Below are 288,358 nucleotides of genomic sequence, written 5' to 3'. Positions count from 1 at the left end.
TTGGAAAGCTGATAAAATGAGACAAGATGAATATGGTCCTGGCAACGAATCCCCCAATGGCAGACAAACTGCGAATAGTCAGATGGAATGTACGGGGCTTAAATAATTATTGAAGAGGTTAAGGGTAATGGCTTACCTACGCAGGATAACTATTCAAATCGCATGATTACGTGAAACACACCTGATCCCAGACAAACAAAAGCAGGTGCTCAGTAAATGGAGAGGGAATGGATACAGTTTAGCATATTCCAACTATGCGAGAGGAGTCCTCATATGGATCGCGCCAGGCATACCACAGTGTATCTTACGCAAATACTCAGATCAAGAAGGTAGGATCATACTCCTACAAGGCTACATAGACATCAAGAATTCTGCATAATAAAAACATATGCACCAAACCCAAAATGCAGCTGCATTCTGCTGCTCTCTCTACCCCATCATATCCCCGTTCAGAGGCGCTTATTGGATATGGGGGGGAGATTTCAACTGTGTATTATATCCCGTACTGGACAGGTCAGACAATGTGGGAGCGACACTGCCCCCCTCGGCCAAAGCATTACAGACCCTGACCAGAGAGTTGGAATTGCAGGTATGGAGATGGCTGATCCTTAACAAACGCAAATTCTCATTCTTCTCAAGTGTGCACAAGTTATACACAAGGAAAGAATACCTGGGGAACATAGCAAGCGCATCATATGTGGGCAGGACCCTGTCCGACCTTTCCCCCCTTATCGTCCAATGGACACTTGCAGACAGTCCCAGACCTATACCCAAACTATGTACAGAATCGCTGTGAGACACTGACTTTAGAGAAAGCCTGATAACCCAATCAGAACAGTTTTTCGAATGTAATCTGGGTAGTGTAGACAACACCAACACAGTATGGGAGGCCTATAAGGTGGTTATGAGGGGAGCCGCGATAGCTGCCAGGGGAGAGTCTGCAAAGTCCTAGAAAACCAAATACCCAAAACAGAAGCGGAAATCACTAAATTAGAGAAAAATGTAAAACCCGGGGAAAGTACAGAAAGAGCCCTTATGGGATTAAGACTATAATGCATGGACCACTGGGAGAAGCTAAGAGATTTTAGTTTTCAGTGATACACAGAAAAACTACATGGGCAGGGGGATAAACCTGGCAGACTGTTAGCCTGGCTGGTCAAACGACAAGATAAAAAGGAAGAAATAGTACAAATAATAGATGAGGGTGGGCACACGAGGCAAACCCAATCAGAAATCAACCAGGCCTTCAGAGGATTCTATGGCAAACTTTATGAAGATAATTCGCACTCACGAAAGCCTGAGATCCTAGAGACCCTAGAAGACATGGGACTGCCAACCCTGACCACAGAGCAGCGTGACCTACTAGATGGCCTCTTGGCCCTAGAAGAGATACAGGGAGTTATTACCTCACTGCCCCCCGGAAAAACACCTGGCAGTGACGGGCTACCATCAGAATTCTATAAAGAATACACGGATATACTTGGCCCAAGGTTACTGCATGTGTTCCAGGAAGCATACGAAAAGGGCACACTCCCAGATTCGATGGAACAAGCCCTGATAATACCCATCCTTAAACCAGGCAAAGATGGCAGGCTATGCAAGTCTTACAGGCCCATAGCACTAATAAACCAAGACACTAAGATTCTTACAGCGGTTCTGGCAGACCGACTTAAAAGGGTGATCACCACACTAGTCCACCCAGACTAGACAAGTTACATTCCAGGTAGGTCCACAACAGCCAACCTAAGACGCCTCCAAATGATTGTAGATAGAACGCGCACTAGACCTGATGCCTGCTCAGTAGCAGCGCTCGATAGCATCAAGGCTTTTGATTCTGTTAGATGGGAATGGATGTTTGCTGCACTGGAACACTACGGAATATGCCAGGGATTCATGAAGTGAATATGCATGCTCAACGCCACACCATTGGCGAGAGTATGCACAGGCAGACACATACCAGATCCATTCCCGATCAACAGGGGCACCAAACAAGGCTGCCCGCTGTCACCCCTCCTATACATCTTGGCACTAGTGCCCCTGGCGATCTATATGAGAGAATCCTTCCAAGACACAGGGCTGCAACTAGATGGCACCACACATGTTATATCCTTATATGTAGATGACATTCTCTTATACATACACATTTCGGAGGATAACTTATGAACGTATCTCGAAGTGCTTGACAACTTCACACAGCTCTCAGGAATAGCCATTAGCAAGACCAAATCCTGCCTGTTCCCACTAGCAGGCTGGGATGGGAAAATGGAAGAACAGCTCCCTTGTTTGGAACTTCAGTGGACCACTCATACGTTTTGCTACCTTGGCATAAACATAGATCACAACGTCGAAGATACACATAAGGCCAACACATTGAAGGGAAAAAGCAGCATAGAACCGTCCATCAAGCTATGGGAGAGATTGGGAGGGATGTTTAAGGGGATCTAATACATTGTGAAAGAAATGTTTCTTCTCTCACTTTATATCAAAAACAAATAAAACAAATTAAATAAAAAATAAAAATAAAAGGGTGAGCAAACAGCAAGAGTGAAAGTAAATAGTGAACGTTGAGTCGAGTGGTCCTGCAATGGTCTGCAACAAAAGCCACGCACATTGGAAAGACTTCGACATCCGAAAGTGGTCCGAGCCCGATGGAAGGAGACCCCAAGTATATTAATCTTGGGGAAGGGAGCCCCCTTGCAACTTTGTGTGCACTGTATTGTGAGAGAACTGAGCCCGGCAGAAGGGGACTTATGAGAACTGCGTGGTAAAAGGTCTGAGCCCGGCAGATGGCGACCTTTGTGAACGTTTTGGTTGAAACATTATTTTGAAAGTCAGAGAAAAGAATTTTAAGCGTGGAAAGCCAGCAGGGCCTAGATCCACGGTTTTTAACTATGTGTTGCATTGGAAGCCAAGCCAGAGTGTGTCATCCTGCCTACAAGGATTGCCTTACTTCGTGAGGCCTAACGTGGGAAGAGAGCTGGTTCAGCCACATTATCAGTTGAACACTGATTTTTCCTTTTGCGTACATTTTCTCCTTGTTACACATTTTGTACAAGAGATAGGGCAGGCATTAGGTTTTTGTTAGCATAGGCACTTTTGATTTGACATCCTCCACTAGGACTGTTTTGTTTATCGTTTGATGGGCAAGGCTACTCCCCTCTTAGTTATAGGGCAGAGTAGGAGTTTCTCCCCAACATTTTCAATAAAGGTTTTACAAATTGTATTCTTTGTGTCAGTGTCAATACTTTTGATACCATGCCTTCCCTACACTACACAAAAGCGTTTCACTCTGTAAACCGCTCTGACATATGGGCAAAAAAGGATAGCTGGGGGTTGCACCCACAGAATCCTTACTTTGTGATAAGTTAATATATGAATACTCAGATACAGATGAGAACTAATCAGGAAGGGATACGAAGTGACCCTGTCTGGGTTAATCATGGGTTGAAACAATGGTGCACATTAGCCCCAGTTTTATTTAACATTTCTATGGCAGATCCGGGCCACAGTTTGGAGAAATATAAAAATAACCCATCAAGAATTGACCAGCAAACAGTATCTTGGTTAACCTATGCTGACGATGTGGTCATATTGATCAGACTGCTCTTGGAATACAACACAGCCTTGAGGACTTAAATACATTTTCCATTATAAATGGACTAGAAATTAACCATAGTAAGACCAAGGTTATGACGTTAAAAAAATATAGAAACAACATTAAGAAGTTTAATCGGAATATACTAAAAAGATCTATCCAAGAAGTGAACAGATATATATATTTGGGCAGATTGATCCTAAATAATATGAATTAGGCACTTTTTGTGGATACCATAATAAATAAGGTTGTTGTGAAATTCCAGGCAGTTTGATCCTTTCATTATAGAGGTGGTGGAGAGTCCACTGAAGGACTGAAGGTCTTTTGCAGCTATATAAGGCTTGTATTTTTCCAGGCAATTTATATAGCCTGGAAATCTTAACATCTGGAGAAGTGAATTGGTTGAAAAGACTGGAAGGGAAACTCTGGTGGAAGGCCTTGGGACTCCCAAACTGAAGCAATTTGCTTACAATTGGGGCTTAATTCTTACAGACGTGAACAATAACAACTCATTTCTAATTGTATAGAAAAATGCAGAACGTGATAATTGTGACTCCATCTATTCCTACTTCTCAACCCAAATAGATGTTACAATCCCTCAGCCTACGCTGAAATCTTCGATTGAGGACATTTCTATTTTCTTGAACAAGATTGGCTGTGTAATTTCAGATTCTGATAATATCTTATTGAAAGAGAGGGAGATCAAGAAAAAGGCAGCAGATTGGGATTGTGGTCAGTGTTTATCGAAACTGAATTGCATGTCTACCTACAAGGAATTCTCATCTGAATCTTTTTTTATAGAGTCGCCCTGCAGCTACATCACTAATGTCCAAGATCCAAAGGTCAGGAGATGTATTATGCGTTTTAGGCTAAATCAACTCTCTACTATGCCAAATCAGGGTGCCTGGCATAATATCACAATGGAGGATTGTTTACGTAGATTGTGTGGGTTACTGCTGAAGCCGCTGCGGCACTTGTTCACGAGTTGTGAACCGTTAATTGAGATATATGCAAGATATATGCAAGGGGATTTGATAAACTGACCCATGATTTCCGCTTTAAAGTGATCAGTACTGGAGTAGAATATATGAGGGCAATAAACCTGTTATGAATTTTACATTATATTGTATGCGGAATGAAATTTTAAAGGCATTTAGTCTCTCCTCATTGATTCATATGAAGTACTTGACTAGATTTCTAACTTTTATGCAATATGGCATCATGATGAAATATCATTTTAAGAATTTGTATGTATTGATTTCTATGAATGTATTCAACTGTTTTTTCTGTATTTTGTTTTTACTGTATTGCTTTTTCTTTGTTTAAGTGTTAAGGTTTCATTAACAAAATAACACTACAATAAAAAAGTAGGAGCAATAGGATGTAAGATAAAGTGAGATCCCACATCAAGTCTGAGGTCAACAAGAGCTAGGGGTAATTGAACCCTCCAGTAGTCCATGGTCCAGACCTGTGGTTCGTGTGCCAAAGGCAGGTACCTCTGAATTAAGGTTCCGTGTGGATTACAGGGCTCTGAATGTTGTCAACAACACAGATGCTTACCCACTACAAAGAACAGATGAATTGGTAGACAAGCTGGGTGCTTCCAAGTATCTGAGCACTTTTGATCTCACTGCAGGGTATCGGCAAATTTCCCTGACAGAAGATGCCAAGGAGAAGACTGCATTCTCAAACCCAGAAGGGCTTTAACAATTCAGGGTAATGCCGTTTAGATTACAGAATGCACCTCCCACTTTCCAAAGGTTGATCAACCATGTTCTGAATGGGTTTGACGATTCTGTATTGCATATCTGGATGATACAGCAGTCTTCATCCCCACTTGGGAAGAACATGTAAGAGACATAGGGATAGTGTTGCAGTCTCTTCAGAAGGCCCATCTGACCATAAAGGCCAGCAAGTGTCAAATGGGTCATGGTTCAGTGTCTACCTTGGGCATGAGGTTGGTGGAGCTAGAATTCAACCTCTTCTCAGTAAGGTAAACGCAGTACAAGACTGGTCTACCCCCACAACCTAAACCCAAGTGAGGGCTTTCCTGAGCCTCACTGGGTATTACAGGTATGTCATGGCACACAATGGTACCATAGCTGCCCCCTGATTGCCCTCACTACTCCAATGAAATGCAAGAAGATCATTTGGACTGAGGAGTGTGAGAAGGCCTTCCAAGGCTTAAACAACTCTGTGGGCCAGGCCCCTGTCCTCAGGGTCCGTGACTATCAGAAATATGTTATTGTGCTGCCAGATGCCTCTTATACTATGATAGGTGCAGTTCTATCACCGCTAGATGAGAAAGAAAGGGAACACCCTATTGGTTTCATCAGTCGCCAGCTTAAGGACAGAGAGCTCAGGTAGCCCACTGTGGGAAAATAATGTGTTTCCATCATGTGGGCCCTTTTAAAGCTGAGGCCCTACATCTGTAGGCCCCACTTCACTGTGCAGACTGACCACAGCCCCTTAAAATGGCTGATGAACATGAATGATGTGAATTCTTACTTGCTCAGGTGGTCCATTAGCCTCCAAGGCTTTGACTTCATTATTGAGCACAGGCCAGGTGTCCAACATAGCAATGCTGATGGGTTGTCCAGAATGTTTAACCAACCTGAACATGAGACTCAACCAATCTTCAGTGGTGGCATTGAAAAGAGCTTTTCATTTTAGATGCTTCTAGAGAAACACCTTTCTGTGTTTTTTATAGGGTTTTCTGTTTTTTTCTCCTCCTCAAATTCTTACAGTAAACGTTTCAATGCCTCATGTAGATGGCAAACAAAAGAGCATCACCAATGCTGGCCAAAAAATGTCATTTGCATGGAAAATAACTGCATTTTGAGAAGTAATTCTGTCATTGTTGCAGAAGAGCATCGCACACATGCTTCTGTTGATGAGACCCCTTCCAGCCTCTGGCTGGGAACAAGATACATTAGGATAGTCCCATACTCTTCTTGGTGGTATGGCTGAGAAAAACAACTGGGCAGTGGGAAAAAGCATCTCCACTGCATTCATCAACCTCTTCAGTTGATGGAACTACGTGAACAAGCCCTGTAACCCAAATGCATGTCGCCATAATGCACACCAACAACAACGTGCACTGTAGCAAAACTGGCCACTTGTCTGCAAAGTTCAAGCATAACACTGAAACTGCAGACATGGACAGCGCGCCACAATGCGTCCACTCCTCCCAAACCGAAATTGCCATCAAAGTGTCTTTCCTCGGCATACTTGTGAAGATCTACCATAAATGCATCACCCAAAATCAACACAATGCGTTTCTCCATGTCAGCCCTCCTCACAACTTAGAGTAATGAAAAGTAGTACTACCGCCCCTTCCTGTGAACCACACCCTCAGTACCTGATTGGATAATCCCCACAGTCCCATTTCCATTGGCCAGCATGGTGAGAAGCGCAGACTGTGGCACGTGCGCTTCCCAAAGTACCACGAGGGCCACTCCCCAGTAAAGCAGGAGCAGTCCTTCTTCCCTTTCCACTATTTTTTGTCTAGCACTACCTCATTGGGTATTGTTAAATAGTCACACATGCATCCAACAATCACAGGCAAGACATCAGGATCTAACACTGTCAGTTCTGTACAACACTTCATACGTACCATTACACATTCAGACTGCAAGTATCGTGTGAATCGAAAGCACATCCAGTACAAAGTTCAGTAAAACTATCCAAGACTTCTGCATCCAGATTCATCCACATCACCAGGAGTGGGGGAATACATTTCAACCAGGGTAGGGGTTCTCGTCTGTAGTGGTAGCTCTGAAAAGAGTTTTTATTTTTTTACGTGCTTGCACCGAACCTTGTTTGTTTTTGCTCTTTATCACAGTTTCTGTTTCCTTTTCTTCCTTACATTTTTACAGGATTCTCTTCAATGCTTCTTGCACAGTGTAAAACAACACAGCATTGCCAATGGTGGTCAAAGAAATGCCATTTGCATGGAACCAGTGCATATTTCGCTCATTAATGATGTTATAGTCGGTGGAGAACATCCCAGCAGTGCACATAAACTGACACATGCTTCTCTTTGTATGACACCTTCCGACCTCTGGCTGGGGACAAATTACACTGGCGTCGTCCCATGCTCCTCTTGGTGGTATGCTTGAGAAAACCACCTTGGCATTGGGAAAAATCTGCATCACTGCTTTCATCAACTTCTTTAGGTGACGGAGCAAACGTCTGCACGACATGTACCCCAAATGTTGACCTCCAAAATGCACCACCACAACATCAACAGTACTAATAGAGGCCACACATCTGCAAAGGTCAACCATACCACCAAAACTGCACTCATAGAGAGTGCCCCAGAAAGCCTCCACTCCTTCCAACATATATTTAACAGCAATGTCTCTTTGCGCGGCATACCTGTGCAGATCTTACACAAAGGTATCACCCACGATCAGCACTGGGCGTCTATCCATCTTTGCCAACCTCATTACAGAGTATTGGGAAAAAATAGTAACACCCCTTCCTCTGAAGCACACACTGAACACCTTATTGGATAATCCCCACAGTTCCATTTCCATGCCCACCATGCTGAGAAGGGCAGAATGTGGCACGTGCATTTTCCCAGCTACAGCGATGGCTGCACCCCAGTAAAGCAGGGACAGTCCTTCTTCCCTTTCCACTATTGTTTTTGCAGCTCTCCCTCGTTAGGTACTATCCAATAGTCACACAGGCATGCAGAAATCACATCCAAGACCTCTGCATCAAACACTATGATTTCTGTGCAGCACTCCATATGTTACACGTTACACACTCAGAGTACACGTCTCGTGTGATTTCCAAACATCTCCAGTTAAAAGTTCACCAAAAGTATCCACGCTTTCAGTCTCCAGATTCACCCAGAGCGGTACCAATCACCATGAAGTACAGATAGCAATATTTATTTTCCTCCCAGCACTCCAGTAAGTGCAAACAACCAATACTTCAGAGTGCAGTACAGTAGACAGTAGTCAGTAATCTGTGCAATGCACACTACCCAAAAACATAAAATATCCAGGTTAACCCTATCCCCTTCTCTACACACAGTATTTCAACACAGCACTCAGTGGACACATTGCAGGAGTGTTTACGCCATAAGCTCCAGCCATGGACTAAAAACTGTAGCATGTGCTAACATTCACCACACTCATGCAACCAATAATGTATGCAATGCTCACAAACCACACACAGAATGCAACAATGGCAAACCTCCAGCCATGCATACAAGATGCTAGGGCCTCACCACACACAACATACCATGGTACACCCTATGTTTAAATGCTCAGGCCATGTGCAATGCACTCCCCAGCTGCAATTGAGCGTGCCAACTTTCAACTTGGCCAAATGTTTGCATGCATGGCTGCAGGACGTTGCGTTGAGTGTGGTGAATGGAATGTGGGTGGCTGTGTACATTGTCCATATGTGAAATGTGTGATGCTGAGGACTTCCTTTCATGGTGCAATATTTTAAAGCACTTACTACAGCAAGGGCCTTAAGGGGCACACCATAGCAAACGCAAATGGTCACATGTGGCTCCCTAATGTGCAACACGTGCAATAACCTACACCATATGGTAATATGCACATATCAGCTCAGTTCTACGTCTAAAAGGTCCTCAACAACATTCTTTAAAGGTCACCACCCTCAGAGAGATGCAGATTTAAAACGGCATGCTGTATTATGTTGTGGTGGCTGTGGTGAAGGCCTAGGCTCTTGGGTGCATGGCCTACGGTCTATGGCCTTTCACCATGCACCCAACAGTGTACGCCTTGCCCACACCCAGCACAACATAACAGAGCCATGCAGGCGAACATGTGGCCAGGTACCACAATCCACAAACGTAACATAGGCAGCGACACGTCTACCCAACCCCCACACCATAATATAGCGATGCATGCACACACGTAACAGTTAGCAGAATCCACAAACATACCACAGGGTCCAGCACCCTTACCCCCTTCTATTCACATAGCATTGTATTACTGCCAACCCAACCACAAAATCTTCTATGCACACATTACTTCAACACTGCACCCAGTGGACACACTGCAGGACTGTTCACTCCATCAGGTCCAGCCATGGACTACACACTGTAGGATGTGCTAACAATCCCCGCACCCATGGAACCAACAGTGTATGCAATGGTGACAAACCACACACACAAGGAAACAATGTGAAACCTACTTGCAACCAGTGCACATAGTTGTCGGTGCAGGACCTCCACCCATACATCTGAGGGCCTGTGGCCTTACCGCACGCAACACACCATAGAACACTGTAGGTTAAAATGTTCATGTTATGAGCAACGCACTCCCCTTCTGCCATTGATCTGCCATTGGAAGAGGTCACTCCACCAGCTATTGTGCCGTAACACAGGCAATACACACAGTTACTGCAGGCACACCACAGTCTTCCTCCACCTAATGAGATACATCAGATGAACCACTTGTCACTCCGCCACCCTTTATATCCCTTCTTCCAACCACCACATGCTGTAAAGTATGTTTTCCAGGCCCTTCCAGAGCTGCACTGTCCTCCGATACACCATGGCGGCATTTCGCAAAATGTTGACGCACAGCACACTTCCCTCCAGCCAACCACTGGCCGTGTCCAATGTTCGCAGACATCACGGCGTACTGCAAGCCAATGTTTGTGCCCTCCCCGTCTTACATGTGCAAAAAGAATAAAACAGACACACCCCGGATGGGGAATGAGGCAAAGAGAGAAGGCTGTGAGAGTTCAAGGCAAGGTTTATCTAATGAATGGCATTCAAAAGATCTCTGAGAGCGCTCTGACACAAGTTATCATTACATTACATTTTATAGTGTAAATGACGCAACTAACATAGGATACTACGTTGGTCCCGGATTGGTCAGTCCACGCAATGCCTCAGGTGTGGGTGGCATCTCTTCCTCCGGGTCAGTTGCTTGGTTGCCGGGAGGATTGACGTCAGTCATCTGTGCTCCGAATGGGTGAAGGTCAGGTCGCTGGGAGGCAGGGTGGTCACTATCTAAGCTAACATAATATATTCTCAAAAATGCATGCACGAAATAACAATTGATCAAAGTCTTTCGGTAGTTTATCATGTCTCTATAAAAGTCACACATATATCTATACTATCAATAACATTGGATTGTACAGGTCTTAGGTTAAGGGTCTTGACCACTATAATATATTGGTTGAAGTTAATGTCTGCACTCATAAGAATCTCTGGTATGTGGCATTTGTTAGTGGTAGGCAACGATATACTGCAGCAGGGGTCTAATGTTAGTTGGGGATCTGCTGGGTGGGCATCATGGCGTGGTCAGTGGTCTGGCACATGAAAGGAATATCTTGAAGGGACACATGGTCACAGTAGCAGTAAGTTTCCACTGGCGAGGGTGCGGGGGGGCAAGGACACGTTTGTGGAGATGGACGAGCTATGTGCTTAGCTCATGCTGGTTCACATGCAGGACAGTGATCTCAGAGGAAGAGTGATGTGTTACATTTATTATTTGTTGCAAGCACCTCCGGCTTCAGCGTGAGAATGGAACCGCTGCGTTTTCCAGTCAGAGTGAGAACGAGGGTGGGGGCCATGTGCCCTGCGCGCCTGGCCACGCTGCGGCGAAAAAGGGCGGAGCAGCGTGTTTGTACTATCGCAGTGAGGCCTAGTCACCAAGATGGAGTTGAAAGGGGGTACAAAAATGGATGCCCTGTGTCCTGCTCAGTGGTCCCATCTACGCAAAAGTCAACCAAAGTTAACATTGCATAAGGGCAAGGGGCGAACCCACTACCGGAGGCACTTGGTCCGAGTTTTGTACTGAGAAGTAGAGGATGCGAGGGGCCTGATGGCCCCTTACTCCCACACATTCCCCCCTTTCATTACATCTAAAGTAACGAATTATGACACTTTATTCTTTTCATTCTCCCTTTGGTAGTACTCAGCTTCAGCAACTGCTTCTTCCCAGGCTGGGGTACCCTTTATTGGCATCCATGCTCTGCATACACTTCTCAAGCTATTCCCTCTTCTTGCATATTCATCTGGAGTCCATGTTAAGTATATCCCACCATCCCCGTCCAAGTCTACCTCGTTATACCATTGCAATTCTGTTGGTTCCTTGATTGTGGTGTGGTATAAATTATTGAGCCTGTCTCCATATTGCCTGTAGATGGCAGTCATCCTGTACTTTGGAGGGTTATGTTCCCCTGTTTGTATTTGTGCATCTATCATAGTTGCTACCGTTGTCGGTCGGCCCATTGTTACCATCATCATAGTTGAGGTAGGCATGCTTTTTGCACAACACCGGAGTCCCAGCTGGCACACGCAGTAGAATAGCAACACAAAGACGATGATGAGGACGAGTATTTTCATCATCACATTTACCCATGATGGTATCCAGCTGAACAAGTTGTCAAACCATGTACTTTCATCTGCTCCGCCCTCTATTCTCATCTTCTCTCCTAGATTGTGGACTGCTGTTATCACATGTGAGAGTGTCCCGTTATCTGCATCTTCGGATGGCATGAATGTGCAACAGGCCCCCCCCCAATTTTTTGGCAAACACCGCCGTCGATCGCCGTGAGGAGATCTCGAACATATCTGTTTTGCATTGTCATTAGACGCAAGGCGCGGAGCTCTATTTTTATAAAGTTGAATCCTTCTTCAGTGTTGTTGGCCAGTTGGATGAGCTACCAGCGCACTATTTGTAACCATTTAGCGTTTGCCCGTGTTTGGAGCCCTGGTGCTAGTAGCGATGCGAAAAATGTCTCTGCAGATGAGAACAGCTTGTATTTTTGTGGGATCGCAGCAAGGAGTTTTGACGATTCAGGTGAAATATAGTTGGATGATCTTTTGCTTCGTGAGAACTTTGTTTTCAACTCGTATTCTGACAACAGTTCATAAGCTGGGAGTTCTGTGTTTTCTTGTTGGGGCGCTGTCGATGGATCAGCCGATTGCCCTGCTGCCGATTTGCCAGCCGAATCTCCTGCTGCCGATCTGCCAGCAGATTCTCCTGCCGCTCCTTGGATATGGCTTTCTGGTATTACCATCAGGGCTGTATGGAGAGTGGCTAAGGTGCAAGTACCTTTCCAGAATGCAGGTAGATGCAGGTAGGCTTGCTTGCCACAAACCCAGTATATGTCCATGAGGGCTGCGGTGCCTTTCTTCATGTCAGGTATTATCACCGTCTTGTTCCATTTCCTTGCTTTCCCCATGTTCACTTTTCCTTCCCCACGGAAGCATAGTTCGTGCGGTACTTCTTTTTGTGTTTTTATAGGCTTTTCCAGCGCTGTAATCCATGTTAGATAAGGGACATGCTGTGACCAGATGGGGGTACACACTCCTTTCATCCATTGGAACACGTCCTCAGCTAGCCCCCGGAGTGCTTCTGCTTTGCATTCAATAGTTTCATTGTGCCATTTGTTCTCTGCATATCTCATCCCTTTTATGACAAGAAATGGCTCTCTGAGTCAAATTACTCCTTGACGCTGGCTTGTGCATGTTCTCTCACTCTCCAGCCTCTCTAGGCTGACGGTGTGTGCCTGGAAGGTGCTTTTTATCCTACCCAGAACTAAGTGAATCAAACATTGAGCCTCCAACAAGGGCACTTCCTGGGGTATCAACATTTTGGGCGTCCCTGATGCATGAGGTATGAGTGAACAGACATAGCAGCTTTCATTTGTTGCTTGCTTTGCCGTAGCACTCATGTCCGAGTACCATTTGTTAGATTGATCAGGGTGGCGGGGGTCTTCTATTTCATCTAACCGCACGTCATGATAAATGTCGTATCTTTTCCCTCCCACCCCCCTTTTCCTTCTCCTTCTCCCTCCCTCCTTGTGGCTTCTCACTTTTTGGTAATGTATTGGGAACATGCCAGCCCAGGTCATGTCATTGCTGTTGAATATGGCATGTGTATACTCATTAGTAGCAGCATAATAGGAGGTAGTTTCTATGGCTATCTGTGCATGCGTACCTGTGTTGGCTAGGTTGCTCGGCCAATAATAGTCAGCATCATATTCATTCGATTCATAATCATTACTCATATTTATGCCAGGATGTGACAAGGAGACAATTGTTGGGCCTGCAGCGGCGTGTTCTGAAGATTGCGTTACATTTGTACCGTTAATACCAATGTTATAAGTTTCTCCCCACATTGTCTTTACCCCAGTCCATATTAGATTGGAACCTTCTCGTATCATATTAGCCCCACTCCCCCCTTTGTGCAAATCGTTAACCAGAGATAAGAGAGTATAGTACCAGGCCATGAAAAACAACATCACTGAAAACAAAACTGCAGCACATTTCAAAACGCATTCAACATTGCTAAAAATACGAGGCATTCCTGTTCGATCTGAGGGAGTATACTATCGCGTGCCCTCCTCACATCTGAGAGGTACAGACAATATTTCAGTCCCTTAACCTTAACTGCAGTGGGTGTACTATATACGACCTTGTATGGACCATGAAACATGGGTGAATTCCATCTCCTCACAAAACTACTTACATACACCTGTGCCCCTGGCATAAGCGGCCCACTTGGGTTGTCTGCAGCTGGCGTGGTAGTATCAGTTGCCACATTCTCAGTAAATGGTGGTGCTATTTGTCGCGCTATGCTGAGGACTGTGCGCATCAGTTGAGTCAAATATTCCTTAAATTCCCCCCCAGCACTGTGGCAGCCCTCTGTGCGTCTGATTCTCTCCTAATCGGGGAGAGTGGTGTGTGTATTCGCCTCCCAGTCACAATTTCATGGGGGCTCAGATGGTGGTCTTTGCATGGTTGTGTTCTGAGTTGGAACAGTGCTAGGGGCAAGCAATAAACCCAGTTTTTCTTTAATGTATTACACAACTTTGATAATTTGCTCTTGAGCAGGCCGTTGATCTTTTCCACCATCCCGTTAGCCATCGGATGATAAATGGAACACAGTTTGTGTTTTACCCCCAAGAGTGAAGTCGCGCCTTGAAGAGGTCATTCACAAAGTGTGTGCCGTTGTCTGACCATACTACGTCACATATTCCCCATCGGGAAAACACTTTTCGTACTAGAAATTTCACCGCACACTTCATGTCTGGTTGGGGACATAGACCCGCCTCCACCCACCTTGAATAGGGACATACCACCACAATTAGATATCTTGCTCCATTACATCTCTCTCCCATGTCAGCGTAGTCTATGTGGAGTTACCTGAATGGCCCTACTGGTCGTGGCAAAGTGCCTCGCAATGTCCTCCATGTCCTCCCTGAATTGTATGTTTGACATGTTGTACACTCTATGACAAATTTTGACAAATGTTCCTGTAGGTTGGGGACAAACCAATGTTCTTGGATGTCTGCGGTGATGTGTTGTTTTGCTACATATGGTGGGAAGTGCAGCTGTTGGAATGCGACTTCTAGTAATTCTACCGGCATCACTACCTGTCCTGTTGTCTCCTGTCTCCAAATGAGGTCTGTAGCTGACTGTTTGCACCCCTGCTTGTCCCACAACTCTTGCTCCTCAGGTGGTGCACTCATCTGTAGCTCTATTAGCTGTGCTATGGGTGTGTTACTATATGCTTCTTCTAGTGGCTCTGCAGTGGTTACCTTTACAATGCATTCTGTTACTGGTGTTATATTGAAATACGAGGCTTCCTTCGCTGCTGCGTCGGCTGCCGCGTTTCCCAATGAGATCGCATCTGTATTGTTGGTATGGGCCTGGCATTTCACCACTGCCACTACCGATGGTTCTGCTAATGCATCTATCAATTCATTCAATAGTGCTGTACTGGCGAGCCATCCGCTCGTCTGAACCCCCTCCTACGCCAGCGCAATAGTCCTGAATGAACAGTGGTAGTTGCATATGCCAAATCTGACTATATAGTCACTGTGCATCCTTTGGCTGTGCATAATACTTCAATTAATGCAGTTAGTTCAGCTGCTTGTGCGGAGTAATCGGACGGGAGGCGCTTTTGGACGATTGTTTCATAACTATCTTCTTCCATTCGTACTACTGCCATCCCTACATGTTTTTCCCCTGTTTCCGGATTTATTGATGCTGACCCATCGATGAAATATATTTCTCCTTCCTTCAGGGCGTTTTCACTCGCTTTGGAAATATTGTCACCCTTCCCCTCATAGGTTGCACAGTCATGTTCCTGCATGTCCTCCATTGTGCATGGCTCTGTTATGAACGTTGCTGGGTTTACCGTTTTACACCTGACTACATGTACATTGGGCCTTGAAATTATTATTTCATATGCGGTTGCTCTCTGTGTTGGCAGTGTTGATTCTGACCGCTCGAGAATCGCAAATAATGAATGCTCTGCATATAATGTTACTGAATATCCCATCACAATTGTGGCACTCTTTTCAATGGCGAAGGCCGCAGCTGCGAGGGCCTGTTCGCACGCAAAGTGACTTTGCATCACTGCATCTAGTGTTCCACTATAATAGGCCAATGGTTTGTGGCCTAATGATGTTTTTTGTGTCAGCACTGCTGTCATCAGTGTTCCATTGCAGTGTGAGAACAAGAAAAATTCCCTCTCATAATCTGGGTTCATGAGGACTGGGGCATCTGCAATAAGGTCTTTTAGTCGGAAGTACTGAGTCATCATGTCATGTGTCCATTTTATTGGGGCTCTACTCTTCTGTGCTTCTTTTAATGCTTGCAGTAATGGACGTGTGTATGCTGTGTAATCAGGGATCTATGCTCAGCAATAGTTTCATATGCCAAGAAATTTTTGCATGTCCTTCACTGTTTTTGGTATGATTATGTTACGTATTGCAGCTGCCCAGTCTGGGAGTATTCGTTTCCCATCTTTTGATATTAACTGTCCGAGGTATACAACTTCAGCAAGGCAGTATTGTAGTTTCCCTTTATCCACCTTGTACCCCTTGGTAGCTAAGACGTTTAATAGCGTTATGGAGTCTTCTCTGCACTTTTCTTCTGTCTTGCTGCAGACAAGTAAATTGTCTATGTATTTTATAATGGTACTCTCTACATCTATATTTCCAATATCTTCACGCAGTACCCTGTTAAAAATACTCGGGCTTTTGCAATATTCCTGCGGGTTGTCTGCGATGCTCATATTTGCTATTCCCCAGTGTGAATGCTGTAAGGTACTGCGATCCTCGGTCAAGTGGTATAGAGAAGAAAGCATTCTTCAAGTCAACCACAGTAAAACATGTAGACCTTTTGGGTATGCTGCACAGTATTGATGCCGGGTTAGGCACTAACGGGAATTCTTGTTGGATGACGTCATTGAGTGGGCAGAGATCTTGGATCATTCTCCACGCCCCTCCTTTTGCTTTTTTGATCGGGAAGATAGCCGTATTACATGGGGAGTTTGATGGTACTAAGATACGTTGGCTCTGGAGTGCATTTATTGTTTCCCTAATTCCTTTCTCTGCTTTTCTGGATATTGGGTATTGTTTCACTCTTTGCGGTATGGCACCTGGTTTGAGTTTTATCTTTATTGGTGTCACTTTGTGTAGTAACCCTACATCATGGGGGCCTGTAGTCCAAATTTCTGGTGCCACCTTTGCCATGTCTTCCTCAAATATTATCGGTGGGGCATTAACACTAGCCATAAGTGGGTTGTGTACCTCTCTGTACTGGATCATCTTGTCAAATGGTATGTTTATTTCCATTATTATTTCTCCATCATCTTCGTTATCAGTGAATAATTCTTCATCAGTTATGTATCTTAGCATTATGTTTGGATCTATGCATAACACAGTTCTCCACTCGCACCCATGCGTGTCCAAGCCTATGACCACAATACGTTTACTCGATGCCTGAACTGCCTCAATGTCTATGGACATTATCGTGCCTGGCACGAAATCTGTAATTACAATTGGGCGGAATATAAAGTCTGATGGTGTCCTCCATTCTTTTCTCGTTATTTCAGGCACTACTCGGGCTAACACCTTGATGCCATAGATGAACATGTCTATGTCAATGGGTATCCCTCGCACTACAACTTAATTCGTCATTGTACTGATCATCAACATTGCTCGTACGGGACATACTCCTGGGGTGGAACACACTATCCCCCGCTCTGTAAATGAAATGGTCATGTTCAATTTACTTAACAAATCTCTACCCAGAAAGTTCATTGGCACGTCTTCGTGGTACAGTAAGGGTGCGCGCACAGTTTTTCCCCCCACCGTTCTATCAAGATCTTTGGTGTACGGAACTTTTAAAATAGCCCCAGAGAACCCCTGCGTTTCCAAATTCCTGCCTGAGAGCGGAAACCGCCCTTCCATAAGACATGTTTTTTCCGCTCCTGAGTCTACCATAAAGATAAACTGCTTATTTCCTATCTCTGCCCCCACTAGTGGTTCCTCTTCTGCACGTAGGGTGGTGGATAGGACTGGACACGCAAGTGCTCTCTGTGGGCTGTCCTAATCTGCATACCTTTCTTTTTGTCTTTCCATTTGCAGCTGTTGCGAAACTGTTATTGCTGGCGTTCCCTACAGTGTTTTGTCCTGCCATGGGCTGTGATGCACTGTGATGTGGTTGTGAGGGTGGCTGTCTTTGTTGCATTTGGGGTTCATTATAGCACTGGTCCTGTGGTCTACCGCCTCCCATTGGTAATCCATAGGGGCTACCTGGGTGTGGGCAACCCCATACCTGTTCATTGTCCATGGGTGGGTGTCCCTGAAAGTACCCTGAAGGCCGCATTCTGCAATCTCTTGAATAGTATCCCCATCTTCCACAATTCCAACATGACCCTTGCTGTCCCCCTCTCATCCCCTGCCCACCGAATCCTCTATTCCCCATACCTCCGAACCCCCCTCTCTGGCCATGGTACCCACCTCTTCCTCTTGCTGGTCTTTCTTGCCACTGCAGTCCTCTCTGTGGCTCCTCTCCGCTCCACGGTCCTTGTTCTCCTGCAGCCCACAGCGCTGCTATTCCGCCTGGTCTGTTTCCTGCACTTTCATTCCCCTCGTTCTCTCTATCAGTGGTTACGCTGGCGTTTATGGCGGTGACCTTCACCAATTTGTTCTGCACCCGTTTCGCTTCGTCTGCCAACCTTTTTTGTGCTATCTCCTTTTCTCTCTCTTTGATCCTCCTATAGTGGTGCACAATTATACTCTGAATTTCAGGCCAACCCTTGGCATCTATCCCAGCTATTTTGTCCAAGGCCTTCTGTACCTCCTTCTGGAGCCCCTTTTGATAATAAAGTAGAACAGTGCAGTGGATTGATTCCACGCCATGCCAGTTTCGCTTCTCCACATGTCTTGCACTCGCAGTATGAATTGCATAGGATCCTCGTTCTCCTCCATTGTACATTGCAACATAAATGTAAATCTGGAATATCTGTAAATGTGCGCCGCAATGCGTCCCATACTTATGCTTGAACATTGTTGAAGGGCGATCCATCGTGGCGGTCACAACTCATTGTCACTCCTGGGAACCCTGCCTTTTCCCACACAGCTGTCCGACGGCGGACACTAGCAATCTCTTTACATCACAAATCCTGCCATGGCGCACACGAGCACACACGGCGTGCGCTATGCGCACAGCAAAAGCGCGCATAGTGCGCCGCACACAACCAAAGTGGGCGGAACAGTGGGCGTAACACGCGGAATAGGGAATAACGCGTGAAAAACAAGGCGTAACTGGGGAAGTACTGCAGGGAACTACACGGAACGCCCACACGCGAACAACCCGTATTCATGGATTTGAATACGGGAAACCCGCGCACGGCAAAAGACGCACACAGGCGTCAACGCGTCCGCTACACGAAGGCAGGTGGAAGCGTCCCCACGCACAATATAAAAGTGCGCGCAAACAACAAACACGTATATACAGCTACGATGAATGCCCCATTTGTCGCAGCACTGATCGTGGGACACCGCAGGAGGAGGAGAATAGCCAGGGCACGCATTTTCGCACCACGGACAAGCCTTTTTGGGATGCCTGATGACCAGGTCTACGGCAGGTATAGGTTTCCACCCCATATCATCCTAGACCTGGTCAGGGAGTGGGAAGATGACCTTACATCCCCCACCCTTTGCTCCCAAGCATTGAGCCCCTTGGAGAAGGTGCTCAATGTCCTGCATTTCTTGGCCACTGGGTCATTTCAGCGGACTACTGCCATAGTGGGGGGGTCTCACAGGCCACGCAGTCACGCTGCCTACACCAGGTACTGGCAATTATGACAGCGCACCCCTCAGTCCGCAGGCACATATACATGCCCAGAACACCTGCAGAGAGGCAGGCAGTTGTCCTGGATTTTTACAGGGTGGCACACTTCCCCAAAGTGCTTGGTGCCATAGATTGCACCCATGTGGCCCTACGTCCACCTAGGGCCACTGAGCACATCTACCGAAACCGCAAGCACTGGCATTCCATCAATGTACAGGTGGTATGCGATGCAAAGGGAATCATCACCTCTGTCTATGCAAACTACCATGGCTACACCCATGACAGTTTCATATAAAGAATGTCTGCCCTGAGCCGGGCCCTGGAAGGTGGGCAGCATGGCGACACCTGGCTCTTAGGTGAGTACAAATGCCCTTGCACATGCATGCCTGTCACACACACACACACACACACACAAATACACAAACCCCAATAATCACAACCATTTACACCTCCCCAGGGGACAGTGCCTACCCTCTGAGCAACCACATGATGACGCCAATCCGGAACCCCACCACACCACCCCAGGTAAGATACAACGCCACCCATATTGCAACGAGGGCCTTAGTGGAGCACACATTCGGAGTGCTCAAGTCACGTTTCCGCTCCCTTGACCGCTCTGGCAGGCAGCTACTCTATGCACCCCCAGTAGTGTGCAGGATCATTGTGGCAGCATGTGTCCTGCACAATGTTGCAACACGGCAGGGCGTACCGGTGGACATGGTAGTGCCCCCACATCCCCAACCACAGGCACAGGCGCTGCCCATGGGAGGGGACAGGGCACGTGGCGAGGAAGCCCGGACCCAGCTTGTGGCCACATTTTTCACCTAAACTCCCACCCCTGCGGAGTGCACACAGGCCTGGCACATACCAGGTGACAATCGATGATGACAAAGAGACAGTCAACTGTCACAACCCTACCACCCTGAGATAGTTGCCATGGAAGTGCCACATTGTCTGCATCCCTAGCTACTTAAACACAAGCTATCCTGTGTGATGAAAAGGCACACATATGACATATGACATGACATGATATGGCATTTGTAACGTGCCTATACACAAGTGTTTCAAGGTGCGACGAGGCAGGGAGAGGGGAACAAGGGAAGACAGACAATGATACTACTAGGCCAGGTGTCATTTAGATTGCGCAAGTGCAGGGGTAGGGGGAAGGGAAAAGTGCAAGGGGAAGGGGAGAGGGGGTGCAGTACAGGGTAAGTAGAATAAAAAACAAATAAATAGCCAGCTGGTTTCAACTGCAAAGGTAAGTGCAGACAAGTGCTGGGAAGGGGGGGCTGTAGGGATAGAGAGACAGTCCCGCAGTGCAGGGGTTGCCAGGGAGGCAGTGCAAGTGGAGAGTGGCTGGGCTAGGGACCGAGGTCGGTGAGTGCAGTTTCAGTGAAGAATTTAGCAAGGGAGAGGGAGAGAGAAAGCAGAAGCAAAGAGGAAGGTCTTGAGGTGCTTCCGGAACCAGAGATGGTTCTCCTCAAGTTCCAGGGAGGCAGGAATGCTGTTCCAGAGGGAGGCCCCTGCCGCGGAGAGAGATCTACCCCCAGCTAGTTGCTTTGAGAAGCGGATGACCCTGACATGCAAGGTGTGAATCACACACACCTGCAAAACAGGCCATGGCCATCACTGTTATGTCACTCAAACCCTCCCAAACCACAACATGACATGGCAAGCAATAGCCATACACCAACACAGTACCAATAAGGTACACATTGCCATGTCAAAAATGTTCAGTGGCATCAGACAATGATGCCTGACATGGAATCAGATGAAATGACTGACCAACAACCTCCCACCCAAAATAAGTCATTCCCAAATGCATTACAAAAGTTGTAGACGTAACATAACAATGAATGCCTGTCTACATGCACATTGTGCATTGCAAAACAACACTGCAGCTTCTGTGTGCTGTGTCCAACTCCTGCAACACACTGCTCAGCGCACAGCACAGTGAACAGCCATTGTGTGTGATGCACACCCTGAGCATCACATCTAAGCGACAAACCACATCAAAAAGCAAATTAGGCATGTACAGGATCCATAATTGGTCACAGAACATGTGCTGCAGGGACACAGTGGGCACCAGAAGGCAAACAGAGTGTACACGTGGATATCCAAGGGTGGTTGTACATGTAGTGCATCATAGTGCAAGTGTGTGGGTCAGTAAGGACATGCACTCAACATATGCATGTGCAATCAAGTGACCATCAGTGCCCTCTACACATCACATGTGAACATTCACCATGTGTACACCCCAGCATGTCAAACCACAACTATCCCCTCACACCTGAAAGGTAAACACAACACATGAACAGGCATTGATCAGCAGAACACAACATGTACATAGGATACCACAATTACAATGTCAGGGTTCCCATCACACTGCAGGGCAAGGCAACTATCAACAACAAAACACCCCCCCTCCCTCACAAATACCCATGACCCACTGAACAACTGCACCTGGGTCATGGAGCCTTCAACCCTCAATTTCACCTGGCCACAGGATCACCCTTCCCCTTCGTCACCATCTCCCACCTTGTGCGTAAAAAGGTGCCTGCACCCTCAGAGTCCACCCTCATTTGCAAAATTACAAAATCCAAGCCAGAAAAACGAACCAGAACACCCTCCAGTAGATGACTTGACATAGCAGTACCTCACAAAGTACTACCACAATGATGTAACAACCAAGGTAGCACAGTAAAACAATGTCACAACAGGATGTGAACCATGTGTGGTACATAACATAGAATGATGCACCATGAACGGATGTGTACTGTCACAGGTCCCGTGTACAGGCGCAGGAGTGGCACGAAACAACCACCCCCACCGTGGCCCGGGTGCCTGCAAGGTTAAACTCACACAGGCCTCTGAGACCCTGATGGCGAAGGAGGGTCAGGGATATGCAGTCGGGACAGGTGTTGGCACACTGGATAACTGGAATGAGTGGCAGGAGAGGGGAGGAGGAATGACACATGAAAGTAGGGAATGCACGAAAATGTACTCCCTGCATGAACACATACACAATCCGAACAAACTTGGACATCATTGTCATGGCCTTCTGTAGTCCAGGCTTAGGAGTGGCACGAACCAACCACCCCCTCTAGGGTTTTGGTGCCTGCAGGTTTGGGGCTTACACAGGCATCCGCAACCCCAGCGGGGAAAGAGGGTTAGGGAACGTTGCTTGGATAGGTACGGGAAGCAAGAACACCGAATAGAGGGTACAGGGTTTAAAATTGGACAGGACTCTGGGTGATTAGGGGAAAAAAAACATACCAAATTGAATTAAACATTCATCCATGCATTAGTGCACCCCCAGCAAGCCTATGCAGAGCAGTTTGAAAGAAAAACAACAAGACACTTAGCTCTGGTTTTGAGTGCTGGCCTCCTGCCTGTGCACTCTCAGGTCCGGTTACAGGAGCACTTCAATGCTGCAAAGAGAGCCACAGTTAATAATCAATCCATGACCATAACACAAAAACACACCACCAAATATGCCCCATAGCAACAAACTACTCTACAAACAGACAATCTGGTGTAGATGCTTCGTACCCATATGTAACATTACCCCTGTGATGGGTCATACACAGTCAATGCAGTAAGTCAGCCGCCGTGGGTGCGTGGCAAATGGAACACCAATGTGTCACAATTCACACAACATGCAATGTTCCCTGGGTAAGCAGACAGACCCATATAGCAAGGCATGACTTCAGAACAAGTCGTGTTCCACCATGACCAAAAAAAAGTAGGCAGTGCATGTTTCAAAATGTACATGGAAATGAAATGCACTGCACCCAAGTATGTCCCTTGCTGTATGTCCCTGTGAGCTGCCCCTTTCCATGTCTCGGAAGGCTACATGGCTGATACAAGTGCCTCAATGGACCTTGGTGTACCGGAGGGTATGTGCCACTGCCCCTGCAGGTGCCCCAGACAACCTTACAATCAACAGCCATCAGTCCACCAACACATCTGAGCTGTATTGTGTGCTTCAACACCAATATTTGTTCAAGCTCACCCTCAGTGCCGTTACTAAGCCTGCATGTGCAACTGGCCTGGTGCAAGCTTTGCTGTGTTGTGGCCCCCCTGTGCTGCTCACCTTGCCTGGAGTTCCTTGGAACACATCAGCAGTTCTAGGATGTAGGTCTGCAATCCCTGTGCCTCTGCTTGTACACACATGTGCATTTGGGCACCAACAAATGTGTCCAGAATTCAGACGTCCAATGGGCCATGTCTGCTGGCAAAGGTAGTCTGGAGGCTCATCCCCCTGCAGAAAGGGCATGAAACACATGATTAATGCTTTAAAGTCATCTGTGTGTGTCTCTTCAGGCATCTCATTACTGGACCATGTCAGAGACTTACATCAGAAATCACACCATCAGTCCATCTTTCACATCCAAAGTGTGGAACACACTATCTACGGCATGAATTGCAACAAGCATGTATACAGTAAAGATAAGAAACATACTACACAATGCATAGCAATGAATGTACACATTAATCATGAAACACCCCATCTAGCAAAAGCTGAACAGTGGTCAATAACACCGCAATCGTCCCCACTAGGGGTGTCAAAACAAGTTACACAGCACCAGACATCCCACAGTCCAAAGCCCTTGTGCAATAGGCTGTCACAACGAACCATCCTTGCGAGCCCATGGATAAGGGAGGCAGGAGTGGCATATGTGAGTCAAGGACCCCAAGCAGCAAACACATATACAAGACAAGCCTGAAGGGCCCAGCTGGAACAGACAGTGGATGCTTTCAAAAGCAACAAAGCACCGCACTGTCACATGAAAGCACAATAGACAAGCATTTTTAAACTATATTAACTAATTACACTAACTATGAAAAACCTACATTACCTAATTAAACTAACTATCAAACAGAAACTTAACTAACTAAACTAAAAGAAAAATCAAAAATGGCCACATACGACCCGGGGGCGAGGGGAGGCACCCAGGAAGGGGGAGGTACAGGGTGCTGCTCAACACCCACATGCGATGATGCTGAGCCAAAAAAAAAACCTCCATGGGCTCAACACCTGCACTGCCCGACCTATGTGGGAGATAGATGGTCGTCCGAGTCTGGCTCATCCTGGAAAGGAGGACGTGGCACAGTAGCCTGGCCACGCCTAGCGGCAGCTTGCCCCTCGCCGGCAGCAAGTCTGCCGGACGGGTGAGCCTGGTTCTGTGTGGCGATGTGATGTAGGTCTGCATGCAGGACCTCACGTCATACACGTGCTTCCTCTTGCAAGGTAGCACATGTAACACAGAGTTCCTCCTGCAAGGCCTGACTGGACAACCGCAGCACCTCCCGGCAAGCCTGTAGCTCAGCCGAGATGGTACGCTCAAGCTGTGCAAACCTCCCCTCTGCCCGCTGCCTCTGGGACATCATAAGGACACCCAGAGTGGATTTGAGGGACGCATACTCCTCCCTCAGGGCATCCATGTGCGCCTCTGCGTGAGCAGCAATTGCTTGACGCAGAGACCACATTTCAGCCTGGCGTGCCCTGTCTGAGGCCGCCATGCCCAGCCTGAGCGAGCGGGCCGTGGACCGTGCCACCTGCTGCTGGAGAAGCACCTGCCTAGGAGGGGGGAGCACAGATCGGGCGACACGCTCCATGCTCTCAGCGATGTTCTCCATTGCTGCCCCCTGCCGTTCTGAATTGGCAGTCATGTCTTGCTCCCACTCAGTATACTGCGGTTGCGCGCGGTGACCGCATTGCTGGGCTTGACCCCTGCGGGACCCAAGGACAGGGTGTCCTTGCTGTGTTGGCACCACCCGCGGCTGCACGACTACATGCCCCCGTCGACGTGATGTCCCAGGCACATCAGTGACTGGTGTGGAACGTGACCCTGCGTCCCGATCCACCACGGGCAGAGGAACCAAGACTGTCTGATCCCTCAGTGCAGGTGTCGCGGACAGAGGAGTGTCCACATCAGAATCACTCACCCCTGACACATGGACTTGATGCTCATCCAACTCGACATGGACGTCAGAGTCGTCATCAAGGCTGGACTGATAGGCAGCCAGAGACAAGATGGACTGTAGCACTTGGGGGTTTTTGTGGCCTACCACCCCACGACCCCCACTTGTGCCGGGTTGATGTAGTGGTAACAACCCTGTGTCTGGCATGACAACACCATCCTCCACCTTCATTGCGTCATCACCTGAAAAATAGAGAGAAAAGAGGTCACTACACATGTCAGAAGCACACAACACACACACACACCGACAACAAACACATCAGGCAGACATGTGACACACAACATATAATCTTGCATGCATGCTGGGTCAACTTTGAATTTCTTCTGTGATCAGACCTGTTGAAAGGTGGCAGTTTCCATGGAAGTGGGTCTATGCAGTGCAGAAAATGTGTACGTCACTCACTACCTACATGTACAAGGACTCCATGGTGTGTGTGTGTGTCAGGAAATGTGAAGGCAGTGCAAGGTCAAATTCAGGCATCACGTGCACTGTGCATTCAATGTGTAGCATATCTACAAGCCAAGCACCCCTCCACCCAAGTACAAAAGCAGGGATGCCTAGCATGGTATCAAAAGGCTGACCATACACCTGTGTATTGACAGGCAGTGTTGACTGGCATGAACAGCTTAATGATATTTAAGTGACAACACTGAAAATGATGATGGGACAGTAAGCAGGACACATGATGAAAACTCTGGAGGCCGCCCACGTGTGAAGAAGACACTACAACAGTTGGACAGAGTCATTGGCCATTAAACAGGCTGAGGCCTGTGAGCCACACAGATTGTCAGACCCTAAACATGTGTGCAACGCAGTACTGAGCCACAGTTGACATGGGAAGGCTGATGAGATGCCATGCAATGTATGTCACCCAGGACTTGTATTACAGTGATCATCTAGTCAAGGACACATAGGGGCATGTGTGCAATGCACATGGAGCATGAATGGGCACTCATGTCCCTGCGGGACATCTGACCTATGCACAGTACAAGTGAGATACCCTGCATCAAGTACTAAGGCTGTACCACACGGCATATGTCTGGCAGATTGTACGCTGGAAGTTAGCATCTACACAGGACGCATGAACAGGAAAGTACACATTGGCAAGATTGAAGCAGACCAGTGCAAAGGTGGAACTGGGGTGCAGAGTGGCGGAGGAGGGGCAAGTGAGCATGCCTACATGGAGTCCCCGCATGTAGGCAGAGGAGACATGCACGTCAGTCATGCAATGACATTGTGCCTTGGCTGAGAGGAAGGTCACCCCACGCCACATGCAGAAGGGCCAGTGAGCTGGAACATGGACCAGAGGGGCATACTTGTAACCAGCATGTCAGTAGGGTGCAATAGTGGTTATGCGGACAGTCCCTGTCTGCTCCACATGTCCACCATCCAGCAGAGGAGACATGCATCACGGAAGCATTGCATTACTTAAACATCAGAACCATGTACACGTCACATGTAGTGGCAATCATGCACAACACATCCCACAAGTGAAACACACACGTCCTCAACAAACACGCATCAACACTCACTGGACTGGGCATCAAAATCCAGCATCTCTCCCACTCCTCCGACCAATTCAGGTGGTATGAACTCCGCAACGAGTGCCTCATGCGGAGTGAGCTCTTCCTCCTCTGGTGCAGGCCCACTGCCAGTCACCAGAGTCAAGTTGTAATTAGAGGCACGCTTAGCCTTAGTGCTGCATTTGAGGTCATTCCAACGCTTTTTGCACTCTTGTGCAGTGCGCACCTCATGGCCGAATGAACTGACATGTTCCGCAACATGCTTCTAGTGGGTGTCACGGTGGGCAGCCGTAGTCTGACTATTGGCACCCACTAGCATGTCACGGCTGTGGCCCTGCACGTAGTCCACGAGGAAGTCCAGTTCCTGCTTGCAGAAAGGCTTCTTCCTCGACGTGCAGGAGGTCGTGGCTGTGTGTGGGGTCCCAGCCTGTGCTGCAGGTGCAACCTTCCTCCTCTTGGACTGTGGCGCAGACCCTGGCTGGCTAATGCCGCCCTGACCAGTATGGCCAGTGGGTTCGGTGGATTGAGCCAAGGGAGTGGCAGGTGGAGGGACGACCAAAGGCCTGACTTGTGTCGGTGGCATCTGGGTGCCCTCTAATGGACCCTGCGCAGCAACATCCGCTGTGGCAGGGTCATTGACCGCAACGGTCCTGGTTGGCAGACTCACAACCGGGGTGTTGTTGGGTGCATCTGCCCCTGCACTTGCCAACACCCGGCTGTTCGGGGCAGCAGATGACATAACTGCCCCAGGGACACGTGTCTTGGTCTGAGCAGCCCTGCCTGTCCCTACGGTTTCCCTGCTGGCCTGTTGGAAATCTACCAAGGGCTCCTCAAGTGCCAACGCAGCCTGCGCTGGCAGACCCTGAGCCTGGGTGGCGGTGTCCACAGCTGCACCTGCAGCTACCACTACCCTTGGGCCCGAGGCAGTCGATGGAACGGACTGCCGGGTCACACGGGCGCCAGTGCCAGATGCAGAAGCTGCATCCCCCGGAACCACAGGAGGTGGTGGCATGACTGCACCGACAAATGGCACAACATTGTGCTCAAGTGGCGCACCCCTGCCTCTTCCTCCTCTGTGGCCGCCCTGGATACCCTGGAGTCCCCCTACTCCCTGGTCACCACGGCCACGTTCCCGACTACGCCCGCCACGGGGAGTACGCCCAGCTGAGGCGCCCCTCACCTTTGGTGTCCTCCCAACCATGGCACAGATGTAGTAGTGCCGGCACAGATGGAGTAGTGCCAATGGGAGGTGTACACCACAATTGACCTGGGCAATTGGGGTGAAGGGGGTGGGAAGCAAGATGTTAACAGCCCCCCTGCACCTGCAAGGCTGTATGTGACCCCGGTGATGTAGTGACGGGTCACGCAACGCTCAGGCACCCCAAAACTGCAGTAAAACCGTGCACGCAACCCTGTAGCCTACGTGCGTGGAATCAACCTCCCGCAGTATGCAGTGGCACCCAGTAACACGAATAATGCGTACGCGTGGGACACGCAGGCTACTATGACCTCGAAAATGGGTGCGATACACAGGGGCACCCGCAGTGGGAAAAATAGCGTGTGCGACTCACCGTCTGACTAGCGCGATGCAGAAAATCACGCGTAGCCAATACCCCCGCCAAAAGAAGAGATATGTCCTTGATAGCTGTGAAGTTGTGTTGGCGCGCGAAACAACAGGAAGCAGCAACACACGTCGGTCTCCACGAAAGGCACGTACAGCGAACTGCTGCCCCCGCTCACCCTTAACCCGTGCTGAGGGAAACGCCTGCGCGCATCACGTCACTTACGCGCATGGGCCCTTTCCTCGGATTACACACATTCCCACGCGGATGTGCAGTTTTTCACGCGCGGTGAAACGCCCATGCATGCCTGCGCGCGTCACGTCACAGAGGCGCTTGCGCTTGAAGGGTCTTCTGTCCAATGAAATCGCGTATGCGTGCAGACGCGCTTACGCGCTAAGGGCCTTTCCTCGAATTACACGCTGACGTGCAGAATTTTCACGTGCCAAATCACTCCGTATCAAGCTGGCCACGCGTAAGCACACGGAAGACCACGCTCCTGCCAAAAAGGCCGAATTACTGCCCCCCAGAGCCCCGATCAGCCTCCCACGAGTCATCTGCTGCTGCCTACCTGCCTGCTGCCACCGTGCCCTGCCATTTGGTGCCTGCACATCAGCCATCTGCAGGGGTCCAGTTGCTGTGTCCATCCCTGCTGGAACAGAAGACTCCTGACTGGGATACCATCGCTCCACAGCCCAGCCCCAGGACCCAGTTGCCCACCCACGCCTGCCTCGGGGGTCGCCATGTCGGGGCAAACACCATCCGAGACCACTGGCAACCCCCAGCCAGAGGGGCAGAGGGCCACCAGCTTCAGTCAGAAGGAAGTTGGTGTCCTGGTGGAGCATGTCCTGGGGCATTATGATGCCCTCTTCGGATCATCACACGCCGACAAGGATGGACGGGACAGGATCTGGACGGACATCGTGACTGCCATCAACGCGGAGGGGGTGGCAGTCCGACTATTACATGTCAAGAAGCGCTGGGAGGACTTCAGGTCCAGGACCCTCAACAAGGCCCGGCGCCTCTTGAAGGCAGCGGATGCTAAGGGGCGCCGGGGCCACTTGTCGGAAGATCAGATGAGGGTCCTGGAACGCATATCCCCAGTGCTCCACGTCCAGGTCCTTGAGAGGCAGACCCGTCTGGAGTCGAGCGGTAAGTGGCCAGGCATTGCTGTGTGAGACAGGGCATGTTGCAGTGTGCTGGTTGTCTGATACTTGCCTGTATGTGTGACATAGGCCATGTACGCGTGTGTGTGTGCAGGGACATCATGGTCATGCATGTGAGACCAGTAATGTGTGAAGCACACGGTTGGTGTATGTGTTTAAATGCTACATGGGGAGCCCTATGTGGAATGGACACATGAGAGCATGCCAGTCTCTGTTCCTGGACATGGGTGGGGGTGAGGGATGGGTGATGATGCCATGTACATGTATGGTGTCCATGTCTGTGTGTCTGACCTGCGTGTCTGTGACTTGTGAATGCCATGGATGCATGACACATGTCTGTGTCAATGTTCAGATCCACTGATGCAGCCTAGCTATCCTTGCATCCACTGTGTCTGGGGTGTACGAGTCCAGATGGATGAAAGTACGGTGAAGTGTGTGAATGTGATAGGGATGACCCAAGATGCATGTGAGTTCAAAAACAACATTGTATGTTTCAAGAGTCCCTTGGACATGTTTTCTTATGTCCATAGCATGCGCCATGCCTGTTACTGCATGTGTTTTGCCTGCACTGACCCATGTGTTGTGGAGGGACATGATGGAAGTGATCTTTGACAGTGCCACTCATCTGCTATTGCTTCCTGTCTAGGGGACCATTGTACAGTACCCTGATGCTTGTGTTCTATGTCTCCCTCTACACAGCGCAAAGTTAAGAAGAGGGCGGAGACGGCGCTGTGGAGCAAAGCGGCGGGGATGCCCCCACGGCTGCAGCGGAAGGGGTGGGTGAGCCCCCACAGGGGCTTGCAACGGCGGAAGACGGTGTGGAGCCATCCAGGTTGGTGGTTTCCACAGAGGAGGAGGAGGCCACTACTGAGCTGCACATGGGGCCTGGTGGGGGCATCCCTGCTGGTGCAAGTGGTGCAGTTCAGGGTCAGGAGGCAGCACAGGTTGCCGTGGAGGTGCCTGTGCATGTCACTGTCCCTGACACTGTGACTGCACCACCATGCACCAGCAGGGATGCCCCATCCCAGGCCCATCCGCAGGTAGGGGGGATGTCCATATCATCTGACTCCCCTCCACCTGCGGACGAGGGGACCCCTGGCCGTATGGAGATGGTCCTGATTGGTATCGTGTTGCGCACGGGTGTCATTCGTGATGAGGTGCGTGCTTCCCGGGGGGAGCACGCACGTCATCACGAAGAGCACCGTGCCAATGTGGCCCAGTTGGGAGCGGTCGTGGTCGGGGGTCTCGTACATGTGTTGGGCACTTTGGCGACCCTCTCCTCCTCTGTGGAGGCTATGCACCAGTCGTTCTCCATGCCGTCTTCCGGCCCAGAAGCCACCAGGGCCCCCTGTGGACCTCCCCCAACCAATGCAGCCAACTCGGTGGGGATCCCATCCCTGCCACAGTCGGGAGTCGGAGGTCCAGCAGGGGTGGACACACCAGCAACTGGACCCCAGCAGATGGAGGATATGATGGCATCATCAGGCAGGGCATGTGCACGACAGCGTCGGTGGATTCCATCAGCCTGGATGCCATCGTGCTGGCACAGGCAGGTGCGTCGGAGGCAGCGGCAGGCTCGACGTGGGAGGCATCATGGCTCGTGGCCATCAACATCAGGGGTGCAGGCATCGGCCGGAGGGCAGGAGAACCCTGGAATGGGAGTGGCTTCCGTGTGGGAGCGGTTGGGCCAGCAGATAAGTGCGGAGCGGCAGTGGGCAGAGGAGGAACGGCTCACAATGGTCGGGGCGGAGAACTCCATGCAGAGGGCGCTGAGGCGGGCTGAGTGCCTTGAGGGTCTTCGCAGGGAGTTGGAGCTGGACACTGCTTTATCCCTGCAAGACCTCGTGGCCAGGGAACATGCCCGCCTCCAAGCCATTGAACAGGAGTTCGATGATGCCCTGGCCCATGACAACATCCAGTGAGCCGTTGGACTAGCCCGCTGCCCTTGTAAATAGTTATGTAGTTAGTGTTAGGTTTCCTTTGCTTTTTTCTTGATTTTGGACCTTTTGGACAATGGCCAAAATTTTTGTATATAGTTTTTTTATTAGGTAGCATTTTTAGATAGGTTTCATTTCTTCAGTTGGGATCATGGACCCTGGATTATTTATCTGTATATAGTTGACTGTTGGATTATGTTTTTTTTTTTATTTACCCATGGAGCAATGGTTTTTGGTTTTGTTTTTCCCTTGGATGTACTTTTTTGAACTGTGACTTTGGACACCTTTCCTTTGGATTATGGTTTGTGGTTTTTCATTATTTTACGGACATGCTGCTTTTTTGTTTTTAATTCCCATTGTCGTTTGTTTATTTTTAATCCCATTTATGTTGCTTTTAATACATTTTTTTCATCAAACTTCACCACAATGTGTAGTATCATATCATTGGTTTCATGCATGTCATGATATGGGTTTTGACATTCACTTAAACCCATTGTTTGTATGTGAGGGACATGTGTTCATTTACATACTTGCCATTGGGGTTGTATCATGTAATTGGCAATTCTGAGTGGGTGGATGCAATACTTGGGTGGGTGTTTGACATGCGGAGGCTGCCCATAAGGGCCAGGGATCTAGATTGTGATGACGTGTTGGCTGGGGGACATGTGTCAGGGCCTGCTGGCAGGTGCCCCACAATGCTGGGGGGTGGGGGTGCAGGGGGACATGAGTGGGGGCCTGCTGGCAGGTGCCTCGCAATGCTGGGGGGTGGGAGTGCAGGAGGACATGAGTGGGACATGAGTGGGGGCCTGCTGGCAGGTGCCTCGCAATGCTGGGGGGTGGGAGTGCAGGGGGACATGAGTGGGACATGAGTGGGGGCCTGCTGGCAGGTGCCTCGCAATGCCGGGGGGTGGGGGTGCAGGGGGACATGAGTGGGACATGAGTGGGGGCCTGCTGGCAGGTGCCTCGCAATGCCGGGGGGTGGGAGTGCAGGGGGACATGAGTGGGACATGAGTGGGGGCCTGCTGGCAGGTGCCTCGCAATGCTGGGGGGTGGGGGTGCAGGGGGACATGAGTGGGACATGAGTGGGGGCCTGCTGGCAGGTGCCTCGCAATGCTGGGGGTGGGAGTGCAGGGGGACATGAGTGGAACATGAGTGGGAGCCTGCTGGCAGGTGCCTCACAATGCTGGGGGGTGGGGGTGCAGGGGGACATGAGTGGGACATGAGTGGGGGCCTGCTGGCAGGTGCCTCGCAATGCTGGGGGGTGGGAGTGCAGGAGGACATGAGTGGGACATGAGTGGGGGCCTGCTGGCAGGTGCCTCGCAATGCTGGGGGGTGGGGGTGCAGGGGGACATGAGTGGGGGCCTGCTGGCAGGTGCCTCACAATGCTGGGGGGTGTGGGTGCAGGGGGACATGAGTTGGTGTTCAGTAGTGCAAGGAGACATGTGCCTTTGCTGGGGGGCATGGCCATGTTGGGTGGGCTGCCTGCGGGACATGACCAGGGATGCAGGGTAGTCCCCTGTGGTGTGGGCTGCCTGCAGGGGCTGTGGAGGGTGTACAGGGAACACCTGGGAGGACCCACACTGCCAAATCACGTGTGGGACTCCCCGGCACCCCAGTAATACACGTACCCAGCTGAAATCGCGTGTGAAACTTCCCGCGCACCCCAGTAATACACGTACCCAGCTGAAATCGCGTGTGAAACTTCCCGCGCACTCCAGTAATACACGTACCCAGCTGAAATCGCGTGTGAAACTTCCAGCGCACCCCAGTAATACACTTACCCCGCTCGCACAGGGCCAATCGCGTGTGGAACTTCCCGCGCACCCCAGTAATACACGTACCCAGCTGAAATCGCGTGTGAAACTTCCCGCGCATCCCAGTAATACACGTACCCCGCTCGCACAGGGCCAATCGCATGTGGAACTTCCCGCGCACCCCAGTAATACACGTACCCAGCTGAAATCGCATGTGAAACTTCCTGCGCACCCCAGTAATACACGTACCCTGCTCGCACAGGGCCAATCGCATGTGAAACTTCCCGCGCACCCCAGTAATACACCTACCCAACTGAAATCGCGTGTGAAACTTCCCGCGCACCCCAGTAATACACGTACCCAGCTGAAATCGCGTGTGAAACTTCCCACGCACCCCAGTAATACACGTACCCCGCTCGCACAGGGCCAATCGCGTGAAACTTCCCGCGCACCCCAGTAATAGACGTACCCAGCTGAAAGCGCGTGTGAAACTTCCCGCGCACCCCAGTAATACACGTACCCTGCTGAAATCGCATGTGAAACTTCCCGCGCACCCCAGTAATACACGTACCCCGCTCGCACAGGGCCAATCGTGTGTGAAACTTCCCGCGCACCCCAGTAATACACGTACCTTGCTGAAATTGCGTGTGAAACTTCCCGCGCACCTCAGTAATACACGTACCCTGCTGAAATCGCGTGTGAAACTTCCTGCGCACCCTAGTAATACACGTACCCCACTCGCACAGGGCAATCGCGTGTGAAACTTCCCGCGATCCCCAGTGATACACGTACCCAGCTGAAATTGCGTGTGAAACTTCCCGCACACCCCAGTAATACACGTACCCTGGTGAAATCGCGTGTGAAACTTCCCGCGCACCCCAGTAATACACGTACCCCGCTTCCACAGGGCCAATCGCGTGTGAAACTTCCCACGATCCCCAGTGATACGCGTTCCCAGCTTGTCGTGCTGGTACAGGGTTAGCGCAGCCCTTTGCGCTGGATTGGGGATTTTGATGGCTTTTCCCTGGGCAAGGGGCGTACTTGGGGGCGTAACTGGCGCTGCTGCAGGGTCGCTGCGCCACTGTGCGCCACGGCTGGTTTTGGTGGCTGGAATCCATGAATACGCTGTGCGCGGAAATGTATTTTAGCGCACATGGCTGGCGCAGGGATTCGCACGCACACACTGTGCGCCAGCCGCGTGCGCCACTTGTGCGCTGAATTCTATGAATTAGCCCCTTAGTTTCAAGCTGACGAAATTGGAGCAATCGCTCACACCCTCTGGGATGCTTGGCAACATGTGCTACTCCAAAGAAAGTAAGTAGTTGAACATTATTGTCATGATGTTCCTTAAAGTGGTTTGCCATAGGATATGAGGGGTCAGAAGTTTTTCTGGCCCTCAAATGCTGAAGTATCCTTAACGTTAGTTTGCAGGTGGTGCTGCCTATGTACCACTTCTTACACAGGTAGCACAGGACATACACAACAAATGTAGTATCACATGTGATCAGCTGTTTGATTGTGCATGAAGTAGCAGTAATGAGATGAATAAAAGATGTTTGGACAATGGCATGGGCACAGACTTTGCATTTATGGCACTTGGTGAAGCCAGAAGGGGATCCAGAATGCCAAGTAATGCCAAGTGGGATTTTTGACAAGGTGATGTAGAAAGCTTGATACCAACTTGTCTTTTAAGGAGGGAGCCCGTTTGTAGGTGAACACTGGATGAGTGGAAAGTAAAGGAGATAAATCCTTATGCATGGTGAGGACGTTCCAATGCTTTTGAATGATTTTTCTGATACACGGAGGAGATGTATCAAAGGTAATAATAAGGCGAAGATAATTTAATTCCTGTTAAGTAGGACATCCCTTTGAAGTGATCTGGCATTGATGTAAGCATTTTCAATCATGATTTTGGAATAACCTTGTGCCAAGAAATCAAATGAAGCCAGGGCACAGCTGTGGTCAAATTGGGTAATATTAGTACAATTCCGTCAATAATGGACAAACTCGCTGTACGGAATACTCCTCTTGCAGCTCGAAGGATGGATGCTGGTAGTATGAGGAGGAAGTCCAGTATTGGTTGATTTTTTTGTACATAGAAGTATGTAAACCCAAGGTGTCCAAGGTACAAATAGACACTTTCATTACAGCTGTGACTTTCCGTGAAACTGAGATTAACTGCATTGGTATTAATACTCCTGACAAAAGATAACCAATCGCAATCTGGACCCTTCCAAATAATAAAAACATCATCAATATACCACTACCAAGATACAATTTGTGTCGGAAAATGTGTAGATAGATGATCAGATAAGAAGGTAGCTTCCCACCAAACCATGGTGAAGTTGACAGACGATGGAGCAAAGGTACTGCCCATAGCAGTGCCTCGAACCTGGCGAAAAAAAGTTCCTTAAAAAAAAAACATTGTTAAATAAACAAAAAGACAGCATATCCAAAATCATAGCACTGTGTCCTAAAAGGTTTATCGAATGTGTGTCCAAAAAGTATTTCAGCCCCACATTGTGATCAATGAAAGTATATAGGTAAATAACCTTCTTCCCATGGTACTTCATTAATGTGTCGCCAGAAATCCTTAGTGTCCTGTAAATAAGATGGTATAACTGAAACAAATAAAATCAATGTTTCATCTACAAAGCTTGCCAAGTGTTCCAACAAAGAGATGGATAAGGTGACAATGGGTCTACCAGGTGGATGAACCAAATAGTTATGTATTTTGGGCACAAAATAAATGGTGGGTATAGTGTAAAAATCAGGAACCAAATATGTAAGCGTATCCTCATCAAGTAGACTGTTCTCACACCATTTGGTGCACAGACCTCTAAGTTCCAACTGTATGTCATAAAAGGGATTACAGGACAGTGCAGAGTAGCATGTACGAACCCAGAGTTCTCTGTTAGCTTCAATAACATAGTCACATCGATCGTGGAGAACAATGTTAGAGCCCTCATCCGCTGGTTTGATGACAATATTAGATTTTGCAGTTCCAACATCTCTCAACGTTGAAAATTCTATTTAAAACTAGATGTAGTTGTTTTGCGTAGTTTACGTAAGTCGCCAATGCACAGGTCATGAAAGGGCTCAATGCAGCCACCAACTGGCATAGGCGGATTAAAACTAGACTTATTTTTAAGCTCTTTGGAAACTGCCCACTCAGAATCAATGTCAAAGTCAGCAAACTTGAATTAAACGGATCAAAGAAATCATCATCCAGACTGGCCAGATCAGAGAGACAAGGAATATCTGAAATACACAGATTGGTGCTACCTGTACGAGATGACAATATGCTTTTTTTCCACAGGATTAATAGCAAAGAATTTCTTTAAGTTGATTTTTCGAAAACATTGGTCAAAGTCAAGGCGTGACTGCACGTAATCATATGTTGTGGTAGGACAGAAATTGAGGCTTAATGACAAAAGGACTCGCTGAGGATTGGTGAGGCTAAGCGTATAAAGATTTATAATTTGGGTAGACTGCATGGGATTTACTTCTGAGATTTTGGCCCCAGAGTGTGTGGGCTGCTCTGTAAATCTTTGTTTGACCGTTTCCCACGTTGGCCTCATCAGGTTTTCTTCCTGCTGGCATCTTGCAACCTCTTCCTCTTCAGCGACCTCTGCCCCGTTTTTGATTCTTTCCATCCAGGCACAGCAGTCGCATCTCCTCTAAAAAAATGAGCCTTACTATGGGCTCATCATTCTCCGAAAATTCAATACATCCAATTTGGACGATACAACTCCTGCTTCTGTGGACTGAGGTAAAAAAGGTTAGTGCTTAGAAGTCTTGCGTAAAGTGCCAAACCATTTTGCAAAGGTTAAACCATTCCAGATTCATAATCAGCATTGTCCCTGATCCATTTTTATGTTTCCACTGTTTGATTTCTTCTTCATAATTAGCTAGATTGCCATCAATTTTCGTGCAGAATGTATTGCATTCTTCTGTGGCTGGAATAGCTTTTAGTTCAATTTCTGCTGTTACTATAAGCTTGAGTACAACAGCTCGGTCTTATTTGGCACATTTCACCAAAATTGCCAAAAAACGCTCAGAGCACTCCTTCCTGGCACCACCCCATTCTTTGAGCATCTCCAGATCCTTATCCTCAAATGAGGGAGTAGTGGTTTTACGTAAACCTCTAGGCACCCAAACTACATCTAGGTAATTTTGTAAGGAATGTTCCTCCCACCATTTCGAAATTTCCCTTTTCTGTACTTTTTCAATATCTCTAAGTAATGTCAATTCTTTACTGATCACTTCATCCCTTTGTTTAGCAAGATTGTTATTTAAAACTTGTGAGACATTTTGCTGTTAATTTAAAAGGGTTTGCACCTGAAGTAGGCAGGACTCTTCCCTGGTGTCCTGCATGCTCTATGTATAATACGAAGACAAAAGAAAGCTGGGAGTACCAAACCAATGGCACTCAAAAAGAACTCGACAGACTCACCTTAATAAGATAGAAAGGTAGACGTTAGAGAACTGGTGATGAGAAAGTGTGATGAACAATACCATTTAGTATATATGAGAGACAGGAAAGGAAAACTACACCTACCCGAAACCTGGAATCCATGTGTCCTCTGACCCACCTCAACCATTCACGAGTGTAGGGTGTCTCCAATCCCGGGCTCTCATGGGTGTGGTGACAAATCCCCAGTTTGCATGTAATACACCAACAGAGGTGCTGTTCCTGCTCAAACCGCGTGAGTGAGACAGAACATGCCACAGATGTAAAAATCCCGGTGCTGGTGCGACATGGAACGCGCCATGTAAAATAGATTTATGAAAAAGAGGAGCCGCTGAAGCAGCGTGGACTGCACTCCGAGTCAATAAAATGCAAGCTTCTAGAAAAATAATAAGAATTTAAGGTCAATTGACACAAAAGTTTATTAAATTAACACAAAAACATACAGCAGAGGCAGGACACCATTAGCACAAGTCCTCTATGATGTGTTTTGTGCTTCACGTAGCGCTTGTTCACATGCAAGGAGCAATGCATCGTGGGCTAAAGATAACAGGAATAGTCCTATCATTATGTTGGCAGTCTGAGAAAAGCTCTAAAGGCAAATGTTACACACAGGCAGACATCTTGTAATGAATCGGCAAAAGCGTGGGACATACTCGATGTCAATATACACCCCACATTATCAATCAACAAAACAAGCAAAATAGATGTTACAAAATCATAAAGAACCAGACATCATGCCATGGCTATTGAATGCAATATAAAAATTTCACCTGAGGAAAAACCAAAGATAAAAGGTAGCGGGGGAAGGGGAGGGCAGGGAGTTGGGAGGAGTCGGACCCAAAATGGGAACACCAATTAATTGAAAAAAGTGGAAGGAACAGTGTCACAGCATATATATATTTAAAAATGGCGGACAGCTTGAATAGGCAGAGGGCACTGACTTAATTTTAGTCCTACCTTTATTTTGAAGGTCAAACTGTAGGGGGAGGGTTTAAATACTGGGTCTTGGAAAACTGAATTCATGTGAACAAGCTACAAGCCGTAGCGAAACGCGTCATCTCTGAGGTTTTCCTTTGTGTTCCTGGGCTGGAGGTTTCCACATGGAACTTTTAAATTTTGTATTGAAATAAAGAAGACTTTTTAAACTGAACGACGGTGCAGCTGGCTTTTGTTACGAACGTTTTGGTTTACTCCACAATTACTCACAGCATCCTGGGAGTGCGGCTCGAGTTTGTGCCAATGTTTGGTGCAAGAAAAATTATGATATATATATATATATATATATATATATATATATATATATATATATATATATATATATATATATATATGGGAAACAAACAACGTTTGGCCTATTTAATAGCGCTCTGCCTCATTGTATAGCTGGTGCTCTAAGTCTGAGTTGGCTAAGCTCCAAAGATGCACGACACTGAAGGCAATAGCCTCACTGCACAACACAGGATGCTGCCGCCCTTTCTTTGTCACAACTCGATCAGGGATGAGCTGCCAATGTGTTGATATTTTATCAGACATTGGGCCTCATCATGAACCTGCCGGTCTGGAAACAATTGCGATGGTAAACCCGCTGTCAGCGTTGTTTCTGGACCAGCAGATTAAGAGTTCTGCAGGCGGGTGGTGTCACCCCGGCCAGGTCTGACCTGGCACGAGTAATACCACCTGCCTGCAGACGGAAATGGAAACACCAGCACTGTTAATTAGGGTGCCGGTGTTTCCATGGTCTCCATCCCCATGGAGACCTATGGGACTCCACGGGAATGGGGAGTAACGTTATTCTGCCTCTGGCATTACCGGATCACCGGGGCTGTAATGCCCCGGTAAATCCGGCAAGTCCGGAGGCGGAAATTCATTCTGGGTCCGGCGGCAGCCTTCCGGTTTTTCCGGCACACCTACATTGCCCATTGACAGCAACAGATTAATATACTGTGCACTTGCACCTTATGCTTCTGTTATTACATTACCATGTATACTCTGTCCATCATATGGTAGTACGCCGCACAGTAAAACTATCTTTATTCTATGATAGTCAAACATGGCCGCCAGCTTGGCTAGTCACAATTTATTATGGTCACATTACCTGGAGTCACATGACAATGTGGTAGAGGCGGAATGTTGCAAACTGCCTTTTAAATAGCAGGGAAACATGTTGATACGTGCCTGCCTGAAGAAGCTCGAGTTGAGAGTGGAACGCGTGGCTCTTTTACAAAACCCTGATGGGTGAGTGTGTTTTCTCCTGGTCCGCTGAGATTGGCTGTTAGCCATATCCGTTTTTACCATGTTATGATGCAAGTACATTTGTGTTTCCCGGTGAACCGTGTGAGACTATTGCCTTCAGTGTTGTGGGAGACTTTTCGTGCATAATAAACAGCCCGCGGTAGCGGCCGTTTTATTCATGATTCAGTTGCTAAACTCATAGGAAGAGCACTTTTCCGGCGGCTTATAACTTCAATCCCCCTGGACAAATCCTCACCAAACTTTGCAGAAAAATTATATGGCCCGCTCTGAATTCTTTTTGCCAAGTTTGGCGAGATTTTGTGTGGGGGAGGAAGTTATAAAGTTATAGGGGGGTCCCAAACATTTTTTGGGAAAAAACTTTGCACACGGCTACAGCCCGAACGGTTGGATGGATTTTCACCAAATTTGCACCAGGAGTGGGGACTTGGGCCATAAAGCGAGCTTTTGTGTGTTTGGTTGCAATTGGACCAGTATTTGTTTTGCAAAACACTGAAATGTATGTCCCAAAATGTATGTGATATCCTCTGACCCATTTCTCTGTTTGCTCCGCAGACCGATGTCTCATTGGCCTGTGGTACGCAGTGCTGTCGGCAAAAAGAGGACGCGGCTGGCGGTTCGCTGGAGGAAACAGTGCTGTGCATCAAGGTTTTTGGGAAACGCTGTCATAGTGTATCGGAGGACAGTGTTGTGGAGTGTGTGGCATGGGTCTACAGTACTGTGTGCATGGCTGGGCCTATTGTAAGTAGCAGTGTGCTTGATTAAATCTGTATCTAGGTTCTTCTTATTCCACTGGGAAGTTGATAGTTCATTTTGGGCAAGTGTTTGGGACCTGGTGGCAGCAGTGGCCTGGATTTTCCCCAGCAGGGACACAATCTCAAAAAAGATTCCCTTGGATGGCTCCGGTTTTGGCCAACTGATCAGCCAGGTCATTCCAGTTTTGTCTAGTCCCTCTATTCTGGAATGAACCTTAATCTTTTTCCAAAAGATGGTCATCCCATTAGAGGTGACCAGATCATCAATATTTTATATGAGCTTGCCATGCTTAAGTGGTTTATTATTTGTACACAGCATGCCTCTGGCTTTGAATTGCATTTTCTGAAGAAGGGTGAAGAAGGGCCAGATGCAGGGTTGTAAGTATGCATGTTGACTTCAAAAATAGCATGAGCATCGCATACATTACACCCTATCTCATGGTGGACTTCTATCGCGGATTACCAAGTATTTTCCAGTAGGGTGGACGATGGAGGGGATATTTTTACGGGCTAGAATGGATGAGGATGATGCCACGGCTCTGAAAGCATGCATGCCTGAAAGCGCAGAAGTTCACCCCACCAGTTCCCCGCTTCCCTATGCGCTGACCAACCACCACCAGCTGCAATTCCTGCTCCTCTTTCCAGTTCCGGGGGAATAGGATCAGAGAGCAGTGCCATCACTGAGAAAGAACAACATGGTTTCACAGGCGGCTGGAAGAACAAGCTCCCTGTGAAGCCATGCTGCTTCCTTTTCTATAGAGAATAGGGCATGTGGTTTCACAGGAGCTTGTTTTTGGAGTGATAAAAATGTTACCCTCTAGATTTATTAAGCCACACCTATTGACTTTGCCACACTTATGTGAGTTAGCAATGTCTTAAATCATGGATTTTAAAAGCAAGTAAGTGTATTTTGTACTTTCATTCTCAAAGAGTTATCTTCATACAGATGGTCTAATGGGCTAAATCATATCTTTTACGAGGGATATACCACCTCTCTTTGCAAATCTTTAATAAGATGGAAAACACCCTTTTAGAAGCTATATCGGAGGATGCACTCATATGCCAACGGGGCGATACAGGTGCAGCCAAAATAGTTGACTGTCTCTTTGGTCTTAATGGGCTCCACTGCTCTATGAGTGGACACAGGAAGGGGTGGTGTTGGGACTGAGAATGGGATTCGCGTTCCAGGACAGGCCAGTGAATGCACTTCCGGCACAGTGGCATTTAGAAGCAAAGCCTCTTTTTTCCAGCTTTGGGGCAGGGACGTTCCCAATAAAGTTTCACATCCTGATTAGCAGGAGGACACTGAAGTATGAGATATGCACTGGGTCGAGGGGATTCGTTCACAACACGCCCCAATCGTTATTTGGCTCAGGCTCCTCCTGGATTCTGTTGGAATGCAGGTACAACGTCACAAACGTGAAAGGAAGTATATATTGAGGACATTCTATTAGCATGGAGAGCTGGTCATTTAGTGTCAGCATTTTTGCCATTGGGTTTAGCATTTCGGCACATGTGTTAATCGCGTTTAGCTATGATATATTTTAGAGAGCATTACATTGGCCCTCATTACGACCCAGGCGGTAAGGGGTTTACGCCGGCGTAAACTTCGCCGACCCTTACCGCCTGAGTACGAGTTCCCGTAGCGCCATGGTGATTTTAACGCCTGCTTTTTGCAGGCGTTAAAATCCATGGCGCTAAGGGACCTTGATGTTAATTACGCCACCGTAATTTACGGTGGCGTAATTAACGCCTTCCCCACTCCCATTATGCCCTATGGGGCAAAAATGGGAATGGGGAAGGGTAAATGGGGATTGGGGACTTACCGCCCCGCCAAGGTCGGAATGGGGCGGTAAGTCCGCCAACCACCATGGCGGAGTTGGCAATTTAGCGCCATGGACCATGGTGCTCATAGCACCATGGTTCTCCGCCAAGGTCGTAATGAGGGCCATTGTGTTGAAGGTGATAATTTAGCGTTAAAATGGGGCCGCACCTAACAACTGCGTGAGTAAAAAAAGGTGATGGTGGGGGCAGCTACACATAAAATGGCACAGGCATTCTAAGGCACAGGTGCTCCGTATAACGGGCTTTACTGGGAATGGTAGGGGATAATGAAGCAATGGGTGTACACACAGTCCAAGATACTGTCCTATGATTAGTTAAAGAAGGGGAAGGACACACATAGCACCATCATAAACACACATAGTGGGAAATCCCTTGGGGGCTCGAATGGTAATGGGGAATGGTTCCCGGAATGGGGACTTACCGGGTCCTCCAAGGTTGGAATGACCCGGTAAGTCCCTATTTCGGGACCCGGAATGCGGTATATGCGGAATGCGGAATGCTAATAGCACCATGGCTACCTCGTTCCTCGTAATGAGGCCCCAAGTGTATTAATGCCTACTTCAAGCCTCCTTGAATGACACCATGAATGTAACCTAAAAAAAGGTAAACACATTTTTTGTATGTATGGAAAAACCTTTTTGTATTAAAATAAATATATACAAGAATTTAATCAAAAGATATATTCATGTATTAAAGAGGTCTCTGAGTTTGTAAAGCACCAGCAAACGACAAGAAGTAAGAGAACGGAGCATCTTTCAAATGTTGGAATGTTAGAAACCTGAGACTTTGTTCCACAGACTCTTGGGATCCTATTATTTTGTAGGTACCATCACCCCAAACCCACCATCACCCACCTGCACAGTTTTTCGGCCCACTGACTGAGATTTTACGGGGCGAGAGATGAGTGCCTCACAGCCTTGCAGAGGTTGCTTTGAACAGAGTGATACTTCCACCCCTGCCTGCCTAAAGCCGCGTGATGCAAGGTCATCACAGCCCCACCCGCACAGAGTAGTTTGGTGTCTAGCTGGATAAGAAAGAATGGACGTTGTGACGTATAGGAGGTACGTTCCTACGCAAGGTCATTCCGGTTCTGAATGAAAAGATTGGCTCATGGAGAGGGTGCGCTAGGGAGATACAGAATAAAGGTCATGCAAGAGGATTTACTGTCTGGCGCGATAGAATGACTAGACTATGATAGCAATTTTACACATGCAGTAGAGTACCAGTCGAGGGATATGTACCAACAAAAGGGCCAGAGTGAAAGCTGATAGTATACTGATGTGGTACCCAACGTGGATCAGGAGGAGTATTGTGCAATGACTATGTGACGTATGAATCGTGAATATATAAGGAATTGGAAGCAACAGATGTTGGTGTCTGGTGCAAAGTGTAATGACTAAAGTATACGTTGTTTTCCACGTCTGGCCTCACGCTGCCTGTTCAGGTTGGTGGATAAATTAGCGTGTGAACAGTGATATGTAAACATATCATGCCTAGAGTATTGTGCCAGGATCCACGATTGAATGACTGTAAGTTGTTTCCACTGCTGGTGTCCGCCCTGCGAGTTAAATAGTGTGTGAACAGCAGTGTGCAAACATACAGTGTCTAGAAGAGATAAAGGTCACGCAAGCTAGACCTGCCAATGTAAAGACATGTGCCTACAGCAAGAGCAAGGGGAAAAGGGATGTAGTACATGCAGGCTTTTATAGCAGACAAAGTATTTATGTGACTGGGAAAGATCAAGAATGTTATGATAAGGTGCATGGTGCAAACAATAAAATGTTGTTTTAAAATTAATGGAGCAGAAAGAACACATTATATCGGGCACCAGCAGTGAAGGAAGTCGCCATTCCAGGTAAAAGGTTGTGGAATGAAAAGGCCCTCTAACAGGGCTGTGTCAGCACTGGCGCGAAGAGCAGGAGAAAGGGGGCCATTTCTCGGGAGGATAGCCCAGGGGCAACGTGCGTGCCTTGGAAGCAAGACGATGTGAGCTACACAGGTTTAATCCCCGGTTCCGCGTTTAGAAACCTCTGGGTATTAACCACGTTATGAATAACCCATTACAATTAACATGAATAGTAGGAAAGTTAAGCCATAAGTGGGATAGAGAAAATAGCCAAATAGAGGAATGACAACATAAAAAAACAAAACAAAAATGTTCACTTCAAAATGTCTTGGTGGGGTAAGACATAGGCATCTAAACCGTCTCTGGTGGCTAAGCTAAAGAGCACGTGGAAGGGTACACATGAATGCCTTGGAAAAGGGCACCTGGTCCATGGTTCCATTACCTTACCCTTACCTTTTTCAGAAGCAGAAGAATTGGTCCAGGCATTTTGAGGGGCTGAACAGCTCGGTCCAGCAGGTCCATAAAGCGTCAGGCAGCTCAATCGAGTTTCTGCATGTGGCTTGATGTCTTAAAACGTGATCACTGTCTTTTTGATGAAAGGGGGAAATGCTGGACAGCCACAAATGCCAGGAGCAATTCCCTGGACGATGCAATTCTGTGGGGTGCAATTCAGGTACCCTTAAGAATTGGAAACCTTGTCAAAGTCATTTCCTGGACTCCTAAAATGGGAGCAATGGGTACTAATTTCTTCACTCTGGTTATGATTTTGGTACTTCATACAGGTAACCTATTTGTCCCAAAACGGATGTTTTGAGCAAAGGGCTTTTTAATCCCTTTTGGAAGCCAATCGACTGTCAGGGCCTCAGAACTGTCACTGGTTCGCCAAGAATCCACCAGAGTGTGACGGTTCACCTCTATGTATATAGTTGATTTCTAGCAGGGGGTTGGTGCATTTTCAAGTCCTATGATAGGAACAAATGAAACCTATTTTTTTCCATAAGGTGTCTTCCTTTTTTGCTTGTCACAGCTAGAGCTCCACAGGAAGTCATGTGAGATACAGGAAACGATGGAAAGAGTAAATGCAAAATGGCAGGATGCCCCTTTCTATGCAACTGACTCCATTGTCTGCCGAGCCATTCACACCTCCTTTCTTCCATATGGCAGGGTGAGGTTTTAGATTCTCACTTGAGCTACAGCAGATTGTCTGGCTATGTCCAATTAAGCACAGCAACTTTGAGATTGCCCATAGCTTCAGCTCTGCGTGCCACAATATACATTTTGTTGTTTATAGAACCCAAATCTACGATTTTTGGAGGCTACGATTTACAGTCACTCCTAAAAGAGAATATATGTTAACATAAAAAAATGTTTTAAGTTTTTCATCTGCACATTTAAAACATGTGAAATTGGTCTTACCCGTCTGTGCATGCTACAGATGCATCCTTTGTGGTTTTCTTAGGTTGCCCCGTGTGTACTCTCCAATCGTGAGGCTGCTAGGATACTGCTAGCAGGTTTGCCAGACAATGAAAGTATGCCCATGAATTATATTTGGGGCACCCAACACCAGGATTGCCAATTGGCACCTTTATATCATATGCAACTTGTCCTAAAGCTAGTGGGCACTTTAAGAGATAGCTCTTCCATGCTACTTTGGACATATCATGTGCACCTTTTCTCTAATGTGTGTACCCGCATGTTAGGTAGCTATGTCTCCTAACACCTGCTGGCATGTCACTTACGTCTTTCACAACATTAAGTATATATATATATATATATATATATATGAATGTTAGTGATTCAGTTGTGCATGCTAGGGTCTGGCAGGCCAACAGTGATAGAAACCACAAACATGAAGAATCCATTTCGTTGAGCTCCTGGCATTTTGAAAAAATCCAAGAGGGTCCCAAAGCAGCTGGAAGTCTGTCACAGATAGATTTGATCCTGAAATTATTACTCACAGTTCCCGATGAATCCCACTAGGGCAGGGGGCAGGGTGAGTGGAAGTGGATCAGAAGTGGAGATGGGGTAACCATAAAGTGGTCCAGCAAGGACTCATGATCTCTTGTCGTCACATTGTTATGAAGTCTTTGGTACATTTCTTCACGCAACTTGCCCCTGTGTTTATACACTTTTTACATGCACTCATAAACAAAAGGTTGCTCTCATCAAAATCAATCATACTTTAACCTTGCTGCAGATGGAATTATGTTAGGATTACCTGTTCAAAATAACATAAAATACTATATTGTCCTCGCAGTTAGAATTGCCTATAATGTCGTCATGTGCCATGCATCGTTCTTCAGGGTTTTTCTTCTTGTGTAGGTGGGCAGCTAGTTTGTTAGTTTACTTCATCAGTTGCATATATTGTTCCTCGAATTAGGACTGCACTCATTTCCGATGCGCACCTGGTCTCCAATATAAGGATTTTAGTTAATTTGTCAATGCCAATCACAAATATTATGCTCAGAGTCAAAGTTGCATGCTGTACGCCTCCCTCGGATCAGATCATTCAGGACTGGCATGAAACAAAACTTTCTCCCAAGTTCGCTGCCTGAACTACTTAGCTCGGGAAGGGGGTCTCCTCTAGGCCTTTCCCTATGCATGGAGTTACTGCCGCTACCTTTGTCCTTCCCCTGGGATCGCCACCTGGTCTCGCCGAAGCACTGCTGAAATGTGTGGGGATGGGAATTCCCACGAAGCACATTCCCATGCTCACTCAGGTCCTCAATCTCGAGGGCTTGTATTTCCACAAATTCTCTCTTTGTAGTGGAGGATTTCCAAGATGGCTGACCTCAATGTCCTCCTAGGACTATCGTTCCTAGGAGAGAAACAAGTGTTCAGACAGGTGTGATGTACTAACACAGCTATGTTGCGCTGTGCCCACTGCTCACTGAAACTACGCCAAAGGACACTCTTTGACCCGTTTGGATGTTGTGAAGGGTGCATATCTCTTCACAGCCAGCAGGCCAAGGTGCCCCCTAGGGCATCTGGGCCAAGGGCATAAAGTGTTTACCAGCACAATGTAGCCCCCAATAGCACCACCAGTAACATCAAGTGTACTATCCAAATATATTCCCTCAGCAGGTAAAGAAGGGACAACAACATGTGTGAGGGTGTTTTCCAGTGGTGCTGCTCCAGCAGAAGATCAAATGCTGGTGAAATTAGCTCCCCTTTTATCAGGAAGGTCCTCATTGGCATGGAATGTGCCAAACGAGGTTGAGGGAGTTCTTCGATATCTTTTCCCATTCAGCCCTTGACATTGATGGGACTGATGTCATGCTAAGGATGATGAGAAAAGGTTTTATGGCAGAGCAAACAATAGCGGTTTGGTCTAGAGTATTTTATTTGGATCAGTTCTAATAATGATTAGATTTCCACAATTGATTGCATAGAGGTCGACTGTATTGTGATAGGAAATTTAGGATAAAGAGGGAGCAAGGGTCAGAAATTACTTGAGACCAGAAAGAAATGGAAGGATGGGTGTCATATATGGATGGAAAGAATGGGTCCTCTAGGAGGTGGACAAAGAGATGGCAACTACAGAGGATGTCATGGTCAGGCAGGTCCCAGACATTTGGGAGAGAATGGCCACAGGCTTTGATCAAGGAAAGGGACCAGTGAAAGTTGGGAGATGGCCGTCCAGCCTCATAAACAGGCACCTCCAATAACAATTTCAGGAACAACTTCAGTAATAATTATTCGAGGGACGCTGCTGTGATGAAATGATGTTTGCTCTGTCAGAGTGCAAGGATGAGTAGTGGCTAAACAGCCTACTTAGTCCACACACTTCGACAAAACAAGAGGGATCTCAATCATGAAAGTGAAACAGGCACAGATAAGAGATAAACCTCCTTTGCCTTTTTTGGTAATGTGGCACAGAGCAAGTTACACTCTCAAGAAGGTGTGTATGTGAGATAGCAGCAACCCAAACAGCCATAGTACAATAGTCCAGAATAAAGGAATGGTTCGATACAAAATATACATACTTTAATTAAACCAATCTGCAATAAATACTGTACTAGAAAACATGAACAAAAACCTATCTGTGTATAGGAAGAGAGAGAAATGGAGTATGTGAAGTTGCAGGCACTCTGGATACTTTCTAGGATGAAAAAGGCAATAAATCACTTCAATATAGTCGGAAAGTGTATGTCTTAGGGAGAAATGTTCAAAAAGGAGCTTAACCAGTCTGTAGGGACTCAACAAATGGACCACTGAGCTTGGGCTATGCAACAGTATCTTTCTTAGATCTTGGTGGTTCGACAGGGGCCAACCAGGCTGTTTTTCATTGGGCGGTTGAGTCAAGCCAAGTTCAGATGCAACCATCAGTATTGGCGATCTAAAACGGGGAGCAGGCATCAAGTTGGTTTCAAACTAGGATTCCTTGTGGTTTGATGCAGCAATCAAAGGAAGCAGGTCAAAGGGGACCAGGGTTGTTTCAGAGTTTAAGCTTGGGTCAGTGAGAAAGATGCGGGTTGATCGAGGCACTGTTCGAAATGTGGAGGTTTGACAATATCTGCAGTAGTGAGCTTTTTTTTCAAACTGGGGCAATTGATGTGCTCAGATGCCTTAATGCAACAGCAAAATATATTCAAGTACAGCAGCGGTTCGAAAGGATCCCAAGAAATGCCGAAAGGCAGCATCACGGTTCCCTTTGATTAGAGTGAGTTGGAATGGGCTCAATGATGGCTCGACGGCTGTTCAATGTGATAGTATACAGGAACCGCCTGCTTTGCTTCTTCAGTTACTGTGAGACCTACCCAGGGGCTCTGGGACAAGACAAACCCTTGTTCTTGTTCTCCCAATACGGGGAGGCTGGCTAGCACCTGCAAGGGTCTTTCATCTACTGTTAGGTCCAGGGTACTGGTGTAGCTGGCAGAGAGTCTTCCTCTAGCAACAGTTTACCCCCATTGTTCCCAGTGGGTCAGTAGGGAGCTGAGCTTGCTTCTGCACTGGAACTCGTGTCTTCACCTATGACAACTTTGGAGAGGACTGCTGCTAAAGTGCTCCCAACACATAATCGATAATCAATAAGAAGATAAACTCAAGAAAATCGAGTAATTACAATTACACGAGAACAAGCAGCTTTTATAAACATGAATGGCAGGGAAAACACAGACATTCTCAATCATCACAATACACAATACAAGCTTTCTATCATGTTTACTGAAAAGAAAACATTGTTATTCACTAATTCTATTGGTTAGTAAGATATAACACTTATACATCCTTTAGGCAAAGGCAACTACTACTTTTTGTATTACTTGTTTTAATTGCAATTAAAACAATTTTTACAAGGATTATCCTAGTTGATTAATTATTTAGCCAATTAATCGCATCTGTTTCCTAGCCAGTTTGTCTTCAGTTGTGAATGTATCCTTAGCTTTCCATGTTTTCTTGAATAGTCACTGCCTTGTCGATGACTGGGGTTGTCCGCTTATAGATTAGTCCAAGACTTTCAAAGAAACCTACTACCGCTATTAGCCAGTTCGTTTTTTCCCCACTCATCAGCCTACTCCACCATTCTTCTTCATCGTAGTACTGTAGATTTCTGAATAGGTGACCGAAGTGAAGAGAGCGCACTGAGTTCACCCCTGGGCAAATCGACAGGAGGTGTTTGATGGTTTCTTTCGTTTCCGGCTGTGAGCAAAAGCGGCATGCGTTTGTATCACTTTGGTTTCTTCTTGCCAGAATTTCTTTTGTATGTAGAATGTTTAAACAAATTCTCAGAAAGTTGTCTCGTAATTTTCTGGCCGGGCATTTAGCCAGGTAAGATCTTATTACATTGACTTTTGTCCTGTTTGCAGGAAAGTCTTGTGTCAACTTTGAGGAGGTCGATTCTTCAAGGGTTTTTATCCCATCTCTTTCAAGTATGCATGTTTTTACTTTATCTGATTAATTAATACGCTCTTCTTCAGAGCTACCTGCTCAGTCCAGGAGAGTATTTTTTGGTGATTGGTCTGGGTCACCAGAAGTCATGCCTTTGTCAGTAAACAGTCTTGCATCGGGACTTCTTTGATGTTTTTAATTAGTATAATTCCCAAATATCTGAGGTTATTCACCAATTCAAGCGGCTGGTCATTGATCGTTCAGGTGAAACTCTGCTTTCCTCGTGTTTTTTTGAAACGCCATTATTTTAGTTTTTTCCCTGATTCATCTGAAGGTTGTTTTCTTTCAGGTATGTGGCTGAATTGCTAATTTGTCTCTGCAGGCCTATCTGCGTTTGGTCCATGAGAATTATATCGTCTGCATACAGCAGTCTCAATATTTTTACATTGCCCAGGGTTGTTGGAAAAGAACGGACTCTATTCTCGTGGTCCTTATAGTCGGCTAGGTAGGAGTTATACAGAGCCGTAGCCAATGGGCATCCTTGTTTCACACCATGTCGAGTTTTTATCCACATCAAAAGCAGGCCTGCTTGATTGAGGCGAACACACATCGAGGTTCCTGAATACAGAGCCTTTATAGGATTCAGAATCTGAGATGGACAAGATTGGTGTTCCAGTTTTTTCCTTAGCTGGGCTCTATCGACCTGGTTGAAAGCTTGTACCAGGTCGATGAATGCCAGGTAGATTTTGGGTCGCCCTTCCAGGACTTTGGCTTTTAGTGAACTCGGCGCCAATATATTTGCTGTTGTCCCCAGGTTTTTCACAAAGCCTGCTTGAAGGGGATCTGCGGTTTTGGAGGTGATCGTCCATTCCTGTAGATTGTCCAAGATCAGTGAGCCAAACAGTTTCCCTATTGAATCAAGAAGGGCGATAGGTTGATAATGATTTGGGTTATCCCTGGCACCCTTCTTGAAAATCGGGACCACTATCGCCCTTTTCCATGATCTCGGGATTGATGCGGTCCTAACACAGTTTTTGAACACTTCCAGGATGAAAATCGACCAGGATTCTGCGTGTTTTTTTAGGTCAAAGTTAGTGATTCCATGTGGGCTGGCAGTCCGAGATCCATCGAGTTTTTATATTTTAGTTAGGATCGCATCCTGGTGGGTTGGTATTAGCCATTTATCAGTGCTTGGGGTGGTATTCAAGTTCTTCATGCTCTTGGGCGATCTGTATAGCTCCTCAAAGTGTTTCACCCACTTTTGGTCGCCCACTGTGTTCTGTAAGGATAGGTTTTCTCCTTTGGCGTTACCCTTGATTAGTGACCAGAAGTCCAGCGTCTTCTTTCCACATATTGCGCGGAGCATTGCCTCGCCGTCTTCCTGATATCTTTTGTGTTTGTTATTCCTCAGCCAAGCTCGGTAGCTTTTCAGGGCAACCTTAGCTTCCTCCATTTTTGCTTTGGATTGTGATTTGTTCACTAAGCGTCTCAATTTTCTAATTTGCTTTCTTCTCTCCACCACTTGTTCGTTGAATGCATGTAAAGTGGGTTTCGAGAGACTGAAGGTCATTGCCTTTTTTGGTTTAAAAATTGAGAGGACTGACAAGAAGTCGACTATGTTTATTTTGGTTGATTTGTTCTCTGCAATTTGAGAAAGGTAGTTCTTCGTGAGTTGATCAATAGCCCTTTCAGTTAGTCTCAGCCTGATACCACTTGTGTTGGATTCTAGGTTTGCTTTCATGTAGCATACTTTAGGTTTCTGGGTATTTCTGGGTATTCCAGACTGAGATCAAGATGTTATGATCGCTATGTTTTGTCTTGGTCACTTTAAATGATTCCATTAAGATCAGGAGGCCTCGTGATCGTGCCGCTTGTCCATTTCTTTCCCACGTCGGGACCTTAGGGGTATTGGTCTCCAGGACCTGGTGAAGATTGTGTAAGTCTCTGGATTCCATAAGTTTGGTCCATAAATGGGCTCGCCCTCTTGGGTTGTCCAGGCGGGTGGACAAGTCGACATTCATATCACCATTAATGATTATATGAATGGCCTTCTGGTTGATCAGGATCGTGCCAATTAAAGATTCCATTTGTCCTAGGAAGCTCTTGTTGCTCACTCGTTTCGGGTTCCAGTAGGTGTTTATCAATAAGATCTCCTCCTGTTGTTTAAGGTCACTGTTGTTTAAGGTCACTGTTGTTTATTGACCCAGACCATCCAACGATGGTGGCCAGGATGAATTCCGTTGCCTTTATGATTTTTTTCAAGTGTAGTCCGCTGCCCATTCTTATTGCTGTTAATAGGCCCGATCTGGGTCTTCCCTTAAGCCCCTTTTGTGCTGGTGAGAGGGCTATTTTAAATCCATCTAATAATGGTTTTGTGATGAGCCATGTTTCTTGCAGGCAGAGTGCGTCAAAGTTTGACAGGTTTACATCTGATTTGGTTGTTAAGTGAGTGAAGCTCCTGGTGTTCCAAGAGCCCATTACCAACTTGGGCCTTGGCGCCTCCGGATAGGTTCCGAGCTCCGTGGGTCTACCCACAATTATTTGTTGTGGTGGCTAATCTCTCCTCGTTGGGGCCGTTGTGTGCGCATTCCATTCCCATTTGTGCGCGTTGGCCTTAGGATTCCTGTACTCGTCTCCTCAGGCTACTACTATTGGATATTCTTTAACTGATGGCTCCTCCTAGGTTCGCCCTACTAAAAATGCTACACTTCATTCTACTATTTTATTGGTTGGCACTGTGCTACGGTAGCCAACCTAGCGGATGAGGTTCTAATTGGTCGGTGATTTGCACATCGGACTTTGGGCACTTTGGGCACTTTAATGTGATGCCAGGGTGCGTGGTGAGGAAGTAGAGATGAACGACCACTGTGATTCAGTTTGGAGAAGTTACACCCTTCTCGTTCCCAGACCTGACACCTCTTTTGTCAATTTTTTCATGGCTTTGGGGTGTTGCCCATGTGTCTAGATGTACCAAGGGGGTAGTATGTGCGCTATCTAGTTGAGCCAGGAATAAATGATCACTGCTCCAATCACGTGGTAGAGGACCACTGTTCATAGCTCATTTTTGTGTATTTATTCCCCCTTCGTGCTGCACCCTCATTCCTCTTGTTCAGGAAAAAATTCTAAACGTACCTGTTTAACTAATCTAATTTTTACACTCTCTTCAACTGTCTTGACTGTAACCAGCACCTAGATGCCCAAGGGCTTGTGCGCTTCTACAAATGCAAACAATAAATACAATTATTAAATAAATATTGAATTTGTTTGCTATCATAAAACGTGTTTGCTGCGCTGTGTGTTTATTCATTATGAGGCTGCTTGGCACTGTAACTATTTGCACCTGGCGGTCAAGGCTATCTGTACTTTCTCACTGCTACCAAAAGAAATATTATGGGCCGCATGCTATGTGCTTCTGGGCAATGTTATCTAGTATGGTTTTGATTCCCTGTTGGGGATTCCTTCCTTGCTGACCTTGACACCTGAGTGTCTGTATGAACATCGCAGGGCTTGCAATTGTGTGCAAAGCAGTTTTAATGTCAGAATTCAGTATTTCTGAAGAAAGGCCTTTTAAAGTTCTGTCTTCAAAATGGCAGTACTCTGGTTCAATCTCCGGCATATTAATGTTCTTCATGTCACGTGTGTTGCATGCTGCCATAAATTGTTCCCTGCCCATGCATTCCGCAACCCTCCCCGACCTATGCCCATTTCTATGCTACTTCTGTAACTCTATCTGTGTATACTGAAACCTTTCCCTAAACCTGTGAGTGCACTCTACTTCTCAACCTACTTGTGTGGTGTAAACTATTCTATTCTTTATGATGTTTGCATTATCACGTGATTATTTTCTTATTCCACAAACTATGTTTAACAGAATCCTGAATTTTAGGATAACTCCAACTAAAGCAAGTGATCATGTATTCACAGAGAAGACTCATACGAGAGAAAAAGTCGAGGAAACCTACTTAAAAGGAAAATATAAAATGAATAGGGCTGGGAACAGGATCTCCTGGTCAGAGATTAATGCTCACATTTTCAATGAACATATCTTTGGCAGCTGGGGAGAGAAGGAGAACCCTCCACAAGCCAAGTTGAAGTGGGAATATTTGAGATGGAAATAAAAAATGTGATGTTCCAAATGCAGGATGTGAGAAAGAAGATTGTTCATGAAAAGTCCAATAAAAATATATACAATAAGAAAATCGATCTTCTGAAAAAGAAACTAAAACCACCATCAAAAAGATCAAATGAACCGTTCTAGTGGGGAACATTAAAGAGCATGAAATAGCTAAAAGTAAAACCAGATACCAAAATAAAATTAGAGCACACAAGACATTTGCTGTGACAACAGAATGGCTCTCAATGTTCAGAGCACTCCGGTCGACTGATAGCCAAAGAGTCTTGAGTATATATCAACAATGGACTGAAGTTGACCCAGTGAAAAAGGAAGTGATACCTATAGCAGAATCCCGCTGGATATAGTATGTGACTGAACTATATACCACACTGAGAAATTTAGAGCATAGTGGTGGAAGACGAGTGTGGAGACCAGACATATACACTACTCTATTTGTGCCTCAAGACATAGCGTTATTGATAGCAAAACTCAAAACTTCCAATTGACGCTGATGGGATTGTCAATATTGTTATCAAACAAAATCCAGAAAAAGGCACTACCATTCTGTTCAAACTCTTTAAAAACATCTACACCATGGGTATAAATCCTCCCAGCTTGAAAAAAGCTATCCTCATCCCAATTTATAGAAAAGGTCCAAGAGAGAGCCCAAGTAATTATGATTTTCTCTCAGAGCTGGATTCCAGCGCAAAAACCTTTGCTCAATTAATACTGGAAAGATTAAAGGACTGGATCAAGAATGTAAAACTACTCAAAAATGAGCAATCAGGTTTTCGTAAAGGCTTTGGGACGGAGGTGAACCTTTGGACATTGCTATCATTGATAAGCACAACGATGGGCGCCAAAGAGCGTTCATTATACATCAGCTACATTGATTACAAAGCAGCCTTTGATATTGATACAGTTGATTGTGATAAAGTATGGGAAAAACTGAAAAACTGGAGCCTGGACAGTATAAATTTCCATTTTTTAAAAGAACTTTATTCCAACACTACGGCTCAATTAAGAATGAACCAGGAGGGTTTATTGAGTAACAACATAATGACCAACCATGGACTAAAACAAGGCTGCCCCTTTGGGCCCTCACTCTATAATATATACGTTGCATATCTGGATAGTGCAATGGCAAAAGCATGCAGCGGGTAGGCCACCAGTGTGTTGCGTGAAAGTAGTGAAAGTTTACATATATTTAGGATTGCCCATTTACAACAATATTGATAGTGCTAATGTAGGACAAAGTATCACTACAAAACTACCAAAAACATTTAATGCAGTGAGAAACTTTGTAAAATATAAGGGAGGTCAGTCAGTAGAGAGTCTGGAGAGCTTCACCGATCAAGAAACCATTTGGCTCAAACAACTTGAAGGGAAGCTCTGGAGACTTGCATTAGTCCTCCCTAGATCTCCACCAGTCAAGATTATTAACACAGAACTGGGATAACTATCAATGGGAACATTAAAACGATCAGGAGTTGAAACTTGTATCTAAAACTTGCTGAGTCAAAAGAAAACCCTAAATTGATGCTGTCAAATTTTGGGAGTCTACTTGATCCAGAGATGATATCAAGAGCCCATAAAAAGTGGACAACTGAGGTTCTAAGATTCTTTGTGGATATTGGACTCAATACAAAAACAACCTCTAAATGTGTAACTGGCATATAGAGAAATTAAAATAAAAGCATAAGTATGGCATCAAAATGAAAGAATGGAGAACTTCATACGCACCAGAACTTTCCTGTAAATGGCCCGATAAGATATCTAACAAAAATGCAGAATTGTAATGTTAGAAGATTTGTGATGCTGCTCCATTTGGGATTGCTCCCAATGTTATCAAGAACAGGAGCATGGAAAAGATACTCTATGAAGATATAAAGTGCAGAATATGCAACAAAATGGTAGAAATCCCAAGACATTTATTGAATAACTGCCAAAAACGAGAACATCTATATATTAAAGGCTATGCCTAAGATATACTTTTGAGCATTGGAAAATGGGCCTTGTGCGGGGACTGTTATTGGCTGGCAAATTTTAATATGTATTATTTATCTGGATGGAGATTGTCAAGAAAATTGAATAACAAAATTATTTTGGACAAAAAAGATGAAACATGGACATGTTTGAAAAGGGTTTTATATTACACAGAAATATATTTTTTTACTGATTAGAATAGTTTGATAATTGTGTGAGTAAGATATGAATTTATGTTGTATACAAATGTTTTCTTTTAAAGAGATAAAAGGCTTGTATACTGTTAACAGTTTATTTTAACCAAAACACTTTAATTAAATAAATAAAACAAATGATTGCTAATGTTTAAACTGGCTGTTTACAGGTGATATGTCAGCTTGTACGTTGGTTCACCTCTCTGAACATCTGCGGGTGGGACCCAACTTGGTGGAGATTTTATCTGCAGCATCACACTGCTGTTCCTAAAGGTCCAGATTATTCCTTACTTAAGTACTGGACTGTCCAAAGTTAATCAAAGAAGGGGTGGAGTCACCCTCTTTTGTAGGCAGAATGCCCCAAGGGATTGTGGGAAAGCAAGCCAGCTATAAGGGGCCCAATCTGTGTCCAGAATGATGGAATCCTTCCCCAACAATGCTGCACTCCCTCTGGCTACAGTTAAACCGCTGACTTCTGATGCCCTAGCATCGGAGGTCCTTTGGTATGCAACACACTGGTGTGAGGCGAGTCCCTTTCTTTAGGGTGTGCCCTCTGAAGCCTGCTTTCTAAGCTTCACCTTCTTAGAGCTTTCTGGCCTGGATAGAGGTGTTATATGAACTCACAAAGAACCAATGGTAAGAATCACCCACTACCTATTGTCCTTCAGGATGCAGCAGGGACATGCAGTCTAGTGAGAATACACAGAGTCTGTCCATGGCTGGCCTAGTTCACTGTGTCACCATGTGTATGATACATACCGCATGTGGCTTTAATAATTATGTGAACTACCAACCACAATATCCCAAACTCAGGTACGGCTTATATTTATAAGTTAAACTGCCACCAGTATGAAAGCTCATCATAATTATGAGGTTTTAGAAGAGACATGCAGTTTTTAATTACAGCTTCTGCACTGCAGTGGCTTGGCTGTCACCAAAGATGTCAAAGGGATACCTGTGAACTTTGCACCCCCTCTGTGCCACTGGATAGCAGCAGCTGTAGATAAGGAGATTGATTCATCAGGGAACCTGTGTCACCATGCTTTTGTCATGCAGCCTAACGAAAGGGGCTCTGGTTAGCAGGCCCCTCTTTCACAGATGGAATTGCCTTGGATCATTTTATATATAATAAAAATAAGAAAACAAGGTTGCTACACCGTTGCTAGATGGCAATTCTTCACAAATGCTTGCTGCATGTTCAACAAGGATGCATGTCCTTCGGTGGAAGGATGTATATTTGCATCACTTTGAACCAGGAATTTCTGGGATTGCCCGTTAGTTGACTCAGAATAAACTGTGGCCGGTGTTACACCACACATATTTGGTTTCAATTACTACGTTTTCCCTGACAAATGAACTGTTTGTGGGAGAAGATTACTTATGCCCTCCACAGAGGGGCAATAAAAATGCATCTGACATAGTGGCAGTTCCTCTGGCCATAAACCAGTAGGTCTCCTCCAGGAGTGAAGGCAGGAAGGGCCTAAAGTATCGATGGAACGAGGGACATGTGGTGCAGGAGGTAGCTAGAAAGGCACTTCCGCCTTAATGTGCTTTAATAAGGCTTACTTCCCACCCACCCACCCACAATTTGAAAAAAGGGCTGGAAGGAAAGGATAGTTACAGAACACAGAACTACAGGTGGATTCCATCTGAGGAGGAATGATTCTGTGGTTGATAGCTTCAATGATTACTCTCGGTCCTTTGAGGAAGGAATTAGCAAAATGGGAGCTCTCACCCATGAGGACAGTTCAACTCCTCAACTGCAGCATGGCTTGGGATATGATGCATAGGTGTATGAGAGCGAACAAAGTGGTCGAGTAATGACTACCTTAGAGGGTTTTAAGGTGGAAGCACTCCTGTGAACAAACACCTGCATATTACCTGTAATGATGCTTATGAGTCCTGGTTGCAGGCACACTCACATAAAGAGTGGAGTAGCAATTTAACCATTAATCAATAATTGTTCACAATGCCTTATTTTCTTCAGGAAAACGTGAGGTCATCTCTCTTATACCTTCAACATAATGAAGAACGCCTCTGTCTGCTACCACATTCATGTGTGCTGCAATCCGGAGTGGGATTTGAAGGAGCTAGGGAGCCAAAGCCTTATGCGTTTGGCTTTGTGTTGTGGAGTGGCTACACTGCTGCTAGAGATTTGATCTTTCAAGTCACTCTGGGTAACAACAATGAGCACATTTTAGCCAAAAGGGAAAATGTAGTGAAGTCATGTGTATTACTTGCGTCTCCTACTTCTTTTTTTAAGCCTCCTTCCTCCTTCTGCCCCCTGTTTAAATACTTCCTTATCCCCTCCAACAAGTCTCTTTACCCTGCTTGTTCCCAAAACGCACCTTTCTTTTGTCCGGGCACGACTTGTGATTTTCCCACGGGAAACCATTGGGATTCAGGCAGTAAAACAAAACCGGTTTAACCAGAATTGGCTGTGCCGCCCCCCTCAAAGTATACAACTAACCATGTAGTCATCTTTCCTCCTCCTCACCCCTTCGTGATGTGAAACTATCCCAACCTCTTTCCCTCCTCCTAATATCATTTTGAATACTTTTCATTTTCCTGCTGCCACGGGATTACAGTGGGAATCACGCGCAACGAGCAATAAATCAATTGGTGGCTTTACCTTTCTGAAGATCTGCAGTGATTCCTTTCTCCATGACACACTTACAAACGTTTTTGGGACAGGATCACTCACTCCTCTGTCACATTTTTTAAAACCGATCGGACTGATCAACACCAAAACAAAAAAGGAATATTGCTGCAATGCTTTGTGCCCAACTTGTTTCTTAAATGGCACAAATCTGGTCAGCGGTTTTTGCTGTGTGAGTGTTCAAAGAAAGCACCTTTTCTCTTTTTCTCCGTAGGAAAATGTTAGGAGTAGGCCAAAAACACCTTCTTTTCTTTGCTTAATAACTGTTTAACTGTTTGATGAATTTGGCCCAAAATGTCAGGTTTAGAGAGGCACGTGCCAGACATTTGTTTCAGAACATGCCTTCCAGATTAGCTCAACGATGTCAAAGTTATTATCATTATAATTTTCGAAAATGTCATTGCAATTTGTTTTTATCTCAACATTCTCCACTATAAGGTGGTGGCTGCTCTTTAACAACCCGCACAGGTTTTATATATATATATATATATATAATGTAAACAAAATCACGGCAAAAACACACAACAAACAAAACAGGACGCAAGGGGGAATCCTGAATACTGTGTTTCGCTCTTGCCTGAGCGCTTGGTGACGTTATTATATATTTATATTTCACAGCCATTTTCCACTTAGCATATTTAGTTATATAGGTTGAGAACTTTTTCTACAGTTCCCAAACCTGCTTTGGAACCATATTGAGCATCAGTTACTATCTCATTTTCCTCAACCCAATCAATCAGATGGTTATTTATTTATTTATTTTGCAGCTGTATAGTGCACCTAACCCGAAGGCATCTAGGCGCTGCTCTTACAGAAGAAAGCAGTTAAACATACAGAGGTTTCATAGTTACACATAAACATGACAGACCGTCTGAAACTGGCTAGGCTATAACGTCATATTGAGTAGGAGTGATATTTGTGTTGCTAGGATTTTAACTGCTGAGCATGACTTAGTTGCATAGAGCCTCGGAGAAAAGCTAGGTTTTTGGAAGGTCTAGAAAGAGTCTTCTGACCTTAGTTTGGCTGGTAGAGTGTTCCAGTGTCTAGCAGCTACTAGGTGGGAAGCCACTGCCACCAACTTTCTGCAGTTTGGATCTTGGTGTGGATAGCAGATGTAGGGGTGCTGAGCATGTGGGCCTGTTAGATTGGGATCTAGTAATTTTGTCTGCAAGCTAAGTGGGGACTGGTTTATGTAAGCATTTATGTTTCAGAGTGAGAGTTTTGAAAAGGAAGTGCTCTTGGACAGGAAGCCAGTGGGAATTCCTTCTCGTCGTGGAGATGTGAGAGTTTTTGGGTATGTTTATGGCTTCCCTAAGGGAGCTATTGTGTATCACCTGTAACTTTTGATTATTGTGGCTCTTGGTGCCAGCGTAGAGGGCATTGCAGTAGTCCAGTCTGGACAAGATGAGTGTTCTGGCTAGGTTGATTCAACTGTCTGGAGATAGAAAGGGTCTGCAAGCATTGATAAGCTTAGAAGTGTAAGCTGCTGCTGACGCTGTAGCATTAACTTGTTTGGTTATGGTACGTGCTGAGTCAAGGTAAAAACCTGAAGTTTTTACTACCGTAGAGACCTTTATATTGTTATCATCTATACTGAAGGCTTTAAAAGAGTCGTCAAGTTTGTTAAGGTGGGATTGTGATTCTAGGAGGAGAGGTTTAGTCTTTTGATCATTCAAGCATAATCCGTGGTGGTCCATCCAGGTTTGGATAGTTCGGTAGATAACGTTGAGTAAGGCTGAATCGATGTCATGAGAGCCAGAGATAGGAATCAGCATTTGGGTGTCATATGCATAGTTGGTCAAATAGAGGTTTCGTAAAAATATTAAAGAGTGAAGGGGGGACACAGGAACCTTGTGGTACACCACAGGTGACTGGACTTAGCTATGCTGCTGCACTGGGTGAGAATACTCTCATCGTTCTGTCCGTAAGGAAATATTGAATCCACTGAATGGCTTTTGGTGAGAAGTGGGCTGCTGATGATAGATACTTACAGAGAGTTTTATGATTGAATAGATCAAACACTGCAGAGCGTTCAAGTAGGAGGAGCAAGGCTAGTTTACCTTTGTCTTTGAACTCATTCATTTGAATTTTCAGGTCCAGTAATAATGCTGTTTACATCCCATGTCTTGGGAGGAAGCTTGATTGTCAAAGGCCAAGGAAGTTGTTGGCTTCAAAGTAGTTTTGGATCTGGAGGTACGCTACTAGATCTAGTATTTTGAGTAGGAAAGGCACTGTTGATAGTTTGTCGGTATATTGGGATCAAGCAAAGGTTTTTTTAGTAAGGGGAGTACCATAGCAATTTTGAGATTAGTTGGAACAGTACTATTTTCAAAGGAAGCATTGATTACACTTGGGATGAAAGGAGTAAGATCGAACGTGCATTCTTTAATGACCGCCAGTGGGCAAGGGTCACCTTGACACCTTGATGGTTTGGAACTAATTATAACTTTTAGAACTTCTGAATTAGAGGTGGGTGTGAATTCGAATTGTGGGGCAGTATTATCATCGGAGTTAATGGGAGTCGCATGGGCCAGTTAGGGTGGTTGGGCAGGTTTAATGGTGATTTTTTTTTATTTCATTTTAGGAGTGCTTTTTTATCAGCAAGAGCTTTTTGAATGCCAGTGCACCAACTTGCATCTTTGTTGCAGACCTCTAGCATTGGTACTGCTGACTCTAGTTCTCTCAGGATAGCGAAGAGTTCCTTCGTTCCTGATTTGGCGTTAGTTATTCTCTCATTGTATGTGGAACTTTTCATTTGGATGACTGCCAGTTTATAATGTTTAGCTTCCTTGATGAATTTTGTTTTGTTTAGTTCATTGGGTAATGCTTTCCAATTGGCCTCAGCCGTTCTCTTGGAACTTCGAAGTGTTTTTAGGTTAGGCGTGTAACACAAGTTAATGTGGGCTACTGTTTAGCTTTTCGCATGGATAATGGAGCTACTTTGTCAATGGCTGCGAGGACAGTTTGGTTGTATAGATCGACCATTAAGCAAGGGTCATTAATTTCTGTGTCTTGGTGTGCCATGATGGGGCGCAGTAGTGGTAGGATGTTGGTCTCTGTGATTTTTTGTTTGTTTCTGGATAGAGCAGCTGGTGCCACCACTGCGTGGTTGTCAGTCCTTGAGTTCTTGGTGATCTTGAAGGAGATGAGGTGATGGTCTGACCATGAACAACAGGAGTTAGAAGTTATGTGGGTATTGAAGTTAAGACCAGCAAACCAATCGAATATATAATCTTTGATATGTGTAGGGTTCTTGATCCGGTGGGTGATACCTAGAGCCAAGATGGTGTTGGCAAAAAGGCTATAGCATTGTTGTCCTTGAGATCATTAAAACCTAGGTTAAGGTCACCCAGAAATAGGATTTGAGAACTAGGTTTGGTATTAGTCGAGATGAGATGAGCTACCTCGTCCTCGAATGAGAGTAACAGGCCATGAGGTCTGTAGAGTAGGTGAATGTTCATGGTAGCCGTATGTGATAGGGCCATTTTCATTGAGAGTAATTCACCTGAGTGGAACATGTTGTTCGGTATCTCTCTGATGTTAAAAAGTTTTTGGGCAATAATAGCTACACCTCACCCCCTTTAGTTATGGGTCTATCCGTTCTAAAGATCTTATAGTGTTCTGGTATGGTTAACGGTAGGGCAGGGCCTGCTGCAGCGTGGAGCCAGGATTCAGTAATCGCAATGAAGTCAAGTTTGTTAATGGTGATGATGTCAGCGATGTGTAAGGCATGTGCAGGGAAAGACCTAGCATTGATGAGGGCCCTGTGGATCCCCTGACTTTCTTTGCTAGAACTGTTATCTGCTTGGGCGCCTGTGGCAAGTAAACTGGATTTTATAGTAGTGCAGTTCCAGGGTAGATATTGGGAAGAATCTGGCATTAGGACTGGTAGTTTAGCTGTTTTGTACCGAGGTTGTGTGTTCTATAGTTAAAGGAATAGTGCGCTCAAAAATGTTATTGCCACGATCGATCTGGCAAGTGGTTATAAGCATACGTTGAGTGAATGTAAAATAAATCCTATGCATCTAACCTCGCTTTTACGCATGCAAAATCAAGCAGCAGGGCGCGGCCATCTTGTGCTAATCTTATCCATTGCCACATCACCCTAGGGTGAACTGCCCTCGTGGCACTAAATCATATCCCCCGCCCCCTGAAGCTGACCTCACTGGACGCTTATGGCCCATTTCACAATGCAAATGTACGTCTTGTGTCAACGTTCTCTGTGCGGCAGCTAATGACGTGTCTCCATTGAAATGGCAGGATGCCTCTTTCCTCAATAAGTATAAACAGACCGCTTCTTATCAGACAACATCAGAGTTGCTTTTTTCAATCATTTCACAGTTTTATTTTGCATATCCTGTGGTTCGTTTCTGCTCTGTTCAGCGAACAGATACTAGTACTAGCAATAGTATCGATTTCTTTTTTTTCCGTATAATGGCAAAAATACAGCCCTACCAGTACGAGCCGGAGTATTCCGATGCGGAATTATTTGAAAGAGAAAGATGCAGAAACAATGGGGCATCGGGCAACTGTTGGAAGGACGAATCACCAGATCATGAGCCTGAGCCAAGTCGCATGGAAGACGTTTTCACCTAGTGTACCTGCAATTGGTGCAAGGCCATGCCAACCAAGGTCATGCTGCGGCCGAGAAAACCCTGGATGCTTGGCCTACATATCGGAAGACGAGGCATGGCCGCTATGCGTTACCCAAATGCATGACTTCCGGGCAGCCTGCCTCACAAGGTCCATGTTGAGGATTATGATGGTGCTTATGCACGAACTTCACGCAACAGTTCGCCCTCGCAATCCAAGTTACGAGTTAGTGTACTCTAGATGTGATGTCACTTAGGCCACAAACATTTCATATGTGTCTCCTATATTGTCGTAACTTTGATCTATCACTGCCAAATAAATGTAGTATGGCAATTCAATACATCTCTCGCGATTCATGGAAATCATAGTGGTCATCTGATGTGTCTTTCGCGTACAACCAAGAAACAATATTTCTCTGTGCCCCAAACATTATGGATTGCATGGGTGTTCACTTTTGTAATGTGCCTACATTTTAAAGCCCGAGTTGATTGATCCATGAAGTAACATTTCTACTGGCAACTACGCTATAGGATACAAGATTGCATTTTCAACAAAGGTTTGTACACTTATCATGTTCATTTAAATACATTTTGTATGTTTCTCTTCCACAGGTGGTACAGGCTGGTGGCCTATTGTGCCTTTACATGGTAGCTTCATAGGCGGCTTGGATACCGCGTTGGACGAGTAATACCCGCCTGTATAGTTGGTGCCATTCAAGCCGAATTCCCCAGTGACAGCGGTCAGTACAGGGGATTTTTCCACACTGTGCTGCAACCCGAAGTATACAATGTGTAGTACATTTCTGCCATCAACATCTGCAAAAAAATAAAATACTACTCTACCTCTATGAATAGTTGTTTCAATTGTTCAGTGAATCAAGTACACGCTCACTTGTCAGGGCTGGCAGGTGTGGAAAGGCCAAGGTGCCAAATATCATGTACACTTGAAAGGTATCTTCGGCGCATGGGCCATTGTACACATGGCCTCCCCTGACCCCGTGTCTCCAGGCAGGCTCCCCTAAAACAGACTGCGCCCCTGCAATCCACATAAGTGTGTCTCCATTCATCAGTGTTCCAGCCCTGTTCTGCATGCCTCATGGCCCTCCATCCCCCCACAACTATCAATGGCAGTTCGCCCCTGTGGCCTTGCTCCCCCTTCAGGCTGGCAGGGATGGAACAGCCAAGGTGCCAAACACCATGTACACTTGAAAGGTATCTTCCGTGCATGGGCCATTGTACACATGGCCTCCCCAGACCCTGTGTCTCCAGGCAGGCTCCCCTGAAACAGACCACGCCCCTGCCATCCACACAAGTGTGTCTCCATTCATCAGTGTTCCGGCCTTATTCTGCATTCCTCATGGCCCTCCATCCCCCCACAACTATCAATGGCAGTTCGCCCTGTGGCCGTGCCCTCCCAAGGGCGCTGGCAGGGTGGGAACGTCCAAGGTGCCAAACACCATGTACACTTGAAAGGTATCTTCTGCGCATGGGCCATTGTACACATGGCCTCCCCAAACCCCATGTCTCCAGGCAGGCTCCCCTGAAACAGACCACGCCCCTGCAATTCACATAAGTGCATCTCCATTCATCAGTGTTCCGGCCCTGTTCTGCATGCCTCATGGCTCTCCATCCCCCCACAACCATCAATGGCAGTTGGCTCCTGTGGCCTTGCCCTCCCAACGGGGCTGGCAGGGTTGGAACGGTCAAGGTGCCAAACACCATGTACACTTCAAAGGTATCTTCTGCGCATGGCCCTTTGTACAAATGGCATCCCCAGACACTGTGTCTGCAGGCAGGCTCCCCTGAATCAGACCACACTCCTGCAATCCACTTAAGTGTGTCTCCATTCATCAGTGTTCTGGCTCTGTTCTGCATGCCTCATGGTCCTCCATCACCCCGCAACTATCAATGGTACTTCACCCCTGTGGCCATGCCCTCCCAAGGGGGCTGGCTGGGAGGGAACAGCCAAGGTGCCAAACACCATGTACACTTCAAAGGTATCTTCCTGCATGGGCCATTGTATACATGGCCTCCCCAGACACAGTGTCTCCAGGGAGGCTCTCCTGAAGCAGAACGCGCCCCTGCAATCCACATAAGTGTGTCTCCATTCATCAGTATTCCGGCCCTGTTCTGCATGCCTCATGGCCCTCCATCCCCCCCCAACTATCAATGGCAGTTCCCCCCTGGGACCGTGACCTGCCAAGGGGGCTGGAAGGGTGGGAACAGCCAAGGTGCCATACACCATGTATACTTCAAAGGTTTCTTCCGCACATGGGCCATTGTTCACATGGCCTAGCCAGACACTGGCCCTCATTAGGACCCTGGCGGTAAGGGGTTTACGCTAGCGTTAGCTGCGCCGACCCCTTACCGCCAATTCCGAGTTCCCAGAGCGCCATGGTCATTTTTCCGCCCGCTTTTTGCGGGCGTAAAAATCCATGGCGCTATGGGACCTCGGTGTTAATTACGCCACCGTAGTGTACGGTGGCGTAATTAACACCTTCCCCACTCCCATTGAGCCCTATGGGGCCGAAATGGGAATGGGGAAGGGTAAATGGGTCAATGGGGACTTACCGCCCCGCCGACCTCGGAATGGGGCGGTAAGTCCGCCATCCGCCATGGCGTAAAGGGACTTTGCGCCATGGCGGAAAAGTCCGCCGATGGCGGAATAAATCCGCCAGGGTCGTAATGAGGGCCACAGTGTTTCCAGGCTCCCCCGAATCAGATCGCCCCAGAAACATATTACTCATTCACATACACACCCACTTTTCTAATTCTTTATAAACCCCTTGATATTTATCCTCAGAAGATCTGTGAGCATTGGAAGTCAACTTGTGATCCTGCTACCTGAGAACATCTGGGAGCACTGGAAATCAACTCTTGATTGCGCTACCTGTCCTTCTGCTACTAACTACCCTGCTTGCTGATTCTAATTGTTTGTTAGTCAAGGTAAGGGCAGGTCACCTAATCATCTCTTTCTGATCTCCAAATTTCTATCTATTTCTAAAGTATGTACCCAGTAGTGTAATGTTCATTCATCTCAATGACTTTACCATTGTCTACTGTTTAAAGTGTTCTGATCTCGATGTATAGAAAATATCATCAGTGTCAATTGTGATAGAGTTGCCTCTTTCTCTGACCATTCGATGGACGAGTAAAACGGTACAATTTCCGTGGCACCAATCAAGTCTGTATGTAAGTTATCCCAGTGTATATTCGACTACGCTACACAGGTTTTGGCTTCTTTGACCCAAACAAACATTGCATAGAAACTTTGATATAATTCCATCAATTTCATGCATTCACTAGACATTTTTTGTAATTATGTTTACTTTTTTTATACAGATTTTTCAAGAATGCCTTCTTGTATGTTTTTTTTTGGTTGCCGTTCTAAGAGCCGTCTCAAAAGTAAGGGCACAATCATGCATACATTCCCACAGAATATTGATCTAATAAGAGAATGGGTAAGATATTGTGGATTTCCGGTGGACAATCTTGAAAGTAGAGCCCATGATGTTTTGGGAACCTTGAGGGCCAATCGATTCCACATCTTTACCCCAGATATGTACGACCAATCGCAATACGCCAAAAAGCATCGACTCAGAACGTCTCGTAAATTGCTTCCAAATGCAATTCCAACTCTATTCATGCACACGGTGCCTCAGGTGAGTCCCGGATGATGAATTAGGTGTAGGCGGCGAGGTATTGAACAGGTAACTAGGTGAACGGATTGTTGCTTTTGGTGTGAATGTGTCTTACTACAGTTTGCATATTTACCAGATTGTATTACTTTTTAACTATACCACAATTGACTACACATCTGTCCCTGGTTTATGGAGCATGATAGAAAGTAATTATGACCGTAGAAAACCAAGCCATAGTGCCCTTCAAAAGAAGCGTAATCTTTTCGTAATTGGTTGCTTCGCATGTCTATTTTATTAGGAGAACATACTGACGGAAGCACAGACCATCGCAAGTGACGCCACCACCGACACGTCCAGTATACCAATGGTGAGCCCTACAGACTTGCAGCAGTTCATATTATCGAGAGTTGGATCTTCCCACATGTCTAATGCAAATCTAATTTTCCCTTTTACCACTTCGTGACAATGCACTGAAAATGAAGGAGCAATATTCGGCATCCATTTCTTTTCCGGAGTCGAGTGCCTATCAGGTCATTTTATTTCACTTTTCAATTACGAGAATGAATTATGCTTGGAATTTAAAATAATATGACATTTTTTATGTATCATGTCGGTTGTTTGCTCTATGTGGCATTTATGGCTATCTCTTTATATGTTCCATTGTCTGAATTCTATTGTCTCTGTTCCATTTTGCTGTTTTCATCCATACTAATACAAGTACTGTGTTACAGGGGGATGCTGGTACTTCGATTACAATTGCATCATCCTTTGGAGCTGGTCCAGAGTACGAGGTACGCATACTGACAGTTCTCTAGAATGAAAGAAAGTAAATCCTAGATAGGCTACTATTAAACAGTGACATTCATATAAACGTGCGTTGTTTCAAAATTTTATCATTTCACTGATAACGTTACAATTTCTACCCTAATGTAGAAAACATTGCAAAATGTTTGAGGGCAACATTGCAATAAGTATGTTTTGCATGGTGATCTCTGATCGAGTACACTTGCCATCAATCAGGTGAAATTCGAAATTTATATTTTGACTAAATGACGTACACTGTTTACGAGGATATGTATGTAAGCGATGTGTGCGATGAAAGATTTTGATTTCTAATACGTTTGACTTTAGTTTTTTTAATGAATATTCTATTCAAGGAATGTATACAAGGTCGGGAATTAGAAGAGGAGGCACGTGGATCAGAGGTGGTGGACCAGCTTGCTGGTGCGGTCGTTACAGAGAAGACCACGGTTTCACAGAAAATCAAGAAAACAAGGCTAACTAACAAACAATTTTGTTTACTAAAAGTGTTTTGGGCCGGTGTTTTCTTCATAACATGTTATTTTTATCTAAAGTGCTATCAACTGTATGTGTAATTTACATTGAACATGTTTTTACAACCCATCTCCTAGAGGCCCAGAATGAAAAGATGTATAAAGACACATGGCCTCATTACGACCCTGGCGGATGGACCATGGTGCTAATAGCACCATGGTCCATGCCGGTAACTCTCCGACTCCACCATGGCGGAATGGGGAATTACCACCCCATTCCGAGGTTGGCGGAGTGGTAATTCCCCCTTCCACCATGGCCCTTCCCCATTCCCATTTTTGCCCCATAGTGCATAATGGGAATGGGGAAGGCGCTAAGTACGGTGCCACAAATTGCGGCACCGTACTTAGCACCAAGGTCCCTTTGCGGCATGGTTTTTAACGCCTGCAAAAAGCAGGCGTTAAAATCACCATCCCGCAAAGGGACCTTGTAATCAGGCGTTAAGGGTCGGCGCCGTTTACGGCGCCGTAAAACCCTTAACGCCTGACTCGTAATGAGGCCCACAGACAACAAATGAAACCAAAGATGCTGCTTGCCAAACAGTTTTCACCATGGAGCAACTACTATTTGAGGCGCAGCGTGATCCAGTCAACGAGCAGACTCAAAATGCTTATGCCAAATGGCCAGAAAATGAATTGAATGTGACCGGCGAAGCCAGCAAAGTGTTCTTAGACCATAGCTACAATGTGAGAACTCGACAAGATGAAGATGAAACTAAATATTCCGCAAAGCAATCAAAACAAAACTCTTAATCTAATACCACCCAATTGCTTTCTTAAGTCTGACTAAACTCTGTGTATGCATTAATGCTGATTTATGTACCTGCAACTAAGGGCCTCATTACACGGAAGGCGGTGAGCCATGGTGCTATTAGCGCCATGGCTCATGCCGGTAAAATACCAGCACCGCCTTGGCGGAAAGGGGATTTACCGCCCCATTCCAAGGTTGGAGGGGCGGTAAATCCCCCTTCCGCCATTGCCCTTCCCCATTCCCATTTCTGCCCCATAGGGCTCTATGGGAATGGGGAAGGCGCTAATTACGGCACCACAATTTTGCGGTGCCGTAATTAGCTCCGAGGTCCCTTAGCGGGTTGGTTTTTAACGCCTGCAAAAAGCAAGCGTTAAAGCACCAACCCGCTAAGGGACCTCGTAGTAAGGCGGTAATGGTTAACGGTCACTGTTACCATTAACGGTGGCCGTTAACCATTACCGCCTTCCGTGTAATGAGGCCCTTAGAGACCTTATGGTCACATGTAACCTTCCTACTGAAAAATGTTTATACACCTCATGTAACAGCGCCACAATGCCTCTGGGCTGCAGGTGCGCTATACAAATGCAAATAAATAAATAAATAAATACTGAAGATGCTTTTGAACTACTTGCTGACCATGTTACACAATCTACACCCACAAAAAAAGGGCCACCCAATAAACAATCGATGTTGATGGTTTCTCCAATTCGTGCGCCAATAACACAAGCTGAAGTAACAGAGACTGAAGCCTCAACGCAATTGACCGAGGACCGACAAAGATCTCGACTACGGTATTGTCTAGTTTTGCCGATTTGTCCACCACCACAGCTGAGTTACAAACCACATTCATGGTGGATGATTGGCTAATTAAGGAGCAGAAATACAATGTATTCGACAGCTGCCTGGTAGAGATTATACTGATGCTGAAATGTGTCCATCCAGTGAGGGGGAAAATATGCGGGGAGCCATTGGAGAATGTGACTCGTTTATTACAAGGCACTAACCTGAAAATCCAAGCCACCTGTGCCCACCTCCATGATACTTTTTTATGGTCTGCTGAACCGATGCTGGGCAAAATGCCGGCTGGAAATCTACTGTGTTCAGCAGCTCTACTTTTCAGTGGTTTGACTTTTGGTAAATTGTCCAGTTTCTGTCAATTTGTGGGACTTCAGTTCCTTGCTAAAACGCAGTACTACAAATATCAAAGAGAATTTGTGTTCCCCGCTATTAGTCAAGCCTGGAAATTTTAACAAATGTCAATTGAAAGGACATTCTCTTGCAAACAGTTCAGGTTAGCTGGCGATGGACAGTGTGAAATCCCCGGACTTTCAGCAAAAGTCAACACATACCACTTCCAGGACATGGAAACTAAAAAAAATGGTTCAGAGGTCGTGCAGGTGTCCTAATGTAAATCCTCAGTGGCCATGGAGAAACTTGGTTTCATAAATCCCTCGAACATCTTCTGGAACTGTTGCCCTAAAGTAACTAAATCACTATCAATATAGAATAGCAAAAAGTGTTCATGATAGACAGCACGGCATTGGTGGATGCCAGCTAACAATTCTTCTATTTTCCGAACATATTTTGAATGCCACGTTGGACAGCGGGGCTAATCGCCCCCATGGAGTCAAGCTCACTCACTGCGTTTGATGTTGCTTGTGGGTTGTTCACACCGAGGAATGAAGGTTGGGATTGTGACTCTACTGTGCCTCGTTCACATGGCCAATCTGCAGTTTCTAAGGATAAGCGGTCAGGGCCAGCTAAGGTCAGATGTATGTACTAACTAGCAGCCATAAATAGGTAATATTTTGTGAGTAGAAATTCACAGGACCAGAGTTTATAAAATGAGCCATTAGAGCCATTTTGTAATGTGGTTTGTGTAACTTCCTTTTCAGGTGGGATTCTAACCCAGGGATCTGAACACAAGACATCTCATTTTTGCCTCACTCCATACTCATCACAGTAATGGTAAGACCATTAATTTATGTTTCTTAAGGTGAAATGACACTTGGCTCAGAGAACAAATATGAACATGTTGAAATTAAGCAGACATGTGTAACGCGCAAAGAATTATTCAGTTAGGGACTAGATGAGCAATATCGGAATACAGTACACCCAATGTTTGTAACCTAATATTGCCATGTGACAATTAACATGCAACTAACTTGAAGAATATTTATTTTATCTTTTTTCTCATTTCCACTTAATCCCACCCTTTGCCCCTCCCCAATCTCTGTGTTCATATAAACTGTAACCTCATTGTGCTTTGAACAGCGATATTAATTACATAGTGTTATGTTGTGTTATGAGAAAGGCTCAGCACGAGCCGAAACACGTGTCAAATAAAAAGGGCTCTCCTACAGGAGATTTGTGACATATAAACAGTAAACAGTTTGCACTTTACTTGACTTAATTTGTGTGGCGCTATCACCGTGTGAAATCTTTACCTACACTTGTCCTAAACCTCATAGGAGGGGTAGCGGTTGCTCTGAACACTCTTTCGCACAGACGCGACACGTGAGAATAGCAATACTATGAAAAGGGCGCGAGGCCTATGAGGTTGACACCAAACAACTACCCAACTAAGTTTAGATGTAAGTTGCAAGGTCAGGATCTAGGTGGTATCTCCATCCATGTCTGATAGGTGGCTTTGATTGCTCCTCAACCGAGGTGGGCTAGGAAGGAGATGGTGAGCTGATGGGAGGAAGCAAGTGGATGGGACAGAACTAGAATCGGGGAGCTTCACTGTCATGGAGAGTGTGACTGAGCGTGGGTTATAGGTAAGGCTTAGTGTTAGATTAAGTTTGGATGGTCTAAATGGGTGGGGATGCATGTCAGGTGGTCAGATGAGGTGAGGCCACTAAGATATAAAGTTGATAGGTGTGTGACCGCCTTGTGTATATGAAGGGCGAATAGGCGTGGGTACTCTTAGAAAGGGGCTACACAAGGCTAAAATTCTAAATGGCTAGTTGGGTATCAATCAATTAGGCAGTTAGCATGTCACAGAGCAGATGAGCCAAAACAGCGGTTGATATTCGGAAATTTGCGTAACACAAGTTAGACAAAGTTAGCTTTACGATCAGTCGGTGCACAAGAGGGGATGTCTAAGATGTCTAGGTAAGACCTGTACAAATATACGGCTAAATCATGCAAGCAGTTAACATGGAGCCTAGTTGGGTGATGTAGACTCAAATGGCTTGTTGGCTATCAATCAATTAGGCAGTTAGCATGTCACAGAGCAGATGAGCAAAAACAGTGATTGACATTAGGTATTTAGCATAACACATAGCAAAAGAGCCAAATCGGCCCTAAGCACTTGGTGTGGTAGCAAAGTCAGCAAAATCATGGAGCCAATCAGCCAAATCACTCGACCAGTTGGGCAGCTAACCTTGGGCGGTTAGCAATGTCATGGTGCAGGACACATAGCATGAGACAACTATCACTGGGAGGATAGGGACTGCAGAGCACTTGTGGGAGATCTTTGCACATTTGAAGTTGGTAGGTTCGGCATAGAGGATGCAATGGCCCCGTGGATTGTTGGCCTGCGACTTAAGGGCAGCGATTAGATTTGTGTGAGCGATAGAAACAGCACATATTAGCTTGAAGAAGTGCTTACCAAGAATGATTCCAATGTGTTGCTTAATCTGCGCTCTCGAACATGTGAACTCGAAGCTCATCCATGCTCCAAAAGGCTCAGACAGGAGCCTTAGTTGTAGGGCCTTCGTTAGCAGGGCTGGCTAAATAGCATATGGTAGCCCAATCAGCTTGCAGTAGCTGGATTGGGGTGTAGCTTGCTGGCCGAGATCAGGCAGCGGCCATCTTTAAAAATAATGATGCAGTCGTAGGCTTCAAGGGATCCCAATAAGCTTCAGTTATGTCTTGTCCAAATGTTTGTTTCTTGTGTGCCCTGATGCCCTCGGGCCACTGGTGCGTGTTACAAATGCATAAACTAAACTAAACTATTCCAGGAAAATGCAGACAGTCTATACAGCCAAAAGTATTTTGCCCTGATTCCAAGAACATTTTTCTATGGGATTGCACCATTATAAAACGCTTCTGTGAATCAGAAATAAACTGCACTGAGAATGGGCGTATGTGGCTGGCTGACATACCTGGCAACAGATGTTGGGGGAGGTGAGAGTTGGTGTGATGCTGCATACTGGGACTGGGGTCTACTGTGCTCTATCCCCGCCTGTTGCCCCATCCTTGCGTGGTGCAGTTCGTTGCAGTGTATTGCAGTTCAAATGTCCCAGAAACTTTGCATTCTATGGTTGAGGACCGGTCCTTCTATGACCACATTGATGTTTCACCTATTTCTGGCAACCGTTTCATGTGTGAAGGTGCTGAAATCCGGGGAAAGGGGTCGCGTGTCCAAACATCATGTAGACAGTAATGTCCGGAGGGTCCTAAATTTATGCAAAATATGGTGCTGATTGGTGTGCCGGTGTGGAATTGTATGAGCATTAACAGGCTCCACAAGGCTAACATACTAAATGGCTAGTTGGGTATCAATCAATTAGGCAGTTAGCATGCCACAGAGCAGATGAGCAAAAACGCTTCACCAAGCCACAAACCCACATACAAATTTAGAGTTTTGCTGGAATACAGGGAAAGTACTGGGGTTTCCAAATGGCATGTAGCCAGTAATGTCCAAACAGGTAACTATGCACATTGTGGTGCAGATTAGTGAAACGGTGTGGAATTGTGTAAGGAACAACGCTTCGCCAAGCAACAAACGCACAAGTTTAGAGTTTTGCTGAAATCCGGACAACAGGGAGGTGTGTCCAAATGTCAAGTAGCCGGTAATGTCCGGAGGGTCCTAAAAGCTAACTTTGTAAAATTTGGTGTAGATTGGTGAAACAGTGTGGAATTGTATAAGGAACAACGCTTTGCCACAAACCCAGCCACCGAGAAAATGTTCACTTTTATAAATATAGATAGATAAAGGTGCCCACAGAGCTGTTTGTGTTTTATAAATATCCCTAAGTATGTCATAATTACTAAGACACGTATTGGTTGTTTGGTATTTTGCTGCATCCAAAAGCTCATTGTAATCAAAACGCATGATGTAACCTGTAAGTTTCGTATTTCCTTGCCACTGCGCCCTGTTACCCCTGGGTCTGGCGCGCATAAAAAGTGAATAAAACAAACAAACAAACAAACATATTTTCTCCTGATTTATGCTGCTATTTACTGAAAGTCCCAGGATCAGATTACTCACACTCCCACCCAGCCTCCTTCGTCCGCTTATTATAAATATTTAGTAAAATGCCTAATCCATTCATTTTCAGGAATTTGCATTTCTACTGAATGTGGTGGAAAAGGTAACTTTGGGCCAAATGTAATCAATCTACTGAAGTTTCAGGAATTCTTTTAATGTAGCACTCATCCCTGCTTGGGGGACGTACAGGGCTGGTAATGGCCCACCAGCCAGAGCCTAGATAGGCCCTCCTTTGGATCAGGCTGGCAGGCCATCACCAACCCTGAATGCTCCTTAATAAGGGTGATTGGTATTTGCATGACAGGGTTTGTCCAGGGTGCAAATAGAGATTATTTTTCATTCGGAGACAGGCTCTGCATGTATTGCGTATTGCCTGAGATCAATCTCCCATTAAAAAAAAGACGACTTCCACAATAGTAAATAGAAAATTTACTCAGTCTCTTTTTCCATTTCTTTTGTGGTGGTGGCCTGGAGTGTGAAGGGGCACCGGGACCGGAGCACAAAGTTCTGGTCCAGCAGGTAAGTGGGGAGACAGGGATGGAGGGAGTGGGGGGAAGGTGCAGGATGTCTTAGAGGGGTTTTGGGGAGGGTGGGGGTGTGGCGTGGCAGCATGGAGAGGCTTCCTGTTGCCTACCCACATTCAAGATGACAGCACCCGGGGAGGGCCTCGGGTTGCTGGAAAACGCAGGCTGTGTGTGTTCTCATTCTCATTTCCACTCATTGCCTGAGCGTCCTTCCCCGGGAGCAAATATACATCCTTTCCCAATTCATCTCTGGGGTCACATCTTAATCTAACCTTTCTCAGCTGACATTTCTGCCTGAACTCTCTTTTGTCCTAATAGAGAAGAATCCGTTTTTCTATTGTTTTCAAACTAGTGATTATTTAATAATGCAACATGTAAAAGCATTTATGTAACTTTTTTGATAGTTGCACTTAAGATAGTCCATGTACTCGACACTACTTTTTTTAATCCCAAGTGCAATATGTTCTACTAATAACTCAGTATTACAAAATGTGAAAGATATGTTACTTTCCCCTATCACAGAATGAGTTTTCAGTGCTATTAACTAAAAACAGGTATCAAAATCTAAAAAGGAGAAGCTGGGATTAGCGAGTGGGCCAGGGTTGGGGGACAGCGGAGTAGAACCTGGGACCACAACATACTGCACGCTTTTACGTTTCAGTTAATAGCTTAGAAATCCAGAAACCTTAAACCATATTCCTTCCGAATCAATATCACAGATTTTACTTGATTAATAGAAGGATGATTTCGAGATTATATAATGTCTATAACATGGCAGGGTGTTGCGGCATAGAGTTGTCCTACGAAGAACATGCACTTTCTTTTATCCCTTTCTCGAAGGGTAGAAACGCTGTGTTTATATTACTTACCTTTTCTCATCAAAAGTAATTTTCAGAGCCACGTTTGGATGCAGTTTAGAAGATGTCTTGGCCATAGTACTTGTCATGGACAAGTGTAACCTCAGGTGACATGCAATGTGTTCTTTGCCACAGTAAAATACCTAGGATCTCGGTGTGCAAACCGTTGCATATTTATTTTCACGATCTCCCTAAAAAAACACTTACCAAATCTACTCTCTCCACAGTTTGGACCTAAATGCAAATTGCAAACAATGTGTGCAAAGGTTTAGCCCTAACAAATATATTGCATTGTCTAATGTCCGTATTTGTGGGCACTGAATAACATTGCTAAAATGATGCTAAGCACCTACTTATTTATTTATTTTTTATTTGTATAGCGCACAGAAACCATGAGGCATCTGGGGGTTGTATAGGAGCAAAAATACATCTGGTCACAGTCCAGGGTCATGAATGTTAGGTATACAAGGTGTTACAGTTACAAATGTTACAGTTACAAATGTAGGTTAAAGTAGTAACATCACATAACGGCAAAAGCATGACAAGGTGAGCAGGATTAGATAAATAGACATGTTTTAAGAGCTTTTCGGAATGCCCAGTAGGATTCCTCTGCTCTTAGCACATGTGGGAGGGCGTTCCAATGCTTAGCTGCAATGACTGGGAAGCTGTATCTTCCTGCTTTGGATGTACAAAGTACATCCTCCTCGGACCTGGGGCTACGAGGGATGGGTGATAACAGAGTACCTCTCCCCTGATTTATAGTTTTAAGTAATGGTCTTTGTTCCGGGACAGATGGACAGACCCATACCTATTCGAATTAAGGTCCAAACCTTTGTATAGTCTTTGTAAGACATATATACTGCGCTGATTTAAACGTTTTTTAAAAAAAAATGTACTTGTCCACCCTTGGTCAATGTTCCCTTTGGAAAACACCTGTTTTTGTTTTGTCCCTGGTATATGGCCCACTTTGTTCACACACTCATAAACTGACTCACTGCTTGTCATCTTTGTGCTATTGTAGTGGCACCCTTCTGGGGAATGTCTCTGCTATAGGTAAATGTGCTATTTCGAATGTATTCTGATTGAAATTGACACCCCTTTCTTCAAATAAATACAAATGTATTATACATTCATACAGGCGTGCATGCACATCTTACCGGCGCATTGGCATTGTCTAGGTTTGGCATCAGAATTGAAAAAGGCAGCAGCCATGCAAGCTGGGCTCGAACCTCTCTACGAGTTGTCTACTTTTGTTTATTCCAAAACGTAAAGTATTCCTCACACTACAGAGCAGGAACAATAGCAATGTCCAAGAAAGAAAACAAACTAGTTCAAACTCGAAAACATTCATGGAAATAGCCGCAAGCCTATGGCAGCAAAGAAAGCCCTAATTCTTTGTGTTTAACATTGCAAATTATAGAAATGGCCGTTTAGTTTCCAACATTGTGTTTATGTGCAAACTCTTCATGTGAGAGATGTCAACAATTTAGGAAAACAAAGGAAATCTTTGCCTTTTTATGTGAGTGAAGACATTCCTAGACAGGCTTATGCGTTGGCTCCCTGGTGACAAACATGTGCCATTATCAAACCATCAAGAAAGCCAGGAGTAGTTCAGGCACTCTCCTTGCCCATAGCTTATCCAATGAATACAACAGCACAAGTACCAGCTTACCCATTAAGCATTCATTTCTGCACTGCTGTTCAGTAACTAGTGAAAACCATTGTGCAGTACTGTGATGTTTTCTCCAGTTTCCTGTACACTGAAAACAATGAATGGTCTTCAAGTATCGGGCCAAAGGAGCTTTTTGCTGTTGGGTAACCATCTCAGAAATCCAGCAATGGTTCTAAATGCTCAGAAATGCCTTGACACACTCTTTTATATAGTACGATATGGAAGGGAAAATGCACCGACAGGAGGGGATTATCATGCACCAAGACATCATGCTTTCTACATGGATATTTAGGGGCCTCCAAAAACAAAAGGATGTCCGGTCACGCCTTGTAATATGGCATGCAAAGAATGAAAGTATAGTAGACTGCTGGCCTGGTTAGTGTAGAGGGGATAGATTGTAATGTAATTGTTTTGTTTTTTTTGGTTTTTTTTAGATGCCATAGGATTTCACCAATGATACAAGATTTGAATAAGGAGAAGCACACGATGATCGCAAAACACTGAATCGACACATGGAAGGGCTTCACAGACATGATATTCACTGATAAAACTTCAATCAATATTGAGCCTTTCCTGTTTGAGCGGAAAGGACCCCTATCCAATGAATGGCAGGCAAAGCATCCAGTGAGAGCTCATGTTCTCTAAGCATGGCCCGGAACCAACAGTCATCTTTGAAATAAAAATGGACAATGCCTTCGTTAACAAGACTGTCATCTGTTTGACACTGCTGCTGCATGCGAAAATATTTCATGAAGACAAACCCTGGACTTAAATCCAAATCATTAATCAGCTGCAGCATTCATGGAGGGACAGTAATGGAATTGTTTGAAAACTGTTGGCGACAGCCGCAATTAACCTGAATGAGATGTTCTGGATGTAGATCAAACGGTATATGAGGCGTGTTCACAACCGCAAAAACAAGGCTGAGCTGCATGATGGCATCACATTGGTTTTTGCAGAGCTCTTTTCAAAAGACTAGAAAAACACTTAAAATGCGATAATTGCTCCTACTGACATTACATGGCAATATAGGAGCAATGTTTGCTGCAAGATTCAGCCTAGTAAGGAGACCCTGGGCCTCATTAGGACTCAGGCGTTAAGGGGTTAGCGGCACCGTAAAAGGTGTCTGCCCTGTTAAACCCTTAATGTCTTACTACGAGGTCCCTTCGCGGCCCCCGACCTTAACGGCTGGTCTAGACCAGCCGTTAAAGTAGGGGCCCGCAAAGGGACTCTTGAGGTAAGTACGGTACCGCAATTTGCGGTACCGTACTTACCGCCTTCCCCATTCCCATTATGCCCTATGGGGCAAAAATGGGAATGGGGAAGGGCCATGGTGGCATGGGGAATTACCGCCCCGCCAACCTTGGAATGGGGTGGTAATTCCCCATTCCGCCAAGTCCTAATGAGGGCACCTGTCTAATGTCAGAGGATTACAAATAATATAGGATGATGCTGCTAGCTATAGGTTTCTGTACTGATTGCTCAGGTTTCCAAAAATACTAAATTACACTTAGTGCTATGTCACAGCAGTGTTTTAACTGCATGCATGTTGTATGGAAAGGTAGCCATATGTCAGGTTATCCTGAATTTAAGATTAGGATTGATATTGACATTGCAATCTCCTTTATGCTATGATTATAATAGAACTATGTATATTGAACATGCTATAATTATGCTATTTACAACAGCCAAAGCCACCGTATTTCAATGTAGGGGATCTCTATCTAGGCAATTAACAGCTGAAAGAGCTTGACATTCCCAATGTATTATTCAATTAATCCTTTATTTATGCATGAGTGCTTGCCCAGAGCACCCCACATAATGAATTGTTAGGCTTTGTGGTTGTGCAGGTGGAGAGAGCGGGGCAGAGGGGATAGGCTGGTGGAGTTCAGCTAGCCAAGAAAACCCAGGTTTTCAGTAATTTTATAAAAACTGTAGAGTGGAGTTGTGGTGGCAAATATGTAGAAGAAGACTGTTCCAAAGAGTGTGGGAAGCTACAGAGAATATTTTGTCTCCTCTGATGTGGGAACTTTAAGCAGGAGTTTATCCATGACCGCAGGTCTTTGCCTGGGTTGCAACTTGTCTCCAAGATAGGCAGCGTAGAATTGTGGAAGTATCTGTAAATTGTGCAAGTAGCTTTTAACAGAATATTTATCCTCCACCAGCTAGTGGAGTATTGTCACTATAGTAGGGATTGGTAGATTTTTTTTAGAATGCTTGCAATCATTCAGCCCACTAGAATAAATGGGGGTTATCATAGTCAGGTCAAGAGTTGATTAGAGATCCAACAACTTTGGCTTGATTAGCTGGGGGATGAATGATATCTATGCATTATGTTGGGCATTTTATAATACAGATGAGGCCTCCATTGAATAAAATGAGAAGGGCCTTCTTGGCAAAGCATGTCCATATTGTGTGCGAAATCCAGAGCTCAAACCATTAAGCATAGGATGTGGCCATTTTGAATGCAGCTTTGAACAGAGAAAGCAGTAAGGTTCAAAGTGTTCCAAGAATGAACCATACTACATGTTAAAGGTAGACCCAGAATTAAAGTAGTTATTTTGAAGGGAATACCGCAAGCCTTTTTAAAAAAAAGTTATACTTTGATTTGTTCATATGTTTTTCCGATATGAATAACATATGTGAATAACATATGTAAAGATGATGCCATTACAGCAAAAGATGTATTCCAGTTAATCTGAGAATATGAAATTGTACCTTTATTAGTAATTCATTCAAACTAAATTGTTTGAAACTCAAGGATAGGAATGGTAGTACTATTGAATTTCATCTGTCTGTGTGATGGCCATTGAAAATGATTGGTATAATTTAACCATGGCAAAAATGTTTGTGGTGGAATTGACCGTAGTCAATTTTGCTTTGAACCCTATTTTAGTGTGGGAAAAATCATTACAATCCTCCACTTACCTTTCAGTGTCTGTTAACATTTGACCCTGTGACATCAATTCCCTCCCTGCAACGTGGGTCAGAACTGATGCTGCAGGGTCCCTTTCTCTATGTTTTCTTTTTTTTAAAGTCCACCACTTCCGATGTCCCAGAAGCGGGGGACGCCCTCACAACCCCCGTTCCCCTTGTTCGCTATAATGGAACTGTGTGGCCCATTTGACTGAATTTCTGGTTGTACAATCATTTCGTAAAGCCTGAATTCAGTCATCTGGGCCATACGGTAAAAATATTTCGGTCAAATTGGCCAATTCCATTGAAAGGATAGGTCTGCATTTATAAAGGAAAAGAGCTGGAGTGAAAAACAGAATGGAATTGCGTTTTGAGTTCTGTTCACACTTGTAAGCATGGCTTCTAGTCCACTGGAAACTGGATAAGAACATAATTACATGTTATAGTCAGGCCAGATGTTGTTTTTAAGATTATCCGAGATGCTTCTCCATTGTATTCAACACAGGCTTTCAGAGTATATAAACACAATAAATAGTCTTCAATTATGCACTCATGGCACCACACCTTGCTTCAAAGAGTTCAAAGAGATGTCACATGCTTTATTTTACAGCAACTCATAAACCAAATGTATTAGCCTATGAAGAGGTCAGCAGAGGAGGTCAGTGACATTTAGATGTACAGTATCTGCCAGCTGCCTTGGATTAGTTAAGGTTAAAGGCCACTGAAGATATGTACAATAATTACCATTGACTTGGTATAGTGAAAACATGGAGAAAGAATATTTAGATAAATCATTGTCTCTGCCCTCTTGATGAGAACTGCTGTGTTAACACACCAAAGAAATCCCAATGCATTTAAATAACTACAAATCTCTTTAAAAACATGTAAAAATGAAATTAAGCCTTGCATCATCATTCAAGCGCTGAGTGATTTGAGCTTTTTATATATTATAGATAAAAGCAAACTCTATTAGACACTTGAAACTTAATTATATGTTGTCATTTCGGAAATGGCTTAAAAATAGTGAAAACATGTAGCATTGTAAAAAATGTATCAGAATTCCATAATCTAGCATGTCATAATGTTCACCTGTGTATGCAGAAACTAAAAATGTATGTTGTATTAAGTTAGAATACGCAACTCTGAAATTACAGCATAAAAATGAAATAGGAAAGCCACACCTCTGACCAGCCAGAGGTTAGAGGGAATATAATAACATACATATAGGACAGAGGGATAGAAGGAGAAAAGGATGGATTATGGTAGATGAGTCTGGATGATGAAGATTAAGAAGGGGACAGACTGGCAATTGCACAGAAAAAAGGCTGATTCCACCCAGAACAGGAAGACTGGCCCATTGAGAGAAGGAAGGCAGAACAGTCTATAGAGGTATGGCCATCCGGTGTGACCGATTCTGAAAGGGCCACCAGAATTGAGAGTTTGCTGAGAGGTTGATGCCTGGCTCACTGGGTCTCTACCTGGTTTTCCCAAAATCAGATGTTGCATCTTAAGAGGTGAATCAAAAGAAACCTCTACCCATTCCATAACATTGTCCATCTTTTATCAGTGTAAAATCTGACAAGGGAAAAGGAAAGCAGAATGCAAAGAGGGTGCACTTCTAAATTAGGGACACAGGTTCTAATATTCCAAAATTCTGTGTCCCTTTTATATATCAAATACATTGTTTTCATTTAGGCCCTTCACACCACTTTGCAGTGAAAAACGTAATTCACAACTGAAAACCTTTTGGCTGCCACATTGACGTGGGATTGCCTTTGTAAAGCTAAGTATTATTTAATGTAGTTAGTGGTCAAAACTGGTGTTGAGTCATCTGGTATGATATTGTGCCTTGATGTAGCCAGTATAGGTGCTAGTGTAGTCTGGGTGTTTTCAAAATGAAATGCATGTTGAAAGAATTCATTATATTCATTAAGAACTGTGAAAAGTGCCAATTCTCTGCATTCTCCTGTCTGTCAATGACTAGGCAGAGTCAGGTATAGTGGGGACGGAATAGTGTTGCCAACTAAATATCTGTTACTGGTTAATAGTACAGCTGATACTCTGTAATACTACAGGTTCTAACTTCAGCACAATTGTTTGGCCTGAAAAGATTGGCTGGTAACCACACCCATCAACCACATAGTAAGACAATTGGAATCACCCTGACTCTTGATCCAGTGGTCAAAGCCATCTTCAGAAGCTATTTCTCCCAGATGTGCATGCTACGCTGCATCTTAACTTATTAATATTCACCTACAGGGTCATGGCCATAATTGTGCTAATGCTATCCAAACTAGACTATGCAAACAGCCTATGTCTCGGACTCACAGATTACCTTATGAGGCAACTTCAAAGAGCTCAAAATGCTGCAGCAAGACTTCTTCTCAGAATGAAGCAATCTGAACATATCACGCCAGTTTGCATACTCTCCACTGGCTGACCATCAAAAAAAGTGTTCATTTCAAAACCTTGTGCATCACCCATAGTTCATACCATGGAGGGGTGCACCCCCTTCAGAAGTAAGCTTCAACACTACACACTTTCCACACTTAGGTCCAGCAATGTGGCACCAATGCTAGTCCCAACTTCAACAAGAAATTGTAAGCAGGATCCCCTTTTTCAGTTCTGGCCACAAAACTGTGAAACACCTTACCCAAACCTCTCCACCTGGAAGAGAATGTGATGAATCCTGAAGAATCATCGCCAAACCCTAGTCTAAGGTATCCTCCCCTATGGCAGTGGAAGGCAGCCACTACCTGTTCCTAACCCTGTGGATGGTATCAGGGCGGAGGATCGCATGGGAGGAGACAGCTATCAGGGGAAGTGGTGGCTCTGCTAGGAGAGCCACAGTAGTCATCCTCTTTTGTGGATGAACGTTAAATCATTCCTAAATATCTAATGGCATGTTATCAATGTGCAAGTCCCTTCCATATCAATACTCCAAGAACCTGTCAGATGAAATCATCTAGACAGAATAATGTTGATACTTTAGAGTGTTCACAAACTAAAAGTGAAACCCTTTAATTATCCTAGTTCCACCCTATTTGAGGAAGAAGGGCCCTGAGGCAATGAAGATTCAATGTAAAGTGGAACAAAAAGTGAAGTCTAGTTGTTATATACCTAGGCACCTGAGTGGGATATTTAAATCCCACAGTGCGGCCCAGGTGAAGAGAGAGCACAAAGGAGATGAAGCCGATGTTGAATGCCATGTAGGAGGTGTAACGGATGAAGCAGAACTAATCTGTGGTGCCGAAGCTGTCTCAGAAAGAAGAATGCCAGGAGAACCTGTGACGAGGGGTGAAGGCTCATTAGATTGCAGAGTACGTGCCGTGGGAAGTGACGTGTGAAGAAGAGGTCCAGCAGATTGCATAGTATGCTCACCGGGAAGTGGCATGTCAAGAAGAGGCCCAGCTGAAGAGGAGATGTGCTCCCAGTTCAGCATACAGTCTGTCAATGAGAGAGAGACCACCAATGAACAACAGAGCTGTCAGAGCTCCCGGAGACCAACGCGCTACTCACCGGAGGTATGTAGATCCATGAGAGAAGGCCAATGGGAGACCAAAAACCCTCTGCAACACCTGACCACAAGACGGAGCTGCAGAATACAACCAATGAGTTAACTAAATGTCAATTTTGACTCCAAGGCCCTCTGTAAAAGAAAGTTATTACAAATTAATGATTTTGAATACTGAACTGTTAATCACAGAAAGCAGAATCTACCAAATTTTGAAAATCGAGCAATTAATGAAAGAAAGCTGAAATCCTATGATTTCCAATACTGAACACTTAATCAAAGCATGCAGAAACCTCTGAATTGTAAATACCAAACAATTAGAGGAGTAAAGCAGAAGTGGCAAAAACGTGAGCTCGCTCACAAGAGATTACAAGTGGGGAAAGCTTACAAACCGCATAGCCAACAGCCAAGAGGCTGTGAGAAAGATACAATAAGCCAACAAAGGCATAAATCCCATTTCAAGAGACACATATTGGGAAAATCGTATTTCTCACATTGCCAACAACCAAAAGACTATAAACCATATAAAGGCTACAAGGGTGCAACTCTCCCTTTTTGGGATGCCACCTGGGGGATACTCGTAACCCAAACTGTCAACAGTCCAAAGGTTGTCAAGAAACATTTACGAAATACTTTATTGTTCAGTCTCCCTCCAAGAGAGATTGGTGTGGAGAATCTTGCAATCAATATTGCCATCAAAAGCGATAGTAGTTGTAGGTGTTTTCTTCTTGGCAGGCGAGTACACCAGGAAAGGGATGACACTAGTTAGTCCTGGCAGGCGAGTATACCAGGAAAAAAGAAGATGGTTAAATGAAATATATATATCGTAAAAAGCTATGGTGGAAAGACCTTTGTTGAAGCAAATAACTATTAATCTTATCTTTTGTTTGATAAACTGTTCTATCCTGACAAAAGTCGTTCATTTGAAGAAGTTGAAATAAATACTAATTGTAGGACATTTTGAAAAGAACATTTCCTTTGGTTTTGATCTTGTGTTGTGGAAGAAGGACATTTACCCTTCAAAGAAGGACATTGGTGAAACATTGGTTGGTTTTGGATTGTGAACAAACATTTGTGGAAAAGACATTTGCTGCATCCCAGGGAGGGATACTTTTTGTGTTACCCTTAACAAAACTTAGTTAAAACGGAACTGTGCTCAAAGTATTACACCCTGGTCACAAGGAGAGCTTTCAAGAACATTTAAGTTTGAATTGAGAAATTGTTTTGTTGCACTAATGTTAGCCATATTTTCTTTGTATGATTTTGTTGCGTTTATTGGTGTGAGGGTCAGAGACATTTTGGACATTAGGTCATTTTTCTTTAGTCTTAGTTTGGAACATGGACGTCCTTATGGGGATAGGGTAAGATAGGCAATTATCCAACCCTTTTTCCTTTAATAAATAGTAAACCTTGAGAAAACTGTATTTTTGTGTCTATCTTGCATTTCTGACCCCTCACAAGAACCACCAGTCAGGATACAGCTCAAGACATGGCTTTTTCAACCAACCACTTTGAAAGAAATGAAAACTAATGGCAACCGACTAAAATCTGTGCATCAGAAACTTGGGCTGATTTACAAAAGGCATTTTCCGAAACTCTCGGCACTACCATCTGTGGGAAACCAATCTGACTCATGGAACCTCTCCAGCGTGACACTAGTCCACACCTTTAATCTCAGTGAAATCTACCACCAGGAGCAAGAAAGTGACAATACCCTCACCCCCTTACCACATCCATAATTCCTCAACTAACTGCCCCTATTCAAATCTTGCATCCCTAAACCTGCCACAATCCTACAGATGACAACCTATATATAGTGTACTTAACAGATTCAGACCCTGCCCATCATCATTAACCATGCTGTTAATTTTTCCACTCCACAATCCGGGGGCTGCCTGTTGGGAAAGATTTCATAATTGTATGTAATTTTCCCTCCATGTGTCAACCCCCAAACTTTTTGCTGCTGTTTAGACACCATTGACTGACTTTGCCAGAGAAGCAGAGCCTTCAGCTCCACTCCTCTGGGCTTTCGCTCACTTTTATATGGGGAAACTGACATGGCCTTAAGACAGTCAGTACTGGGAGACTTTGTTTCCCTTAGTCCTTTTCCCGTGTTGCAACTTTTGTGCAACATGTAACAAGTGTGCAATGTATCTTACCATACAGCATACTTGGGTGTATAGTTATTACCAAAGGCCTTGGATACTCTCGCTGGACCTTTTATGAACTGTGCTGATGTGTCATGGACAAGACTGGTGGCAGCTATCTTTTTGCATTCTTTTTGACCCTTTACTGCTATGTTAACCGCGTTTGGCACGAATATGTGGCCTGGCTCCAAAATGGTCATGCCAAGAGGTTCTGTGTTCTGTCCTTTGGCCATCTTGCCCCTTCACCTTCCCCAGGTCGAGTCGACCCGGGTCAGTCCTTATTTGGTCATGCACTTTCCCGCAAATCCCAATGCTTTTGCAGGCTTCCGCATGCCTTATGTGTGTTCCTCCAGAATGTGGGCTGGAACGTTTGGTTCCAATAAACATCCTGGGTGCCAGAGAGTCTGGAGTGCCAGGAATGACTGGGACCACTTTGGTCCATGATTGGTCCATGTATGGAGTGGGTGTTTGTGGGCAGCTCTCCCATTGGGTCCTCTTCATGTTGGCGCGAAGGGAACTTTGGACAAGAGGAGGCCGAAAACACCCATACCATGTCGATCTCCTGAGTTCTCACTGAACGAAGGATAGGATCCAAGTATCCTGCAGCTACAAAGCCGAGTCGAGGAACCGACAGCGACCCACTGGAATTTTTGACATCCTGAGCCCGCTGCGTCCCGTGGGACCCCTCTGCATCTGGTCGTCCTAGAAGGTCTGTGAAGATGCTTCGACCCATTGGAATGGTGGGACCAACTATTCTCGGCACCTTCATCAAACCCTGCAAATTACCTTTCTCGAAAGTGTCCCTGGGCCAACCAGTGGGCTTACCAGCTTATCCAGGCCCTTGAAACTTGGTTTACTGCTAGCTCTTTGTCCCCAGCACCCTCACACCGAATTTCGTACACTTGGCATTCCCAGGTCTGAAGTGAGACGAGTGCACCAGGACCGGAGTAGACGCGGTTACCGTGTTGCCCTGCCGTGTCAAGGTCTTTTGCATGTCTACCACATTTGTGACCCTCTTGCCCCTGAAGTCTGTTGCAGTGAAACTGGGTCGATTCATCCACCTGGAGCAGAGAAATCACCACTGTCCCGTTTGAGAATCATAGCTGTATCTCGGGAACTCAAAGGTGCTGAGACGTCATTTTTGCTGCATTCGAACCTGCAGCAAAGTGGACTGAACTGGCAAAGTTTGGGTCTGCTTGCATCAGGGACCGATGAATATTCCATACCCCAACTGGTGGCTCCTAGTGCAAGGGCCCATTTTTATGCACGTGTGGCCCCTTGGGGCCCCTCTCCTTTCCACTGCTATTGCGATATAGCAACTCCATCCCAAACTCTTGAACTACCTCTGTCTTCAAGTTGAGGTCCTTCTTGAATAGTGGGAACTTGTTCTGCATCGCCACATCCACCTTCCCGAGCTGCTAGAGACCTCTGGAGGGACTCCATTTTGCCCATTGGAACAACCGTGTGCGCTTGCATTGCATGTACTATTGAGCACAAGGCTCCTCTCTTCTTAGGGCTTGGACTGCCATGAGTTAGGTGTATTGTCAATGTTGAATGCCCATTCAACCTCTCTCCTCTCACCCCTGCCCACTTCCGGCTCTCTCCTCTCACCCCCTGCCCACTTCCACCTCTCTCCTCCCACCCCCTGCCCACTTCCACCTCTCTCCTCTCACCCCCTGCCCACTTCCACCTCTCTCCTCCCACCCCCTGCCCACGTCCACCTCTCTGCTCTCACCCCTGCCCACTTCCAGCTCTCTCCCCCACTCCCTGCCCACTTCCACCTTCCCTCTCACCCCTACCCACTTCAACCTCTCTCCTCTCACCCCCTGCCCACTTCCACCTCTCACCCCCTGCCCACTTCCACCTCTCTCCTCCCACCCCCTGCCCACTTCCACATCTCACCCCCTGCCCACTTCCACCTCTCTCCTCCCACCCCCTGCCCACTTCCACATCTCTCCTCTCACCCCCTGCCCACCTCCACCTCTCTCCTCTCAACCCCTGCCACTTCCACCTCTCACCCCCTGCCCACTTCCACCTCTCTCCTCCCACCCCCTGCCCACTTCCACGTCTCTCCTCTCACCCCCTGCCCACCTCCACCTCTCTCCTCCCACCCCCTGCCCACTTACACATCTCTCCTCTCACCCCCTACCCACTTCCAGCTCTCTCCTCCCAACCCATGCCCACTTCCACCTCTCTCCTCCCAGCCCCTGCCCACTTCCACCTCTCTCCTCTCACCCCCTGCCAGCTACCACCTCTCTCCTCCCACCCCCTGCCAGCTACCACCTCTCTCCTCTCACCCTCTGCCCACTTCCACCTCTCTCCTCTCACCCCCTGCCCACTTCCACCTCTCTCCTCTCACCCCCTGCCCACTTCCACCTCACTCCTCCCAACCCCTGCCCACTTCCACATCTCTCCTCTCACCCCCTGCCCACTTCCAGCTCTCTCCTCTCACCCCCTGCCCACTTCCACCTCTCTCCTTCCACCCCAGCTCTCTCCTCTCACCCCCTGCCCACTTCCACCTCTCTCCTCCGACCCCCTGCCCCTTCCACCTCTCTCCTCTCACTCCCTGCCCCTTCCACCTCTCTCCTCTCACCCCCTGTCCACTTCCAGCTCTCTCCTCTCACTCCCTGCCCACTTCCAGTTCTCTCCTCTCACTCCCTGCCCACTTCCAGCTCTCTCCTCTCATCACCTGCCAGGTCCCACCTCTCTCCTCCCGTCCCCTGCCCACTTCCAGCTCTCTCCTCTCACCCCCTGCCCACTTCCACCTTCCCTCTCACCCCCTGCCCACTTCCACCGCTCTCCTCTCACCCCCTGCGCACTTCCATCTCTCTCCTCTTACCCCCTGCCCACTTCCATCTCTCTCCTCTCACCCCCTACCCACTTCCACCTTCCCTCTCACCCCCTGCCCACTTCCACCGCTCTTCCCTCACCCCCTGCCCACTTCCATCTCTCTCCTCTCACCCCCTGCCCACTTCCACCTTCACTCTCACCCCCTGCCCACTTCCATCTCTCTCTTCTCACCCCTGCCCACTTCCAGCTCTCTCCTCCCACCCCTGCCCCTTCCACCTATCTCCTCCCACCCCCTGCCCATTTCCACCTCTCTCCTCTAACCCCCTGTCCACTTCCATTTCTCTACTCTCACTCCCTGCCCACTTCCAGCTCTCTCCTCCCACCCCTTGCCGCTTCCACCTCTCTCCTCCCACCCCCCGCCTCTTCCAGCTCTCTCCTCCACACCCTGCCCCTTCCACCTCTCTCCTCCCACCCCCTGCCCACTTCCAGCTCTCTCCTCCGACCGCCTGCCCCTTCCACCTCTCTCCTCTCACCCCCTGCCCACTTCCACCTCTCTCCTCTCACCCCCTGCCCACTTCCACCTCTCTCCTCTCACCCCCTGGCCACTTCCATCTCTCTCCTCCCACCCCCTGCCCACTTCTACCTCTCCTCCCCCCTGCCCACTTCCACCTCTCTCCTCCCACCCCCTGCCCCTTCCACCTCTCGCCTCTCACCCCCTGCCCACTTCCACCTCTCTCCTCTCACCCCCTGCCCACTTCCAGCTCTCTCCTCCCACCCCCTGCCCACTTCCACCTCTTCTCTCCCCCTGCCCACTTCCACATCTCTCCTCCCACCGACTGCCCCTTCCACCTCTCTCCTTTCACACCCTGCCCACTTCCTCCTCTCTCCTCTCACCCCCTGCCCACTTCCAGCTCTCTCCTCTCACCCTCTGCCCACCTTCACCTCTCACCTCTGACCCCCTGCCCACTTCCACCTCTCTCCTCCCACCCCATACCCACTTCCACATCTCTCCTCTCACCCCCTGCCCACTTCCAGCTCTCTCCTCCCACCCCCTGCCCACTTCCACCTCTCCTCTCCCCCCTGCCCACTTGCACCTCTCCTCTCCCCCGCCCACTTCCACCTCTCTCCTCTCCCCCCTGCCCACTTCCAGCTCTCTCCTCTCACTCCCTGCCCACTTCCAGCTCTCTCACTCCATGCCCACTTCCAGCTCTCTCCTCTCATCACCTGCCAGTTCCCACCGCTCTCCTCCCACCCCTGCCCATTTCCACCTCTCTCCTCCCACCCCCTTACCACTTCCACCGCTCTCCTCTCACCCTCTGCCCACTTCCACCTCTCTCCTCCCACCCCCTGCCCACTTCCACCTCTCTCCTCTCACCCCCTGCCCACATCCAGCTCTCTCCTCTCACCCACTGCCCACTTTCAGCTCTCTCCTCTCACTCCCTGCCCACTTCCACGTCCTCTGTTACCCCCTGCCCTCTTCCATCTCTCTCCTCTCACCCCCTGCCCACTTCCACCTCTCTCCTCCCACCCCCTGCCCCTTCCACCTCTCTCCTCTCACCCACTGCCCACTTCCACCTCTCTCCTCCCACCCCCTGTCCCTTCCACCTCTCTCCGCTCACCCCCCCTGCCCCTTCCACCTCTCTCCTCTCACCCCCTGCCCCTTCGACCTCTCTCCTCTCACCCCCTAGCCACTTCCACCTCTCTCCTCTCACCTCCTGACACTTCCACCTCTCTCCTCTCACCCCCTGCCCACTTCCACCTCTCTCCTTTCATCCCCTGCCCACTTTCAGCTCTCTCCTCTCACCCCCTGCCAGCTGCCACCTCCCTCTCTTCTCCCACCCCTGCCAGCTCCCACCTCTCTCCTCCCACCCCCTCAGAGCTACCATCTCTCTCCTCTCACCCCCTGCCCACTTCCACCTCTCTCCTCTCATCCCATTCAACATTGACAATACACCTAACTCATGGCAGTCCAAGCCCTAAGAAGAGAGGAGCCTTGTGCTCAATAGTACATGCAATGCAAGCGCACACGGTTGTTCCAATGGGCAAAATGGAGTCTCTCCAGAGGTCTCTAGCAGCTCGGGAAGGTGGATGAGGCGATGCAGAACAAGTTCCCACTATTCAAGAAGGACCTCAACTTGAAGACAGAGGTAGTTCAAGAGTTTGGGATGGAGTTGCTATATCGCAATAGCAGTGGAAAGGAGAGGGGCCCCAAGGGGCCACACGTGCATAAAAATGGGCCCTTGCACTAGGAGCCACCAGTTGGGGTATGGAATATTCATCGGTCCCTGATGCAAGCAGACCCAAACTTTGCCAGTTCAGTCCACTTTGCTGCAGGTTCGAATGCAGCAAAAATGACGTCTCAGCACCTTTGAGTTCCCGAGATACAGCTATGATTCTCAAACGGGACAGTGGTGATTTCTCTGCTCCAGGTGGATGAATCGACCCAGTTTCACTGCAACAAACTTCAGGGGCAAGAGGGTCACAAATGCAGTAGACATGCAAAAGACCTTGACACGGCAGGGCAACACGGTAACCGTGTCTACTCCGGTCCTGGTGCACTCGTCTCACTTCAGACCTGGGAATGCCAAGTGTATGAAATTCGGTGTGAGGGTGCTGGGGACAAAGAGCTAGCAGTAAACCAAGTTTCAAGGGCCTGGATAAGCTGGTAAGCCCACTGGTTGGCCCAGGGACACTTTCGAGAAAGGTAATTTGCAGGGTTTGATGAAGGTGCCGAGAATAGTTGGTCCCACCATTCCAATGGGTCGAAGCATCTTCACAGACCTTCTAGGACGACCAGATGCAGAGGGGTCCCACGGGACGCAGCGGGCTCAGGATGTCAAAAATTCCAGTGGGTCGCTGTCGGTTCCTCGACTCGGCTTTGTAGCTGCAGGATACTTGGATCCTATCCTTCGTTCAGTGAGAACTCAGGAGATCGACATGGTATGGGTGTTTTCGGCCTCCTCTTGTCCAAAGTTCCCTTCGCGCCAACATGAAGAGGACCCAATGGGAGAGCTGCCCACAAACACCCACTCCATACATGGACCAATCATGGACCAAAGTGGTCCCAGTCATTCCTGGCACTCCAGACTCTCTGGCACCCTCTCCCCCTTCTACCTCTCTCCTCTCACCCCCTGCCCACTTCCACCTCTCTCCTCTCACCCCCTGCCCACTTCCAGCTCTCTCCTCTCACCCCCTGTCGACCTCCACCTCTCTCCTCTCACCCCCTGCCCACTTCCACCTCCCTCTCACCCCCTGCCCACTTCCACCTCTCCCCCTGCCCACTTCCACCTCTCCTCTCCCCCCTGCTCACTTCCACCTCTCTCCTCTCCCCCCTGCCCACTTCCAGCTCTCTCCTCTCACTCCCTGCCCACTTCCAGCTCTCTCCTCTCACTCCCTGCCCACTTCCAGCTCTCTCCTCTCATCACCTGCCAGTTCCCACCTCTCTCCTCCTGCCAACTTCCATATCTCTCCTCTCACTCCCTGCCCACTTCCATCTCTCACTTCCCACCCCCTGTCTACTTCCAGCTCTCTCCTCTCACTCCCTGCCCACTTGCAGCTCTCTCCTCTCACTCCCTGCCCACTTCCAGCTCTCTCCACTCATCACCTGCCAGTTCCCACCTCTCTCCTCTCACCCCCTGCCCACTTCCACCTCTCTCCTCTCACCCCCTGCCCACTTCCAGCTCTCTCCTCTCACCCCCTGCCGACCTCCACCTCTCTCCTCTCACCCCCTGCCCACTTCCACCTCCCTCTCACCCCCTGCCCACTTCCACCTCTCCCCCCTGCCCACTTCCACCTCTCCTCTCCCCCCTGCTCACTTCCACCTCTCTCCTCTCCCCCCTGCCCACTTCCAGCTCTCTCCTCTCACTCCCTGCCCACTTCCAGCTCTCTCCTCTCACTCCCTGCCCACTTCCAGCTCTCTCCTCTCATCACCTGCCAGTTCCCACCTCTCTCCTCCTGCCAACTTCCATATCTCTCCTCTCACTCCCTGCCCACTTCCATCTCTCACTTCCCACCCCCTGTCTACTTCCAGCTCTCTCCTCTCACTCCCTGCCCACTTGCAGCTCTCTCCTCTCACTCCCTGCCCACTTCCAGCTCTCTCCACTCATCACCTGCCAGTTCCCACCTCTCTCCTCCCACCCCCTGCCCACTTCCACCGCTCTCCTCTCACCCCCATGTTTATTGGAACCAAACGTTCCAGCCCACATTCTGGAGGCACACACATAAGGCATGCGGAAGCCTGCGAAAGCATTGGGATTCGCGGGAAAGTGCATGACCAAATAAGGACTGACCCGGGTCGACTCGACCTGGGGAAGGTGAAGGGGCAAGATGGCCAAAGGACAGAACACAGAACCTCTTGGCATGACCATTTTGGAGCCAGGCCACCTATTCGTGCCAAACGCGGTTAACATAGCAGTAAAGGGTCAAAAAGAATGCAAAAAGATAGCTGCCACCAGTCTTGTCCATGACACATCAGCACAGTTCATAAAAGGTCCAGCGAGAGTATCCAAGGCCTTTGGTAATAACTATACACCCAAGTATGCTGTATGGTAAGATACATTGCACACTTGTTACATGTTGCACAAAAGTTGCAACACGGGAAAAGGACTAAGGGAAACAAAGTCTCCCAGTACTGACTGTCTTAAGGCCATGTCAGTTTCCCCATATAAAAGTGAGCGAAAGCCCAGAGGAGTGCAGCTGAAGGCTCTGCTTCTCTGGCAAAGTCAGTCAATGGTGTCTAAACAGCAGCAAAAAGTTTGGGGGTTGACACATGGAGGGAAAATTACATACAATTATGAAATCTTTCCCAACAGGCAGCCCCCGGATTGTGGAGTGGAAAAATTAACAGCATGGTTAATGATGATGGGCAGGGTCTGAATCTGTTAAGTACACTATATATAGGTTGTCATCTGTAGGATTGTGGCAGGTTTAGGGATGCAAGATTTGAATAGGGGCAGTTAGTTGAGGAATTATGGATGTGGTAAGGGGGTGAGGGTATTGTCACTTTCTTGCTCCTGGTGGTAGATTTCACTGAGATTAAAGGTGTGGACTAGTGTCACGCTGGAGAGGTTCCATGAGTCAGATTGGTTTCCCACAGATGGTAGTGCCGAGAGTTTCGGAAAATGCCTTTTGTAAATCAGCCCAAGTTTCTGATGCACAGATTTTAGTCGGTTGCCATTAGTTTTCATTTCTTTCAAAGTGGTTGGTTGAAAAAGCCATGTCTTGAGCTGTATCCTGACTGGTGGTTCTTGTGAGGGGTCAGAAATGCAAGATAGACACAAAAATACAGTTTTCTCAAGGTTTACTATTTATTAAAGGAAAAAGGGTTGGATAATTGCCTATCTTACCCTATCCCCATTAGGACGTCCATGTTCCAAACTAAGACTAAAGAAAAATGACCTAATGTCCAAAATGTCTCTGACCCTCACACCAATAAACGCAACAAAATCATACAAAGAAAATATGGCTAACATTAGTGCAACAAAACAATTTCTCAATTCAAACTTAAATGTTCTTGAAAGCTCTCCTTGTGACCAGGGTGTAATACTTTGAGCACAGTTCCGTTTTAACTAAGTTTTGTTAAGGGTAACACAAAAAGTATCTTCCAAACACTGTATCCCTCCCTGGGATGCAGCAAATGTCTTTTCCACAAATGTTTGTTCACAATCCAAAACCAACCAATGTTTCACCAATGTCCTTCTTTGAAGGGTAAATGTCCTTCTTCCACAACACAAGATCAAAACCAAAGGAAATGTTCTTTTCAAAATGTGGACCTGGTAAACATTTTATGGGTCCTAATGAGGCCCATTGTGTTGATAGTGTTGTGTTGGTTCACTTAATGTTACTGTGATTCTTTTGCTATTGTCTATGTTACAAAGGCCTTAAGATAATTGTGTCTATATCTTTGATATAACACCTGTCTGGATTAATTTGTAAGTGTCTTTGCTTTGTGTGCTCATTGAGGTCCTTCAGTCACCCTCATCCCTCTTGAGTCTTAGTGGGTCATTACAAGGTTGGCGGTAAGGGGTTAATGGCGCCGGTAAAGGTACCAGAGCCGTGAACCCCTTACCGCCCCATTACGAGTCTGCTCGCAGGACCCGCTAAGGGCGCCCTCCCGCTAGCAGACCAGGGTGATAACAACAGGCCCATTATTAACGGGCCCCTTTTTAGCTCCCTCCCCATTCCCATTGAGCCCTATGGGGGCTCGAATGGAAATGGGGATGTACCGGGTCCGGGTTCTTTGAATGAGGAATTACCGGGTCCTCCAAGGTTGGAATGGCCCAGTAATTCCTCATTCAAGGAACCCGGACCCGGTACCCGGTAAGGGGGTAACCATGCCGCTGGTTGCGGCATGGTTACCTCCAACCTTGTAATGACCCCCTTAGTCTTGACCGCCTGCCATAGCTGCCCTGATTGGTCTGGCTTATCCAGAGGTTACCCTGTTCTAAGAAACTAGGCTGGCCTCCTGAACCTCTGCCCCTCCAGGTCGGACCTCAGAAATCCATTTTAACACTGCCCATATGGGTAACCCGCACGGGGTACCAACCACCATCAACTATAGTGTGGCGACCATTGCACTATAATGTATGCACCATATGGTGGTGGGCTACAGGGTAACGCTGAAGACCCAGTTGTCAGAATAACTATTCTTTTAAAGAAATTTCGATTATTGAATACCTCACTGTCTGTTCTGGAATTGTGGGGTGGGAGTGCATAAGTGGGGACATTAGACTGGTGTGTCACATCTGTGTGAGGAAACCTTAGACATGACTGAATACAAAAGGGGGTATTTTAAAGTAATGTGTTTACCCACAGTAGAAAACTCACACATATTTTTAACATTGAGGACAGGATATATCTCTCCATCTGTTGAAGAGAGCCACCAACCGTATGCAATTTTTTTCCTTAGTATGACGTAATTTGGGGATTTTTGAAGTTTTTCACTATGCACTGATGTAATTGATGTAATTGAATGTTGGAATGAATTCAATTGTGTCTATGTTTCAACGAGTATGGGCCTGAAAACCACATTTTGATGCTTTGTTAGGATATATTTGTTGTATAAAAATTATGTAACTCACTTCTCTCTGTTTATCTTTTAACTCTGTGCACTTAGGAGATGTATGTCTAGGCTAGGTACCTCACTCTTTCTGCACATTATTTTATTTCCTTTTGTTGTCCCTTTAATAATTATATGTGGGAGAAAATGTGGATTGATTACATACATGTGAAGTAATACACATGTGTCTATGTGTGTGCAATTTATAATAGATGAAAGCATTATGTTTACGTTCACCAAGTGCGATGGTTGTAAATGATTACCTTTTTTTTAATAATGTGTTACTTGTTATTCATTTGTGTTTACCTTTGTAACTGTTATGTTTACAACTTAATCAAAGACATTCTGTGAAGTAGGGTCAGAGTGGCAGAAGAAAAAGGATGAGACATACAGGGGATATGTTCAACAGAGAGCAGAGTTAAAGTATGCATAAAATGCATGCATTTCACGCAATGCTGTTTTTTATTAATTTGTATAGTGGAGAGCGGGTCCATGATGGCACTGGCAGTTTTCGCTGCCCAAGTCATCTCTGCCATACACATCCAGTGGCTTTAAGGCTAGATTGGTTTTTATGTTGCCACAAATGAATTGGATTGCAATAGATCCATCGTCTTTTTTCACTGGCTAAAAGCCGATGGACTCTATAGGAATCCGCCATGAATGCTGCCTGCCATTAGTAAACAGCAGGCAGCACTCACACAATGTATGTATGTATGTATGTATTTATTTTTTGTATAGCGCTGATAGCCCGTGGGCATCAGGGCGCTTAGGCAAACAACGAAAAACAAAACAATACAATAGGAACGTCTGCGCTAAGCCATGAGGTGGTCATAATCCCCCGTATCCCAGTTCATCATATAAAAAGATGAGTCTTCAACCCTTTCCTAAAAACAGTAAGGTTGGTAATGGTTCTGAGTGTTTCTGGAACACTGTTCCACAAGCTGGGGGCCTGCACCAAAAAGGAACTGCCCAGCCCAGATTTCAATTTAAACTTGGGGACGATCAACAGACATTTACCCTTTGAACGAAGATTCCTACTGGGGGTATGAAGCACTAAGCCCTTTTTCAGATACTCAGGACAATGTGCACTATGAAGTGCAAAAGAATGCTGTAAAGGTAATGTTGCCTCCTATGACACCTTTTGTGGCACTTCATGGTGAAAATGATGAAAACTGAATGCTGGGGACCTATTAGGTTCCCTGCAAATAAATACAAATACAAATACAGCTGGACTTCTTCAACACAGAAAGCATGCTTGGCAGTTTGACATTTTAATACTTTAGGTACGTTTAGGTGAAGACCATCTTTGCTGAGCCTGAAATCACCAATTTTTCAGTTGGATAAGGTGATTTAAGGTTAACGGTCACTTTAAATTACATGCATGAAGCTGCTGCCACACCCTATCTATACAAGCATAGATAGGGTGTGGCAGCAGATTGCTTCATTCATCAGATTAAAAGGGACAATTAATTTTAAATCACATGCATGAAGCAAGCTGCCACACCCAATCTATGCTGGCATAGATAGGGTGTTGTAGCTGCTTACTTCATTCATCTGTTATGTTATGTTATTTTGCATTTATATAGCGCCTTATATACCATTGGTATGGTCTGAAGGCTCTGGTAGGTTGAACGCCCTTGGGAACCGAAGTTCAGGTCAGTAGAGAGAGTAGAGAGAGTTAAAGATGCGTGTGATCACCGGATATGTGTGCAGCTGATGTGGTATTCGTATAATAGCTGCTTCTTAGCGGTAGGTGTGGTGGTTGAGATATCAGGAGTATGTGTTCGTTCTGGCAGGATTTATCCAGACCGATTGTGGCTGTGTTAAGCCTGAGGAGAACGCCTGGCTAGGGGTGTGTAACCAGCAGTGTTTAGATAGAGTGATGGGGAGTATGCAGCAGATGTTGGTATGAGAACAGTTATACCGAATGGTGTCATAGTATCTCTGTGTTCTATCTGCGTGGTGGTGTAAAGAAGAGAGTAAGCGTGGTGATGGGTTACATGTTCTTCAATATTCTAAATTCAACTTTGTACGGAGAGGATATTTGTTACACTTCTAGATTCAACTTAGTACAGAGATGCTTATTAGGAACACTTCTAAATTCAGCCCGGGCACGCCATCAGGCACACCTCCAAATTAAACTATGAACAGAGAGACTATTAGGGACACTAGTCAGTTCATCTAGGCATGCTATCAGGGACACTTCTAAATTCAACTTTGCACAGTGAGGCTATCCGGGAGACCTCTACATTCAACTTTGTACAGTGAGGCCAACAGGGACACTTCTAAATTCAACTTTGTACAGTGAGGCTATCAGGGACACTTCTAAATTCAACTTTGCACAGAGAGGCTATCAGGGGCACTTCTAAATTCAACTTTGCACAGAGAGCTTGAGAGAGAAGCTGCTGCCACACCCATTCTGTGCTGGCAAAGATGGGGTGTGGTAGCAGCTTGCTTCATTCATCTGATTTAAAGTGGCTTGCTGCCACACCCAATCTGTGCTGGCAAAGATGGGGTGTGGTAGCAGCTTACTTCATTCATCTGATTTAAAGTGGCTGCTGCCACACCCAATCTATGCTGGCATAGATGGATTACTGCCGCACCCAATCTATGCTGGCATAGATATGGTGTGGCAGCAGCTTGCTTCATGTATCTGATTTAAGGTGACTGCTGCCACACCCAATCTGTGCTAGCATAGGTAGGGTGTGGTAGCAGCTTGCTTCATTCATCTGATTTAAAGTGACTCCTGCCACACCCAATCTATGCTGGCATAGATGGACTACTGCCACACCCAATCTATGCTGGCATAGATATGTTGTGGCAGCAGCTTGCTTCAGTTATCGGATTTAAAGTGACAATCAACTTTAAATTACGTGCATGAAGCTGCTGCCACCCAATCTATGCTGGCATAGATATGGTGTGGTAGCAGCTTGCTTCATGTATCTGATTTAAGGTGACTGCTACCACACCCAATCTGTGCTAGCATAGGTAGGGTGTGGTAGCAGCTTGCTTCATGTATCTGATTTAAGGTGGCTGCTGCCACACCCAATCTGTGCTAGCATAGATAGTGTGTGGTAGCAGCTTGCTTCATTTATCTGATTTAACGTGACTGCTGCCACACCCAATCTATGCTAGCATAGGTAGGGTGTGGTAGCAGCTTGCTACATTCATCTGATTTAAAGTGACTATTAACTTTAAATCACGTGCATGAAGCTGCTGCCACACCCAACATGCATGAAGCTGCTGGCACGACCTATCTATTTAATAGAATCATATTAAAAATGAAGGCCAACGCATACAAGCTTAAGAGGATTCTGAGAACATTGCTCCTGAAGGTACCATTTATAATTAGCATTCTGATTTTCCTGTATTCCCCCACATATCCAAAGAACAGAAGGCAAACAGATAGGAACTGAAATGTGTAGAAATGGCCTTCTTTTGGCACATGTACAGCTAAGGTCGCGGTTAGTGATGCTCCGTACACCCCTGTCCCATTCTGAGCACAGATGATGACCACAACTCACCTAGAACTTTCACCACCTAAATATTGTTCATACAGGATCATAATGCATTTCCATAACCATTGAGTGACCTTGTCCTTCACTGCTCAGTATGGGGGATGGGCGATAGGTACAAAGGGATATTCAATGCTATTGATAATCGAGGTAAAAGAGAGAGTACCTGCCAAGATGCTGCAATTATTGTATGCCATTACCTTGGTGTCAGATGTGGATGTCCATGTGGGGGAGAGGATTAGTGGTTGGCCAAATTAATGTACGTGTTTCTGCACTTAATGACTGAGATACTGGGTGCGGGGGCAGAAGAGTAATTCCTGGATACATGTATGCCTTGTCACAATTGAAAGCAGGTGGGGACACTCGTTGCCACACCAACAAATAAATAAAAACACTATACAGTAAAGCAGAACAAAAAAAAGTGCATTGTTTGTTTTTCTTATGTGGCATAGTAGACAGTCATTAAAAAGAATATTTCAAAACAACCTCCAAATATCTAACGTACGTATGAAACCTGTTAGAAGGAGGAAACGAGTACATTTTGAAGCTGGGTTTGGTCTTTTCACAATCAATGGCTAAGCTCTTGCCAAATACTTGATATTGATTGGAATGTGTGAAAGTATTGTTTTATTTTTAAACATATAGCCTGAGTGGTTAGTGATGACCTTCAACTGGTTAAAGCTGTAGTTCCACTAAGCTCCCAATTACACGCCAGAATTAACATGTCAGGTTTTAAGCCTTTACTAAAACCAATTTTTATATCCTGAAATATTGCATTTTCTTAATAGGGTTTTCCTTTACGAGACCACTCATTTCATATATTGTTAACTAGTTGAAATAAAGGTAAAGTTAGATAGTACAGGTGATGACACACTAACCCAGAACGTACTGCTTCGTGCTTCACCTACGCCTTTTCTCTGGTTACGACGTCACGTGGGCCTGAGCTCACGCCTGAGGCGTGCCTTGTGAACAGAGCATGCATTTGCAGGCCAGAAGACCCGTGCTTAATAACAAGCAGGCATCTTGTGTGCACATAATGCCGCCGTTTTGGATGAGCAATATATATATATATATATATATATATATATATATATATATATATATATATATATATATATATTACATGGCCACGGTAGTGGCCATGTAGTTATGGTTAAGTTGGTGTTTCCATAGGAAAAGCACTTTTTGGGTGGCTTATAACTTCGCTCCCCCTGAACGAATCCTCACCAAACTTTGCAAAAAAAAGTATATGGCCCACTCTGCATTTTTTTGCAAAGTTTGGTGAGGATTCGTCCAGGGGGGGAAAGTTATAGGGGGGGGCCCAAAACTTTTTTTTTCCCATAGACTGAATGGGAAAAAACTTTGCGCACTGCTACATTTGTGATGTCATCTTTGATGCCCTTGGTGTTAGTGTTAGCAGTGCACGGTGGCGCGAGTTATGGTTGCTTATGTTACCATAACTGCCGAATTTCAGGGGTTTTTCGGTTTTACTTTGAACCATAACGTCCCTTTAACAAAGTTTTTTCACTGAATTTCATCGGTTTTTAGTAGCGCAACTTAACCATAACGTCCCTTTAACAAAGTTTTTTTACTAAATATATATATATATATATATATATATATATATATATATATGTATATGCGCCTCTCAAGCACAGTAGCTCCTACAACTTCCGGGACGCATTCACAAGATGCGTAGACAGACAGCCTTTAGTCGGGTCTAGTAAACACCATTGCTAACGTGCTACTTGATAGAATTCCAAAAGGAATTTTGGAGCGCTTTAGACTGCAGTTATTTCTGTACCAAAATGTTTCACATCCTGTGTCATAACTTTGCATCTTCTGGACAAGATACTGCTTTTAACTTTGTGAATTCCTGTTGCTGCACATACAGATCTCCCGCAGCCGGTGATGACATGGGCTGTGGAGAACATCTGTCTTTCTACCACGCTCACCATCACAATGCTTTCTCCAGGCTCAACGTGAGTGCGTCTCTAAAAACTGGCGCCTCTTACACTTAGTCCATTGTACTGTTTCCAGTGTGCCACCTTTAACACTGTCCCCATATAGAATCCCTCCAGTTTCAAATGCCAGAATAGCTTCAGAGCAGAAGAGACTATTGGGCAAAACAAGTAACACCCAAATATCTTCTGTGACTGCGTTGTGTTTTGTGAATGCAGTCAGACAGACTTTTCCTGTTTCTGAAAAATCATTGCTGTAAGTATCTGAATTGCCAGTTAGTGTGTGCTGAAGTTAGATTTATTTGAGACTAGGCAGTTAAACCTATGAATGAGAGAAACGTAGACATGTACATTGGTTGGCCACCCCGTGTCTAGTGCTTCTTATCAGCTTGTGTGAAATTATTCAAACAACTGTGTGTTTCACTCACACATATTTTATCATAGTGGAAAAGGCCACTTTGCTGTTTTCAAAGCGATTGTTAGATGCAACGATTTTCTTGAAATTACTGATTCACAGTACAAAGCAATTGAGATACATCTCAGCAACATTTAAAATATGAAAACACTCTCTCAATGGGAAGAATAACGGTACTGCTTTGGAGTTGGGGGTTTGAGGGGCCTATACTGGCAAAACAAAATGAGAGAGGTCTGCTCATTTTTAGAAGGTACTGCAAAGTTGCTGTATGAACTGGTTATGAAGAGGGTGCAAGATGCAAACCCTACACAAAAATACATACTTCCAGAGTGACCAATATCCGTGATATTTTGTGCAACTGATAACAACTGATATCATTAGAGGTCTGCTGTCAGAGTGACAGCATGTATAGCTCGTGATTGGCTGTCACAATACCTACCTCTACTTAGTTTTGCTGTAATCCTCTTAGCTTTTTTTCATACCAGGCACTGGTGAGTTATGCGATGAAAGGATGAGCCTGATGAACAGGCCTATCCTTTCTACTGGCAATCAAATAAATCAGATGAACATATGGAATATGTTTGCAATATGCTTGCTGTTAAACAGTGCCATACTTTGTTCTATGTATTTACTCTGGGTCGATGCTGCAGAACAATTATGTAGTATGCACCCTGGTATTGTTCAGATACAGGTAATTGATCATACACACAGATATTTAAATTGCTCCACTATGAACATACAATAGGAACATACATTTTTAAGAGGTTGCTCTAACCAAAAGTAAAGTCTACCAATAGTGATAAAAACAATATTAAGGTGCAAACACTTACATTGTATGTACCAATACAAATTCATCCATGAAACGCGAAGTATAAACACTCACTCCATACCACTAGAAATCCAATCTTAACACTGCTGGCAATGATAAAAGCTGGCCCCTGATAAGCCAGCACACGTGCGGCTGAAAATACCTGCCTATTGTCTGAGATTCTCGCATTTATTGCGGGGCATTTAAATCAAAGAATGGAACAAATAAAACAAGTGTCCACAATCTTGGGCCCGGCGCACCATTCTGGTGCTGTAATAAAGGAACAAAAAATAAGAAAGCCACTACACAACATGATGTAACATGTACATGATCAGACAGTGAGGACACCAGGGAGACTGGGCATATGTGGGATATGCCTAGAAGAGTTTATGTGAACATAATCTGAATGGTGCTGTAATGGTGCAAATACATTGGCGAGTACCACCTTCTGCTCCCTCCCCCCTCCTCATTACTCTAAAAATGAGAAAGCATACTAACAGGCCCAGCCGCCCCGTGAGCCTAGGGGTGAGAAACAATACAAGTTAAGGCAGAGTATATAAAACAGTTAAACCAGCAATGTCCATACATCTTTCATAAAGGATTCGTTAGGTTGAACGACACTGGAAGGGAATTAATATAGGCTGAAGAATGTACAGAAAGTGTACTGAAAATAACGTAGGTTCCTGCATACGAAAAGAGGAACTCACTACATTGGAAGGGCAGATGAAACTATGGGCAGATAAGGGAACAGCATACACGGGCACGTAAACCAACATATGACAGATGTACAAAGTGAATATGAAGCAAACCGACTCCAAATAGGTCCTCAACATGGAGGCGAAAGTGCAGAAGAACATCCATTTTCTTAACATGGAGGCCGCAGAAGGCCCAATACTTAGCAAAAGTATTAGAATCCACAATGCTGAAATTCACGACAAAATATCTATTTTAGAAGCTTCTAAAGCTGCACAGACAGTAATTCACATGAGCACCAGGTCAGAACGCCAGGAGGGGAGTAATGGGTGAGCAGAGCCCAGAAAGGAGACAACCATCCTCAGGACGTAAAACAGCAGCCTTCCAAGTTAATTAAATTAATAAGAACACAGACTGCCATTGGTGTCCAGGTATATGAGAATAGTATACCAAAAGACGTTGTAGAGAATAGACGAAAGGCATCCCAAGAGGTGATTAAATGTACAGCATATGCTAGAATTAGCTGAAAAGCACAATAAATAGGAAATAATTAATTCTCTAACACGGTTCCCTAACATGTGAGCAATACACAAAGAACACTGGCTATTCATTATGAGGCAAGCACAGATAAGCCCTGTGACAAACTCTGTAGCACACAGAGAGACACAAGATGATACACAATACACATGGCCATGTACAAAGAGAAGTGAAGGCCTAATCGCCTGGGAGTAACAAGGAGGTGATTTAATTGGAATTATGGCAGCACATCAACTACTCTCCCCCATCTTATGTCTCTCTCTCTCTCTCTCTCGCTCTCTCGTATCTTGATGTCTGTCAGAATGTCCAAGCTTGGTGAGCAAATTGCCAACCAATAGAAATCAATTGTGTTATACCACCTATGATGAACCGTGTCAACCAATTAAGTATCTATGTGATAATGTTATCGGAAGTATTATCTGAATTAGATTGGCCCTGGGAGGAGCCATCAGATATGTCTAACCCAATCATGGAACTAACACCTAAATACTCTACATGTAGTTTACCATGTTAACCAATTAAATATATTCATAAATGTTGTTATTGATATTGCATTATGACGTCATGGATGATGTGTCTTTTGTTTAAAAAACGCTCACTTCTACTGTAACGTGAAGAGCTGATTGTTTGCTGTCCCGGCCGAGTTCCATCTTTGAATAAAGCTGGGTTTTACCATGCACTTTGAGTACTCCATTACAGAGTATTGTTTTAATTAGTGTGGTAAATTGGGCCCTCCTTTACAGTTTTAATAGGTAAGTCAATTAATGGGGTCAAGTCTGGGGGCAGAGAAAGGAGGGAGCATGTATTTAGAAGGGGTTATATTAGGGCTGGATCTGAAAAGTTCCAAAAAAGTCAATGGCCCTCATTACGACCCTTGCGGAAATCGACTGACCGGAGCGCCACAGCGTAAATAGCGTTTCCGCCATTGCACGAAGGAGCAAAGTGCGGCCCATTCCGACCCATCGGGCACGAGCACCACGCCACGGCGGAAGTGCAAAGTCCGCGATGGCGGAAATGACCCCAAAACGGCCCACACCGCCGCCGTACGGCGCCCTAGGTGCAATACCGCCACCCCTCTCAGCGGTCACCGCAGTGTGCGCCTACCGGAAAGTACGGTGACCGGAAATATACGGAAACGGAAGTTAAAACATGGGCCCGGAACGGGAAACATCCCGGCGTACACCTATAAAAACACTAAAACCACACAACCACTAAAATCACCACCCTGAAACACACCCCAACCCGTCAACCACCCTAGCGAAACCAAGAAAAATGGGAAAAGTAGCGAAGAAAGCGTGCGACCGCAAGCGGCAGGTCCACTTCTCCCGTGAGGAACTCACCGTGCTAACAGAGACCCTCCAGGAGAATGCTGCCGTCGTCTTCTCCACGCAAATGACCAGGACGGCACTTGCAAACAAGAAGGCCATATGGGCTCTGGTGGCACAGCGGGTAAGTGCGGTGGGGACCGCACCCCGCACCCCACAGCAATGCCGCAAGCGATGGGACGACCTGCGGATACGCGTCCGCAGCATACTCTCTGCCAACCGCAACATCGCCACAGCCACCGGGGGAGGTCCTGAATCACCCATCAAGTTGACCCCCTGGGAAGAAATCTGTGCCTCCACCATCGGAATAGAGAGCATAGAGGGAGTCGGAGGGATGGAGAAAGGAGTGCAGACATCCGAAGAATCAGGTAGGTGGACCAGATAAAACAATGCCAAATCCACACAGTCCATCCATGTGAAGTACCATGCGTCCACATAGTGCAACAGAAACACATGTCCAGGAGAACGTCCACACACATCGGCCTGATAGCGCACGTTAAAACCCACAATAAATACATAAATAATTAAAAACCCCTAAAACACGCACTACACGTGCAGCAGGCACACCCTAACTGCAGGCTGCCAAACAACTGCACCCTCACTCCACACACAAATCAAAGCACCTCCAAGGCCCCGACCCAAATCACCCTCAGGTACCACCCCAATGCATGTGATACAATGCCATTCCAATTCCCACAGACCCATCAATAACCCTCGCCCTCCTTTACTCCACCACAGGGTCCGATCCAAACGACGAGCTACAGGACACCCCTACCAGCACACCTGCAAAGAGGGCCAAGACCAACGGCCAGAGACCCTCCACCTCAGCTGCACGCATCAAGACACGGCAGCAGCACAAATCAGGTGGCAGCACAGAGGAGGGAACATCAACAGGCACCCCAGCAGCCAGCATGCCCACAACACCACCACCACAGGTCCCCCCAATGGATGCCACAGAAGGCACTGCCTCAGGTGGCAGCAGCACCATAGGCGACACCTCATTGATGGCAGCATGCTCGGACACAGAAAACGGGGATGCCGAAGTCAGATCCATCCATGACCTGTCCCAATCCCCCTGTCTGTCCCATCCCGTACAACATGAGGATACCATGCAGGGGCACCCACAAGACGACGACTGGCCATCCCCCACAAGCCCTGTGGCAAGGCAACATGAGGACAACAGCCCCTCTGCGACACCCCCGCAAATGGCCATGGCCCAGCAGAGGCAACAGTCCCTCGACCAGTTGATCGAACAACAGCAGCAACTGGCCACACTCCTCAAGGACCATGCCGATGAATGTGGGGGCACTAAGGCAGACATAGAAACATCAACTGAGACACTTAGGGCAGAAATGGAGAGAGGCACAGAGACGCTAAGGGCACAAATTGAGAGAAGCACCGAGAGCCTGAGGGGGGAACTGCATGCGACGTCCAAAGACGTATGTGCCGAACTTGCCGCAGTGCGCCGTGTGCTCACTGAGCTCTCGCAAACCCTTAGGGACATGCATGGACGTGAGCAGGCAGACACATCATCCGTTGCAAGTTCCGTCCAGGGCAGCCCCCAACGTAGATCTGGAAGGAACCTGCGCTCCACAGGCAGGGGTGCCCCTGATACCCGCAGAGGGGGCTTGCAATAGCGACAGCCCACTTACAATGAGCATCTTTGGACACTGGTGTTCGGGGGGGAGGTAGGAGGGTGGAGGGGGTGTGTTGGGCTCACTTGGGTGGCGGGTCGATAGGGTGTTCAACATGATATCACATATGCCATAAACAGTGCACGATCAACCAATGAGATGTGTGGACATTGATCTTTGTGTACTAGGCCATCATAGGCGTACAGTCCATATTGTGCATGTCCCAGACACACACAGTGCCACGAGTCCCGTGTCCATGTATCAGCCACCAGGCGTGAGTGCTAGAAGCATACATCAATGAGATGCTGACGAATGTCACGGGCCTCCGGTGCCTCGCAGACTCCATGAGGTGCTGCCACATCCCCACCCTCATCATGACCATCATCAGGTGCTTGCAGTTCTGCGTCAGGGGGCATGGGCACATTTCTACGTACGCACATGTTGTGGAGCATGACACATGCCATCACCATCTTTGCAACCTTCTCATGGCGGTACAGGAGTGCCCCGCCAGACCTGCTGAGGCAGCGGAAACGGCCCTTCAGTAGGCCGAATGCCTGCTCAATGACTACACGGGTACGTGAGTGGGCATGGTTGTAGTCCTCCTCATGCTGGTCCCGTGGGTTCCGGACTGGTGTGAGGAGCCATCTCTTCAGTGGATATCCAGCATCACCTGTATGTGGACGAGAAACGTATGATGTGGAATGCCATTGATACGTACGCACACCCCCCCCCCTTCCTGCCAGTACATTGCCAATTCACATACCCCACATCATCATGCATGTAATGAGACTCACCGAGTAGCCAGGATCTGTTCCCTGCGTGTCGCTCCATGTAGCGTGGTATTGTAGAGTTCCTCAAGACCATAGAATCATGGGTTGATCCAGGGAATCGGGCACAACAATGCGTAATGATCCTGTTGGAGTCACACACCATTTGTACATTCAGGGAATGAAATTGTTTTCGGTTGCGGTACTGGGCCTCCATGGCATGTGGGACGACCAATTCAACATGGGTGCAGTCGATGGCACCAATGCAACCCGGTATGCCGGCAAGTGCATGGAATCCCACTTTTGTGTTGGTAATTTCCTGCTCCGAGCGTGGCAGAGAGATGTAGTCGTCTGCGTGCTGCAGGAGGGCATCGAGCACTTGGAATAGTGTCCGTGAGAACAGTGGCTGAGAAATGCCATGCAACTGTCCGACTGTGTGCTGGTAGGTGCCTGTGGCCAGGAAGTGGAGTACAGACACCACCTTCAGTAGGGGTGGGATGGCGGTTGGGCTATCTATCATGCTGACTAGGTCAGCCTGTGTCATGTCCACAATGGCGGCTATGGTGTCCCGGTCCAGACGGTAGAGGGTGTGGATCTGCTCATCAGTGAGGTTGAACGGATGTGCTCGGAGGCGTGGGATTGCGGGCTGCCTGCGTGGTGGTAGTGGCTGTGCTGCTGGGCCTTGCTGGCCCTGCCTTGGCCTCCTCCTCCTCCTGCGTCTCCTCCGTGCGGCTGGTTGTAGTTGTTGTTCGTCTTCTTCTTGGAGTCGGAGCACTTGCAGTGCTATCAGGTCCCCCAGGGCCAACATCGCGAGTCCTGCCGGTAGCATTTCGCTGTGGTTGTGGGAGGAGACTGGCTGTGCAATTTATGTGTTTCCAGGCTGTATGGCCTCCACCTGTGGTGATTAATTCCACCTGTGCAAACTGCTCTCCCCTTTGGCCGAGCACGTCCCGCGCACAACGCTGCAAATCGGGGAATGGTATCTTGCTATTGCAATCATGTATTTGTACCCGATGGCCGTGTAAGATTGGTTGATATGTTCATTCTGCTGTGGTCCCATTGTTTCCCATACTATCTGTGCAGTCGCAAACGGACTTGTGAAGGGTCAGTGGAACGTAGTACTCGAGTAACGGTGGGCCCTCATGCATCACTGTACCGAGTTGCAACGACGGGCGTGGCTTCCCATTTGTGGGTGAAGGCAGTTGCCATTTTCACACACAGCCGCACTCGATGGAATAATTAGTGATTTCAAACGGCCACAGATGCCTTTTCGACGTGATGTTGCAAATGAGGAATTCGAAGGGCGGCGCTTTCGGTTTCCAGCTAGCGGCGAGGAGATGCCCACAGGTCTGACTGCAAATATAACGTTCTATTGTACTATGTCCTTGAGACAGGGCCCATGGCGAGGGAGCAATGATTGATATGAATAGTTTGGGATGCGCAATAGCTACGTGGGCGATGAGGCCGTCCGTTCCAAAATTCATGTTACTTCACAACACTGGATTTACGGGCTGGGGCACTGTGGATTTAGCAGGCTGCATTACGCACAGACTCAATGGATGTTTCTAATGTTATGTGAGTAATTATTCAGGCGTTTTGATCCCGGGATGAGGGAATGATGAATGGATGCATGGGCAGGTGATTTGATACAGAGTTTGCCATGTACAGGGCTTCTTGGGATCTATCCGCCTCCCCTACGCTATGTGATGCAGGGCTGCTATAGTGGGACCATCGTCTATCTGGCCTTGTTGAGCCCTCCCTGTCTCGACGCGCCCTCAGACACTTGTGTCCATGCACGTTAACATTCCCATCTGATGGATTCTGTTTTGACAGACGCATGCACAGGTACACTCGTTTGTGATGGTGTTTGCACCTCGATATAGATGGTCATGAGTCGCAAGTGGTTTTGGGGTGGTGATGATCCTTTTGAGTGGGCTAGCATGCATATGGCTGTGGATTTCGTGTGATCATTGAAGTGAGTTGTTCGAATGCAGTTCTGAAGGCCATTCTGTTCTTGTTCTTTTCTTTTGGTTGACAGGTATCTCCTCCCCTTTTGCCACTGCCATCTGTATGCCACTCCTGCAGATGGATTTTACTCCCGACACCTGCTGCTTCGTGTTAATCGGTGGAGCAGCATTACGATCTTATGGGACGATCGCCAATGGCCCACATGCCCTTACGCAGTACTGGTGGCTCGAAGCAACATTTCGGCCTTTCAGCTGGACTAGTGCCTCCCCTTTGGGTCGGCCCTGCGGTTCTGTGCGCTTCCATGTTGCCTTTTCGTACGTGAATGTGGCTCTGTGTACCATGGGGGAACAGGGCGACACACAGGTAGTGGCTGGTCATTTCATGCGGATGCAGCCCACAATGGTGATTAGTGTTTTGTAGTTCATGGCCTGATGGCTGTATGGGCTTGGTGACTTTGATGTGCATTAAATTTCTATTCTGATTTGGCCCGTGTAGCTTTTCTCTTTGCAAGTGATGTGGCATATGCCTATTTGGGGGGCGATGTATTGTGAGGAGATCTGCATTGGGTTCCAGCTTCGGGGTTTAGTTGCGTGGTACTGTGCTGGGCGCGTTTGCCTACGAAGCACAGTGAGGTCAGGGATGGGGGCTGCCAATATGACTGTTTGAATGTTGTCATGCTCAGGGGCGGGGGATTGGGTTTTGTGTAACAGATGCCGGTCAGCCAGGTGGACTGGTGGAATGATGTGTTTTTCGGAATATTGCTGGTCACAGGTGCCTGTGTTTGCGTGCGTTTCTTGGTGGGGGACTGTGGTCATGTCCATTGGGATGGCTTCTGTATTCGTGCCATCTGTGCCCTGCAGCTCCCATTGGCCCCTCTTGTGTTTCTTTTGTTCGTTGCCATGCAGGGGTGACTTGTACATTTCAATGGTTGCATTGTGACTTCATTGCACCTACGGGGAGTTGTACTTTGTGGGCAGGGAGCGGTGTACAGGCACTCAGTGGGGCCGTTTACGGTTGATTCGCGATGCCGTACTTCTCGCCATGGCGGAATGGTACATTACGCCATGCCTGATGGCGTTAGGTACATGTCCGCTAGGGTCGGAATTGGCGTACCCTTGCGCCATGGTGGTGTTTGCGGTTTGGCATGGCGCGCGCGCGCGTGCTTGGTGCAGTTAGCGTTGGCGTTCACTACGGTGTCGCTAATGGCTTCGTACTTTCCGGTGACGGGTCATAGTCGCAACGAGCGCTATTCGATGGCGGAATTGCATTTCCGCCATCGTTTTCACCTTTCCGCCAGGGTCGTAATGAGGGCCAATAGAACAAATGAGGGTAGGGCATTTAGCAGCCACGACACAAAGAATAGGGGGGGGGGGCGGATGGTAACTAGCAGGTGAGTAGCATTAAGTAGGACAAGGGTGGAGGGAACTCCATTGAACATCAGTAGATCAGGGGGGAGGAAGCAAGAGCATAAGAGATTGAAATACAAAAAAGCCTGGAACATTATTCTGATTATAATGCCTGTAGCCAGAGAATATGTTTTGAAGGGGGTGAACAGGGTGGGAGCATGCATTAAGAGGACGGTTTAGTAAGTTAACCACCACATTAGTGGTTTAAGAGATGTGAAGTGTTAATAATACATGAAGAGAAGAAGGTTGAAATGGACATGTTGAGGCAAGGGAATCGAAAGACAGATATAGCAAAGCTAAAAAAAGAGATCAAAGTGAGAGACAAAGGAAGAGTCAATGGCACATTAGAGAAATTGAGGCAGGATCCAGAGATATTGTCTTGGAGTGTTTACATTCAAAAAGTGTGTGTTCTCACTAACGGATCCAAAAGGAGTATATGTGGAAAATTAAGAGGAGCTGCCTATGGTAATCACTAAACTACATAGGGTGGCAGATTATTGAGGAGACAGAGGATTATAGCTATCAGCAGCTGTGGACTGAGAAAAGGAAAATGGGGGGGGGGTCTTTCAGGCAAATAACAGGCATCTCCGAAAAGGGAAATGATCCAGGGAAGGAGAATGAGGAAAATTAGAATGGGAAAGGGAGTATCCTAGATTTTGGACTAGTCCTATAAACAAAACAGTGAAAATGTAAAAAAGGCCAAATAATAAAAATGGACTGTGACCACTTACCTTGCTCTGAAGTGTCTAACGTCATCTAGATGCATTCCAGGTCTGTTTGGTAGTCAACGGCAACCTTTCTGTTCTTTACTCTCCCTCCAAGTCGTCTGGTTGCTGCCCCATGGTTCTAGCATCCTAGGTGAGTATCTCTCAGGCTCCACAGCAAGGGCCCATAACCCCAACAGTCTGGGAAAGGAACCAAGAGGTTGGAATAAAGGGGAAAGGAGCAAGAAACTAAGAATCTGGTTATCTGCAAGATTCAAGAAAGCTGCATAAGGGGATCCTTTAAACCAGTGATCCCACCAGCCACTGTCTCCATTTCCACCCTTGAAATAGGCCTAGACTTAAAACCAGGATGGTATAACAAGGAGGAATAGGCTCTCCCCTGCCACCAGAGCATTAAACCCCAGAACAAATGTCTACACAGCATGCAGAGTATTCCCAATGGAGCCTCTCACAATGGGAGACATCAAGGAGGTCAGAGGAAAAGGCTTCATCGAAAGGCCCAATAACAATACCCACCCTATCCTGGTAGAAGAGACTGGACGAGATTGCAGGTATGGTTTTGCAGCACTCATTAGGGAAAACAAGCAGGTTGAAAGCTGAAAAATACCCCCAAGGATCCCTCTTTATTATTAACCCTGCATGAGTTAATAGAACAGAGGGAGGCATATTACCAACCCCAGCCATGAAGAAAGAGTTACCCATGCATACAACCATCCCTATTAACTCAGTGATCAGACCATTCATGCTACAAGCCACAAATAGAGAAAGACAAAGGGCCTCATTACGACTCAGGCGGTAAGGGGTTTACGGCGGCGTAAACAGCGCCGACCCTTACCGCCTGATTCCGAGGTCCCTTAGCGCCATGGAGGTTTTAACATCTGCTTTTAGCAGGTGTTAAAATCCATGGCGCTAAGGGACCTTGATTTTAATTACGCCACCGTAATTTACAGTGGCGTAATTAACGCCTTCCCCACTCCCATTATGCCCTATGGGGCAAAAATGGGAATGGGGAAGGGTAAATGGGGATTGGGGACTTACCGCCCCGCCGACCTCGGAATGGGGCGGTAAGTCCACCAACCACCGGTAAAGGTACGACCCAGGCGGTAACTTACCGCCTGGGTCGTAATGAGGCCCAAAGGTAGGTACTGAAAAACTTGTTCAGAGATGGAAAAATTGAGCCTCACATTAAGACCGAATGTGAAGGTTGTCTCAAGAGCCCAATCAAAAATTGCCTCTCTCCTTATGAAAGCAATTCTCTAGCGGGAATAAGGCCTGACAGAGTAACTGTGATTCCTTCAGCAAGTGGTATTTAGAGATAATTAGACAAATGAAAAGGAAATGACTGAACACCTCTTCCCCACGCAGCTGACATTCCCCATAGGTTGATTAAGTGCACACACTGCAAATGGAAGACCCTCGGTGCCACTCTGAAACCAAAACAAAGGATGTTAGCAAGAACTGTTTGTTGAGATGCAACCAGGAATGGCAGCAGAAAACCAAAAGGAGGACTCAGAAGCAGGTCTCCCCCTGCCCACAAACCAAAGGAACACTTAGAAGGTTTAAAGGTTAGGGATGGAGCAAGGAAACTGCCATGATGGCCGCCCGATGACAGATTGGCTATGTGAAAAGCAGCCCACCTGATTGGTTTGGGGCATGGGAACATTTTCGAAATGTCTGCAATTATGGCCTGTGGAATTTGTTGGGTATCTGTGCGGCACCATTTTTCATAGCACCTTATTGCAGCCCCAAGAGGCACGCCCAATTCTATACAAGATTTTGGGGTCAAATAGGGGTGCAATATTTCCCCAAAACCCCAAAAGCCACTGTTTTTATGCATAGCCCACAGACTTGGTCTTCAGCACATGAGCTGGGCCCTCATGTTTGAGACAGATCTGCAGGCTTGAGATGAGTCTTGGCTCATGAGGCTTGTTCGTGAAAGCCCACTGAGATATTGCAGACCTTCTACAAAACGAAAATATAGATTTCCTAGCGATTACTGAATCCCGACTCCACCCTGCAGCTGGGCCAGCAATTATGCTAGCCATACCAGATGATTACACCCTCCTAAGACTAGATCGCACCACCTCTCGAGGCGGAGGTCTTGCCATAATAGCGAAAACTAACCTTACACTGAGACTCTCTTCACCCCATAACTCAAAGTCATGTGAATCCTTAACGGCCAAGTTAACCATATCCAACACGCAGTCTGTATCTATCACCTGATATACTGACCACCAGGCCCTCTAGGATCCTTTGAAGAAGACTTAACAAACATCCTGTTTAACAACCTTTAAAACTCCTCTCAGAGCATCATACTAGGAGACTTCAACCTTGACCTCAGCGACCCTTTGGATTACAATGCCACTCAAATCAACAACTCTTTAGAGGAACTAGGCTTCACCCAAAAGATCTCAGGTCCCAGCCACACCAAAGGTAGAACCCTTGACTGGATTTCCGAGCACAACTGCCCAATTACGGTCACGTCCATAATGCCTCAGCCCGGGTCGGACCACCATCTGATTATGTTCTCATTAGAGGCCCTAGCTCCGGTGCATACCGACAGTATAGCCCCAGCTGTCCCTACTAGGAACAAAAGAAACATTACTCCCGAAAACCTCATTCCCTTGATATTATCCACCCTTAACTCTATCCCAGACCACACAGACCCCTTCTATATGGTAGAAACATACAACAAAGTGATGCTATCATCCCTTGATGTTATAGCACCACTGAAAATGAGAAAGAGCAACCCTCACAAACATGTGAACAAATATGGAGAATAGACCATTCAGAGACTAACAAGAATAACTTGAATAAACAAGTGTCCCTCTACAAAAAAGAAATCATCCTTGCTAAACAAACTTCCTACAACCTCCAAATTTCCCAAGCTAAATCTAATACCAAAGAGCTTTTCGCTATTCTGAAAGAGGTAGAATCATCTATCCAAACTCCAGACTCCTGTTTTAAGGACGAAAACTGGTGATCTGACATACAAAATGCTCTGGCTAATAAAATTACAACCCTGCAAACCAAGATTAATAACAAAAAAAATACTCTTCTTACCTCCTCTAAGCCCAGAAATTCCAATGCGACAGCGCCACAATCTAGCCTGACTGTAACGCTCACCTGACTCCCACAGAGGCGCTGGTCTAGTCTGGGTTGCTGTGGCCTCTTCGAGCGTGATGCGCAGAACTCGAAACACCGACTGAACAGGACCCTTAAATCTTGCTTGTCTGGCCTGTAGGAATATCCTTCTGCAGATGAGAAAGGGGATTAACAGTCTGCAGAATAGTATGCTTGCTCCCTCCTTCCCCCCTTCGTTCTTCTCTAACTTCCTCCGAAATCCCCGGTTGAAGCTCACCTTATGGTTTGAAAGGATGAACTCTCCATCCTGCTTCTGGTGCAGGGGCACGTGTTTGTCCAGTTACTTCACTGGTTTTCAGAATGGCGCTGGCAAAATCCACTTGACTTTTTCGAGCGGAATGCCATAAGTATGAAGATTACAAAAGTTCAGGTGTTGAGCCTCCTTTTCTGTTGCCTTCCTAACCTGTGATCTGTCCTTTATTTCAGGTGCAGAATGAAGGCGATGCGTTTAGGGATTGACTTGCCGATGGTAAACTCAGGTGAGTTAGCGATGGGGGCGATCCCTCTTAATGTCTTTATATTCCTCCAGTAATGTCTTTTGTCCTTTCCCCATAGGGGCCGGGGTGCGGTACCTGCCAACGTAGCGGCGCCGCCCTGAAATGAGGAATGATCCACCAACAGAAGACCGGTAAGTGTTATGGCGGAAAATTAGGCTTTCCTCATATGTTCCTTCTGCTCACCTTTTGTCTCTTCTTCTCTCCCCTAGGCGCAGAGATGTGGCGACCGGTGCAGACAGTCGCGGTGGAGCCAGAAGAACTCCTGAGGACAGGTGAGTGAAGTGCGGCGCTGCAGCGAGCAACGCGGTGCTTTTAAATGAAAGTCTTTTCTCAGGAACGCTGGCGTGAAGGTTCCGGATGCAGGTAAGAAGTTTGATAAAATTCTTGGTTTTCACCTTTCTCTTCTCTTCTTTCCTTACAGGTTTTCCAGGATCGAGGCGGGCGTGGCTGGAGACCAGATGCAGGAGCAGACACAGTGAGCGTTCAGCTGCTTGGATGCAGAACAACGCGAAGCGTGAGCTACTGTCTGGGCGTGGCTTAAATAGCCCCCAAAGTAGTTCCAGGTAAGTATCCTTCCCTAGCCACGCCCGAGTGGCAAAATAGTCCCAATGAAAAAATAGTCCCATTCAGGTCTCAGGGAGGCCTGAATCTTGCAGCATGGTCTGCATCAGGTAAGTGCACAAAACACCTTCCTTCATGAGCCTGGCGCCAAAGGCGCCAGGACAGAGTCCAAAGAGCCCCTATAAGGGGCCGCTGGGCTTTTACCCGGGGGCATGATGCCTGCTCCCGGGGGTGCTGGGCCTGGCCTGGTGCGCCGGGGGGAGGCATCATGACACTGACTCTACCTTATTCAGCCATTCCCCACTTTAACTTTCGCAAAGTATCCACCAAAGAGGTTGAAAAAGTCATCCTTACTCTCAAACCCTCAAACTGCCATGGTGGCTAATGCCCAGCACAACTCATAAAAGACACATCTCGTGAACTCTCCCCTTTTATCACCAAACTTATAAATGCATCCTTCCCTTCAGGCACCATACCTAATAACTTAAAACAATCCTGGGTCATCCCTCTCCTTAAAAAACAAAATGTAGACCCTTCATCCCCACTAAATACCGCCCCATCACCACAGTCCCATTCCTACTTAAAATCCTCGATAAAATAGCATACCTACACATCCAACACTACCTTGAATACAACCATCTCTTAGGAGTCCAACAGTCAGGCTTCAGACCTCAACATGGTACTGAGACAGCTCTCGTAGACCTTAAGGCTCAAATAGATGAGCTGAGAGACGAGGGTAAAACAGCACTACTGCTGCTGCTTGATCTCTCAGCTGCATTTGATCTGGTTGACCATGAAATCCTCTGCAATCACTTAGAGTCGGCAGCCCACTTCTCCCAAGAGACAATCGACTGGATTCAGTCCTTTCTCAATAACAGAACAATGTGAGTCTTCTCCCCATTAGCAGCTGCCGACCCAATGCCCATTACCTGTGGTGTGCCACAGGGCTCTTGTGTCTCTCCCACTTTGTACAACATCTTCACAAAGCCCCTTTTCGATGATCTTGATGGTCTGGGTATCACCTACATGAATTACGCCGATGATACTCAGATCCTCATCCCGCTGACGGGGTATTATGACAAGGATATGGCCTTTGTAAACAGATTGTACCTCATCATCCAGGCATGGATGGCCTCACACGGTCTATGCCTGAATGATGACAAAACGGCACTCCTCACCCTAGGCACTACAGCTAATCTCAACAAACGTGGCCAGAACTACTCCTCGTTTGAAATCGACAATAACCTTATTGCCGTGGCTAAGGAGGTCAAAACCCTTTGCTTTTATCTAGATTCCACACTAACATTCAAAAAACAGGTAAACGCTATGGCTTCAGCTACCTCCTATACCTGCAAACTCATCAGAGCAGCCAAACCTTTCCTTTCATCTAACAACTGCATCACCTTAGCTAGAGCCTTGATCTTGTCCAAGCTGGACTATTTCAACACTATCTACGTAGGCAGCAATAAATACATCACGGACAAGATTCAAATCTTGCAAAATAATGCATTAAGAGCAGCCCTAAGTCTCCCGAAGAAAGCCCACATTTCCGATACTAGAAGATCTGTCAACTGGCTCTCCACGAAAGATAAGATCCTCCTCAAATCTGTTTCTCTGACTCACAAATGTCTCCACCATTCTGCCCCTCAATAACTCATAACGAGATTCACTAGACAAGTATCCTGCCTCCCCCCCAGAAAGGCGAACTCCAACCTCCTACTGGTACCCAGATTCAAACGCACTACGACTGGGGGAAGCAGCTTCTCTGTCAAAGCAGCACAACAGTGGAACTCTCTACCACCTTCCCTAAGGGAAGACCTGCCTTACTCACAATTTAGATCTAATCTTATTCACTGGATCAAGGAATATGATAACTAATGTACTGGTACCTTACTGACCCTTTTGTTATAAATGTGTAAATTGTGTATATTATATTTTTTATGTAAATATGACTTATCGTATCTGTTCTCAATACTGTTGTTGTGTCCAGCACTGTAACCATAGCTGGACTCCATCCACAGTGCCACATGTAACCTAAGCTATACAATCTCCTTGTTGCTCCTGCACCCTGCTACCTCCGGGTTAGGTGCGCATTACAAATAATAAAAACAAACAAACTATGGCTAGTGAGGGTGCCCCAGGCCTGTCCAAAGTCCATGTTCCTGAACAAAGTGGCCTCAGTACTCCCCAGTGGCGACTTTGGGTCTTTGAGGTAGTGGAAAAACACACATCCACCATTCCTATTGGGGTGTACGTGGCACAGCCAAATGCTGTGGTCAGGGAAAATTGTTTGCTGGGCATGCCCAAAGGCTATGCCTAGTTGGCACATTCAGTGTTGGAAGCATGGTCAAAGGGCAAGTCCCAAGCAAAATAACTCATGGGAATAGATGCAGGTAAGTTCCAGTGGCCACTTCAAGGAATAGTTTCCTCTTGCCATGGCACTAGTAATGCCCCATATATGCAGAAGGCCATATCAAATGCAAAGTTGCCTCTTGATATCCATTGGCCATGTTCAGTAGCAGGCCAGATCCACAAGGTCTGTAGTAAGCCTGAAATCCATCATGCCATTACGAGTACATGGGGCATCAGTGAAAGTGAGTCCCCGGTAAATGGGCGCAGGAATGGATGTAGTCTATGCACAGTAGCCACTTTAGGTAGATTAGTGCATCTGCAGGTCTAATGGTAGCCTACTAACCCACCTTGGCCTCTGTGGGTGTTGAAGCAAGGATTTCATTCATGTCATGGGCAGAATGTCCATTGGGTTTGGCCGAAGTCAATGCCCAGTGGGCACATCGGGTGGGCCTCATTACGAGGTGGACGGTAAGGGGTTAACGGCACCGGTAAAGGTGCCGGAGCCATTAACCCCTTACCGCCCTAATATGAGGTCTGCTCGCGGGACCCGCTAAGGACGCTAGGCAACCCGCTAAGGACGCTAGGCAATGAGCATGCTAGGCGTCCTTAGCGGGTCCCGCGAGCAGCCCAGCATGCTAACAACGAGCCCGTCATTAACGGGCCTGTTTTTAGCAAGCTCCCCATTCCTATTGAGCCCTATGGGGGCTCAAATTGGAATGGGTATGATCCGGGTGCCCTGAATGGGGAAATACCGGGCCCTCCAAGGTTGGAATGGCCCAGTATTTCCCCATTCAGGGAACCCGGACCCGAGTTTGGAGGCAGCCATGCCCTTATTAAGGGCATGACTACCTCCAAATTCGTAATGACACCCAGCGGACTCAGAAGTGTTCAGGGCATGACTGAATGATTTAGCCCTCTTCAGGATGAGGTCTAAAAGAAACTCCTTACATTTACCAGAACAATAACAGGAAAAATAATAAGCACAAACGTATGGCCTCATTACAAGTTCAGTGGTATTTATTCTGGCAATACAGGGAAACTCATTTACTGTTACCACATGCAGTAAATACGCGTTAACGAAAAGGGTCCACATTATTCAGATTCAATTGGACCCTTCGTTTATTTACCATTTAAGAGTTCCGTTGGAATTAATTGGGCAAATGTGGTATTACTGCGTGTGGTAATTTATTTTGCGTAGAGATCATTTCAAACACACAAAAGCATACTGTGTTGAAGCATTCCAGTAAAGAAACTCAAAATATGGCAAATGGGTAAAAGATCTGGCATTCCAAAATGCTGGATGCTTTGCACTACCGCCAAGCTCATAATGAGGCAATTAGATTTAAGAACATTGAGAACGTTGAAATCTAAAAGAGAGCACCCAGATTCCTTGAGCAATTAATCAGATGAAATATTGACAAAGCACTGTTTCCTTTAGAATCAAATTCCCCCTCCTCTCTCCAACTCTGCCTGCAAAAGCTATCTGCATAGCTTTACACCTTATTTTTAGCCTTGCTCTAACATTCCGCCAGATTTAAAGGCCCAGATTTACAGAACAAATTGTGCAGCGCAAAAGTATATAGTGCCAATAAAAGGCACTATGCGCTGTGCAATAATAAACCCAACGATTTACAGATCTGCCTCTGCACTGAAATTCAGCACCGTGTGCCAAGTCTGCGCGCCCTGCGTGAGGCACGCAGGACTGTCCAGCGCAAAAGACAAAAACGGGACGGAATATGCAAACCCTGTCATTGAAACAGAGAAAGGAGGGATAACATGTGCTTGGGGAGGGAGGCACCCAGTAAATGCACAAACATGGCCCATGAAGTGCAAACAAGGAAGTTTTCACAGAACAACCTCTAGACCTGTACCAATGAAAATGCTCCAAAAACACACTGCCACCGGTGACCAGGCGCATTGTGAAACGCGCCATGCAATCACTGGAAACAGCACCCGCCATGCAAAGGTAGCGAAAGCCCTGCACCATGCGGGTCCCTGCACTGCTCACATACCTACTGCTACATGGAAGGAGGAGCTGAAGGATAAGGAGGGCCAGAATCTACCATACACGCACTATGCTATTCGGCATGCCCAATGAGGATGTTTATGGCACGTACCTCTTCCCGCCCATGTAACCCTTATTTGATCAGGGAGTGGGAGAATGACCTGGTCTCACGAACCATGTGCTGACAGCCAATATCACCCTTGGTGAAAGTCTTGACAGCACTACACTTCCTGGGGACCCGAATATTGGTGGTATCTCACAGCCCACACAATCACGCTGCCTCAAGCAGGTCCTAAGCTGCATCATTGAACATGTGCACAGCCACATTGACATACCATGCAACGTGCAAGCAAGACAAAGAGTGGCACAAGAATTCTATGCTATTGCCCAGTTCCCACGGGTACTCAGGGCAATAGATTGCACACATGCGATCGCATACGGAACCAGCTCATCCAGACATACTTCACATGAAAACCATACAGTGCGACAACCACACCATAGTCACATCCCAGAATGCCTTTGATGATGAAACACTACCTGAGAATTGCAGTCCAGGATGGACATGTGGTGTGTGCCTCATGCTCGTAAAAACCACACAAATCCTAATACTACAACCTCACAGCAAAACCTGTCAAAAAGGCCAGTGTCACTAGTATAACACATAGCAATACCAAATCAACACACACAATCACACACAACAAACAACAAGGCCATTGCAGAACATCCCAAACCAATGTACTCCCATTACCCGTTGACGACGTATGAAGCAGCAACAAGTACATAGCAATTGACTGACTGACATCCCTTCAATGAGCATGTACCTCTGAAAACCAACACAAGGTGACCTGCAGCCGTGTCCGCAGCTCCACAGGCCTGTGTGTGCTTGGAGGTGCCAGTGCAGTGGGTCAACACGCTGCTGCATGCAATTTCCCCCCAAACACTAGCCTGATCCAGTGTGGAAGTTGCACTGGAACTAAAATGCATGTGCAGTGGCTGACTTTGTGGGGGCAGACCAGCACCACATCACACTGACTGAGCAGCTGCCATATTGGCCGGGTCAAGTAAGTACAGGTGACTCGATGGCACACCTCAGGGGCAGGCCATAGGGCCCCGGATCACCTTTAACACTGTGCCAGGGGTGGGGTTGTGACCAATATCCTAGCATGGGTGTGGGAATCACATCCAGGTGTTAGGGAGTTTCTCATACAAGTGTTAAATTACCCGCAACCTTAAAACCCCCCAGCTCTTATGCTATATTTTGGGGCTTTGAACTTTTCATTTTCAATGTGTTTTACTTTTGTGTTCTTTGGTTATGGAGTTTTAAAACAACTCCATAGGCATCATCTTTTTCTGTGTGTCACACAGCACCTTCAGTGCAGTGGCACAGTGATGTCTTTCAGACTTCCCAAGGTTTAAATAGCTTCTCTGGGACTGACTACTGTCTCCCAGAGCCTGTAAAGTTAAATTGACTTTACTAGTCTCTTTAAATGTACTGACCCAGCACACACTATCTTCCTATAGAGTGCTGGAGGGGTTGCCTAGCTTCCCCTGAGTCAAAACACTCATGTAACAGTAAAAGGAACAGTCAAATGTTACCTTTTCCTACTTTAAATGGCTGGTGGCAGTGGTTTAGATCAAACTACCATGATGTTACCTGACCGCGAACAACGGTAGCTAAAAATCGGGTCAGCCATGTTTTTCAATATGGCTCCCCTGACCTATCTGTAAAAACAGACTCTGGTCATCTTTTCTCACCATTTCTTTTAGGAAAGGTCTTTCTTGTGTTTGTCTCTGCGCGCCAAAGCAGGTTTTGTCCCTTTGTTTGTTGGCCTTTGACGGGCTTCAGTGCTGAAGCCCTCCTCTGGCGCCAGGGTTTCTGGGGTGGACAGGATGGGAGGGAGGTGCCCGAAACTCCCTGTGCTTAGTTTCCTAAGAGACCTGAATGCACTCTGGAATGATTGGCCGGCTGGCTGTCCAGCAAGGACAGCCATCCTGCTGTGTGAGTGACAGCCAGGCTGGAATGAATGGGGGAAAACTGTTTAAAAGCAGGTCTCTGGGACTTGGAAAGCAGAGTCGACCACTGGAACGAAAGAACCGAAGACGAGCTGAAGGAAGAGGACTGCTGCAACTCCTGGACAACCGGTGAAGCCCTGCTGCAGGTCCGAATTGCCTGAAACTCCATCGACAGAGAAGCCCTTCAAGGTTAACCTCTTCCCGTGAGTTTGGTGTGAATAACCAACTCGTAAGCCGCCTGGACACCGTCCCCTCCTGGTCAAATATTCTGCAGAGTGCTGTGGAAAAATGGATAGCCAGCCGGAAGGATACCAGTTTGTGGTCTTTAAGGCACTCACACCTTAAACCAATGTTTTGCCAAGCTTGTGGCCTCATCCCTGGGTAGTGCAGGAACCTCCCGATGTCCTCCTTCTTGCCCCCACAACTGAAGCTCAGGAACAGCAAGATCTGCTCAAACTGCCAGGAACAACTGCCTGAGCTACAGCTCTTCTTCACTTTAAGGGTATTGTGCACACGCGGCCCGGAAATCTTTTCTCCCACAGAGAAAGTTTGTGAAACTTTCCCAACTTCGAAGGCTTGTCCTTCCCTAAACATTTGTCAAACTTTTCACCTAGCCACATTCTTCTAAACTCCAAGGCAAAGGCTTAACCGTTTACTACCAGAACTGTGCTATCCTATACAAAGACTGCCTGGTTGTCTGCACTGACATGGTCTGTGTGTCCACATGCAAACCACTACCTGCACACACCAACACCGAGTCCACGACAGGGGTAGGCAATGCTGCAGGCACTTTGCCATTTGAAGCAGCATGGCTCACCACAGGCAGGTGCACAGTCTACTGTCCCCCATAGGGCTCCTCGTCCCCTATGAACTCAAGAAGGAACATGGCGCCGGGACTGCTGAGTTGCTGTTGTTCCGCCATCTCCATCAATAAGGCTGCCACATCATCATCCTCCTCTTTCCCTGATGAGGCCTGTCAAGGCATGCTGATGATGTTCTGCAACAGCAGCAGGTTCTCACCACGCACTGCAGCCCTGCCACTGCTGGTGCCTGGTTGCGCATCCGCTGATGTGCCCACTGGCACCTGCTGCCCCTCGGGCTGTAGCTGCACCTAAACAAAACAAGACAACACAAATTATGCCTACATCTGCGAACACACATGCCTCAGTGCAATAGGAAGCAGCAAAAACTGTAATAATCACTGACATGTGGCCATGATTAGTCAGTGGGCAGCAAAATCCAATACCTAAACCCGCTGGCCAGCCAATGTATAGGTGACAGTCATCACCCCTGCAAATCTCACGATAAACCTGGCAACATGCTACAAAAGCACACAATGCATCACAGGCATGTATTGCAAGTGGCCAATATGGCGGTCACCAGTGTGCACACAAATGTACTTTGGAGCATGCAAACATCACATACAACTGCTTCTACAGTCAACATGACAATGTTGCCGGTTACTGGCATGATGCCTGCAGTGGATTCCCCCCAGATCCTCACATGTCACTGCCATTGAAGACCTCCCATTTGCAACATATGACCTTGCATGTAATGGCTAGACATGCATGACACTTTGCCAGTAGATCAGCCATGTGAGTGAAAACAACATTGATGTCTAACTCTGCACAGACATGGCATAGTAACTGTTAATGTTGCTATGCAGTACATAATCCAAACTTAGGAAAGTCCCGGGACAGTGTTACTCTCTCTCTTTCCCCCTGTCTTCCTTTCCTTTGCTCACTTCCATCCTGTTTTCTGCCCCTCACGAAGGGGGTATGGCAGACCCAGAGACTTTGGCTTACACCAAGGCACAGATTACAGAACTGATTAGCGGGCCATCCTTCTGTCTCTGATAGTGAAACACTATTGCGCCTTAAGAAAAATCAATTTCGGACGGAACTTCATGGATATGTCCTGAAGGAATATCTGAAATCTAATACTATCCCGGTAGGATTGCAAGTAAAAATCATCCCCTGCTTATTCTTAGACGACCAACAGTATAGGACCTCTTTTTTGCAAGTGGCTACTAAATGTAGCAGAGACCTGTTGGTCCTGACAATCACTACAGCCCAGCAGGTGAGCAAAACGATTGAAGAAGACTTGGTGATTCAGGAACAAAACTTCCTGACTAATAATGTGATCCAGGATGCTAAAACCAGACTTGAAACAATTAATAAACAATTGACAGAATTCAAAACAGACATTGTCACCAGAAAGACAAACAAACTTAAAAAAGAAATCGACAAATTTGTAAAAGTGGGAGTATATCCATATCTATCGGCGGATTTTGTATTCCAACCCAACTTTGGACCAAACTTTGGGGATACCAATAAATTTGGCAGAAAGAAAAAATTGGTCACTTTTTTCTGATACCTCCTTGAGTGGCTCAGACAACGAGTGATGGAATCAACCTTGTCCGAGTGGCCTCAACTTTCATGGCCAGGCCCCTTTTCAAGAGAGGGGCGGTCGACGTGGCCGCAGAACATTCCAACAAGGGCAAAAATCACAGGACCAAGAAATGAGGGAATTCAACACCCATAAACGAGCTTACCATTGGTAAAAAAAGAGAGTAGCCATGGTACCCAGGGAAAACAAAACTCTTCCCATTTTCAATGTATCACAACAACAATTTACGGAAGATGAAAATTTGTCCTGCAATATGGTCTCAGTTTTGTGCTCCCACAAAACCCACATAGGATGACAATGATCAGTGAGGTGAGAGGGATTTTAAGGAAAATTAGATTGGAATGCTTTTTTGCAGTGAAAAAGGATGTACAAGATGCAGACATAACAGGCTTTGGACCTAAATCTGTATTCACTTCCAGTAATGGTATGACACAGGTCAAGGTACTTACGTTTGAAAAACTTGTACTTAAAGATTTAAAACGTATTACTGAAAACACAACAAATTTCAAAAGACCCAACTTAACATTGTCCCAATTTCAGGTGATTGTAACCTTAAAGAAAGATACCAACATTGTGATAACGGCAGTGGACAAGGCCGAGGGGATTGTGGTTTGGGATGCTAAGAAGTATGACAAGAAAGTTACTAGACTTCAGTCCATTCCCAACCATTATAAAACACTTTTGTGTGACCCCAGCAATGGTGTCAAACTTATGATAAAACAACTGGCAGCAAAAGGGGTAGGGGCAGGCATCCTCTCAGAAAAAGAATCAGAGTTCCTGAAAACATCAGAAGGACACAGTCCTCTATTTTATATTCTGCCAAAAATACATACAAATGTGGAAAATCCACCAGGAAGACCAATTGTCTCAGGGTGTGGCTCCATCCTGGAGCCATTATCCAAATATGTGGACCATTTTATTGAGCCCCTAGCAGCCGCAACATCCACATTTCTAAAGGATACACGGGATGTGATCAACCTGGTTGAGGGTCGTAAGTTTGATCCATTAGAACATATTTTGATGACTTTGGACATCGAAGCACTTTACATGAACATCTCTCAAGAAAAAGCACTCTAAAGCTTAGAAATAATTCTGAATAGACATCCAACACCACATCCAGTATCTACTATTTTACTATTGGAATATAGAGCCGTGGTTCTACAAAACAGCCTCTTCAAATTCAAACAAAGGGGACAGCGATGGGATGTATCTTCGCACCAAGTCTGGCCATCACACACATGGCAATTCTGGAGGAACAAAAGATCTTATGTGACTTGAGCCTTTTCTATGCCCAAATTGGGCTTTTTTTGTAGATACATTGATGGTATATTTATCATCTGGAATGGGTCAGAAAGTACCCTCCTTGACTTTAATGGTTGGTTGAATAATCTAGACCAGGATCTAAGATTCACACATGAATCAAATAAAACTTTCTGGATTCATGTATCTCGCACAGAGCAGGCCAATTGGAAACAAAACTGTACCGGAAGCCTTTGGAATGGAACAGTACACTTTTTAAGTCAACATCCTTCCAGCCTTATTAATAACCTTCCATATGATATGCTCCTCCGACTCAGGAGGAACTGTACAGATACGGACCGGTTTCAACAGCATGCAGAGACCCTATCTAAAAAACTACATGCGCGTATATGCCCTAAAAAACGGGTTAACCGGTGCAAAAAGAGGGCACGATTTGCCAATAGAAATGCACTGCTAATTGAGAACTCCAAAAAGGAAGACACATCTAGAACAGTATGTGTGCTCAGATTCTGTCAACATGCCCAAGCAATCCGGGGCTCTATCCTGAAAAACTGGCATGTTCTACAGACTGCAGGTCATGTGATGAAAAAACCTCTGTTTGCCTTCAAGAAGGCCAAATGCTTAAAGCAAAGATTGGTGCGTGCAACCAGAAATGAACAGACCTGTCACTGGGCACAACCCGTGTAACTCTTGTACTTCATGTCGACTATTCAAAAAAGTAAATAAAAATTGATGCCAATAGACGAGCATGGCAATTAAGAACATTCACAACATGCAAAAGTGCCATTGTGATATATGCCATCACCTGCCCCTGTAACAACATCTACATAGGTAAAACTGGGCGACAGGTGAATTTAAGGATTTCTGAACATTATTCTAAAATACAAACAAAACATCTATTTGCGCTCTTAGCACTACTTTATAGTGAACTTGGACATACTGCTAAGGAACTCACCTGTTTCTGTATTGACAAAGCTACAGGAACCCATGGGGAGGCGATCGCCCAGAATTTGGCCTCTAATGAACAAATGTGGATGTTTAATTTAAAGACGATTGAATCAGAACTAAACATACTGGAGGGATAGTCTACTAGTTAATATTCAACAGGTAATGGGACATATTACCGGGGACCACTGTTTGTGACACCTGCATCATAATGGGGAACAATCACGCGAACTTTGGCCTAAAAACTACATTGGCAGACATTTTATTTTAATTCATTTTAAAATCTTGAAGTGGATGTCCACCTTGGACAACGATATGGATTACACATGCTGGACGGCAACTCAGTAGGACACCTCCTGCATGAAGTGGTGACTAATACTGGGTTGATTAATAGGATGCTCCTTATTACACCTGTGCCAATATGTGCCAATGGGCACATTACTTCAAACCTGGTGAGGTCTTTTCCCATTGCGGAATGGCTGCCTGAGCCACACTTTAACACTTCAGTGACTTGCACAGGTCACATGACATGTGTGCTCAACCTGGATATATCTGGACATGGACCCACTCCCGGAGTGTCTGGACTGTATGGCACTTCGGAGCGACACCATCACAGCGGATACACCCTGCGGCTGACACTAGGTCAGAGGTATTTGTGTTACACTCACCTGGCTCCCACAGGGGTGTCGATCTGAACTGGACAGCTGTGGTCTCCACCAATGTGATGCGTAGTGCCGAGATGACAGACTGGACTGGCCCACCTAGCTTCGTTTGCTTGGCCCGTAGGAGTATTCTTCTGCAAATAGAGAAAGGGAATTAACCACCCGTGGAGTTTAGCGTTAACCCCCACCCCCGCTGTTCTCCCCACTGATCACCTTTAATGTCCCCTCTTATAGTCTCACCTGATGCTTTGGAAAGATGAGCTCTCCATCCTGCATTGAGCACAGGGGCGCGTAGATAACCAGTTGCTTCACTGGTTTGAAGGAATAGGTGAGTTCCAGAACAATATTGACTCCGAGATTTCCGGAAAGACGCCGTAGGTATATAGCTCGTAAGAGTTCAAATGTCTGACTTTCACTCTTGTCCAATTCCTTGCGGGTTGCAGCTTGACCCTAGCGAAGAATTCCTCGTGGCAACCGGTAACATTCAGGTAAGGATTTGTATTATCCAACACAGTTCGATAAAATAATGTCAGTATGTGACCTGTTGCTTTCTCCCTTATTCAGGTGCTGGGAGAAATTATGAAGTCTCTGGGAATAATGCCTCCGGCGGTAAAATTAGGTAAGGCTATTGTGGTGAGGAGGATTCCCCTTGTTTGTCCCTTTGTTTCACCTTGCTGTCCTTTTGTTTCCCCTTAGGGGCCGGGGTACGGCGAAGATGCGGTGGAGGCTGTGCCGACCCGTGAAGAGGAATAGTACCCCCGGCAGTAAAATCAGGTAAGTCTATGGGAGGGTAACTAATATTGCCTCTGTTTATTCCCTTGGCTCACCTTGCTGTTCTTATGTTCCCCTTAGGTGCCGGAGTGCGGTGGGAACATGCAGAAGGATGCGGTGAATAGTGAAGATGCTGCGAAGGCCGGTGAGTTCAGCGCGGCGCTGCAGCAGGCGAGGCGACGCGCATAAAATAACTTCTTTCTTCCAGCTCGAAGGCGCGGTGGATCGGGAATTCAGGTAAGGATCAAAGGTATTGCTCTTGTTGGAACCTTTTCTCCTTCTTTCTCCCTTTTTCTAGGAGCTCCAGACTCGAGGCGGGCGTGGCAGAAGACTGGATGCAGACTTGCAGGCACAGTGAGCGTTACGATGCTGGATACAGAATAACGCGAAGCGTGTGCTGTTCTTCGGGCGTGGTTTAAATAGCCTCCAAAATAGTCCCAGGTAAGTATTCCTCCCCGACCCCACCCGAGTAAAATATAGTCCCTAGGTAAAGTAGTCCCTTCCAAGCCTCTTTTGGCTTGGATCTCTGCAGCATGGTCTGCATCAGGTAAGTTTGCAGCATGGTCTGCATCAGGTAAGTTTTAATCTATGATCCTGGCGCCTATGGCGCCAGGACTGACTCTCCATATGAGCCTGGCGGCATAGACGCCAGGACTGCACCCAAATGGTCCCTAGCAGGGGTTGTTGGGCTTGCTTGGAATAACTTGATGCCTGCTTCGGGGGCTGCTGGACTTGATCTGGATCCCCGGGGGTAGGCATCATGACAATTTGCCCTTATAGATGCCCGGCCCATAAAGGAGTCATAAGGGGGATGGCAATGGCCACCACAGGTGGCATCCGAAAAATGCTGGAAAAACAAATTTCGGAAATAGAAGCTAAGATCACACATTTTGAAAAAGCTGAGACCCCTAGAGAAGATAAAGAAAGTACCCTTATGTCACTAAGGCTAGAATGCAGCGAACAATAGGAGAAACTGGGTGACTTCAGCTTTGCCAGATACACTGAGAAGATACATGACCGATGGGATAAACCAGGAAGACTGCTTCTAGTTTGGGGACAGGATAGCAGGGAGGAAGTGACAGAAATACTGGAAAGAGAAAGGTGTACAAGGAGGTCACGGGTGGAAAAAGGCCAGGCCTTTCACAAATTTTACTCCAATCTATGCAAGGCTGACACACACTCACTGAGAATTGAAATCCTGGAAAGCCTGGAAGATATTGCAGTACTGACCCTAACAGAAGAGCAGCGAGACCAGTTAGATAACCCACTCACGCTTGAAGAGATACAGGAAGCCATAGCCTCACTGTCTATGGGGAAAACGCCTGGCGGTGACGGGTTACCTATGAATTTTACAAAGAATATGCAGACAAACTAGCCCTACAACTATTAGGAGTGCTTCAGGAGGTGTATGAAAAGGGCGCCCACCTCGATACGATGGAACAAGCACTACTGATCCCCATCCTAAAACCGGATAAAGATAGCACACACTGCGAATCTTATAGACCCATAGCCCTAATAAATCAAGACACTAAAATTCTCACAGCGGTACTTGCAGACAGGCTACGAAGAGTAATACCCACACTAGTCCACCCAGACCAGATCGGCTATGGTCCAGGCCAAACTACTACAACAAATCTAAGACGCCTGCAGGGTGTAATATTTAGGACACAAACCGTATCTGAAGGTTGCGCAGTAGCGGCCTTGGATGCCATCAAGGCTTTTGATTCCGTTTGCTGGGAGTGGCTACTGGCCACACTGGAACACTATGGTATAGGTCAGGGATTTATGAGATGGATACGCATGCTCTACACTACACCAACAGCTAGAGTGCACATTGGTGAATTTGTCTCAGAAGCCTTCCATATAGGCAGGGGTACTAAGCAGGGTTGCCTGCTATCACCCCTCCTTTACATCCTAGCACTAGAACCGCTGGCAAACTACGGGAAGGATTCATTTCAGGACACAGGGCTGCACATAGACGGCACACCCCATGTCATCTCCTTGTATGCCGACGACATACTCCTATACATGTCGAGACCTAAAGACAACCTTGACACATACCAAAAAGTTCTGGATAACTTCTCGTGTCTCTCAGGGATCACAATCAGCAGGGCCAAATCTTGTCTGTTCCCCCTAGCGGGTTGGGCCGGCAAGGCTGAACACCAACTCCCATGCCTAGAACTCAAGTGGAGCATTCATACGATCAGATATTTAGGTATACATATACATTACTCCATTGAAGACACCCACAAAACCAACACATTAAGGGCAAGACAAGGCATAGAAGCCTCTATCAAGCTCTGGAAGAAGCTCCACTTAGCAGTGACAGGACGGATATCCCTAGTAAAAATGATAGTTCTACCCAGACTCCTCTATCACTTTGTAATTGTGCCATATCTTATCCCGAGCAAATTCTTCACAGAACTTAATACATTACTGAGTGTTAGGAAATATTTCATAATTGTATGTAATTTTCCCTCCATGTGGCAACCCCCAAACTTTTTGCTGTTGTTTTACACCTTGATCTACACTTTGCCAGAGAAGCGCAGCCTTCCGCCGCACTCCTCTGGGCTTTCGCTCAATTCTTATGGGGAAATTGACATGCCCTTAAGACAGTCAGTTCTGGGAGACTTCGTTTCCCTTAGTCCTTTCCTCATGTTGCAGCTTTTGTGCAACATGAAACAAGAGTGCACCGTAACTTACATTACTACGCTCTGGGGTCTCTAGTCATTCCAAAGGCCCTAAAAACTCTCGCTGGACTTATCATGAACTGTGCAAGTGTGTCACGGACAGGACTAGTGGCAGCTATCGTTTCTCTTGTGTTTTGAACCCTTTTGCCTTGTAACCGCGCTTACCGCATTTGCCACAAATAGGTGGCCTGGCTCCCAAAATGGCCAGGCCATGAGGTTCTTTGTCCGCTGACCGTCTTTCCCCTTCACCTTCCCCCAGGTTGAGCCGACCCAGGGCAGTCCTTATTTGGTCATGCACTTTCCCGCGAAACACAACGCTTTCGTGGGCTTCTGCATGCCGTGTGTGCGCCTCCAGGATGTGGGCTGGGTTGCCTGGTCCCAATATACATCCTGGGTGCCAGAAAGTCTAGAGTGTCCTGAATGCCTGGGAACACCGTGGTCCGTGATAGGTCCATGTATGGTGTGAGTGTTTGTGAGCAGATCTCCCATTGGGCCCTCTCCGTTTTGGCGCGAAGGGAACTTTGGATAAGAGGGGGCTGAAAACACCACTACCATGTCAATCTCCTGAGTTCACACCGAGCAAGGGATAAGGAGCCAAGTATCTAGCAACAAGAAGCTGAGTCGAGGAACCGCTGGTGACTCGCTGAAGGTTTGCCACCCTGAGCCGCTGTCGTCCTGCAAAACCCCTCTGCATCTGATCGTACTAAAAGGTCTGCAAAGGCGCTTCGACCCATTGGAATAGTGGGATCAACTATTCCCGTCACCTTCATCAAACCCTGCAAGTAAGCCTCTTCGAAAGTGTCCCTGGGCCAACCAGTGGGCTGACCAGCTTGCGCAGGATGCTTTGCTCTGTCAACGCCGCCGTTTTGGGCAAGCCCTCGAAACTTGGCCTACTGCTTGCTCTGCGTCCACGGCACCCTCACACCGAATTCGTACACTTGGCATTCCCGGGTCTGAAGTGAGACAAGTGAGCCCAGACTAGAGTAAACGTGGTTGCCTTGTTGCCCTGCTGTGGTAACAACCTGTGCACGTCCACTGCATTTGGGACACCCTCTACCCTGAATCCTGCTATGCAGAATCTACACGGTGTTGAGACATCCTGATAATCGCATCTGAACCTGCCAGCAACGTGAACTGAACTGGAGAAGTCTGGGTCTGCCTGCGTTGGAGACCGGTGAGTAGTCCATACCCCAACCGGTGGCCCCTCACGCAGGAGCCCCTTTCTTTTCTACCGCTGTTACAAAATAGCGACTCTATCCCGCACTGTTCTGCATCGCTTCATTCACCTTCCTGAACTGCCGGATATCCTCAAAGAGGCCCTCTTTTGTCCATTGGCACCAGCGCGTGCAGGTACTTTTGAGCATAAGGCTCCTCTCTTCGTAGGGCTCAGACTTCCTCCTAGTTAGGTGAATTTCAGATGTCGAACTGGGCCTAATGATTACTGGCACTGTCTGTTTTCCTCCCCATCTAGGTGGTCTACATATTACGTGCTCCTAACTCCTTAGACCCCTCGGTCTTGTATACATATTGTATTGATTGTGATGTGTTGGTTTACTTTAGTATTATTGTGATTCTTCTCTATGGTAGATGTTACAAAGGCCTTGTAATAAATGTGTCTATATTTTTAATATAACATCTGTCTGTTGTAATTTGTAAGTGTCTTTGCTTTGTGTGCTCATTGAGGTCTTTCCGTCACCCTCACCCCTCTTGAGACTTAGTCTTGACCGCCGTCATCGTTACCCTGATTGGTCTGGCTTGTCCAGAGGTTACCCTGTTCCAAGAAACTAGGCTGGCTTTCTGAACCTCTGCCCCTCCAGGTCAGAGTTCAGAAATCCATCTTAACACTGAGTAGGTTTATATGAGGCAAAGGGAGAAAGAGAGTGGCTATGGAAATACTTTGCAAAGATCACCCAAAGGAGGCATGCGTCTCCCACACTGTGAGCTGTACTATTTAGCAGCCCAACTTCAACATGTGGCAAATTGGCTGGCAGATACAGAGACCAGTGGAATACAATCTCTTGAGCAATATCATATCGCCATTCCTCCTAAAAGAAGTGCTGTGGCTAGATAAAGGGAGAATCGCACAACCTCCAACGCTCCTATGGCTAGGGCTGCAAATATGGAATCGGACGAAAAGACTATTGAAGATACAGAATCCTACTCCTCCCAGATACCACTTGCAGCACTCAATAGAACCAGCAGGGTACATTTCAAGCAGAGCAGGGAATACTGGGAGCGTCAGGGTATAATAACAACGGTAGAGTTGGCCCCGGAGGCACTTAAACTGGATTTTCAAGACATTTAGAGACACAATGGCCATCCCTGGCAGAGTCACATATTAATGATCCTACTCTGAGATTGCTCTACGATGTCACTGAAGGAGGGTGCATGGTATCCAGAATTTATCAGACGCTAACGGAAGAGCTCCCAGGAGACAAAAATAGAGGTAGACAGATGTGGGAGTCAATACTGAGCATGGAATTTACAGACACAGAATGGAAAAAAATAAAGCTCTATCCAAGGAACTTGTCTCGGAGTGCCAGCTGTGCAGAGATGCCCCAAATGTGGTGAAGAGGAGGCATACTGATCATCTTTTTCATTGCCTTATTTTTGTTTGGATAGCTTTAGAGGCCCAGGAGGCAGACTTAGGCCATATGTTCTGGCACTGCCCGGAAATCCAAAGTTATTGGCAGGGAATAGAGCAACGCTTGAGAAGCAGGGGGATAAAAGGACAGGCATGGTCCATAAAGGCCTGCCTCCTGGGCCTCTAAAGCTATCCAAACAAAAATAAGGCAATGAAAAAGATGATCAATATGGTGTGGGAGCTTGCTAAAAGAAGGATAGCAATGAAGTGGAAGGCAAAGGATGGACCAAAAATAGATGTACGGTGGAAGGACCTTGGAAGATGGACTTTAGCTAAGACAGCAGTCTGGCAAGAGGCCCTCAGAGCGGGAAGACAGGAAGGCTCCACAGACACCACAACATGGAATGCAATACTGAACGAGCTGTTCTCCTCCCTGGATGCAAAGCCCCCCTGAGTACCCTGCATTGCATGAACCAGAAGAAATACTAAAACATATAAAAAAATAAAAATAGATGCCCTACCCAGTAACTCTGGGTCAGATTGATTGCATAGACCTTCCAACTCTTGCCCGCCTTGTTACGGTAACAATGGACAGCACAGGCATCTAACTTTGACTATCCTTTCAGGCCCTACTGCATGGACTGTGGAAAGCACTCCACTGTAGCTGCCATAGTTTATATGCAAGTCTTGAACGATCGACGGCGCTGCAATACAACATCACATTGCGCAAGGGTAAGCAAATCTGTTTGTAGCCCGTTGGCCCCACTGAGTGTATTTCATGCAGCATGGATTTTGGACATAATAGTCTTCCACAAATCTCTGCTTTGCACTTTTTGGCATGTGGATCTTAGAAAGAACAGGTCCTTACCAATATTTTTATTTCCACCAGGCACCGCGAAGAAACATTCCACTGTCACTGGTACAATGGATTCCTACACTTTGAACTGCGCTGCACGCCACTACCTAACACTGTGCTACGGGATGGTAAGCAACTGCCAGCAGCAGCCCTGATACTGCCCGCTGGCCCCTGCCTCCCGCCTTTGCTCCTCCCATTCAATGAGCAGCTCCTCTTGATGACTTCCATTTTCTTTCCAAGGAGCTTGGGGCAACTCCCCACTATTCTCGCCCTTTGAGGGCCCACATCTCACCACCTTGAACTTACGAGTAATTCGACCGCAAGCAAATATCTTGATGTGGCTGCTGGCTGTGATTTCCACTCTACCTTGGACATCCATATCACAGATAGGTAAAACTTTCTCCCCCTTTGTCTATATTCAACAACACCGGGTGGGCCCCTCTGGTGGCACTGTATCTGGTTCTAGGACTTTCACCCATGTAAGAGCACCTAACTGCTCAATGGTGTTGCCACTCTCCCCTTCCTTCTTCCCCCTCTTTCATGCCCCAGTCCTTCTCTGTGTGCTATTTTCTCTTTCTTTTCTTTCCCCCGGTACACACCACCCCCACTCACAGTGGGATCCTGTTGGCTGTAGGAGGGGAAATTCCATTTACCCCCGTACATACTCTTTCCCTTCTTTTTAATATTCATACCACCAATCGTTAGGTATGGCCATTTGTAAATAGTATGTTTTAAATATATGGGTCCAATGGACAATGCTCTGACAGGCGGCTGTTAGATTTTTAGTTTTGTAGATGTTATGTTGATTCCCCTGATGACGATGTGGTAAAATCACCTATACGTTGAAACCGGTTGGGAGTGGTTAGCTTCAGGGTCCTAATAAGTACATCATTTGGGCACCCTAACTCGTGAACCTAAAGAAATGGATTCATGAGATTTCTTCATGCACGATTATGTGTTTGTTATGTGTCATGTGGGTTACTATTATGTTGATGGTATGAATGGCGTGTCTAAATGTATGATTTTTTACTTTTTGATAGCAGATGCTGTTTGAGCTCTCCATCCCTCTGTGCTTATGGTTTACTGTCCATTGGATTTAGATTTTTCTCTGTGCTCTTTGAATAAATTGTATGTTTTCTTTCTACAAAAAAGAACCTTAAATAAATGTTTCTTTGGAAAATAATGATCTAGAACGTTCCTTCCATTTCTCAGCTATGCAGTACATGGACACGCATCCATGTCAACAACGGCATTCCCACCTAATGCTGTAAGGCACAGTGAAGTGTCCTTCACGCATCCAAATGGCAGGCCACAGACCACGTATATTGGACCCACATGTGTGTACATCTGTAATGTAATGCCCATGATTAGAATCCCATTGTGTACCACCAATTCACTCACACATTGACATGCGCAGGGCCATCATCATCTAATGACACAGTCTCACAAATCACTACCTGCAACTTGTCCAAAAGTGTCGATGCCTCCGACGCCTACAACCTGTTCACTTGCAATGAGGCCAGAGGCAACCTCGTCAAATGCTGCGAGCTACTCAACGCACGGCAAACCACCACCCGTTGTCTGTGCTGAGGACACATTCGCACCCTGCTTATCCTTGGTCCACCTGGTTAAGTCATCGATCCACTTGTGCACCTCTTTTGCAGCTCGCCTCTCTAGCCCCACAGGCATTCACAAGGTCTGTCACCTCCTGCCACTTCCACATAGGCTGGGCCATTGTCGGGTGCTACCAGCTCTGGGGCACAGCTCGGAGTGGTGATCTTCCACATAGTCGATGAGAACCTGAAATTCCTCCTCCTCAAATTTCCTGTTCCATCTCTGGCCTTTGTATATGACTGGTGGCTGTCCCTGGCCCGTACAGGTACCAATGGCACATTCTTCGACAGCGCTGGTGCCAGACTGTACAAGTGGTGCGTTCCCACCATGTGGCAGCTGTGCTTTCCGCCTGGCACATCTTGCTGGTCGTCCCCGCACCTTCACTGGTCTCCCAGACCTGCCAGTTCCCCTGCCATCCATGTCAGCTGTAAAATAAACAAAGAACGGATGAAACTGCAGTTCTGTACTCGCTCCGAGTTTATGCAGATTCCGCCAGCAACGCCATCCACGAGCGTACTCCGTGTCCGCCAGTCATTAAGATTACACTGTGCTAATGATTCCTGCGCATGCGCCCACTAATCCTAGTCGTTCGTGCATGCACAGTTTGCACAGCGTAATGCGTGTAATTTACGTGTTTCGGGACTTCCTTCTTTTTACACCTTGAGTTGGATGTGTCCACTAACAAGTCACTGCAACCGGTCATGGACACATCTTGGCCTGCTTTCACACTCCTGGAAACCCTCCAGCATGTATGAGGTGCACAGTCTGCTCCACGTGGACTCTGGTTCACCAACAATACATTGCTGCCTGCTGCTACTCCGTGCAGGTGAGGTGGGGAATGTTGAACGGTGAACCTGTTGATCTGCAGCTGCATGCAGGGAGGGAGTGGGATGCTGGGACTCTTGGAGAGGGGTTAACGTTATGGGGCATGGTGTGTTGCGGCTGGGCGCCGACCAATATATGGCCAGGCACAAGTAGCATGGACACAGTCGAAATGCATTGTAGTTGACTTATACTTGGCCAACATGCACATGAGAGCCACTTTGGCAGCTGCATGAATTGTGATATTGACGTGCCTAGGTTGGTTGTGCGGCAGAGACATGAACAGCTGGATGTTGAGTGTGCATGTGTGGGTGTGCTGGTCCATGCCCAGGTGACACCAGGAAAATGGTCACTGTCTGTTTGTCCATTATTCCCTGGCTCGGCATTGGCTCCCAGAGGGGGGACAATGTGCAGTGACCATACTTGGCGCCCCATGATGTGAGTGAGGACGTGAGGATCAAACTGAGTTTTGCAGAGTCCTTCCAACAATGTTTTTTATTTGTTTCTCTGTTACAGGTGCATCCCAGGCCCTGTGCCAGCCTGCCTACATCACCACCAACATGACGGCTACATCCACCTCAACCTCAAGGGTCACGAGGATGAGGGCTGCCAACTTTTCAGGGGTAGAGATTGTCATACTGTGCGACCAGGTGCTCTAGCACTAGGATGCCCTATTCCACCCAGAGCAGCAGCCCAGTGAGTTCGGCCCTAGGTGGCTATGGCAGGACATTGCCACATCCAAGAACATCGAGGGATTGACCAAACGGACCGCCGACAACATTAAGAAGAGATGGGATGACATGAGGATCCGGAGCCGAAAGAAAGCCTTGGCTGTCATCGGTGCTGGATTAACATCAGAGGGGCACTCGGGAGGACACCTTAGGATTCCAGCACTCCACCTCAGGGTCCTGCAGAGGGTGAACCCAGAACTACATGTCCAGGTCCTCATACTACAGGTGCAGATCAAGGCTGTAGGTGAGTCAACCATATCAGTTCAATGGGTCTGGATGAGTATGACATGTGATGCGTATGCATTTTGTTGTGGTCGATGGTCGCTGGACACTCTTTGTGTGTGTCCTATGGGTGCGTGGACCTTGGGAGGATGTGCTAAGGGGGTACTAGCATCTAGCCGTGGCCTCTAGGGGTTGCACATTGATGTCAGTGGTGTTGGGCCATGTGTTACTGAAGGAATGTTATCCCACCTTCACACTCAGTAACCAGTGGTATGTTTATGGATGGCCACATGTGGTCAGGGATGAGGGTGAGGGCACAGGCCACCATCTGAGATGTCAGATGTGGATTCACCTTTTGTGAATTTTAGTGTTTGCTTGACCCTTTTAGCACCAGTGCATGGTGGGATTTTGAATGTTGTGATGCGTGTGAGGGGGTGTTGTGGCCAGGATGGATAGTATCTTGAGGGCTTTTGGATGGTTGACTTGCCAGGTGGATGTGATGGTCTACAAGGGGAGCAGTGAATCTGCCATGTCCGCCTTGGCCATTGACATGTACCATGTTTGGGTGCGGGAACGGGTCCTTGGTCAACGGTGAGGGGGGGATGTTTGTGTCAATGATGTAATGTTGATGGCTGCATGTCTCTTTTATTTGTTCCTGTTATCACATGTGCCCCTTCCATGTAGCCAGTAGGTCATGCAGAATGGTGTTCGCTTGGACTGCCAACTGTTCATTCACTGCAGAGCCAGGCCTGATTTAGTTGTCTGTTTGCATAATGGCACCCATGCTGGCTTTTGATGCTATATCATTGGATGGTGTTGTGATAGGGACGTGACTTTTGTATGTGTGATGGCAGCATGCTGCAACTGTTCTTGGGTCTTTTGCATGTGCACACAAATGCTGAAATGTCTCTCCTCTTTCCCTTTCTAAGCAGTGTTGCATGCAGTTGCAAAATCAAGCACAGAGAATGAGCAGGTGGCAAGGCCAAGTACCTCAAGCAGGCTGCGCAGATGGCATACACTGATCCACTCAATAACTTCATCTGAGGGACAGATGTCAGCTGAGGGTTCATCTCTGGATGCACGGGACATTGCCATAGACCTGGAGGGTGATTCTTCAGGGGCAAAGGGGCTGGGTGAATCTATGTCTCACTCAGACAGGCAGGTTGACGCAGGGGTGACACCTGGGTTGTCAGGGTCCGGTGTAGTGGAGGTGAAAGAGGCATTTGTGGGCATTTATTTCCATGGTGTCAGGTGGTGTTACGACATCTGATGTGAAGGCTGCAGATGTGCACCTGGGACAAAAGGGTGTGCAGGACACAGTGACAGGGCCAGCCACTCACATTGTCCAGGGGCATTCTCCTGCAATTTTGCGCAGTGCATGCTGAGGATGCCTTTAGGGATGCCATGCTGCCCATTCTCATCTCTGGCCATAACCGGCAGCTGGTTGCACTTAATGCCCTGGACATCATCCGTGGCCAACTGGTCAGCCATCACAGGCAGGTATGTGATATTCTGTCCCAGATGGCTGGAGCACCATCATATTATCTAGGATGTAGATACGGCTTTTTCAATGGATACCTTACTGTCCAGGTTTTCTTAGGTGCTGTTTCACTGATAGGTACTGGGCAGAGCCCATGTGCTGCTCTCTGCTGATTTTACTGTTCTTCATACGTCACATACTTTGGTGTGAACTCAATAGGCAATGGGAGGGGGGTAACTGGAGTGGGGGCAATACTCAACACTTTCTCTTCACATGTGTGTGTCTGATGGGTGTGTGCATTGAGGTGTTTGTGGATGTACATGTGCTGCAGGTGAATGGGTGTCATCACCTCCACGGGTATCTACGATATATGGCAACATTGGTTTGTCCATGGCGTACCTCATGTGGGACACATCTGTGTAGTATTTTTGTCTGTCCAACTGGCGCACTTGGGGGGATGGGGATGTGATGGCACACTGGTCACTCAGACTTCTAGGGATGGTGTGAGGGAACATTCATGTGGATGTGCTAATACAATGGGGCAGATGTCCGCCACTATATTTTGTGTGGCAAGCATTGTCAGGTTGTATTGCTCGGGAGGGGTTTTATGGTGAACATGTTGTTGCACCCGCCACGGTGCGATTTTCAGTTATTGGGGTGGTTCCAGATTCCAGTGCAACTGCGTTTGTGGACACTCATTCGTAGGGACACAAACACAGGCTGTGCTTTAGGTGATGTTTACTCTAGGTCCTGCCACATGCTGCAGTAAGGTGTTGTAGTTCCTCACTAGAAGTGTTGCCGCTTCTGGTAGTATTTGTTGGCTATTGAGCAGTGTGCTGACATGCAGTGGATTGTTTCTTTGAAGGACAGGGCTGGGTTCTTGTGGGGTGCAGTCCCCGAGGAGCCAATACCTGTGGCGGCCCTATCCAGGACCACGGTACATTCCTCTCTGCATTCACCTTGTACGTGCGTCCAGCTGATGTGCTTATTTGTGAGTCACATTTGACTCAGGCCATATTGTCAGGCTCGGTGGGTGCACAGTGGTCTGCGTTGATGTGCCGAACTTGCGATGCACAGCAAGTTCTTCACCTGGGACACCTACTAGAGGTTGGGCCACACCTGGCCCACTGCTTCAATGCTCACTTTTCTGTCCATCAGTCCTCCGGGCAATTAGGCAAACCATTCAATAGTGGCAGACATGCATTGTGTGCAGTGGTTGGCTTCCTGCCTTCCTGTTGCGCACATACTGGTGCAGGTGGGGCATCTGCATGCTGTACTGTCGGACCGCTAAATGTGGTGGACAGTTAGCATCCACTGTGGCGCCCCCACTAGTGTTTGGTCATGTGCCAGCTAAGTTACATGTATGTTGTTTTGTATTCTGCAATGTATTTTTCTTCATGGGTTAGGCATCGGTGCTGGGTTGTGGGGTTTAGTGATCCGCATTGTGTTTGCAGGTCCTTTGGTGTGATGCGTGTGGGTTTGTGGGGTTATGTGTGTGGTGTGGTGTTTGGTGGTGTTACAGGGGTTTTGTTTTTGTGTGTGGGCGCCCTTTGCATGTGGGTGGTCAGTTTCAGGGTTTTTTCAGGGGGTGGGAATAGTGGGTGTAGGTGCCCTTTGCATGAGGTTGGCTTAATTTGGTGGGTGTACAGAGGGTGGGAATAGTGGGTGCCCTTTGCATGTGGTTGGCTTAATTTGGTGGGTGTACAGGGGGTGTGAATAGTGCGTGCAGGTGCTACTTTTGCGCTTCTTTCTGTATATCATGTGCCCATATCTGTGAAAAATCGCATGCAGGGAACCCAACAACGAATAAGTGCTATCTAAGGTTGGTGGTCGCTTTATGCAAATTCCAATTTACACAAAATGACCAACAGTATGTTCCAGAGATCATTGTGTTGGTATGACCCACCTGCTGTTCTATGAGAACGTTAACTTATTTTGTCATAGATCTACTTTCAACTTTGCAAGTTGCGGCTCCAGGGATGCTTACCAGCCTAGGAAATGTGCGAAAATGGGTCAAAACAGTGACTCACTACGTGTCCGTAGTTTTCAAAAATAAATATTTCGAATATTTTTGTGCGGTTAAGTTCATGAAACAATATACTGTAAACATATTCTTTTGTGTCATCATTTCATATACAGGTGCATATATCAAGCATCTCACGTCACTGATGATAAATGCAATAACGTCTGGATTTTTTATATCATCGGTCTCGCGTCTCACTGGAATATAAAAATACCTTTGAGCTGCCAAAACATTTGAACTTTGCAGGAATTTTTCACGAGTCTGCATATGTCATTAAATCCGTAAGCAGTCCGGGTGATGAATACTTTCCAGTCCTGGACTTTTTCTTCACAGTTTTTCATATTTAGTTACTCATTTCTGGGAAAGTCTCTCTTGGACTTGTATCAGCGTTGCAATGCTACGTTTTTCCTGATATGATATTTAGCTGTGAGGTAAGAATTAATTTTGCAGATAGTACCAACGGTGTTATCTCCCACATTAAGGCACCCGCGCGTGGCGAGCAGCGGTTGGCATGCAAAGCCTTTCTTTCTGGCAGCAGAATGTGTCCTGCCCATAGCAGCACTACCGAAGGCTGCATGCGCATTTTACGACTTCCGGCCGTTCACGGAGTAATGATGTACATTGAAAAATGTATATATGATATGATAGGGCATTTATAACGCGTCAATACACAAGTGTTTCAAGGTGCGACGAGGCAAGGGAGAAGGAACAGAGGGAAGACAGAGACAACGATCTTACTAGGCCAGGTGTCATTCACATTGCGCAAGTGCAGGGGGCGAGGGTAAGGTTAAGTGTGGGGGGAGTGCAATACATAGAATCAACAGAAAAGAATAAATAAAATAAATAAAACAATAGGTAATAGTGTGGCCAGCTGTTGGCAAGTGCCGGGGTGAGTGCAGACATCAAGTGTCAAGAGCTGGTGGGCACTGTATGGATACAGAAAACAGCCCCCAAGTGCAGAGGTTGCCCGGGAGGCAGTGCATGTGTGAGGGGGAGGGGTCCTCGGCCAGAGATCAGAGGGTGGCCAGGTGACTAGTGCAGTTTCAGTCAGGAGTTCAGCAGAGGAGAGGAGGAGAGAAAGCAGAAGCAAAGAGGAGGGTCTTGAGGTGCTTCTGGAACCAGAGATGGTTCTCCTAAAGTTTCAGGGAGGCGGGGAGGCTGTTCCAGAGGTAGGCCCCAGCAGAAGAAAGAGATCTCCCACCAACTCTTTGCTTTGAGAAGCGACTGACCCTGAGGGATTTGGAGGAGGATGAGCCAAGGGCTCGACAAGGAAGATATTTAGGTAGAGATAGTTGGAGGAATTGAGGCCCCAGGCCGCAGAAGGCCTTGTGGACAATATATACCCTGTTTACCACTTTGCAATTTCCACATAAATTTGTATTTATATACTTACCTGGGTTTTGTGAAGAACTTGTTTGCCTCTTTGCAGCCGCTGGTAAGTGCTTTCAGGAGCAGCTGGCAAAGGTATGTTGTTACAATGATTTGTAATTGCATGAAGCTTTGGGGGCTCATTTTCCAGTCCAGCGGTTTTCGAATTTCCCTCATTTGCACGGCGGAGTGCAACAGATGAGTGTAAACACTTGTACGCCACCCTTCTGCACTCTGTTGTGGAAATTGAGTAACCACTGCCAGCCATGTACCCATGGCATCCTGGTTTACAATGGACTCCTATGAAGCCAATTGCTTTTTGCTGTTTTAAAAAGTTAGCGGACACCATAGGAATCCACAGTCTGTGTGCCAGCATGAAAATCTATGGGGGCACACAACTGCTGTAATATTTGTATGGTGAAAGGAATGGAGTGGCAGAAACGTAACAATCCGCCATACAAGTACATGAAAATGAGTCGTGATGTGAATGAATGGCGTAAAGGCGTTAGCTTTTACGCCATTTCTTTATGTTACGGGATCATTTAAAATGATCTTCTTGATGTCGTTGGAATGGAAAGTTAGATAAACTTTGTGAAGAAAGCTACCAAATGCATGAAGATAAACATGTTTTGCAAGAGGGCTCAGTCTTAACTCTGACCATCTAATGGGGATCTTTGGTGGGCGAGAAGCAATTAAGACACATGGGGCATTGGGGGAATCACTGAGAGGCACAACCATATGCCATGCAGAAAAGGTGTAGGCAGTAAATGCTGCCTTCAGACAACTGGTGTTGTTGCGAGATACCTATATGCAGAAAGGAACTTCCATGGGGGCGAAGTGGAGAAATATGATGGATCCCCCAAGATGCTGCAGTCATTTTCGGATTCCTGCATTGTTCATTTTACTTTCAAACCCTATTTCTACTCCACTGATGGGGCCAAGGTTGGATTCATTACATCCCATCTAATGGACAATGCTCTTACTTGGGCTACTCCCTTGGTTGTCTCTGGAGATACGCAATTGGACAACTATGATGGGTTTATACTTTCCTTAAAGGACGTGTTTGATTGACCTGATATGGTGTTTACTGCTTAAGAGAAATTATTGGAATTTCAACAGGGGTCACAGGGCATGTCAACCTATGTGACTCAATTGACCCAAATTGCTAAAGAAGCAGATTGGTCGGCCAATGCTTGTTTCACCCTGTTTCGGAAAGGACTAAATGAGGTAATTAAGGATGAGCTGTCACGGGTTGCTCGGCCGGGCTGCTTTCAAGCTGTCCTTGACATGGCCATGCAAATCGACTACCGACTTCAGGAAAGAAAAGCAGAAAAAAGAACACTGCTCTTCGTCCTTGAGATCCACCTCAGTTTATCCCACTCCACGAGAAGCATGTTCTTCTGTTACGGGGGAACCCAAACCTATGCAGATGGGATCCTTGCGTGGACCCCTTAACACTGAAGAAAGAAACAGAAGAATTGAGATGGGGTTGTGTTTATATTGTGCTTCTCCAAAGCATATGGTACACAGCTGCCCTATTGTTTCTCCTGGGCGATCGGGAAATGCCACCTCCCGTTCCTAACAGGAGCCGGGGTTCGGGAGGTTGATACCTACTCCTTTTTTTCTGGCAATCTTGAATCTACACTTGTTCTTCTCTGGTTCTACTACAGGTCTCTTTACAATCTGATCATGGAGAAGCTCATGCGGTACTCGCCTTGGTGGGTTGTCGGGCCATAGGTGTTTTTTAGATGACGAATGGGCCCAACTTCATCAGATACCCTGTAAAAACAAGGAGCAGATTCAGGCCGTTGAAGGATTCGATGACTGTCCCTTGCCAGCCTGGCCATTCACACAGCGCTCCAAGGCTCTTTGTCTGACCATTAACAACCATCATGAATACCTTTGTTTTGATATCATCAAGGGAGCTCACTACCCAGTGGTACTAGGTATGCCATGGCTACACAGACATAATCCCTTCATACACTGGTCTGCTGCTTCCTTATTCCTAGGCTTAGAATACTGTCTTTCCCATTGCCTATCCCAAAACTCAGACAACAGCCAGAATCCTCTAGTTGGATGTATGGAGGACCATACTGTGTCTCTTTGTAGCCATGTAGCCATGGCAAACCTTAATCATGTACCCTGGGAATAACATGGATTTAAGAATGTCTTCTTGGAATCCATTGTCCTGTCCTTGCCTCCATATCGACCGGAGAATTGTGCTATAGAACGAGCTGAGCAAGACGTAATTCCCTTTGGGAGAATGTTCATTTTATCCACCACGGAAAAAAAGGCCATGAAAGAATACCTGGATATCAATTTAAGAAACAGATTTATCAGACCATCTAAGTCACCCGCGGGTGCCTCATTGTTTTTCGTACCTAAGAAGGATATGGCTGAATTGGATCCCTGTTTGGAATACAGAGGATTGAATCATATTACTTAGGACAGATATCCTTTGGCCCTTATATTGGACATCTTGGAGGCGCTCCAGGGGTCAGTCAATTTTTCTAAACTGGATCTTCGGGGGGCTTATCATCTTATCCGGATAAGAGGCGGAGATGATTGGAAGACAGCTTTCAAGACCCCCTTTAGCCATTTTGAATACTTGTTTATGCCCTTTGGTTTAACCAATGCTCCTGCTGTTTTCCAGCGCTTCATGGACCAGATTTTCTCGAATATGTTATTTATCTTTGTAATTGTGTATTTGGATGACATACTCATGTTTTCCAGTGATCCCAGTCAACATCAGGAACATTTCGCCAGGGTTTTGACTCAGGTATGTGAGAACCGACCATTGGCCAAACCGTTGAAATGCCAATTTCATGTGTCCACTTTTCCGTTTCCTGGCATTTGTTCTAAGCACTCAGGGTATCTCCATTGATCCTAATAAAGTATCTGCTATCACTTTATGGGCCGCACCTACTACTGTGAAACAGATCCAATTCTTTTTAGGCTTAGCCAACTTTTACAGGAAATTCATACCTAATGTCTTCACCATTGTGCAACCCATCATCACATTGTTAAATAAGATGCTCCTTTGGTATGGTCTTCATCACGAGAAACTGCCTTCAAACTTTAAAAGAAAAAATTCACTGAGGGACCTAGACTTGTCAACCTGACACTTCAAAACATATTTTTGTCGAGACCGACGCTTCTGAATCAGCGATCGGTGCTGCACTCAAAATGATTTAAGGGGACACAATGGAACACTGTATTGATTACCTTTCGAGAACACTTTCATAAAGTGAGAGACAGTACTTTGTCCTGGAAAAAGAATTATTAGCCATTCATCAATCATTTATTGAATGGCGTCATCTTCTACTGGGCGCTCTATTTCCTGTGCAAATCAGAACGGACCACAGCAATCTTCAGGTACTACAATCATTGGAATGCGGAAAAAGCAGGCAAACCTGTTGGGCTTTCTTTTTTGCCCAATTCCAGTTCCAAGTCACATATATTCCCGGTCCACACAATGTCACCATAGATTCTCCCTCTCACCGTCCTGATCTCCTCATGAATACTATTCAGCATTTTCCCAAGATGTTTCTGGAAGCTGAGTTTATCGGTCATGTTGACAATTTCCCGGAAAGAGTATGCTAAAATACTCTCACCTGTGAGGAATGGCAACAATACCCGCATACTAAGCCCTTGGGTTTAACCAAAATGGGAGGTACACTCTTCAAGGGTACCACCTTGTTTTTGCCTACTAAGTCCTTGAGAGACTCTGCTATGTTTTCCTGTCATGATACCAACTTCTCCGGTCATCAGGGTTTCAAAGTTACACTACAAAACCTCAAGAGACAGTTCTGGTGGCCAAAAATGGCACCAGATGTTAAGGCGTACCTACACAGTTGTACTTATCTGTGCTCGCATCAAATATGATACACTGCAACCATCTGGGCTGTTACCTCAACCCGAAGTACCTTCTAGACCTTGGCAAGCCTTTGCTACTGATTTTACTGTGGAGCTACCACCATCTAAGGGTTGTACCACCATCAGGGTTACCACAGATCGATACTCATATATGGCTTATGTCACTCCATTAGCCAAATTACCCTCTGCCTGTGAAATGGCTAACCTGTTTCTTTCCAAAATCTTTTGTCTGCATGGGTTGCCATCCAACAGAATATAAGACAGAGGTACTTAGTACCTCTGTCTTACATTTTGATGGATGACACAAACTACATATTCACGTTTTTACCTTTTAAGAATGTCTTCATGTATTTAGCTCTGCCAGTTGCTTGGTGTTCAAAGAGCATTATCGTCCGGATACCATCCACAGAGTAATGGGATAACATGAAAGGATCAACCAAACCCTTGAACAATGGGCCTCATTACAAGTTTTCCGGTCAGGAAACAAGGGTACCGGTAAGCTCACTGGCACCATTGTTTCCAGACCGGCAAACTACTTATTTGCCTGCTTTGGCTGCTGTGCCCAACGGGTCTGACCCTGCTGGGCACAGCAGGAACAGTAGGCAGACTCTTCACGGAAGCGCAGGCCCTGTTAATAATGGTGCCGGTGCTTCCGAGTACCGACTGCCATATGGGAATGGGGACTTACATTTTACCAGCGCCAGACTTCCCGGACAGCCAGACTTGTAATCTCCCGGTCACAACGGGAAGTCAGGTACCAGTAATATTTTACGAGTCCAGTGGCAACCCGCTGGTAGCACCGGCAAGGTTACATACAGACTCCTAATGTGGCCCAATATCTATAGTGTTTCTTTTGTCAAGTGCAGGACAATTGGGTAATGCTCCTTCCAGTAGCTGAGTTTGCTTACAAAAAGTCAGACCACTCGTCCTTGAAAACTAGTCCCTTTTACTGCAATTATGGCTACCTCCCTTCAGTGTTGCCTACATGTTCTGTTGGAGTCACTTCCGTACCCTCTGTTGACTCTTGGTTATACGATTTACAGACCACTCATAAAGTCGTTAAGGAACACCTATTGAAGGCTAGAGAAACTACAAAGTGTTTTGCGGACCCAAAAGCATTGTAAATCACTGATATACTATATAGGTGATGTGGTCTGGTTATCCTCCAAACACCTTCCCAGACACTTAAGACCTACCAAGCTTTCTTCTCGCTTATATGGGCCATTTACTGTGATCAAGGCAATAGACCCTGCAGTCTTTCGCTTTGTCGTGGTTACACATTCATCCTGTGTACCACACTTCACTTATAAAACCCTATAGATCTTGATCCAGAAAGATGGTAATTCTGCCTCCAGTAGTCACTGACGACCAACAATTGGAATATGAAGTGGCCAGACTATGTGATTTAAGATACTGGAGAAGACGTCTACAGTATGTAGTGGATTGGAAAGGTTATCCCCCAGTTAGCGCTCCTGGGAACCTGTTGTCAATATACATGCACCACACGTGCTCCGCTGGTTTCACTGACTCCATCCTGGCAAACCCGGAGGTTGGAGTGTTTGCAGGAAGCATGATGTCATGATTTTCCACCCCAGATCTCTTTGGTACAGCTGGAAGAACGGTTCACGCTTCACAGGCATGATTTCTCCTACCACGATGGCAGCTGCTTGCACTTCCGGGCAGTGCTGTGCACAGTCTAGTGTTTTTGCTTACTGGATTCATATACGCCAAGCCTGCCACTAAGACTCACATCTCAACGCTCAGCATTTCTTGCCTTGCTCAGCACTCCTCCAGGCTTCCTTTCCCCTTTTCCTTGCTCTTCGTTATTTTTCCTTTCCCGGTCCTACTCCTCCTCGATGCCTTTCCAGTTGCTCATCACTTACCTAGCGCTGAACTGTGGTTCCCCTGTTGCTTTCTCCTGTTTGCTATCTCTGTTGCTATTTTGGCTGCTTCAATTATTCACCCGATTCCCGGATCACTTCTACATCTTCTGGACCACCCATTGATATCGTGCAGGGTTTTTTCCCTCGTGGAGGGTTTTTCTTGGCCTTTTGCATCATCTTCCCGGGGTCAGTCTGCTTGGTTTTTTACTTACTGGGCAGGGTGGTGTCAGGAGGGGCTCGTCTCTTTCTTCACGAGACTCGAACTAAAAAGAAAAGCCCCAAGGTACAAGCTGCTAAGGCAAAAAATCCCAGAATCTACACCAGAGACTACAAATCCTGTCACTGTTCGATGACGAGTTCGTTGGAGATAGTGGGGTATTGTCACAAGGCAGAGTGAGTTGGTGGTGTGGGGAACAGTGATGATAATGGGTGATATGGTGGCAGTGGGGGACTGTGATAAAGAAGAATGGGGTAGTGGTAGTGGGGAATGTGATGAGAAATAGTGGGATGGTCGTAGTGAGGGGCTGTGACATGGAAGAGTAGAGCATGATATAGGATTGGGATAGTGGAGGAAGTGCTATGTTTTAGGATGAAGGGGTGAGGGATAAGTGCTGTGGAGTTGTCGTAGAGAGATAGCGTGAGAGAAGAACAGGAAGATTTGGTGGCATAGAATGCTATGTTAGTCATTCTTCAGAAAGGATGAGCAATAGGAAGTTGGATTTAAATAGAGTTAGAGTAGTGCAGAAAGAGAGAGGAAGAGCATTCCAAAGAAAGGAAGTGAGGAGAGAAAGAGAGCAGAAACGAGAGGGACCACAAGGGGCACACGAGGTGGCAAGGAGGTGAGCTGAAGATAGTCGTAGGGAAACGAAAGGGGCGTGGGGAGTGAAATGGGCTAATAGATGGGGTGGGGTAAGGGTAGGTCTGTGTATAGTTTTGAAGTTGATGAGAGTGGGTTTATACTTCTGACCTCTGACTCATAGATAACCAGCCTAACTGACGGTAGGCCGGGCAGATGGAGGTGAAGGGCGGAAGGTTGTCACACAGTAGATAAGGTAGTCAGGAAAGACAAATAGAAGGGGGAGAGGAAGAGATAGCCTGTTTGAAGGAGAAGTATGGAACTTCAGTCTTAGTGGAATTGAGCATGAGTGAGATGCTGCCAAGGAGAGACAGTTAGAAATGTTTCACCGTTGCTTGTCAGATAAGGAGGGAAAGGAGAAAGATCTGAGTGTCATCAGCAAAGAGTTGATAGGTGAAGCCATAGGAGGACAACAAGGGGCTAAGAGCAAAGGTATGAAGAGTGAAGAAAAGTGAACCCAGGACTGAACCCAGGACTATTTTGAGAGATTTGCAAAATTTGAGCATTATGGGGGCATTTCGAGCTGACACTGGGATCGAGTTCCAGAAGGTGGGTGCATAACAAGAGAAAGGCTGTTTACGCTTCCGCTCTTGGAGGACAAGTTGTGATTCAAGCCGGTTGGTCAATTTACTGCATGAGGAGTGTGTGCCACCTGATATGTGGTGCTTAGCCACCAGGTATGCTGGTGTGCTACTTGTGACTGCTTTCTAGATTAAGTAGAAAAAGAAGGTCAGGCACGCACTCTGGTTCCAAGTCATTTAATCCTGATGTAAGTAATAACAGGATTGAATCCCAACACAGTTCAAAAAATAATAACAGAGCTGAATCCCAGATGCAAATAGTCCCAACAATGTTCAAAAATGACCAGGGGGGTTAAATCCCAACTGCTACAGTTCCAAAGCACAATAGTTAGTTCTACTCCTCCAAGTACTTTCAAGTCTCAAACTCTCATCAGGGAGGCTGTGTTAGCTGTGTTCCTTTTCAGGTGTTGCTAATTACTTTTTTCAATTTCAGTCTCAAAGGATTCTGGTTATTGTAGTAATGGCACAAATTCTTCATTCAGGAGACCAGGAACCAACTCCCCTCCAAACACAAATCTTACCCACAATTGGGGGAGGAGGGAAAACCATGAATATGGCTCTCCAAAGTGGGGGCATAATAGCCCCGGTGCTGCTGCCTCTGGAGCCCGGGTCTCCTGTAACATTAAGTAGAAAAAGAAGGTCAGGCGCACACTCTGGTTCCAAGTCATTTAATCCTGATGTAAGTAATAACAGGGTTGAATCCCAACACAGTTCAAAAAATAATAAAAGGGCTGAATCCCAGATGCAAATTGTCCCAACAATGTTCAAAAATTACCAGGGTTAAATCCCAACTTCTACAGTTTCAAAGCACAATAGTTAGTTCTACTCCTCCAAGTACTTTCAAGTCTCAAACTCTCATCAGGGAGGCTTTGTTAGCTGTGTCCCTTTTCAGGTGTTGCTAATGCTGCATCATGGTGGACTTCTTTTAGGATTTCCTTGCCTGCCCACATGCACCCTGGCCTCAAAACTGTGCTATTTACACCCCTTTTATCGTTTTCGAGTGCTTTCCAAAATCAACTCTAAGTGCTCCCAAACAGAATACTTAGCGTTCTTATGGTAAGGCGTGATGACGCTCCTGATCGCCTTAATCTGCTTTAAGGGGTCCTTCAGCAAGGCCCTTTTTGCCTTATTGGCCTTTTTGGTTCGGGTAACCCTTGTCCATTCGTCCTCGGACTCGGAGGCACTGCTCCCAGAGGTTCCCGTCTGTTCTTCCAGGTTTTCCCGGATTCTGCGAGCCTGGGAATGGCTGGCAGAATGTGGGGACCTGGTCTCCTGTGTCCTGCGCAGTTCAGAGGAGTCTTCAGATTCCTCCTTGCTGCCAGGATTTGATGGGTACCCCCCCCACTGACCTAACTGGGCAGAGGTTTTCAGGATGCCCTTAAGGGGCCTACTCTCCTGGGGTTCCCCACTGAACTGTACTGTACTTGGGTGCCCATACCCGGATGCCCACCCCTCCATTCCTGGGTGGTACTGGCCTATGAGCCCCATACTCTTAGCTGGATAGTAATCTGCCATCCCTGTGGCCCTGTGCTCACGTGCGCCAGGGGACATGGGGGTGGCAGAGTCCAGGGACTGAGAGGTATGAGGGCCTCTGGTACTAGGGCTCCTGAGGTTATGCTCCGGAGTTTCCATTTCCCAGCGAACCTCATCTCTATCCGCCCCTGCTCCCTGTTGCAATGCAAGAGCCTGCATTTGTGCCTTCAGTTCCTCTGTTAAGGCCTTATTCGACTCTATCAGTTTCTCCTGCATCGCTACCTGTTGTTGGAGCCTATCATTGTGTTGACAGAGGGCCTCATTTTCCCTCTGTGCTTCCTGGTTGGTCCTGGAGAACTGGGCCAGTCTTTGCTGCAGGAGGTTTACCTCCTGAGCTGTGTCCCTATTGGCCTGCTCCTTTCTTGCTAGAGCATCCTCCACTCTCCTGGTGTGCTCTAACAAGTTCTGGTTTTCTTTTTGGAGGTCACCCAGCCCCTGGAGGGCCAGGTGATTTTCTTTCATTTTCCTTTTTAAATGGCAGACTTCCTGGCCTATGGTGTCTCTTTCCTGACTGAGAGCCTGCATCTGTGCTGCCAGGTCGTCCCTTTGCCTTTGGAAGGCACCAGCTTTCTGGCGCTCCTGATCAAACTCTGCCTGGGTATCCAGGTCTTTCAGAATTAGTTTATTGCTCTCCTCTTTCTCTCTATCTAGCTTGCTTTGCAGGGTGACTACCTGCTCCGCGCATGCCCTGTTGAAATTGATCTGTTGCTCCAACTTTTTCTGGTTCTGCAGTAAGGAGTCCAAACTGTCTTGGTGCTCCTTCTGCAGGGCCAGAAATCTGGTATCCTGGTCTGTCTTTTCCTGTTGTAGGATGCCCATATCCTCTTTTATTTTAATGATGTACTGCCTGCTGTCATTTTCTGACTCCTGGCTCCCCTGCAGCCTCTGCTCAGAAGAGACCAGGTCAGATTGGACCTTCTCTAACACCACCTGTTGCCTATTTGCCAGATTTTGGCTTTCAGCACATCTATCCTGCATGTCTCCCATATAAAGGTACAGGTATGCTGCTATCCTGGCAATCTTATTGTGTTCCTCTTTGGCTTTAGGAGCCATATATAGTTCACTCAGGGCCACATGTAATGGACCCTGATCTCTCCATGAGTCTGACCCTGTTTCAGTGACCTGTCGCGTGATGGCCTGCAACCAGGCATCCTGGCCCTGCTCAGCCCATTCACCTCTCACAAATAGTTTATGTAAGAAGTGCTCTCTGGCTATTTTCATATCTACCAAGGTCGTCATTCTAGAGATTGGTCTCTGTCCTGACTTACAGAAGTTAGTATTTTATTTTTGCAGAACAGAACTTTTCTTGGAGTGTCCCTTTTGAGGAATGCTTCACAGCGTAATGCAGCGTGGTGATCCGACCGGATGTATGTATCCCGTCAGTTAGCACACTGTATTAAGCTGCACAAGTGGTATTCTAACCCAAACATCCCGGACGAGCCCCCAGTTTGTAAGAGGATTCAATTCAACACTACAGCTAAGTCAACGCCTAGTCTATAATACTGAATGAAAACCCTTATTGATATATCTTTATGTCCAGTTCATGCGTTCTGGATGACTACCCCTATATAACACCCCTCTCTTGGAATCCCCCTGACCCCACTGAGCCAAGAAGTAGTTCTGTTTTGCAAGTTAAAAGGTTTATTTGATAATTTAAACAATAGATATATATATCACACTTTATAATAAATTAATAATTGAATATCACACTTAATCTGATATGATAAAGATTAACAACGGAGAATCTGGCACTAACACGCTTCTCTATAATGCTGATTCTAAGTTTAAACTATGACATTTAAACAATTGCAAAGGCATGTGACACCAAACATAGGTCACTCATTTAATCTAAACATTTTCGATTTTAGTGTCTTTAAATCCAGTGCAACTTAAACTGCTGACTCCATAGCAGTTTTGTTATAAGCATTGTTTTGGGCTCTTCATTTCCCAGATTTTGTAGGCACACAAAACTCCATTCCGCCAAATGTCTGCTGGTGTTCAGTGAATATTTTGCACATATTGCAATGTTTGAAAATAGGCATTTTGAGCCTGCCTTCAGAGAAACACAGGGTGGTTTTAAAACGCCGGCTTTTGGATAGTGGTGAGTACTGGTACTGCACCCATTTTTGGGATTTAAGAAATGAATTCCCCACAATTCTAGGTTGCATTTGGCAATCAGCATTGCCATTCCCAATGGTTTCAGACTACTGTGCGGGTAGTCCAATGGTGGTTCTAAAGCGCTTTGAAGCTAACCGGCGCTACTGTTTTTCCTTTGGCAACCCATTTCCCTCATGGCAACCCGGCCTTTCATTCTCGCACTGGTGGGTGGCAAGTGAGGCAACCATTTTGGTGTGCGCACAAACTGCGCAGCTTTCCTGGATTTCGGCGCACATGTGGGTTTTCCGCCATCTTGAATTTTCTAAGCCCACAGCACCAAATGTTGTAGCATGATAGCTTAAACGTGGGTCAGGACACCCAACAGCATCTCAAACTCAGGCTGCGCCAGCGCTCTGTGGCTCTATTGGGATTGCTTTAGCCAACACCATAACTACCGGAATATAGCCACAGAAGGGAGAAAAAAGACCCCAAGTACTCCAGGCATAGCAAACACGAAGAGTGAGCCCCAAACCGCTTAGGACACCCTCGCTGCAGTTAATAACAAGTTATCCCAAGTGCATAGTGTGACCACAAACACTATACAAAGAAAGGAACAGTAAGGTATGCGATCCTGTTTCTGGGTGCCATGTTTAGCCAATGGGATTTATACCAAAGCCTGCTGCCATTTCCATGGTCTCAAGGCACACTGGTGAATGTGAAAGAGAGGGGGTGGATTAAGTTGGGTTAATGGGTAGAGAGCTAAATTGCAAGATACCTTTGCTATTGTGAAATTGCGTGAAGACCGGAAGTACCCTGAGCTCTGTGTTTGGGGGTCTGTTTCTAAGTGCACTGTGTGAAAAGCATAAAGGCATATCTGTCCAGGGGAGAGCCTTGCATGTCCAGGGTTCTAGGATGCATTGGTGGAGACAGTGATATGTAAGATGGTTGCATCATTCTGCCATTTGATGTCTGTTGAGTTATCCAATTGTTTGTGTGAGAGTGGCTTAGTTGGTATACATGCAGTGTGCGTGAGCATAAAGATTGAGAAGGTTAGAGTAGGGAGTTCAGTGGAGGGTGTGGGCAACTTGGAGCATCCATCTGGCGTAACTATGGCAACACCTCAAGAGTGGTGCTCTTCAGGTAAGGGAGGCTCAAGGTGCAATCCCTAGGTGTCAGTCATGTGAAATTACTTTGGGCATTGGAGAGCAAAACACGCTAGGGCACACAGTGCATGGGAAAGCAGGGTAGAATCACAGTAGGACACAAGGAAGCAAAATGTCAGAGGAGCACAACTACAGTGTGACGCAGAGGAGCAAAAGTACAACATGGACAATCAGCGTGGGCTCCAGTGAACAGTATCATATTTTTATTTATTTATTTATTTTATGTGCTTGTAGAATGCAGAAAGCCTGCAGGCATCAGGGTGCGTAACATAAAACATGTAAATTACATACAGGACTTAAAACGATCTAAGCTGACAGGATACCGTAGGTGCCGGTGTCCTCTATTTGAAAATGTGTGTTTAAGGCTCTTTCTAAAGGCCCAGTAACTTGGTTCAAGTCGGAGAGTTAGGGGTAAGTTCCGGGACGTCATTTCACCAAAATGCCAGGGGTAGCGGAAGTGACATCACATGACCCTTGCCCTCTGATGACATTACAGGGAGTGATGTCCTGGAAGAGATGTGACCCACCGAGAAGTGACATCACTGGAAGAGATGGAACACAACCTTTCACCCGACACAACAGGAAGTGGCATCAGATAGCATTGTTTCTGAGTACACTACGATAAATATGGTTATGATATCACTGTAAAATGATATAGATTTCATACAAGACTGGATGTATAGGTCCATATTTCCAAATCACTGAATGCAAGCAGACGTCCAAGGCCAAACAATAATGATGTGTGTATAGCACTCACGCTTAAGTGCTTCATATAGAACAAATAAACATACACTATCACCCAACCTGTGTTTATCAACCTCAGCAGGATGAAAGGCTGAGTTGAGCTTGCTGGGAGTTGAACCTGCAAATTACATACACATTGCAGCAGTAAGCACTCAACCCACTGAGCTATCTTACCGGCTATAGCTATCAGAAAACCAGCCACTCCAGAAACAAAGAGCCACATGCTGCTGGCCGCAGCCCATGACCCTCCATTTAAAAAATAAAATTAAAAAATACCTTCTTTTTAGGGGTAGCAAGGGAAACATCAGGGGTCGTAGTTGCGACCCCTGGTGTCACCTAAATGACATCCATAGGTAAGTTATTCCAATCTTTTGCTGCCAGAGCAGTGAAGGCCCTGCCCTAGACTGTTGCTCGGCTTTGGGAAGGCACTGTGATCCTGCCTTGCACCTCAGATCTCAGCGAACAATTCGGGACATATCATATAAAGTAGAATGTCGAATGGTGAGCAGGTTAGTGACTTGTGAAGGCAATGAAGCCACATGTAGCAAGGCCTACCTAGCAAGACATGATCTGTGCCTGGCAAGACATTATATAACATTTGAAGTTGTATGGAAGCATGAAAAGACCTACCAAGGGAAACAATCCTGATCTCCTCCCTGCAATCCTACTATTGGCCACTGCTACTGCCAATCTCTATCTCTGTCACTCGTTCTCTCTTGGTCTCTCCCCTCTCTATCACTCGCTCTCTCTCCTCTCTCTCTCTCTCCTCTCTCTTTCTCTCTCTCAAATGGATACATTGCGCAGTGTGTGAAGCAAGTATCTGATGACTGGCGAGTATGAAGGTGACGACGTAGAGCAATGGAGGAGGCACCCCGATAACCCAGGCAGGGTCCTCCTTCTTCCTCCCCCCTGGGTAAGGGGGAGGTTGGTGTAAAGCACGCCAAGTGCGAGGAAAGCCAGTGAAGGGCAACACAGGAAGGGGGTGTGACAAGCCCCATATAAGCCACCGGGGTCCAGGAGCATCCAGAGCATCAAGCCCCAAGCAGAAGGACGCCCGCCACAGCAGGACAAGATTTTCGTTTTGAATTGTTTTATTTTCAGGAATCGTTTGGTGCTGGAGGAGAAGAGGAGCAGAACTCTTGGTCTGGATCTCGTTGCTGGTGCCTGCCTTGGCGGACGTTCTGGAGAAGAGCCGGCGTGAGCGTCGGGAGCTGGGGACGTCGTGGGAAAGAGAGCCAGCTTCTCTGCAGAAGCGGCATCGGGTCCCAGAGCCACGGTGCTGGTGCCAGGAGGCCGCTGTGTGAAGCGGAGCTCCAGGAGGTGTGGTGCAGCTGACGCGGAGGACGGCGCGGGACCGCAGGAAGACCAAAGTATCACTGGAGCGCAAGGCCAGTGCCAGCAAGGGTCATTAGGTAGGCGGACAGCAGTAATCTCGGGCCGCCTGGGTAGAATCTCGTGTTGGGGCAGCATTGGAATGCCGGTACAGAACCGGGCTGCAGTGGGTGAAAGCGGGCAATTCAAATGTGTGGCAAGCAGGATTGTAAATAACTGACTCATTTAGACAAACATCCGGGCCGCAGCGGGTGAAAATATCAAAGGATTGAAGCGATGGGGTGCAAGGAAGTAATTTTTGAATGAACTCAAGCAGGATTGTAAATAAATGACCAGTTTAGACAAGCATCCGGCCTGCAGCGGGTGAAAATAAAAAAGGATGGAAGCGATTGGGCGCAAAGACGTATTTTGTGAACAAACTGACCCAATTTTGAGCGAGAATATGGCACCATGTGTCCTTGTGATCTGGTCAACTATGCGGTTGCCGTGTTGCACCAGATTTCCTCTGGAGATTGTGTTTTTTCACTTTCTGCAAGCCTTTGTGCCCTGGCAGGGGCTGCTTCATGAGAAAGTTAATTGTTAATGCATGTTTACCACACCAAAAGCACCCGGTTCTGCCTTCTGTGCACAGGGGAAAGTGCGGGTGGCGGCCTTATTTCTGTTCCCTGGGCGGTCCCCATGCTGCGGGGTTGGCAGTTTTGTCCGTTGCCAACTAAGGGCCTCACACGAGGTAAGATTCAGCGGTTGTAGTTACTGTGACATACTGATTTTGAATAATACAGCATGGTTCATCTAATTTAACGTTCTGTGTTTAACGATCACATGATTTCATATGATAGAATCCATGGTGGTATCTGAAGACGCTGTGGTTTATATAATTAATGTTCCTAGGAGGATGTGTTTGTTAATTGAACCTAGGAACAAGCTAAGAATTGCAAGGTACTTAGTGGCCATGATGCTATCTATGCACGCTATATCAATAGGTACATTTAGAGGGCAAGCGGTTTTTGTGCCGCTGTGCCACATGCTGGTTTGTAGCGCTTCCATCGAACACATTTCACCTGCATGCAGAGGTGTTCTTTGCCTTACATGTTGTGCCCTCGTACTGCTTGTTGGCAGATGGAGAGGAACGAGGTCTCTGCACCACACGTTTGTCGGCGAAGAAGGTCGGATGACGAGCTATATGGCATGGTAGCGGCCGTCTCCACTGGGTGCCCCTATCATCCTCCCTCCCACCACAATTGGGTTGCACGAAGACTAGAGGGGGGGAACTGTTCAGAAGCAAGCAAGACGATGACCCCATTCAAGGCACAGTGGTGGGGCATGATTGGGGGGATCTGAGTTCTTTAATTCATACCGCTAGTTATAACGGAAGGGCAGAGGTATTTGCCAGTACGGGCATTTGTGGGGTGGTGCTGGCGGTCTAGAAAAACCAGACCTTTGATGGCGTATCATTTGGCAGCAATAGCCCATTATTTCAAACATTATTTCAAACTAGGGGGCAAAGCTGATCCCACGAAGGAGGATTACATTATGATGACAATGAGAGGTTGGGCCAAGCAGGTGGATAGGAAGCCTGATGCAAGGCAGCCCATTGATGTTGTAAAATTGTACAGTTTATTGGATGTATAGGGGTGGTTTGCCATAACGGGTCTGAGAGGGTTTTGTTCACGGCAGCCTTCACATTAGCTTTCTTTGGGGCATTCAGAGTGAGGGAGCTGGTGCCTGAGAATAGGGATGGCAGGGGCTCTGGGTTTTTTAAGGCTGGGAGCTGTTCACTTGACAGAGGGTCGGTTAAGCTTTTATCTAAGAAGGTCAAAGACCGACCAGAAGGGGAAAAGAAGGACAGTTACACTCCTCAGCATCCAAGGGAGCATAGTGTGCCCGGTAGCAGGCTTGGCAGCTTACCTCGGGCATAGGTAGCCTACGGGGGTGGAGTCTCCTCTTCTCTTGTACAGTGACAGGTCGGCCTTGAGCCGTTTTCAGTTCAGGAGGGTCATGGACATGGCACTAGAGAAGATGGGTGCAACAGAAGCGGTGTTCACGATTCATTCCTTTAGTATAGGGGCAGCCACATCAGGGCTGAGGTAGGCCTGGGGTCCAGAGGCAATCAAGCAAATAGGGGGATGGAGGTTGGGGTGTTTCAGAAGATACACGAGGCCAAAAGAAATGTAGCATTAACAGCTTCCTTCTCATCTCCTTCCTACTAACAGCATCACAGAGGAGGGGACGGTCCTTCTGGGTAGTAGGGCTTTCCTTTGTGTCAAGGGTCGGGGCGTGCTGGACGGCAGAGTGAGAGGAGCTGACTGCCGGCGAATACGGGATATGGTGGCACGGGGTGCCCGGGATGAGATCGTTTCAGCTGCATGGGTACATCCACAAATTGCTGGGTAGGCAGCAAAAGCTGGATGTCTTGATCGTAAACCTTGGGGGCAATGAGTTGAGGAGCCTAGGGAGGTGGGCTTTAATGAGGGAGATGATGTTTTCTTTACAGGAGTTGTCCTCACAGCTGGATGAGACCAAGATTTTGTGGTCAGAAATCATTCCGAGGCAGGAATGGAGGGGCGCTGAGAGCCATTCAGCGGTAGAGAAGTCAAGAAGAAAATGGAATTGCGCAATGGCAAAATTCTGCAAGGGCTGAGGTTTTCCCCAGATCAGGCACGGCTTGATCTATTTGAAATCCCCAGAATATTACTTGAAGGATGGAGTGCATTTGTCATCATCTGGAATGGATCAGTTTTATTGGAATTTTTGCATAAAGCTCCTGGAAATTATGAAGTAGGAACGGGGGGAGCCGCGGTGGGCGGTAACCCACCTTTGGCATGGCCGTGTTTTGGTGACAAAGTGACAAAGACAGACTCCGAATGAGCCATGGGAAGCCGGAAGGGTCTTTGCTGTTCTCGGGAATAGCGCCTCTTGGGAGCCGAAGCGGCGGTGCGTCTGGGGGTAGCAATGAGGGCTCAGCTTCCCCCGAATAAACGGCACTCTCCCAGCCCAGGACCACCTGCAAGGACAGGCGGGGCTCAGACACGAAGGGTCGTGGGAGTTGTGCCACTGTGGACATTGTTGGGAAAAGGGGGAAGCAGGTTTTGGACACAGAGCAGTCGCCACACTTTTGGAACTATTTTCACAAAATCGTGTGCAGTGTTTTGAATTTATTATATTGTGAAAATAAATCTGTGGCCTTTTTATGCCAAAAAAGAAGGCATGTCTCATTCTGAACCTTTCTGGGGGGAGAGGAAAAGGGCCAAGAGGAATGAGCAAGTATGATGCATGTTGGTACAAAGATGGACAAATGCCCAGGTTAACGCGATGAGCCGTAGCCAAGTCAGACTAACTGAGTTCTGAATGAAGGGAGAGGAAGGGGAGATAAATATTCGTTGTTTTTCTAAGAGGCAGTGCACAATATGATGTTGTATTGAACTCATCAGAGAATAGCGTTGTTTAGTTGTAATTTCAAGATGTCTGTCTGCTCCCATTTCAATTTGTCATCAACCAAGATTTTTTCCCCCCAAAACTTAAAATAAAATTAGAATACAATATAAAGAAAAAATATATGCGAGTAATAGAAATTGTGGCTGCTAAAATATGAGGAAATTGAAGACTGCAAATATGTCAATACATTTGGGGGACCTTTACTAGAGCAGCGTGTTGTGCAACACCTTTGAACAAGTGTCCATATTTAAGGTGTCCTCTCCAATATACACCATATCGCTATAACCAAACCCTCATTAATATGTGACTAAGCAACAATACTCAAGTGCTTGCTGTTTGATGATGCACCACAGTAATACCCGATGGTGTAAATATTAACGTGTAGCATGGCGGTACAGATTAAGCAAAATATATGTAGATTTAGTGCTTTGCGAAATTGGCAAAAAATACAGTCATCCAAAACCTGCAGTCTATTGTTTTTCAAAGGTGTTAAACACTCCAGGGCCTGCTGCAACATATACAAAACAAAGCACCTTTTCAGTGGGCAGGCGTGGGAGAACGGACTTACAAAAGAAGGCTGTGGTGGAGCCATTGTGTGCTGAACAAGTGGGGGTTAGGGGGGTGATGCGTTCGAGCCGGGGTGAGACACTCCTTTGTTGGCTTTTAAAGCGGCTAAATGGATATTTTAATTTCTTTCCAACGAAATGCACATTTGACAACAGTTTCCACTGTAAATCAGCCAGAACAGAAATAAACCAGATTGGCGTTTACAGAAGTATGTTGCTTAGCAAACACCTGAATCATCGCGTACACGAATTACCGGCTAAAGGTCAAGTGAGATTTCCTCCCACGTGCAATGTGCAATGTAAACACTTGAACAAGTGATTAATTGTCCTTTTTTATAGGACGACCCTGCAGCTGTTAGTCTAGTCACAACTTATAGAATGATTTGTGGGCGGGGTGGGGGCCGTCGATATTTTGACAGCCATGTTTGTGGGCTTTGCATAATTAAATGAGTTGGTTATTGTTGACTCAACTAACATATGCTGGTAATATAGCTCAGCTGGTTCAGTGCTCACTGCAGAAGGCTTTGCATGATCTGCAGCCATCCCAATTCTCCAGCAGGTGGAACACTAGGCAGATGGGCACCTTAGCAGGGATCCCCAGGCAGCAGTCCTGCCTCGCCTACCATAATCCCCACAAAGCCACTCCCCTTCCTGTCAGGTCACAGGAAGAGGGCGGGCCAAGGGGTTCCCCTTTTAAGGGAGGGTAAGCTGCACCCTGCCTCTTTAGCAGGCCTGAGCTTTGGGACCCTTCCCACCCAGTTCCTTCATATTGAGTGATACTGTGATATAATGTATGACTAACGTGTTGGTTCCCTTAGAAGTCGCAGCTGGAGAAGGACGAAAAGGACATTTCTACATAAGAAGCAGCCACCGCAAATAAAATAAGAGGGGCTGCACCCGCATAACCTGGGGCAGAGCCATGAAAGCTGGCCTCAGGATGAATGCGACTGCCCCCGATCAGCAGAAGAGAGGGCAGTCGAAGCACTGCCGGAAAATGGAAAATGGGGCAGACCAGGTCCTAAAAAATGTAGTTATCCTAGAAGTAATCCATTCGGAAGCAGGGTCGGACTGGGGCACAAAATTGAATCGGGCACCAATGAAAATCTGGCCCTCACTTGCAAATGGCAATGCATTCCTTTTGTGACAGACTGTTTGAATAGTACATAAGAGGGAGTTTTTTGACAAAATGTAATGCAAATTCTGCAATTTAAAGATTTATTCAGCAACAATGGTCAAAACCACTAGCCGCACAGTGAAGTAACTCGTCAAACTCGCCCATATTGGCCTAAAAAGTGGGCCACTTTGACCAAAAAAATGGGCCCACTCTAGCATTTTGCATCTTTGGTTCAGGCATTGCCCTGTTGCCCTATTCGGCAGTCCAAGCCTGTTCGGAAGTGACTTTTTCTCTGAGAAAAAATTTGCCCAGAAGTGAACCTTATAGCCGAATACAATAAAATAAGTGCCAGTGCTGACAATCAGCTATCATTTGAATCTGAATCATTGATGATTGTGCAGTGATCACCGGCAAAGGAACTCTGAGCAAGTTAATAAAACCTACAGCGTTTTTATCCAATCGCCTGTTGTCATGTCTCTCTGTTATTGCCAGGAGCTGGTTGGGGACAAATACGCTGGGCTGTCACCGCTATGTTTATTTGCAGGCTCTAATTCCAGAATTCCCATTTTAACATTTCATCCTTCTGAGGTATTTAAGTGAGAACACATTTTTTGTTGTATGTAAACATTTTCTCTGTAAAGTGTGTTGGGAAGGAAGCAAACCCATCCCACCCCCCAGGTGCTTTAGGGTGAGGCAAGCCCCATTAGAAGGCCTGTAATTGCCATGGGGGGAGGAGGAGTCCTGAAGGTCCCTATACGATCATTGTATTATACACAATTTAGATGTTTAAACAGAGTGTGCGCATATGAGTAGACACCATTTTTGCAGATATTAAATAGCCATAGCCGAAGCATAGGCCTTGCACACCCATGAAGTATTTAGTGCGTTAGACACAGGATGCAAGCCTGAAAGGGAAAACTGAATAGGCCCAAGCACGGATGAGAGAAGTCTTTGTTCTAAAATCATTGCCATTATGTTTGTTCTAAGAAAGAATGTTCCCTGCATGGCCATGAGACAGTACTACGTGCCTTGATGTATGTGTTATCACAAACAAGCCCAGAGCAGGCCTCTTGCCTTCACCCAACCATTTGCGAGTTATAGCCCCTACAACTGCCCAGTCCCAAGACCCCTGAATTCCAAGATACCAGTTGACCCCAGACCACCGACCATTAACTAAGCAACCATAAAAGATCTAAGAGCATGGTCGTCCCACCTTTATTTCACCGTCAAGTGATTGACAATGCGAGGTACAGGGAGGAATAAGTTATAGTTCAAAAGCGAGGGTGGAAGCAGAGAGACGCGATTGGGATGAATGAAGTGTGTATGGGTTAGTGTGACCTCGAGACTCCTCCATCTGTGCCAGTTTCTGAGCATGCCAGGGGCACTGTATAATGATAGAGTAGCACTGTTAGAAAATGTAAATAATTGCCCCTTTCAGCCTTGCTTGCCTGGAGACGAAGAGCCCAGCAGACCCCAAGTGAATGAAGACGGATGGACTGGGCCTGGACCAATGGCCTGCCATCCGCTATGGGGATGTAAAGGGTTGCACCAACCAGCCACACAGGTTTTCACTGTATATAATGACATAATTCATGACTCTGTGTTCCTTTTTAAGCTTCTGCTTGTACCCTTTTTCGGCAGAACGTTCCATGGCAACAGAGTTCTTTGCAGGTGCACCTATTTTTGTAGAAATAAAACGTGTTATCCTTGCAAGAGTTTCTTGGGCCTTTTTCCCTAGTGGGTTGTATTATTTCTGGTGTGAGCATTTAGGGGCGTGCCTTCAAGTGCTTTGGCGAAAGCGCTATGTAACAGACTATAGATATAGCGTAATAGACTGAGAGAGGGGTTGTTATCATGGGATAATGACACAAAACCGAGTTATGGCAAAGCCCAGGACCATAAATTGTCCCCTCCCCTGGTCTATAAATCTATTAGCACATGATTTTAGTCAATATACATGTTTTGAAGTTTTTTCGTGTTGAAGTTCAAAATGGTACTTTATGAGTGAGTACCAGATTAGCATGAGTATCCGTTAGGTGTCATGTAAAAGTAAACAGTTTCTCTATAAGGAAGTGAAATCATTTTCCTATGTTTTCTTTTTCTCTTTTGTATGATAAATAGCATGTTGCCGCAAAAAAGGTCCTCCAAGAGAGGAATTGTCTCCTTGAAACAAAATCTTGCCTGGAAGTTGAATTGTTGCTTCTGAAGACAAAATGTTCAGAATGCAGTCCATTCGAGTAGTTATTGACTACACTATACACATTCTGATTGGCTGAGAGGAGGTCAATAATTTATATGTGCTAATATTAATTAGTAGCTTCCTTCAGAAGAATGGAAGCAATAATTTTGGAATATATAAAATGATGGGGTGCACAGACCTAAGATCTTATATGGGAGCTAAGTATCATACGTAAGTTGTAAGTTGTCTAAGGAAGAGACATTCTCTTGGTTATTGACTTTGTTGCTGGACTAAGTCGTGGATGTGGGGGTTGTCCTCAAATGAGGATGGAGGGAGCACAGTGAGGGGGTTTGGCATTCAGCAAACTCACGGAACAGCATCTGTTTCAGTGCAGTGGTGCTTTAGAACGCCTGTGGCCATGCATGTTTCAATAGGGTTCAGGCATTTCATCAGGTATTCTTCTTGTTTCTTGATGACCTCTATGACAACCTTTAATACAATAATTCTATCTGCGACTCTTAACCCTGCTTGCAAAGGGTGTCACCGCACCGGGCTCTTCAATGCTTTTGTCTTTTTTTCAGATTTTACGTCCAACGCCTAGAGCGCTAATCGCCACCTCTATTGGCCACTTAGGGAAGAGACAAATGGTGGGAAGTCTTGCTTCATCTGCCGTGAAACTGAAAAGTATCAAAGTAGTGAGAAGACGGATCCCACTAATGAAAGGATTGCTTGAAGCGCACTGTGGATACAGAGATAAGACTTCACTGGGCCTTTCAGCCACAAGCGTCCTATGACCTCAGAGCTGCCTTTCCTCCAGGGTGGTCAGTTGTGCAGCAAGTTGCATGAGGCTTCTAGTTGTGATGATGCTTCTGCTCTTTGTCCTGCCTCCACGAGTGGAGTAGAAGGCACCAGGGAGCGGCGGCCCATGCAGGGATGGTGATGTATTTCTTCGAGCATGGGTAGATAGAGTGACCTCTCTCTACAACTTTTTCTTTGTCTCCTTTTCCGGCAGGAGGATAGGGTTACTGACCACCCCTGGAATGGAGGTTTTCTGTCCACTTCCTACCTACACAAACCCCAGCTTCCTCTGCATCGGTGTCCAGTCAATTCGTCGACCTCAAATTGGTCGAATGACATTTGGTCGACGCAATTTCGTCGAAAACCATTTCGTCGAATTTTTTTTTAAAATTATATATATTTTTTTGGATGTTCGTTTAGGCAAAAAAAGGTTTTTTAAGGCAAAAAAGGGGGGTTGGGGGGGGACCCCCCCAAAAAAATAAATAAATAAAGGGTTAAAATAGAAAAAAAAAAATTTCGACGAAATGGTTTTCGACCAATTTGCTTCGACCGTTTGTCTGGTCGACCAATTTTTTTCGACGAATTGACTGGCAACCCTCTGCATCTGCAAGACCAGTAAGCCATGGACAACTATTGCAATACCTGGCCTTTAACTGGTTGTACCTCTGCAAATGATATCATATCATATTGTATCCTATCATTTTGTATGGGTCTTGTTAAGCTCGCAGTCACCCATGGGCATCTTCGGACTGCTGCTGAGCGGAGGTTGAAGGAAGGAGTGAACTGGGTTTTCCAGCAGCCATGTTTTTAGAGCACGTGCATGTACGGGGCAGAAATCTGGGGCCACTCGTGCACCAATAGGATTAGCATAACGGAGAACAAGTTGTTTTAAAGTAATTGTGCCTACCCTCATGTCCCCCAATATCACTTTGCACCAGGAACTTAACCAGCAATCGATTTCTGGCAAAATAGCAATTTCTCCCATTCTTTCTTTTTTCTTGGCTCTGGTTATGATCGCCTTCCCACTTAGATAAGTATAGGGAGGCAATGGCCAACCTGCTATCTTTAAGTGGAGGTTTGGAGCTTAAATGGTGTAAGCATGCAAGAATCATGCTTAAACAATTGAAGCTGTATAACATCTGGCTAAATACTAAGCAAATAAATCCATATGTCAAATCCATTTTTTTAAAAATAAGTATACAGACATGCTGTCGAATAGGACAATTGTTAGAAGCCTAAAATGGCCACTCAATGCTTGATAAATACTTGATAGAAAAAGGGAAAATTGGTTATGAGAAACATCTGGACACAATTATCCCAAAATGTGCTCGTTCTTTATTCATAAAGTTCACGTTAGGAATTGTACCTTTGCACGAACGCCTGTTTGTCTGGGGCCAGATGAGTACAAGCAGGTGTCCTGTCTGTCTGGCAGCCAGAGCAGGTCTCGTACATTTTCATTTTCTTTTTATTTGCTCAACGAACAAAGGTGTAATGGCACGATTCTTAAAGCCATTGTTAGAGATGGGTTCCACGCGCACTATTCAGGAAGCTCTGGCCCTGTGTTATTTTTGCACAGCGCACGGGCTGCAAGGTCAAAGCACCTAAAGTGGAATGAAATCACAACCCCACTGGGGACATTATAGAAGATGGCTCATGGAGGCCTTGAGGGATAATTTGTTCTGTAGCAGTAGGATTTTGTCTTGCTGAATTTGTAAATTTGTTAGGACCTTGTTTTTGTACAGAGGTTTGTATTAATTGTTATATGTATGTGAAGGAAAAAAAAGTAATTCATCTGAATGCATTTCTGTTTTGTTTTTTGACGGCAAAAATGTTATGTTTTATGCACTTTTATGACCTGGTGCCGAAATAAAGTTTTATTGAACTTGAACTTGGTATCATATCATATTGTATCCTATCATTTTGTATGGGTCTTGTTAAGCTCGCAATCACCCATGGGCATCTTCGGACTGCTGCTGAGCGGAGGGCAAAGGAAGGAGTGAACCAGGTTATCGAGCAGCCATGTTTTCAGGAAAGGTGGTGAGAAATAGAGGTGATGTGATGCGCAAGGCACTTCCAGAGTCTAGGGGCACGAACGGGAAACAAAAGCTGAACTGCAGAGAGTTACACTAATGTGTACACACGATGGTAAAATGGGCTTTGATGATGGCACTAGTTATACATGTGATTCTCTGTACCTGGCCACTCGATATCTGTAACAAAGCTAATAATGGCTATGTCTGGGCCTAAGCTTAGTGCTCTTGGGCATATGGTTTCTTTACTTGGGAATATAATTACATTACCCTGGCATATGTGGCATATGCACGATGTATGCACTCACAGTGATTCACTGTTGCTGGGCATACGATGGTCGTACCGGAGATTATAATTTCAATACCTGTGCAAATTATGAAAATGTAAGGGCCCAATTATTTATAAAGTGCTGCATTTAACACATGTCTTGTGCTCCCACTTTTGGTAGCTATGCGAACTAAACAAACTACACATTATAATAAAAAAAAGACCTACCATTACTACAAATTAGAGATGTCCACATAGTGGAATAGGTGAAAAGGGGAGGATCAATTGGTATTATAGGTAGAGAATTGTATCACAGCAAATACTAATGTTACAACAAGATAATAATTAAGACATTCCTTTAATTAGCATTCCCTGTTTGGTATGTAAGACATGTGTGGAAGAATTATTGGAGGAAGTAGCACGGAATGAATGGATCAATGAAACAACAAACAGAACATTATTACAATACAATCTGCATATATCGTTTTTTTATGGTCTTTCATAAACACAGAAACAGACCACCAATGGGAATAATTGTTGGTGGATCGACTCTATTTTGTATCGGTTGCAAACAGTTTTCAGATTAAATGTCATTCTCCCCACTGAATAATATCAGCTCAAAATGTTATCTTGCACTGAAATATCATGTAATGTCCAATATAACACCACTAAATGTTGTATTCCGAAATGAAATATTCCGTATTTATGTTGACATGTGAAAAGGTAGCATAATGTGCACTGTAAAGTGACCTATTCTTAAAGAAAATGATAACCATCACAGCGCAAACCACATGAGAGTTATAGTAAATTTATGAAAAGAAAAATACATTGGGGGTCATTACGAGGTTGGAGGTAGCCATGGTGCTATTAGCACCATGGCTACCCCCTTACCGCATTCCAGTTCCGGGTTCCCGAAAAAGGGACTTACCGGGTCATTCCAACCTTGGAGGACCCGGTAAATCCCCATTCCGGGAACCATTCCTCATTCCCATTGGAACCCCCATAGGGCTCAATGTGATTGGGGATGGAGCTAATAACGGTACCGCAATGTGCGGTACCGTTATTAGCTCTGAAGTCCCTTAACGGGTCCCTTCCATAATGCCTGGTAAAACCAGGTGTTAAGGAACGGACCCGCTAAGGGACCTCGGAATAGGGTGGTAAGGGATTACCGGCACCGGTGTCCTTACCGTTGCCAGTAATCCCTTACCCCCAACCTCGTAATGACCCACATTGGGCCTCAGTAAACTATGTTTACACCATGGTGGATGGGGGATTTACCGCCCCATTCCAAGGTGAGTGGGGCGCTAAATCCCCATTTCCCATTTTACCCTTCCCCATTCCCTTTTTTGCCCCATAGGGCATAATGGGAGTGGGGAAGGCGCTAATTACGCCACCGTAATTTACGGTGGCGTAATTAGCACCATGGTCCCTTAGCGCCATGGATTTTAACGCCTGCAAAAAGCAGGCGTTAATATCACCATGGCGCTAACGGACCTTGTAATCAGGCATTAAGGGTTGGCGCCGTTTACGGCGCCGTTAACCCCTTAACGCCTGATTCGTAAATTGAGTGTTAAAATAAATAAACCAGATAAATAGCACATTTATGCTGCAAATGCTATAAACCTTCATTTAACATGTATGTACTGTGTACCTAAATATCTGAACTCTCTTTAACTTAAGCTGTTGTTTATGCGGGAGCTCAGCTCTTATGATACAGGAATGTGGACCCCTCATCCATCATTGTAACTAAGCATTCAGGAAATGAATGGTCAGATGTGGTTACTCAGGACAACGACCTGTATCTAAAATACCAAGAACATGGAGCGAAATGTGAACTTTATGATGGATTTACCTAAATTCGGTTCTCCTGTATTTTTCAAGATGAAAGGAAGGGGGGTGGCCAGTTGCCCACGAAGATGGGGGCTTGGGCAGGACCCTCTTGCTCCCATCACCACCTTCACCCATATATGAGTGGGATAGAGGTTGAATTTATCCCCCAAAGTAGAGGAACAAGTGGGCGGAGAAGCTGAGGCACAGCACAGTCAAATTGCAGGAAGAACCAGCAGGTGAAAGGGAGTCAGGCGGCAGAAGGACATTTTGGCGCCTGTACACTGATGAAAGGGGCCCCTGTATGGGGCCTCCCGTCGCACCTCGAGACCCTAGCCAACAGAAGACACAGGAGACTGCTTCGTGTCCGGGCACCACATGTGCTCTGGCGAGCGCACATGACATGCCCCATTTATTCATTTCCACATGCGACAGAGTTACGTCACTCAGCGCATGTGTCTGTTAAAGGGACACCACATTCCTCTTTTTCATAACAATAACAACATCACAAAACCACCACCCACACAAACACGTGGAAAATAACACCTTCTAACTGAAACCGGTGAAACAGTCTCCAGCAACTCCCGGCTGCTTGACCCAGGGGTCCAGTACATAGTCATGGCAGCCAGATCTCCCCCTCCCAGCACACTGGGGATACTGTCTGCCCCCTTCCCAGCTTGGCCTCTCCTCACCTGCATCCCCCGGTCCAGGGGAATCTGAGAGCAGTAAGTCCATCCACTTTCATCAGGATCCTCCACACAATGGGCCTCATTACACGGATTGTGCTAAGGGATTACCGGCACCGGTAAGGGCACCGGTGCCCGTAATCCCTTAGCGCCATACTACGAGGTAAAATACCGGCGGCAACCATGGCACTAATAGCGCCATGGTTACCGCCATCCGTGTAATGAGGCCCAGTCTCTGCCCAGGGACGCCCCCGGCCAAGCGCCATATCACATCTGGGCATTCTGGGTAACCGCAGCATTTCCATCCAAGGCTGTTACCATAAACACTTTTATTGCAATCACGTCCTTGGGGCTCGGTTCGTACATCAACAACAGCTTCCCTTAAGGGTGCCTATTTCTTACTATCACCTCGTCTCCCAGGGCTAACTGGCACTGTCGAAGCCCCCTTCTCATGTTCTCGCCATCGTTTCGGTATCTCCTATCCTCTTCCACGTTGGCATCATCAGTCACAGCTGGTTCCCGGTCACCTGCGTCTGGCAAGAGGCGCCTCGGGCATCTCTTAAACATTGTTTCCACTGGGGCCACTACAGTCGAGCAAAGGGGAGTTGCGCGATATTCCCTTAGGAACTGGTATAGGGCCCCTCAAAGACACTGTACTTGCCCATGGACAATCCTAAACACCTTGTTGTGGGTCCTCATGAACTGTTCTGCTTCACTGTTGGCCCGTGGCCAAACTGGAGAGATCTTCCTTTGGTGTACTACATATTCCTTCAAATACTGGCTGAAGCTTTCCCCTTGGAAGGGCGATCCATTGTCCGAGCACAGGGTCTTGGGCAGACCATGGGCTGCGAAGATCTTCTCCAGCGCCACCGCCTCATTGACGTATGACACAGAGTCCAAGAATTCAACTTAAGGGTACCTCGAACATTAGTCCACCACCACCAGGAAATGGACGTCTCTCCCCGTGGACCCAAAGTCCACGTGCACTGCCTCCCACGGCTGTGTTCCTCAAGGCAAGGACTCGATCAGGGGGGCCCTCTGCACTGAGGATGCCACCTGGCACTACACGCAGGCTGCTACAAACTCCTCTACTCTCCTTTCCAAGTCTGGGAACCACACCTTGAGCCGTAGTCAGGCTTTGGTCTTAGCCATTCCCTCATGGCACTGATGTGCTAGATTAATCATCTGCTGTATCTTGTTATCAGGCACGACCATCCTGTCCCCCTGTCGTAGTAGCCCTGAGTCTTGAATGTTAGCTCATCTCAAACCCTCCATAGCTGCTCCTGAGTCACTTGCGCCTCCTGAGTTCTCTTACCCAGGCCCTCGAGGACTGACTTCCATTCCCCTCTCTGCAGTGTGTCCCTCAGGATCCGGAAGTACTCATCACTTTCTGATGCCCTCTCCAGTTCCTGAATGGGCACTGAGTTTATAGTAGATAACTCAATTTCCTTGATGCTGGTCACGTCCTCCACTTCCTCTTTGTCCTGGGGGTGGTGTGACAAATAGTCAGCAGTATTGTTCGCCCCGGGGTGGTACACCAGTGATACACCATACTCCAGCAGGATCAGCATCCACCTCTCAATCTGGGCTGGCGGCTTCAATGATGAGCCTGACATGATTGGCAGCAAAGGCTTGTGATCCATCACCACCGTCACCGGCCTACCCAGCACATATAGCCAAAATTGCCTGCATTCCCACTGCACCACAAGGACCTTGTGCTGAATCTGGGAGTACCTCTGTTCGGTCTCCGACAAAGGGCAGCTGGCATATGCAACCAGCCTCACTTCTCATTTGGTGTCCATCTGCATTGAAACAACACCCAGACCAAACGGAATGGCGTCGTCCACCACCACCTCAGATGGAAGAGATGGGTCAAAGTATGCCATCGCACATCCTTGAATGCTGCTTGTTCAAGAGTGCTCCACTGCCAGGTGGCATCCTTCCTCGTAAGGATTCACAGGGGCTCCGATTGCGTGGCCAGGTTCCGTATGAACCGTCCGCAGTATGTCACCAATGCCAGGAAGCTGCCTACTTCTGTCACATTCTCTGGGGGCCTTGCCTACATTAAGCCCTTGGCCTTGCAGAGGTCAGGGGACACCCCTTCTTTAAAAACAAATCCAAAGATCTCAATGCTTGTCTGCAGGAACTCACACTTCACCCGATTCAGCATTAGGCCCAGTGCTTTTATGCATTCCTGGATCCTCACCAGGCGTGCCATGTACTCTACCTCTGATTTGGCAAACCCTAGGATGTCATCACTGACATTCAAGACACCATCTAGGTTCGCCAGAGCCCCTCAAACACTTCAGCGGCTGACGACACACCAAAGCTGAGGTGTTTGTATCGGCGTAGTCCCTGGAGTGTCGTGAATGTCGTGATGTACCTGGACTCAGGGTGTAACACAACCTGGTGGTATCCAGCCCTGAAATCCAGCTTGGAGAAGAACCTTGCACCCTGCAGCTTTGTGATGATGTCATAAATCATGGGGGTAAGGTGTCTCTCTCTCTCTCTCTTAATCGTCTTTTTGGGCAACCACATGTACATGCATATTCTGAGTCATGCTGTTTGGGTTTCCAAGTAATCACAATGGGCGACACCCAGGGCGCTGGGCCTTCCACCTTTACGATTATGTCCAAGATCAACAGGATTTTCCAGTTCCCTGTCCACTTGCGCTTGTAAGTAAAAAGGTATTCTTAGGTGCATCAGGGGCACCGGTTGGATGGACTTGTCAATGTGCAGTCTCACTTGCTCACCGACCATCTGGCCGATCCCCACAAACAACTCAGGAAATCTTTTGAGGACTGCCTGCACATCCTCCACATACACACTATATGCAAAGCTGTTGATACACAGTGCTTACTCCACAGCACAACTCAGGAGAGTGTTGGTACTCACATCCATCACAAATAAACGTGCCTTGATTGAACTGCTTCCATGCTCCATCTTTGACACGAACGCCCCAACCAGCGGGATGGCTGGTCTTCCCCAAAAGTGAAGATGGGATCCTTTGGACATTCCAGTGTCCGGGGGTCTCTCATGGCTTCATAATGTATCCTGGCAATAACATTGACCGAGGCGCCCATGACCACCAACACCAGCACTGGCGACCCATCCACCTGCACCAAGCATTCCCGCTGCCTCCTGCCCTTAGATCTCAAAACACTCCCACTAGAGCTAAACAAAATGTTCTCATCATCTTCCTCTCCCTCCAGGTCCCGGGTGGATCCTTCCTCCTCCTGATCCATGAGGGCCACATTAGATGGGCGCTGCTGTCTGAAGAACCCGGCCCGGATGGGGCCTCTCTGGGCTACTACATGTAACAGAGTACTGCACATGCAAGCATAATGGTCCACAGTCCTGCATCTTCCGCAGGCTTTTCCTTTGGCTGGGCACTCCGCACAGTGTGGCAGGTCATACCCACACTTCAGACACAGCTCGGGGGACCGGTTGTTTCTGTCCCTCCGGGGTCCAGCAGGCCAACGGGCCCATCTTGCCCCTTGGCCACAGCCAATGGCACACACCTCCTCAGACTTGCCGGGGAAAATCGCTGCCTCCATCCTGGACGCACGTGTCTAGGCCACCTCATGCGACCGTCCAACCTCAAGGATACGGGGCAGCATGAGGCCTGACTCACGTAACACTTGACTCCGGAGCTTGCATTTCCGGCGCTAATACTGCACGCTAATACAGCCAGCGGTAATACCACCGAAAACCGGGTGCTAAATGGGATTTTCACCTCCAGAAAAAATCTGGAGGTAAAACAGCCCATTTAGCACCCAACTCGTAATAAGACCGGCCCTTAAATGCGGCAGTACTATCGTTCCTGCCACATTTAAGGGCTACATCCCAACTAGTGATGAGGCACATAGGCACAGATTTTCATACATTTTGAGAAGCCCTATGGACAGCAGAAGCGGCCATAGATCAAAGGAATGAGAGGGGTTTTATGAGTACTATAACCCTTCCCACTCTTAGCAGTGAAGATAGGAGGCTGATAGAAATCCTGTTCTTGTTTCAGCAAGTTAAAGAAGCCATGAAGAATATGAAGGCGAATAAATCACCAGTGGAAGATGGGCTATCCATAAAATTCTTTATAAGGTGTGGGTGGGGCAAGATTGCGGCAATGTAGCTAGGCTCTTCAATGAGGCAGCAATAGAGGGTGCATTATTCCCGGAAATTAATAGTGTGCTAATCACAGTCTTAGTTAAGCCAGCGAGAGACATGATAAATTGTAGTAGCTATTGGCCCATATCCCTAATAAATGTAGACATTAAAATAGTGGCAAAGGTTCTGGTGACAAGGCTACGGAAAGTGGTAACAAAGTTGGTGCACAGTACACAAGTAGGGTTTATGCCTTGATGCACGGCACAGGATAATATGAGAGCGTTGTTGCACACACTGTGGCAGGAAAGAAACAGCAAGCCAGGAGTAGCATTCTTGTTAGACGTATAGAAAACATTTCACAGAGTGGGGTTACATATTCCGAACACTGGAATGATTTGGTTAGTTGAGGATTAAATAGGAAAAGTCAGGTTTGTTGTCTCGCATCCGAGTGCTAAGGTAAGCACAGGGGGACATAGGTTGGAGCCATTTCAAATCACAAGATGTTGCGCTAGAACCTTTGTCAGCAGCAATCAGGGAAAATGATGGCTTAACAGGAGTGCGGAGCGCAATAAAGGCTTGAAGGCCCTACTTTATGTTGACGACATAATGCTGACCTTGACCAACCAACGCTCCTCCATAGAAGCGCTTGTAAAGGAAATATAGGCTTTCCCCAACTTCTCCGGGTATAAGATCAGTTGGGACAAGTGTGAGGCGATGCCACTGAACAAAGGCACTACCAAAACCAATGTCTCAGTTTATAACGTCCGGCAGGTGGTGTAGAGGAAGCATGGTATTACAAGTATGACACTGACACAACAGGTACAGTTTTTAAAACCTTTATTGAAGTTTCTGGGGTTGGAAAAACTGCTAATTTGCCCTATAAATAAGTTGGGAATAGTCTCGACCATCAAATAATAAAGCAAACAGTCCTACAAAACCTAATGCCTGCCCTATCTAGTGTACAAAAAGTACACAAAGGGAAAATGTAAGTAAAGGAAAAATCAGTGTTCAAAGAAAGAAATGTAGCTGAACCAGCTCTCCTCCCCACATTAGACCACACAGAATAAGGCAGTCCCTGTAGACAGGATGACACACTCTGGCCCAGGTTTTCAACACCACAAACTGTTCCAAAACGTCGATCAAGGCCTGCCTGGCCTACCATGTTAAAATCTGTCTTCGCAGACTCCCAAATAATGTTCCAACAAAAAGTTCACATAGGTCCCCCTTTGTCAGGCTCAGACCTTTTCAAAACATAATTCACGTGGGTCCCCCTCTGTTGGGCTCAGAAATCCCTTTAACAAAGTTCAACAAGCAAGGGGATCCCTTCCCCAAGCTTTCAAAACAAAGTTGAATGAGACTTGTAGAAGGGGCTCCATTCCACAAGCTTTCAAAACACTTCGAGTCTCCCTCTGTCAGATTTTTGAATGTGCGTGGTTTCTTTACAGACCTCCGCAGGATTGCTTCGACTAAAAGTTCAGGGTTCAACTTTCACTCTCCCTTTACCTAGGAGTACATTTTACTTGCTTCAGTTTGGCAATTCATTTGCTTTATCGTTACAAACAATGCACCTTTCATAGAGACTTTTGAGTGGTCTACTTCCTTTCACCGGACCAATCTGTTACTCAGTACTACTGATTCCAAAATGTACTGACTGGTCTGCCTTTCTCTGCATCTCATCCCCATGCATGCAGCCCTCACTTACGATACAATGTTGCTACTTTAAACTTCCTTTAATACAAACCAGTCTGTCAGAGAGATTGCCAACTCACTGGCTGTGTGTGTTTCTTTCTTGCTTTTCCGATTAGTTCATGAGTCAAGGTTAGTACCAAAGGCTTGGCATCACCTCCCCAACTCTGCCGTTCACCTGGGAGCATTGCTGGCATCCTTGAAACACAATGCAGCCTTCTGATGTGCGATCTTGCCTTCTCCATGAGTCTTTCGTGGCTTGTCGGAGGCAACGGCCTCCTATAGGGAGCTCTTTGAGTTTTTGAACTGCTGCTCTCGTCCCTCAGTCCGTCGCATTGCTCCAGTACGTTTTTCTTGGCCATGGAAGTTCTGCTCGTGCTTGTGTTCCGCCTTGCTCAGAGTGTGTCTCTCGGTTCTGCCTTTTATTCGTCTGAAGAGAGCTAATTGGTATTTCCAGTGAAGTTCCTGACTTTTTCTGGCCCGATTAATGGGACATGTCCAGTACGATGTATGAGAGTTAGTCTTGTTACTCTCTTCCTCGGCCCAGTAGTGTGTAAAAAGGTGGGATGGGGAGGAGTTGGGACCTCAGAGAATCCTAAAAAATAGGATGGGTTAAGTGAACAAAAAAGCTGGAAATACTGCTTCTCACCATTGGCTGTCTCACCTCACTCCCCGAAGACCCATCAGCCAGGTGATTCTGCCGCTCAGGCTCTGTATCCAAAGACGATGGCCTTGTCCCGGCCACCTGAGAGAGAGATCCCCGGGGACTAGCGTGCACCCTCTGGTTTCTCACAGTGGATCTAGGGATACATTTAAATCTGCTAGATATGGTCAAGGACAATACAGATAAAACCTGGAATAACATATGCACTGACATGATCTGCTAGAAGGCACTAAATTTATCGATCTGAGAAAGGTCAAAGATAGTGAAAATGGTGATCATAGCAAGGCTAAACTACACTTTTACTATGTTGCCCATAATGATTCCCCTGCTCCTGATGAGAAGAATACTGCGGGGGGGATCAAGGATTTTTGGGGGAAGCATGGCCTCATCAAGAGTCTGGCGGTATCCCAGCAGTAATGCCAACAGCTTAAAAAGCGGTACAGAGGTATCTCCCCATTGGTTCCATTGGACCCAAATGGGGTTGTGCAGCGCTATTACCGGCAGCCGCAATTGCACCGGTGTTAATAGCACCGCAAATGGGCATTAAGGGGACATTTATACCTCGAGCAAAAATCTGGAGATAAAACTCACACTTACCGCCCGATTTATGATTGGGCCAACCCTTAAATGTAGCGGTAATAGCATTATAGCCGCATTTAAGGGCTAAGGCTCAACTCATCATGAGGAAGACTCAAGCTGGAGAAATGATATGCCCCCACAACTGCGGGAGGCCTTAATTTTAAACTGTACTACCTAGCGCAATAACTCCCCCAAATAGCGGTTTTTCACAAGGAACCTGGTTTGGCTGGAGCAACTCCTGGAACAGACAAAAGGGAAAGCAATGTTACACAATTGGGATAGGGGGAGCACAGAAAACACCCAATAATTCTTAAGGGCCATGGTAAAGACATGGGAGTGAATCCACAAAATGCTTAAGGTCGACGGACATTGGCATAGAGAGTGTCCCTTTGGAATAAGAAGGTAATAAACATAGGGAGAAAGAGTGTACTGTGGAAGGCGTAGGACGTCAAAGTATTAGAACATGTTAGGGATGTCTGGGATGGGGAGAAGCTGCTGAGCTTTGAAACTTTTTGCGATCAAATTCCAGTTGAGTTCTACAGAGAACTGGAGGTCTATCCAATTCATGCATTGTGTCACACAGAAGCTTTAAGAGGCACAGGGCAGTTGGGGACCTCTCCAATGGGGAAGCTAATAATTAATTGGAAGGTGAAAGAGCTCGGATAGGATCTATCTATGCTGCACTTATAGATGTGCTGTATGCAGAGAACACTAAGGAAGGGATAGTAGCAATGCGGCAAGTTCAGTTCAGTGAGGACTCAATTAAGAGCATCATAGAGGACTATGCTAGAGGGTGCAGAGACAGTCAAGATGCCACAATTTTAAATTCTGCAGGGGTATTATTGGACTCCCCTGAAACTGCAATCAGTGGGTCTTAAACAACACAATAAGTGCTGGAGATGGGATGCACCAAAGGCAGATATCTTGCATGTACTTTGGTCCTGCTCGCAGCTTCAGGTATACTGGGTGGCCGTACTCAAAAGAATACAGTAGACAAAACGATATCCATAAGCCCATCTTTATACATATTACGTGACTCACCACAGGAATATAGTCTTACAGTCGAGAAGAGAAATGGCTCAGTACAGCTTTGTTGGTGGCCAAACAAGGCATAGTGTGGCTGTGTAGCACCCAGACAAGACCGGCAGTGAAAACCTGAGAAGGGGATATATCGAAGATGGAATGATATGAAAGACTGAAATACCCCATGCAGGTCAGTGAAAGAGGGTTCCTAAGTATATGAGGCAATTATATATCACTGGACACAATGGGGGTTGGGACAGCTTATAGGAAAAATGCCCACCTGGGTCATAGCAAAACTGATCTTGTCCAAGTGAGTATGGGAGCAAGCGGGCATCCAAGTGGAGAACAATAAGGCACTCTCTCCTACGATCTGGAGACTCTTCTAGGTTTGGCTCAGCTCTAGGTTGTGTAAGCGTGTTTTTTTATTGTTAGTTAGCATTTTATGTTAAGTTTGGTTTCATTTTCTCGTTGATTTCACTTTCTTTGGTCATAGAAAGTGGTCATTGCAGAGAACAACAGGAATGATGCAGAACAGTTTGCATGTGGGAAGTGTGAACCATGAATAGGTAATGGTATGGGGATGCTGGGTTCAGAAGTATTGGTTCTGGTATAGTTCATCGCTGTTACATATTTGGTGGGGAAGGAGATGTACAATATACTGTCATCTCTAGCCATGTATTATGAGATGTTATTAGATGTTGTTAGAAAACAACCTGAATCATTAGTATTAGATGGGCGTCTTCCTACAGAAAAAGCTCAATAAATAATTAGGATTGTATAAAGATGAAAGGAAGGTCAGTAGGTTCATAGAGCCTGATCATGGTAGACCTTATATTTTATTTATTTTTTATTGTATTGTTCATTAATAACACGTTTAATACCAGTGAGTGGTTTCTAAGCATGGCGAACAGGATTTGAACCCGTGTTGTGCCGCATTGTCTTGCTTCCACACAAATGCGTTGTCCATGAGCTATCATTCCTCCTAAATGTGGTGCTCATGCTATTACCTCCACATTTAAGGGTTGGTGCTATAAAGGGTTGGCCAGAAAGTATGGAGTTCTACCTCCAGCTTTTTGCTCGAGGTAAAAATCCTGCTTTCTGGCCATTTTGGGTATTAACCAACCAACCGCTATTCGTACTGAGTAGCACTAGTGCTATTTGTGCTGGTGGTATCCCAGCGGTATTAATGCCAGCATACCGCCAGACTCATGATTATACCCAAAGTCTGGTATACCAATAAAATGAACTGTTAATCATGAATGCCTTGAAACACCCTGGACTCCGACCATGGCGGGGCAATCTGCTTCACTGAAAGCAGCCTATTAAAATGATCCTTTTTTTACCCAAAATTTCTGTCTCATCAGATGAATTCAGATGAAAAAATGGGTCAGGATACACACACCTAAATTTAAACTGGCTTGTACAGTAATGTGCAGCATTAAAAAAATGGGCCTGATTTACAAACGTGTTTTTAATGGGAAAGTCCCAGTGAAAACATGTTTGTAAATCAGGCACAATATGCTTTAAAGGGACAAGTGGGACATATTTTACTGTCTCAAAATGTTGAACCCTTGGTTCTATTTGAAAACTGATGATAGAATTGAATTCAGTGCAACAACCCCAGTGAAATGCACATAAACAGACTATTTTGAAATGTAAGAATTATTAATAAATGCACATATTTTACTAACTCTGTTATGCTTGAAGTCACAAATAAATGAAGTATTTCTCTGAATTCAGAATGTTCTGTGTTTCTGTACACTTCAGTCCAATTTGATCATAATTCCTGTGTAGAGGGCTATTTCACAGATAGAAAGAGGCTAAACCTATTCAAAGCTTCAACCGATTTTAATAGTATAATAATTCCTACCCTCTGATTTCTAAAATGTATACAACATGTGGACAAACAATACATAAAAAAGAAGCCGGAGAAAGGAAGAATCAGCAGAGTTCCACGCCAATAGATGCGAACAGACCTAATATTTTGAGAGGTCAAATCGGTGACAGTGAAAGCACAGAGGCTACCCCAGCTGCCCGCTGAAACAGACATGAGTTGTGTCTATCATACTGGGTATTAGATGCCTAGAGTACGCAGGAAAGTACATTTAGTGGACCTTATGAAGGTCCTGTAGAAGGTGGCATAACCAACAATAGCCAATGAAACCGTTCGAACAAAGACAAGAAGGGATACCCTATTATTTACAGGATACCCTGTAGCATTAACATTGATATGTATTGATTGCCCAGTTTGTGAGCTAAGTCACTGAAAGGGGTTCCTGGCCTATAAATAAAATATTAAGTAAGTATATTTAAAACAGATTGGGCCTCATTACGAATCAGGCGTTAAGGGGTTAACGGCGCCGTAAACGGTGCCGACCCTTAACGCCTGATTCCGAGGTCCCTTAGCACCATGGTGAGTTTAACGTCTGCTTTTTGCAGGCATTAAAATCCATGGCGCTAAGGGACCATGTGAAAGGTGCTAATTACGCCACCATAATTTACGGTGGCGTAATTAGCACCTTTCCCACTCCCATTATGCCCTATGGAGCAAAAATGGGAATGGGGAAGGGTAAAATGGGAAATGGGGATTTACCGCCCCACTCACCTTGGAATGGGGCGGTAAATCCGCCATCCACCATGGTGTAAACATAGTTTACACCATGGTAGTAAGGGTACGACCCAGGCGGTAACTTACCGCCTGGGTCGTAATGAGGCCCATTGTCCTAGAATTCTAATTTGTGCAGAGCAAATTTGTCTCTGACAGTAACGAATTATTAATCAATATATTGGTGCAAATTATGCCAGAATATGGGAGTGCAGTGTGCATGTCTCACAGATGTGCAGGCTTAATAATCCTCTTGACCTGTGAAAACAATTGTTTATATAAAAGAAAAATCCTCAAAGTGCAATGGGAATGGGGTACGTTTTTCCCCTTCATTCCTAAGAAAATGATGTCAATTTAAAAACTAAATCAATGCCACAAAACATTCTTGTACCTATGCCTGAGCCAGGACCCATGGATAGTGTCCAAACATTTTAGAGATTAATCAGTCAAAGAATAGGAAAGTCATATGTTAATCAAATACTTTTCTCTTGTCAATAGTTTCAGAGAAAACAAATGCAATTGTTTTGTTTCAAACTTTATTCTAAGATTTCTTTTTCATTTTGAATCCAACAACCAATGTTAATTTGTATGTTGTTGTATGTTCAAATATTGGAGAGGTTTTATTCCTTTGCTTAGAATAGTCTTTCATATTTTTTTTTTTTACATATGGTTGCTAGTGTGAAATGGAACAAGAACATTAGACAATCCTTCTGTATTTATGTGGAATACTGTGAGTGACTGACACAGAATTGAGAGTTAGCAGACCACCTTCATTTCTTGATTTATATTTTAAATACAATGGAATATTTACATTTAAAAATATCCTGTTTCTTGTTTCAGATTGTGGGGTGGGGTTGTCATGGTTCGGGTATTAGATCAGGGATATTTGTCCCAAAATAAAATCAATTATTAAAAAGGTAAAATACATTTCATAGACAGAAGTCATTGCATCATTGGTAGTATATGTTATTGTCTTCAAATCGTGAGAGATATACTAACTTTTTAAATAAGATACTGCTGATTTCCTTTGAAAGCTTAGGGAGGTAATGGTTGACGACACTCATGACATTGATTTATTTACAGAAGATGTTCAATATGTGTGTCCCACAAAGAAAGTGACTTGAAGTTATGGAGAAGAAAGTAAGAAAAATAAGAAATTATTTGAACATCAACCAATGGGAATAAACCTATGTTCCTTGATACAATGGACGAATTCCACCTTATTTGATAATTACTTCCAGTTTAAATATCGTTTTTATGTGCAGATAATGGGGACTGCTATCAAGTCTACAAGGGTTTACCTAAGTCAATATTTACATACATAATTATGAACAGCAAAACACATTAAATGAGGTATGGTTTCTTCGCATACTGGTGTGTTGTTGTTTTATAGACAATTTACTTGGCATATGGAAAGGGAACAAAGGATCACTGGTAAAATGGGGTCTTCAACTGCAACAACTGTATCACACCATGCAATTGGCGCTGGAGAACCATCGGCCCGTTTTTAACGTAAATATAGTCAAAAGGGGTTGTCTGATTAATCTATATAAAAAGCCAACCAGATGTTATCCACTTAATACAATTATATCTCTTCCATTCTCACAATATTTGAGAAATAAAGAAAAATTGTTCTACAGAGGATACCTTTGGAAAATCTGAACATTAGATGACAAAAAGAAAATCAAGCAATTGATCGTCCAGCCCCAACACTGAAGGAACTGCAAACCTCAATCTTGATGGGCCCATATCCCTGTGAATGGAGCTATAGCAGGTTGTGGCAGGGAGTGTTCAATAAAGCTGGGCCACCCTCACCTGGCAGGTCACAAAACACCCTTGCGAATGACCGTGGCAGACACAAAAATAAGTATTTTGCTTGTTAGTGATGAGCATGGTGATGAAAAACCTCTCTGGCTGTATTTTGTGAAGCCAATTTGTTTTATGAACCACATGCCAGTAAATACATTATACATTATGGTCAGCGCTGCTTCCTTCTTACCTTAAGCATTGCACAGCTACCTGAATTTAGAGATCCTTGAGGGGTGGGTTGGGTTAAATTATGCATGCTCCTGATATATCAGGCTGTATTAAGCATAAGATGACAATATCCATATATAGGAGGTTGCTTGTCACCATTTTATGGCAGTGGCGGGCCATGTGAGGCTGCACTTTACATATGGTGACTATATCAGGTTTGTAAGCCATTAACCTACGCATCTTCTCTGACCCAAAATGAGGCCAACTTCCCCTACTGAGAGTGCTGCCTTTGCCTTTTGTTAGCAGGGTAATTATCTTGTATTCTGTAAAGAGGTAGAGATTGACTCTCTTGTGTCTGCAGACACCTATGGCTGAATTTGCAATTCTAACAAATTAGTCATTGGGCTTCTTTACGAGGTTGGAGGTAGCCTTGCCAGTTTTACCGGCAAGGCTACCTCCAAACTCGCGTCCTGGTCCGGCACCCGGAAATGGGCAATTACCGGGCTATTCCGGTCCAGCCGGACCCGGTAATTGCCCTTTCACGGGTGCCGGGCCCGTTCACCATTCCCATTTGAGCCCCATAGAGCTCAATGGGAATGGGGAGGGTGGTAGCGCCGGTACCGTTAATAACGGTACCGGTGCAACCATCATGTTCTGCATGTGGGTGCCGGTACGGCCACCAGGTCAGACCTGGTGGCTGCAAGAGCACCCGCGAGCAGAACTCCTAGTATAGCGGTACAGTAGAAACAGTGCCAGTAGTGATAACGGCGCTGTTGTTGCCTTACCACCATACTTGTAATGAGGCCCATTGTGCCCCCTAAATCTAGATTTGCTCATCATTCACAGGACTACACTTTCTCCCTTCTCTTTAAAGAGAATTTAAACCTACCATAAAATCTCTGCAAAGCATTTACTTTTCTGCATACTCCTCTCAACTTCAAAACGGAATCATTTAATATGTCATTTTATATGTAACCCTGAATAGTCACAATGACTTTAAACATTCATCTCTTCTATATCAAAACCAATCCTTGAAAACGGGCATCCCTCTCTATTGACAAATGCTAGTGTTGTACAAAAAATTAGAACATTACAAAATTGACTTGCTTGAGTCTAGAAAAGACATCAATCAGTATTTTCTCGCAAACAAAACAAATATGTATCTGTAAGACTTATGCATGCTTGAAATCATACAAGTTAGAGCATGTCTGGAAAGTTAAACCTGTTCAGCCAATAAACAATGGTGCGTGTTCAAAAAGCATTTCTCAACTAATTACTATTTTCTATTGAAATTCTGCTACAAACATAATATTTAATTTCAGATTGCTTCATGTGTTCACATTTCTAAAACAGTACATTATGCTGTCAAGTCATGTGTTTTAATTGTGCAAGTTTTTAGGGATGCCCGCTGTACTGATATTGGTGTGGAGTACGCATGTTTATGTGTCTGATTCTGGTTATCTTGAAGCATACCAGAGAGAGCATTTCTCACATAATGTACCCTGTACTCAGATCTCAGATCCCTGCTTGATTATCTCTGCTTGCTCCTTTTCCCATGGCGCCCCTTGGCAGCCTCCACCTGCTCTCTTCATGTGTTTCTGAATTTATGTGTGAATATCTCTCCTATCGCCTCTTTGAAACAAAATATTTCTTATCTATATTCTAAGTTTTGGAATTTAAAATAATGCTTTTATTAATGACAACACAATATGTTGGATTGTACCATAGATCAACTAAACTGTACACCATACGCAAACAATGCGCTTCAACACTTAATAGGTACCGAAGCATAGTATTTTCTGAAGTGAACAAAACGCATTCAAAGACTTCAGTAAGTAAAACTCTTTTAATTAAGTAAACAATAGTTTTCATTTTATTTATAAAGATGTATGTAACTGTGCTAACTTTACTGATCTCGGGAGGATAGCTCAGGGGCAACGTGCTCACCTTGGAAGCAAGTCGAAACAGAGTCGCTCAGGTTCGATTCCCGGTCCGCGCTTCAAAACCTCTGGGTATTAAGTGCATTATAAATAACCAATTCTAACTATTTGACGAGTTTATGTAAATATACATAAACGCTCTCTTTTGTAATAGAAATGTCATGCACTCTGGAGTGGCTGGAACTGTATTTTCCTAAACAAGATATAAATGAAGAAGAAAAAGCTGCAAATAATAATTTCTTTTGTATTTTAGTATAAAATAATACATTTCTCATATTAACACACAAAGCATGCCTTTTAATGTAATATGTATATTTTATATGTCATAATGTAGAACAGTATGCCAGTCATTTGCATGCACAGTGCACGTAAGGTGCTGTACATGGAACGGCTAGCTGCCCACGTGCACCATGGAGAATTGTAGCATTTGACAACCATTTCTGGCCAATTGTCTGGATGTCTCAATTTCTCGTTGTGGTGATTGATCGCCATCCGTGTTGAGCATCCAGAATCAGAACACTTGATGTAGTAGAGATACTGGGCCTATGTATATTGTGATGTATTTTAAATGATAACATTGTTTGTGTATCTGTCATTTTGTAATATGTATGTCCAAGAAACTAATTAGCCAGCTATGGCGGCTTTATAATATGACACAATGACTAAGTGAATAAAGAATTGTTGTGTGACAAAACATATCCTCATTTCATTTTTGCAGTGCAGTATAATGTAGAACAACAACATCAAGACAATGAACATAATGCTGTTTAAGTTTAAGGAGAAAATGTAGAATAAACAATCACTGAAAATAGATCTGAAAAACCTGTGAATCAACTTGAAGAATTGTGTAAATATGTAAACAATCATGTAATTAGAAACATGAATTATCATTTTCCAACTTGTTCATGTGATCCTTATGCCCACCAATTCCCCCAATAAGTTCTAGAGGACAGTACTGATCAACGGTTTGACAAAATGTCTATCCATTCTTCCCCAATCATGGACACATATCACTTCTCCATTCCCCTACTTGTGTTTCTCATTGTGTATAATATATATATATTTAAAAACGTGATCAAGCGGTATGTGCACCGTGAACGCGTCGTTTCTGGATTCTTTCCTTGCCATGCTGACATTTAATAAAGCACTGTTAGTCTGATAAAACTTTGGATTGTGTTTTGCCTCTGTGCAGAGAGTCACCAACGACTTTCTCTGCTGTTCTTGGGAGTGCATTCCACTGGTCAGCTCTTTCCGGTTCCATCTTGGTCCTGGGCAATTGGTTTTCCTCTTTTTGAATATATATATATATATATATACATATATATATATATATATATATATATATATATTGTAAGGATATGTGACAAACCAGTCCCATGGTTACCTGGTGTTCATTGCTACCCGAAGTCCCAGAGTTTTAAGGGGCGTTGCTTCACAGAGACACTCAGTGCCTTTGGCACATCGGTTTTTCATGACTGCTAGGAGCCGTCTCGTGGAGCATTTACGGTTGCCCGGGAGACTGGGTCGTTCCGGGAGCCATAGTGGTCACGTGCGACGTGACTGGAGATCACGTGACATTGGGCTTTTAAGCTGCTAGGGGAATCGGCTTGCGCTTCTGATTGAAGTGAGTTACTTGTTTCTTGCCGACCTCGCTTTATATTGCCCTTGTCTATACGACCCTTGCCTGCCTAACGGATTGCTTTGGCCTTGCCCCTTGTTTGGTTACCTGTCTTCTTGGTACTTCGACCTCTGGCTATGTTCCTGGACTGTTTTTGTCTTCCCTATTTGCCTCTTGTTGCCCGCCTCTTGCCAAACCCTGCCTCCGCTATTCAATGCCTTTTTGTCCAAGCCTCAGAAACTCTTGCTTACTGCTCATGTACGATCACAGTAACCAAGTGCAGTGCCGCAGTACTGTGACTGCATCACGGACCCTGAAGCTGCATACTTTGTCTCGTCTATTTAAGGAATCAGCACACTCCATCTCCACAGAACACCTCGGATCTGCTTATTGGAAAACTTTTGCAACTCAACGGAAGAACGTGGAAAAAACAACTTACCCGCAACCTCTGATCTCGCAATTAGTCTACATATGGTGTCCTCGTGCCGTCGAGTCCGGTGGTTTTTGTGTGGACTTGAGACTTACCACCTCAGGAAAAGGCGTCCGTGTGCCGTCGGGTCCGGTGGTTCCTGTGAACTAGAGTCTCGCCACCTTAGTTCTGTGTCCTCGTGCCGTCGGGTGGTTCTCTAACTTCTGCGACCAGAGTTGCTCGAGTTGCTCTAATGCTACATCCATCTCGGTAAGCCTGCTTTCGTTGTTACCCATATTACTAGATTTCCTACGGTACTTGTGGTGTGTCAGGGGGAAGTTCCCTCTAGATCATTTGTCCTTTACAAATTTACATCTCCACTCTGTCATACTTCCCGTTATTGTACAGTGTAGTATTCACCTGCATTGTTTATGGTATTGAGAATGTCTTGTGGATGTTTCTGAGTTGTACCTTTATCTTTAGGTTACTAATCCTGTTGAGAGTCGCAAATCATCCCGTGACAGAATCCACAAAGTTCGAGTCTACGACTGATCTCCATTCTTCTGAGCAATACTCTTATTGGTGTTATTGGTATCCGTCCTAACCCAAGGGGAGTATTGTTTTGAGGAATTCTACGGCTACACTACGGTGTCAAGGCCGTGGTGTTCCTAATATATATATATATATATTTACATATTTATTATGTTCATGTATACATGTATATAGTCATGTACAAAACTATATATGTATATACAATTCCATAGGTAGATATATATATATTTTCTTAAATCACAGTTTCGTGTCTGCATTCCTAGTCTGTGGCCAGAAAACAAAAAAGATGGGAAACTACTTAAATTTCAAAGCATGCAAACAATCACACATTTAAATCACTATTAAAAACATATCATCAAAAACTAAGATCTTGAAGTCAGTACCTCAAAAGCACCTCAAAAGCACGTTTTAAAGGTTTAAAAGTTGTTTGCGCCTACAATGTTACGAGTTCTATGGTCAACGGACATGTCCACCATTACTGGGCACATTTGGGAACAGGCCCCCAGGTCTACAGTGCCATGATTTTAGTTCACAAACGTCAACGCAGAGCCACAGTCTCATTGAAGTGTCAATTTAATCTCACTGTGTGCATGCTGACGTTTGCATACAGATACAAATGTCAAAACACACTTTTTATTGGGTCAGGAAGGACAATGCTGGTCCATGGTCACTCTGACGTGCCTGGTTAACATCATAGTGGGTGCACTGATGTTTGTAAATGTCATGACATGACAACCGATTCCTGCGAACATCATAACATAACTGCACCTGTGTGTTGTGATGGCCTGTCCACGGTTGATTTTTGCACACCCTTTTCCACCTTTGAATTTCAACCTTTTCCCTTTCCCTTTCACAAATGCTACTCCCACCCCTTTGTTGTTAGCTGTACTTTGTACAACCTTTTCTTCTTTTTTCGGCCTTCGAAGTCTGCCGCCGTGAAAAGAGACTATACACAGTGTCTCCAAGGGGACCCACCCATTTTTTCTAGTCATTCTCAGTCTGATTCTCACCTCGAGAGAACAAGATTGGGAGGTCTCCAGTCCACAGTACTACAACAATGGCATCTGTCACGGTGAACACCACCTAGAAGAGGGAACAATAGGAGCACTATAGCATATGATCTGCAGGAGGAACAGGAGGAACATGATGATGTTGAGGAAGTCCATGAGACTCTTGAAGGGGCAGTCAAGAATTAATGGATTAGTCCAAAAACAAAAGACGTTTTGACTAATGGATTTTCTATAACAACTCACCTGACACACCTTTAAGACCTATTGTCGCAGGGACAGAGTGTATTCCACCCTTTGGCTATCTATGTAGATAAGATCTTGTAGCCACTATTAAAAAAACAAATACCTATTTACGAAACACCACACACTTCCTCAACAGCATTCATGCCATTAACAACTTCGAGGATGATTAGACTTTATTCACAATGGATGTGTGCAGTTCATACACATCCATTGCAAACAATGAAGGGACTGAGGCAATAGTGAGGCTACCTTTGAACTCCAAACCTGTGAAAGCAAACAATCAATTTCAATGACGCAACTTCCTTGGTTTCTCAAACGTATATTGATGTAATATATATTTCATTACAATTTTGTTAACATAATTATACTTTGCATTACCTTGATTTGTTTGTACCTTATTGTTAGGGAGAATTCTCTGTTTAGGCTAAATTTCCTAACCTAGTGAGTCCCCCAGCAGCTTTGCTGGATTTTTGGGGTTTATTTTTTTCTCCTGCCAAGAGTGAGACTCTTTTACCCTCACTCTTGGGCATGATTTGAGTGTGTTTCTTTGAATCTAGATGTGTTTAATGGGCTATGGGGTCTTTTACCCCATAGGGCTTCATGTGTTTTTGTGATGTGTGTTACAAAGCACCCTCAGTGCAGTGACACAGGGGTGTCATAGTGACCCCCCAATATAGACTCCATACCCTGGGACTGACTAACGTCTCCCAGGGCATGTAAAGTCACCATTGACTTTACTAGTCTTAAATTCTGAACAGAACCAGTACAAACCATCATATTGTGGACGTACTGGGAGGTGCAATTCGATTGCCCCAGGGTCTGTTAGTCGAGGGGGCACGTCTCCGTCCCCCCTGATCGAGTTTTGGCTGGTGGCAGTGGATACTACTTTTTATATTCCACCGCAAATATTTTCCTATGGGATTTCCCATTGTTTTAGGCTACTATCTCTATTTAATTATTTACGGTAGCCTCGAACATACCGCCGGTTTATTTAATTAATATTAATTCTCCGGTTGGTATTTTTTGCCAAAACTTGATTCTAAAATGGCGTTTGTGTTCTCTTCTGTGACTCCAACCCAAGTCGAGCCCTTTGTTCCACTTTTTGGCGGGCTTCTCCACAGAAGCCCTCCAAAGAGGTGCCACTCTGTCTGGGGTACTTAGGAGGGGTGGAGGGGAATTTAGGCACCCTCGATTGAGTTGCCTAGGCAGCTCAAGTCGCACTCCGTCCTGATTGGCCCAAGTGGTGAGCCGGCCGGCTCACCACTTAGCATGTTTGAGTGACAGCTAGGCTGAGTGAATGGGGGTTTCTGCATAAAAGCAGGGCTTTGGGTACTGGAACTTCAGAAGTCGCCACAGGACCTAAGAATCGGACGAGGGAGAAGCTGAGCCGACCTGCCACGACACCACCACCGGTGGAGTCCTGCTGGACCGTCTCACCACTTTTCCCAACGACAGAGGAGATCTCCCGCCGGAGAGTCTTCTTCCTTTGACTGGTGGGGAAAACCAGTTCCACCGTCTTTTCGCCTTCCCGACGTACCTCGTGGCCGCCTTGCCTGTGCCAAGCACCCCGGCAACTGGGATACCACGTTTTACCACGACCGTGAAACGAAGGTACCATCTTTAACTGGAAAACTCTGCGGCTGGTTTCTGCCCTGGTAGTGCAACGACCTTCATCTTTCCTCCAATTCGAGATCTTCTCTTCCCCTGGACGACTACGCAACTTGCACCCACTACCAGGAACAACTGCCACCGCTGGAGGATCCTTCCCACTTAAGGTACCGTGTCCCGCCTGGCTTCCCTTGCTACCGACTGTACGGGGTAGATTTAGCCCCCGGCCTTCGAACCTGGGTTAGCCTGGCACACCCTGGCTAAACTTTCCTAAGCCTCTCTAAACTCTTTTTGAACCCTCTGCAAGACTTTCTAAGCTTAGTGTAACTGTGTGATCTTGGGCGCATTTGTGCTCTGCTCTCTCTAAGAGTGGGCCCAGCCTTTGGACTTTGGCTCACCAGTGACTTTTGCTCTTCTGCCTTGCTAACAGTGTTCCTGAATCTTAGAGTGGTGTACCTTTCCATATTCTGTCTTTTTCCCTCCCTTTCTCACAAACTTATTGGAGTGCCATCTAGTTAAGCACTCACCTCTGTATGAAAATAAGTGGTGTTTTACAGTGACTTATCTGATAAGGAAAAAGGGGTGTATATATTATAATAGTAACGGTGTTTAGAATATTTTACAATAAGAGTGCTGGAGTGTTTCAAACCGTGTGTTTTTAAATAAATAATTATATACTTTGACACCAAAGCTCTGGTCAGTGTTTGCTTGTATTATTGTACCTGAGTGCCTATTGTGTATACTTTGCATACTGCCTAACTCTTCTTGAGGGAAGTCTGACTGCTCAGCCACAGCTACCAGGTAAATCTGGGTGGTACAGACTGCTACCAAGTGGGTTTACTGCCAACACCTGTAGTCTTAAATCTTTTGCAGTGGTCCCTAAGGGAACTGCACAGGTTTCTACCTAACACGGGTGGCAGCGGTGGGATTTGTATTGAGTATACACTTTAGAGTGCTTGAGGATACCTTAGTACAACTAACCACAAAGCTTAGCACTGAAAAAGTAATCTTTCTAACATGTCAACTATGGAAACTTATAGTCAAGAGTCCCTTGCTACAAAAACTGCTGATTGTTTAAGAGTATTATGTAAGCATAAGAACCTCCTGACTAAAGGCAAGAAAATGGAATTAATAGAAAGGTTGTTAGCTAACCAAAGTCTGGATGATGGTTCTGAGGAACCTACCATGACAGAAAATGTAGATAACAGTATAGAAATTTATATTGATCACAATGTTGATGATCTTGAGGAAGAGTCAGAAGAGGAGGGTGAGGCTGCTGTGACTGTCCCCCCTAGGCTTCTGTCTGCTCTGCCTGCTGTACCTACTGAGCCTTTGCCAAGTCCCACACTTAGTCCTCAATATCTCGAATTAGAGAAAATGAAACTTGAACTAGAGTTCAAGAGACTGAATACTCTGGCTGAACAGAGACATCAGGAAATGAATCAAGAACTAAGGCTAAGGGAAATGGAGCTCAAGCATGAGCTAGACATGAAGAAATTATCTGTCGAAAATGCTTCTCTCTCTGGCTCCTCTAGAAGTTCCAGTCCTAAAAGACCCCGGATGCCTAAAGAATTGGTTGGTATGTATGAGCCTAAGTTGGATGTGTTGGATTGGTTGTCTCAGTTTGAATATAATCATGGGCTCCAGAACATCACAGGAAATGACTTACTCACCTGGTTGTTCTCTAGGCTTCCCCCTGTTGCAACTGATGTGGTAATGGAGTTGGGGAAGGAGGATAGGAAAGAGTATGAATGTGTGAAACTAGCTCTGATAGCTAGATTTGGGAAGACCCCTTCCCAGTATCTTAAGAGGTTTAGAACCCTCAAAAAGCATGATGGTACCCCTTGGGCTACCTGGGTGAGTGAAGGGTTGAAAAACTTAGAGGGATGGATTAAGGGTTACAAAGTGAACACTTATGAAGGTATGAAGAATCTTTTTATGTTGGAGTCAATTTATGATGCCTGCTCTCCTGAGCTCAGACAGCACTTGGCTGATTCAAAGGAATTAGATTCCCGAAAACTAGCTAAGGCTGCTGGCTTGTGGGTTGCCAACAGGGCCACTCACAAGGATTCTGGGGTAACTCAGAAAAAGGATGAGGGGAAACAGCCTAAAAAGGTCTCCAAAGAGAATTCTAATACTGCAAATTCCAAAGAGGGCCCCAAACAAAACCAGAAGGATAAGCCACCAGGGAAACCACAGCAGAATAGTGTCTCCTCTGGTGCCAAACCAGAGGGAGGTCAGAACAAGCCTCCATTCCAGAAGGCATTTGGTGAATGCTTTGTTTGTGGCTCTACTGACCATGTGAAAGGAGATCCCAGATGCAAGGGTAAACCTTCAGGGATCCAACTTGCCTCCTTAGCCTTCGCTCCAGAAGAGGAAGTCCCTATGGCAAGTGGAAACTTTCTACTGCTGGCTGATGAACCCATTGGTGTCTCAGCCAGTGTTTCTTTAGTCTCTCTGGGGTTGTAGGAACAACAGAATTTAGATGTGTATAATTCTATCCCAGATAATACTAAAGGGTATTATAAAGACAGTGTCCAGGTGAATGGTCAGGAGACTCCTGCCATTAGAGACACTGGGGCCAGCATAACTGTGGTGGATGAATCATTTTTCAAGGCAGAGGATGTTGCTAAGGCACCCAAATGCCTCACCAAGTTAGCTGGAGGGCCTGTGCAGATGTGTCCCCAGTTACCAGTTCTCATCCAGTGTAATGACATGGCTGTAAAAATACCTGTCAGTGTACAATGTGAAGGGCCAGGTAGGGTTCTGTTGGGTAATGACCTGAAAGCTCTTGGAGTTGTGTCACATACCCCCAGGCCCCTAGTAAAAGGTTACAGGAGCTCACAAAACCTGCAAGAGAGAAAACCCTGCGAGGGTTATCTCATTAGATGATGACAGAGATCACTCCTTTACCACTGGAGCAACTCACTGCAGTAACTACCAGATAAGGAGCAAAGGGGCAACCCAAGACTCCTAGGAAAAAGTCAGCAGCAAGCACTCCAGTGCTTCCAACAGTTACACCTGTAACTCAACCTCCAGCTGAGGCTGAGAGGGAGGTACAACCCTGTATGGTTGAACTAGACTCTGAAGAAGAGCTAGTGGGAAGACAAGAACTTATTGGAGATTTAGACCCTGAGGACCATCCTGAGCTGCAGTCTTTACTGGCAGAAGGTGGGCCCAGCAGGGTGGCTTTTCGTAAGGGACAAAGAGAATGTCCAACTCTGGAGGGTCTCCGCCAGCAGGCAGCTGCTCAGGCTGATGGGCAAGAGCCTGGGAAGTATAGGTTGCACTGGGAAGATGGCCTCTTCTACAGTGAACCAACTGAGTCTGAACCTGGAGACTACAAACGCCTTGTAGTACCTCAAGAAAACAGACAACAGTTCTTGCACTTAGCCCACAAGATTCCTTTGGCTGGTCACTTGAGCTTCAAGAAGACCAAGGAAAGGCCCTCCCTCTACTTCTATTGGCCAAAAATGGGGGCAGAAGTAGATAAGTTTTGCAAGAGCTGCCATACCTGCCAAACTTCTGGTAAGGTTGGCGCCAAGAATGTGGCACCCTTAGTGCCTCTCCCAGTTGTGGGAGTCCCATTTGAGAGGGTAGGGATTGACATTGTTGGTCCCCTTGATCCCCCTACCTCCTCAGGCAACAGGTTTATCCTTGTTGTAGTAGACCATGCTACTATATACCCTGAGGCAATTCCTATCAGAACTGTTACAGCTCTGGCTGTGGCTAAGGCCCTCCTTGGTATTTTTACCAGGGTTGGGTTTCCTAAGGAAGTAATATCCGACAGGGGGTCAAACTTTATGTCCCACTACATGAAAGCCATGTGGAAAACCTGTGGAGTTACTTACAAGTTCTCAACTGCCTACCACCCCCAAACCAATGGATTGGTAGAAAGATTTAACAGAACCATGAAGAGCATGATAGGTGCTTTAGAGGAACCTCTGAAAAGAAAGTGGGACCTTCTACTGTCATGCCTTCTCTTTGCTTATAGAGAAGTCCCTCAGGAGGGAGTAGATTATAGTACCTTTGAGCTTCTTTATGGCCATCCGGTCAGAGGTCCATTGGCCCTGATTAAGGAGGGGTTGGAAGGCACTCCTCCCCTCAAGCCAGTCAGAGTGACTGACTATGTGATAGGCCTCCGAAGGAGGATGCCGCACATGATGGCAGAAGCTAGTGATAACCTGAAAGCTGGACAAGCTTTGGTCAAGCATTGGCATGATCAAAAGGCTAACATGGTTGAGTTCACTCAAGACCAGCTTGTTCTCATTATGCTCCCAACAAGGCAGAGGGCCTTGCAAGACAAATGGATGGGACCCTTCAAAGTTGTGGGAAAACATGGAGAGGTCAATTATCTGGTGGATCTGGGCAGACCCAGGGAACATCCTAGAGTCTTCCACACCAACCGACTGAAAGCGTACATCTCCCGACCTGAAGTAGGAGCCTTGCTTCTAGCTTCAGCAGCCGAGGAAGAAGAGAGTGAGACTCTCCCTGATCTCCTCAGAGGTGTACCTTTGGATGAAAAAAATGAAGGAGTCAATCTCTCTTCAGATCTGACACCTGAGCAACAAGAGGAGTGCAAATCTATGTTAAATCAGTTTGCCTCCCTGTTCTTACTCTCACCAGGCTTGACCCCTTTGGGACAGCACGAGATACTCACTGGTGACTGTCTGCCAGTCAAAAGCAGAGGATACCGAATGTCAGAAAATGTGAGAACCCATATCAAGGGGGAGGTCAAGAAGATGCTTGACCTCGGGGTAATAGAACCCTCTACTAGTCCATGGTCTAGCCCAGTGGTGTTAGTACCAAAGGCAGGATCCAAAGACTTGAGATTCTGTGTGGACTATAGAGCTCTTAATGCAGTCACCAAGACTGATGCCCACCCTTTACCCAGGACAGATGAGTTGGTGGATAAACTTGGTGCAGCCAAGTACCTCAGCACATTTGACCTTACGTCAGGCTATTGGCAAATAGCCTTGACCGACCATGCCAAGGAGAAAACTGCATTTTCACCCCAGTGGGCTTGTACCAGTTTAAGGTCATGCCTTTTGGATTAAAAAATGCACCTGCTACATTCCAAAGGATGGTAAACCAAGTTCTGGTTGGGATAGAGGACTTCTGCCTGGCATACTTGGATGACATTGCAGTCTTCAGCCACACCTGGGAAGATCATGTGAACCACCTAGGACATGTTTTGCAGGCTCTTGGGCAGGCCAATTTGACAATCAAGGCAAGTAAATGCCAGATAGGTCAAAGTAAGGTGGTCTACCTTGGGCATGAGGTAGGAGGTGGAGAAATAAGGCCTTTGCTCAGCAAGATTGAAGCTGTGCAAAATTGGACAACACCTACTACTCAAACCCAAGTGAGAGCCTTCCTAGGCCTCACTGGGTATTACAGGAATTCCATTGAGAACTATGGGACCATAGCTTCTCCACTGAATGTAATCTCCTCTCCAAAATTCCCTAAAAAGGTCATATGGAATGAGGAGTGCAATCAGGCCTTTGAAAAACTGAAGAAAGCTCTTTGCCAAGCTCCAGTATTGAGAGCTCCTGACTACCACCAAACTTTCATTGTACAAACTGATGCTTCCAATGTAGGTATAGGTGCAGTTCTAAACCAACTGGATGAGAAGGGTAGGGAGCACCCCATTTTCTTCATCAGCCGTAAACTGAAGGATCCTGAGACAAGGTGGGCAACAATAGAAAGAGAATGCTTTGCTATTGTGTGGGCACTGAAGAAGTTTAGGCCATACTTGTATGCTTCTACTTTTGTCATTCAGACTGACCACCAACCCTTGAGATGGTTAATGCAAATGAAGGGAGAAAATCCAAAACTATTGAGATGGTCAATCTGCCTGCAAGGGTTTGATTTCACCATTGTGCACAGGTCAGGGTGTCACCACCAAAATGCTGATGGACTCTCTAGGATGTATGTCATCGACTAGACGTATGAGGTTCATCCTGGAGTGGATTAAATCCTCCTGTCCCTTAGTCTGGGGGGGGGGGGGTGTTAGGGAGAATTCTCTGTTTAGGCTGAATTTCCTAACCTAGTGAGTCCCCCAGCAGCTTTGCTGGATTTTTGGGGTTTATTTTTTTCTCCTGCCAAGAGTGAGACTCTTTTACCCTCACTCTTGGGCATGATTTGAGTGTGTTTCTTTGAATCTAGATGTGTTTAATGGGCTATGGGGTCTTTTACCCCATATGGCTTCATGTGTTTTTGTGATGTGTGTTACACAGCACCCTCAGTGTAGTGACACAGGGGTGTCATAGTGACCCCCCAGTATAGACTCCATACCCTGGGACTGACTACTGTCTCCCAGGGCATGTAAAGTCACCATTGACTTTACTAGTCTTAAATTCTGAACAGAACCAGTACAAACCATCATATTGTGGACGTACTGGCTGGGGCACTTCGATTGCCCCAGGGTCTGTTAGTCGAGGGGGCACGTCTCCGTCCCCCCTGATCGAGTTTTGGCTGGTGGCAGTGGATACTACTTTTTATATTCCACTGTGAATATTTTCCTATGGGATTTCCCATTGTTTTAGGCTACTATCTTTATTTAATTATTTACGGTAGCCTCGAACATACCGCCGGTTTATTTAATTAATATTAATTCTCCAGTTGTTTTTTTTGTCAAAACTTGATTCTAAAATGGCGTTTGTGTTCTCTTCTGTGACTCCAACCCAAGTCGAGCCCTTTGTTCCACTTTTTGGCGGGCTTCTCCACAGAAGCCCTCCAAAGTGGTGCCACTCTGTCTGGGGTACTTAGGAGGGGTGGAGGGGAATTTAGGCACCCTGGACTGAGTTGCCTAGGCAACTCAAGTCGCACTCCGTCCTGATTGGCCCAAGTGGTGAGCCGGCCGGTTCACCACTTAGCATGTTTGAGTGACAGCTAGGCTGAGTGAATGGGGGTTTTCTGCATAAAAGCAGGGCTTTGGGGACTGGAACTTCAGAAGTTGCCACAGGACCTAAGAATCCGACGAGGGAGAAGCTGAGCCGACCTGCCACGACACCACCACCGGTGGAGCCCTGCTGGACCGTCTCACCACTTTTCCCAACGACAGAGGAGATCTCCCGCCGGAGAGTCTTCTTCCTTTGACTGGTGGGGATAACCAGTTTCACCGTCTTTTCGCCTTCCCGACGTACCTCGTGGCCGCCTTGCCTGTGCCAAGCACCCCGGCAACCGGGATACCACGTTTTACCACGACCGCGAAACAAAGGTACCACCTTTAACCGGAAAACTCCGCGGCTGGTTTCTGCCCTGGTAGTGCAACGACCTTCATCATTCCTCCAATTCGAGATCTTCTCTTCCCCTGGACGATGACACAACTTGCACCCACTACCAGGAACAACTGCCACCGCTGGAGGATCCTTCCCACTTAAGGTACCGTGTCCCCCCTGGCTTCCCTTGCTGCCGACTGTACGGGGTAGATTTAGCCCCCGGCTTTCGAACCTGGGTTAGCCTGGGACACCCTGGTTAAACTTTCCTAAGCCTCTCTAAACTCTTTTTGAACCCTCTGCAAGACTTTCTAAGCCTAGTGTAACTGTGTGATCTTGGGCGCATTTGTGCTCTGCTCTCTCTAAGAGTGGGCCCAGCCTTTGGACTTTGGCTCACCAGTGACTTTTGCTCTTCTGCCTTGCTAACAGTGTTCCTGAATCTTAGAGTGGTGTACCTTTCCATATTCTGTCTTTTTCCCTCCCTTTCTCACAAACTTATTGGAGTGCCATCTAGTTAAGCGCTCACCTCTGTATGAAAATAAGTGGTGTTTTACAGTGACTTATCTGATAAGGAAAAAGGGGTGTATATATTATAATAGTAATGGTGTTTAGAATATTTTACAATAAGAGTGCTGGAGTGTTTCAAACCGTGTGTTTTTAAATAAATAATTATACACTTTGACACCAAAGCTCTGGTCAGTGTTTGCTTGTATTATTGTACCTGAGTGCCTATTGTGTATACTTTGCATACTGCCTAACTCTTCTTGAGGGAAGTCTGACTGCTCAGCCACAGCTACCAGGTAAATCTGGGTGGTACAGACTGCTACCAAGTGGGTTTACTGCCAACACCTGTAGTCTTAAATCTTTTGCAGTGGTCCCTAAGGGAACTGCACAGGTTTCTGCCTAACACTTATAAACTATGCATTCATAATGTACTTATTGCCACATTTCACCTTTCCAAATCTCATTAGTGCAATCATAATATTTTGCCTTGTACCCACCCCCCCCTTCCTTGTCCAAGTACATCAAGGGTATACAAACTGGGACTCTCTAGATGTTTTGGACTATGACTTATATTACTCCTAAAGCAAAAGGGGTGATGGTTGGAAGATTTAGAATTAATCTTAACCTCTGGTGTTTCTCTGGGCAACCCTCCAGAACATCGTTCTTCACCTGCCAAGCCATTACAAAAGGGCAAAGTCCATATGCAAATCAGGCTTGGTCCCACCCCAAATGGGGAATCCCAGCCTGAACTCCTTGGTCACATGCCTTCTGCACAAGACCACAAGCATCTCCAAACATGTTTCAGCCTTGTGGGGCCTCATCAGTGAGGAGTAGCTTGGGTCTTTAGGCCCAGTAGGCATGGGACCCACGTCTGGGCATACCCATCCCACTCGGGCTGACTTCAGCTAAACAAAGGAGGCAATGGCTCGAAGGTTTATAATTAATCTGAACCTCTGGCATTGCTCTGGGCATCCCTCCAGACCACTGTTCTTCATCTGCCAAGCCATTACAAAAGGGGAAAGACCATATGCAAATCTGGCTTGGTTCCCCCCAAAAGTGTCAGTCCAGCCGAACTGCTTGGTTACATCCCTTCTGCACGAGACCACAAACATCCTCAAACATGGTTCAGCCTTGTTGGGCCTCATTGCTCCTAAACATTGGCTATGATGGGAGTTGTAGTACAAAACATCTAGAGAGCCAAAGATTGCTAGATCCTGCACTACACAATAATATTCTGTTTCATCACCCCAATATCCCTCTTCCTCATTGTAGTACCCAATATTAATCCATGGCATCATCCCTGCTTTGCTCATCCCAATACATCAATATTAATACATAACACATTTAATCATAATCATTCTCATTATCTCTACATTCCTCTTCCTCATCCTAGTTCCCAATCATTATGCATATCATTATCCAAACATCCCTCTTCCTCATGCCAGTACCCAATGCTCATCCATTTCGTTACCCCATCCTCTTTTTCATCCCATTACACAATCAGAATCCTTACCACAACCCCTTCATCTCACTTCTTCATCCCAGTACCAAAGGATAGTGCATTCCATTACTCATATATGCTTCTTGCTCACACTATTTTGCAATACTAATCAATTGCATTACCGAAACACTCTTCCTCATTCTTGCTCAATAGTAATCCATATCATTACTCCCACATCCCTCTTCCATATTGCACAAGCCAATAGTAATCCATCTCATAACACAACATATGTTTTCCTCCTGTTTCCCCCAGCCCCTGCTCCTCCCCAGCCTCCCTCCCCCTCTCCCTCAACCCCACCCCCCCCCCCATTACTTGTAACCAGTACCTTGGTGTCTGCTGGGTTTTCTGCACTTTTATAAATGTATAAATAAATAAATAAATGTCCTCAATAGTCGCAAAAAGATCACTGCCCGGTTTCAACGTGTGCTGTAATAAATTTACACCACATCTTCGTCAGAATGCAACCAAACTGTGTAAACAAAACAGTCAAGCAACTCAGTGAACGTGGCACTTTCTGTCTATTATTCAAAAAGTGTAAGCATTAACTCCATTAAATACTCCCAGTCCTTCAGGATAAGCCAATACAATGCTGATCTCGCAAAACTGTTGGGGGGAGACTAGGTTTATCAAAGTCTTCCCCATTCCATTAAAACATCTACACCCAAAGTGTGCCACCACCTAGGATACTCACACAGCAGGTAGCAATACAGACAACATTCTCGACCAGTACACAATCTACCCACTGCATTCCAGAGACACTGTGGAGGATGCATTAGAAGCATACCAAATGCATCAAGCCAAGGGGTCTCTAAAGAGTACATAGGAAAAGAGTTTAGAAGCACACTGTTTTCCACAGCTCTTCCCTACAGGAAAAGGAGGAAGACATAATGGAAAACACATAGAAATCAGTGCATCAGAGTATTGTGGTCTCAGAATGTATTCTAAAAATCCAAGATACGGTCAAAATATTGAATACATTGTCCTTCTGTTGTTTTAAAGTGAAATATTAACTCTATGCTATGGAGTTGAGCACACACTCAAAACTGGAACCCACTTTACAAACATGACAGCTACTGAACTACTTCAAAAGATAAAAAACAAAGATGAAGTGGCATTACAAATCTCTTGCCAAATATACAGGGCACAATAAAATTCTGGTTTCGACATCATGCTGATTTTCGCTGCATGTGAAGGAACCTAGGTTCCTCCCACATGGTTCGTCAGACTCAGTTTTGCAGAATATGCATGACATGACTTACTTGGCTTCCAACACACTGCAGATCAAAACAAAGAAGGGATAGTAATAAAAAGCACAGAAGAACTCTGTTCTCTATATCCTGTAAATATTTCAACATACTTTCGCCATCCTTTTATTGCCATGTTACACTTTATCTTCAATTAAAAAAAAGCTATGGACTTGAAGAGGTACAACACTTCCTTTGGAGAAATGATTACCAGTCGAGAGGGGCACCACATAGTCACATGCTTTTGTGGGTAAAATGTGCTCTCGAATTTGGCTAGGGCAATGATGACACTGGGCCTCATCACGACTTTGGCAGTAACCCTTAAATCCGGCGGTCGCGCTATTACCACCGGATTTAAGGGTCCGCCAAATCAGGACTTGGGCGGATTTCGCCACAGCTCTTGGCTGGGGGGGAAATCTGCTGAAAATTTGCGCCAAAGTCGTGATTAGGCCCTCTGTTTTACAATTAATTGAAGAGTACATTACCTGTGACATCCCCACAGAAGACATAAACAATTAAATAAAAACTAAAATCTTAAATTTCCAATGACATTAGTGCAGCAAATAATGCCGACGTCCATATAAAAACAAAGGGAATTACTTCACCATATGTCTTTTCGGATACCCTAGACCAGTTTATACTAAAGGTCAAGTAAATAGTTTCATGTCTTCTGTAACACACAGGGCCTCATCACGACTTTGGCGGTAACCCTTAAATCCGGCGGTCGCGCTATTACCGCCGGATTTAAGGGTCCGCCAAAAATGTGCGCTATTACCGCCGGCATTCCCGAATGGGCTCAATGGGGAATTACATTACCGCCAAACTCGTGATCCGGTGCTATTAGCGCCGGGGAGTTCGGTGATAGGGCTAATACCGCCGGCGGTAATACCACCGGCGTTACCGCCAAAGTCGTGATCAGGCCCACAGTGTAAAAGCAAATCTTCCAAAATCTCATATATCATTAAAAGAGAGGAAGCATCCAAGTACATCTATGATTACAATCCTATCATTGCACTATTTTGCAATGTTAATATAGACATTCTATACAATGTAAACAATTCTACTGCAGTTGCAAGATATGTCCAGCCTATCTCACCAAAGATGAGAAGACTAAGCTAAACATCCTCTAGCCCTTTTACATTTTAAAACATAACTGGAGTGAATCGCTATGCAAATATATCAATCAAGCTACTATTCCGATTGTCCCCAATAATGGGCAATATTTTCTTACATGTTTCAGAACAGCTATGTTTACAACTCCTCGTCCGGTACAGTTTTTTCACTAACGATCCTGACACTCTCTACAGTGTATCAGGTATAACATATACATTTGGTGATATCTCAGTGGAAAATCCATCGAGATACCACCAAACTGTACTACTGTTACTACCACTTGGTCTGGCGATGTTACCGCCGGATTACAAGTGGCAGTAAGCGGTGTTAGTCCCCATTAATTGGAGTTCATAGGACTCCATGTGTAATTTCAGCAGTATTACCGCTGGCAGAAATTCTGCCGGCAGCAATCCTGCCAAATTGGCTGATTTTGGGAGGTAAGGTGGCAGATTCTTGTAATGTAATATACTACATTTATAGAGCGCAGACTAAGGCCAAAGGGCATCTAGGTGCTAAATAGTGCTGGACAATCCAGGAGTGCTACAGCATCTTATAGAGTTTTGAAAAAAATGGGTTTTCAGTGGTTTGCAAAACTGAAGACAGTCTCCAATAACACACAATGAGGCCGGAAGCTTGTTTCAAACGTGGGTGGCAAGAACCAAGAACGAGCAGCCACCCAACCGAGCTCTCTGATAGTGTTGCACTTTTATTAGCACTTAGGCATCTGGTGGGTTAGTAACGCTCCTGTTTTTTTTCTCGGATAGGTAGCCCCATTGTTTTGAAGAGCCCGGTGATTAATAAATAAGGTATTAACCTCAATTCCTGCCTTCACAGGTAGCCAGTGGCGCTGCCACAACTTGTTTGCAGAATGGGTGAGTCTTGGCACATTTAAGGGACTTGCTGAAGAATTCGGAAGAACTTGCAGCTGCTGCAACTGGTAGAGTGACTGTGCAAGGTAGACCCCATTGCAGTAATCCAATGATCCCATAGTTGCTGAGGTGACCACCTTAGTATGACAGTCGAAAGGAAGGAAAGGGAAAATCTTTGGAGCACTTTAATTTGCAGACTTGGGATATCTGAGCTTCACGAGAGCCCGTAGGGAGGAGCCTGACACCAAAGCTTTTCACAGAGGCACCCAGGGAGTCAGGCCAGAACTCTTAGCTCCAAGTGGTTTTAGATGTCTGTGAACCAAACACAAGGACTTCAGTTTTTCCCCGTTAAGCTTCAACCAGTTTGATGCCATCCAACTTCCTATGGCTGACAGTCTCTCAACTTACAGGGGGTTCAGTGGAAGGTGGGTCAAGACGCAACACAAGTTGAGTGTCATCCGCGTAAGTATAAAAGTGAACTCCAAACTTTGAGATGAGGTCAGCCAGCGGTCACACGTAGAGATTAAACTGAACTGGTGACAGGGCCGACCCTTGGGGCACACCACAAAAAAGAGATGAGGAAGGACAGACATAGGCCTGAAAGGAGACTGCTTGTGTATGTTAGGCAAGGAGGGAAGCAAACCATGCCATTGGTACGCCCGAAATTCCCAACCTGTTCGAAGCAGCCAAGGAGAATGCCATGATCCACAGTAATAAAGGCCGCAAAGAGGTTGAGAAGTATCAACACTCCAACCCCTCCATTGTCCAGTTGCATGGCTAAATCATCCATGAGTGAAATCATGACAGATGCCATGCCCAACAAGGGCCTAAAACCCAATTGGTGGAGATGAAGACAGTCATTAGTATCCAAGAATCGAGAAAGAGACAGCGTGATTATGGCCACCATGAGTTGCATCAGAGCCGGTAATAATTGGCCGGTAGTTACCCACTACAGAAAGATCAAGTATTTCTTTTTTAAAAGAGTCCTGACCAGCGTGCTCTTCAACAGGCAGATTGTGATACAATACCATTTCACCAACGTCTTCGGAAAGAAAATCATATCACTGCACGTTTATACTGCACTCCACTCACTCATCTGAGGACCTCCTTATACACCTCTGAGGACTCTGCCACTCTCATCATTGGATGATGCGTCTTCTTATTTAATGTTAACTTCGTATTACTGGAGGGTACCTTAGTATATTGGATCTTTAATGATCCCACATATATTTTTCAGACTGCCAACACTTGACAAACCACTCAGCACCTGCTGATGAAGCTTGTCCATACCCAACACATCCAGATTTAAGATTAATACTACCCACTAACCTGAGGTAACGATGAGTTGCTATCATGGAAATTACGTGATTGATACAGCAATATAAAGCAAGATCAAACTATTCAGCATGCCTCCTCTTAATTCATCATACATGTTCAGGTCTTTTATGAAAATTGGGATGTGTGAGAACCACACTATGAAGTTTAGACAAATCACTCTACAAATATACTCACTTCAAGAGCCAGCTAGGTAAATTGGAACAGGAACCCATGTAAGAATGATAGTCATATATTATGCATAAGTGAAATACTGGTGATTGAAAAATACTGGTGATTGAAAAATACTGATGATTCCATTCTGATTATTCTCTCGATGATTGAAGCACACAGAAGAGTTAATATATTGAAATGCGCTCCTGATGAAGGGAAATCCAAAAATGCGTTGAGTCTTTTTTTTATTTGATCATCAACGTTGATGAATTAAATACACTATCATATATGTGAAAACTTGTCCTATCAGATCATTTCATGTTTATTTCACACTTATGAAGATAGAATTCCATAAACCAGAATAATTTTGAATGTTTGTATATCAGTTACTACAGTTCGCAGGCGAGGGGAGTGTCTGTCACTTGAGGACACTGGTTTAGCATTTGTTTATAGTAGCAGCGTACAGTACCAAGGCTGCATTTTTTCCCCAGCACCCAGATTTAATACATACTGGCATTAAGTACATGAAGAGAACCTTGACACCATAGGTGGTCTTACCACGTTAGTAAATGTTGGAGTTGCTTTGTGCATAATGCCAGTAATTATACTATAAGAAAGCATGCCAAAGCTGGCTCTTCGAACATGTAAAAGAAGGTCTTGTAGTCCCTCTACCGGCACAAACACAGCCCATTGACCTGTTCTTGGGTGGATGTCCCCTAGGTGAGTCTCAACCACGTTTTAGCTCCCTGCGCTTTTCACAGAGGTGAAATGTCCATATGCATATCAGTATTTGTCCCATCCAAAGGCAGTCCAGCAAAGAAATGCTAGGCAACTCTCCTCTGAACAAGAGTACCAACAGCAACCCCAGACACGTGTTTACGTGTGTTGGCTTTGCCACAAAAAATGCCATGCCTCAATAAGAAAAAATGTCCAAACTGGATGCACCAATGTACGCCAGTCCAGACACACTGATCATGCTTGATTTGTCAAAGATGCCCATTAAGAAACTTCCCCCTTCCACATCCCTTGCCCAAATCAGAGTCACAGATGAGCACAAACCTAACAAAAGCACACACATATTCGCTCACTTTTTCACTTGCTCACTGAAACACACACTTTCACACAGCATTCAGTAGCTCATTCACACCCTAACGCACACACTGTGCACTGGCTCATTCAAACACACATTCATGCAGGATTCACTCACTCATACACACAGCATTCCAACAGCAGTCACACACCATTCACTCACTCACACGCACACCCAGTCACCCACAGATACATCATGCACTCGTTCATTCACGCATGCATACATACACACATAACAACGTATATACACATCATACATGCAACGGTTCTATACCTACCGGGAGCCCCAGTCCAGATGCGGCCTCCATTGATGAGGGCCCTCTGGTTCCCACACACAAGAACAGGAACCAGGAAGCACAATGCGTTTCCTGGTTTCAAACCATGTTTCCCTTTGGCAGTTTAAGCTGCAGCTCCTCCACAATGTGTGAGGGTATGGGTGGGTTGGTGGCCATTCACCCATTATGGACAAGAAACCCCTGCAAAAATGACATGCATGTTTCAGTTTTGTTGAATCTAATCAATCACCTTAAGACAAACATCTGGATATACACATTCAACTTAGGGAGACCAGGAAAAGAAAAAGGTCAAGACAGCTTGAAAGATAATTTTTTCTCATCCGTGATGGAACAGACAACATTAAGAAGCAGTGGAAGGAATTCCGTCCATAGGAATTTGCAGAGGCTGGCTGGCATGTTTTTCAAGCTATTGCATCCTTCAGTTTTGCCCATAGGGCTCAATGGGAATGGGTGCGGGAGCTAACAACGGGCCGATTACGACCGGCCCGTTGTTAGCTCCCTGGTACCCTCGTGGGACCCGCTCTGGGCGTCTGGGAAAACCAGACGTCCAGAGCGGGTCCTGCGAGGGAACCTCGTAATATTGCGGAATGCGTTTAACAGCGCCGGCACCATTACCGGCGCCGTTAAACGCATTCCGCAATAGTTGTAATGAGGCCCATAATGTATGAAGTTTGGAAGGTGGGGATTTGAACCCTGCCTTCTTTGTTCCACAGCTTCCAAATCAGAAAGCAGGGGAGAGTTAATCTCCTATTTCATCTTCAATATTCGAAACAAATACATTGGGCCTTTTTACGAGCTCATGCAAGGGGTTAGGGGTTAACGGCAACGGTAAGGGTGCCGTTGCCGTTAAACCCTTACAGCCGTATTACGAGGTCCCTTAGCGGGAGCCGCTAAGGGACCAGGGAGCTAATAACGGGCCTGCTCTTAGCGGGCCCGTTATTAGCTCCTTCGCCATTCCCATTGAACCCTGTAGGGGCTTGAATGGGAATGGGGAATGGTTCTCAGAATGGGAGAACCCATTCCGAGAACCCGGACCCGGTATGCGGTAAGGGGGTAGCCATGGTGCTAAAAGCACCATGGCTACCTCCTACCTCTTAATGAGGCCCATTATTTCCGCAAAGTTGTTTGGTATTAAAGGGCTAAACTAGTAAACTGTTCAATGAATGTGGTTTTCAAAGCACAAGTGTAACTACAAGGGGGAAGGATATTCATTGGCAGTATCCTGAGGCAAATTCATCTGAGAAACAGAATAACATTATAATTAACATTTACTATAATTGCAATCTTAGTCTGTACAATTGTGTGCACTTTCAAAGCACAAAGTAACATGATAAAGAACCCAGACAATAATAAAAATAATAATTGAAACATATGTTCATAAATAAAGCAAGCATGCATCACTTACTCAGAAAAAAGAAAGGGGGTCAAGCCAGTCTCACATTTGGTGCAGTGACATGTGTGTCAGACATAGATCTCAGGAACAGTCAACCTGCTGCCCTACTGTTCCAGATGTGTACCTCTGTCTCATTTACCCTATTTTCCTTATCCATTTATTTATTTATTGTTCATTTATAAAGCGCTTTTACATCGGTGAAGTGCTTCAAAGTGCTTCAAGGCGGTAAGGTAACAAGGGAATACAGTAATCATTAGTAGGCCTTGAAGATTCTGAATGATCTAAACAGAAAAACTAACATACTAGGCCTGACGACATTTCTCCTAGTGCAAGTGCATGAAGTGTTACAGTTCAGATCAAGCTCGGGAGAGGGGACCAAAGACGGTGGGGGAGGGGGACCAAAAATGGTGGGGGAGGGGGAGACAGGACAGATGAACTAACTGATCCTAGTACATTTAGGTCATGCATACGTACAGACGGAGGTGCAGAGACAGGCAGGGGGGTGGGGGAAACAAAAAGACTCGTCCAGCAGGTCCCTAGGTTAAGTGCAGAGAGGTTGCCCCACTCAAGGAGCGTAAGCTGAAAGTGCAGTAATGTAGAAAAAAGAGCTTTTGCAAGTGCAAAAGACTGGCGGGGGAGCCTGGGACTTGTAGACTCTGGAGGTGAACCAGGCAACCAGCCAGCAAAAACTGAACAGAGTTAGGAAGCAGAAGAAGGGTAGAGAGAAAGGAAAGGAAGTTAGCAGGGGAGAGGGAGAGAGGAGGAAGAGAAAAGGAAGGTCTTGAGGAGTTTACGTAACTTAAGGTGCTCCGGCTCAAGACGGAGAGAGGCAGGGAGACTGTTCCAAAGCGAAGCACATTCGGTGGATAAATATATACCCCAAATCTCTGTTTGTGAAAGTGGATCACCCGTAGACAGTTGTAGGAGGTTGAGCGGAGGGCTCTAGAGGGAGAGTATTTAGGAAGATAGCATTGTCGATAGGGCTAGCCACGGCCCCAGAAAGCCTTGTGGATTATGCATAGGGTCTTGAACTTGATCCTTGCAGCCACTCTGAGCCAGTGGAGGGATTTCAGCACCAGAGAGATGCGGCCCCATGGCTTGATGCCAAGGATAAGTCTTGCGGTTCAGTTCTGGATGAGTTGTAGAGGACAGAGAGTAGAAGTAGGAAGATTGAGAAAGATGCTGTTGCAATAGTCCAGCCTAGAGAGAACCAGGGCTCTTGAGGTGATGAGCCTCTGCGGGAAAGTGAGGAAAGTTAGAATACCTCTGAGGAAGTGCAGTTGGTAGTTGAACTTTTTGGAGATGTCTGTGATGTGACAAGAGAAGGAGAGAGTGGAGTCGAAGATGACCCCAAGATGTTTTGCCTCATTGGTAGGTCAGGGTGCAGGGCCAAGGGAGGCAGGCCAATGAGAAAGTGGGAAAGCTGGAGCAGGGTTCCCAATGAAGACAATCTCTGTCTTACTGGCATTCAGGAATAGATTGTTAGCATCACACCAATCCTAAATTGCGGATAGACAATCTAGGATGAGCGAGGAGGAAACCGAGGGTAGCCTGAAAGAGGGCTGCGTGTCATCCGCATAACACTGAAAGCTAGAGGTGAAGGTAGAGATCCTGTGGGCCATGGGGGCCATGTAGATATTGAAGAACCTGGGGGAAAGGTTAGATCCCTGGGGGACACCACAAGTAGAGAGAGTTGTAGAGGAGAGGAAAGGCCCGAGTTACATCTGGGAGGGATGGTTAGAGAAAGAGGTGAGCCGCGCCAGGGCCTGATCTGTGATGCCCAGGGTATCATGAAGAATTGTGATTAGGATGTGTTTTCCTGTATTGAAAGCAGAAGAGAGGTTGAGAAGAATGCGGACAGAGGTAAAGTTGGAGTCAGGATTTGAGAGCAGGTCTTCACAGGTGTCCAGAAGAGCAGTTTCTGTGCCTCTGGATGGTATAAAGCCAGACTGGTGGTCGTGGAGACAACCAGCAGATTCAGTATGGAGGGTAGGTTTAGTGATAGCGAGCTTCTCCAGGACTTTGCCCATCATCCTCTGGTATCCTTCCCTTTCACATTCTCAATGTCACCATGTTTCTTATAAAAAAAAGTAACTTTCAGACCTATGTCCCCCTTTAGCTCCATCCTTTAGCTATTAACTGAATCCCTTTCCTTGCACACACCTCCTTCCCTTTCCCACAATTCTCAGTCACCGATTCCTTGCCAATAACACCCTTTAATTGCCCGTCACACCAAGCCCATTTCTTGTCCATCAACACCTTCCACTTCCCTGGCTTACAGTTAGACAGTAGACTACCTTGATTTGCAAGTCAGCCTATTCCAGACACAACACAAAGCTTTGATTGGAGTCTTAATGTTAATTGAGCCTATGGGGTCCAGGGTTCGAAATTGGGGGGAGCTGCAAGCTATTTAGCTCCTGCTTCTGGCATTGTAGAGCCTGGTTAGCTTGAAACCAACTTTTACCAAGTCCTACTTTTGGCTCCTAGGGCCAACTTGTGCCTTCCAAACATGTAATTGTGACTAACTTGGAGTATTTGAGAAGGTTAATAGAAAAAGTATTAGAACACATCTAATACACATTTAAACACAATGGTTCATGCAGAATTTCCAAAAGGTTAAAGGAGCATCTCTGGATGCCCCTGGTTCCCCTGAGGTAACTCTGAGCGTCTTCACTAGAACAATGCAGAGCGAAAGACGTCTAGGGGACGTGGCTTTTTTGTGCAACCAAGTTGCACTTTCTTGGAGAGTTGGCTGTATAAATCAACTCAACGAAGCAGAGAGAACTGCAGGGGTGAAAAACCTTGGACCTGGTGATGGAGGGAGTTTTCAAAATATCTGGTGTGTGTGTGTGTTTCTGTGACTGGTAATGTGTTTGAGTATATTTGTGATGGTGTAAATTATATGTAGAAGGATGTACCAGTGTTCATGTGACTTTGTATCTTTATATCTGTATCTGGTGTTAATTTGCATGTGTGTCCTTTGTTGGTCACATAAGAGAAGAGTGTTCTGGATAAGACAATGGGAAACAATCACAGATTTTCAGAGTTGGGTGGTGTGAGAAACCTGAAGGTGTCTCACTTATTAGCCCCCAAGGATCCGTCATCCAGGTGGCCAGGACACGCCCATCACTACTGGACCCAGTCCTGGGGATGGACTAGTAAGGGAGGATCACCTGGATGGGGGTGTCCTTGGAGAGCGAAAATGGGACACCAATGGGTGAGACGCGGTATCCCCTTCTCGTTATATCTTTTCTCCATCCTACCCCGTAGGATACTCTAACACTCTACCCTCCCCCTTTCGCACACCACGAGAGACGACAGAAAAACACCAAGGCCATTTACCGGACATTTCCCAATGCCAGGGTCAGGCAAAGTCAAGCAATTCACCTGAATCACACACACCTGGTGGCCCTTTCCCTTCCACCCAGGGATAAAGATTCTGCATGAGAGCATAATACAAGCACGACAGACCACATAACAAGAGAACTAACTTAGCACGGTAGTTCAAGAGGAGGAGAAAGAGGGTGTAAATCGAGAGATTACCAAGGCGAGAATGGACCTTGCCCTTATCGACAGAGGCCCGTGAAACCTCCAAAGAAGGAATAGTAAGACAGCGAACAATGGCCAGCGTGTGTTGCAACAGATGTCAACAATACACTGGCACCTCCTCTGCTGAAAGCCAAGCCGGGGAGAGATGCGTGGCCCAATGGTACCGGCCTTGATACCACAGACAAGAAAGCCAAGCAGTTAATCACAGCGGTGAGTCGAGGCGAGAGCCGACAAGAAGCCGAACGGTGTTGAACGAAAGTAAAAACGCGGCTGATTAATGAAATTACAAAGAACTATTGACACCGAAGGGGAAAGCCAGCATAGCAGATGCAAGGACCATATGGGTGCTCACTTGAGAAACTCTGGTCAATTAACCTGTTGTTGAACTACCGTAACCAGAAGGCCTTGGGAGAAAGGCGGGAAGGAGATCAAAGTGGTCATACAGGGGTATAGTCAAATCCTTCGTACAGTCAAAAGCCTTTGACCGACAGATGATTGTGAAAACTAAGGGAAGCAAATCCCGCATCGTAAAGTTGGCAAGAGTGAACCCGACCGAGGGATGCCAATGAAAGGGGGCAAAGTGAAGTCCTGATTAACAGTGTGTTGACAAACGTGAACCCGGCACAGGGATGTCCACAGTGAACTGTTTAAAGAGCCAAAACATTTGTGAATGATACAGATGAAGATTGTGTTGAAAGCCATAGTGAACCCAGCTGACGGAGGGCAACAATCGAGAGGGATCTGAGCCCGAACGAGGGGGAGCCCATAGGTGAAGATCTATCACCCAAACACAAGTAAAGACAATCAAAGAAGAACTTTTCAACCAGTGTTGACTTATTGTAATTTGAGAGCTCATCAGACCCTTGGAAGTGAGAAGCTTGATTACCGAGGGGCCTAATACTGATTGAAAACTTCTTGTAGATCTGAAGACTAAAAAGGGGGATCCCAAAGTGTAAACTGAAAGGAACTTTTGTTTGTTATTTTGTTAAAGATATCAGGTCCTCAGAGGCAAGAGACTCAACCACCGAAGGCCGTGAGTGCTGAGAATGGAACTGTTAGCTCGTGTTCGGAAAGCTTAAATGTGTGCTGTACTCCAGAGTCCTACCTTGTACTGTGTTTAAAACGTGGGGAAGAGAGACCCGACTGCTGCACCCTGACTTATTATTTGTGAACACTTCTTTCTTTCCTGTGAACCCTACCCCACACCCTTTGTTTGTATTTAGCGTAAGGATTGGCAGTAGGTCTTTCTTAGTATAGGCCCCCATTTTATTGGACAAGACGCCACTAGGACTGCCTTATTATTATTTGATGGTCATAGCTTGCTCCCAGCTTAGATTTAGGTTTAGATTAGGCATTTTTCCAAACCGCATATATAGTTTAATAAACACTCTTCAACGGTGATTACTTGTGTCTGTCTTTTTTTGTTTGTTTGTTTGTTTGTTTTATTTATTTATATAGTGCTCCAGACCCGGAGGTAGAAGGGCGCTTAAGGAAGCAGTTACATAGTGTGATATATACAATACAGTACACAATATACATTTTCATAATACAACTATTTGCACAGTTTACAAGCAAACTAAGCCACATTTTCACAATGCAACTATTTGCACAATTTACAAGCTAAAATAAGCCATCGGGAGAGTTCTCATATACTTGCGAGAGGAGGTAAATTCTACTTTTTGTTCAGTAGCCATCCAATAACATGTTTCCTAAAAATCTGAAAGGACTCAATAGTTTTGATGTTGAGTGGTAAGGTGTTCCAGAGTTGGGAGGAAAGCACTGTGAAGCTCGCGCCTCCTGCTCTTTTTAAGGTAAATCTAGGCACTGTCAGGCATAAGGTATTGGAAGATCTGGTAGTTCTGGGGGCAGATGTCATGGTAAACTTATTAGTGAGATACGGCGGGGCTAGGTGGTTTAAGGCCTTGTTTGTGAGGCAAATGGTTTTCAAGTCATTTTTTTTGTTTTATGGAGAGCCATTTGCAAGATTTCCTGGCTGTGGAGGTGTGCTCTCGCCTGGGGATGTTGAGTGCTGCACGTAGTGGACTGTTTTAGAGTACCTGAAGTTTGTTAATTATAGATTGGTTAGCGCCTAGGTACAGGCTATTGCAGTAGTCCAGTTTGGACTGCATGAGGGCCCTGGCAAGTGTGAGGCAACTATTAGAGGATAGGAAGGGTCTGCTGGCCCTAATCAGCTTGCCTGTGTAGGCAGTAGCTGAGGCGGTCATGTTGATTCGTTTGGAGAGGTTGGTGTTAGCATCAAGGTAAAAGCCGAGGGTTTTCACACTTAACAATGGGGATGGTATTACCATTGATGATGATGTTGTTGTATCTAGGGCTAAGTTTTGACAAGTTACTGGGAGAGCCGACAATGAGAAGCTCTGTCTTCTCATCATTCAGGCATAGGCCGTTTGTAGCCATCCATGCCTGAATGATGGAGAAGATTTCGTTAATCCGGGTGACGTCTGTGTTGTAGTTGCCTGAGATGGTGAGGAGTATCTGGGTGTCGTCTGCATAGTTGGTGTAGGTGACACCCAGACGGTCCAGTTTGTTGAATAGTGGCTTTGTAAATATGTTATACAAAGTGGGGGAGACACAGGAGCCTTGTGGGACTCTGCATGTGATGGGGATAGGGTCAGCTGCTGCTATTGTGGAAAAAACCCTCATAGTTCTATTCGCCAGTAAGGATTGTATCCATGTGGTGGTGGAAGAGGAGAAGTGAGCAGTGGTAGATAGAGGGCTGCAGAGGATTTTGTGATCGACTTAATCGAAAGCTGCTGAGAGGTCTAAAAGGAGTAGGATGGCGGCATTACCTTTGTCTTTGATTTCATCAATCTGACTTTTGAGGTCAACAAAGGCAGTTTCTGTTCCATGTTGAGGTCTAAAGCCCGATTGACGTTTACCAAGCAATTGGTTGGATTCCAGATACTCCTGAATTTGGAGGTAGGCGACTCTGTCCAAGATTTTTAATAGGAATGGGACGGGAGTGATGGGTCTATGATTGGTGGGTATGGCTGGGTCTAGTGATTGTTTTTTCAAGAGTGGGAGAACCCAGGATTGTTTTAGATTACTGGGGACTGAATTATTAGCCAAGGATAGGTTAATTAGTTTGGTGATGAAAGGGGATAGATCTCTGGCTGCGTCTTTTACGATTTGGGTGGGACAGCTGTCCCCTTTACAGTTGGAAGGTTTTAAGGAGGTGATGATTTTTTGAACTTCTAATATAGTTACCTTCTTAAAAGTGAAGCCTGCATTGGCTTCGATAGGCGTTGGTGGACTTGGGCTGGTAGACTTACTGCTGGAGAGTTGTTGACGTTTGTCCTCAATTTTGGTTTGGAGTCATGTGATTTTGTTGTTAAGGGCGTTCTGGATGCTGGTGCACCAGGCTTTGTCTTTCGTGCAGGTGTCTATGGGTGGATTGGGATTTTCAAGTTCTTTTAGTATTTTAAATAGTTCTTTAGTGCATGAGCCTGCCTGATCTATCCTAACGTTATAGGCATTTTCTTTTGTGCAAATTATCTCCCTTTTATATAATGAAGATAAGTTCGTAAGATTGGATTTATTTTCAGCTGATGGATTCGTTTTCCATAGGAGTTCTAACTTAGCTTTCTTTTTCCTGAGTAGTTTGAGCTCAGGGGTGTACCAAGAGTTAAGATGAGCTCTAGGTTTACCTTTGCGTAGTTTCAATGGGGCGATGGTATCAATGGCATTGGCCAAGGAGTCGTTGAAGGTGTCAATCAGTAGGTTTAGATCAGCATTGGCCGGTAGTATGTTTAGGGTGGGTAGGACCTGGGGTAATAAGGCTTCAGCAGTAATGTTACGTTTATTTCTAGTCGGACAGGCTGGTGCCATTAGGCACTTTTTAGGTACTGCATGGTGGATGTTAATTTCAAGGGGGATGAGATAGTGATCCGTCCATGCGAGAGGTTGGGGGTCCTTGGAGGTGGTGTTACAGTTGGGAACCGCTACCCAGTCGATAATTCTAACTTTCTGGTGGGTGGGTAAAACGCTGAGTTGTGCGAAGCCGTTCTCCGTTAGGGCGTTGGCTAATGATATAGCTGGGGCGTTGTTAGGGTCATTGTAACCAAGATTGAAGTCTCAGAGGATGATAGTTTGTGCTAGAGTCTTGGAATTTTCAGCAATGAGCGAGGTAATGTCTTCTTTAAAGACTCCTGGGGGGCCTGGGGCTCTGTATATAAGGTGAAAGGAGATTGTGCTTTTGGGAGAGGTTAGCAACTTGACAGTGAGTAGCTTGCAGGATTTGAGTGATAAGGAGGACACTGATCTGCAGTTTAATGATGATTTAGATATGATTGCTACGCCTCCGCCCCTAGCAATGGGTCTATCAGCTCTGAGGATGGAATAGTTGTCAGGGATAGCTAGCGATAAGTAAGGTCCTGACGCTTCATGTAACCATGTTTCAGTTAAGGCGAGGAAATCAAGATCATTAGTTAGAATGAGGTCGGCGATTTCTGTAGGGTGTGCAGCGAGGGATTTGACATTAATACAAGCTCCTTTTAGGGGGGGTGGCTCGGGCTTATTGGAGGCCTCGAGATTCTTGTTGGTATTGGTGTTTGGCAGAGATCCTGCTAGTGGTAAGGGGGAGCCTAGTGCCTAGTCTATTGTTGCGGGTTGTAAGGTTAGGGTTGACTGACTTAAGTGTGGACTGCTTGGTATTGCATTTGGTGTAGTTGGGCTTAGTAATGGAAGAGGTGCTGCCTAGATCACTAGGTCTGAGGTGATCGAGAGTTTTGTTAGAGAGAGTGTTGGTTAGGAGGTCGTTGTCTTTGGCGGAGATATGGTGAGAGTGGTAGCTAGGTGGGAAGGGTGCCAGGGATGGTAGGAAGGGCGTAGGGCAGGGGATGGGGTAGTGTCTTGGACATCCAAGTTTGGCTAGGCCATCTTTAAAGGCTATGAAATTGTTACCGCTACAAGGTACATTGTCCTGTATGACGCAGAAGGGGAACATAGTAAGGGTGAGCCAGGTGATCATGGTCTGGCTACAGGGTGACGCAGTGCCTTACGGTGGCCTGAGTTATATAGCTAGTGAGGGAAGATATATCTTTGGCTAAGTTCTCATGGGTGAACATCACAGGCTAGGGGCTCACATGTAGCCAGCTGTAGCCTGGGCTAGAGGTAGGCCTATGAGGTTATCTTAGTTATGGCTAATAGTGGCATGTGCATATGGTAGGGCAACACCTAGGTTTGAGGTAACATTCAAGGCTACAATTCAGTGAATGAGGTAATATCTAGATTTGAGGTAAGACTCTTAGGCTAAAATACATCATGAGTTTACTGCCACCATGAGTTCCTTACAGTGGTAATAGTAAAATCGTCAGTATTTGGCAAATACTGTTGATCTTACTGACCACACAATTGAGTGTTTCATCAAATACCATCGGTGGTATTCCTAGGAAATACCAGTGGTGGTATCTTAGGCAGACATTTTTCATAAAATCCACCTATTTTTACCTCCACCTTGAAGGTGGAGGTAAACAATCCAAACTGGCCCCAAATGTTTTAAATCTTTCTTTCTATTGTAAAGAACAGAAACATAGGTGCTTCCCTTCAATAGAGTGCAAAAACATTTTACAAAGGGCCATCATGAAGTGTTAAACAATGGGCATCCCTGAATTCCTCCTCTCACCACTTTGCCCATATAATGCATGAAAGAGACAGAATTGACCCTTTTATGCATAAAGAAAATTAACAGTCTCCATTTCTCCATTCACATTGATGCTGAAAATGGCTGAAAGAAAATGTTTAAAAAATCTTTTGACATTACAGCCATCTTAGTCAGTATTTCTGAAACAGCACGTAGGTATTTCAGAAATACCACCTCTCCTTGTGGTAATGTTTGAGTAGGGTAGATTTTACAATATACCACCCACAGACCTGGTAGCTCTTCAGCGGTATTAAAAAATCCACCCAACTCTGAATGACCCCCTTAGTTTGGTGTTCTAGTAATTAATACCTGAATATTACACATTTGTTTGTGTGTCCAAAAGTAAGTACCACAAATCGTTCAACAGCTATTTCTATAACCATATATAAGTAGCATCCATGGGTGCTATTCAGGGGTCTATTATACTCTTTTTGCATGAGCTCACTGTTGATCAAGGAATTCACCAGAACATTGGGGTAGTATTCATACAGAATCAAACTGTGGACAAACTATAATAAGATATGGACCTTACTTCCTAGGCATCATGAAAAGGCTGCTGTGGATTGTAACAGACCAGTGGCATATGGGGAGCAGTTGTGCCAACATTACCATTCAGAGTCACAGAATCTGTTATTTAAATGCATATATTGCCACTGGGCGGTCTGAACATGTTCCTGCAGCCTAGACCCTCCTCTCTCTCTTTTTTACAGTCGGGAGCTCTGGCCCATTGGGCAACAGCTCAGCCAGTTGGCCCCCGTATGCACACCTGACTTAATAGAATTTACACAGTCTAAACCGCTTCCCATGGTTGGGACATTGGACACGCACCCCAACATTCCCCCTCTAGTTAATTCATTAACTACCCTATCCGCTTCCATCTCTGTGTCAAAACACACCAGACTGGCTTCCCTTTACCTGTCATATTCGGCTTCAGATATCCACATCACGTAGGCTACCTCCACTTTGGGCATACTGCTCTAAAGTACATGCTATGACACAACACTCCTCATCTCCTGCGCAATCTACCCAATCATTATTGTAGTTTTCTGGTTAAGGCAGGGGATATAAAAGCCTGCCTGGGGGACTAACAGCATAGGTGAATCTAACCATTTCACTACCAAGCACAGGGTTCCATTAGTCCATTTGTGTGTGTATATTTTTCAGGATGGGTGTGGCTAAACTCTTTCTTGGGGTTAAGTAAGTCATAATGGTACCCGTGTACAATGATTTAGTAAAGCAGCATAGAATGAGTTTACAGAAGTAAAAGATAACATGTAACAGGACAACAATGGGTACCTGTACTTCAGGTCCAACCATGATAGAACCCAGGATAGCCAGTCTTTCACTAGTAAATTATGTAGGGCCCCAATGGCATGAGTACGGATCCCATTATTGATGCCATTTGGGGGTATATATAGATACAACAGGAATGATCCATCTTTGCGCACATGCCTCCTTCCTTTGCGGTGAGGAGGTTGAGTATGTACCGATTGTGTTGGGTCATGAGTCTGATTGCTTGCAACTCTTCCTTCAAAACGTTATGGCCCCGCTCTGTGTCATTAGCTATCTCTATGAGCTCCCACCGTGTTAGCTGTAGCCATTTAGAATCAGCTGCTTCATGGGTGCCTAGTATGAGGGGAGGGCTAAAGAATGTTTTTGCTTTGTTGAATAGGCGATATTGAGGCAGGATCACCTCCAGCCTCCCAGTAGAATCCTAGGACAAATAATTAGACCTTTGTGCACATTTTGGTTCATGTCCAAGAGCAAGGAGAGATTTTGTGTGCATCCTTTTCAGTCCAGTGTCAATTGATCTACGAGATTTGTGTTGGGGAAAAGAGGAGTGGAGGCTGGTCAGAGTACTGCAAGATGGTGGCAACTGCAAATAGGCTTTCGGGCTGCAACTCCAACATGTGTCCATGAGGGCAGAGGGGCCCCATTTAACATCCAGTATCAACAATGTCTCTGCACAGTTATCGTTTTCCCCCACAGGTACAATGCCATCTCCACTGAAATATAAGGAAACCGTATCTGCACTTTAGTCTGTCTTTCCTTTTGCTTGACCCAGGTTAGCTTGTGAACTAATTGACCCCAGATACCATAACACATTTTATTAATGTTCCCCATCACTTCAATGTCAAGGCCCATCAATGCTCCTGCTGTGCAAACCATGAAGCCCTGTTCCCATTTATTATGACTGTATGCAGCACCTTCCAATTGAAACTGCAGTCTCAATTTACATCTGACATTGTTCTCTTTATCGGGTTTTATTATTGTTTTCTGTACTCTGTGTCCTGGAAATAACCCTCCTACTCTACACAGACTTAAGTGCACCAGACATTGTGTAACTTTAAGTGGCATCTCTTTGGGATAAACAGTCTGGGGTTGCAAGTTGCATGCAGAATGGTAGAGCATATGTAAAAGGACTCTTCGTACTTCTCCCTTCCCAGCACACTCACATGGTTGTACCACATATTGTCTGAATCGGGGAAATGCACATCTGCCAATCCCATCCTCATAAACATTGTCAGAAGAAAGAGAAGAAAGAAAACAGAAAACAAATCACCAACATGACACATCACTTTTTGGATTCGATTAAGTGTTCATGGGATTTCCAGTCCTTGATGCTGAACACAAAAGTTATTGTCTATCTGCCCAAAATAACCTGTTAGAGCAAGTTCTATACTCATCTTGTCAAGTGTTCCTTTATCCATTCCCCTCTTTGTCTTCCTCCTCTTGGGGTGGGGGTTAGTACTGGTATTACTGCGAACATCATAGAGATGAATCCACGCACGATGATCCTTGATTTTGAGGGCCATCGATGTGCACTAAACTACTTGATGAGGCCCATGGAATTGTCTCTCGATCCAGCATCTAACAAATGTTTTCACATGGACCGAATGTCCTGGAAAAATAGCGGGGATTGTGGCAAATATGTCGGGTCAGATGCATCAGGTACAGCTGCACTGCAATCTGCTGAGACACAATTCTGTCAGAGGCTGTGCATGCAGGAATGAGAGGTGTGTGCATCCTCTTGCCAGTAACCACCTCATGGGGGTCAAATAATGTACCTTCCCTGGGGTATTGCGCAAGCTGATCAAGGCTAATGACAAACAAGAGAGACCGTTTTTTCTACACTGGGCCATCATTTTGACAACTTGTGATACAATTAACCATTGATATGCTAAACAATTCCTTTGGCTTGCAGGTGATACACCAAGCACAGTTTGTGCTTGATCCCTAACAAGGCAGTTATCTCTGTAAATAATTCATTAAAAAAGTGGGTCCCATTATCAGACCTTATGACATCACATATTCCCCAGCAACGAAATACCTTGCAAACTAAATATTTGGCATCTGGATGGGCAGTGGGTCCAGCCTCAAGCCGGCGAGAGAATGGGCACACAAGAACCAGGAACAATTGAAGAACAATAGTTACTGCACCTATTAACCATGTCAACATAGTCGGTATGGAGCTCCTGGAAGGACCCCAAGGAATGTGGCAATATACCCTTCAATGGCTCAAGGGTGTGTCGTGTACTGTAGAAGTAACATGTTGTACAATTTGCAACAGCATCATCTTCATGTTCCCGCAGATTGAGACAAACCAGTACTCTTGAATATCTGCCGCAATATAGCGTTTGGAGGTATGTGCAGGATAATGCAGTTGCTCAAGAAGAGCTTCAAGCAATTTATTTGGCATTGCTACTTTACTTGCAATGTTTCATCTCCAAAACAAATCTGATGGGGATAAAGAACACCCTTTTGCACTAGAACTCTTTCTCTTGTTCAGGGGCTTGGCTGCATCAACAGTACAGAATTGTATGGAACCGGCATTTATACTTATTGCAACATTGGTTCAGGAGGCACTAGGGATGAGGCTTGGAAGCTGCGTCATTACCACAAGCTATGGGGTCTGTGTTGTTTGTAGGCACTGCCCACTTTACCACTGCTACCATTGTTGACATTACTAGGGAATCAATCAATCTAGAGAGTACTGCTGCATGCTGTACAGGTGTGCCATCAGACTTCCAGAACCCCCTTCTGCACCATCTTGAAAAGCCTGAGTGGATCGTGGACGAAGCTGCATCAGAATATATGGTGACAATTGTCCCTTTGCTCATTTCCAATGCTTCTATTATGTCACTAATTCTGCTTCTTGTGCTGAATAATTGGAGGGTAATATTTTCTTTACAATGACCTCATAATCCCCATCAACAAGAGTTACAACCGCTGCTCCAGTGTGTCTCTCTACTGAGGTCCAATAAAATATTGGTGCCCCATCAACGAATAATTGTTCTCCCCCCTCTAGAGCATCTTTCTGTACATTGATGTGTGCATCTACCTCTCTGTCATATGTCGCACAATCATCGACTTCCTCATCGGGCTGTAAGGGATCTGCTTTGAATGTTGCAGGGTGAACAGTGTGTCATCTAACTGGGTGGATAGAGGAATTGGACAGTATGACCTCATAGTCTGAAGCCCTTTGTGTAGAGAGTGTTGATTTGGACCTTTCCAGTATGGCAAAAACCACATGCTCAACATATAATGTTACTGGACACCCCATAGCGATAGTAGATGACTTTTGTTTTGCAAATGCTGCCGCGGCTCAAGTTTGTACACTGGGGAAATGACCTTGCATGAATAGATCTACTATCCCACTATAATATGCTAAAGGCTTGTCCCCCATGAAGGTTAACTGAGTGAGGACAGCCGTCATCACTTGGCCGTTAGAGTGTGCGAACAGGAAGAATTTTTTGAATATTCTGGTGAATCTTGCAAGGGAGCATTACCTATTTCCTTTCCTGTCTTGGAAACATTTAGTCATTTCTTCTGTCCACTTAATGGGGTCTTTCACCTTCTGTGCTTCCTTCAGGCCTAGTAGCAAGGGCTTGGTACAACTGGAAAAGTCAATAGTTGCACAGTCGTAGGAATTGCTGCATTTCCTTCACAGTGTTTGGTTCTGGCGGGCTTTGCACAGCAGCTGCCCTTTCTGGTGTCACTCTCCATCCTTCGGATGAAATTATCTGCCCTAGGTACACCACCTCTTTCTGGCAATAGTGTAGCTTGTCCTTGTCTACCTTGTATCCCTTGTCTGAAAGTAGTGTTAAATGTGTTACTGAATCTTGTATGCATTGCGCATCTGTTGTGCTGAAAACTAAAAGGCTGTCTACATATTGGATCACTGTAGATTCCCTAAGCACCACCCTGTTACAGATACTGGGGGATTTGCATTACCCCTGAGGTAATCTGGGTGTGTTGGAATCTTTTCCCTCGATAAGTAAACTCTTTAAGGTACTGCGAGTCTGAGTGCAATGGGATGGAAAAGAATGCATTTTTTTGATCAATGACTGTAAAATGTGTTGCTCCCTTGGTAATATTTAATATTACAAAGAATGTTTGCCGGAATGGGGTATTATTCAGAAGACTAACTCTTGAATTAATCTCCAACTTGACCCCTTTACTTTTTTGACAGGGTGCACAGGTGTGTTACATGGAGACTGTGATGGTGCTATGATGGTTTGTTGTCATAATACCATTATTGTGTAATATATCCCTGTATCTGCTTCTCTGGACATGGGGTACTGTGGTACATGTGGTAGTATTGCTTGTGGTTTCAACTTTACTTGTACTGCCTCAATGCTTTTTAGTGATCCTACATCATGTGTGTTAATGGTCCATATGTAGTTGGGTATCTTTGGCGAAATCTTCCTGCAAGTATGTGGCCAGTGCTGTTACCATCAATAAAGTGTGCAACACTTCTCTGTTTTGAATCACTATTTGGCATGGGATATACATTAAAAATATAATTTCTCCTGTGTCTTTGGCATCTTCGAACAGTTGTTCATCAGACACCCCTCTTAATAGCAATGTGGGATCAATGTATAGAACTGTCCACCATTCATCCCCTTCCTCATCTGTGCCATGTAAGATCACCATGTTCTTTTTCACAATTATTTCATCTAAGCCTAATGTAAGAATAGTGCCAGATGCTCTTTCTTGTGGACACGCTGGTCTAAACATAAACTCAGCTGAAATACATAATATTTGGTTTTCAATCCCTGGCACCGATCCTAACACTGCCATCACAGGTGCACTCCTCTCGTCGTATCATCGCTACACATTGATAATATAATAATAGTAATCCTAGCAAGACATATTCCAGGTGTTGAGCATTCTATAACTTGTATGTTAAATGAAATAGTCATATTCAGCTTGCTCAAAACATCCCATCCTAAAAGGTTGATTGGGGTACCTGTGGAATACAATAGAGGTGCTACCCATGTTTGCATACTTACTGTAAGAGGTAGATCTTCAGTAAAAGGAACCACTGCAATCGACTCAGAGAACCCCTGCATGTCCACTACTTTACCTGATAGGGGAAACTTACTTTCCCTGATGCATGACTTGGTTTCTCCTGTGTCAACCATAAACACTCCTACCTGGTAATATAACCCCCACAGAAATGGTCACCATACATATTGTTGCTGGGAAAAGGCCGTGGGAAATGATGAATGATGACCATTTGTGAGGGGAGCAGGGCTGTCCCCCACTCACCTTGGGGAAAAAAGAAAACAAATGTAAAAACAGGATTGCCACAGGTTCACATTGATAATGTCACCGCAAACCACAGCCTTTTTGCAGTGACTTTTTTGCCTTACAGCCTTTTTGTGGGTGCATTATCACATGGAACCTCCTACCTGGGATTCCTCTTCTTGGTCGGCAGTGACTGACAGAATTGGGCACATAAAACCTCTGTGTGGGCTGTCCTATTGGAGGTATGGGTTTGTACCTGGGAAGAGGAAAGGATTCCCTCTGAAAACACTTGCTTTCTGTGTAATGTGTCTCTGCCCTTTGGGGCAGTGGATACTTACCCCATGGTTGTGTGTGCGCCTGTTGTGAGTGGACTTGTTGTACTGGGGCTTGTGCAATCATAAGCTGCTATTATGTAGGTGGTGCCCCTGGTGGTGGGTACTGTTGTTGTATTTGCTGTGGTTATCCCAGGACCTACCTCGTGTAGGTCCTGGGATATATGTTGTGGGATATATGTTGCTGCTTGATATTAAGGGTGGGGCTGTGGATGGTATGGGATTCTAATCCCTGGAGCACCGGGATAATTGTATGAGACAGGTGGTCTAGCTATACATTCCCACGCAATATGTCCTAGCTTCTCACAAGACATTGTCCTCCAAATCTAGGCCTTACTCCTCCAACCCTTCCTCCAAATCCACTTCCATATCCACCTCCATATCCCCTCCATATCCTCTTCTATATCCTCCTCCATATCCTCCACCTCCTCCCCATTGATACTCCTTCTTCCACTCTGAAAACTCTCCATGTCCCGCCCATCTTGTGCATACCCCTCATTCCACAACTGTGTCTGCTTCTGGGCATGATCTTGCTTCATCATTCTCTACTCCACCTGCCCCTCGGCAGCACTAGTAATCATTGCTCTTTGCAAACTCAACTTAGCCAGTTTCTTTTGCACTAGCCTCGCTTTTTCCTTCTGGGCTTGGTCTGTGGTCTCTTTCTCCTTCTCTTGCTTCTGCTTACAATGGTGTACTATGACCACTTGTACCTCAGGTCATCCTTTCACTTTGATACCCGCAACTTACTGTAAATCATTCTGAACTTCCATGGGAAGTCCATTGTGTAGCTTGTGATACAAAAAGTCTATATTCATGTCTCATGGTTCCCCTGTTTCCGCTCTCCACATTTCTTTGACCTGTTAAATGTACAATGCAGGGTCCTCCCTTGCTCTATTTTGCGAGCCATGATTGTGTTTATTTCAGGTGTATCATGGTATGCGTACCTTAATGCTCTCAACACATGCATCCTACAATTGTTAAATGGTGTGCCATCATGATTTTTATCATATAACTGCACCTGCAGGTACCACACTTTCCTCCATATTTCATCCGCCTGTTCTCCTAGCAATGCTGTAAACAAACTTCTCATATCTCCCACAGCCAATGTGATCCCTGCGGTTTCCTTTTCTAAGGCATATATCCATTTGCCTGCCCCAGCTGTAAGCAATGGTAAGGTCTTAATGCAATTGTTCCTATCCATACGTGGCCATAGGACATAGTGCAGTTTCACTAGGCCTTTCTGTAGCAATGGGAGCTGGGCTGGGTGTTTCTGTACCTGGGATGTCTCCCCTCCTTTTTTACCTTTTACTACTCTAACCTGTCTTGGCGCATCCTCAATCTCACAGTCCACGGTGTCCTTTTCCTGGGTTCTATCCATTCTTCCTCCTCCATTTACGACTCATCCTCCATGACTGGTCACATCTGTTCGGTACCTACTGAGTCATAATCCACACTATGACTTCACTCAATCCCATCTCCTTCACCCGTCTGCAGCCTGATGTTGCGAATGGTGTACCTTAGATTTTAAACAAAATATGTGCTGCTCGCCACTCATCTGTGCCCATTGCTGCATTCTGTCCCTCCCCTCTACCTTGTCTCATTTGCATCAGCTCCTCTTCTGTCCTGATCAATGTTACTTCTAACTCTCCATGCACCCTATTTGCCACTAACATTATTAACACATCTCCTGCTCCTGCCTTTTGTAGTGCTGTCATTACCTGTCTCAGTTGGGTGTCTTGGGGGCAACATACTGGGGGATTGTATATCCCACTGTGGCCTGTAAAGGAAAACACCCACAAGGAGGAGGGGCAGTGGGTGTTACTATGGGTATGGATGTCTGAATAGGGAAGTTGGGTCTGAGGTTGTGAATGTGTATTTGATTAATTCCCTCTCTGGTGTCATCTGGGGTGTTTTCTAAGTCTTCTACGTCTTCGAACATTTTCCAGAGTTTTAATATACTTAGTCTGTTTCTCAATTCCTTTCCTTTATATGTTGATGATAAGTGGGTGTACATGTGCTCCAAAATGATTTTATCGTTCATGCCTTCCTCAGGCAAAACTGTAAACAATTTGCCATCCGTTCATTTAACCCACTCATGGTGATACTTCATGATTTTTTCATGATTATTTTCTTGTATGTGTGCTAAGGGAGTAGTCATATTCCTGTTTTATTCCTTACAGACACTGATCCCATGGCCTCCCACCTCTAACCTTTGATTACACGTCTAAAGTCTTAACCCATCCCTTTTTTGTTGTTGCTCCTGCACCACCACAAATTCTCCAATATTCCATATACACATACATATGATTCCAACACTGCGCATAAAAAACACTTATATACATACAACTTTAACACCCCTCCCCCCCCAGCCTCCTTCCCTGTGGTGGGGAATGCCACCGCTATAATGGACAGTCACTTCTTCCTCGTGCCCCCCCTTTACAGGGCACATGGATAACAGCTCCTTTCTCATATGTAGGAGTGATAAATATTTTGTCCCACATTCCTCATTGGTCAACCCCTATACAAAGACCCTAAACATTACATATATATATATATCACTACTTCATTGGCTACTTTCTAATCAAAAACCACAAACTCTAACAATTACTTCATTATGTCGTCAGCATGTGCCATCCACTCTGATTGGTTTCTTCTACTCAGGTCGCCTGTGATGCTGCTGTGTGTGCCACCCCCCCTGGTCACCTGTGATGCTGTGTGTGCCCTCCCTGGTCGCCTGTTATGCTATGTGTATCCCCCCCGGTCACCTATGATGCTGTATATGCCCCACCTTGCACATTGTTTGACTTTCGCATTTGTGTGTTGCTGGCCCCCTGTAACATGGGTTAGGCAGCATGTATTTGCCCATTGCTGGACTCCCGCATCTGTGTGCTGCTGCTGCCCTGCAACATGGGGTAGGCACCATGTATTTGCCCATTGATGGACTTTCGCATTTGTGTGCTGCTGCCGCCCTGCAACATGGGGTAGGCATCATGTATTTGCCCATTGCTGGGCTCTCGCACCTGTATGTTGCTGCCACCCTGTACCATGGGTTAGGCACCATGTATTTGCACATTGCTGAACTTTCGCATCTGTGTGTTGCTGCCGCCCTACCACAAAGGGTAGGCACCATGTATTTGCCCATTGCTGGACTTTCGCATATATGTGCTGCTGCTGCTCTGCAACATGGGGAGGCACCATGTATTTGCGCATTGTTTTGTCTTTTTGCATCTGTAAGCTGCTGCCGCCCAACAAGATGGGGTCAGGCCCAATGGATGTTATCACCATGTACTTCTCTATTGCACTTGGTGTATGATGCATGATCCATGATGTAGCTCAGCTCTTATGCTTCCTTTTCTGTAACCTGAAGCACTCACTGTAATCGTATTCTTAAGTTAAAAGCACCTAGATACCTCTGGGTTTTGTGCGCTATACAAGTGTCAAATAAAATAAATAAAAATAAATAAAATTATAATTAGTTATTCATTCGGATGATGAAGGAAACTCAGATAATGTTTGATGCGCACCTCCTGGAGACATCCCCTTAGTAAAACAATGGCTCCTTCATAAAATCGGGAACATCTGCACCCACAGATGGTCTCTTTGACCTCCTAAATTCACCAGTTGGCAACACTTCAAGTGACTCCAATCCTGAAAGATATGGCTGTCCTGGAATGCTATCCTCCCTATCTGTATGCAGACCTAGATGGCTTTATGAAAAATGCAGGCGTGCACCACTCCATGGAATTAATTTCTCTTATTTATATGTTAAAGGCAACATACTGCCCGAAGTTCATATAGAACAGTCACTGCTTATTGGGGGCAGTATAGCCTCACTTGGGTGTCCTACTTAAACATCCCTGGGTTAGTATGTCCTGTTCTCACCGGATTTTGCCTTCCAGGTGTCTGGCTAATCCAGCACACATTAACTCAATTAAAATCTATCTTGCCCTCGACTCCAGTGAGCCGCTTTTGGCTGTACATCACCCCTTGATCTTAGTTTGGCACCTGGTCTGTCAGTGACAACCTTGGCTATCTGCACTCTCGCTGGGGGAAGGAGAAATATTTGTAGATTAACAGAGCTGAGCACCAATGTCAAATGCTTTTCTAATATTCTTTGTTGTTCAATGCTTCACTTCCATAGTGGCCTACTTCAAAATGGCTGGATCCTGGCTATCATGTCCCACCCACTTTATGCTTCTCATCTCTATATTAAATGCTAATTTAAGATCTACTACTGGCCACCTATACTGGCCTACTATTAACTACCAGACATTCCCTAAATATACAGTATACTCTTATGCATCACCCCACACCCTGCTCAACGGCAACCTTCCGGGACCCCTCTGGGTCTACCATCGTTTCTGAAACAATATTGCTGCTCCACATTTGTATTACACCAGTAGCATATTTATGGCTCCAATTAAGTAATTAACTCTCAGAAGACAGATTTGAAAAAAACTATGGCAGGCACTTGAGTGAAACGTTTCATGGTAAGGCTTGATGAAAGAGAGCTCAAAGAGTTCCCATGAGGAGGTGTTCCGGGCGGAGAGGGTCAGGAATGGAATGGGAATGGACATAGGTATTAGCATGGCCATTGGAATTCAAATGGTGGCCAAATAACCAAACAACACCTTTATGCTTTCTGTCCCTCCTGAAATGCCATTTTCCCTTATCTGTACTCTAATACAAATGTTTCAGGTTAGAAGTGGTATTGCCGCCTAATAGCCCAAACTAAAATTAAAAATACAGACTGTACAGCTTAATCGGGACTTATGTCTTGAAATGATGTGTACAAATAAAAGACTACTCATGTATCCTTCATAGATATTTTATAGTAATCCTTTGTCGAGCAAAGTATACCGATGCAAAACTATGATTCTTTTCTCAGTGTGTCCTAATGTATTCTGGTAGAAATCTGGAAAGGAATGAAGGCGAGTATATTATTTTTTTTTATCAGTTTAAGCTGTTTTATGTTCTGCCATAACCCAGTTGGTTTATATCTTTGAGCGGCAAGCAGCCATTAAGAGGGTTCATCGTCCCTTCAGTAGGGGCTTTCACTACAATTCTAGACATTTGATAATGCGATGATGAGTGTCATCCCATATGACTTCTCCATCGATCATGTCATATTGAATCAATAAATGTATGATACACATTCCACTGCTGGCAGCCATTTTATTTTAAAGACCTCAATTTAGTAAAATGGCTCAGTGAATTGAGGATCCACAGTAGAAATGTGAGGGCACACAGTAGGCACCATACTCAAATCCCAGCAGAACCGACTCAGATATGCATCCTTCAGATGCTAAAATGTATGTACTCTGGTGCTGTGAAAAATGTCCTTCTTGCCATTAGTATACGACTTGGCAAAGTGGTGATAGGGGCATGTGAGTGTGTGGCCCACATAATACTACATGGTTCAGTTGAATGGGTGCCTGTTTGTTGCTGCTGAGGGCCACACACGATGCCATGTTGACTGCACTTAACACTACTGGTTGTGGTTCTGTGGGGCACACACCAGTGATATGTCAAATGATGCCTGGGGAGGTAGTTTGACCATTCAATGGGGTCACCAGCCATGCTATTCTCATTGTGTTTGCACGTGCCATCAGAGAGGCACTGTCAGGATGAGCAGTTGGTATTATGCTTTTTGGGATGGTGAGGCTTGGTGTTTGTTCATATGACTATCATTGAGTTGGGCAAATATAATATCTATTTTCTACCCACCAAGAGATTATTCCATGAGAGGTGTGGACAATGCACGAGACCATCACAAGAGAGACGCAGTTTAGGAAACGGTGAATGCGAGGAACAGAAACAGGTGAAATGGGTTGCCAGACACAACCCCCCACCAGCTGTGACCAGTGGCACCAGGGTTACATGCCTCCAGTTCTCTTAGTAAATGTTTCCATTACAAGGGGAGGCAGTAACAGAGATCTGGAGCGGCACAGTGTAAATATTTAAACGCTCTGGAGTGAATATCTCTTCTTAGACAGTTACAGTAAGGGAGCTAGGCCTTGACTTACCGCAAGTGTCTCAACCACTTGATGACTGCACTCAACACTTTAGGTGGCTCCGAATGAATCAGCGGCCAGAAATGGCACGCTTTGAATATACCTCTTCAAGCAGCCTGGTCGGACGAGAGCTATGTAAACATGACAGATGGGTACATTTTATACAGAGACAAGGCTCAAAGAAAAATGCTGTACAGTATACAAAAATAATCTTTGCTTTGGTCCTCGAAGGGAAGCTTATGCAGTGCTGGAACTTTGCTTTCCTGCAAGAGCCTGTTTTCCTGAACTGTGATGAAAACACAAGTAGGATCACACACAGGACAGGAAGCCAACGTGTGCATTGCATTTTTAACTGTGCATTGCGCGCTGATCATCAGCCATTTCTCTGTTATTCTGAGCGTCGCACTCCCTTAATGCAGGAGTATACATTTACAATGTATGCCAATACATTAAAATGATCTGAGTTCCAAAACGACTAGCGTTTTTCTGGTCACCCTCTGCTGGGCAGATGGATTCTTTAAAAGAGAAAGCACGCGTTTGATTTGGCACTCGCTTGAAGACCTCGTTCTTTCACCTCTCCTTCAGGACCCACATATGTTAAACGATTGTTCTTTCACTTCTCTGTCACTGATTGCATCTGTTTGTTAGGCCGGATTGTATGCAGTACGCTTTGGGTGCACTACAACAACCCTGACCGCCTGACAATAGGGACCCTACCTTTGGTATAATCTTGTACTACACACGTTGGTAGCCTGTGGAGCAGCCAGGCTTATCTCAAGATGGGTCAGTGTGAGCTGTAGGGGAGTTACACAGAGCTTCACAGTGACAAGTATTCTAATAAACTCTTAAACACAAGGTTTCTTTATCAGTCAAATAGAGTAAGCCTTCTACAGAAGGGAGCAATATAAAACACCACACAAATATATTTCAAAACATACACTCTTAAATTCCTAAATCAGTAAGTACCCTTTTGGGATTGCCCGCAGACACAACCTACACTCTTGGGTGACTTCAAAAGCTAGGGTGCTGGGGGCATTAATGTGTGACTGTTGCATTTAGAAGAAATACGGAATTAGGTTAAAGGGAAAAGAATATTAGAACATACAAGAGGTCACAGTATTCTCAACCATGCAAATACATTTGGATCCCCCAACAAGAGGTATTCTGTGGAACAGGCTAAGCCAAAGTCAATGGGCAAAAGTCTATAAGAGCTGAAGCACTTCTTTGCAGATAAGTAAGAAAAGTCTTTGCACAATGTTTGTAGAAGTATTTGAAGAAAAAGAAGAATCAATGTAGGGCCACAAGGTGTTAGACTTATGAGTAGTAGAAGATGCAAGCAACTCTACAGCAAGAGGTAAGTTCTCTCAGACTTTACAGTACCTTTGGATTGAACAAAAAGTGCAGTAGATGACTTCTGTTCCTGTGCAGCTCTGCAGATCTCACTGTTCCTGGGCATCAGTTGTGGGGACAAGAGGGAGGACTTCTGAGGACTCGTGCACTGAAATGGGACAGTCACCGCTCGCAACCGGCAAACTTCAAATAAGTGGCACTTCGGTGTTTCAGCTCCTTGTGACTACCGCAAATAGCAAAACTGTGGTTCCTGGCTTTTGAGATGGGCTTTTCTTACTTCTGGGATCCCGCACACTGTTGAGGGGACTCAGGCTTAGTCAGTCCTGCTTCCTGGGAGTCTGGAGGATCTTCCTGGAGCTCTAGGCCAGCTTAAAAGCAACACACACGAACTGGTGTTCCTCTCCCTGGTTATTCGGTTTCCAGCAGCAACTCTTTGGAAATTCAACCATCTCCGAGAGGATGTCCAGGTGGCTTACTTTGGAGTTGACTGGTCCCACCAACTCAAAGGGAGAAGTCGTCCTTGCAGGAGCTTCTCTGTCGATACGAAAGTGGAGTTTCAGCACAGCAGCAGGGCTTCACTGGGCAAACCAAAGGTCCAGGAGTTGCAGCAGGCATCTTCTTCAAGTTCTCTTCAGATTCCTTCATCCAGTGGTCAACTCTGCCTTCCAAGCCAAAAAGCCTTGCGTCTTATGCAGCTTGCTCCCATTCATTCCAGCCTAGCTGTCAGTCACCCAGCAGGGTGGCTGTCCTTGCCGCACAGCCAGCCGGCCAATCACTACAGAGTGCATTTGGGTCTCCTAGGAGACTAAGCACAGGGAGTTTCAGGCACCTCCCTCACTTCCTGCCCCCACTAGAACCCGTGAGCCAGAGGCGGGTTTCACTCGTGAAGCCCGCCAAAGACAAGATGAACAAAGGGACCAAACCTGGTTTGGCGCGCAGAGTAAATCTCAAGAAGGACCTTTCTACAAAGAAAGAACGCAGCCAGCGGTAAAATCCCATAATGGTAGTAAAAAGTAAACCACTGCCACCAGCCATTCAGTGAGGAAAGGGTACCACAAAAATATGAGAAGCTAGAAAAAGGGGATACTAAGTAACCCTTCCAGCACCCAACTGTAAGATAGTATGTGCTGGGTCTAGAAAGTTACAAATGTAAGTAAAGTCAATTTCACTTTACTGCTCTGGAAAACAGTTTTTTTTTTTATCCAAGAGAAGGTATTTAAACCTTGGGGAAATCTGAAAGACTTCCCTGTGTCACTGCACTGAAGGTGCTGTGTGACACAATGTAAAAGACGATGTATATGGAGTTTGTCAGACTCCACAACCAAAATAAACACAGAGTACATAAGCACATTAAAATACATGAGAGAGTCGGAAAAGGGTCTTAGTCTCTCCAGGTTAAAATAAATCAAGTGCTCAAAATCCAGCAAAGTAGCTGGGGGTCTCTAAGGTAGAGGGAATTGGCACATTTTTTCTCTCTAGCACTGTTAAATACGTACTTAGAGTTATAGCTGGGAAATCACCACCTGTTGGAGGGGGCTTATTGCCGGTTCACCAGCGATCCCGCCGAAATAACAGTACGCCACACACTGGTGTATGTTCTGGGACTCTGCACCCGTGCTATGGCAGAGCTCCCTTTTATTAAATATGTGACAGGGGTCGCCACCTGACATTGGTGGCGTTCTGCGTCACAACATCCCTTCCAAACATAATAATCAAAACCCACAAATCTTGCAAACTTGAACATAACAAACTTTACAGCAACTGATCATCTCTTCCTCCGGGCTCAGTCAAGAATGTAGTCTCGGGGGCCACCAGTCCATCCACTGGAGGTACTGAGGTGGCTCTGCCTGAAGCACACCCGCCCAGGGCTGCCCTGGATCGACCTCCTCCAGTGGCTGCTCTCAATCGTCCTGATGCCTCGTGGAGCTGGTTTCTTGCAGTGGGATTAGTCTAGCTTCAGGTGGGTCACTGCTTATGCCTGGAATCCCTTGAAGAGGCCTGAACCGACTACAATTCCTTGTCAGCGATGATCGTCCTCTCACAGCAATAAACATCGATCCTTGTTCGTCAGCACCCGTCCAGGGGCCATCTCATGGGGCAGACAATGTTTGTGGGTCAGATGTCATGTCGGGGCAAGTATCAGATCTCCCACCTCCATAGGCGGGTCTCACTCTCATTGGTTTGTTCCTGTGTTTCTCGCAACGTCAACAGATCCAGGATTGGCATTTTATGGGATTCATGTTCATGGATGAGCAATCTCGCCTTGCTCCACAGGAAGCCTCAGCCGGGGCAACACCCATAGTGGCGTGGGGTGTTGTGCAGAATACCATGAGGAACGATGTGAATGCCTGCTCTAGCGGTTCCTCGTTGTGCACAGCTATTCTGAACATCTTGCTAAATTTTCCCATGAATCTATCCACATCCCCGTTTGCTTTCAGCCAGCAGGAGGTGATGTGTCGATGCAAAAATGCCATGGTGAACTCCTCACTCTGGAATGGGGATCTATTTTCAAACCTTGCTGATTCTGGAATTCTACGGGTTGCAAACATGCCTTCAAGTAGCAAAATGATTGCTCCTGCCAACCTGCACTCAACAAATGTAGTAGCCGATACTGCGAGAACTCATCCAGCACCACTATGAAGTTCTTTAACTGCAGTACGGAGGCTGAGCACCCGTCATGGTACCGACACTCGTTGCAGGATGCAATCGGCGGTTCCTTCGCTAGTGGTCTGGCGGCTAGACACCACATGCACCAGTTGATGGTCTTGTCCACTTTTCCTTCCTGTGAAGGCATCATGAAGCAAGACACAGACTACAGGCTTAAAGTTCAAAATAAAATACTTTATTAAATTAAATGTCAGGATGGTAGAAGGCCTAACTTGCCCTATGCTAAGGTGGGATTTCCCTACCTCAACGAAACTAAGGAAGGTCGGAGTACAAGAGTTCAACTTAAAAGCCTGTCTGTTTCCAAAACCTATACTTGCCCTCATAACTAAAGCTAACCACTGTGTAGGGATGTCACAATCAAAAGAAATAGTGTTCAACTTGAAGTTCTGAGCTTCTTCCAGCTCGCAGCTTTTATTTTCAGCTCCCCTTCCCCAAGTATAAGAAAGTTCCACAAAAAAAATCTCAAGATTACCTTTATTCAGTTCAAAGTGATATAGTTCCAAACCAATTGTTGGGGTTGCCTGCCCCAAGTTCCAAGCAACACTGTTCATAGAAAACAAAAGGTCTTGAGGCTTTGTTCTCAAGACCACACAATGCAGATCCTCAATTCTCAAGGTTCCCTTCCCCAAGACTGTATCTTCATGATCACAATGTCTTTAAGTTTCCAAAATGTAGGGCTCACTGGTATAGGTGCAGTTGTCAGACCAAACGGTCCACCCATCCCAGGTCATGCAACCAGGAACCCTGATTCTTGGTCTCTTGGCTTTGATGTGTAGCTTTACAATCTTCTGGCTTTGCCTTATCAGCCTCTTGGCTCATCCTTCAGTTGTCACACATCTTTTCCAATCTTTGGCCTTGTCACTCTGCATTCATTCACAAAATGTTCTGTTAAGGTTGTTTCACTCACATGCACCTTCTTATGACTCTGTTACGCTTGTGCCTTTTCTGTAATTCGTTTTCCACAGGGCATTGGGAATATCTGTTTTGCTTACTTAGTTTATTCCAGTCAACACTTGGAATGCTTAATTTCATGGTTTTGGGCAATTCAATGTTTAGGAAGCATTCATGATGCTTCATTGCAAAATTCCGTTCAGTGCGGTTTTCAATATGCATTGGTTTTGCTGTTTTTAGAGTTCCATTCATTTTAATATTCAATAAGTAACCGTTTCACTTGATATTTAAAGTTCCATTCAATTAGATATTCAATAAACATTCGTTTTGTTTGGTTTTTAAAGTTTCATTCAATTCGGTATGCAATAAGCATTGTTTTCGCTTAAATTGTAAATTTCCATTATTCTGGTATTCAATATATGTTTGTAGGAGCACCCCAGTGTACACGCGTCCTCCCCGACACTCACCAGCTTGTGGCTTCTCCATTCGGTGGGTCCCTCTCCTTCTCCTTCACTGTGGAGATTGGGAAACACACCTTTTCGCACTCTGCTCGCCTGCCACATTTCTTCCTTCACATGCCAGTGACCAGAATATTGCTTTCTGGTTGTGGACGGCATCCTCTTCAGTGAGTGTTCTCTCTCAGCTCATGCTGCTGAGCACAGGTCATGGAGGCTCACAGACTGGCAACACTACACAGCCCTCTGGGTACGGGCTGTGTAAGTCCTCTGGTCAGTTTGCTGGAATCCTGGCTCCTCGTCCGGTTCCACCACGGCTGCCTCCTTAGGAGCACGGTCCCCTCCTGGTTTCTTCCATCCAGGCCTCCCACTTGCTCCCTTCTCTGCGCTACCAGTCTATTTTTATACACCTGCAGCCCCTTGACAGGCTACAGGTTTGGGTCTCCAATGAGACTTGCCTGACCATAATTGCAGGGACATACCTGACCCTTAGAGCTCCCTGAAGGTATCTTCCTCGTCCCAGTACCAAAGTGGTTAAAGTGTGTGGTGATAATTACTCTAAGTTGCCTCTTCTTCGTCCGAGTGCTGTTAAGTGTTTTATGTGGGGAAATGAGGGGAACAGATTTAGAATAGGGTTTGGTTGAATCTGAACAGGACAATGGGGTAGCATGTCTCCTAACGCTACCCCACTCCCAGTTCCCAAGGACCTTCCACTCAGGTGATCGTCCCTCACTTCTCAACCCCCAGGGTCGGGATCCTAGAGTGACAGCCCTTCCCTGGCCACCTGAGATAAGGATCCAGGGGTTTTAGGAGTGAGAATGCCCTCAGGTTTCTCACATTCCATGTCCAGAAACCAAACCATTTAACGGAGGCACCCTTTAGTTTTGCTGGCCCCTTGGTGCCCTATGTGTACCAGGATGAATACATGCTCTGCAGCTGCACCGGAATGACCAGCTGTGTTGCACAGAGGAGCACTCCTTCTTTCCCCATGGACAACTCACTCCTCACATTCCAGATCCCTTGTAGGAATGCTCGAGCCTCTGGCGTTCTGTGCTGTGTCATGGACACAAACCCTCTGCATTGTCTGACTCATCAGATCTTGCAGTCCTACATCCTAACGTGGCACAGCAGCGGACTTGGGTATGGCAGTTTTGGTGATCATTGCCACAATCTCTTCTGCGTCCTGGGCAACTGCGCCCACTTGTCCCTTCTGTTCCAAAGGGTGACAGGACAAATCATCCGCCCGATTGTCAACTCTGGCTCTGAACAGTAGAATGACCCTCGAGCCGGATCAGAGGCTGACCCCCCTGTGATTTGTGTAAGTGGCTTGTGGTTGGTGAACACACTCACTGGATGACCATAAATGTGTATGTGAAAGTGCTTGCACCCCCCAAGACTGTGTGCCTCATCTCAATTTGGAAGTAGCAGCGTTTAGTGGGGGGATCAATGCCTTGCTGGCATATGCTAATGGCCTCCTTTATCCTTGGCCGTTGACCTGTAGCCAAGGCCCACCCGGCTGGCATCCACAATGATCTCGGTAGTATTATCAAAGTATGCCATGGTCATGTGGGCCACCAACATGTCCTTAGAATTATAATTATAATTGATTATAATTATAATTGTTCTTTTATAAAGCGCTTAATACCAGAGATTGGTCTCTAAGCGCAGGATTGGGATTCAATCCTGTACTGCACTGCATTGACTTGCTTCCAAGACAAATGTGTTGCCCCTGAACTATCCCCCCCTTGATAGCACAGTCCTGATCCTTCTTGGTCAAGACTCGTAGAGGCTCAGTGATTGTGGCAAGATTGGGAATTAGCCTGCTGCAGGAGTTCACCATCCCCAGAAAGCTGCTCACTTCAGATGGGGATACCGCCTTTTTGATGCCCTCAACCTTAGGCGAGTCAGCGGACATAAGGACCATGTGCCATATCGGCGGACACCCCCACCCTCATCGTGGAACACAAACCCCAAAATGTAACCCTTGATTCAATGAAGCAGCATTTCCACCTGTTCAGTGTTAGCCCATGATGGGCGATCCCCTCTATCCCCGCCGTCAGCCATGGCACGTGGTCCTTGTGTGACTGGGAGAAAATGAGGAAACCATCACTCACATTTAACATCCCAGGGAGACCCGCCAGCACACCCCTGTTGGTGTGCTGGAAAACTTCTGTTACAGAGGATACTCCAAAATGAAGGCACTTGTAGCAAAATAACCCCACATGCAATGAGAAGGTCATTATGGGTCTTGAACTGACATGCATCAGGACCTGGTGGTATACAGCCATGAGGTCTAGAGTGGAAAGCATCCTGGCACTCTGTAGATCTGCCAGGATGTCACCAAGCTTGGGCATCGGGTGTCATTCCCTGTGGATGGCTTTGTTGGGCAGTCTCATGTCCACACATACCCAAACTTCCTCTGTTATTTTGGCCTTGTTTGCAACCACTATGGGCAATACCAAGGGTGTGCGGTCTGTCACAATTTGTTCCCTCTGTTCCCATTCCCCCCACTTGTGGGACTGATTTGGGGTTTAACCCTACTTGACTTTTCCTTCTGAACCTCATGCGACAGTGCTGTGATGAATTGAGAGCGCTAAATCCTTATTTTCCATGTTATTTCCCTTCTGGATCCATTACAGGTTTTGATGAGTAAGTATGCTGTTTTAATCAAACGACTATGCCTCCCAGAAAGCCTGGCCCACTGCTTCATCTCCACCCTTTCAGGACAAGGTTGATGGGGTATAAGCACCTGGGGCGTGTGCTCATTAGCTAGCTTTAAAAGCCTCTGCTTCAGTCCATCACTGGTGATTGATGCAGTGTTCTTGTTTGTGACCCGTTCTTTGTTCCTGGTTCTTAGCTTAGTGTCTAGTACCTAGTTTCTTATTTCTTGATACCTTTTCCCTGGATTTCAAATTTATTGTGCTTATTAGTATTTTCTGCTTCCTTGATTCCCGTTCTGGCTTCCTCTGATTTGCAGTCAGCACTTCCCAGTGCTTTCCTTTTTTTGTGCAGCCCAGTTTGTTTGTGTTCTTTATTCCTTTGACTTTGCCCTATTCAGCAGTGAAACCTTGATGCTTGAGTCACTTCCCAGTTATAGATTTTCCATTGTGTCCCATTTCCCTTCCCTGGGTGAGGAGGGGGAAGATTTTGCACTTGTAATTTCGTTTTGCCTTACTCCTACTCCTGTTCCTTTACTTTCTCTTGGAGTCTATTGCCTTCTCTCTTTGTTCCATCTTGATTGATAGATGTAGTGTGCTGTTGTATCCAGCTCCTGTGTGAATGCCTATGTTTTCCTCACTATTCTGTAATAACTAGTCCTAATTGTTCCTTGTCAGGAGTCTTAAGTATTAAGTTATCCTCCCTTTGCTGTTATAGCCTTTCTGGGTCCTGTTTGTCCTGTATGTGGGTTTAGCACTGACAGTACCTGTAACAGCAATTAAGGATGAGGAACTTGCCAACTTTCTTTGAAATCATAAGGAGCTTCTAAGTGCTTACCCCACATTCCTTTTCATATATTTGTATTGTTATCATGCTCTATGTGTACATCCTGGGTTTTAGTGTAAATGTGTCTTGGTCCCTGAGTGTATGTTGTTTGACTTAAAGATATTTACTTTTGATCTTGTGGGCATTTCCCTTGCCATATTCGCTGCCTCTGTCCTCTAATGACAGGACCATCGACACATTCAATTATGCCTGCCCTCTCCAGCTTTGCAATTTCTTCCTCCACCTTCTGTCGTAAGTGGAATGGAATCAGTTGGTGGAACAAGGCTACTGGCTACACAGACTTGTCCACATGCAGGTGGACTTCATGCCCTTTCAGGCACCCGACTCCTTCAAAGAGGCAATGGAACAAGAGGCAATGAAACTTCTCCACCAAGCAGCCTATGACAGTTTAATAAACTAGGAATGCAAACTGTACAAACCAGAGGTCTTCTGCCATTGAGCAACTCAAAAGCGTGTCCATTGCCACTGGGGTCACATAGAATGTTGCCTCGACTGCCTCTTGTTCATGTTGTACTCTCATCCGGAAGGCACCGTCGAGTGGAAAAGGTGATGATATGAATCCTTGGAGGTTGCAACTTTGCGTGGGTTGTAGACATTGGAACTGAGCAGCGGGCATAATGTTTACAGATGCTCCAGTGTCAATTAGAATGGGCATATGGGTGTCCAGAATGGAGGCAGAGCACCGTGGCGCCCTCCATTGTCCTGAACCACACAAGCATATGGCTGAAATGAAGACTGCTTCCTCAATATTGACACCATTCACTAGCCTGGATAGAACAGACCTTTGAACATCCTCCAGGGCTGCAATTTGTCTCTGGCGGGGCCGGGGATGCTTCAGTGAGGATCGCGCTGACTGGGAAATTGGCCAGGGTACCTAGCACAACCTAGCAAATTGATTGGGCTTTGCGCAGCGCCTGCACATGAGTCCCACAGCTGGGCAGACTTGTTCATGAGGTACTTGTAGTAAAGCAATGTCCATGCTTGGGTTAGGTTGCTTATAAGTAAGTTTACTTCCAGTTCTTCAGTTACATGTCACAGGACATAAAGACATAAAATAGTTACTAAGATAGATCGATAGATCACCGGCACCCATCACCCAGGGAGGGAGGGACCAACTGACCCATAAACAGAACACTCCTTACTGAAACATCTACACAAACAATAAGCACTTTACATATAGTCAAGTCACATCACCATCCACCATACAGCTTCACAAGAAATCCCACAGCTATGCAATTCCAAACTTCACCTACATATCCAGGTCACTCTCAATACAAACACAAATCACCTTCTGTCTATCCCTGCCACGGATAAACTCTAGACTCTCACCCTAGACACATGCCAGCCTATACACCATGCTAAAGCTAACCTACAAACCAAACACTCGCTAACATAACATATATCCTTCCGCCCGCCCCTGCCACAGACGAGCCTCCAGGCTGCCACCCTGAAGCATGGCTTGTGATCCTGGCGCAATACTAGACATCCACGAAAACAACAGAATCACCATACCTATTGAGAGAATTCATAAAATCGCTAACCAATGATGAAATATCACCACTATGCCTACATCACGAATATACAAACAAATACAACAAAAGGACTGGGCCAGAAGAGCCCAACTCAACCACACCAAGATAAACAGATCCTACAACAACTAGAAGATACTGGCCAGGCATCTCCAAGACACCAACAAAACAGTGGGTTGGACTAAACGCTCAACTCAATGGCAGCACTGACGAGTCCCATAATCCTGACCTTGGGGTACCTTGGCCTGGATTTACATATAACACAAAAAGAAAACAACTACAAGGCAACTCTTCATCTTGGACAACATATTTCCGTTTAGCCAATGTTACCACCAGAGGGCGCCCCCAACCAGTACAACAACTAATTCTAAGATAACCACTACCACATCTTCATCCAACAAAACCACCTGTCCATTTCAGATAAGAGTTGACTTCTTCTAACAGTGCACTACTACCATTCCTAAGATCTTCCTAAAATCACCCGACCACAACTCCCACTCACCTTAGTGCACTTCTCCACTTACTCACTCCTGCACCTGAAAGGGCGCTACCCCCAGGATTTACCTCACACGTCCCCTAACCAAAAAAGGACTTTACTCACCATGCTTAAGTAAACAAAGGCGCTACCTCCTTATACAATGTACCAAAATCCACAACTACTATGGATCCTACCTCCCAGCAACACTTAGTCATCTTAAAACAAGTGTCCGTTGCCAACCAATTGACACCTAAATGACGCGCTACCTCAATACCGCCAATTTAAATAAAAGCGCTTCCTCCATCTCATGGGGCGCTACCTAATACACACATTTAAGCAAAAGCGCTACCCCATCTCAACACAGATGGACGGTAATCCTAACTGTCCTAACTCCTAACCTACCAAACAGATTAATGACCAAAGTCATTTGAACATGAACTAAGCTCACATCATTCATAACTAGATACATATCCATCAGGTTTACTTATTCACAGTCAACCTTATGTACAATGTATGAACCACAAATGACATTTCTTTAGGCTTGGTGATTTAACATAAACATTTCCTACATAGTTATTTTGCTTATCCATGTTTTGCATTAATCCTAAATGCAAAATATTTCCTACATAGTTCTTTTGCTCGTCCATGTCCTACATTAATTCTAAATGTCTAAAAGTCCAAAAGTCTATAAAACTCTTTGAACCTAAAAATCCTCAATAAGGTACACTAGCTCATTCACACACAAAGAGCTCCACACTTCATCACATTGCATTTAATTATGCACCTTTTAGTAAACTTTGTAAAAAGTCCATAAACCTGCAAATATTAAAGAAATGGTTAAATTCTAACTGCAGTGACTTAACCCATTCCATACACAGTCTCACCAGACCAGCATTTCTCATACAACAGTTTTCACCAAAGCTCACACTAATACTCAGTACAACAACAACCAACATTGCATTAATTAAGTTCTTAACTTAACTCGCCCAAAAACCAGTGTTTCACATACAGCGGTTTCCACTAAAGCTCACGATAATGCTCACAGTTATAACACCAATGAAGCATTAACCAGCAATGCATTAGTTAAGTTCTTGTCCTAAATGCAAAACGAAATGAACTCCATCTCAACATGCATTTAAGCATTATACAGTCTCATATAAGTAGCATTGTACAACAATTTTACCAACATGTTGGCCGCTGCATAGCGCCTCAGTAGTGAGGCGGAGCGGCGTTGCCTGCACCCGACCTCATGAGCGAAGGATGCCTTCCACAGTACTTCACCACGTCGCCCGCTACATCGTACCCCTCACGGGCGGAGGATGTTTGCTGCATACCGAGCAGTACAGCGTTCCTCCCCACACAGTAAAATTAGAGCGTGTGCCCGAAACACGGGATCGCTTCTCCCTTCCTAGTTTCCGTTCCATCCAAATCCAATTTAAACTCCTGTGCTCCTCCTGTGCTCTCTAGTAGACCAACGGTCCATTGAGCTCCTGTGCTTTCTGCTCTACGTGCTGTTTCTTCACGCACCACTGAAAAGAGATCCGCTCAAACTCCCCAAGCACTGATCATCCGTGCACTGAACAGTCTCAGGAAACATACTTGGCACATATATATCACGTCCATTGTCCTTCCGTTATGAAGCACATAAAGAAGCGATTATCCTTCCTTTACTTCATTTCTGTTTATGGGACCCTTCACTGCGTGCACACAAAGGAAAGGCTTCACTTCAAATTAAAAGGGACCCTTCCATCTTATTGGCGAGCCTTTCATCACTTCTGCAGTCCATTTAAGTTCCTTATGGCTCCAGACACAGCACTCCCATTGATAGCAGGCTGCTGGTCCGTCCAAATTAGTCCAGGAGTACTTTTACTAAAGCGGATCAACGAATCTTCTTATTCTAACTCCCCAAGCACTGATCATGCGTGCACTAAACAATCCCAGGAACCATACTTCATGCATATATATCACGTCCATTTAAGTCCAATATGAAGGGTATAAAGAAACGTTTATCCTTTCTTTACTTCAATAATTTAAAGAAACCCTTCCATCATATTGAGGAGCCTTTCACCACTCCTGCAGTCCCATTATGTTCCTTATGGCTACAGACACTTCACTCCTGTAGAAAACAGGCTGCTGGTCTGTTCATATAAGTCCAGAGGCACTTTTCTTAAATGGACCACCTCTTTTTTTGTCCCACAATCGACCATTCTAGGGCCACCCTTGTTGCATGGACCCCTTAGACTTCTCATGCCCCGGGACCCTTCACTCACAAGGCAATGGGCTGAAGGACCAGCACTCCCAATGCAACGGGCTGCTGATCCAATCTGCTATGGTCCTCGCTATGGTCCTCCTCCCTCTCCTCCCTTGTCCGCCCTGGGTGATGGGTATGCTTACTTGGGGGCGGTGATGTCTTGTTCTTTCCTTGGTCCTGTTGGTTCCTGCACCCCCCGCAGCAGGTCTCAACAGTCACCTTTCCAGCTTTCCTTTCTCCAGGGTTCCTCTTCCAGAGATCCTCGTCGCCATTGTAGTAAGGCAATGTCCATGCTTGGGTTAGGTTGCTTATAAGTAAGTTTACTTACAGTTCTTCAGTTACATGTCACAGGACATAAAGACATAAAATAGATACTAAGATAGATCGATAGATCACCGGCACCCATCACCCAGGGAGGGAGGGACCAACTGACCCATAAACAGAACACTCAGCACAGCCTTCTCTCACTCATACATCAACATTCCACTTGGTACTTGCATGACGTCACAGTACCACAGTGGCTAGCTCAGCTGGCTCAGGCAGTGCCTGAAGAGTGTGACATAACAATACTGCACCTCCACAAGCATCACAGCTCTTTTGCTGACCATCGGGTTGCTTCTGCAGGCTTTGTTTGGCTGGCCTGTTGAAGCATCCCCATGGTTTCAATGATCCTCTTGTCACTACTGCATGCATCGACTTGGCTCTCTCCCCTCTAGACGTTTCTTCCATCTACGCAGCCCTGGAGGTGGACACCTCCTGGGTGTGGCCGAGTTCCAGAATCCCCTATACTGTTATCTCCAGTTCATTGAGAAGCCGGAGCCTTAGTGCTGTGAATGCACAATGTTGTATTATCTGCGCCCTGATTTCATCTGTTTCATCATTAAGGCAACCAGAAATCCCCCGGTGTCGGAGCCGGACATGGTAGGCATCTAGTGACTCCAAGGATTCCTGACGTGCTTGACGCAGCAGGAAAAATTCAAAGTCCCTGTTGACAAGCAGCCTGAAGTGCACCTGCAAAGGACCCCTGGCTTCTTCGTACAAGCTGTCTCAGGGGCTGCAGAGTCTTGAATATCTGGTGCACTTTGCTACCCGTGTAGAAGAGTAACACATCCTTCATCACCGTCTCGTCAGTTTCCTTGGCCATGTCAAAAAACATTTCCAGCCTCTCCGCCGACATGTACCGCCTGGGCCCAAGCATCGCTGGAGCACTAGTGATGTCAAACCCAGGGACAGTGCTCCCCACAAACCTCTGTGGCATTAGTGACATCCTGTGTCAGAACACCTCGCACCTCGCAATTTGCATACAACTGGTAGAATGTTGCCTTTGGGATTCAGCGCCCCCAGCACATGCAATCTTTGGGGACCATTCGGCAACCCAAGGATGGAGAACCCTCTGGACCAATTAGTATTTCAAAATTACCCCCATAACTATGCAAGAGATTTGGTGGGAGGGGCATCCTTTTGCTGACCAATTAGAACCACTGAACATCCTGGAGATCTTCAGCAGGCCATTCAGAGGCCCAGAATCTCTGGAGAGGTTTGGTGGCTTGATAAAAAGGAAAGATGACTTCCTGGTTCATTGGCAGTTGTGCTTTTCAGTAGAGAGCAGGGAAATATGTACTGTAGGCACTGCCAGGCATTAACAGCAATGTCTTTTGACATGTAAATCCCTGTTTGTAATATTTTATTGCACATTGTGTATTCTTTGGGACCCTATGACCGTCTTGTGCGTAGTGGAGTCAGCAGGAAGTGGAACATGGAGAGTTAGAAAGAGAGATCAGCAGGAAGTGGAAAGCTAGAAGGCAGGGATGAAGGGGCAGAGCAGGAGGGGAAACATGAAGAGGTGGATGTGGAACAGGAGGAGGAACACAAGAGTCTCAGGAGGAGCAGTAGCGGTTAACATGAGAAGGTTGAGGAACAGGTGGAGGCTGATGCACGGATAGAGAAGGAACACAAGGAGGCGGTTGAGGGACAGCAGGAGTGATATATAGGAGGATGCATGACAGAAGGAAACAGATATGGGGAAGCAGGTGGAGGGAAAGTAGTAGAAGGTCTGCCAGCCAGAGGATGAGGAAAAGGGAAAGGATGCAGAGGAGGAGAGCTGACATGGATGATTCAAGCAATTTGGCAGTATGTAGAAGGGGCAAATCAGACCAGAAGACAGAACAAATTTACTTTCTGAAAGATGCCCATTGTGTGTTTACTGTACCTCACTTTGCCTGATGGGAAGGTATATAGGCAGGGGAGTGTGTGTAGTTATTTACAAGCTCTGTAAAAGAAAAAAAGCCATGGGGAAAGCAAACTAAGTATTTTGCATTGGGCACAAATTAAATGTGTAGACACATTTCCCTGCAACAATAATTGAAGTTTCATAGTCATGTGCCATCTACCGCTGACATGGTAGCCTCTTTGCATGATGTGGGGCAAGCACGTCTGGTGTCATGTCATTATGTAACACTATGTAGAGTAGGGCGGAATGAGAAATGACCAAACCATAGTCAGCGGTACTGGCTGCAGCTATTAGGCCTGTGCGGCCTCAGTTGCCCCCACTCTAGGGAAAAGGTTGGGGTTGCTTATATTGAGCAGCCGCTGGCGTGATTGCCTATTCTACCGCACAGGCATGCTTCGTCTGCATTGTGGGGTACTTATCACCCTGGTGAGCTGCAAAACAATGCAGTTGAAGATGCTCTATAGTCACACTGTATAATCCCCCACTACCTTCAGCAAAAGGGTACGACTGACAAACATTGTGTATTTTTATATGTACCTTGTCCACATTCCTGGGTGGTTCTCTCTCTTGCCAAGCACGCGGTGGCAAACTACGATCTAACAACCTCCCCACTCACTCTGCCCCTCACCCACCTGTGCATCACTTGTTTCTGTTCCTTCTCCATCCTTGCCCCGCACCTCAGGAACATCTCTAGCACCTGAAATCAAGTTATTATTATTGATGATGATATGATATGATATTGAATTTATAACCCGCCTATACACAAGTGTGTCAAGGCGCGACGAGGCAAGGGAGGGGGAACAGAGGGAAGACAGACAGCAAACATTCAAATCCCGCAAGTTCATGGGAAGGGGGGAAGGGGCAAAGTGCAGGGGAGAGGAGGAGGGAAAAGTGCAGCACATGGGATAATAGAATAACAAAAAGTAAGTACGGCCAGCAGGTGGCAAGTGTAGACATCCAGTGTCAAGTGTTTGTAGTGGGACTGTAGGGATACAGAGGCAGTCCCAAGTGCAGGGGTTGCCAGGAAGGCAGTGCAGGTGTGCGGCTGGCAGTGGAGGAGACCTGGGCCTGAGATCAGAGGGTGGCCAGGTAACCAGTGGAGTTAAGCTGTCATACGGGAAATTATATCGTACCTCCTATTGCAACGAATATATGTATATTGGCCTACGCCAAGCTGCTTGTAAGCCACTTGCGAAGAAATCCGTGTTGCAAGGTCCTGACCTTAAAATCAATGTAAGCCGCCATTTTAGGTCAATCCGCCATTTTAGGTTCGCTTTGTAAATTCACCCTGTGAGTTAAAAAAGTGGACGATGTCGTTCCGAAATACAGCATGGCCGTCTTGACCTCTGTGTGTAGCTAATATGTAACTTGCCTGCAGGCCACTTGTTGAGGTCGTGAACTGAGACCTTGTCCTTCGTTGACCTGTGTGTAAAGGATTACTCGCGTCAGTGAAACTAATCCACGAGCATATGTTAAGAACAATCTATTCAAATACTGAACTGAGAACACTTGTTTAACTACATTGTATTAATGTTTGAGAAGAATTGTATGAGGAATCCCAGAATACACAGTTGCCGTGTAGGCTTGTTGACGTATGTATTAAAGGCAAACTAGTTACATGTGGATATGGGAACTCGGCATGAACCCTAGATCAGTAATGTATTAGAGGAATATTAACCCGAAGTAGGGTTGGACATGTTCGCAAATGGTATAAAAGAGCAACAAATTCTAATGTACAGCATCTCTCACTGAACACACTGAACCACGCTGGAGTTCGTTGTGTTGTACTGAGGGCCGGTAGCTATCTGTTTCTTTTCTTGGAAAACTGTTCAGTATAAAATAAAGTTCTTTGTATGTTCCTTTGTAACCCGTGTTCGGTGTATTTCCTTTTGGGCTACTCAGCCTCGATATTTTGATTTTATTTTCACAGTTGGCACCCGAATAGGGACCCTCAAGATTTATGCAGGATTATCGATGGTTGAACCTCGCAATTGGACCGGGATCGGACGGTGTGACAAAAAGGGGCCCCACTGAATGAGATGCGACACCTCAGCAGCGCTGCACAACCCGATCCCTGGACGATTAGCTTGTGGTTCGAGAACAGCATCTTGACGAGGGTTCCCTTATCAAGGCAGGCAGATTTGCCGAAATCACCACGCACGAGGTAAGATTAGTTAGGTAAGATTCTTTGAAATCCAATCGGATCTCCTTAGGAAATCGATCAGGTGAGTCGTGACCCGACTCTTAAATAATCCTGATAATTTGATTTTGATGTATTGTATCTGCAGACACAATTATTGACCAGGTAACACCAATAATTTGATATACCTGGGAAATTGTCTACCTGCTTCAGGGCGTTGTTCTGCAGCGATAGACAATCTTTGGAATTTAGCCGTCCAGCACCACATGAGGGGTCGCCGGCGTGTACTATGTACTGTAAGCATGGCATTGGAAGTATAGTGTTTAATGATATTTGGCACAGACAAACCAGACATGCCTCTGAACTTCAGTGGCCAATCAATGGTAGATTTGAAATCCCTCGTATTGAGTATTTAGAGTCCATTCTATTAAAGAAAAAAGCTAGACCTGCAGCATTTGATGTTTTGCAGAATTGGAAAAAAGAAGCGTTGCAGCAACTTAAGAGTAGAGAAAAACATGCGCGCCGTCATAAAATGAATGCCGAAAATGCATTATTGTATGACCAAGATGAACATTCTGAGTCGACTAGGAATATGGATAGGGCTTTCTCACTTGGAATTCAGAAAATCTATCCTTCTGAAGACCTTCATGTTTCCAACTAATTCATAGACAAATTATTAAATGAACGAAGGCCTAGTGCCTCAGCGCCACCTCCGTATGTTCCTCTTCCTGCTGCTTTGCCTCTTCCTTCTGTTATTCCTGCTCTACCTGCTGTTGTTCCTGTTGTTCCTGCTCCTCCTAATGTTCCTCTTCCTCCAGTTACTGTTCCTCCACCTATTCCTCCACCTCTTCTTATTGCACCAGTAACAGAACCTCCATTGAATTTGCCTGCTCCCTCTCTTCCAAGTGGTCCTGTGCTGCTTGTAGTCGAACAAGGTGCGGGGTCGAAGTTTGTCACTCACAATACTGTACCACCCGAGAAGAAACGTGAGTTGATTGCATGGGCTAAGCATTGTATGGAGAGGGATGATCAAGCTAATGTTTTTGCCACACTTTATAATATGGATAATTTTCCTGAGAAAAATGTTTTTATTGAAGGTTTAGGGATTCATTTATGTGTAATGTGGGGCAAATTAAATAATACAGATCTCCCGCAAGGGTTAAGGGATCTAAATACTTTAGCGTTTTCAAGAGACACTGTGGAGAAAGTAAATGAGCATGTCGAGAGGTTATTTGAGTGTAGAAAGGAATTGTAAAGGTTACAGAATGAGGATGACGAGGGGGAAAGTATGTATGTACAGAAACGGTTCCTTCCTTGTCGAAAATCGATATCTGAGGAAGCACGAATTTGTACAAAGGACGCGCTTAGATGGATTTCAGATATGTCGATAACTCCAGTTGAGGTATATGACACATATAGTCAGTATAAGCCAGAAATGCAGAGGAAAGTGATACAGGTAATGATAGAGTACCTACAGGATGATTGTGTAAAAAGAAAGATTAGTTGTCCCACAGAGTTATTGAGTATTTATAAGAGAGCTTTTTCACTTGACACTTCTTCAACTGCTTTAGCGCTCGACTTAGCTCTGTTGCTTAGTAAGCATTCGGAGTCACCTACTTCTCAGTTGCCTATGAGAGAGGTTCCTCCGACATTTGTCCCGAAGGTTGAGATTGCTGCCGATGCTGCACAGGGTATAGTCGCTGTGAACATTCCTGCACATTATATATCACAGTTTGTTCACGTCTGGTTCTCAAGACAAGGAGTGAATACTATTAGACAATCTATTCCTGATATTAGGAAAAATCCAACAGGATTCTATAAAGAAATAGAGTCCGTCTTGCAGTCCTCAGTGTTCACCTTAGGCGATATTGATTTGTTATTTCCTGTACTCCTGCCCGTAGATTTGTGGAAACAAGTTAGGACTATAGACGATGTGCCAGGGTTGGGAGATACATGGGCAAATATAACTAGATTTGATGGAGAAAGGCCAGCTGGTGAAAGACCGCCCCAGGTGATGCTAACTTTCCCTGATAGAATCATTGCAAAATTAAAAACCATAATCCCGGAGAAAAGAATTATTTGGGACAAACTTACGGCCTGTGTCCAAGGGTGCTACTGAGTTCTTTAATCGCTTCGAACAGGTATTCTCGGATTTCAGCGGACAAGACTTAGGCACAGAATCTGGGAAAAGGTTATTTGTGGACAAATTTGTGCGTGGATTGCTGCCTGACATCCAGTCACAAATTATGTCTTCTGAGAGCGCTTGGCAGGCGAAGTCCCAATCAGAAGTACTGCATATGGCTCAATACTACGAGAATCGTGACAATAATGAAAAAGATAGAGTTGAAAAACGAAAAGGTGATTTAAACACTGAAGTACTATTACAGCAAATTGTTAGAGGCACCAGAGGAGGTAATTCGCAGATTAGAGGTCAGTATGTTCCACAAGGGAATGTGCCCTTGGGTCCTGTGAACATTAACCAGTGTGCCTATTGTTGACAAGAGGGTCATTGGCGTGCACAATGCCCCGTCCTTCAACAGAGGTCGAATAACACATTTGGGAATATTGGTAGATGATCCAGAGGTCGCCCGAGTATAGGGGGCTATGGTAGAGGTCAGTTTGCACAGGATCCTCAGCAACCTTTTTCACAGGATAATCAGACTTTGAGTGTGGATACTAGGAATATATTTGATCATCCTTCTGCTGCATATCTATCTGAAGAGCTTCCTTTTGATGATATTCTGTTTCGTTAGGATTGCCCGAAGCAGGGTTTGGAACCTACACCTATTCCCGTCAATCAGAAAGGTCCCTACGTTGAAATGGTGGTGGGAAATAGGAAACATCAGTTTTTGATAGATACTGGAGCACAGAAGTGTTCCATTGATCATTCTTGGGTTCCAAACATTCCACTGTCAGGGCAAACCAATGTTTCTGTAGGGTTTTCTGGCACAGCAGTTGTTTGTCAAGTTTCTTCGTCGGTACCCATTTCTTGGGGTCCCTTTACGGACCACTGTCCATGTCTCTGTTGACTTCGAATAGTGGAGAGAATTTGCTGGGGTTAAACCTGTTAATAGAATTAAATGCAGTGATTTATTGTTCTTCTGATGGAGTGTGTTTGACGATTTCACCACAGCAATTTTCTGTCTCGCAATTCTTGACTAGACCTTTGCCGCCAGAATTCATTGATGTACCAGAGAGTTTATGGGCTGTTGACGACAACGATGTTGGTGTTTTACAGATTGAGCCTGTTAAGATAGTTTTGAAACATGGGATTGCGCTGCCACGCATTCCCCAGTATGAGATTTCAGTTGAGGGCGAGCAAGTTTTGAAATGCATTGTTTCCGATTTTGTGCATCGCGGGGTGATTGAGGAAAGTTCAGAAAGTTTGTGCAATAGTCCGATTTTACCCGTGTACAAGAAAGGCGATAATACAATTCCATTTCGTTTCATAATTGATTTTACGTGCCATTAATAAAGTCGTTGCTCCGCAATTTCCAATTGTGCCTAATGTGATGACAATATTAACCATGATTCCAGCTACAGCTACCTACTTTAGTGTTGTGGATCTAAAGAATGCTTTCTTTAGTATTCCTATACACAAGGATAGTAGATACTTGTTCACGTTCACCTTAGGGGGACGCTCGTTCACATTTACTCGTGCACCTCAAGGGTACACAGAGAGTCCTAGCATCTATAGTAGGGCTTTGAAAGAACAGCTTGATACCCTTGAATTGCCCTCTACTTGTACATTGCTTCAATATGTTGATCACTTGCTTTTAGCTGCTGACTCTGAGATCGCCTGTAAGGAGGGCACTGTGTTATTGCTTATTCATCTAGCTAAGCATGGTCACAAAGCTTCGCTTAAAAAGTTTCAATATTGTTGCCAGGAGGTTGCCTATTTAGGCTATCTCCTGTCAAAGGAGGGAAGACGATTGACACCCGAACGTATAAAACACTTTTCTGGCATGTCTGTCCCAAATACACAGAAGGAAGTTAGAGCTTTGATAGGTATGGCTTCTTACTGTAGGTTGTGGATCCCGAATTTTTCACTAGTGATCAAACCGATGTTGGCTTTGACAAAGAAGGGCATTTCTTTGCCATTGCCGTGGAACGTGGAACACCAGCAATCTTTTGATTTGCTCAAAACTGCATTATGCTCGGCACCAGTTTTGGGCACACCAAACTATGAAAAGGCCTTTGTGTTGTTTGTGCATGAATGTGATGGATGTGCTTTGGCTGTATTAATGCAGGAACATGGAGGGAAGAATAGGCCGTGCGGTTACTTTTCTTCTGCCCTTGATCCTGTAGCATGCGCTTTGCCAAGATGTTTGCGAACTGTCGCTGCTGCTGCTGTGTCTGTAAAACAGAGCAAGGGAATGGTCCTAGGCCATGATCTAACCCTGATGGTGCCTCACTCTGTAGATGTTCGACTGAACCGAACCAAAATGCAACACCTCACTTCCGCACGGTTGACGAGATATGAATTGATCTTGCTTGCTCCTCACATCCAAATTAAGAGGTGTTGTGTTCTTAATCCGGCTGAACTCCTACCTTTCCAGCAAGATGCTACTTGTGGCGATGAAGAGTCACATGACTGTCTGTATACTACCGAACAAGAGACAAAGGGTAGAATTGATTTGAAAGACACTCCTTTGGATAATCCGCAAGGAGAGCTGTTTTGTGATGGCTCCTGCTTCAGACTTGTGGAAACCAAGGGAATCACGCATAACTCTGCGCAGGCCGCAGAGATTATAGCATTGACCCGAGCTTGTGAACTTTCGAAGGGCTTGCAGCAAACATATATACTGATAGTCAGTATGCCTTTGGGGTGGTTCACAACTTTGGGAGAGTTCGGTCAGAGAGAGGGTTCTTAACTTCACATGGTACCATGATCCAACATGGCTCCCTAATAGTACAACTACTCTCAGCGCTTGCGCTCCCTATTCAGTTGGCCATTATGAAATGTGCAGCACATCGAAAGATTACAGATGACATAGGAAAAGGGAATGCTTTCGCTGATCAGATAGCTAGACAAACTGCTACCGATCTTCTTACGGAGAGGTATGTTTCAAGGGAGACTTTAAATGCTTATGCAATGGACGAGGGTGTTGGGTCTGTACGAGATATCCAAGCTGATGCCACGTTAGAAGAATCCAAGAGGAGGGCTGAAGGCTTGGGGAAACTTGATGATGACGGGTGTTGGGTGGACATAGTTGAAGGGAAATGGCTACTCCCTGACGCGTATGTAATGATGATGGTCATCATGGCCCATGGTCCTACGCATGTATGTGCCCAAAAAGTAAATGTTAGAGAAAGTTTCGTTAAATGACAAAATTCCGAAAACTGCCCAATGCTATGTTCAGGATTGCATGATTTGCCTACAACACAATGTGGGAAAGGGGACAGCAACTCCAAGGGGAAGTTTTGGGCCACCCTCTGTCCCCTTTGAAGTCATCCACTTTGATTTTATTGAAATGGAACGCTGTAATAATATGAAGTACGTATTAGTGGTCATCTGTGCTTTTAGTAAATGGGTTGAGGCTTTCCCTCTCAAAGATGCTACAGCCATGACTATGGCGAAAACCATGTTAAAAGAGTACTTCCCGCGGTTCGGGCTACCAAGAGTCATCTGGTCGGACAATGGTCCACATTTTGTAGCTGCTGGAATTCTGCAGATATGTGCAGCATTACAGATCGACAAACAGTTCCATTCAGCCAGACACGCTCAGAGCGCCGGACTAGTAGAAAGACACAATGGTATCATCAAGAACAAGCTTGCTAAGACGTGTGCTGGCACTAAATTAAAATGGCCGGACGCCTTACCCATCGTGTTATTATCCATGCGTACAACGCCTCAAACTAAGACTGGTCTCGGGAGACCTGCCAATATCTGGAACCTTCCTAAATGTAGATCTTTGAGAAATGTTGAAAATGTATTACTTTCAGATTATTGCAGCTAGTTGACTAAAAACCTGTATTTGATTTATCACCAGGTGCGATACAAGGGCCCGGGGCCACAGCATACAGCCTTGAAGCTGGGTGCTCATCAAGGCATTTGAGCGCTCTTCCTGCCTTGCACCTCGCTGGCGGGGCCCATTCCAGGTCCTGTTGGTCACACAAACGGCAGTGCGGTTTCTGGAAGAAAGAATTGGATCCACACGTCGCACGTCAAGAAACTTCCTCACCCAGTGCCACACGATACAGAAGAAACAGAACCCCTCGCTAACGCTGCAACCAACGATCCCAAAACAGTAAATAGCGCCGAGAGTGTATCAGAGAATCTTTCTGAGCCTGTGAGGCTTGGGAAACCAGCCATTTTGTCGCCACACTCTCCAAAAGTTTTGCTTCCGGAAACTGCTGTTTCAAATTCGGCATCTTCACTTGTTTCTGATACGTTGCTTCCGACGGGAAGTGGCGACACATTGTTTCTGGATCAATCAGTACCGGGAAAAGCAAGGTACAATCTGCGTCCAAGAAAATAGACTTACGGCACGGTTTTGATGTGCATCTGATAGACTTACGGCACGGTTCGGCTGTGCATTCAGAGAATGAAAGGATCATCGAGGGCTTGTATTTGCCCAAATTTGAGAAAGGGGATTCTGTTGGCTAGGGTTGTGGAGGACTAAGAAGTCACGCGGCCGGGAGGTCGCCAGCAACGAACATTGGGGTTTTCCGTTTGAAGACTACAATGCCTGCAACCGCTACCACTCGTATGGGACTTGTCAATGATTGTGTGACCAACCGGGACAATGGACATAGAGCTTGGGCCCCGAAAACATATTGCTGTGTTTTTATAATAATATTTGGTTTTATAATAGTCACTGTCTTAGGCTTATGGTACCTCGAGGAAACTCATCCTTTAGAGTCCTTGTTTCCGACTGAAAATGTACCTACTGTTCCTATTCCCTTTGTACATTCACATACTCTGTCCCCTAGGGACTCCCAGCATAGACAAAGGTACCACAATAATACTCTGCTACTTATCATGAATGTTACACATGCTATTTCTAATAAGTCTAACTGTTGGGTCTGCTCACCTTTACCGCAACACGGGGATAAGGGGCTAGGTTGGTATATTCATCCTTTACCTTTGACAACTGCTTGTTATGCTTCTCTTACAGCAGTGTTCTTTGGCCGTTGGAACGATAGCATCTCGGGGAACTATGATGGCACTAATTTGAACAGCTTTGAGAAACGTGTTCTGACTCCCCTGGGATGCTCGCTTTTCGCAAATAGGAGTAGCTCAATGTTGCTTCTATTAGGCCTTCTGACAGACTGTCTCGTCCTTTCCAATCTTTGATTTCCTTTAAGATGGCTCTGACAGGCAATAAGGATGCCATGCCTCCTTCTTACACTGTTAACTATAGCCCTGATTCAGTTTCTTTTTGCATACAGAGGAATGGTACTCAGTCAATGGGAGATTTTAAAGGTTTTGCCAACGTTGCAAATTTGACTGGGGAAGACAGACCTTTGTATGTAGGTGAACCTGTCTACTTTGTTTGCGGCAATGTAGCATTTCCATGGTTGCCCAGGGATTGGCAGGGAACCTGTTATTTAGGGATCCTGTTACCTGGGGTGTTTATGGCTAGTACAATAGAAGTTTCAAAAGCTTGTCCACGGTGGGACGAGAACGGTGACACTCCAGCACAAATCTTGGAAGATATAGCAAAATCAGTTGTGCCATTTTGGGGGAAAATAGGGAATTCTGAAGATATCAGAAGACTAGCGAGAGTACTGGAGAGAACCATCAACCGGACCACGGACATACTCTATAATATGACATTAGAACAGAAAGCGATAAGACTAGTAGCACTTCAGAACAGGATGGCATTAGATGTCATTCTGGAAGAACGTGGTGGAGTGTGTAAATTAGTGGGGTCCGCTTGCTGTGTTTTCTTGCCAGATTCCTCCCCAACTATCTTCAAGGCAATACAGAATCTGCACGTCCTTAGTTCAGAAGTGCATTTTCCCAAAGGAAACTGGGATCTTAGCTCTTGGTTCTGGGACTTCTTGCGATCTTAGGGTTAGAAGGTACTTTTGGTCTTACTGATCATTTTGGGAATTCTGTTGTTCCTTTGTTGTTGTATTCAGTGTCTACCTAGTATATGTTCGATGCTAGGGGGACGTTGCGCACAAGCGATAGGTACGATAGGACATAAAGTGTATGACCCAAATAAATCTTCCAAGGAATATGTGTTAAAAGAAATTTTAGCGAATGGCCTGATGGCAATAGATATTTCTGACAGCGATTCAGGGTGCATGGACGATAATGCATGGAGTTATTTGCAAGGAGATCCGAAGTAGTTTAGCACTTCGCATAGGCCAAAAGGAGGGTTTGTCAAATGGGAAATTATATCGTACCTCCTATTGCAACAAATATATGTATATTGGCCTACGCCAAGCTGCCTGTAAGCCACTTGCGAAGAAATCCGTGTTGCAAGGTCCTGACCTTAAAATCAATGTAAGCCGCCATTTTAGGTCAATCCACCATTTTAGGTTTGCTTTGTAGAGTCACCCTGTGAGTTAAAATGGTGAACGATGTTGTTCCGAAATACAACATGGCCGTCTTGACTTCTGTGTGTAGCTAATATGTAACTTGCCTGCAGGCCACTTGTTGAGGTCGTGAACTGAGACCTTGTCCTTTGTTGATCTGTGTGAAGGATTACTCGCGTCAATGAAACTAATCCGCGAGCATATGTTAAGAACAATGTATTCAAATACTGAACTGAGAATACTTGTTTAACTACATTTTATCAATGTTTGAGAAGACTTGTATGAGGAATCCCAGAATACACAGTTGCTGTGTAGGCTTGTTGACGTATGTATTAAAGGCAAACTAGTTACATGTGGATATGCGAACTCGGCATGAACCCTAGATCAGTAATGTATAAGAGGAATATTAACCCGAAGTAGGGTTGGACATCATGTTCGCAAATGGTATAAAAGAGCAAGGAATTCTAATGTACAGCGTCTCTCACTGAACACACTGAACCACGCTGGAGTTTGTTGTGTTGTACTGAGGGCCGATAGCTATCTGTTTCTTTTCTTGGAAAACTGTTCATTATAAAATAAAGTTCTTTGTATGTTCCTTTGTAACCCGTGTTCAGTCTATTTCCTTTTGGGGTACTCAGCCTCGATATTTTGATTTAGTTTTCACAAAGCCAGGGATTCAGCAGGGGAGAGGCGGAGAAAAAGCAGAAGCAAAGAGAAAGGTTTTGAGGTGCTTCCGGAACCAGAAATGGTTCTCCTCAAGTTTCAGTGAGGCAGGGAGGCTGTTCCAGAGGCAGGCCGCAGCTGAAGCGAGAGATCTATCACAAACTCGTTGCTTGGAGAAGTGACTGACCCTGAGGGAGTTGGAGGCGGAAGAGCAAAGAGCTTGAGAAGGAAGATATTAAGGAAGAGAAAGTTGAAGGTATTGAGGTGAAGGCCCCAGAAGGCCTTGTGGACAATGCAGAGGTTTTTGAACTTAATCCTCGCAGCCACTGGGAGCCAGTGCAGAGATTTCAGTCCTGGAGAGATATGGTCCCTGGTCTTGAGGCCAAGGACAAGTCCTGCAGTCCTATTCTGGATATGTTGCAGAGGGCAGAGAGTAGAGGCAGGCAGATTTAGAAAGAGGCTGTTGCAGTAGTCCAGCCTAGAGAGTACCAGAGCTCAGAAGACAGTGAGCTCCGGGGGGAAGGAGAGGAACGGATGACTACCTCTGAGGAGGTGCAGCTGGTAGTGAGACTTCTTAGAAACGTCAGAGATCTGAGGAGAGAAGGAGACTGTGAAGTCGAAGATGACCCCAAGGTTTTTAGCCTCACAGGTGTGCGCAGGAAGAGGGCCAAGTGAGGCTGGCCAGAGAGTGGCGGGAAAGGAGGGAATGGGAGTGCCGATGAGGGAATCTCAGTCTTACTGGCATTAAGGCAGAGATCATTGGCAGCACACCACTCCTGGATTGCGGACAGACAATCAGAGATGAGAGAGGGAGAAGAGGTGGCTGAAAGTAGCCTGAAAATGAACTGGGCGTCATCTACATAGCACTGGAAGTTGGGGCAGAGCGCAGCAATGCGGTGGGCAAGAAGGGCCAGGTATTGGTTAAACAGCCAGGGAGAGAGGTTAGACCGCTGGGGATCACCACATGTAGAGATAGAGATAGAGGGGAGGAAGGACCCAAGTTGAAACTGGAGGGTCGATCAGAGAAGAAAGAAGTCAGCCACGCCTGGGCCTGACCAGTGATACCTAGGTTATCACAGAGACGATTGAGCAGGATGGCATGGTTGACCGTATCAAAGGCAGAAGAGAGATCAAGTAAGATGAGGACACAGAGGGTGTTGGAGTCAAGGGTGGAGAGCAGGTCTTCACGGATGTTCGGGAGAGCAGTTTCCATGCTTCTGGCAGCTCTGAAGCCAGACTGATGGTCATGGAGGCAACCAACAGATTCAGTGTGAAGATTAAGCTGGGAGATAATAATAATAATAATTTGGAATTTATATAGTACTACGAACCCTCAGGTATCTGAGCGCTGCTTATTATTACCCACGGTGTGTGGTGCTCATTTATCGACCTCGGAAGGATGAAAGGCTGAGTTTGGCCCCGCACAGACGTCAAAGTGAGCGCTCTACTCGCTGTGCCACTTGACCGGCTTTCCAGGAGTTTTCCCAGGAAAGGAGTGATGGAGATTGGGCGAGAGTTGACCGGGCAAGACGGGTCGGCCGAGGGTTTCTTCAGAAGGGGGTGCACAAGGGAGTGCTTCAGGGGGGAAGGGAAAACTCCAGAGGCGGAGTAGTTGCAGAAGTCGGCAAAGGCAGGAGTCAGGGAGTGGATGTGGTCTTTGATGGGTTTGGAGGAGCAGGGGTGAACCTGTTTTGATGAGATTTCATAGATCGGACTTGTCTAGAAACCTCATCTGGGGAGAACAGGGGAAAGGCAGAGAAGGCAGGAGGAGAGGTGGCCGACCTTCTAGCTTTATTCGGCATTTTTTCCATAAAAGCATTAGAACATTTAATAAGAAAATACACATTAAATACCATTTAAATACAATAAAAGCTACTTACATTATAAAGTAATTGATACAATCAAGTCAAAACTATATTAGTACATCTAGACCATTTTAACCATGTCTGAAGTAACAATTTAAATACAAAGAATACAACATTTAAATCATTAGTGTTCTTGCACAAGTCTAATGCATAATTAATGGTCCTATCACCTTTGTGGTTGAAAAAACTGGCAGCAGGTAACAGGATCTCAAATCTTTGTAACCCTCATAGAGGAGCAAGAAGTGACCCACTGTCTCCTCTGCCACACAAAAGACTGGGCAACCTGACTTATTAGTAAACTTCCTCTTTACTGTGAAAGTTGCTACTTTTAGAGTATTTGTACATAGTTGAATGTAAAGTGCACGTGCATATCCAGGACTTATTGCATCAAGATCATTTTCAAAACGAACAGTTTGTTAGGAGGATAAATACAAGTGACCAGTGCTCAAAGTTAACCAGTCCTGTTGCATTTGATACTAGGTTGATCCTTGGCATGCCTCCTTTATCTGTTATCTACGATTGAGGCTCATGTATTCTGGGTTATCCCATAATAGAGCGAGGTACAGCCTCAGCAGTTCTTTGTGGACAAACTTAAACCCAGGCAGGGATCTTGATCCAATTCAATCAAAGAAAGCTGCTGAGGGCTATTCACTAGTCATTTAGACCCGGTTTAGTCCATATTTGCACCCATTATAATAGCAGTTTGGTGCATAAGGTCTCTGCTACGGGCTGTAGATTACAATCAAGCTGAGACTAGCCAGCAGTGATCCACAGGGTTGCATAAGAAGATCTCTCAAAAAGTCCTTCTCAGATACACTCAAAGCAGGTATCTTTAGGTAACCTCACCATTCTGCCCCATAAGTGCTGCTGGTAGGGTTTTGGGCCTATACAATTGTAACGCCTGTGAAATTGCTCCTCTGCCATGAGAGTTAAAGAAGCGATGTATGCCCCCACAATATTTACCAATTGTAGCTGTTGCTTTTATTTGCTGGTTAGACCATGAAAGGTTCTCTGAGAATGTAATCCCAAGGTAATCATACATATTCACCTGCTCCAAAGTATTACCTCCTACCTCGATTTTTAGAGTATGTCTCTTGGACAAGCAGAGCCTAAATATAGTTTGCTTGGTTTTCTCTGTGTTTATTACCAAGTGTAGACTTTTAAATTATGTCTGAGACCAATAGGGGATGTAGCCGGGATTACGACATCACCCGCCGAGAATAATGCAGAGAAACCTGTTTGGACCCAATTTCGTAGGGTCCAGGCTGGTATCTACAAGTTATTCTATTAGTTCATCAATACAAAGGCAGAAAAGAAGGGGGCCAACACACAACCCTGCCGTACCCCCTCTCAACAGCGAAGGGTGTAGTTAGCTCCCCTTCCAAGCCCCACCTTACTTAGGCCTTTTTTTCCACATATAGAGAAAGTATACACCAGCTGGGGATTGCCAGATGGTATGACCAGTTGAACAGGATTGGAGAGCTGTGATGGAGGGTGGACAGGGCTGTGATGATGATTTCAGGGATATTACCTTTCCTGCGGGTTGGATCTTGTGTGTGTGGTGTGAGGTTCCGGGTTTTGAGTAAACAGTGGAGAGATTCTTTCATTGACTTGGTGCTGGGTTGTTAAAATCACAGATGAAGATGTTTGCATGCGTGAGAGACATCTTGATGACCAAGTCAGTAAAGTCATCAATGAAGGAGGTTAGGCTTTGGTGGTCTGCAGATTAGGTGAAAAGTGATTGTGTATGAAGGTGAGAGAGAGAAGTGGCAGGAAAGGTTTTCGAAAGAGCCAATGGTGGTGACGTCCAGTTGGGTGCACGGCCATGATGCCTTGTGAAGGATGGTGGGGCCTCCACCAATCTTATAAAGACCGCCAAGGTAATTGCATTTAAGTCAGCCCTCAAACTCCATCCCCTGGGGGCACCCACACTTTCCCAGCATAATGTTGGCCCATTAATCTCCTCCCCTTGACGGTCACTACATATATGCTTGGTGACATGGATTTGTTTCCCTGTTTGTCTGTTCTCTGCCCCTAATTCATGACCAACCCTCCATAACCAGAGAGACCATGAGAAAAATGTTTTTTCTGCATCTTGCTTGGGTAGTGAGGAGAACCCAGAAAGTTGGCTTCCCTTGCACCGGGGTCTGTTTTTGTATCCCTACAGCCCCTACTAGCACTTGACACCCGATGTCTGCATTTACCCTTGCACTGACCACCTGCTAGCCGCACTTTTATTTATTGTCTTTATTATTTATTTATTTTTTATTTTATTTCATATAGTTTAAAAAAAACTTTTGAAATAGAAACATAGCTTACTACAACCATTAATACTTACATACTTAAAATTCTCGTATTATGATTAAAAAAAAAGGATAAAAAGGACATGAATGGGAATGAGGATGTTATGTACAATACTGTAAACTTATTCACTAAATGCGATCTCCTCTGCTTCCAATTTAGATATTAGATTTGTTAAGTACGTCGTGAGTGCTAGGATTTGTTTTTTACCATCACTGTTGTGCATTTGGCACCACCAGTCCTCACTACTATAGGTCATACATTTGTCCATTTCCTTCCCCAGGAACAATGTTCTCATATCTCTTAAGTGTGGACAGAAGAGGACTAGATGTTTTAAATTTTCTTCATTCTGGTTGCAGAATCTGCACATCGTATTTTCAGCATGAATCATTCTTCTCTGAATCAGGATTTCCTTTGTTTCTAATAAGTTTAGTTGGAATTTCAGGTACAGCTTTCTTAGGTGTTTGCATGGCCAGATGACCATGTATTTGGGGATTGTATTAACTCCTTTGGCTTCCACCGGCGAATTGGCCATACATTTATGGTTCGATCTTTTTTCGCCGTCTTGATCCAGTCCAATTGCAGCATTTTTTTTTACTGCTTTTGGGTTACCCCAAAGGGTTTTTTCATCCGATGTCAATTGTGCCAAGATGTCTTTGCATTGCTGCCTCCACATGATGAAAGCTGACTTGCCTTCTTGCATTTTTTTTGGCTCCATTAGGACTTCAAAGGGTGCTAGTTCCGCTTCCTCTAGAGTCTTCCTATATAGTGCCAGTTTGTTCCACATTATTCTTGCATTTAATGTGGTTAGCCCCACCTTGTATAACACACAAGCTGTGGGGAAACTCAACGGTAGCTGTAGAATGTGTTTCCAGAACTTGCTTTCGCATCTGGACCAAATCTCGGAGGCACAACCAAACATACTTTCCGCTCCAAAGGTCAAGATAGGAGTCACCTTACTCTGATAAAACTTTATTACTGGAATGTACGAGAATTTTCGATATTTTTTGTGCAGGATTAAGCCTCGTGTTATTAGCTATTTACAGTTACTTGCTATCTTCTTCATCATTGGGTCGTGGTTAATGCTGGCATTTATCTGCGTCCCCAAGTATCTTGTCTGAGTAACTTTGCGCAGGGCTTCAGTCCCCAAAAACCATCTCAGCTTTTTTGTCTTTGATTGGCCACCTCTTCTGTTTTTGAGGACAAGTATCTCTGATTTTGCTACGTTAATCTCGAGACCGAAGTCCTCGATAAACTTCTTTAGAGCATTTAGCTTTCTTTGGAGGCCGATAGGTGTTAGGTCCAAAATGACCATGTCATTGGCATAGAGGATCCAGCTGATGTATCTGCCATTTAGTTTTGGGGGATAAGACACTATGGGCCTCATTACACAGTAGGCGGTAACCATGGCGCCATTGGTGCCATGGTTGCCGCCGGTATTTTACCGTGTCCACCTTGGTGGATGGCGGAATTACCGCCCTACTCCAAGGTGAGCGGGGGCGGTAATTCCCCATTCACCAAGGCCCTTCCCCATTCACATAATGGGAATGGGGAAGGCGCTAATTATGGTACCGCAACTTGCGGTACCGTAATTAGCACCGAGGTCCCTTTGAGGCACCCTACTTTAACGGCTGGTAAAACCAGCCGTTAAGGTCGGGTCCCGCAAAGGGAACTCGTAGTAAGGCAGTAAGGGTTTACCGGTACCGGTGCCCTTACCGGTACCGGTAAACCCTTACCGCCTATGGCTCCAACCTCAGAAATATAGAAATTGAAAAGTGTCGCTCCCAGTGGGCACCCTTGCTTCACTCCTCGTTCTGTTTTGATTGGTTTGGTAAGGTGACCCTCATTGTCAAGTCGAATCTGTATCTGGGTCTCCAAATAGAGTTCTTTAATGGCATGAATTAGGATGTGCGGACAGCCTCTCGATTTCAATTTAGTCCACAGAGTTTCTCAGTCAACACCATCAAAGGCGTTGGCTAAATCTATAAATGACAGGTAGATTTTGTTACCTAATTTGAGGGCATCTATTTTCAGCAGGTTCAGGATCAGCAGATTTTGGCTGCATCCTACGCTTTTGACGAAGCCAGTCTGCCGTACGTCAAAGATCTTGTTTGACTTTAGCCAATTTGTAAGCTGTTTTAGAAGTAGACTAGCAAATACTTTCCCTATCACATCCAATAGGGCTATGGGCCGGTAGTTGGCTGGTTTTGTGTGATCGCCCTTTTTATAAATTGGGACTATAATTCCCAATTTCCATGTTGTTGGAATACGGCCCTCTTTCATTATGTTTTGGAAAAGTATGTTGCAAAAGACTGACCATTCTTCGATGTTCTCTTTGAGGGTTGCGTTTGATAGCCCATCTGGCCCTGCCGCTCTTGAGGAGCTGATCTTTTGGATGGTATTCTGGATCTCCTCCTGTTCAAGTACTAGGTCCCATGGCAGGCTTACGCTCAGGCTTGGTGAAGTGGCGTTTTCCTTCTTTTTTTTAAATAGCTGTTCAAAGTGGATTGTCCATTGGTCTTCAGTCACCATATTTGCTAGCCTAGCTTTTTGTGGGTTCTCCGATTCATTCACTATCATCCAAAAGCTTCTTGGATTATTCTTATTCAATGCCTCTAGAATTACTTTGGCATCTCTTTGCTATCTACTTGCTGGTATCCTATGTACTGCACTGTCCCCTCCCCTTTCCCAGTGCACTTTTCCGCCTCCCCTCCCCCCTGCACTTGCATGATCTCAATGTCACCTGGCCTAGTAGGATCATTGTCTCTCTCTTCCCTCTGTTCCCCCCTTGCCTCATCACACCTTGAAACAATTGTGCATAGGCGCGTTATAAATGCCATATCATATCAAGTTTGCAGATCTCAAGAAGCAGAGCAGGGGAAATCTGAACAATTCTGATGTTGGTGGCTTTTGGGCAGTGCAGAGAACTCCCTGCTCATCTTGGTGACTTTCAGGCAGTGGAGAGTACCGAAACAGTACTCATGTTCGCAGCCATCTGGTAGAGAGGAGAATGTACAAAATTGCCATCTAGGTGGGTCGCAGGTAGTGGGGGAAAACGCAACAAATTTAGCAGGGAGAAAGGCAGCTCTTGGCACTGTTAAAAGCTATCTCTCCCCAACCCCCGAGCTACTGTGTATTTAAAATAGCAGGAGTGATATTTGAAAGCATATTCAGAACAGTAGTAGCACTTTAGATATGGTAGTCACACCTGTCCACCAGAAATCATTCACTTGAGCTATCAATTTCTCATCCACAAGTTTTACTATACAACCCTGCTCTACTTTTTGGTGTGTCATTTTAAGCAGTGCAGTCTTCATCACCAGAGCTGGTGTGCCGGTGATGCCTCATCAATGAAGAGCTGGTTTATTTTAAGGAATGTTAATTGTTCAACATGGAGCATAACAAGGCTTCTCCTTCAATAACCTTAGGAGCACTAACCATTCAGTCAGACTGTACTTTGGCAGGGGGAATGCTAATGGATTCTATGGCAAGCCGCAAGTGTTGCTGGTCACAAGGACCACTGAAGTGGATCATCATATTCAACCATGTAAGATGCACAGAGTGTATATTCATTCACCTTCTGAGCTGCTGAAGGTCCACTCTATGTTCTTGTAGATCAATTAGCATTGAGGCTTAGTGAATGTGTGAGTAGTGTATGCCACAGGCTTTCACCCCTCAGACGATACCTAACATTCCGTTAGTAGTGGTCATGGAGTGCGGGTCAGGTGAAATATGCGAAAAGAACATTGTACTTCCTGATGATGATGAAGACTACATTCTCGATATCCGAGGTGGTGTTTAAGCACAGTGGTTCTTGCATTTGCTTCATGCCTCTTATTCACACAATTGCATTTCAGCCACTGCATGAGTGCATCTTTGCACATTTTAACTCCGTGTTGTTCTGCTAGGTCCGCTAAGTTTTCATTTGGCTGAAAGTTTGATCTTGATATGCGGGTAGAGAATGACACCATGAAGTATTCACTGTTATATTTCCTTGAGGCTATGGGGGTCATTACAGTTTTGGTGGTATCCTGCCGGTAATTCCAGCGGGATACCACCAAAACGGTAATACCGTTTTCCGCCACTTGGAATGCCAGAATCAACAACATATTCCAAGTGGCGGAAACGCTGTAATTCCCCTGTGGCACACTTGCAGTTTGTTTGGCAAATTTCTTGCACTGTAGGCCTGGCAGAAGTGTAAGCTGATGTTCTGGGCACTGTAGACATTTCCATCGCAGGCTGCCAATTACTGATTAAATTTGTGAGCACAAGGTGAAGAACACGGGCAAAGCAAGGAAAATGCATGATGCTTCCAATTAAAGGGGCAGCACAATTATTAAAAGCAATACATCCAAGCTGTGGATGCAAAGGTCTTAGCCACTGCACCAACACCTCCACCTCAACCCAGATGCAAACTCCCCTGTGACCTTTGCTTTCAAATCGTTCCATAGACAAGGGGGTCTGGTGCCAAAATGCATGCACTTGCTTCCCTCTAAGATTACTTTTGCCCTCTCCGCTGCCAGGAGAAGGCATATTCACACAGTTTCTGGTCACAGCCATGTGGTCAATGCACTATCCACATGTCCCTTGTAAAGTGGCCATTTTGGCCCCCGGACTCTGGTACAGTCTTGTGTGAAAACGTAGAGTCAATTGGGAATTTCTCAGTACTGATCGACTTTACCCATCAACCGATGGAAACTATAGTCCTTATACCAGAATATAGCAAGGGGTGCATAGACAACTTTACCACCAGGTTGTTGATTAGCAAGAACACTTGTCATTTGATCAATTAAACATTTCTCCACATTAAAACACTGCCATCATTTTGACCTGGTGCTTAGGGATAATATCAGTGAGACAAATAGAGTGGGGGCTCAGCACCCAGAACATTGTTGACCATCAACAATTTTTTCTAGGGTGACCCTATGGGCTCGGTGTGGTAAGGTGATTGGCTGCTGTGGTGGGAGTCTGCCGTAAGGTCTGCTGTAGGCATCCCAATTCTGTGCATGGTGCCATATCATATGGGACCACAAAGCTGTGGTACCCAATTTGGTCCAAAGCTTCCCCCAGCACACAATTATATTGCTTAGAGTGCAAGTGGCAATATGCTGTTGATCATTGTCCGGGTTGACAAGTCATAAAATGCTGTCATGTCATCTGACAGTGAAAATGGTGGTGGTGGTTTTGGTTGTCGTGTTACCTCTAGCTGGCATTTTTCACTTACAGATTTCCAAAGTTGTATTTAAAGGAGAAACTGTGAAGGAGTAGTTTTACCTTGTCATCCCATCTCTGTATCGATAGAACTGCCCTTCTCTTCACAGTGTCAGTGGTTTTGAGACTCATGTGTTGCTTTTTTCTGGTCATGGATGTATCATACATGTATCGAGTTCATCATCATCATTCTTAGACTTTTTGGATGTTGGGGACAAAACAGGAATATAAAGTCTTAAGTCTAGAAGTTAAGGAACCGGAAAAAGTGTTAAAAACTCAATGGATAATCCATCTGGGCCTGGCCTTACCCCTTCGGAACTCCTTAAGGGCTTGATTCATTTCCTGAGTAGTGATGCCCCCTTCTAGCAACTGAGATCTAGAAAAGGATAAGAACATCTACTAATGTTATGAAAAAATGATTTAAGACGAGCATTAGCGACCGTTGTCTCTGGGGAATATAAATCGTTATAGAATTTCTCAAAGACCTCCAATATCCCAAAAGGATTAGTAATGATAGAGCCAGAGGAATCTTTAATGTGTAAAATAAAAAAAACAATTGAAACATTGAAGTCACCAAGGTGGACGTTGTTGCAGGGGCGGGGGGTTGTTAGTAGTGAAGTCAGTCCAGTGGGTGTGGAGGTTGGGATTGTGTGCTGGGAGCATAAATGAGGTAGGGTGTGACAGAGGGGAGCAAGAAATGGAGAGTGCTTCAAAAGGATGCGTCTGTCGGGTGTATACAACAGATTGTGTGGCTTTTTTCCCTGTTATTCACATAAAATGTGCTGAAAATTGACCATTTCGACCCATTATTTAACAACGTGTCTAGTGTGAGAGCCTGCAGAACTCCCCTTTGTTAATTCGTGCTCCCGCCATATGCTCGGTCGCTCACACTTATTACCAACTGAGTTAATGATTGTCTCAATAATAAGATACAACCCGGCATCTTTCATACTGTATCTTCACAGCAAGTATTTCACTTTCTCAGATGACTGCATAACATCTTCAGATTTTTACTTATAGCTTCTAGACTGATTCAATTGGATTCAGCAATCAGTGTTATTGTAGCTGATTTCACCATGGCCCAAACCCTTCCAAACTTAGATGTCCTCCTAATCCAAGAAGGGAGTCAATTTAAACCTATCTGCACACCCATAGGGCCTCATGGAAGTGTGGCAAACGTGCCGAAAAGATGTAATCAATGCTAATGTGACAGGATCTTCCCCATCCTACTTCAAATAAACTCAAGCAATAATATAACTTGTATTTGTACTTTAGCACAAAACCAGTCTGGAAGCAACACAGCGCTGCATAATGTCATCGAGGGTAATATAAGAGGTAAGAAGGGAGCGGGTTTCACTGTGTGGCATGGGATGTACCAACCCTGGGGGCGAGTTGTGATGTGGAAACGCAAGGAGCCAAGTTGGCCAGTCAGTAATGACTGAAGAGTTAGGTTCATGAGTTCCTTCCTCGACTGCAAGAGCTTTGCCGCAGTCAGGGATGCCACTGGAATGATCCACTAGGATGGGGTGTAGCAAGTGAATGTAGGATTCCTGTTCTTTTCCTTGCACACCACTTTCCCGGGAAGTGTGACCCATCTGAGCTAAAGGGGTTGCAGCTAGGTAAGCAGCTGTGGGGGTGATGGTTGCTTGATGGGTAATGCATGCAGTCCTAAAGAGTATTCTGCTTGGATAGAAAGCCAGTGCAGCCCCCTGTGTAAAGGCCAAATAACACCGCTTAAAAGCATTGAAACTCCTATTGTTTCGAAAGGCCTCGTCGCCTTGATCACTGGTTTTGTAATCTTGACTTGTAACCTTTCATCCTATTACCAATCCCCCTCTGTGCCCCTATTTTTCCTCCCTTCGGATGTGCGCAACTCACGCGCACTTTCACTCTTGGGACTCAGAAGTGACTTTCTTTGCATAGTACGTTACTGAACTACAATTAAAGAGAATGAATAACCGTACTTGGCTTGTTGACTTTGGAAGGATGAAGGGCTATTTTGGGATTGAGAATACAAGACGCACACATATTTTTAAGGCAAGCACTTAACGCATTCTATTTTCTCACTGGCTAAAGAGACTGTACATATTTAGCATGGCACTTTTTCGAGTACAATGACTGTACAGAACACTGGAATTCTCTCCTGCAAAAAAAAAAAACAACCTAAATATTTATCACGTTCGACTGCGTAACGTCCATGACTGTAAGAACATCCATCAAAGAAAAACCATGCGTTTGTCAGAAGAAGATTCAGCTGAAGACATTCTGACTATGTTGTGGTGGGTGAAGAAGACAAAGAACAAGGGAGTGCTTAGTGAGCAAGAGAGGGTACGAAAGGGGGAGCCGCTGTAATGTACACACAACGATGAGTCGATTAAACTAACATCTCCAGTCGCAGCCAAGCAGTGACTCACAGCACAAAATAGCTGTTAAAATATTGCTCCTTCTAGGCAAATAGAGGCAAAAATAAAACGAGCAGGCCAGTTGCGCAAGACATGTATATTGTGGGAATACCTGTCCGATTACCTGATAAGATCGGTTAGTGAGTAAATACGTCTGATGTGTAGATCTGTGCGTAACCTGAAGATCAGAGGTTGGAATGCTGGCTAGGAGGACTAACCCTTTCACACTTATGAATGGGATGAAATGAGTTTGCCATCGATTGCGTAATATAGTTTCTGTCATAAAATGTGCAAGGCACCTGCACATTCTGTAGATCATTACTACAGGGCACACCTATAACTAAATGCACTTACTTCTTCATTTGATATATGAAGCGACATGAGCAGCCTGTAATATTGTCGCCAAAAGTGGGAGCAATTACTTTCCCATGGGCAAGATATTTACATAGATTATATAGGCTTTTGCAGTTGCTGATTTTTTTAGTCCAGCATTATTTAATTTTATTTATTGGACATTTGTATGGCGCCTACACACAGGTGCTTCCAGGCGTCACAAGACAAGATGAGAGGGAGGGGGACATGGGAATCACAAAAGCAGAACAAAAAACTGTTATATTGGCCTTTTGACAATCCTACCATGAAAGTTCATGACAAAGTGGGCGGTGCGGGGGCATGCGGGTCAAGTGCTTGGCGGGCCAAGGTGGTAAGCACCAGGGGAAAAGGGGGAGAGGAGGATGAGTGCGGTGAGCATGGAGGACCTTGTTGAGCTAGACCGGGAAAGGGAGCCCAAGGGCAAGTGCTGGCAAAGGATGCTGGACTGGTAGGGGAAGGTCTGGCCCATGTATGACTCTCAGGGGACCAGGCCCCAGTCGCAGCAGCAGATGGAGAGTTTAGCAGGGGAGGGGCAGAGGGAAGCAAGAGGAGAAAAGGAACGTCTTGAGAAGTTTCCGGAACTTAAGAAGATCCAGCTCAAGTCTGAGGGTGGGTAGGGAGGTTGTTCCAGAGGGAGGAGTCAGCTGAGGAAAGGGATCTAACTCCCACTCTCTACTTGGAGAAACGTTTGACCTGCAAAGAGTTGGAGCCAGAAGACTGGCCGGGAGGTATTTCAGGAGAGAAGGCTGGTTGCAAAGAGTTCCCAGGTCCCACACAGCCTTGTGAATGATGCAAAGAGTCTTGAATTTGATCCTTGCGGTCACCGGGTGCCAGTGGAGAGATTTTAGGGCTGGAGAGAGGCGGTCCCTGGGCTTCAGACTAAGGATAAATCTTGCAGTCCTATTCTGTATTAGCTGAAGGGGCGAAGGGAGGAAAGAGGCAGGTTAAGGAAGAGACTATTGCAATATTAAAGTCTAGGGAGAACCAGGGCTCTGGAGACGTTGAGCTTCTGGGGGAAGGTGAGGAAAGGTAGAATACTCCTGAGGAGGTGGAGCTGAAAGTTGGACTGCTTGGCAAGGTCTGTCATGTGTGGAGACAAGGAGAGCGAGGAGTCAAAGATGATCGCAAGGTTTCTTGCCTCACAAGTGGGTGAGGGGAGAGGATCCAAGGCGTCTAGCCAGAGAGTGGGGGGTAAACATGGAGCAGATGTCCCAATGAGAAGGATCTCAGGCTTACTGGCATCAAGGCAGAGAACAAAAGGCAGCTTGGTACAAAAGATCTGAACATATGAGGACCGTGGCAAGTGAAAAAGAAAATGTAGGTAGCAGTAACTAAATCGCCCTAATAATTCTTGATTACCTTGACCAAAAAACCCGCTATGTTCAAAGCCAAAGCAGGGATCGATCAATGGGTTATAGGTATGCCAACTGTTAATAAACTGATGGCATTAGAAACGACTTGTGAATTACTATTAAAATGATACCATGCTCTATGGAATGTAGAAGCATTTATATTCTTAATCCTAAATATCGGTTTCATGCCTGGGCCAACCTGTAAAACTCTTTGATTGCATAACACACTGAGGGCCTAATTCACAGAAGCATTTTATAATGGCAACACCATTATAGGCCCTAAATGTCTCCCAAATGTAAAGAATGAATAAATGTGAGAACTTCCTCCTTGGACGAAATGGAAATTAGTAGCCCATATATGTCAGAGAAAACAAAGGCATTTAAAATATATAATTTTAAACTTCTTGGATTCATTGTACCTGTTTTATTAGCTGCTTTTATGGATTTAACGCCAAAATAAAGTATATGTGATGATTCTATTGTGTGTACACAATAAAGAGGAACAATTAACAGTGTGGCATTAGTATGTATAAATATTATTGCATAGGATGTTTCGAACACATATCTCTATTTAATACATATTGTGAGGAGGTTCTCCTATTTGCTAAGTAAAGGCAGGGGAGAAAAGATTCTTTCTTCCATATCTATCATCACATGACGCCACGAGTGGGGCAATGGTGCAAAGCTGCCCCTGAAGACGACGTCGAGGAGGAGAGAGGGCATGAAGTGCGTCCTCAATTTAGCCTGGCCACAAAGTGAAGAGATGAGCAGAGAGCCATGAGAGATGGGAGGTTGCTGGCTGAAGAACTAGGTTTGAGCACCTAGTTTCTAGTGGACTGTTCCCAGGTGAGGGGGATGCCCACGACAGCCTGTTCAGAAAGTCAAAAACCACGCAGAGAGCTGTGCAAGTTGTGAGGCAGTGACACATGGAAACAAATGTTATCAGACATGATGAGGATACGCTCAAAAGCCTGGCAAGAAAGCAAAGAGTTGTGATCCGAGCTGTATGAGAGGTGAGGCAGCAACATGCAGAACCAGGTGAAGAGAGACGGTGGCCCTGAAAGTGATATAACCAGGGACAATACCCCTGGGATCTTTTCACTTCGCCCTTGTCTTCATTTGGTCTGGCCTTGGGTCATCCCTTCTTTATTTCTACTATCCTCAATTATCATAGGGGCTAGGCCCAAACACTCATAATGTGAATCTACAGCGATGAAATTTTATTTATGCGGTACCATAGAATTTCTCTGGTTTGAGATCCATTGACCACCTGTTAATCCTAGGATTCAGACATTCAGGGTCTCACTCTATCCCATGTAACTTCAGTCCTTTCATTTGTAAATAGTAACTTTATTGGTTATATGAAAAATAGTTCATTTGAGCCCCAGGTCATACCATGTAGGGCTATCTCACTTTCAACCTTCCAAATTCACCTGCCAACCTGTCAATAGAGGTGGGGGGCCAAAGATCTGATGCAGAGGTGCGAGCTACAGCCAAGGCAGTGGGTCTGGCCGGGCCCATAGGGCTGAGCCAACAACTCACTATACAGCGCATTTAGGCCATAACAATGGCAGTGGATGCTACACATAGATCAAGTAACATAACATACATACCTGCAAACCTGCTCCATTTTATTCAGGAGATGGTAGTCCAGTCCTGTTTAAAAAAAAATGCTACCATTGGGAGTCTTTTAGTCCTAGATATTTGATGTTAGCATGTCTGCAAATATATGCAAATTTAAGGGTTTTAAGGGTTACACTATTGCATCCAGATTATACAACAACCTGGGAAATATGTAAATTCATATGTTACTCAAAACTAATACCATTCTAGCTTTGGCTTCTTCAATTGAATGAGTGCTACATGTATCATAATGTGACATGGTAACAGTTTAAACTCTGCACCTTCAAGACAGCAACAACAGCAAACAACTGCAACAAGGTTATGTTCTGACGAAAATGCTATGTTCCACAAATAAAACACCTTTCTGGTTTCTAAAAAAGCAAAACAAGAAAACATAAATTAGCTACACCATGAGGGGCACGGGGAGAGGGGCCAAGAGGGGAGCCTGAAGCCAGATTACAGGTTAGAAACGAAGATGTGTGCTGGGGGAGGAAGTTGGAGAGGGCTTTTCATATACATATGGAAGTGTTCTGGGGGACAGCATTTCCCGTGCAAGGCGGATGGATGGAGAGAGCACAGAGAAAACTAAAGGCCACCTTTCGAAAAGGAATATGAAGAGTTGCAGGGAGCGTAGACAGCTGTTAAGATGGATTTCTGAACTCTGTCCTGGAGGGGCAGAGGTTCAGAAGGCCAGCCTAGTTTCTTGGAACAGGGTAAACTCTGGACAAGCCAGACCAATCAAGGTAGAGATCGCGGCGGTCAAGACTAGGTCTCAAGAGGGGTGAGGGTGACTGAAAGCCCGCAATGAGCACACAAAGCAAGGACACTCACAAATTACTCCAAGCAGGTGTTATATTAAAAATATAGACACATTTATTACAAGGCCTTTGTAATATTGACCATAGTAAAGAAGCACGATAAAACTCAAGTAAACCAACACATCACAATCAAATACAATATATATACAATTACCGAAGGGTCTAAAGAGTTAGAAGCACGAAATATGCAGACCACCTAGATGGGGAGGAAAACAGGCAGTGCAAGTAATCGTTTAGACCCAGATCGCCTTCAGAGGCCACCTAACTAGAAGGAGGTCCGAGCCCTACGAAGAGTGGAGCCTTGTGCTCAAAAGTACCTGCACATGCTGGTGCCGATGGGCCACGGGGAATCTCGTCAAGGAAGTCAGGCAGTTCAGAGTGGTGAACAAAGGAGGGCGAACAGATCTCCGCTACTCAAGCGCGGCCTCCACTGGCGGTCAGAAGCAGAGCGCGAGTGCGAAAAAGGTGTGCTGTTTAGCACAGCGAGGAAAAGCTACGGGCTACTGCAGGAGGGCGACCAGTTCCTAGCGTTGCTAGTCACCGGTCCCCGATACAGGCAGACCCAGGCTTCTCCGTGTCAGTTTCAGTGCTGGCAGGTTCAGATGCGAGCAGGGGACGTCTCGGCGTCGTGTAGATTCCGCGGCAGCAAAAGTTAGAGTTGAGGATGTCCCAAACGCAGTGAACCCGCACAGATTGTTACCACAGCAGGGCAACGGAGCGGCCGTGTGTATTTCAGCCCAATGTACACTTCTCACTTCAGACCTGGGAATGCCAAGTGTACGAATCGTGTGAGAGTGCTAAGGACTCGGAATACAACACAACCTGACGGCGGTAACAGAGCAAGACTCCTGTGTAGGCTGGTCAGTCCACTGGATGGCCCAGAGACGCTTCCGAAGGCTTACGTGCAGGAGATGATGAAGATGCCGAGAATAGTTGTTCCCACTATCCCAAAGGGTCGAAGTACCAGTACAGGCCTTCTCGTTCGATCAGAGGCAGAATGGTTTCACAGAGCGACAGCAGTGCAGAGGAGCAGTCCTTCAGCGGGTCACCAGCAATTCCTCGGTTCAGCCTCGTAGTTGCAGGATACTTGGCTCCTGTATCCCTTGTTCGTGAGAACTCAGGAGATCGACATGGTAGTGGTGTTTCCAGCCTCCTCTTATCCAGAGTTCCCTTCGCGCCAAAACGGAGAGGACCCAATGGGAGATCTGCTCACAAAACACTCACACCATACGTGGAACTATCACGGACCACGGTGGTCCCAGGCATTCAAGACACACTAGACTCTCTGGCACCCAGGATGTGTATTGGGACCAGACATCCCAGCCCACATCCTGGAGGCACACACAAGGCCTGTAGAAGCCCGCAAAAGCATCTGTGTTTCGCAGGAAAGTACATGCCCAAATAAGGAAGGCTCCGGGTCGGCTCGACCTGGGGAAGGTGAAGGGGGCAAGACGGTCAGCGGGCAGGACAAAGAGCCTCGTGGTCTGGCCATTTTGGAAGCCAGGCCACCATTTCGGGCTAAGCGCGAGAAACGCGCTTAAACAGCCAAAAGGAGCTCAAAACACAAAGAAACGATCGCTGCCACCAGTCCCGTCCGTGATTCACTTGCACCGCTCGTTAACAATCCCAAGAGAGTGTCTAGGGCCTGTAGAGTGACTATAGACCCAATAGAGCAGTAACTTAGCTTACAGTGCCCTCTTGTGTCATGTTGCACGAAAGCTGCAACATGATAAAAGAACTACGGAAAACAACATTTCCCGGTACTGACTGTCTTAAGGGCATGTCAGATTCCCCGTAAGAATGGAGAGAAAGCCCAGATGAGTGCGGCAGAAGGCTGCGCTTCTCTGGCAAAGTCTAGATCAGGGTGAAAAACAACAGAAAAAAGTTTAGGGGTTGCCACATGGAAGGAAAATTACCTTTAATTAAGAAATATTTCCTAACAACAGCAAAGGGGTGAATGGGACTCATTATGTGCTGGATTCAGAGAGAGGAGAGGAGACAGTCTGCCAGAGACTGCGAGGCAGCAGCTACATGCAAACCACGGCACAACGTCGTGCAGCATGATGACCCTGCACCGTCAAAGTCCTTCAGAACCCTCACTCCCAAGACCCAGTGTGGCGTTCTACCACTTGTGAATCAAACTGGATATCTTGGTGCGTCACAGGTCCTTTTGAGAAGATCACAAGAAGGCACACTTCAAAGAGTAGGGACTATGGCGAGAAAGGCTTGCACTCACAGTAATGGAGATTACCAGAAAGTAAACAGGCCATTGCTATCCGCAACCTGCATATCTTGATAACTGTTGCATGCCACATCAGTTGTTTCTATTTTTACCAGCAGAAATATGAAATATTTTATTGAGAGGCCCATATCTGGAAGCATTGAAACTGTTTTAAGAGGAAGACAGAAGTTAGGAAAACCAATAAAACCAACCAGTTTTCACGCCTTGAAACACTTGTGTATAGGCGCGTTATAAATGCCATATCATATCAATAATGTAGGATTTGAAAAGTACGTGTACAGTCGTTTAAATCAACGACTGCTGGTGCTAATTGTAAATCCAGCAGTATTTGCCAAATACCACTGAATTTACAGTCTACCGAATTCATGGTTGCGTCCAATACGTTCAGCGACATTCTCAACGAATATGTAGTAATTTGCTGGACTGTACATTACGACATTATATAAAAGGAACGACGTGTGCCAAGTCTCTAGACCTGCTTTTAAACACAGTCCTGAAAATATGCACTTGTACAACAACTATCCAAATTATACAATATACAAAATTACTTTAATTTGTCAAATATACAAAACTAAAATGTAGTAAATGATGAAGAATCTGTACATCATAACAACACAGACACTTTAATGTGAAAACAACAATCATACCTGACCCAAGAAAGTAATTAAATACAAATCTTCTTGGGACAAAAACAGTTAAATATGAATACATCAATCTGTGTTTAAACATAGCACAACATGTTTCTGTCCTTCTGATGTAATCCAATGCAGGACAATCCTCAGCGGCTGAGAAGTAAAGAAGGTGTGTGTTCCTTAGAAATCAATAGAAGTGCCATAAACCTCCTTAGCTAAAAACAAAAGAGAGAGAGACTGTCTTAGTCCAATTATTACAAGGATCTACAAAATGAGTCACCTTAGACTTAGAGAACACTGCATTATAGAACATAAACGTTCAAGTACCTGGTAAGAAATCCATGGTAAAAATCAGGCAATAAGAATTCACCATATCTTCACGCCAAATTTGGAAATCTTAAACAAAAAAAAGACCAAAACTGTTTTAATATTGTTTCATGTGGATAGACCCAGAAAACTGCATTTCATTCTGTGAAAAATAACAGAAGGCTTTTACCTATTAGGAGCTCTGGACCATCACCAAGATGTGCAAGTTGGTAAAAGAACATCAAGCAAGGACTTCAAACTCTTTCTGATGGCTAACATATAGTCCTAAAGATAGACCGAAGGGGGTAAATGGAGGGTATTTATCATGAGATTAGCCACCCCTAATGCTATGGTTTGGTAGAAAACATAAATGGTCCATCAAGAGTGTCGGACAACTCCACACTGCCCTGTTAATAGGCACAGTAATACAGGGTATGAAGTTTTACGTGGATTCCATTCCAACAAAAGTAACATAAAGCTACAGCACGAGATGGAGTTTTAAATGTTGTCACTGCAGAGCTCTCTGGTATTTGGTACTTTAGTACTTAACAGAAAATACTTGTCTTCAAAAGGTCCTGAACATTGCTACAAGTATCCCCAGGAGCTCGGATACACTACTCCAAGCCACCCGCCACTTTCACTCGTTACCCGGAAGTGATACTGCTGAGAGTTACAAGAATTCGCATGAATTGAATACATACAACAGAGGCAACGGGCCTGAGTTTGGAAGTATAAATGGCTATTTTGCCACTGTGACTACAAGTTGCAGGTATGTCTCTGTAGCAAGAGAGGTAATCTCACTGGATTAATATGCACAGAAGGGGGGCACCGGGGGGAACATGAAGCGTTTCCCCCCACAGAGGTTTTTGGCGCTGCACATGGCCAGCGAGTGGCCGTGGGGGGCAGAGCACCTCCTTAGGGTATTTAAGGGAAGGGAAGGTTCGGGAGGCAGGCGACGGGTGGACTTGATGATTGTCAGTCCTGTCGCCTGCTCCCGAGCCTTCCCTGAGTAGCTGGGCCTTCGGTGTGGCAGGTTAGCGTAGGTGAGAGGGACAGGGTTTTACAAGTTGGGGGAGATTAGTCATAGTTAGTTCTATAAAAAAAAAAAATCTTTTAATTTCAGAATTGTTTATAGCCGGGGGTACCATAGATAAGGTACCCCCTTTTACTTGTCAGGCTCTGGTTCCCGTGGTCCGTGTGCAGGCGTCATCGTGACGCGGCTTTTTCGGCCGGTGCTGCAGGGAGTGGGGGGGTTTAGGTAGGTTGCAGGGAAACGCGGGCCGTTGGGAGTGAGGGCGGGTTCAGCGGGCATTTGTGTTCTGTGCCATCAAGCACACGGGTTGTTGTGAGAGGGGAGCTCCCGGTCCCGTGTGGTTTCGCCTGTGAGGGAGGAAGGCTGCGCGCGGTGGCTGTCACGTGACGGCGGGGGCAATGCGCTCCCATTAAAGGGGCCGCATCCATTTGTTGTTTTTAGGTGCGGTTGGGCTTACATGCCGCCAGGGGGCAGTGTGACACGGGCGCATCTCGGCCCCTGTTAGTTGGGCCTCTGGTTTTGGGGGGGGCTTTCTGTGGCTGGTGGCACATTATTGCCAGGTCATGGGGTTAGGGGGTTGCAGGGCCTTGGCCTGTAATTTTAGGGGGTAATTATAGGGAATTAAAAAAAAATTTAAAAAAATAAGAGAAATTTCTATTAATTAATAATCATTTGGAGCATTTTATTGGGGAAGTCATATTAACGTTTGGGTGTGGTGAAGTGCTGATTTACTAGGTTCTTGGTTAGCGGTTCAATTGGGGTATAGGTCCACGGGTAGTTTTGGCTCAGGGGCTTAGGTTTTGCTAGGTAAATTTTCAAGGGGTTACATACATTGTAGTGCACAACCAGATTAGTAGTGCAGTATGGTGGGCCAAGGAGCCAGCAAGAAGGGTCTGGTGGATGCTAAGGCTCTGAGGGAGGCCTTGGAAATAATTAGTAGGGCATCTAGGGCCCAGTTGGAGGGGGCAGTGGGGGAGGTCACTGGTGGAGAGGTCACGGGGGAGGAGGAGATAAGTGGCGGTAGGACGCAGCGTAGAGCAGCGGCAGATGGGGCTCTCGCGGCAGTGGTGGCTTTCACCCCGGCGGCGGGGAGAGGGGAGGTGTGGGAATCCAGGGGCAGGAAGTTGAGAAGGGAGATAGACAGGAGGGTGTCCGGGGGAGAAATGATTTCGGGGGTCAGCCATTGAGGGAGGGAGTGAAGGACAGCCATAGGGAAGGTGGGTGTGCTCAAAAGGAGGTGGCTCAAAGGAACCAGAGTGGGGCCAGCGAGGGGGGACAGAACGGGGGGACAGGGCAGAGGGGAGGAGGGGGTAAATACCTGCAGAAGAGTGCAGGTGGGAGAAGGAGGGAGAGGTCCCCATCAATTGAGGAGGTTAGTGTGGGGCGCGGAACGCCCCCCCCGCGTAGGAGGAGTGAGGGCGGAGGGCGCAGCGCAGCCCCCGCTGGTCAGGTGGAGGTAGAGGGTTTTAGAACGGCCCCTCCTCAGTCACCGGAAGGAGAGCGTAGAGGTAGCAGCACGGCCCCTAGCGATGAGGATTCCAGGGTGGAGGACAGAACCCCTTGCCCGAGAGAAGAGGACCAGGCAGGGGTTTCCGCGGCCCCGCCGAGAAGACGTCAAAGGAGTGGCGGGGCGGACGCCCCGGGCTCGCAAGAGGAAGATCAACTGAACTCGGGCATGAGCTTGCATCCGCAATGGTATTTAAGGGGCGATGAAGTGGGGTTGGAGGATTATGTGGGGCAATGGGAGGTAGAAGGTTATAGGGCGGTAAGGGAAAGGGGGGAGGAGAGAAGAAGTTTGAGGTGGGATCTGGGAAAGCAGGTGCAAGGTGGTCGGGGGCAAGAGGTCGGGGGAACTATTGGCTGGGTGAGTCTGCTGATATGTTTTGTCCCCGCAGCAGGAGCCCTCGAAGAGAGATGAGGAGCATCGGTGTGGACGCCAGACCGTAGACAGCCGGCGCGGAAAGTGGTGAGCAGGAAAGGGAATGGTCATCTGCATGGCAGAGAGGGGTCGAAATGGGGGTGACGGGAAAGGAAGGGGCTGGTTTGCAAGGGGTAGGGAAAGAAGTTGGTGTGCAGGCCATTGGAGCCTTGGGGGTTGAGAAGAGCGTTTGCTCAGTGGAGGTCCAAACGGACAAGGTGGTGGAGCCATTGGTGCTCGAGGTGCAAGCTGAAAAAGGAAAGGAGGTTGAAGTGAAAGGCAAGGAGAAAAAATTGCCATACATGGGGATAACTAAACCGTTGGGGGCGCACTTGATGGCAGCGACCAGGGAGAAGATTCAGGCGGGGGAATTTGTAGATGTTTTTAAATTGCTCCATAGGGAAGTGCAAGCGAAGGAGGGGTCTAAGGAGGAAGAGAGGGAACTGGCTTTGCGCCCAAGGGTCCCGGTGACTATTGAGAATTGGACGTCGCCATTTATCATTTATGCCAGTGTTTATTGTGAAAAATTCCCGAAGCATTGCATGGCCCTGCTTAAATACATGGACGTCATTAGGAAGGCTTTCACGAGTTTTGGGGGTTTTGCCTGGGTAAAGTATGATGAGGAATTCAGAGCGAGAATGGCGGAGGACAGTCAGGCGGTCTGGGGGGAGATAGACATGGATCTTTGGCTGCAATGGATGGCTCCAACGAGGCCTGCTCCGACATTGCACACAGCAAGTGGGCTGCCTGTGCCTTTCCGCCCCTTTCTTGGTCGCCCCGCCCATGAGGGCGAAGGGGGAGGAGGCAGAGGACAGACCTCGACAGCATGTTGTTCGTTCAATAAAGGAGGATGCACGAGGTGGATGTGCAAATTTAAACACGAGTGCAGCAGGTATGCGGGTCGGCATCCGGTTACGGATTGTTTTCAGGCAGGGGACAGTGGGTCAGGGCGAGGAGCGGGGCAAGGAGGTGGGGGGGAGGACCGCATGCCAGGTGAATTGGGGTGTGCTGGTAGGTCGGGCTCAGTTTATCGGATAAGGGGGGGCACATGGTTTGATGAAGGTTTTGGGGGCGGTTTAAAGGGGGCAGGAGAGGGGTGAGGAGGAAGAATCGAAGGTAGGGGAGAGCCGCAGGGGGTGTAAGTGTGGAAATTGTTAAGGGGGTGGTGGCCGTCGTTTGGAGGGCATGGTTGACGGCGGTGAAGCCCTCACGCTTGCCGCACGACAAGGTGAGTAAGCTTCAGGCTGCATGGACGGAGGTGCGGGAGCGCCTCTGGTGCAGCAGGGGGAAGTGATGAGATGGGTCTGCATGGACGGGGGTGCACTAGGGCCCCTGGTGCAGCTGGGGGAAAAAAGTGAAGCAACGAAGCAAGGTGCTGGAAGAGGAATTTATGTGGACTGGTCTGTATGGACGGGGGTGCAGGTTTGGCCCCTGGTGCAGCGGTGGAGAGGAGTAAGGCAGAAAAGGGGCCTGCATGGACGAGGGTGCACTAGGGCCCCTGGTGCAGGTGGGAAACAGGGGTAATGGTCGCAAGGAGCTTGAAGATTAGTTATATGGAAGGGACTGCAGGTACGGGGGTGCAGGTTGGCCCCTGGTGCAGTGGCGAGGGGAGTAAGAAAGTAAATGGCTTGCATGGACGGGGTTCACGCGGGCCCCCGGTGCAGGGGGGGCAACGCAGGGCCAAATAAATAAGGTGATGGAAGGTGGGGGGGCAAGGGTGAGCAGGAGGGTAATAGTTTAGGGGATAAAATGGGGGGGCTAAGTGGGTTTAGGTGTATTGTGGAAAGGTTAGGTGAAAGGGGAGAAATATAGGGGGACAGGTAGGAGAGGACCTTGGGTGTTTCCGGAGAGGGTTAAGGAGATGGCCAGAAAGGATAGGGTACTGAGGAAGGTGTTACTAGTGGTGCAGGAAAGGTTAGGAGGTTGGTAACTCATTCTTTTAGGAGGGGTGCAGCATCTGATGGTAGCAGGCTGGGCTATTCAGAGGAGTAGGTGAACAGGTTGGGACGCTGGGAGTAAGGGAGATACAAAGGGTATGCCAGGGACCGGGTCAAACGGAATGTCGTTATAACAATTTTTCAGTAGGTAGCAGGAGTGTTGCATTCATTAGGATGTTGTTGATTTGTAAGTGATTTTGTAATTTCTTTTTCAGATGCGGCTAGGAGGTACGGTCAGATGTCAAAAATCTGGTTTTGGGACATTCTAGGGTTAAGTGGGGGGTAAGAAGCTGAAAAAACGGTTGTTGTCAGGCAACTGGGGTGCAACTATAAGATGTTGTGGTAAGATGATCCGGGTTTGGGGGGCTGGGCTGGGATCAGCCGCTTCCTATGTTGGCGGGGTTGGGGAAAAAATATAGGCCTCCAGTTGGGGGGGATTAGTCTTGGTGGGGAAAATGATCTGGTAAGGGATACGAGTGTGGCCCTTCTTAGGAAAATAAAAAGGGTTTTTTGTTAGGGGTCTGACAAGTGTGGCCTCAGGCAACTGTAGGGGGGGACTAAGTGTTTGCCACAGAGAGTTGGGAGGGGAGCGAAAAATGAGGGTCCGATAGAGCAGGCAAGGAAGGGGTTAACCAGAGAGATGGTAGAATGTTGTACATCGGTGTCAGTACAGGTTTTGGACCGTAGGGAGGTGGTTTAGAAAGGATTGATGAGATTTAGAGAGGATGGGAAAACTTTCCGGTTTGGGGAACAATCATTATCTGGCAGACTGGAGCTCTTTGTTGGGAGATTGGTTGAGGAGTTGGAGGTAGGAAAATTGGTGGGAGGGGTGGGGCAGAAAGAACACCTCGGGGGAGGGTTTTTCTGGTGCCGGGGGCATGGCCCCTTTTGATGTGGGGGGATGGAAGCACAATGGGGGAATGACACGGGAAAGGATGGGGTGGCGCTGTTTGCACAAGCGGGCCACCACGGGGGAACAGGTATTGAGCCTGGAGGGGCATGGCCCCGAGGAGAAAGCGGGACGCATGGAAAAGGGGTAAGGAGACGGTAGGGTCCAAGGGATAGTTAGGAAGGAAATGGCGTTATTTAATTATTTTAAGTTTTGGCCTGTCACATTAAAGCAACCTTTTCCACTTTTAAATGAGTCTGGGTTTTTGTGCAGTAAGCCAAAAGGGGGGTCCCGGGGAGGTTTTTGGCGCTGCATACGGCCACCGAGTGGCCCTGGGGGGCAGAGCGCCTCCTTAGGGTATTTAAGGGCAGGGAAGGTTCGGGAGGCAGGCGACGGGTGGACTTGATGATTGTCCCGCCCTCCCACCCCTTTATTTTGGTTAAGGCGGGGGTCTCGTTTTATAATAGGGGGGGAACCATGGTACTTGGGGTTCTGTGGGGTTTTTTTTACGGGCCAGGTCAAGTTTTTATGGGTTTTTTTGGTCTGTTAAGGAGTCTTGGGTTGGTAGTTTCGTGTGACAGGTCGGGGCATTAGTGAAGTTGTGATGTAAATTTCTGTTGCTGATGTGGCATGTCAGTCTGTCTGCAGGTCATAGGAAGGGGGAGACTGGTGTAGAGGGGAATCTGAGGGGTATTGAAGTGGTTCTGGGCTCCGGGGGCATGGCCCTTTTTGATGTGGGGGGAGGGATGCACAATGGGGGAATGACACGGGAAAGGATGGGGTGGCGTGTTTGTACAAGCGGGCCACCACGGGGGAACAGGTATTGAGCCTGGAGGGGCATGGCCCCGGGGAGAAAGCAGGACGCATGGAAAAGGGGTAAGGAAACGGTAGGGTCCAAGGGATAGTTAGGGAGGAAATGGCGTTATTTATTTATTTAATTGTTGGGGAAAAATGGAAAATGTTTATTTAATTGGTTGTTTAAAATATTTCTTTAGTTTGTAAGGCCATGGAGCCAGGTAAGCGTTTAATTGTAAGCTTTGGCCTGTCACATTAAAGCGACCTTTTCCACTTTAAAATGAGTCTGGGTTTTTGTGCAGTAAGCCAAAAAGCCGTTTTACACACACATAATGACTGTATGGAACGCTGGAATTCTCACTTACAAAAACACCAGCGCTCGACTGTGTAACGTTCATGACTGTAAAAAAAATCCATCACAGATAAATTATGCATTTGTCATCAAAAGGTTTTGTTGAATTCATTGTGACTGCGCTATGGCGCACAGGAAAACCAACGAGTCCGCGTACAAAGTGAGTGGAAGAGGGAACGGAAGAAAGAACAGCTTAAATGTAAATACAGCGATGAGTTCATTACACTAACATCTCCATTCGCAGCCAAGCAATGAGTCATAGCAAGAGAATCCACGTAAATGACAAAATAGCTGTTAAAATATTGCTCTCTCTCAGCAAAAAAAGGCAAAACGAAAAGTCATGCAGGAAATTAACAATGACGGCCAAATAGTTCTAACTGTTACCCCATAAGACAGCTCAGTAAGCAAATGCACCTGTTACACAGGACTGTGTGTAACCTGAAAGTAATATGTTAGAATCCTGGTAGGGCCTCAGACTTTAACTCCTTTGGCGGTGATAAAAATGAGTAACAAACTGACAGGGTAAAAGTATTTATGTTGCAACATTTTCAAATCACCTTTTCATCCTAAAGGGAATATTGTGTGTTAATAATCCAAAAGATTCACGGGAGTTATTGGACCGGAACGATTTGGAGCTGCCACTCAATGGATGCTTGAGGCCCACACGCCTAACCTAGCTAGCCTGGCCATTTGCAGCACTCCCGAGCCGGGATCACACTGTCACAGAGAGAAAAAGCTGCAGGTAAGTATATATGAGCCTATGAAAAGAAACCCAAGCATCACATCTGCATACTGAAAGACACAGGCAGGGACACATACTTTATTTAATGTTGGTGTTTTGTTTACATGGATACACTTACCTGGACTGAAACATCCAGTCCACCAAGGGGCTGGATGGAATGTGGAAAAAGAAAACCACAGAAAAAAGAACAAAGGACCGAGCTCTCCTACCCAGGAATATGCCTGGCACGGGAGAATGAACATTCGAGGAAAAAATATTAGAAGAATGGACCCGTTGGGGAGAGAAAAAACCAGGAGGCACCAGGCACCTCAGCTCTCTGGGGGGAAGCGCTTTGAGCTGCCCCTCAGGGCCTAAAGACTTGCTCAAACGGGATGCATGTGCGGGGTGGTCTGGCATCTACTACACCCCTGTGCTGACTGCCTGGAGCGGCCCAGGTACGGGGCCCAAGACGGCTGTAGTGGCCGTCAGGGCGACAGACGGGATGCGCCCCTCCTAAAAGGACGCAGACCACACATGATGGGCAGTCCAGAATGAAGATGAGAGCAACTCAGTCCAGGCCGTGCGCGTGGGGCAGCCCGCACTGGGCGAACCAGCATGCTTCCTCCCGTGCTGCATATGCCAGGTGGGGCCAGGAAGTTGAAGAGGAGGAGGGCGCTCAAGTCCACCCTGTCACGTTGGGCGTGGTGGCGAAGTGAAAGTTGCAGTCTGCCCTTGTCCTGTTTGCCCAGGTCAAGAAGAAGAGAGCTCCAGCACACCGGCCGGAGCTCTAGGAAGTGTGCGGCCTGCTCTCTGCACCACTCAGGTAGAATGAAGAGGGAGGGTAGTGCCACAAGACACATGAAGAGCAGAGGGCATGGCAGTGACTAGTGGTGGCATCCCCATGACACCGAAGATGCCGTCTGAAGAGACCAGGAGATACAGGGCTGCGGCGGTGACCATGGGCAGCCCCCATGGAATCGGTGACACCAAAGAAAACCAAAGGCATTGTGGGGCTTGGTAGTGTGTGCAGCAGCCCTTCAGGGTACAGGGCCGTTGGCAAGCAGATCAGGGACACCGTGGGATTTGTCAGTGAATAGGCGACCCCAAATGGTGGCTGGGGCCACCCGAAAGACGGTGTTTTTGTGCGGATGTGAAGTGAGCTGATGGACAATGCTCAGAACAAATCTGAGCCACCAACAGACAATGCTACAGCACTCCAGGTAGTGAAAAGGGTAGCTGACAGCAGCAGCCACCCCATATAACATAATGTGACTAGTGTAGGCGAATTATTTGGAGAAAAAAATATATATCTATATATATTTTCACTGAAAAAAATGTAACGCAACAAAACACTTGAAATTCAATGTATGTGGGAAGTCATGACCAGCTTAACTCAGCACGCTCCCGTTGCTATGCCCATGAGCACATACATATTATAAGAGAAGGGAGTCACAGTGACATACAAAATGACATTATGGGGAACACCAACGCAAACTAACATTTGTTCAGTGAATTTCAAGGGTTTTGTTATACCATAGGTTTTTTACTGGCCACTAGGCATGGCCTTCGCCATGGCCAGTGGCCATATCCTTCGGACGTGTCCACTATACATGTTCCCCCAATATCTTTCTTTTGGACCCACTGGGTGGCCACATATTTGACTGTGGCCAATAGACATCTCTTTCGGACCCACTAGCCAGGGTCTACGGCCTTCAAACGTGCCCATTATATCTTTTAAAACACTACCTTCCTTTCCTGCTCCCTAACCATGGACCCTTTACACGTTGCCCCAATAGCTGTCTTCCGGTCTGACTAGCAATGGCCTTTGGCCATGCCCAGTGCCCATGGCCTTTGACCCTGGCCACTCTACACATGCCGTAATAGGTTTCCTAAATGGGCCCAGTAGCCACGGCCTTCGTCCATGACTATCACACCAGCCGAGCCACACCACTAGGTTTCTGTTGTGCACTCTAGCCATGGCCCTTCGCCGTGGCACCTTGACATGTTGGCAAGAAACTTGGTTATCTCCCCCATGGTAGTGCTCTCAGTGTCACGTGTTTCTCAACAAAGCAAACAGCTGTTTCATCAATTAAACTGTTTTAATTGAATTGGTATTTTTAGGAATATGAACTCATATTCAATTTAGTAAATGCAACCCAATAAAATGTTGACCAATATGGTACATTCAACCTAATTATTTTATTTATTGTATATAGCTGACATACGACTTTTACAAAATTTCATACCATTCCTCAAAATTAAATCCAACCATAAAAACATTTAAAAATCATTTAAAAGAAGCATGCATTACAGCATCACCAAGACACCGTCCTTCAACATAACCAATTTTGTGTATTCTAACCTGTCAGGTGTAAAAGTTAAGATGGGTGTTCATCACATGTATAAAACCACACACATCTAGTACCTGTACCACTTTTATGGTTAATGAGGTCTCATAACCCGCTGTTATCCTTTCCCAAAACATATCGGAAACCAAGCTATCTTCCTTCTCCACAAATTGCAAAAAATACCTCACCCTCACCAGCCAGGTACTCCTACAATCCATGAGGATGGGCCTCAGAGTCTGAAGGCTGGTATCCTCGCAGGATGGACAACATCTCATGGCTTTGCTATTTCGACCCTAACGCAACAAGATTTCACCTGTATGGAATAAGTTCAATCGGATCCTTAAATATGACTGCCTCATCCTACAGCTGTGGTAATACCTTAAGTACCTGGGCAAAAACCCTCTCTTTTTGTCAAATGGGGACAATGATTTAGCCAGAGTCAATTTACGCATGTCGCCTATTGTACGGATCGGACCACAGCTTCCTTCGCCTTCATTGGATTGGATATTAAAGTATAAAAATCGCTGTTGCACTCCTGAAGGATCCGCAGAACCAGCTGCTTTCATTTGGACAAAAACATTGACGCGCACTGTTCAGAGAGCACCTTAATATCCTCTTAAAGTGAGTTGGCCTGGGTGACATCCTTGGTATAGAAAAAATGTTTTGCCGAATTACACCCTCTATTAATGAACAGCAAAATGTATATTGTGTTTTAAAAGATTTGTTACGCTTTGATGTAAGAGCAGGACACTCAACAATAATATGCTGCAATGTTTCCTTCTGAGTTTTTTGTTTCAGAATCGACAGATATTTTGATCCCTTGGAATAGTGCCTTGTCTTGCCAATATTTCATTTGTAGGCCAAAGGTTCAGTTTGAATCTTAGATATTGATTCTGAAAAAAGGATGATGGGGGCTCTTGATGAGATAGTCTGTCATAGACCATAGTTTTTTGTGACCAGATATAGTTATATCAAAGTCTATGTAATTAGTACTTTCACGTTGTGTGCTTATCCAGTCATGGTGTTGCAACTTGTTTTTAGCATGCATTGGATTTTGTATTAGCAGTTCAAGAGAAACATCAGCATTAACAAGGGCATCTAGCGTGTAATGTCGCCATTTTGCTGGAAATGAGTGAGAAGAGGTAATCAGATACTCAGGCATAACATCTAAGATATTCTGTGCATTAGAACCTAAAAGGCACTTTCTTAACAAGGGACACATCTACCACAACATTTGAACAAACAAAGACAGAGCACCTAGTTCAAACCGTATAAGAGCCACTGGTGTAGATTTTGGCAGCTTTAGTACATTCCTACAAAACCGAGCCTCCAATCTATCCCAGAACTGGCTCTCTCTAGGCATCTTTGTTTCTGAGCCGTAAGTTATTATTGGTTCTAGATTTTGTTGATAAAAAGCCATGATATGCTTACAGGTGAATATACCATATTGACCTGGCCACTTGGCCAGGATCACAGGAGTGGCACCATAAAGTGGAGGGAGCAGGGAGCCTCATGGGTCACGCACGTCCCTTTGGGCTGTTTATACATGGGGGGCCTGGTTGGACACAGTCCTGGTGCCTTTGGCGCGAGGCTCGTGGAAGAACTTAAACAAGACACTTTCATTATGGGCAGAAGTGCTTAGAATGGAACAGGAACTCTTATTATGGGCAAGAATACTCTCTAGAACTCTCATTTGAGTGTAACTAATCCGGGTGTGGTCTCCATCTGCATCTGCACATGCAACTTCTAGGAGTAGCAGGGCGTGGCATCTATCTATGCTCTATGCTAGGGGGCGTAGCCTTAATAGCTCAGCTATAAAAGCCAGCTCAACCTCAAGGCACACGCTTTGCATTATTCTGCACCTTCGTTCAGCGTAACGCTCACCGTCGCCTGGGGTTCAACTTACCTGAAGAGATCCTGCCATCCACAATCATAGTCACCATCCGGCGGATTCGGCTCTCACCTGAAAGCTTTTTTCTGGCACTGTGGCTCACCTGCAAACATCTCGGAGCAGTCATCTTCTTCCTGGCACCGCGGCTCACCTGCAAACACCTGGGAGTGCAGTCATCTCCTTCCTGGCACCGTGGCTCACCTGCAAACATCTCGGAATGAAGACAGCATCATCTGGGCACCGCGGCATGACACGCATCAACCGAACTCGCAGCACCTCCAAAAGAAAGGCAAAAGACAAGGTTAGACACATAACAGACATTCGGTAAAGGTGCACAGCCATTTGACCTCACACCTTCCAAAAGCCATCACTCACATGTTGCCGAACATTGCGGTCGCATCCATCTTCCGTTCAGCCCTGTTCCGCACCTCCACCGCCGCAGTTAGGCCGCATTTCCATCTATTGGGAGAAAACAGAGAGGAACTTTATTCAGGGGAAAACAACAATGTAAAGAGCAAAAAACATCAAGAGACATTGAGAGAAAGCAGAAAAAGGGGAAAAGGCGAGAGACATTGAGAGAAGCAGAATAAGGGGAAAATATATGAGACATTGAGAGAAAGCAGAAAGAGGAGCTTAGGCACAAAAGGACTGGACTAATACTCATGAATCAGTGAAGGAACTCGATTCCATTAACAAGCGCCCCTGCCAGAAGTAGCAGGACGGAGAGCTTATCATTCACACTTACCAGGAGCAGTGCCACCGATTGTTGCCGCCCGCAGGGGACGAAACCAGAAGAGGGTGATGTAATTCCAGGGAGGGCTACAACTGTGCCCTAACGCCTCTGCAGAGACAAGGTGAACGTAACACGTATTTAAAATAAACAATTGTGGCTTGTGAGGTATGATTAGTCATCTTGCAGTCTATATTAAGTCAATGTGATTGTTCATCCGATTGACCATTTACAATGACACATAGATAGTTATAATGAGAAACCACCTGTAATTTATGTTCCTGTAATGAGCAGACAAATCTATTTGATTTACTCTTTCTTTGTCCTCCACATTCAACTATTTCAGTATTTTCCAAATGAATGATCAGGTTGTTTCTATTGGCGTAGTCATTACGTTTTTATTAAGCTCTCTGAAGACCACTCTGTGTTTGGGAAAGTAACACGAGATCATCCACGTAAAGTAACCACGCTATTTGTTGTGGACCCAGCTTATGCTCATCAGCATTTATTTCAAGAAAATTGACACCCATATCTAAAATAAATAAATTAAAAAGGGTGGAGGCCAAAATACAGCCTTGTTTTAAACCGCGCTTTGTGGAAAAAACTGAGGAGAGTAAACCTTCTAGAGAAAGCCTAACCTGCATGGTGGTGTTCAAATGGAGTGAATCAATAAGTGTTATAAGGGACAAAGGGCATTCATATAGGTGAAGTTTCTCATGAAGCATCTGCCGATCTATGGAGTCAAAAGCGTCCCAGAAGTCGATAAACGCCATAAATATAATGGTTGTTTTCAAGTTTGGTAATGTGTTTTAATCATACTAAG

The sequence above is a fragment of the Ambystoma mexicanum genome, chromosome 1p (assembly GCF_040938575.1).
Source record: "Ambystoma mexicanum isolate Mex_15411 chromosome 1p, UKY_AmexF1_1, whole genome shotgun sequence".
Classification (NCBI taxonomy): domain Eukaryota; kingdom Metazoa; phylum Chordata; class Amphibia; order Caudata; family Ambystomatidae; genus Ambystoma; species Ambystoma mexicanum.
The sequence above is the reverse complement of the archived record's forward strand: the minus strand, read 5'-3'. Positions refer to the sequence as shown.